Genomic DNA, 288,358 nt, shown 5'->3' with positions numbered 1-288,358 from the left:
GACCTACCATTTATAAAAAAAAAAAGCTTTCCTAACTATCATGGACAGCATAATATGGTGGTTAAACCATGAGCTGTGGGTTCTAATCCTGCGTCCTACACTTAGTTGTTACGGCAGCCCAGACAAGTTGAATTTTCTTACCTCTCAAGTTCCTCTCCGTTAAAAGAGGCAATCGTAATGACAGTAATAACAACAGCCAAATTTGAGGGTCATTTTGAAGATAAAGTAAGATAATATATATAAACTACTCAGCCTGATCCACGATACGTGCTCATGAAACAATAGCTGTATTATTCTCTCCTTCACACAAGCTTTCAATGAATGTTTTCTACTATGACTTAACCTTCTAGAAACCTCTTACTAGAAACTTACTAGAACTGGGTTGGGAATTTGTGAGGTATCATAGAAGGTCCCTGCTCCCTAAAGAAGCTTGCAGCTAGTGAGAAAATGCAATAAATACTCAGCCGTACTTTATGTTATGGGCTGAACTGTGTCTCCCCAGATTCATATGTTGAATGACTTACCAGTACCTCAGAATGTGACTGTATCTGGAGATAATCCCTTTAAAGATATCATTAAGGTTAAATGAGGTCATATTGGTGGATCCTAATCCAATATTATTACTGTCCTTATAAGAATATATTAGGACACAGATAGCTACAGAGGGAAGACCACGTGAGGACACAGCAAAATGTGCCCATGTGCAAGCCAGGAAGAGAGGTCTCGGGGGAAAAAAACAAAACAAAACAAACAAACAAACAAAACCTGCTGACATATTGATTTTGGACTTCTAACCTCCAGAACTTTGAGAAAAATAAATTTCTGTTGTTTACTCCATGTAGGCTGTGGCATTTTGTTATGGCAGCCCTAACAAATTAATATACTATATAAAACTATATGAAATATATTAAAAGCAATAATACAAGACCCAGTAATCCCAAACCCAGAAGGACTCCCATAGAACTATGTACTTTATTATCTCTCACACAATATGGCAATTGTTTATTTACTCATCTGCATTACTGAGTCCCGAAGCTTCCTAACAGTAGGGTGCAGATATGTTTGCTATTGTGTCCCCAACACCTAACACCATTCCTGGTACCCAAGAGACATCCATTAAATAAGTAAAACCATGAGAAATGTTTCATCCTTCCTTTCCTGTGGTCCAGGGTAACCAAACTGTTGATGTAAGAAAGTTCTTCTTCACAGGAATATTTTAGCGAACAAATGCAAATGGAATGATAAAATAAGGCAACTGCCATCCTGTTACCCTCAAGGCAAAAATGGATCTATGCTGATTGCTTTTATACTTAATGCTAAAATGATTAAAAATGAATGTTAAAATTATTAGTGAATGGTTGATAGGGAATTTACAATGAAAGGATCATGTGGACACCATCTGTGTCCACTGATCAGTCTTAAGATATCTAAAAAGGGGATGACTAGATAGTATGCCTCATGACGTGACACAACAAGGAGGACAAAGCACCATCTTTGAAGCATCTTCCCTAAAAAATTGTGCCAGTGTCTAACTGAACCTCTAGATCTAACTAGCTGTTTACAAAAACACAGGGGTTAGAAGAACAAATTAAAAGGCACATTAATGAAGCAATCAGCAAAATCCAGGATGTGGGATATTTTACAAAGAAATGACCAATTTTTTCTAACAAAACAGTGGCATGGGTAGGAGGGAAGAGGAAAGGGAGAGTGTCACAAAATTAAAGTCAACATAAAAGATATAACAACATATTCAAAGTGTGCAATTTGTTTGAATCTTGATTCAATCCTATCAAATGTAAAATGACATTTTTGAGACAATCTGGGAAAAAGAAATGTGGACTAACATTTCACTGTGCTGATGAATTACTGTTAATTTTTGTTGTGTGTAATCATAGCATGGTCTGTACATAGAGAGATATAAATTTAGGTATAGATATGGACATCCTTATCAATTAAAGATGCACACTGAAGAATTTGTGGATACAATAGCATGATGCTTAAAAATTTCTGTAATGGTTTTAAAACTAAGTTGATTCTCAAATGCTCCACAAAAGAGGGTAGATTTTGTTGTTGTTGTTTAAGAAGAAGACATTGGGAACATAATTTTCTTGTTTAAGAGGTTTGTCAAGGTTACTCAGTCAGGAAATAGCAAGACCTGCTTCTTCTAAGTCCTACTCTGGTACATGTGGGTGTTTCACTATAGACCCCTAACTACAAAATTAAGGATAAAGCCATAAAATTTTAAATTAACATCTATTCTTATGCAATATCCTTGCTGGGTGTTTCATATGCATCATCTCATTGATAGTCACCATAAAACCATTAAACATGTGCTATTAGATACATTTTGCAGGTGAACCAGAGCTCAGAGAGGATATGCGACTTGCCCAGAGTGGCACAGGATTCCAACCCAGATCTGTATGACTCCATATCAAATGAGGAATGCAGGTCTTTGGTCAGGGGGCCAAATCAGTGTGGCAATCACTGCACACCGCAGCTTCCTTCTTGGTGAGATGCAGTGTACACTGGCTTAGCCAAAGTTGCCAAAGTTTGAACATAGAACCTTTTTTTTACATTGAACATCTATTAACCTCACATATGCCCACAGAGCACAGCTTGGGGAATGCTTCATTGTTCCATGTTATCAATGAGTGAAATCTTACTATATTGCTATCGTTTTTGAATTTGAGAATATGAATGCATACCATTAAATGGGAAAGGAATAAAGCCATTTCCTCATCAAGAAAACAGTGGATTATATGTAACCAGCATCATTTTTCATTGATAAGCAACTGTCTTTACCCTGTCAAAAACAATATTATTTCCTTCCAAGTATTTAGTCTCCTAAGTATTATACTTTCCAAAGAGCCCAAGAAGTCTAGTATCCCTTTCCCAACCCAAGCTCATCGGAAAGTTTATTTCCTAGAATAACGAACAAAAAAGGGAAAGGAAATTTCCATTTTTCAAGATGTCCTCACATCTTGATGTCACAGTTACTACTAAGGCTTTTGTCTAAATTTTACAGAAGTGAGAAATTTTTTTTCTTCAGATGTGAAGCCTTTGAACTAAAACTTGATCATGAAAAGAAAAAGGAAAAGTGGAGCAACAATTTCAAACTGAGCTGCTTTAAGAAATGCTTTCCACACATAACCAAAAACTTATCACCTCTTTCTGCCCCACCCATTCAGCCAGAGTTTGCATACATCTTGAGACTCAGACATCTACATGGACCTGCCACCCAGGAGCAACAGCCTCTGAGGCTGTGAGCAGCCCCTGCTGGAGCTTCAGTTGGGTATGAATAAGCAAAGCTAGTCATGGAAAAGTCTGCAGAAGCAACAGCAGTGGGCTAAGGGCTGGGCACTATGTCAAGCAAACCCCATCTTCAGGATGCACACAGCAGTATCCTTTATCTTTCAGGTCTGGTACAATTTTCAGATGGGCAACTGTGAAACAGGAAATGTCTTCTCTAAAGAAAACCAGAACCTTCTGTTGAGAAACCTTCCATTCTACTTAAAAAGAAATCCAATCATTAAAGACAAATTCTTCTCTTTTAAAAATCAAGATTCTGCATCGTAACATTTAAAACTTCCACTCAAATTTTCACACGTTCATTTTCCTCCACTTTTACAAATTTCCTCTAACTTCCATTCCATATTATAAAATCTGGTGTACATATTTTTCCCTAGATTTTTACAAGATAATGCCAGCCACTATTCATAACAAATGTGCACACACACTGCCATTTCTTTACAAAAGGAGAGAATTGACTGATGATCTCCTACCTACTTTTTGGGTCTCACAGTCAAACGGGGACCACAACTCTGAGCTATGACATTTGCCAGCACTGGACAGCACAGACAGGCAAGTCAACAGATTGCTGGTTTGGGTGCGTAAGACCTTTAGCAGACTGAAGACAAAGATGTTCTCCCTGGAAAACCCTATCATTGACATTCCAATCTGAAGCCCTAGACTGTTCCATCCTGGTTTGTTTCTGCTAAAATCTATCAGCCCTCCATTCCGTAACCACATTTCCTGGTGCAAACTTTTTTATTCCCATCTTGATATACACTGAATTTTCATTTTTTAACAAATCATCAAATCACATTGCTTAGAACAATGGAGATCAATTTCTTGAATAAACAAATAAACATCTTCTATGTGACAGACACTGTCCTATATGCTTTCCATGTGTTACAAATTACATTTTAAAAAGGAAAAGAAAAAAGAAATGAATTAAAAAATCATGGATATATTAAAGAGTAAAAAACAATTTTTCATATCATTCAAAATGGAAATTTCCTTGCAAGTTATATGTACACTATTTCTCTCACATATATTCTTATATTTATATAATTCTATGCTTAATTGTATATTTAGATTATATATAACAAAACTATATGATATATTAATTATATTTTATATTTTTTTATATTTTTTATATTTTATATAATTATAGATATTTAATTATATATTATAATTATATATGTATAATTATCTACTGCTCTATATACAATTATCTCCTTCTCTCATATAATCATTCATTCAACAAATATGTACTTAATTCCTATTAGGTATTGCCCTAGGTGCTGAGAACAGAGGAGTAAACAGGGCAGGTGTTAAACCTGCTTACAAGGAGTTTGCAGCCGAATGGAGAGAGTTGCCAAGTGAAGATAGGGAGGCTGTAAAAAGGCACTGAAGTTTTGAGTTTGTTTGCAGGCTAGCGAGGAGGTGCTGGCTAGCATCTTCTGTACTTTAGAATGAACTGACATCAAACAGCACAAAGTTCATTTTTCAAACACCTAAGCAGAGGATATTAGTTACTACTGAATATTTCGTCAAGATAATTGTACTGCTCACCTTGTTTCTATGATTAAATAACAGGTGTCTATTTTATATGATAGAAAAATAGAATAAAACCTGAAAGAGGAAACTGATACTTTACTGGACTCCCAACTCTGCTGGCTGTTTCTACGTTCATACCCTTAGTCAATATCCACGAATCTTAACCATCCCTTTATAAGCCTAATATTCACTCCACTCTGCAGATACAGAAAACAGACAAGCTCTGGTGTTCAGGTAATTTTCCCAAAATAATCCTGCTGGTGGTGCAGAGCTGGGATTAAAACAGTAAGGACTGCAGTATATGAAAGAGCATAGGCCCCATTTAATCCTTAGACATGCCAGCAATCTGTATTTCTAAGTGAAACCTCTTGATTTTTTTAAAACTGGCAATAATTCAAAAACTTTCAAAACACTACGCAGGTAAAACAAAACACATTTGTAATCAAATGCTGATGTCCATTTGGAACCATTGATTTCAAACCTCTGCCCTGCAACGTTTTGCTCAGCTGAAATTACCCAGCTGAACTGGGAGGACAGATACCATAAAGACTACTAAAGCAGCTTAAGAAGTCATGTTGACTTCTAGAGCAAAACATAGGCAGAACACTCTTTGACATAAATTGTAGCAATATTTTTTTGGATCTGTCTCATAAAGCAAAGGAAATTAAAGCAAAAAAAAAAAAAGGGAACATAATTAAACTTGAAAGTTTTTGCACAGCAAAGGAAACCATTGACAAAGTAAAAAGAAAACCTACTGAGTGGGAGAAAATATTTGCAAATGATATGCCTGGTAAGGGATTAATATCCAAAATATATAAACAGCTCATAAAACTCAACATAAAAACAAACAAACAAACAACCCGATTAAAAAGTGGGCAGAAGAACTGAATAGACATTTTTCCAGAGAGGATATGCCAATGGCCAACAGGAACATGAAAAGATGCTCAACATCACTAATCATCAGGGAAATGCAAATCAAAAGCACAATGAGATATCATCTCCTACCTGTCAGAATGGCTATCATCAAAAAGAACACAAATAACAAATGTTGGCAAGGATGTGGAGAAAAGGGAACCCTCGTACACTGTTGATGGGAATGTAAATTGGGGCAGCCACTAGGGAAAACAGAACAGAGGTTTCACAAAAAACTAAAAACAGAACTGCCATATGATCCAACAATTCCATTCCTGGGTATATAACCCCCCCAAATCCCCCCCCCTAAAAAAACACTAATTTGAAAAGATACATGCACCCCAATGTTCATAGCAGCATTACTTACAATTGCCAAGATATGGAAGCAACTGAAACATCCATCAATAGACAAATGGATAAGGGTGTGGTGTGTGTATACAATGGAATACTACTCAGCCATAAACAGAATGAAATTTTGCCCTCTGCAACAACATGGATAGACTTGGAGGGTATTACACTAAGTGAAATAAATCAGACAGAGAAAGACAAATCCTGTAGGATATCACTTATATGTGGAAACTAAAAGACACAATTAGCTGCAATCTCTCTTGTGAGAGCACTGGAATCACAACTAACTGCTGAACAAGCATTGACAGGAAGACACTAGAACTCGCCAAAAAAGATACCCCACATCCAAAGACAAAGGAGAAGCCTGAATGAGATGGTAGGAGGGGTGCAATCACGATAAAATCAAATCCCATAACTGCTGGATGGGTGACTCACAAACTGGAGGACAATTATATGACAGAAGTCCACCCACTGGAGTGAAGGTTCTGAGCCCCAAATCAGGCTTCCCAACCTGGGGGTCCAACAACAGTAGGAGGAATCCCCAGAGGATCAAACTTTGAAGGCCAGCAAGATTTGACTGCAGCACATCCACAGGATTGGGGGAAACAGAGACTCCACTCTTGGAGGGCACACACATAGTACTGTGCACACTAGGACCCAGGGGGAAGGAGCAGTGACCCCATAGGACACTGAACCAGACCTTCCTGCAAGTGTTGGAGGGTCTCCTGCAGAGGTAAGGGGTGGCTGTGGTTCACCGCAGGGACAAGGACACTGGAAGTAGAAGTTCTGGGAAGTACTCATTGGTGTGAGCCCTCCTGGAATCCACCATTAGCCCTGCCCGAGATCCTGCAGGCTCCAGTGCTGGGTTGCCTCAGGCCAAACAATCAACAGGGAGGGAACTCAGCCCCACCCATCAGCAGACAAGTGGATTAAACTTTTACTGAGCTCTGCCCACCAGAGCAACAACCAGGTCTACCCATCACCAGTCCCTCCCATCAGGAAGCCAAAACGGCACAAGGTTATTCCATAGCCTCATCCACCACAGGGCAAACAGCAGTAGCAAGAAGAATTCTAATCCTGCAACCTGTGGAATGAAAATGACAATCACTGAAAGATAGACAAAATGAAAAGGCAAAAGACTTTGCACCAGATGAAGGAACAAGATAAAACCCCAGAGAAACAACTAAATGAAGTGGAGATAGGCAACCATCGAGAAAAAGAATTCGGAATAATGATAGTGAAGATGACCCAGGACCTCAGAAAAAGAATGGATGCAAAGATCAAAAAGATGAAAGAAATGTTTAATGAAGACCTAGAAGAATTAAAGAACAAACAAAAAAACAGAGATAAGCAATACAATAACTGAAATGAAAAATACACTAGAAGGAATCAATAGCAGAATAACTGAGGCAGAAGAATGGATAAGTGACCTGGAAGACAGAATGCTGATAATCACTGCCACGGAACAGAATAAAGAAAAAAGAATGAAAAGAAATGAAGACAGCCTAAGAGACCTGTGGAACAACATTAAACAAATGCACCCACATTCGCATTATAAGGGTCACAGAAGGAGAGGAGAGAGAGAAAGGACCTGAGAAAATATCTGAAGAGATTATAGTTGAAAACTTCCCTAACATGGGAAAGGAAATACCATCCAAGTCCAGGAAGTGCAGAGAGTCCCCGGCAGGATCAATCCAAGAAGAAGAGATAATTTTAAATATATATGCACCCAATATAGGAGCACCACAATACATAAGGCAAATGCTAACAGCTACAAAAGGAAATTGACAGTAACACAATAATAGTGGGGGACTTTAACACCTCACTTACACCAATGGGTAGGTCATCCAGACAGAAAATTAATAAGGAAACACAAGCTTTAAATGACACAACAGACCAGATAGATTTAATTGATATTTATAGGACATTCCATCCGAAAACAGCAGATTACACTTTCTTCTCAAGTGCACATGGAACATTCTCCAGGATAGATCACATCTTGGGTCACAAATGAAGCCTCAGTAAATTTAAGAAAATTGAAATTTTATCAGGCATCTTTTCCGACCACAATGCTATGAGATTACAAATAAATTACAGGGAAAAATAAACATAAAAAACACAAACACATGGAGGCTAAATAATATGCTACTAAATAACCAAGAGATAATTGAAGAAATCAAAGAGGAAATCAAAAAATACCTAGAGACAAATGACAATGAAATCACAATGATCCAAAACCTATGGGATGCAGCAAAAGCAGTTCTAAGAGAGAAGTTTAAAGCAGTATAATCCTACCTCAAGAAACAAGAAAAATCTCAAATAAACAATATAACCATACACCTAAAGGAACTAGAGAAAGAAGAACAAACAAAACCCAAAGTAGAAGGAAAGAAATAAAGATCAGAGAAGAAACAAATGAAATAGAAACAAAGAAAAAAAATAGAAAGATCAATAAAACTAAAAGCTGGTTCTTTGAGAAGATAAACAAAATTGATAAACCTTTAGCCAGACTTATTGAGAAAAAGAGGGAAAGGACTCAAATCAATAAAATTAGAAATGAAAAAGGAGAAGTCACAATGGACACCACATAAATAAAAAGCATCATAAGAAACTACTACAAGCAACTATATGCCAATAAAATGGGCAACCTGGAAGAAGTGGACAAATTCTTAGAAAAGTAAAACCTTCCAAGACTGAACCAGGAAGAAATAGAAAATATGAACAGACCAATCACAAGTAAGGAAATTGAAACTGTTATTAAAAATCTCCCAACAAACAAAAGTCCAAGACCAGATAGCGTCACAGGTGAATTCTACCAAACATTTAGAGAAGAGTAACACCCATCCTCCTCAAACTCTTCCAAAAAATTTCAGAGGAAGGAACACTCCCAAACTCATTCTACAAGGCCATGCTGATACCAAAAGAAGACATAGGTATTATAAAAAAAGAAAATTAGACATTTTTGTTTTGTCCCAGTGAACCCAGCGCTGAGCCGTTCTTGTTAAATACTTGCTGGATGGAGGCATGATTAAAATAAAGTGTTCTGAGGCAGGATCAAGATGGTGGAGTAGGAGGACATGCGCTCACTCCCTCTTGCAAGAGCACCAGAATTACCACTAACTGCTGAACAATCATTGACAGAAAGACACTGGAACTCACCAAAAAAGACACCCCACATCCAGAAACAAAGGAGAAGCTGCAATGAGAGGGTAGGAGGGGCGCAATCATGTTAAAATCAAATCCCATAAATGCTGCGTGGGTGACTCACAAGCTGGAGAACAGTTATACTGCAGAAGTCCACCCACTAAAGTGAGGTTTCTTAGCCCCACGTCAGGCTTCCCAACCTGGGGGTCCAACAACAGGAGGAGGAATTCCCAGAGAATCAGACTTTGAAAGCCAGTGAGATTTGATTGCAGGACCTCCACAGGACTGGGGGAAACAGAGACTCCACTCTTGGAGGGCACACAAAAATGTGTGCTCACCAGGACCCAAGGGAAGGAGCAGTGACCCCACAGGAGACTGAACCAGACCTACCTGCTGGTGTTGGAGGGGTGCCTGCAGAGGTGGGGGGCAGCTGTGGCTCACCAAGGTGACAGAAGCACTGGCGGCAGGGGTTCTGGGAAGTGTTCATTGGCATGAGCCCTCCCAGAGTCTGCCATTAGCCCCACCAAACAGCCTGTAAGCTCCAGTGCTAGGTAGCCTCTGGCCAAACAACCAACAAGGTGGGAAAACAGCCCCACCCATTGGCAGATAAGCAGATTAAAGTTTTACTGAGCTCTGCCCATCAAATCAGATTAAAGTTTTACTGAGCTCCACCCACCCAGTCCTACCCATCATCAGTCCCTCCCATCAGGAAGCCCCATGAGCCTCCTAGATATCTTCCTCCACAAGAGGGCAGACAGCAGTATCAAGCAGTATCAGCAGTACTATGTCTTGTAGAACTGAGAACCACAGTCACAGAAAGATAGAGAAAATGAAAAAGCATAGGACTTTGTCCCAGATGAAGGGAGAGGATAAAACCCCAGAAAAACAACTAAATGAAGAGGAGATAGGCACCATTCCAGAAAAAGAATTCAGAATAATGATGGTGAAGATGATCCAGGACTTTGAAAAAAGACTGGATGCAAAGATCGAAAAGTTTACCCAAGACATAGAAGAACTAAAGAGTAAACAAACAGAGATATGCAACACAATAACTGAAATGAAAAATACACTAGAAGGAAGCAATAGCAGAATAACTGAGGCAGAAGAATGGATAAGTGACCTGGAAGACAGAATGCTGATAATCACTGATGCAGGAAAGAATAAAGAAAAAAGAACAAAAAGAACTGAAGACAGCCTAAGAGACCTCTGGGACAACATTAAACAAATGCACCTACATTCTCATTATAGGGGTCACAGAAGGAGAAGAGAGAGAGAAAGGACCAAGAAAATATTGGAAGAGATTATAGTTGAAAACTTCCCTAACATGGGAAAGGAAATAGCTACTCAAGTCCAGGAAGCACAGAGAGAGTCCCTGGCAGGATAAACCCAAGGAGAAACACACCAAGACACATAGTATTCAAATTGATAAAAATTAAAGACAGAGAAAAGTTATTAAAAGCAACAAGGGAAAAACAACAAATAACATACAAGGGAACTCCCATCAGGTTAACAGCTGATTTCTCAGCAGAAACTCTTCAAGTCAGAAGGGAGTGGCATGATATATTTAAAGTGATGAAAGGGAAGAACCTACAACCAAGAATACCCTACCCAGCAAGGATCTCATTCAGATTCAACAGAGAAATCAAACGCTTTACAGAGAAGCAACAGCTAAGAGAATTCAGCACCACCAAACCAGCCCTACAACAAATGCTAAAGGAACTTCTCTAAGCGGGAAATAGAAGAGAAGAAAAGAACCTACAAAAACAAAAACAAAACAATTAAGAAAATGGTAATAGGAACATACATATCGATAATTACCTTGAATGTAAATGGACTAAATGCACCAACCAAAAGACACAGACTGGCTGAATGGATACAAAAACAAGACCCATATATATGCTGTCTACAGGAGACCCACTTCAGACCTAGGGACACATACAGATGGAAAGTGAGGGGATGGAAAAAGATATTCCATGCAAATGGAAATCAAAAGAAAGCTGGAGCAGTGATATTCATATCAGATAAAATAGACTTTAAAATAAAAAATGTTACAAGAGACAAGAAAGGACACTACATAAAGATCAAGGGATCCATCCAAGAAGAAGAGATAACAATTATAAATATATATGCACCCAATATAGGAGCACCTCAATATATAAGGCAAATGCTAACAACTATGAAAGAGGAAATCGACAGTAACACAATAGCATGGGAGAAAATATCTGCAAACGAATCAACAGACAAAGGATTAATCTCCAAAATATATAAACAGTTCATCCAGCTCAATATCAAAAAAACAAACAACCAATCAAAAAATGGGCAGAAGACCTAAATAGGCATTTCTCCAAAGAAGACATACGGATGGCCAAGAGGCACATGAAAAGCTGCTCAACATCGCTAATTATTAGAGAACTGAAAATCAAAACCGCAGTGAAGTGTCACCTCACACCAGTTAGAATGGGCATCATCAGAAAATCTACAAAGAGTAAATGCTGGAGAGGGTGTGGAGAAAAGGGAACACTCTTGCACTGTTGGTGGGAATGTAAATTGATACAGCCACTATGGAGAACAGTATGGAGGTTCCTTGCATAACTAAAAAGAGAGTTACCATATGACCCAGCAATCCCACAACTGGGCATATACCCAGAGAACACCATCATTCAAAAAGACACATGCACTCCAATGTTCATTGCAGCACTATTTACAATAGCCAGGACATGGAAGCAACCTCAATGTCCATCAATAGATGAATGGATTAAGAAGATGTGGTACATATATACAATGGAATATTACTCAGCCTTAAAAAGGAATGAAATTGGGACATTTGTAGAGACATGGATGAACCTAGAGACTGTCATACAGAGTGAAGTGAGTCAGAAAGAGAAAAACAAACATCGTATATTAATGAATATATGTGGAATCTAGAAAAATGGTACAGATCAACCCATTTGCAAGGCAGAAATAGAGATACAGATGTAGAGAACAAACATACGGACACCAAGGCGGAAGAGTGGGGAGGAAAGGTTGGGGTGGGATGAATTGGGAGACTGGGATTGACATATATGCATTAATATTTATAAAATAGATGGCTAATAAGAAAAAAATACCAAATTGTACACTTTAAATATATGTAGTTTATTGTATGTCAATTATATCTCAATAAAACTCTTTTTAAAAGGAAAAAAACACAATAAGCTAGTGAATATAACAAAAAAGAAACAGACTCACAGATATAGTGAACAAATTAGGGGTTATCTGTGGGGAGAGGATGGGGGAGGGGCAAGATAAGGGTCAGGGATTAAGAGCTACAAAATATTATGTATAAAATAAGCTACATGATATATCATAAAGCACAGGGAATATAGCCAATATTTTATAATAACTATAAACAGAGTATAACCTTTAAAAACTGTGAATCACTATATTGTACACCTGGTAGTTATATGTTGCACATCAAATATACTTCAATAAACATTTTTTTTCCAGATGTATGCCCAGAAGTGGGATCGCTGGATCATATAGCAGCTGTATTTTTAATTTTTTAAGGAACATCTATACTGTTCTCCATAATGGCTGTACCAATTTACATTCCCACCAACAGTGTAGGAGGGTTCCTTTTTCTCCACACCCTCTCCAGCATTTATTACTGGCAAACTTTTTGATGATGGCCATTCTGAGTGGTGTGAGGTGACACTTCACTGTAGTTTTGATTTGCATTTCTCTAATAATTAGCAATGCTAAGCATTTTTTCATGTGTCTGTTGGCCATCTGCATTTTTGCTTTGGAGTTGTCTGTTAGATCTTCTGCCCATTTTTGATTTGGTTGTTTCGATTTTTTTGGTACTGGATATATTTCTGGAGAAAACTGTAAATTGAAAAATACCTGCACCCCAATGTTCACAGCAGCACTATTCGCAATAGCCAAGACATGGAAGCAACCTAAATGTCCATTGACAGACAAATAGATAAAGGTGGGGGGGGGTATATATATAATGGAATATTACTAAGCCATAAAAAGAATGAAATAATGGCATTTGCAGCAACGTGGATGGACCTAGAGATTATCATACTAAGTGAACTAAGCCAGACAGAGAAAGGCAAATATCATATGATATCGCATCTATGTGGAATCTAAAAAAAAGAGATACAAATAAACTTCTTGACAAAACAGAAAGAGACTCACAAACATAGAAAGCAAACTTATGGTTACCAAAGGGAAAATGGGCTGGAGGGGAGGGTTTTAGGAGGTTGGGATTAACATATACACACTACCATATATAAAACAGATAACCAACAAGGCCCTGCTATTTAGCACTCAATATTTTGTGATAACCTATGAGGAAAACGAATCTGAAAAAGAATATACATATGTATGTATATATATGTTTATATATATATGTGTGTGTGTGTGTATATATATATATATATGTATAACTGAATCACTGTACTGTACACCTGAAACAAAAAACAATTTTTAAGGATCTACCTTTTCTGTTCTCCTGAGAGTCTTTGGTTCTTTTTCTTGTCATCGGCATCATGCTGGTCTGCCCTTTCCTCTGCTCCTCCCAACACTGTGTGAGAAGTCTCATCTTTCTCCCACTTGTCCCCTTAAGGTGTGAGATTTCTTTTCTACTTTCATTGATTTTCCTCTTAAAAACAGACTCCTTTGTCCTTTTTGTCCTTTTCTCTCCTTAGAGAGGAGAAGCAGAAAGATGTGAATCTACATGTTAATTTTTATCCTGTCAAGCTCAGAATAAGTATCTATGAGTTAAACTGGAGACATTTAAAGCATCTACTTGTACAATATTCCTTTTTACTTTATCCATGCTAACTTCACTTATTAAGAATCCAAGACCTACAGATTCTTCTTTGTCTACTTGATGTTAGTGTCAGTGATGTTTCTAGAACAGACCCCCTTTGAATATGAAGGCTTTTGACATTTATAGGACATTTGCTGGAAACAAAAGGGGTTTTTCAAAACTTGTCAAAGGTCAGTCAAAGACCTTTCATCCCTGCCTTAGTTCACTAATGTTTGGACTCAAAACTCCACGGTTTTAGAACTGCCATGTTCACTGGACCAGGAAAAGTAGACTTTTAACTCAGTATCCACCATTCTTGTTATGCAAATAACAGAAACATAGCACACGTGAGAAAAGACCAAGAGCAAAACATAAAGTAAGTGTTTAGTAATTGAACACTGAATGCTTCCTCTGATGTCTGCTTGGGTACACGGGGCTGCATACATTTCCATAAAGATCAATTCTTGCTTAAAGGTGGAGGTTTATCAGCAGACCTTTGAAATTTGGTTGCAGTTACCCCTTCAATCCGAACCCACTCACATTCCTTCTCTTCGAAATTCCTCACAGATTCAAGGCTGTTTCTTATGTATTACTTTATCAAATAAATTGACAACCTAGGAAAATCCTTTATTTGTTACGTATTTATTTGTATGCAGTCATTTGTTATGTATGTTTTCTTTGATTTCTAAAGTAATATGACCTGCTTTGAAAAGTTCATCAGGATGATGAAAAGACTTCTCAAAGGAAGAGATTATCTGGTCCAACAGCTGTCCTGAAAATGCAATTTCTAAAAAGCCTAAATAGTCCACACATAACCCAGAGGAAAAGAACACCTGAGCCTGATGTTTCCTCTCCCTTTTGTGATCTTTCCTCAGTTCACTTGGTCACCAATATGTACTGAAGAACTACGATGCTCATAGAATTTCAACCTGGTGGCTTTAAGTCACTGGAAACTTTTATTCATTTATTTTCTACTTGGAACCTACTACCTCTGATGAGAAGAGGATGATTCTGGGAGTTTGCAGTTCCAAATGAATGTGTAGATAAGATCAAATCTCTAGATCATTTTCCCTCCAAAAAAGTCACTTTTAATATAGTTAGGAAAAGAAGCCACGGGCAGGGGGCATCGTCTTTCTCTAAGGAAATCCGCTTTTCTCTTTTCCGTGTTTGTGCCCCAGAAGTGGTTAGTCTGCCCCTCCATCTGTGGCTTAAAGGTGCAGAAAAGATAAAGCTACCGGTACTGTTGTGCTTATTTAGCAGGGGGGCTGTAAGCCTCATGCAGCTGACCATCTCCCTGAAGACAGTGAGAAAACAACAGTCATGGTGCCAAGGCTGCTCTCCTGGCTGAAGCTGTTGTTCCTTAACTACATTCTTTTGTTTAATCCCTCCAGTTGTCACAGCAATGTCTTACTTCGGTGTCAGCCAGGTCAGCTGAACGGGAATCTACATGTGACTGTTTTTAAAATATTTTTAGTTCCCATACTTACAAAAACATCTAGTTAAGTTGTCTAAATAGCTTGGTCTTTCAGGCTTTTAAAACAGTTGCCATGGTAACAGATGTTCCAGACAGGGACCTACGATTTCATATTAAACTATGTTTTCCTCAACTTGCCACAAGATTCACATTTACATGCTCTGTCTTGGGGAGGGGGTGGTCTGGGGTGGTAAAGGCACAAGTAAAATTCAATCTTTGTTCCCTCTTTGTAGTACAGTTTTTTAATTAAAAAAAAATCCACATTGTACTCATAAACTTGGCATCACATAATGCTATCTCATACCACTTGATGTTTAATAAGACCTGAAAATATTGAAATAATAGTCACAGTAACTGAGAAGGAGAAGGGGAAAAAAGCCTCAGGCTCTGTTGCCTGTTCTCCAACTGCACTTCAGATAAAATTAAAACTACACAACTCCATTGACTGGTCATCTTGAAACAAAGAACAAAAGCTTAATCGCATATCTAGACAGGGCAATTAAAGTCAAGACCACAGAAATCTAATTCTCCAAGCACATCCACGCATAATAACCACTTTTGGAAATGGGGTCTGTACTGAAAAGCCTCTGTGTCTGTATAGAATCTGTAGTTTTTAATTATGAGACATTTCACAAAAAGATGTGGGGGGTGGGGAGGATAAATCCTACAAACTATGGAAGGAGGCCTCTCCTTCTTCACAGACTCTAAACTGGTAGGTTTCTAGCACCCGCTTGTAAGAAAAAAACAGACAATGCTTTCCGAAAAATTCACTGCAAAACTGCTCTCTGAAAAGTCACGTGGCCAAGTAGAAAGAATATGAGGGGTTATGGAACAGAGAAGATCTGGGTTCAAATACCAGCTCTGCCTCTTATCAGAACCTCACTCCATCTTTGGGATAAAAATATCTACTTGAAATGGGTTTTCATTTAATAATCCAACGAGATCCCATATGGAAAACATTCAGGCTACATTGGTCTTAGTGAATCCTTTGGTTCATCCTTTTTTGTTTTCCCATTTCCATCAGGAATTCCTGAGTTTAAAAGCAAGAAATTATCTTTCTTAGTAGCTTTTGCGACTTGATTGTCTCATTTCTTGGGTGGGCCACAGGGTTCTCTGTAACCATAACTTACCCAGGATCCCATAAACAGCTCAAGGGCAAAATCTCATGGTCTATAATGGAATCTCACCTAGTCAAGGAACTATATGAGTAACCACAGATCTCTTACAGTTTAAGAAAATCAGTCTTTCCACTTCCAGCAGAAAGATTAGAATGATTTCTGAATTAAGTTCAGATCCTCTGAGTAGGGAACACCTCAACAGATTAAACATGCAAAAAATGTATTAAAGGAAATATCTGTGGAAAAAATGGAGAGAGACAAGTCTGACCCTGACGGAAGGAGAGAGAAAAGGAAGGAAAGAAGTTCAGGCAGAAGCTTCCTAGACTGCCAGGCAATAATGGAAAGTGCCTCTAGATCTTCAGGGAGTTCTCAAGCCAAAGTCACCCACTAGAGGAGTTTCTTGTCCCCCTCAGTATCCCCACTATGCTTGGCTTCAAGACATACCCGAGAGGGGAAATCTCATGGCTGCCGCAGCTTCCTAATTAGGTTTCACATTTTCTCCAGCTGTAGATACAGCCTTAAATTAAAACTAAAACCTGGATGTTTCAAAAAGGATTGCTTAGATATATAAAGCCAATCTCCCAATTAATAAGGTTTTTATATGAAGCAAGCTATGCACAAGAAGAGCTGCTGATGGCATTGCTTTTGCACTGCCTGGAGCACCTGTGACAGCTAGAAGATATTCTTTCATGGTTGAGCCAACACATACTGTTGAGGCCCCTTATACCCCTGCCCTTCTCCATATCTCTGCTGTAAGAAGCCTTCCTCCTCAGCTACCTTGAGAGCTCCTTGTACCCTGAGCCTCCTCCCTGGCTGCCATCCCATCTTCCTGAAAGTTTTAGACCAAAGTGGCTTAACTCCAAGGACACAAGACTCATGAATATCATAAGTTAATACTTGCTGCTATGACAGATCAATTCCATAAGCTCAGTGGCTCCACAGAGTTGAAATTTATTTTCTGTATATCCAACAATCCATGCAGGTATGTAGCAGGCAGCCTTCAACACAGTGAGTCAAGGACCTCTGCTTGCTCAGCCCCTGGGGATTGGGGATCTTCTCTTCCAACCGATGGGTAGAAAATAATAGGATGTAGGAATCCCTGGGGGAGACTTTCATGGGCAAGGCCTGGACACAGAATCTATCACTTCGTTAAATATTTGTTGACAAAAACAAATTCCATGGCCACATCCAACTGCAGGGGAGGCTGGGAATTGTGGTCCAGATGTATCCTCCAGAGCAAGAATAACAAGATTTGGTTAGTGTCTAGCCATCTCTGCTAAGAAAGGTCCAGCGCTAGGGCCTGAGAACAGGGTTCTCAGTTAAATGAGTTACTATCTATCTGTTCAATAGGACTGTTTTAAAAGGTTTTGCTTTAAAGGTTTTCTGAGGTTGGCTTCAGAACCTAACCACAAGACTGTGAGCTGCTTGGGGGCTCAGCCTTGGACATTTAGTAAATGCTTTTAGGTGGAAAATTCCTATGAGAAAATGGATCTGGGGGTTATAAACAACCTATTTATAAACAGACTTCAATAATAAAGTCCATATGTAAATTAGGAGCTAAATATATATGTGTGAGCATAAGTATCTATGAAATGTGAGTTTGGATATCAGGCAATTGGTTCCCATCCTGTAACAAGCTTAAATTCTTATCATAAGATGAGTGGATCAGAGACACATTAGGAAGACATGGTCATCTGGGGATTTTCTCGTGAAACATACAATCTGTTGAAAAACACCATGGCATTGATCTTTACCTCTGTGGTCTTTGTGACAATACAGATTGACTTAAAATACTGTCTTCCATTAACCTCCAACAAAGCAACGTGTTTTATGAGAATAAAATTTTTGGACCCCATTTACTGCATTATGGTGAGATTTTATTTTATATTCTTACACATATGCAAACATGCCATTTCAAACATATGCTTGGAGAGAAGGCAAAAGACTGCTGGCAATCTAGACACTAGCTCAGACAATGAACAATAGTATCTTTTTTAAAAGCTGCATCAGAGCTTCCTCTTGCTTTGAAGATGACAAACAGCTCTTTCTAATCCCCTAACAACATAATCCTGCATTGTACTGTCCATTTTAGAGGACAGACAATATCATGTGCTTACAAATTAAAGTCAGGAAATTTTAGGTCTGCTAAGAAGTTGAACAATACATTCCTGATTAGAGAAATATGCAAAGATTGCCTTCCAGATGCACTGTGCATTTACAAAATATTTCCATAACACTTACAGACATGTGGACATAAATGATGTCGTATTTGCCATGTCTGCATTTATGCTCGTGAAATTGGATCAGAGATTACCAGAGTGTGATAGAAGGAGCTGTGATATAGGAGTCCAGAGACTTGACTCAGCTCTACATTTACTAGCTGTGTAACCCTGAATAAGTCACAAACTTCTCTGGGCTTTGGCTTCCACCTTTGTAAAACTGATATTTTGATTAAATGACTTCCTCCACACCCAGTATTCTATATAATATCTTTACCCATTCTGAGTCTCCATTTCCACACATAGAAAATTGTTTATAAAACTATCTACTGTTTTTCCATCCTAAGGTTCTCTCAAGGATAAAAGAAAAAATATATGGAAAAGAGCTCTGGAAATTTCAAAGTGCTATGCAAATGTGGGATTTTTTTAAAGAAAAATAATCATATTCATAATGTCAAATCTCTTGCACATGTATTTAGCCTGGACCCAAGGGTAGATACAGTGGAGTTTAAGATTCAGCTATGCTGATCCGTCTAAACATCAGTTAGAAAATTGAGAGTTATTTCCATTTTTGACAGGCTGTGGAAGACAGCCTAAAGTCCAGACAAAGAAATCAAAGAGGAAATTTTAAAATATATTGAGATAAATGAAAATGGAAACACCCTGATCCAAAATCCATAAGATGCAGCAAAGGCAGTTCTAACGGGGAAATTTATAATGAGATAGGCCTACCTCAGGAAACGAGGAAAGTATTAATCAAGTAGTCTAACCTTATACCTAAAGAAACTAGAAAAAGAAGAATAAACAAACCCAAAGCTAGTACAAGGAAGGAAATAATAAAGATCAGAGCAGAAATTAATAAAATAGAGACTAAAAAAGTAGGAAAGATCAATGAAGCTGAAAGCTGATTCTTTGAAAAGACAAACAAAATTGATATACCTCTAGCCAGACCTCATTAAGAAAAAAAGAGAGAGGGCCCAAACAAATAAAATAGAAGTGCAGCAGGAGAAGTTACAACCTATACCACAGAAATACAAAGGATCATAAGAGATTATTACAAGCAATTACATGACACAAATTGGACAATGTAGAAAAAGTGGATAAATTCCTAGAAATGTGCAATCTTCCAAGACTGAATCAGAAAGAAATTGAAAATCTGAAAAGACCAAATACTCATAATGAAATTGAATAACTAATCATAAAACTCCCAGCAAACAAAAGTCCAGGACCAGAAAGCTTCACAAGTTAATTCTACCAAAAATTTAAAGAAGAGTTAACACCTATCTTCTTGAACTTTTCCAAAAAAACTAAAGGAAGGAGCACTTCCAAATTCATTCTACGAAGCCAGCATCACCCTGATTCCAAAACCAGACAATGACACCACAAAAAAAGAAAATTACAGGTCAATATCCCTGATAAACATAAATGCAAAAATCATCAACAAATTATTAGCAAACCAGATTCAACAATATATTAAAAGGATCACTGATCATGATCAAGAGGGATGTATCCCAGGGATGCAAGGATGGTTCAATATCTACAAATCAGTCAATGTGATACACCACCTTAATAAAATGAAGAAAAAAAATCATATGATCCTCTTGATAGATGCAGGAAAAACTTTTGACAAAATTCAACATATACATATGATTAAAACTCTCAACAAAGTGGGTATAGAAGGAACATACCTCAACATAGTAAAAGCCATATACAACAAACCCACAGCCGACATCATACTCCATGGTGAAAAGCTGGAAACGTTCCCTCTAAGATCAGAAATAAGACAAGAATGTCCACTCTTGTCACTTTTATTCAACATGATATTCAGAGTCCTAGCCAAAGCAATCAGACAAGCAAAAGAATAAAAGGAATCCAAATTGGAAAGGAAGAAGTAAACTGTCACTGTTTGCAGATGACATGACATTATATACAGAAAACCCTAAAGACTTCACCAAAAAACTATTAGACCTAATAAACGAATTCAATAAATTTGCAGGATACAAAATTAATATACAGAAATCAGCTTCACTTCTATACACTAAAAACAAACTATCAGAAAGAAAAATTACAGAAACACTCCCATGTACAATTGCATCAAAAAAATAAAATACCTAGGAATAAACCTAACCAAGGAGGTGAAAGACTTGTACCCTGACAACTATAAGGCACTGATGAAAGGAACTGAGGAAAACACAAACAGGTGGAAAGATATACTATGCTCATAAACTGGAAGAATTAGCATTGTTAAAATGTCCATACTACTCAAGGCAATCTACAGATTCAACACAATTCTTATCAAAACACCAATGGCATTTTTCACAGAACTAGAACAAAGAATCCTAAAATTGGTAGGAAACGACAAAAGACCCAAATATCAAAAATAGTCTTAAGAAAAAAAAGTATCACATGTCCTGATTTCAAACTATGCTATGAAGCTACAGTAATCAAAAAAGTATGTTACTGGCACAAAAGCAGACAAATAGATCAATGGAACAGAATGGAGAGCCCAGAAAGAAACCCATGCTTATGTGGTCAGTTAATCTACAACAATGGAGGCAAGAATATACAATGAGGAAAAGACAGCCTCTTCAATAAATGGTATTAGGAAACTGTAGGACTATATGCAAAAAAAAGAAAAGAAAGAAAAGAAGCTGGACCACTTTCTCACACTATACACAGAACTCAAAATGGATTAAAGACTTAAATGGAAGACCTAAAACCATAAAACTTCTAGAAGAAAGCATAGGCAGTAGGCTCTTTGACATTGGTCTTAGCAATATATTTTTGGATCTGTCTCCTTGGCAAGGAAAACAAAAGCAGAAATAAATGGGACTACATCAAACTAAAAAACTTTGCAAAGTCAAGGAAACTATCAACAAAACCAAAAGGCAACCTACTGAATGAGAGAAGATATTTGCAAGCAACATATCTTATAAAGGATTAATATTCAAAATATACAAAGAACTCATATCAAAAAAAAATCGGATTAAAAAATGGGTAGAGGACCTGACCAGATATTTTTCCAAAGCAGACATACAGATGGCCAACAGACACATGTAAAGATGCTCAACATCACTAATCATCAGGGAAATGAAATCAAAACCACAGTGAGATATCATCTCACACCTGTCAGAATGGCTATAACAAATAACAAGTGTTTGTGAGGATGTAGAGAAAGGCAAACCCTCAATGCACTCTTCGTGAGAATGTAAATTGGTATAGTCACTGTGGAAAACAGTATGGAGGTTCCTCAAATAAATTAAAAATAGAACCACCATATGATCCAGCAATTCTACTTCTGGGTATTTACCTGAAGAAAATAAAAACACTAATTCAGAAAGATATATGTACCCCAACTTCTCTTGCATTATTTACAACAGTCAAGAAATGGAAGTGACCCTAAGTGTCCATTGACAGATGAATGAAGACAATATGATATATATGTATATATAAAATAGAATATTACTCAGCAAAAAAAAAAGAATGAAATCTCACCATTTGCAACATGAATGGACCTAGTAGGTATTATGCTAAGTGAAATAAGTCAGACAAAGAAAGACAAATACAGTATGGTCTCACATATGTGGAATCTAAAAAATAAAACAAACAAAACAAAATCAGACTCACAGAAACAGAGAACAAACGGGTGGTTGCCAGACGGGAGAGGGGTAGGGAAATGGAAAAAATAGGTGAAGTTTGTAAGAGGTACAAACTTCCAGCTAAAAAGTAATTAAGTCATGAGGAAGTATTACATAGCATAAGGAATATCATCAATAATACTGTAATAACTTTGTATGGGGACAGATGGTTACTTGACTTACTGTGGTAATCATTTGGAATGTATTTAAATGTCAAATCACTATGTTGTATACCTGAAACTAACATCCTATTGTATGTCCATTATACTTAAATAAAAACTAAACTAAGTTAAATTAACAATAAAATTCAAACTCAGTCTCAAGGGGTAGAATACGTAGAAAAGCAAAAGTTCTCAAAAATGTAAAATAAATCATATGGCATCTCATGTGGTAGACTGCATTAACGACCCCAGTTATTCATTCACCTGTCCCTGAATTCATGCCCCTTTGCCATGGAATTTTGTAGCACCCCCCACTCTGAAGCTGGGCTCAGCCATGTGACTTGCTTTGGACAATGGGATGCCAGCAAATACAAACACAGGCATAGCCTTTAAGGGCTGCACTGTTGGACTTGCCCACCTTTGCCTTCTGCTGTTACCATGAGGATACATCCAGACTACCCTGCTGGAGGTCAAAAGATACATGGGCCAGACCCAAGTCACCCAGTCTTCCCAGTCAAGGCCATTCTAGATCCGCCAACAGCGAACCCTTAGCCAAAATCAGAAAGGCTGCCTGGCAGCCTCACAGCTGACCACAGACGTGTGAGGGAGCCATGCTGAGATTAGCCAGAGCAAGACCACATCAGCTGAACCCCTCAAAAACCTAAGCAAAATAATTATTTACTGTTGTCAATCGTCTGCTACATATTAGACAAAATGTTAGGAAGTATGTTCCCTTTAAATGTGTATCACTGATGAGATCCTATAACATTTACTAGAATATTATTTGTAAAATTAGGTAGAATTTATTATTTACTAGAATCATAAGATATGCACATATAAACCTAATCGTTATGTAACCACTGTAATGTACAACTTGGAATATCCATCATTGTCTAATGAGGAAGGTGGGAGTGGATAGGGAGGTATTTACTCCCTGAAAGGGGATTTCTGCTAAATGATGGGATGGATGTGAATTCCTGTGCACAGTGCATTCTGAGACTGCTCCTCACCTCTGAATATAATTAGATGAGGGTACTAACCTCATCCCAAGAGAAGCAGCTGTGATGGAGGATTTCTCCCTATCTCTCCTAATGGTTTATCCTGGCTGAGAAACAGGCATCCTCTGCCCTGCTTCCTTTAGAAGGTGTAACTATGGGGTCCCCCACGATCAGGGGACAAAGACTGGATTGAGAAAACATCTTTCAGCACAGCTGCTCTTTTTTGCAACTAAGGGACCATGAGCCTGCAGTGTTCCGATAGTAGGAAACCCACTGCCTTTCCTTTGGGCCACTGCATCTCAATAAATGGCTTGTGTTTTAAGAGTCTAGATGTCAAAGGGGCTTAAACTCACCTCCTGCCATATTTGGGCAGGACTGGACAAAGATATTTTGATACTCTAAGCATTAATGGGATGGTGGTGCCCACTGCCACATGTAATTCAAAATAATATATGCTTTTTAATGACACAAAACATCTTATATGCTGGGATCTAGCTATTCTGATTGTAAACTTCCTGACATAATACAAAAAGCCAAATTTCTCTCTATTTTAGTGGATTTTTGTTTATTTTTTTATTTCAGGGAAACAGGGAGACTGTTTTTCTTTCTACTTTGCTGGTTTCCAAAGCATATATCTAACCCTCGTGTTAGGTAATCTATCTACATGCAGATTAGGAAAAAAAACCCAGGAAAGCTAAATTTTTTTTTCTACCTGGGCCTCTCGGACTGCCCTAGCTAAGTGCATCCATTTTAAAATGGAAACAACCTATACCAACAGAAAACTGTAATTAATAAATACAAAATGGGTAAAGTTTCACACACATGCCCTGGAAAAGTAACTTATTTGTGAATGTGATTGCATTGTGAGAACAAAACTAATTGGTAAAATAAGTTCAGCCTATAAATAGTTATGTTGAATACTATTATTATTTAATAAATTTGCTAACCACCCTTCTGATTTTATTTAGCCTGCTTTTAAATTTTAATCAGATGTAGTGTTCAGCAAAATATACAATGCTAACATTCAAAGAGGAATTGATGAGAAAGTACAGTTTTCATCCTCATAAAGGGGTCCTGCCCTTCTGAATCCCAAACAGCCTGCACGCAGTTTCTCGGGACTCTCCGGGTTGAGAAAGGTACTTATTATCCAAGGAACTGCAGACATAATGCATGTGATAGTCATATTCATAGTTTGGTTATGTCATTTTATTAACCAGAAGCTTAAACTTCAAAATGCAAACTGCATACAAATTGTAACCCACAGTTGTTTCCTGGATCAGACTTTTAAAGGTGAAATCCCCATTGCACCTAATTCAGACTCTCTCACTCTTCACTAAGAGGTAATCTCCTCAGTGTTTAACAGGAGGCAGAGACTTTGGAATTCTCTCCCATTTCAAGTGCCCACAGAACTGCTACTGCCATTTACAAAAGTTGTACATGAGACAGGATACAAAACAAACCCTATAGGAAAAAACCAGTCCAATGAATTCACCCAAAGTGCAGATGACCTCAAGATCCAGTCTTACATTTTCTGTAGAACTAATAAGTAAATCTAACGAGTCTGGACAGAAAAAAAAAGAAAAGAAAAAAAAACCCACTGAAGTGAGCCTTTGAGAGACATTTGTGCTGATGATGACAGCATGTTCATGGTAATCTGCCAATGTTCTTGCAAAGCAATGGTAATTTACTGCAGGAAAATCCAGCTAACAGCCTTCTAGATTGGAGGCCTTCTTACAGGAGGCCGCATGCATGCCATTCTGCTGTCTAGTGCCTGCAGGTACCACAGCCACGCAAAGATCCCAAGCTAAACTCTCTTCTGGCTGGAGCCCTGGAACTTTCCATGCTCACAATCACAAAGCCAGTGCCCAGTATGGGAAGCCCAGCTGGGGTTGAGGGAGCTGGGGTTTGGGGGAGGAGTGGGGCAGAAGGCACAGAGTTAATGAGCATCAAACTCTGAGAGGCCTTAATCTGACAGTTTTCACTCTGAGCAGAAACAAGACCAAAACAAACAAAAATACAATGAGTAAAAGACATCTATCATTTCAGATTTGAAGCAAGAGAAAAAAAAAAAAAAAAAAAGACATCTATCAATACCACTCATTTCCTTTTCTGATTATAAACAAAATACACACTCATTACAGATTTTTGAAAAACAGAAAGACCCAAAAAGGGACAGAATCATCAATAATTTTATCCAGATATCTTGATTCAGTTCCTTCCAGTTTTTCTCAATGCAGATTTTAATTATTCTATGCAACTTTATTGTGTATGAACACTTTTTTTTGAGAATATGATTCTTGTAGCCACATAATATCACCATCTCTGTGCACCTGTGAGTTACAGAATGTTCCTATTACTGGACAACATAGGTGGCTTCAATTACTGCATAACTAAACATAACATTGTCATGACCATACTTGTGCAGAAATCTTGGTCTCACACTCCTATTATCCTCTTAAGAAAGATTCTCAGATGGGATGAGTGGTATCAATGGATATGGACATTTCAACAGACTTGATACATAAAATTGAGCCAGCAACTCCCTGGCGATCCAGTGGTTAGGACTCCGCACTTTCACTGCCAAGGGCGCAGTTTCAATCCCTGGTTGGGAAACTAAGATTCCACAAGCCTCGTGGCGTGGCCAAAAATAAAAAAAATAATAATTTTTTTTTAATTGAGCCAAATTGCTTTCCAGCAAAGCTGTAGCAATTAGACACTACGTTCAGCAGCAAAATAAGAGTCTCCTATTAATACACTTTCACCAACACTGAATTTTCAATCTGTGCTAAGTACAGATCAAAAGTCACTTTTGTAGTTTATGCATACAAAATACATTATGTAGGGCTTGGTTTGCTACAACATTAACATATTTGGCCCACTTGGAAAGCCATAGGAAACAGAGTAACCTCAAAGAGCATATGATATACTGAAAGTGAAGCAGTTTGCCCAGGGTCACCTGACCCTTTAACAATACATTTGGGACTGAAAAAAAAAACAAGAATTTTTCTAATTCCTAAGCCAGTTCCTAAGTAGTAGAGACTTTTCAGTAATAATAAAACTTATTTTAAAATGTGGAGAGAATGAAGAGACAGGAGAGGCTTTTAACTGTTGTTTGGTAAATAAACCGTTTCCCCATGGATTTTTTTTTTTTTTTTTTTTTTTTATTTTATTTTATTTTTTTGGGGGGTACACCAGGTTCAATCAACTGTTTTTATACACATATCCCCATATTCCCTCCCTTCCTTGACGCCCCCCCCTCGATTCCCCCCCACCCTCCCTGCCCCAGTCCTCTAAGGCATCTTCCATCCTCGAGTTGGACTCCCTTTGTTATACAACAACTCCCCATGGATTTTACACATCTTTACAGCACTGCCTGAGGTTAGCACTCCTGCCACCCAGCAGTTCACCAGTTATCACCTTCCACCTCTTAGAGGGGGTCCTTTGGGAGGAGAGGAGTCAAAAAATGCAAACACTATGTTTCAGAATTAACCAGAGCAGCGTCATTAGGAAGCTCCGAGTATCCTGAAGATGTCTCCAGAGACAACCTAAAATCAAATACAAGTGAGTCCTCCCTGCCCCTCTGTATTTACTCCCAAGTCGTCCGTGGCTCATTTATGCTGAGAACATGAAAGTGAAAGCCGTGACTAAAGACTTTCCTTGATACCACCCTTCACATCTCAAACCTCCCTCTAATTTTTGCATTCAAGTCTCTTCTCCATCTGACCCTACTGTGGCTTTAGAACACAGCCACAAATTCTTCCTGATGAGAGGAGGCGTCTGTGTCCCCTTCTCTTGAACCTGGATGGCTTGTGACTGCTTGGACCAACAGAGAACAGGAGAAGGTGTGCTAGGTGACTCATGAAGCTTGGTGATAAAAGGCTATGCGGCTTCCTCCTGGTCTGCTGGGAACTCTTGTTTTTGGAGCCACAAGCCATCGTGTAAGAAGCCTGACTGCACTGAGCCCAGCAGACAATGAGGAAGTCCACATCATATTGAGAGGTCCCGGGGAGATGCACCGATTCACAGTTCCAGATGAACCCAGCCTTCAAGTCAGCCCAGGTGCCAGACATGTGAGTGAGGAAACCGCCAGACCATTCCAGTCCCCAGCCATTCAACTCAACCACAGCCTTCACGACTTCCCACTAATGCCCCAGACATCACGCAGCAGAAGCAAGTGTCAACTGTATTGGCACTTGCCACGGGCACTTGCCACCTGCCTCTACAAGGATTAAATCACACTGCGCTGCGGCAGCTGCTGACCTTCAATATCCCCTGAAGGGAATTCAGGGTGGAGACAAGGAATGAGGCACCCTGTGCTTCGGAAAACTGGAGGAACAGGTCTTCAGAGAGATGTTTTCAGGAGCTGATTTTATGAGCCCCACCCTTGCATCTCCTCATATCTAGAAAAGCACTAAAGCCCTACATGGTGACGCCTGCTCCTCGTGACGAGCAGAAACCCCCTACAAAAATACGTGTTTGATTGCATGTACTCCTCCTTCACCAAGATTACATATATACATATTACATATATATACTTCCCCTCTACCTCTCTGGAACAGTTTCTCAAAGATATCTGGGATGCTGTCTCCCGGGCTGCAGCCCTCATTTTGCCCCAAATAAAACTTAACTCACAACTCTCACATTGTGCGTTTTTTTTAAGTCAACACAAGCCATCCCCACTGTGCTCTGGCTGAATTCCTGGCTCACACAATGAGCGTAATAAAATGATTGCTGTTTTAGTCACTGTACTCGGGGCATTTGTTATGCAGCAATAAGTGGCTGGAATACCTCCCCACGGACCCCCTACCCTCGCGTTCCACTGCATTACTGCTGTGGTCTGAATGCTTGTGTCCTCCCACCCCCAATTCACATGTGAAAATCCTAATGCCCAGTATGATGGTTTTAGGAGGTGAGGCCTTTGGGGTGATCAGGTCCTCAGGGCGGAGCCTCATGAACAGCATTAATGCCCTTATGAAAGAGGTCCCAGGTAGGTCCCTTTCACCATGTGGGGACACAGCAAGAAGTCAGTAGTCTACAACCTGGAAGAGGGCTTTCACCAGAACCTGACAATGCTGGCACCCTGATCTCGGACTTCCAGCCTCTAAAACTGTGAGAAGTAAATTTCTGTTGTTTCTAAGCCACCCAGACTGTGGTAGATTAACAGCCCAAATGGACCAAGACAATTATTCTCCACCTCTTCCTTTTCCTTCTGCAGCCCATGAACTACCAGGTCTCCTACCTTACTTTCAAAAAGCTCTGAAGCTCAGATCGGGGCATTCATAACAATATTGAATATTAATATTTTTGATGGTTGCATTGGAAAAAGAGACTTAGAAGTCACCTAGAGCATATGAAAAGACCTAGAAATGGACTTTCCAGTTGACATTAAAATGTCTGTGGTGTTTTCTCTGCTCTTTCCTATTTGTCATCCATTTCCTATCCCAGTTCCTCCTGCCCATCCACATCCTGAACGTAAAGAATTCCCAGAAGTTTCTATTACTCAATCAAGTAAACAGTTAATAGAGGTCAATTTCACTTAAAGTAATAAAATAAGCTACCATTTGTTAAGTGCTACGCTAAGAACTTTATCCACATTTTCTTAGCATCATAATTGTATGACGTAAGTCTTAGTACACCCATCTTACTGAAGGGGAAACAGTGACTTAAAGAGTGACATGGCTCCTAAATGGTACAGCCAGAATTTGAATCCAGGGTCATAGGACCTCAAACCCAGTTCTTAACCACTACACCAGTAGCTTTCAAGCCTTTTGGCCACATCCCATGATAAGAAATGCATCTTACATCATGGCCAGTGAACATTCACACACATGAACTAAAAGTGTCCAGAAACAATAAATACCTTACCAGGTACACAGCACATTGACCGTCTCTATTCTTTTTGGTCTGGTTCTCATTTTTAAAATGTAGTTAGTAACCCATCAAATGGATTGCATAATGTTGCTAATTGATCATAACACAGAAACTTAAAAAATTACTGTACTACCTTCTCCAACTTGACTTAAAATCTGGGAAGTCATTACTCCAAGACCCTTTTCTACTTTTAAACTAAAGATTACCCCTCAAACGGCTAAAACCAAAAAGTTTCAATACAACCTTTTTTTTTTTCATTAGAAACAAACTTTAAAATTTCTATCAACCTCTTCTCTTTTTGTGAGACTTTAATAAAAAGCTATATTTGATAAATTTAACAAACAATAAAACTGATATCTCAATTACATACTATATCTAGTTGCTGGAAAGGAATAGAAGATACAGGAAAGATATTCATCCCAAGTTTGCCTCTGCTCAAACCCCTTCCTAGGATAGCTGCTGGCCACAGACCCCACCAGACCCACAGCACAGGATGCTGCTTGCTCTTCTTCACTCCAGCTGTTTGGACCATCAGCTGAGTAGAGAAGGGTGATGTGTCCTGGCATGAGAAAAGGAGCTGGACCATGTCTGGAATGAGAGTGAGAATGATGGGGAAATAACCCAAAGAATCAGGAGAGTAGACACTGAAAGTTCATGAGGCAGCATTGGGGCTGGAGAGGCCATGGTAACCACGGATGCGCCACAGTGATGATGAAACCAAAGAGGCCACGTGAAGGGAGAGCAAGATGAGTGCATGTGAAAAGGAGCACAGAGAGGCCCTGCACCCCCAGGTGGTCAAAGAGAAGCTGGTCCCTCCTGTGGTGGCAGGTCCCACTGGCTTTCTGGTTCCAACTCCAGTGGATGTGTACACTCAACATAAAGACACATTTTTCTTTCTGGAGATTTGAAAAGCTTTTAGTTCTTTACAATCCAAAGTTCCTTAATTAAATGGACTCCCTAGATATTCTCACAGCAAGAATCTGAGAGAAAGGCAGGGTGGTACAGCCACAGAGTCGCAGGCAAGAGACAGGACTTTATAGAGGACTATTCCCATGCTTTTGCCTTCTGAAATACTGAAATATTAATTACAATGCCTTTTATTTGAATAATACAGTACTTTATAGTCCACAAAAAATTGATTATTCAATCACCTGTAAAGTGGGGATAACAATTGTACCTGCTTCATATTTTTGTTGTGGAGATACTATGAGTAAACACATGGAATATCTTTAAACTATTATCTGCCACATAGTAGATGCTCAATAAACAGGACTTGATCCTCTGATAATACTGTGACATGGGAGGGTATCACATTTGATCGGTGAAGACACGGGCACTCAGAGAAACCCCAGGCCATGCTAAAGGTTACAGACCTAATAATATCCATTCCACAGATATTTATGGAATCCAAGATCAGCGTCAGGTTCACACCACAGTGAAAGAGACAGATGCAATTCCTGCCTCCACAAAAATTACAGCAAAATATTCCTTCCCCAAGTCTTATCATATTTCTATAAATATAGGCATCAACTAGATAGTTGGGTTTTTTTCCACGCCCTACAAATAAGATTAAATTAAGCTCTAATAAAAAGCCACAAGACCAGAAAGGTGTGCATCTTCTGCCACCTTGAGAAATTAGAGTTGGTTCCTCCTCTGTGCCTGTCTATAGCCTTGTAGGGGCACCACACCATGGCACCAGGAACACTGTGTATTGTAATTCTTTGGATAATTTTCTGTCCCCATCCTTCAACCCAAGCTCGTCGGCTCCCTAAGGACAGGAACTATCCTCAGAGCAGCACAGAGCGGATGCTACATAAATATTGGTTGATTTTAATTGGATAAAAGAGTTCTTATCATATCAGTGCAGATGCCTTGATTTTTCTTAATACTCCAGTTGGTCCTAGTTTTTAGTGTCACTGAGAAGTTTTTATTCCTTGGGTTTTTTTAAGTGTGTGTGTTTGTGGGATTTTTACCCCCATGGTGGTTTTTCACTTTAAGAAGTGTATAAGGCTCAGTGAGACCAGGATCTAAAATGGTTTCGACTACAACCACCAATAACACTTCAATACGTTTCCTAATTAATTATGTATATATTTATCAATATAACATATTATTATTTATCATATATATTAAAGAGAGAAACAGAAAGAGAGAGATCAAGAAAGATTAGCCAAAAACTGGTGTAGAACCCTTTGAAGACTTTTATTAGAAGTAAAGCTTCTCTAAAGAACTACAGTAACTGCAAACACAAAATCCACAGTGTTCAAAGAAATCCATCCAGCAGAGACAGCTCTTGCTTTGAAATAAAGCCACCACTTTGGGTTGATTACATCTTGCCCAAAGTGGGTTTTTCCTAATTATTAACATATTTTCATTCCTATCAATTCAGAGGAGAGCAATTTTGAGATCAAAATGGCTTTCCACCAAAGCCAGAGTTTACAAAGTCAGCAGTGCTAAATGTTAATGGATTCTGCCCTCACGAATTGGGGGTATGGGAAGGTGGCCAGATCATTTCGAAACTTCATAAAAACTTCATAAACATCAAAGCCTGGGAGTGAGCAGTGAAGAGATGAAGGGTTAGAGACGCTCAAGATAAACTTTCCAAAGTCAGGTTTCTCTCCTGGTTAACCTAAGTCAATGGAGTCTCTAGGGGAATATAGTACCTTTGAACTTTTGTGTGGCCTTTTTATCTGTATGTGTGTGTTTTAGCAAGCACCCGGAATGCCAGAGGCTTCCTCGTCAGTGGAACCATGTAGATTCAGAAAAAGCCATCTTCCATTGAGAAGACAATTGTTTTCTATAGAGACAAGAAACAAATGCCGGTGACCCAGGTCAGCTCGTCCCAGCAGGCTTTTGCTGCGGCTTCCTCTGAGCAAACACAGTCCGGAGCAGTCAATCCTGCCGCCGCACACGGGGCCCCTGCAGTTGTGCTCTGCTATTTACCCTTCCTATTAATCTGTCAGTGTTCTAGTCAAACATGCAAAACAATATGGTGGGCGCATAGTTTGATGGGCCATTGCTAAGTAACTTGGGCCAAAGATGAAGAAATGGAACGTCCAACCCACAAAATGTGAGGCCCAATCTGATTGTTAGAAAACGTTCAACAATACGGGCCCCTGACAATTTTTCAGGGTGGCTGTGATTTAGCAGCCCTCTCACCAGAAAAGAGTGATCCCAATAATGACATACCGTCCTAGAATCTAAATTCAGGTCAGGTCGCTGTTCCTATTGTTGTGGGATAGGACTGTCTGGGCGTTTTGTAGAGGAAGGTGTTCCCTATGCGATGCCATCGTCCTGTTAATGAAGGGACTATTGGATTTGCTTTGGCACACAGGTAAGCCCCCAGGTTAACAACTAAAACATCCTTTGAACTGCAAAATCATTGTTGTTGATTCAACACTCCCTGAATATTAAAATATTATAGCTCCACGGTTTCAAAATGTAATCCCAACTATCAAACATTGTGAGCAAATTTAGCAGCTCATTTCCTCACTCCACTTTCCTCTTTTTCTGCTAGCCCAGAGTAAGCATCAGAATCCTTCTCAACACAAAGCTCTAGGTAGCCATTTTGAATCCATTAGAATTAGCACAAAAGATGGAGCCTATTAGTCATTCCAGCCCTGGAGTATCAAGTCCACAAATTCATCAGGATATAAGATGAATAGATGATCAACAACTGTCTAAGACATTCCCTGCTAGTAATACAAGGCATGCATTTCCCTGCTGAGTGTTTTCAGAAATCACACAGAATGGGAAGAATAGGTAGAGCTATTTATGAATCTGAGAGGCCAGGACATAGTACAACAGAGTGAAAGAAAATATGGCTGTTGTAAGTCAGGCTGACTTGGGGCTCAAATTCCCCCTTTTACTATTTACTAGCTACTCAGTCTCTGGCAAGCATAGAAGTCACCTCTGAGATATGTTTGCTCATTTGTCAAATGGGGAAAACAAGGCTGTATGATGTATAAGTCAGGACTTTTCGACTCCTGACCCTGCTCCATTTTTTCCAACTATTTACTGCACAGACCATAGGCAGCTTTGGGTTCGTATCCTTGTAGTTTTTGATCCAAGTGGAAAGGGAGCCCTCTCTTCCCAGCTTGAGTTTAAAAATTAAGAAAAAAATTCTGATTGGCTTGCCTGAGGTTATGTCACTCACTAGACTCACACTATGGGGACTCTGGTCCAGACTGGATCACGTGCCCAACGACTGCCAACGTCCTATGCTCAGGCTATCCTCAGAACCACCTGAGCAGAGTGGTAGGAGCAGTTTCCCAAAAGAAGTATTGAATGTGGGGAATACTTTCCTAGAGCATACAAAACAGTAAACACGTGCTCTAAAACTACATGGAATGAAAAAAGTAAATAAAATAATACATGGAAAGAGCTTAGTAACTGGCACATAGTAAGTATTCCAAGATGGTAGCAAAGATAATGCTAATTATTATTATCAATCTCTAATCTCAAAAGCTACAATCAATAGGATGGGTGTTCACAGAAGGATACTTAATGTTTCATATCGAGTTCATCACTTCCTGATGTCAGTTTTAAATCTGGCTGCTCAAGCTCATGCAGCCTAATACCAAAAAAAGCAAATAACCCAATCCACAAATGGGCCGAAGACTTAAATAGACACTTCTCCAAAGAAGACATACAGATGGCCAACAAACACATGAAAAGATGCTCAACATCACTCATCATCAGAGAAATGCAAGTCAAAGCCACAATGAGGTATCACCTCACACAGGTCAGAATGGCCATCCTCAAAAAATCTAGAAACAACAAATGTTGCAGAGGGTGTGGACAAAAGGGAACCCTCCTGCACTGTTGGTGGGAATGTAAGTTGGTACAGCCACTATGGAAAACAGTTTGGAGGTGCCTTAAAAAACTAAAAATAGAACTACCATATGATCCAGTAATCCCACTACTGGGCATATACCAGAGAAAACCATAATCCAAAAAGAAACATGTACCATAATGTTCATTGCAGCACTATTTACAATAGCCAGGACATGGAAGCAACCTAAATGCCCATCAACAGATGAATGGATAAAGAAGATGTGGCATATATATACAATGGAATATTACTCAGCTATAAAAAGGAATGAAATGGAGCTATATGTAATGAGGTGGACAGACCTAGAGTCTGTCATACAGAGCAAAGTAAGCCAGAAAGAGAAAAACAAATATTGTATGCTAACTCATATATACGGAATCTTAAAAAAAAGAAAAAAGAAAAAATGGTACTGATAAACTCAGTGACAGAGCAAGAATAAGGATGCAGATGCAGAGAATGGATGGACTGGAGGACACAAGGTTGGGGGTGCGGGGCAAAGGGGAAGCTGGGACAAAGTGAGAGAGTAGCATTGACATATTTACACTGCCAACTGTAAAACAGATAGCTAGTGGGAAGTTGCTGTATAACAAAGGGAGATCAACTCCATGATGGGTGATGCCTTAGAGGGCCGGGACGGGGAGGATGGGGGGGAGTCACGGGAGGGAGGGAATATGGGGATATGTGTATAAATACAGCTGACTGACTTTGGTGTACCTCAAAAATTGGTACAAGAGTGTAAAGCAATTATATTCCAATAAAAAGCTTAAAAAAATAAATCTGGCTGCTCAGATTATATACTCAAATAGCACTCGGTGAAATAACTAAGTACAACGGTCACACTTTTCGTACTTCAATTTAAATTCAGCTCATAACTCCAATTATAGAGATGTCCTTTTGGTCCAGCTCACTGAAGAAGAGGTTATGTTAAAGGATGCAATTAAGAATTTGATTCATTTATGCATTTACTTGAGTTCCTATGTGCCAGGCACTGGGCTAGATGCTGGGTGACACAGGGGAGCAAAACTGACCAAGTCCCTGCCCTCATTTGTTAATATTTCATTTAGTTTTATTGCTTCAGCAGGGGAGCCAGAGAGCAGTGAGAAGAGCTATGGAGGAAAATGAAGAATGATAAAATGTTAAAAAGCACAAAGTGGATTTTAGATAGAGGCGGGCCCTCTGAGGAACGGCATCTGGACAGAGATATGAACAAAGTAAAGGAGCCATGCGAATCCCTGGAGAGGCAGGACTCCACATCAAGAGAATGGTGAGTACTGAGTTTGAAGTGGGGGGATGTGGCCAGAGCAGAGTGAGCAGAGTGACGGGGATGGGGAGTGATGGTGAACAGCTTGGCCACCCTCTAAGATGCCTAGAATCATGTTACCTTACATGGCACAAGGGACTTTGCAGATGTGATTAATTGAAGGACCTTGAGATGAGGGCATTAGCCTAGATTATCCACGTGGGCCCAGCATAATTACAAGGGTCCTTAAAAGTTGAAGAGGGAGGCAGAAGAGGTGTCAGAGGGATGCATTATGAGAAACAGTCAACCTGGTGTTGCTGGCTTTGAAGACAGAGTAAAGGTTACAGGAGCCAAGGAATGTAGGCGGCCTCCAGAAGCAGGAAAGGGCAAGGAAACAGAACCTCCCCAAAGTCTCCAGAAAGGAATGCACCCTTCCAACACCTTGATTTTCCAGTGAGACCTATGTCAGACTTAAAACCTGCAGAACTGCAAATAATAGATTTGTGTTGTTTTAAGCCACTAACTTTGTGGTAATTTGTTACAGCAGCAATAGAAAACTAATACAGCATCATTCTTAACATCACCAGACATTACGTGCCAGTGAAGAGTCTCTTTCTATCTTCTCTCGAAAGCCTTGACTTATGCAACTTCTCAGGAGTAACACCAGTTGCTTTAAAGTGTGGACATAAGCCCCACCCTAACAGTCTGGAGCCACCTTATAAATACACAAAGAAAGAATGGCAAAGGAAACAGGGGCTGTGTCTCCAGGTTTTACTAGCAGAGATGTAATGTGTCCCTAGGGTGGCAAAATTTTTTACGACGGGATATAAAAGTAGGCTGTAATTTACAATGATGTGGATAAATATGGAAATGAAAGGGATGTTGCAAACTATAAGACCAACAGCACTGAATCAAGAATCAAAATTATTGGCTGAAACAGAGCAAACCTACTGACCTAAAAACTATGGAAGAAGATGCATTATCACTCATACACTACCCGCATCCTAATTGCAAAGAGTCTGATTCGTAGTCAGCGAAAATGCTTCTTCTCCCATTGCTCCATACTACATCTCTTTAGACATCTATTAGATGAGTTCAATTCCCTACAAACAGTAGGTGGAGAAAGATGAGCGGGTTTACAATGATGCAAAAATAAGGAAAAAATGACATTTTTAAGATACTGAATCATCCTAACTATGCATATATTTCTTTCCAGGGATTGTCAATAAAATTTTATGCATTTCTACATAAAGTTCTTGACCATCTTTTGTAAGATGTAATCCTAGGTATTGTTGGGATTTTTGTGTGGTTAGTTTGGGTTATTTTACATTATAAATGATATCTTTTTTTTTTTTTAAGGGAGTGATACAGAGTTTATTGAATTAGATTTTTCTATTTACAACTGAGATCACATCTACATACTTATTTTGCTAGTCTACATGGGTACATTATTTCTAACAAGTGTAGACTTATGATGAATGGGCTCGATCATACAAAAACACATGCACACACTCACACTAATTGTTTTAAAACAGTAGTGCATACATTATACTCCTCCTATAAAGCCAGCTTTGATTAAAAACCGCTAGTTTCAAAGATCAGTCTGATTTTGAAGATGAACCAAGATACATACTGTATGATTCTAAAATCTATTTTAGCCATTTTGTACAGTCGCTATCTTACTGGACTATAGTATATATTTTTTTAAAAGGACACTGATGAGGGGCACCATCTGGTATTAATTTTAACCAGACAGCTGACTGCCTCCCCCTCCCCCAAAAAACCTTTGGCCAAGAGTTCTCCATTGTGAAGACTGAAAGGACCCCATGATACTTCAGCAGCAGTCCCATCACTGCTTGGAGGTAACAGAAGCAGGCCCACATCCGCCTTTAATTCCAGCAAACTACGCAACTCGCAAACGGTTCTGAGATTAGAACATTTACTGCCGTACTTAAACACTTACGGACGTGGAGAGTCAGCCAGAACAGAGGAAAAGAAAGTCATAGGTGGTAAGGTAAGAAGGTGGACACATGAAGAGCCAAACTGCTCTGTCCAACACCTGTGTATGTGTGTTTTAACTAAATGAACTCAGGAGGCCAATAGTAGTGGACCCGCTCAATTCACCTTCCAAATCATAAACAAGACTAAAAAGCTCAGGCTTGAGTTTTCTGCTACGCATGGGTTCCGCCGGTGATGAGGAGCTCGTAAGCAGGATCTCTACTCCTTCTGCACAATACGATGCAGGCACACAGCATGCCCAGCAGCTGAATAGCTGCAAATGCCAGCGCTGCCCAGATAACATGCATCATGATTTCTTGTAGCTTCTTCACAACTAGAGCCTCACACCCCTCGGCATAGAGGTCCGAGGGGTGGGCCAGACTGCCATTACAGCTGCTGGTAGTCTCTTTGCAACAGCTAAGAGGGACACTCTGGTTTTTGGTTTCTTTGAACCAGTCTGTATTTTCCCAGTCTGAATAGTTGTGAATTCCACAACAGTGCAGCTGTCTCTGAACATAATCAATAGCCCGGCTAGCAGCATCAGGGCTGGTTCCATTGTAGGTCTTATATACTTTCTGAATGCTGCGATCAACCTCATTTTCCACCTTCGCTCTGTAAACATATCCCAAAACCACTACAACAACTTCTGTGACAAAAACCAAGAGTAGGATGATGACAAACGTGGCAAGTCCACACCGGCTTTCCCGGATTGTGGCACAGCAGCCAATCAGCCCGATAATGAAGAGCAGGGCCCCTACAGCTATGATCACCACAGCAGAGATGAGAGTGTACACATCTTCAAAGAAGTGGTCATAGTCGTCGTAAGTGATGAAGACATAGGCTCCCACATAGCATAAAATGCCAGCTGCTCCCTGCTGGTGTTGGGAGGTTGCCTGTGGAGGTGGCAGGAAGCTGTGGCTCCTAAATGATATCTTTTAAATTACATATTTTTCTAATTATGTCCAGGGTATAAAAATGTGATTTAATTTTATATATTGTTTTAAAACAGCAAGTTAGCTAAACTCTCATATTAATTCTGAAATATATGTCAATAGATTATTTGGGGTTTTGATGTGAACAACTGTATCACCTGCTAATAGTGACAGCTTTGTTTCTTCCTTTCAATTTTTTTATTGTCTTATTGAACTAGACATCACTTACATCACTAAAATTGCACTGAACAGCTTGGTGGTAGTGGGCATGCGTGTTTTTCCCACAAACAGATTTACTGTTGATATATGGAAGCAAATAAAGCTTGCTTGTCCCTCTGAGTTCCAGGAATTATTAGGATTTGCACAGTATTCTAGGTAGAGAGGGGAAGCCTAGTGAAATGGGAAGCATTTCTGATACATCGCTTTAAAAGGTCTCAAAATGACAAAACACACTCATCATATGATCGAGCAACCATGCTCCTCAGTATTTACCCAAAGGATTTGAAAACTTACATCCATACAAAAAAACCTGCACGTGAATGGATGTTTATATTAGCTTTGTTCATAATTGCCAAAACTTGGAAGCAAGCATCAAGTACACTATCTGCTGCTTATTTATTTGTTCTTTGTAGATTGTTTTATCAAGTTAAACAACTTCTATTCCTTGTTCGCAAAGGTTTGGGGGTTTTAGTGAAGGGATGTTTTTAATTATGAAGAGATAGTGAATTCTATTGAATGTCTTCTCTGCATCTATTAATATGATCATATTTTTCCTTTTAATCTGTTAAAGTGCTGTTACATTAATCAAATTTCCAGTATTAAACAAATTAGCAACTCATAGCGTGAAAACAACTTGGTCATAATGTATTTTCTTTCTAGTATGTTGCTGGATTTCCTTTGTTAATATTTCCTTTAGTTTTATTGCTTCAATGATCATGACTGAAATTGACTTTTTCCCCCTTTTAATATCCTTGCCTTACTTTGGTATCAAACTATGCAAGTTCTGTAAAATGATTTGGAGAATATTCTCCTTCTCTAATTGCTGAAAAAGTCTGTATAGGATTGAAATTAACTACACCTTAAATATTTGAATGACTGTATTGGTAAAACTATCTTATTCTGATGCTTTCTTTAGGGAAAAATTTTAACTACTGATTCAATTTAATGGCTATAGATAGGGTTACTTATGTTTTCTATTTCTTTTGAGTCATTTTTTAAATTGTGTTTTTCTAGGAAATTATTCTTTTATTTTCCAGTTTTCCAAAACTGACATTAAAGTATAAACATTATCCACTTATGATTTTAATCTATTCAATATGAATAGTCCTGTTTTAACTCAATGTTATATATATTGCAATTGCTCTCTTCTTTCTTGACAAATCTTGCCAAAGGCTTGTCAATTCTATTAGTCTTTTCAAAGAACAAATTTTAACCTTTATTAATCCTTTTCATAAGTTTATTTTCTAATTTATTAGTTTTTATTCTGTGCTTTTTAAATTATTTTCTTATACATTTTGTGAGCTTTTTCTGTTTTCAACTCATTGATATTCAGTTTTTTAAATATTTTACCCAACATTTTTAATTTGTCAGTTTAGAGAGTCATATAAGATAGTTTGCAATTCCCTTAGAAATAGAAAACCCCCACTGTATTTTCTAACTTATCTTTATCTAAACTTTTAAATTATTAAATTTTGCACTTTTATTTGGCATCAATTAGCTTATTCAACATGATCATTTTTCCACTGATTTTTCTCAGATTTTATTGGTGAGCAATATGTTATTTGCAATTAGTAATCTTTTTCTTCTTTGCAACTGATTTCTACTTATTTCTGCTTCATGTCTTATTTAATTTCCTAGAATTTTCAGACTAATCTAAAATGATAATGACATTTAGGTATCCTTGTCTTATTTATACTTTAAAAGTCCTCCAGTATTTTTTCATTAAGTATGATAATGACTCCTACATTGGGACAAATTATTTACTATATTAAATCAGTATCTGCCTGTTTCTAATTTATAAAAAATTCTATAAAGAATAGTTGTATGTTATCAATGTGTCTAGTATTTAATAACATTTTTATTGATCGATCAATTATTGTGATATATTTGGTTCCTATAATTCTTAACATTAAAACAATCTTGAAATAATATCTACTGGGTACATAAAATATGAGATAATACACATATTACTTATACATTTATAGTAAATAACATATTTTATGTACAGTGATAAATTTAATGTGTTCACAGGGATTTTAGGACATGGGCATCTATATTCACAAGTAAAATATTTTATTGACTTTGTGTTTTATTCCACTACTTTTGTCCAGTTTGGCTATCAAATGAATTAAGAAAATTTCACCAGTTTTTATGTCCTATAGCAATTTCTATAATGTGGAAATTCTATTTCTTTAAAACACTGAAAGAACTCACCTTTAAAACTGTCTGGGCTCAGAGCCTTTTTTAGAGTTAATTATTTGAAAGCATTTTTCATCTTTGTCATGACTACTGTTCTAGTTCGGTCTTCTACCTCTCCTTGAGTTAATTTTAATTGTTTTTGCACATTAATATGATAATTCTATTGAGGCTTTTAAATGTATCACCACAGAATTCTACATAGTGGTTCTTATATTTTAAATCTCTAAATTAAGAGGAAACTCTGGTTCATCCATTTTATTTCCTTAGAATTGTAGATATAGTAGCTTCTGTTCTATTCCTCAAGAGAAAATATAGAAACAAACAATTCTCCCCTCCAGAGATAATTAGTGAGACTGGAAAAAGGCTTATATCTACAGGGCTAAATTTATCAGGAGTTGCAACATTAAAAAGGCAATAAGGGTATATCTCTCACTTTGTGTTTTTATCTTGCTTCCTATTCTGCCTTCCTGTGCCCAGACATAGCAGGCCTGGTGTCTACATGGCAAGCAGACCTCATAAACCTTAGCAATAGGCCTGCCAATCACTATTTTATGTACTCAGCTTCCCCACTGTGACTTGTGAGTTATCCTCAGTCAATTCAGACTGGAGAGAGTGGGAAATCCGTTCTGGCTTAAAACTCAAGCCTCAATCCCCAATTCATCTTTTTCAGGAGCCCTTTACATGGAGAATAATTTGGCCCATGTTAATACAGCTGATAAGTTGATGCAAAACAGGCCTTTATTCCATGAAGCAGGACTGAAGGGGATTAAGGAATTACTAACTTCCCAAACATAACCCCTAACTTTTTAGATGCACCTCTTCTCATTCTCAATTTTATGTTTGTGGTTTATCATTTTTTCTTTAATCAACTTTCCAGTAATTTGCATGTCATTATTGTTCTTTCACAGTCTAAAATAAGAGACTCAGTCTGGGTCAAAAGTGACTGTAGAGACCTCAACTGCATGACTTTATACATCTTCATGTCACTCTAGTCACATGGCAGTTTCCTTACATAAACTTGCTTCTCTCTGCCACCTTCTCTTCTAACAAATAATTTCCTCCCCTTCAACTACATTTCATAGCTTCTGCTTATTCAAGTCATCCATTTGATTATGATCTTTAATGATTCCTTCTCCAGCTCATGACCTTTCACCTCATCCTGTGATGCTCTGTATTTCCAGTACAGATTCAGGAGGCAGAGAATCTTCCTAGCCCAGCTCGTGCCTTCATGCCAAGCCACATTACAGATCCCAAAGAACCTAAGGAATGATAGGGGGCCTAGGGCCTGTCAAGTGTCTGCCCCTAAGCCTACCATCTTGATTTGGCTTCTTCAATAACAGCTCAAAATTAACATGTTAAAACAGAATTCTTGATTCACACCCTTATTCAAGCCTGTCTCCCATCTTTGTTCTCTTCCCCATCTGCATAATGTGACCACTGTCTCCAAGTTGTGCAGCCTTACATCCTCTCCTTGGTTCCTCCCTTTCTCTCATCACCTCACTCACACGCTCCCATTCATCAAGTCCTGTTGTTCTTTCTCTAAAGTAGACCCCAAATTCATCCATTCCCTTCATTTTCATTAACATCATCTTAATCCAGACACCATCATTTCTTATCTGGATTATTATAACAGCCTCCTAACAGGTCCCTAACGAGTCACTGCACTCCTGATTCTTTCCATCATTCTTTCCATACACCACACAGCAGCAGTAATGACCTTCTTAAAATATAAATTCAATCAACTAGCTCCCTCACTTAAAATCCTCCAGTAGCTCCCTCCTTTTCTTAGAATAAAATAGTCTTTTCTTATGCCTGACACAGGCTTCCATGATCTCATCTTGGCTAACCTCTCCACCTCATCTCACATATGCTCGCCCTACTTACAATGTTCTAGCCATACCACCTTCTTTCAGAGACCCAAGACCCTTAAAGCTCTTTTCTGCCTTAGGGCCTCTGCACACATGCCTCTGGTTGCTTCATCTTCCTTCTGCTCCTCCACTTGCTTTAGATAGTCCATCTTCTCTGAGTGTCTTTACTTGGCCACCCTGTCCAAAGGAAATTTCTCCCAACTTGTGATTCTTTATTTTATTGCCTTATGTTTTTATAATTTTGCCCGACTCCCTAAATTATCAGGAAAGAAACAATAAAAAGCAGAGAAAAAGAAAAAGCCAAAAAACAGAAGCAACAACAAGAACAACAAAAACCTTCAAAAGATAAGAAAAATGAGGAGAAAGCAAGAAATTGAAAGGAAATAAGCATAAAATTATAACCTTCCTGAAGGAAAAAAAAGTTCATAAAATTTTTAAATAAATGCAAAGTTGTATGAACCACAAGTGAACATTCTAACCACATTTTTTTCTAAGTCTTATGTAATGATTTCTAACTTTCCTGCTTTTAAGATTTATGTAAATCGATCTTCCTTGAATTCTGATGACTACAATATTCTCTAGTTTGAGAACTTATCGAAATGAAGGCTCAGAATGAGTTAGAAGCATTTGAAAAAGTCATTATGAGCCACTAGAAGAGTCTAATGCTGCTTTTCTCATTGTAAGTTTGCATAGCAAGCATCCAAGACAAGATTTAAAATAAAACGACACTCTCTTACGGCCACCGGTACATGAGGCATCATTTCCCCACAATAGCCTGGCCCTCCTGCCTCCCTTTCTCCTCTGCAATGCCTCTTTGTAAATCACAGGTGTTTGTGGGCATAAAGCCCATCAGAGGGAGTTTATTGTGAAGAGTTCTTTCTTTGCCACTTGTTCTAAACCTGTTCAGAGAGTGCTCCAAGCCTTAGATCAAATCTCCATAAAAATCAAGAAACAAGAAGTTTTCTGTACTCCTGCCCAACAGCCACTCTGTGACATTGGTTCGACAGCTCTGTGACCCTGTATTGTCCCAACTTTATTCACTAGTCTCTTTTTCTCTTTCTCCCTCCATTCTTTTTCTTAAGCCTTTCTTGGCATTTTTTTTTTTTTTATCTACTGTAAAATGAAAAGGAGGAGGATGGTTTTTGTTGTTGTTTTTAAGCACCCTATGTGGCAGCTAGAAAAAGCTATCTGCAGTTACTGTAGTAATGGTTTCAAGAAACACCTGCAAATCAAAGAAAGACACCATAACAGTGTCTTCAGATTTTTTTTTTCTTCCCTCAAAGTTCCTTCTTGGCCATTATAGAGTAGGCTCAGGAATGAATTTATGTGACAGCTATGAAGTTAGTATTAAAATTGTGAATAGTGCCTAGCAGTTTTCATGCACTTACTATAAGATCGCCTCAATTTGCCACACAGCGGTGAATAGGCTAAGGGGGGCGGGGTGGCAAATGAATCGGAGAAGGAGGGTCTGTGAATGGGAAGGTTTCCCTGGAGGGAGCAGCACGGTAGTCACAAGAGAAGAGTGATTTATTTTTGAAATTCCAGGAAGAAAGGCCAAGAGAAGCTGACTAAAAGTCCTGAAGCATGAGGGTGAGGGATGTGAAATAAATGATATGTCTGTACACATTTAGCAAGTGTCAACGCCAACTCTAGAATGAGGGACCGGGCGCGGGGTGGGGGTGCGGGGTGCGGTGGTAAATCCATTCCTCTGGGCTTCCAAGATTGCATATTAAATGCCAGCAGGGAGCAGATGTGGGTAGGGGCTACAGAATGGGGGTAAGGGGCACGGAAGGAGGGGGTTAAGCGTTTATCTCAATGGAAATTAACCACTTGGGGAGAATCAGAAGAGAGCTGGAGGGGGCTGGGCGGGGGAGACTGTCTTTTCTGGCGCCGGGATTTGGGGAGGGTATTCAGAAAAATGAGGTGAGCCGGTCTGCAAAGAGCAAGGCGGGGCGTGCCCTCCGCCGCCCCCGAGGCCCCGCCCCCGCAGTCCCCGCAGCCCCCCCATCCCCACCCCCACCCCTGTATTAGCATGCCGGCCGCAGCGGCCGCCGGGGCGGGGGAGGGCGGCAGTGGGATCGCCGCGCGGGGCTCATTGTGGGCCGCGCTCGCCTCCGCGGGGGACCATCTGCTCGCTGTCAATGCATCACCTGCTCGTCTGGGCCGTCGCCGGGGCAACGGGGGGGCGGGGGATTAAGGAGCGTGTGCGTCTTGGTGCCGGCGGCGGCGGCGGCGGCGGCGGGGGCGAGCGCGGGGCGCTCCTCACCGCTCCCAGCCCCGGGACAGGTCCGCCCTGCGAAGGGGCCCGGCGACCACCGTGGCGGGCGCCGCCGCTCGCCGCTGCCCCTCGGGCTATGTATGCAAAGGCGCCCGAGCCGCCTCCACTCGCGGAGGTGGCGGGAGGCTCACGGAGCAGAGCGCAAACGGCCCCGCCCTTCGACCTCACCCGGAGGGCGAGAGCTGCGACCCGCGCGTCTACCTGGAGCTGCGTGGGCCAGGTCCCGGGCGTGCCGCCCGCCGCCGCCTCCGGGGAGCATGGCCCGCTCAGCCGGTCCCTGGGGCCGCGGCGCAGCGCGGTTCTGCGCGCCCTGCGGTCGCTGGGCAACCACAATGGGGTCAGCATCTCTGGGCAGAGCCTCCCCGGCTCCAGCCTGCCATCCAAGTCGCGGATAACTTCCACACCGCTCCTCTGACATTGCGGTCGGCCGCCCATCGCGAAGACTGAGGAAGCCTTGGAAATCAGAATATGAGTGACACCTGCTCTTTGGGTTTATCCAGATGCGTTGATTTTCCACGGGGAGAGTAGTTCTGGAGATAAAATCCCCCGGAAATCCTGAAATGCCCCTTCCACCCACTCCTGTTCCTTGCACTCAACATAATTTTGAATACCTTAGTGTAGTGAGTGATGCAGCCAACAGCAGGGGGCAGAGCTAGGCTGCAGATGGGAACACGTCCACTCTGGGATTCCATCTGATCTAAAGTCATGCTCTCTGGTTTAGAAACTTCCAGAAAACTCTGCCCTTGCCCACCTCCACCCCACCGCCTCCCCCCCCTCAACTGGTCAAGGCCACTAGCTGCACCAACAGAGGTCAGTCATATCTGCCAGAGGATTCCATGCCTCTAAGCAAAGAGCAGTTAACTCCCCCACATAAACTTAACATGGACTACACAAAACCAAGACCTTGTTCAGCTTTAATCACAACTCATATCTTTTTTTTTTTCTTTCTGGGCTAGCCAATTACATTTATTCCTTTGCAGAGTAACAGAAGCAGCAGAAAGTTGAGATGCACCCAAGTCCCAGGCAGGATGCCCCCCAATCCCTCCCAGACCCATATCTAAAACACTTCCAGCCAGGTAAAATCCCAGCTTGTTTCTAAAGCTTTCCAAGTCAAGAAAGCCCCAGATCTTTCTGGAATAGCTCTCATTCCAAAAGCTGGCAACCCTTGAGGAACCAACAGTCTTTGTTTGAGTTAGTAACTCAAACCCACTTACTGCAGTTCTTCTCTCTGAAGAAGCAGAGAAATTGGCCTCTTTTCAAATCAACCCTTTGTGTTGAAGAAATTATTGTCTATTAACCTTCTCAAATTTTCTCCTGTCTTTTATCATAGTCATTTTACTTTTCTTTAACAAAACCCGTATTTAAAGTTACCCCCAAATCAAGTTTGTGATACTGACCCTATATAACTTCTCCAACTAAAATCTCATAATCATCAAATAAAATTTCTCCCATACTTTTATGGTTTCTAGAAGTGAACACCATGAATTAGACTAATTTTGTAACTAAAATGAAAAATTTAAATGTACTGTTACCATTGTTTGTTGTTCCTATCATGCAAGAGAAAAAGGCCAACCATAAAAATACCTATGTGCTTTGACATGAGATGAAGGGAAAAAAACAAGTATGTAATGTATAAACTTTCTCAAAAGATAAAAACAAAATTCTACTCATCCAAAACTGCTTTGAATTGTGACTTTCAAGAATTAAAGGTGAGGGGCTTCCTAGGTGGCATAGTGGTTGAGAATCCACCTGCCAATGCAGGGGACATGGGTTCGATCCCTGCTCCAGGAAGATCCCACATGCTGCAGAGCAACTAAGCCCGTGCACCACAACTATTGAGCCTGCACTTTAGAGCCTGTGAGCCAGAACTATTGAGCCCATGTGCTGCAACTACTGAAGCCCACACGCCTAGAGCCCGTGCTCTGCAACAAAAGAAGCCACGGCAATGAGGAGCCCGTGCACCACAACGAAGAGTAGCCCCCACTCACCACAACTAAAAAGAAAGCCCGTGCACAGCAAAAAAGACCCAACACAGCCAATAAAATCAATAAATCAATAAATAAATTTTAAAAAAAAGAATTAAAGGTGAGAGTTCTTTGAAGGCATGCTCTTTGATACAAAAGGTACTTCCAAATAGACAAAATCTTAGCATCATTCCCACTTTAAAAAGGACGAGTTCGAGTCCAACCATCCTATGTATAGAAAAGGTAACTAAAACCAAAAGATAAGCAACTAACCCAACTGTTACAGACAATGGCTGGGGATTCTCAGGCCACCTTCAACTCGGCTAACCTCCCAGAGGAGCAGCTTCCCACACCAAGAACACCTCAAAATGCTCTTAATCCACTCTATCCCCACTGCTACAGCCGCTGGCTTCACAGCAGAGATGAGAACTCTTTACCAGTTCAACAGATAATCACTGAACGTGTGCCATATGTAAGGCAAACTAGACAAAATATCCTGTCTTCATCGTGCTCACTTTTCAGTAGGGGTAAGAGAATTTTTTTTGACTCTTTATTCATTTACCCTACAAACATTTCTTGAGCACCTAATGAGCTGCTATGATAGGGGGAAATATATTCACAAATAAGACGTGAATATCTTTCAAAAAGAGAAAAACACACACAAAATCAGACTATAATGTAATTAATTAGAAAATAAATCAGTAGGACAAAGTATCATGGAAGCACAGAGGAGGCATCAGACAATTTTGTCTGGATAGTGCCCCAGAGATGTCATACACTGGGCTGTGAAGAATTAGTAGGCTCCCCAGCACCTAAAACAGGGCATGGCACATAGCAGATGCTCAATAAATAGCTGTTCAATGAATGATGCATTTTCCAAGCAGGGAAGAAATTCCGGGTGAAGAAATCACAGTATGAGCAAAGGCTCCAGGACATATTGTGTTAAGGAATGAATGAGCAATTCATTGTGCGCAAAACAACATAAGGGAGAGGAAAGAGGAAGATGGAATGCTGGTGTGGAGGCATGTGGAGAAGGGATGTGAATATCATGCTGAGAAGGTGGACTTTGTCTTGAAGACTAACAGTTTTTCAAGAGCAGAACACTGGTTTTAAACAGGATCTTGCAAGAAACTCAAATACAATAAAATTGATCAAAATACAGGTGCCCTAGTTGAAACAGGAATAGGATCTGACACCCTGCTCCCTGGCCACAACCTCACTCTCTAGACACTGCTGGGGAACCCTACTATTCCCCTCGGAACACTTTAAAAAACACTGCCATGGGCAGTGGGCCATCACTGAACATCATTTGGCATGAGAGTGTGAGTTTGGATGGGAAGGAGTCTGCGAAAACATTTAGATTGCTACTGAAATATTTTGTCCAAGCACAAAATAATGAGGATTTGTATTAGATCAGTGACATTAGTAGTGAGATGGATGATAAAGAGATTTTGAAGGTGGAATCCTTAATATGTATGGTCTTTCTGCTTCAGGGAAAATAATTTCACCTCTGATACATTCTGAATTTGGATATTTTTAAATAGTAATATATAACAAACTGTGCATCAGAACTGTTACTATGGCCAACACATTCCCACACTTGCAAAAGTTTTGAAAAAAATACAAATTCCTTTACACTAGCTGCTTACGATGTGGCCCATATGTCAGAATATAGATTTTTGGATCTTAAGATGAGCAAATGGAAGATTTATAAATATAACCAAAAGGAGGGCAGAGATGAGAGATATCTAATGCTCCTTTAACTCAGTAATCAGGGGAACCAATTTTTAAGCAATGATCAAAGTTATAGCGTGTGGTGACCCTTCCTGCGCCCCCTTCAAATGTAAGCATTGAAGTGTTTTTCTTAAAAGTCACATGAACTTAATCACTGCTCACTTATATTTAGCTACAATTTCCCAATAAAAGCCCTCCATGGGTAGAAAGCTTGTGATTTAAGGAATCCACCACACTCCTGAACTGGGTAAAACAAAGAAACAAGCTCACGCAGGTAAGCTAAAGGAAGAGAGGCAGCAAAGGGGAGCTGGGAAGCTGAGGAAATTCACATGATGAAGACAGATGGCATTTAGCCAAAAGTAAAAGCTATAAATATTAATCAGATGAGAATCAGTGTCACTTTACTGCAAGAATGTTCTGTAATTAAAAGGGTGGGTATTGTGTTGTGCATGTTAGCACAATTGCTGCCAATAATATTGGATGCCAGCTACTCCTGAGTGCTGGAGAGAACACAGATTCCTGAGGATGTCACCTAGCAGAAAGTTTACGACATAAGCATCAGCCATTTATGTCAAATTCAAATAACACTCTAAAATAAAGGGAGAATAAATACCTGGGTTTCGAAATTGCGTTCCTGTCTTTAAAAGAAAAAGCAAGGAAAGAAATATTTGTTGGATACCTATTATATGTCAGGCATTTTCTAGAAGCTTTCCATACATCATGTCACTTAATCCTTACTTCAAGCTTGCATAAAAGGCGTCATCATAACCACATTTCAAAGATGCAGCAGTTCCTAAGTTGGCTTTGCAGTCCAGGGTGTGGCTGTGGGTGGGTGTGTCTGAAGTGGAGCAGAGATGAAGTGTCCCTGACATGGGTGAAGTTACAAAATCATGAGATTAGGATGTGCAGTGGATCATCCACGTGAGCACTGAGTCTCCCAGGAAGCTGATGACCTTGGAGTAGATGAGAAGGGTAGGAGGGAGGCACCAAAGCTCTCATTTGAGGAAATCAGCAGTGACTGTACTCAGTGATCAGGCAAAGGATGTTTGGGCAACATACCAAGTAAGTCAAAGGAGAGCGGTTGCTGAAGATCAGAAGAGGAGTGGTTGAAAGAGCCAACAGTGGGGGATAAAAGTATGTTGTTCCCTTCTTTCTTCTGTGTCTGGTCAAAGATGAGTGAGGATGAACAGCTTCTGCTCCAGAGGGGTGCAAAGGAAGTCACCTTGTCAAAGGAAGACAAACTTTTTTTAAGCTTTTTATTGGAATATAATTGCTTTACACTGTTGTGCCATTTTTTGCTGTACAACAAAGTGAATCAGCTGTATTTATATGTATATCCCCATATCCTCTCCCTCCCACGACCCCTTCCTACTCTCCCTATCCCAGCCCCCTAAGTCATCACCCATCATCAAGCTGATCTCCCTGTGTTATGCAGCAACCTCCCACTAGCTATTTATTTTACATTTGGTAGTGTATAGATGTCAATGCTACTCTCTCACTTCATCCCAGCTTCCCCTTCACCCCCCCACCCCGTGTCCTCAAGTCCGTTCTCTACAGCTGCATCTTTATTCTTGCCCTGTCACTGGGTTCATCAGTACCATTTTTTTAGGTTCCATATATATGAGTTAGGAGAGGGGTTGCTGGAGATCAGAAGAGGAGTGGTTGAAAGAGCCAACAGTGGGAGATAAAAGTATGTTGTTCCCTTCTTTCTTCTGTGTCTGGTCAAAGATGAGTGAGGATGAACTATTTGTTTTTCTCTTTCTGGCTTACTTCACTCTGTATGACAGTCTCTAGGTCCATTCACCTCACCACAAATAACTCAATTTCATTCCTTTTTATGGCTGAGTAATATTCCATTGTGTATATGTGCCACATCTTCTTTATCCATTCATCTGTTGGTGGGCATTTAGGTTGCTTCCATGTCCTGGCTATTGTAAATAGTGCTGCAATGAACATCGTGGTACATGTTTCTTTTTGGATTATGGTTTTCTCAGGGTATATGCCCAGGAATGGGATTGCTGGCTCATATGGTAGTTCCATTTTTAGTTTTTTAAGGAACCTCAAGACAAACTTTTAGTTAGGTCAGAAGTGGAGAGCCTTTTGAATGAAGAGGTCAGGAATGCAGAGGAGTTCTGATTCGGTCACTCTCATCTCTCCCTTGCCTACAACCAAAATTCAGACCCTTAAAGGTCATCCAAGCCCTCTGTGACGTGATCTTGTCCAGTGGTACTCTGGTCAATATTTAACAATCAGCTCTCTGGGAGGATAAAGCCCTGATCTGTAGCATCTGTCAGTTTCTGTGGTGTAAATACTGCCTCCGTGACTGATTTCCAGCTTTTAACGTGGCATTAGTGAGTGCAGAGTTGGGGAAAGATGTACACAATCAGCTTTGACAAGTCAGCACAGGTTGGCTCAAACACACCACTGCCCTTGACTATTTCGTGTTTTCCTGTCACTTCTTCCCACCCTGTATTTGTGTTCAAAGACGCCGCTGCTAACTTGTGCAGACTCTGCATTGCACAACTGTGGTAGTGCCATGTTCATCACAGTCCTCACTGGTATGTCTAAGTAACAGGATAGTTTCCCTTCAGATGGTGGGAAGTACAGAGAAGGATATCTTCCTTAATTTACACAAAGGCATCATTTGGCTGTTGTGCTTCTCAAAGACCACATAACGCAAGTCACGAGCCAAATCCAGTCCACAGACATGCTGGGTTTAAAATTGCTTGGTTTTTTTTTTTTCAAATGACCTTGCCAACACTCGAGAACAAGGAAACAAGACCCCAAATTTCTAGATTCTCTGGGAAAAATCAAAGCAGGCTGCATTATTAACATATGGAAAGTGCCGATCTCTACAGCAAGGTCCTCACTCAAAAGACGTCCATATCCTTCAGCCCACCCTGGCTGATATTTTATACTCACAATTTTTACCTCCATAATCCAAGGAATCCACGTCATCTGAACTCCATCTCCCCTGCAGCTCCTCTCTCACCTTCTCTCAGTTTTGAGAATAGTCTTTCCACCTCAGCACCTTGCACCTGCCATTCTTCCTGAAACACTCCGCTCTCTACCCCTTTCATTTGACCAACTCGTACTCATCCTTCCATGCCAACTTAGACATAATCTCCACCATCAGCTCTCACCAAGACTCCTTAATAGCCTCCAACTGCTTGAAACCATGCCATGTGTTACAGACACTCCAAGTCACCTTTTTCAAAATGCAAATCATGGCGCAGTGCAATAATAATGAAACTCCTTAAAGTGACCTTTAAAGAACTCTGTGATTTGGACCTTCTCTCTATTCTTCAGTCGCACTGTTTGCCTTTATCCTTCACAAACACACCACACTTGTGCTCTGGCTGCCTCTTCCGCCTGGAATTCTGTTTCCCAGGGCTTCATAGAGCGCACACCTGCATATCATTCAGGTCTCAGCACAAACCACCTGCACATGCTCAGAGAGGCTTCCCGGCCATCTACATAAACTAGCAGCCCTCCTACCAGCCTCCCTGCAAGGACTCTCCATCACATCGCTTTGTTATGTATCTCAGATATCCACCTCCAGCTCCAAATCACAATTCCTGGTGGTGGGCCTGTCAGTCTGTACTGCTATTAGGCTACCCTTGATGATTCTGATGTGCACCAACTTGAGACACCCGGGCTGTGGTATAATGGGTGAGAAAAAACAGTGGGCACGTTAAAGAATGCCACGGTTCATTGTTAGTGATTTTTTTCCTCCTGAGTTTTTGTAGTTCAGTATTGCAGTGATAATATGATACCACAGACCCAGCATAATTTTATTATCATCAGTTCCCAGCCTGTTTGTTAGTGATTTCTAAAGTCTCGATCATCAAAATTCCTCCAATCCCCCTGAAGAACAGTTATGATCACACTAGTGAAAGGATGGAGTGAAGGATGGACACCTAGAGGTGAACTTAACAAACTAATAGAATGAAACAAACACAGATATGTGTTAAAAAGGAAGCTGGAGAATCTGGGGGGTACTCAAGAATGGCTGGGAAAGTGTCTAATGTCATGAAGAATTGTAAGATTAAAATCTTACTTAATGGTTATGAAAATACAAAGACCAAAGGAAAAGAAATGGAAAAATGTCATGTGATCAGCAAAGGTTAGTAAATCTTGTGAGTGGAGGGACTGTTTTCCTGACAGGGTGAACATTAGAATCACAGAAAAATTATTTCCCAGCAGCTTTGCAAGCTTTTGAGCTTATCTTAGCAAAATTGAAGCCATTTGGGATGTCATTTCCATGGCATGCTTCCAAATTTAACACTTAAAGAGGAAAAATTGTCCCAAGTCAAATTTGAAAGGCCACAACCAATAACTGGAAATGCAATTCAGTCAATGTAAGACTGACAGTATTGCAATTGTCCATAGCCCTGCTGAGAAGAAATATCACTCTTCTCTGAAAAGTCCCTCATCTCCCCTTTCGATAGAATCTCTCCTAGGACCCTTCTCTTTTTTCTCTGGAAATTACAATTTCATATATATATATATATGAACATATATATATGAATATATATATATATATATATCTTCCCTTCTGCATTGTAAGTTCCTTTAAAGCAACATAATACAGAAGATCAGTAAGTCTAAGCCTCAGAGGCAGAGACACCTGATATCAAGTTCCGGCTTAGCCACTTGCCGACCACACCTTGTACAAATTATTTTACCTCTCTAAGTGTCCATTCACCCATCTATAATAAGGTGCTCATCATTTAAGAAATAATAATAACTAAATAAATAAATGCTTATGTGCCAGGGAAGTATTAAGTGTTCTAAATGTTTTACAACATTTCAGTCAATTCTCACAAGAACCCTTTGAGGTAGCTACACTATTCTCCCCATTTTATAGACGAGGCCAACTGAGGCTTTAGGATGTTAAGTAACTTGCTCAAGGTCACACAAGCAGAAGGTAATTAAAATGCTATTTAAACCCAGCCCATCTGATGCCAGAATGAGATCACTTGTAAAGTGCTCAGCACAGCAGTTGTACGCTTAGAGTGATTTTTCACACCAGGGTTTCCTCATGCCCCTTCCCATCTGTGCCATTTGGAAGGTATTAACCCCAAACTACCTTATGCTTCAATCATGCAATATTTGTTGCTGAAGAATCGGGATGGGGGGTGGAAATACAAAAGTAAGTCTCTAAAGTATCTCACTCCTTCTGAAGTTAATCATCACCCAAACTAAGAGGCTCAAGGTAGAACCATTTGCCTGGAACACTTCCAAATCTGCCATTTTCAAAGGGGAAAAAAAAAAATCTCAGTCCCTGAGCCAAGACTGAACACCATGCAATTTAAACAACAACCAAAAAAGCATCTTTGTATGAAATATAGATGATACTGCCAAAGAAAAGAAAATGGTAAATCAAAGTGAATTTCCAAGCCTGAACCAATTTAGCATTAGTTCTGAGCAGAGCAGCTACTGGATGTTATACATGGTGACACTGACCCTAAGCAACTCACATTTTTATTCTGAATTCCTGTTTTGAGCAGTACAACCCAGCTAGCTTTCAGAGGTCACACCTATACGTGGTATATAATAAATCCTAACAGAGAGGCTTTCTCTTTTCTTCCCTAAACACATAAGAACAATTTCCACATCCTGTTTCATCTCAGACCTTTAGACTTCTGAACCCAGCGAGCCCTAACATGGAGATATAATTTTCTTTAAATCCCCCTGAAGCAATTTTTTCATTTGTGATAAAATTACAGTATCACATTCCTACCCTGTGCTCCCTTCCTTTGTGCTGTAGGCTCGAAAGAAGCCATGTTATAAGCATTCGAGAACAGCAAACTTGGATGCAAAATCAATAATTTGATATTTTGCCTCTTCTCTCATGGCTGCAATTTGGTTTTTGGCCCATCCTTAATCCCAGTTGCACTTCTGCACACTGCAGTTCTCTTCCGTATCCTGTCCGTGAACATCAGGTCTAGCTCCCTCTTCTACCAAGAGACTACACGTTGTTGGGTGTTCCCAAGCTAGTAAGTGAAAGACATTACCCAACCACATTGGAGAGTTGTCATGGTAACCTTCCTTGAGGCTGGGGGACAGGATTTTCCATCCTAACTCTTAAGAGGCTCCCAGGCAAAAGCTCTAATTTTTAAAGCTCCCAGCGAAGAAATGGGAAGGAGGATAGAAACACCTTTGAGAAGAGACTTTCTTTCACTTACGATGCTCGTCTCGTGACCTTCAGTTGGATGCCAGGGATGTTTAGAAAATCTAAGACGTAAAAGAGAATCAGAATAAATATTATATATGTTTAATATATATTTAGTAGAATTCTATTTTATATAATTTATAACTATATACATTTATATAAGTATATTATAAAATGTGTGTAATAAAATTATATAACACATATGTGTACATAACATATATGTGTATATGCATTCATATATATATATATATATATATATATATATATATATAGGAGAGATATAACAAAGATTATCACTATAAAAACACCCTTTAGCCCTCACTTGGAGGTGTAAGGTATTCCAAGCTCGTTCACTCCATTGCTCAACTTCTTTTTCTTCTTTCTCCTAACTTTACTCTCACACTTTCTAGAGACATATATAAATACATTCACTTACTCAAAAGAGCCACTGACATGTTTGTGCATCTTCAAAAAGTACAGCTAAAAGCAGGACCAAGTAGACACATCTTTATACTACAATAAGTCTTTAAACATATAAATATACTTTTTAAACTTTTATGTTTAAAGCACTAGCTTCACTCGTAGGAACTGGAAGGAAACCTACATACGCTCTGGCCTCAAATGTGCTTTAAATCTACTGCGCAAAACAGAAGCCCAAGAGGCACCCTGACCAGTCTCCTCAGAGAGCAGTTAAGGAAATGCGTGCTCAGATTCGAGCCTGCTCCTTAGAAGTCTTGGTCCCTTTCCAAGAGAATTAGCCATATTTTCATTATATCACTATGGTTCTCTCCTGGGAAGTACTAGTATATTTTATTTTCTCCCTCTTATTACATTTTCAGTGATATTTTGCTTCCTTTCACAGAATTTATAGCAAACAGCCCAGGTGACCTGCCCTCCAGTGAAGCTCTGGGAACCTGTCTGGATTGTCGTCATTGGGGGAGGGAGGGAAACTGGTCTCGACTGTGTAGCAAACACCTAAGCCTATTGCTGTCTGCCCAGCATCCATTCCTGTTTCTTCAGGTAAGAGTTTGCTAATATTCCTTTGGAGAAATGCTTATCCTCCACTATCAGTTCATGTGTCCAATAGGGCATGTGTCCCAGAAATGGCACCGTAACCGGCTCAGAGAAGGACATATGACCCCAGACAGGCCAAGGAGAGTCAGGATGTTTGCATGAACCCTCAGGAAGCGGGTACTCTTTCTATGGGGTTTGATAAGCTGGTAGAAGGGAAACCTGTAGCTCCATTTGGCCATTTTCTGCCATCATGTGAAAAGGAGAAGGAAGCCAAAGAGAGGGAGGACAGATCCAAGAAAGAAAAAGATTCCTGAGGATATGACTTCATAACTGATCCAGCCATGCCTAAAGCCCGTTATAACCCTGAATATCAATTACATGAGCAAATGTCTTCCCCTCTTTGCTTAAGCCCACCTGAGTTAGGTCTCTTGTTTTTTGTCCCTTGCAACTAAAAAAGTCCTGATGAATAAAAGCAGGCTCTATAATCAGCCTTTCCCTCGATAACAAAGAGAATTGTTTTTAAGATTTTACCCGGAGATTAGGAAATGAGGTCTTTCTCTGAGGATGGATGGTAGTCCATCTCTGGATCTGGAGGAGTCTAATTTGGGGAGAAAATTAAAACAGAACCAAAACCCATTTGAACTAAATTTACTAACAGAAAGAGCACTCAATCCCTTAACAAGAATTCATTGAGCACCAAATGCTTCTGTCTCTGTGCCGGGCACCAGGACAGACTCTGAACAAGAGGCAGCATCTTCCTCCAGATGCTCACTCTCCACAGAGGAAACCAAAGAATAAGCAAGTAAGTCCTGGGCCACGTGATGACATGTGTTTTGGGGAAAAATAAAGCAGGAGCGGGGGAGGGTAGACTTGGAATGGGGATGGGTTGATAGGAGAGGCCTCTCCTCTGAGCAGAAACTGGAAGAGAGTGTGAGAGGTACCCACGTAGCTCTCTTTGGGAAAGGTGTTCTGGGCAGAGGGTGGGGCATGTAAAAGCTCCAAGGTGGGAGTGCACAGGGCAGGGCAGAGGAGACTGGTGTGGCTGGGACAGGTGGGGAAGGATCCAAAGGAGGTGAAGTCAGAGTCAGGAGAGAGACCAGATCCTAGAGGGCCCCCTAGGCATTGGAAGGGCTTTACTCTGATTCTGAGTGAGCTGAGAACCGTTAGAGGATTTTGAGAAGAGGAGAGATATAATCTGACATCATTTAAAGAATCAAATAGTTTTGCTGTAGAAAATAGGTCTGGGGTAGAGGGGGTGAGGACAGAGGCTGAGAGATGATGTCCCTTAGCAATTCTGCACAAGCTTTTGGACAGAAATAGTATAAAAACTTCCAAATCCAAGTAGTCTGCTGGACATCTACTATGTGCTCTAAAATGAAGAACTGAGGACTACTGAAAACAATTCTCAATTATACCTGCAGAGAAAGGGTTCAAAACCACAGCACACAAATAAGTGTCATTTTACTCCCTCATAGTTCTAGACCACTGGTTCTCAATCAGGGGACATTTGGCAATATCTGGAGATCTTTAGGGTTGTCACCACTGGCAGCAGGCAAGGAGGGGAAAGAGTGCTCCTGGCATCTTGTGGATAGAGGCCAGGGAGGCTGCTAAACATCTGTAATGCACAAACAGGTCCCCTCACAACAAAGAAGTATCCACCCCCAAATATCAATAGAGCCAAAGTTGAAAAACCCGAGTCTAGTGAATGTAAAGATTCATTGTTCTTAGGTTTTGTGTTAGTGACTCAAACTTGCAATAAATATGAAATCAGAGAAGCACAAAATGAGTTTGATTATTTTCCTCCTCGGCTAATCATGTGAAAGGCAAAGACTACAGTTGCTGCTTTACATTTAAGAACACTTATTGGAAAAAACAAAATGAATAGTGGCCTATGTTCTCAAATAGACCATTGTGTGGGGGGGGGGGGGGGAGATGACATAAACATATTCCTAAGTTTGCAATGGAAGAAAACTTAATTTTTTAAATATGAAAATGTCATTCCAGGGAAACAAAAGTACCTGGCACAGATTTTGCTTTGGGGAGGAATGCCTTTGCAAACCCAGCTAGTTGTATAATTACACGATAATGAGTGTGGAGCTGTACTTTGTATTCCATTCCAGCACACTGGACTTGAATCTGAGCTTGAAAAGCTAAATCCCTCAGAGTTCTGGCCCCTCATCAGTGAAGTGCAAATCAAGGCCTTTAACTGCTACAGAAGGGGTAGCTCCAAAAAAAAGTTTGAACTGCAAATATGATGTTTTCAAACTGCCTGCTTTCTAATGATATGCTAACTGTATGTAATAAAAAGAGATGTTTCATTGGGACAAGAAAGCAAACTATCATATGTGATGTTTTCTGTACAATGGAGCAATAACCTATTTAAAATAAAAGAAAGAAAGGCTCTTAATTTCTATTTTGTGGAGAATAGAAATGCTTTCTGGATTTTTAACTCACTGATGATTCCACCTAGAAAAAGACTAAATAATAGTTTATATTTGTGCTCTAGCTAACATCATGTATCAGAAAGATATGGGAGAGGACATAGGCATGTTGGAATGATCTTTTTGCTTGGTTGTAGAAATATTAGGTGGGCCAAAATATTGGTTTGTTTTTTTCCGTAAGATGGCTCTAGTAGCTCTTGGTTGTCTTTAACTTCATTTGAAACAATTTTGTTAGACTGTATGTGACAGCTGTCATATCAGCATGCATTTAAAAAAAGACTTACCAAAATTGGTGAACTTTTGTGTAGCCATTTTAACTTTGAAGATGGAAGAAAAAAAGCAACATTTTGGCATATTATGCTTTATTATTTCAAGAAAGGTAAAAACATAACTGAAACGCAAAAAAAGATTTGTGCAGTGTATGGAGAAGGTGCTGTGACTGATCAAACGTGTCAAAAGTGGTCTGCAAACTTTCGTGCTGGAGATGTCTCGCTGGACGGTGCTCCATGGTCAGGTAGACCAGTTGAAGTTGAAAGCAATCAAATCGAGACATTAATTGAGAACAATCAACTGTTATACCATGCAGGAGATAGCTGACACACTCAAAATACCCAAATCAAGTGCTGAAAATCATTTGCACCGGCTGAGTTATGTTCATCACTTTGATGTCTGAGTTCCACATAAGTTAACCGAAAAAAACCCTTCTCGACCCTATTTCCACATGCGATTCTCTACTTAAACATAATGAAAACATGCCGCTTTTTAAAGTTTATTTATTTATTTATTTATTTATTTTATTTTTGGCTGTGTTGGGTCTTCATTGCTCCACACGGGCTATCTCTAGTTGTGGTAAGTGGGGGCTATTCTTTACTGCGGTGCGTGGGCTTCTCATTGTGGTGGCTTCTCTTGTTGCGAAGCACGGGCGCTAGGCACACAGGCTTCAGTAGCTGCAGTGTGTAGGCTCAGTAGTTGTGGACTGCAGGCTCTAGAGTGCAGACTCAGTAGTTGTGGTGCACGGGCTTTGTTGCTCCACAGCATGTGGGATCTTCCCGGAGCAGGGATCGAGCCCACATCCGCTGCACTGGCAGGCAGACTCTTAACCACTGCGCCACCAAGGAAGTCCCCAAAAACATTCCATTTTTAAAACAAATTGTGATGGGCAATGAAAAGTGGATATTGTACGATAATGTGGAACGGAAGAGATCGTGGGGCAAGTGAAATGAACCACCATCAATCACACCAGAGGTCTGTCTTCATCCAAAGAAGGTGATGTGTATATGGTGGGATTGGAAGGGAGTCCTCTTTAATGAGCTCCTTCCAGAAAACCAAATGATTAATTCCAACAAGTACTGCTCCCAATTAGACCAACTGAAAGCAGCACTCGACGAAAAGCATCCAGAATTAGTCAACAGAAAACACATAATCTTCCATCAGGATAATGCAAGACTGCCTGTTTCCTTGATGACCAGGCAAAAACTGTTACAGCTTGGCTGGGAAGTTCTGATTCATCCACCGTATTCACCAGACATTGTACCTTCGGATTTCCATTTATTTTGGTCTTTACAAAATTCTCTTAATGAAAAAAAAGTTCAATTCCCTGGAAGACTGGAATTGAAAAAGGCACCTGGAACAGCTCTTTGCTCAAAAAGATAAACAGTTTTGGGAAGACGGAATTATGAAGTTGCCTGAAAAAACAGCAGAAGGTAGTGGAACAAAAGGGTAAGTACATTGGTCAATAAAGTTCTTGGTAAAAATGAAAACTGTGTCTTTTATTTTTACTTAAAAACTGAAGGCACTCTTCAGCCAACCCAATACAACATAGTACAGTTAGTTAGTCCTTGGAAACTTGTTTAAAGAAAAGTTGGAGAAACATTAACTTTAACAGAGGACCTGCAAACATAAGAAATTTGTAACTTGATGAATTACTTAATATTTTCTCATCATAATTAAAGGACATTATATACCAACCTGTGGCTAGGCAATCATTCAAAGGAGCCACTATCATTTGATGTTTTATCTTGAGGTTTAAAAACAAATAAGAATAAAGTTGGAAGAGATGGAAATTTGTTTTTGTTGCTCTACAAATTGGTATTTTCTCTTAGAGGGACTAAAACAAAAACTCCACATACAAAGAATTTAGGAGGTAAACCTGATGGGGGGCAAAGAGACAATCTAATACATGTTCAAGTTCAAGTAGCATTTTTATAAATAGGTAGAGTTAAACATTTGAAGAGAAACAGGGCTGTACGATAGGGGGGTAAATAAATGACAGAAGCTGTGAGAAAACATACTTAACCATTTACTACAACTGGTTCTACCATATTTGGTAGAGAGCACAGATTCTTGCTTAGCTTTGAGCCCAGGAACATGCCATGGTGCAACAGCCCTGGGAAGAGAACTAACTAGTCACAGGTCTACTAAGGGGACCACCAGGGAAGACCAGGACAGCAGTCAGACAAGGCTGCCCAGACCAGGCTGTCTAATCAGTCTATTCCCTGCACAATGGTGACATGCTAATGGAAGGAAGAAGTTTGGGCAAACCAGTTTGGTGACACAGTAAGACAGACCCAATATATATGTCCCTTTTGTAAATACACATCCATCCAAGTCTGCCTGCTTAGGAACTTTCTGGGTGAGACAGGCAAGTAGCTGCTTAGGCTGGCTCTGGTCAAACCAGTATAATTAATTAATCATGGAGTTGCATATCCACGTTGCCCCACCTTTACTGCAAGTTGCCATTCCTGCACCAACAAAATTGTGGACTGGGAAGCTTGCAGTCTGCAGCAGGAGATTTTCATAGAACTAGCCAAGGCCACAGCACTGAGAGCAGGATGTGAAGGAGGCCTTGGGGATGCCTTTCCTGATGCCAAACATGAAATGGAGTCAGCCTCCTTGAAGTTCAAGAGTGGCGTGATCCACCTGATGGATGACCCACAAATTAGATAGCCCATTTCAGGTGAGTGGTTAGAGAATTAGATGAACTAAAACTTCTTTTCCGACATTTTCTGATTAGAAGATACTCACAACTGGCCAGTGTCAGAAGAGAGGCTGGTCTCTGGGAAATGTATTACTTGAGGTGTGCTTTGAATTATTAAATTTTCAATGGGAATGTCTTATCTCTCAAGCTGGATCTCTGTTATTCCTAGCATTTAGCTTTTAAAGACAGTCTCTAGCAAGGCCCTGCTCAGAGGAAAGAACAGAATCACAGAGGACATTTTTAAGACTTGAAAGAAAATTCATTGAAAATAATTTTAAATAGTCTCTTCTGAAAGAGGATGTAAAATAATGGTATGTTTGTGCATTATACCTCCATACTTTTCCTTTTTTTATCATCATAATCAGAAAATTTTTAAAAATTTTGAGTAATATTCAAAAGACAATAGAAATACTTTAATGCCCTTGAAGGCCCAGCAGAAATTAAAACACTTCCATCAGAATATAACGGTTTAGGAAACTGTGGCTTTTGAGAGAGATGCACAGATGTTTCTTTGAACTCCAGGCCATAAACTGGCTCACAGGCTTGACGCTGTACCTGTCAGTTCCTAGTGACAAATAACGGAATCTACTTTGGCTGGTTTAAGCAGAGAGGGATTTATTAAGAGTTACGTAAAGTAGCTCACAGAATCTTTGAGAGAGACAAGGAGCAAGACCTGAAGCCATCTGACCGGGCATCCCAGCCATCCCATAGGATTCTCTAGAGAAATGTCACTGCCAACTCTGCTCAGCATCCTCTCTTGGGACCAAATACCAGAAGCTTCCACTGGTGCCCCAGATGAAGCAGACACCATTGCCCCACCACACCCAGAAGACTGACTCCCTCATATGTGGCCAGCTCCTCCCACCGCTGTCTCCTGAATCAAGTCTCTTAGGGTGGACCCAACTTACAGAACGTGTCACACATGGGCATCCCAGGTGCAAGAGAGTCCAGGGCATGGACTTACAAGGCGAGAAACTACCAAAATGTAGAGAGAATGTTCAAAGCCGGCAGGCCGCCACATATGACAAAAGTTCAATATGAATCCCAATCTACCTTTTTCATCCATTTTTCTTCTCCCCAAACCCTCCGTTCTAGGCAGCCTGATCTGTTTATTATTCCCCATACATCCTACTTCCCGGCTTTACAATATGAGGCTTATTTAAGTAGCTTACTCAAGATGATACAATGACTAAAAACTAAAAAATCTGGATTTGAACCAAAGTCTATTCTGACATCCTGGGTTTGCATCTCAGTCATGTGTTCAGAGTAAATTTAAAGTCTGCCCTTCACACTGTCCCCAAGCACCAAGTTCTCTGTACTACCTACTTAATACCAGGTACTAAGCAGATAGTAATTTAATTCACTTCAACCGTTATGTTTTTAATACTTAGAATGGAGTCTTAGATCATCCACCTAGAAATTATGTAATGTTGGACAAATTACTTAACCCTCTGAGTCTGCTTCCCCATCCACAAAGTGGGAACGATGAATTTCTCCTAGAGTTGATGTGATGACATTTTTGGAAACAGGGCACAAGCCTGGACCGGAATAGACACAGTGAGTATCAGGTCCACACATCAAGGGGACGAGAACAAGCCTCGTGGTTCCTGGAGTAAGCAGGTGCCTAGCTGTGCGATTACCAAGGTCCCAGGAAGCCCTTCCAGCCCTCAGTCAGTGCCCCCCACTGACACACACACACACCCCACTTGCGGATAACTGAAGTCAGGGAGATGCCCGGATCCAGCCATGAGGAATGAGGTTGACAAGGTCATGGATTTGAATAAGCCACTCTGAGACAGAGTGAGGATTATAAGGCCCCATTCTGAGAGCAGTGGTACAGGAAGAGGAGGGAAGAAGGCAAAGGACGCTGGGCGGACGATGGTAGCAGAGGGCCACAGAGGGCCCTGTGGAAGTGAAAACGGGTGAGCTGGCCGCTGCAGTGACCCAGACATCCCTCAACGGGACCAACGACAAGCTCTGCTTGACCAAGGTGAGGAGTGAGCGGTGAGTATAAATGACCCACAAGACCCAGGATAGGAATCACAGAAGACCAGAGAACGCTGATGGCCAACGTGCCTATTTCACCTTATAAAGGGAACAAACTACCCATGACTCCTGGGCGAGGCAGTCCCAGGTAGAGGATGGGGGAAGCAGGAGAGATTCACTCTAGTTGGACCTCAGGGCAGAGGGTTGAGTCTATCATTCCTGGCCTATGAAAGACCCCATCTACGTACGCTCCCTGATCACCTACACATCACCTTACAAGAAACACCCTCCACAAGAACCCTCTATTTCTTACGAATGAAAGCAAAACAAACAAACAAACAAAAACTAACTAAAATAGTGGCCAGAGCCAGGAACCCTTGAGAGAAAGAATGGCCACGTGAAGACTTCATGGCATGCCCAAACCACACATGCCCTGCCACCTTCCTCTGTCCTTGCTATCATCCCTATCACCACCTGATGGACTCCTACTCATCCTTCAAGACTCAGCTTAGGGACTTCCCTGGTGGCGCAGTGGTTAAGAATCTGCCTGCCAACGCAGCGGACATGGGTTCGATCCCTGGTCAGGGAAGATCCCACGTGCTGCAGGGCAACTAAGCCTGTGTGCCACAACGGTTGAGCCTGTGCTCTAGAGCCCACGAGCCACAACTACTAAGCCCATGTGCCGCAACTACTGAAGCCCATGCACCTCGAGCCCTTGCTCCGCAACAAGAGAAGCCACCTCAATGAGAAGCCCATGCACCGCAATGAAGAGTAGCCCCTGCTCGCCACAACTAGAGAAAGCCCAAGTGCAGCAACGAAGACCCAACACAGCCCAGAAAATAAAATTAAATTTAAAATAAAAGACCCAGTTTAATTATTTATACCTTCTGTGTAAAGCCTTCCCCCATGACTACAGGAGGGATTAGTCATTCCCTTCCCAGTTGCAAGAGGTTTTCACGCTTTCATCCACTACAGTGTTTGCCTGTTTCCCCTACTACGCAGTAAACTCCTCCTTTATTTTTGTCATGTCATAGTCCTCTGTGAACTATGGGTTGTAGGCTATGACACCCACTGTGCTCCATTAAACCTCTAGCTCCAGCAGTAAACACGATATGTGGTACAGAGATGATGCCCATCAGTTGTTGGTGGAGTGACCAGCCCTGATCTTGGTTCTATTTCCCCCTTTGTTGTTCTTTGTCTCACTGGTTGGGCACCTCTTGAGTCCCACCTCCCACTTTCTTAGTTCACTTTCTGACCCAGCCCTTGCTGTGGCACCAACCGTGTCCAGGAATTATCTGGCAATCCTGTACCTCATCCACACCCACATCTCTCACGTTTCCCATCACAGCCCCATCCAGTCATCTTGACACAGGTGCAAACCTAGAAGGAAGAGAGAATTAACACCCCATGGGGCAACTCTTGACCATCAGAAGATGGAAGCCAGTGGAAAAAAATGCTCCACTCCATGTCTCAGGGGATTTTAAGGTGCCTTCTACACAGCTCTTAAAATGTTCCCAATGGGATTGCCTTCCAGTTGCCTTCATCAGTAACCAGCTAATAATACACCCTTCGACTGGCTTTCCAACCTTCCCGATTTCACTCTGTCTCACCACCACCCCCCATACCCCCTGAAATTACTTCCCCAAAGAAACCATTTACAAACAAACCCTCATCTCAGACTCTGCTAAGATACAAGTTCATACTGTTTTTCATTGTAAAGTGCACAGGGGGACAAACCGTCCACCAGGATGACTCTACTCTCCTCAGCAAGTCAGCTTGGAAACAAGTCCCACTGCTATGAAGATTACGGAAGGAGCTGGTATCCAGCAGGCTCTTGTGGCTGGATGAGCACACACCTGTCGCTCCCAGAAAGGAAAATAACCCCAACTTTGACATGTGTGAGTCTGAAGGTCTATCTTTGTATAGCAAGGCCATCTCCTACATCTAACTTGGCTTACTATCAGTAGCTAAGATAAATTAACCCTCTCTTCTAAAGATGCCCCCCTCCATAGTTCAATCCTTTCAGATGGTGGCTCCCAGTCACCTGGAGGCCTGTAGGGCTTTTGCAAGGGCCCATAATAATCTATATGAGCACTATGCCTTGCCTTCAGAGAGAATAAATGTCACCTCATTTTCATCTGACTACCTATGTACATAGATGTGCTGTGATTAATCCAATAGAAATTCATTCCAGACCTTGAAAAAGATGGTGGAGGAGTAGGACGTGGAGATCACCTTGCTCCCCACAAATACATCAAAAATATATCTACCTGGGGAGTGGCTCCTGGAGAACACCTTCCGAATGCCAGCAGGAGACCTCAGACTGCCAAAAAGGCACAAGAATTTCCACATAATTGGGTAGCACAAAGGAAAGAAGGGAAAAAGAGAAACAAAGAATGCTGAGGAGACCGGTGCCTCTGGGAGAGCGCTGTGAGGGGGGGAAGGCTCCCACACACTGGGGAGCCCCCTTACTGGCAGGGGAGGACAGAGGGAGCCTCGGGGCCCCCAGAAGAGAGAGCAATGGCAGGTGTGCCGAGGGCAGAATGGAGAGATCCCCGCACGGAGGAGTCAGGCAGCGCTCCCCAGCCAGAGAAGCTAATCTGCTCACCCACAGCAGCCATGAGGGCCAGGCGCCGAGACTTGGGCTTCAGAGAACAGACACCAGAGAGACAGCTGGGGCTGGCTGCATGAGAACATCCTGAGGGGAAGGTGCGCCAGCAAGCTAGGAGGGAGTTTGGGGAAAATCCTGGGACAGATGGAGGGGCAGGGGACTTTTGTTTCTGAGTGCTTGGGAGGAACTTCCCTCTCCGCGAATTCACAGGTTGCGAAGCTGCGCGACCCACAGCTGCTGGATCAAAAAGCCCACCTGCTGCCCCGCGCCCCCGCCCACCCTGCTGGGCCCCGCCAAACGCCCGCCCACCTGCCCGCCTCCCCACTGCCCCTCCCGGCCACCACACGGCTGGGCCCTGTGGCCCACCCACCCACAGCCACCACGAGTCCTGTGTGTAAGGCAAGACACTGGCCACACCCTCCTGGCAGTAGGTGAAGCCCACCAACACCAAGGGTCCCGCCATCAGGACCAACTTCCTTGGGAGAAGGCACAGCACACCTCAGGCTCACACTGACCTCTGCTGCTACAAGCACTCCCGCAGATTTCAGTTAGATTGCCATATCCCTCCCTACCCCCCGACCTGAAGTTGCAAGTGAGCCCCAATCACCCTCTTTCACCCCCTATTTCCTGGGTGGGGAACTGACTCCTGAGAGCAACCCACACACAAAGTAGGGACCAAAACCAAAACTGATCCCCGAGGGCCACAGGACCAAGGAAGAGAAAGAGAAACAGCCGCAGGAGGAGGAGATTTAATGCCCACAATAGGCTTGATAGACCCTGCATCTGTGGATCACCTGAATAGATGAGTGTTTCTACAATAGAGACTGTAGACACAGGGGACAACTAGGGACTGTGGGGACAAATACACACAGGACTAATACCAGATCACAGTCTGAGCTCTCCACAGTCCTCTCCACAGCAGGTGCAGAGCCCTACCGAGAAGTACTGGAGGACTTCTTGGTGTGTTTGTCTTCTTTCTGGTTTTAGGTATTTGTTAGTTAAATCTTTACTATGTATATTTGTATGTGGATTTGCTTGTAATTGGTATGAGTACTCTCTTCTTTCTTTTCTTCGCTCTCTCTTTTCCTCTTCTCTTTGATTTCTTTTCCTCTTCTTTTTTCACAAGGGCAAGTGTGCATACCTCCATGTGTGATTTTGACTGATTAAAGTTGCTTTTACCACCAGTTTTAGGGATCTCTCTGTCCTTTCCTCTTCACACTTTTATCTTCCTTTTTTTCTTTGCTCTCCTTCTACCTCCTTTTTCTCCACCCTGTGCAGCTTCCAAGGTCTTGGTGCCCCAGCCAGGGGTTAAACCTGGACCTCTGAGACAGCAGAGTGGAGTCCAGGACATTGAACCACTAGAGAACTCCTGACCCCATGGAATATTAATCAGCAAGTGTTCCCCCAGAGTTCTCATTCTCAACACCAAGCTCCAAATCCAACCAAAGGCCAGCAAGCTCCAGTGCTTGACACCTCAAGCCAAACAGAACAGAGACAAGAGGAATTACTACTAGGCAGCATAGGGAAAGGAGACAGCAAATAGGATAAATTAGACAAAATGAGAAAACAAAGAAACACCTTGCAGGTAAAGGAGCAAGATAAAGATCCACAAGACCAAATAAACGAAGAAGAAATTGGCAAATTGCCTGAAAAAGAATTCAGAGTAATGATAGCAAAGATGATCCAAAATCTTGAAAACAAAATAGAGAAAATACGAGAAATACTTAATAAGGACATAGAAGAACTAAAGAGCAAACAAACAGTAATGAACAACACAATAACCGAAATTAAAAATACTCTAGATGCTATACACAGCAGAATAACAGAGGCAGAAGAACGAGTAAGTGAGATGGAAGATAGAATGGGGGAAATAACTGCCACAGAGCAGGAAAAAGAAAAAAGAATAAAAAGAATGGAAGACAGTCTCAAAGACCTTGGTGACAACATTAAGCGTACCAACATACAAATCACAGGTGTTCCAGCAGAAGAAGAAAAAGAGAAAAGGTCTGAGAAAATATTTGAGGAGATTATGGTGGAAAACTTCCCCTACATGGGAAAGGAAATAGTAAACCAAGTCCAAGAAGTGCAGAGAGTCCCATACAGAATAAACCCAAGGAGAAACACACTGAGGCACAAATTAACCAAACTAACAAAAATTAAACACAAAGGAAAACTATTAAAAGCAGTAAGAGAAAAGCAACAAATAACATATAAGGGAAAACCCATAAAGATAACAGCTGATCTTTCTGCAGAAACTCTGCAGGCCAGAAGGGAGTGGCAGGAGATAATTAAAGTCTTGAAAGAGAAAAACCTACAGCCAAGAATACTCTACCCAGCAAGAATCTCATTCAGATTTGAGGGAGAAATCAAAAGCTTTACAGGCAAGCAAAAGTTAAGAGAATTCAGCACCACCAAACCAGCCTTACAACAACTGTTAAAGGAAATCCTCTAGGCAGTAAACACAAGAGAAGGAAAAGACCTACAAAAACAAACCCACAACAAGTAAGAAAATGGTAATAGGAACATACATGTCAATAATTACCTTAAATGTAAATGGATTAAATGGTCCAAGCAAGAGACACAGACTGGCTGAATGGATATAAAAACAAGACCCTTATATATGCTGTCTACAAGAAACCCACTTCAGAACTAGGGACACATACAGACTGAAAGTAAGGGGATGGAAAAAGATATTCCATGAAAATGAAAGTCAAAAGAAAGCTGCAGTAGCAATACTCATATCAGACACATTAGACCTTAAAGTAAAAACTATTACAAGAGACAAGGAAGGACACTACATAATGATCAAGGGATCAATCCAAGAAGATATAACAATTGTAAATATCTATGCACCCAACCTAGGTGCACCTCAATACATAAGGCAAATGCTAACAGCTATGAAAGGGGAAATTGACAGTAACACAATAATAGTAGGAGACGTTAATACCTCACTTACACCAATGGACAGATCATCCAAACAGAAAATAAATAAGGACACACAAGCTCTAAAGGAGACATTAGACCATCTTGACTTAATTGATACTTATAGGACATGCTATCTAAAAACTACAGAATACACTTTCTTCTCCAGTGCACGAGGAACATTCTCCAGGATAGATCACATCTTGGGGCATAAATCAAGCCTCAGTATGTTCAAGAAAATTGAAATCGTATCAAGCATCTCCTCCAACCACAACGCATTGAGACTAGATATCAATTACAGGAAAAAAACTGTAAAAAATACAAACACATGGAGGCTATACAATACGCTATTAAACAACCAAGATGTCACTGCAGAAATCAAAGAGGAAATCAAAAACTACCAAGAAACAAATGACAATGAAAATACAACGACCCAAAACTTATGGGACACAGCAAAAGCAGTTCTAAGAGGGAAGTTTATAGCAATACAGTCCTACCTTAAGAAACAAGAAAAATATAGAATAAACAACCTAACCTTACACCTAAAACAATTAGAGAAAGAACCCAAAAAAAAAAAAAAAAAACCCAAAGTGAGCAGAAGGAAAGAAATCATAAAGATCAGAGCAGAAATAAATGAAAAAGAAATGAAAGAAACAATAGCAAAGATCAATAAAACTAAAAGCTGGTTCTTTGAGAAGATTAACAAAATTGATAAACCATTAATCAGACTCATCAGGAAAAAAGGGAGAAGACACAAATCAACAGAATTAGAAATGAAAAAGGAGAAGTAACAACGGACACCACAGAAATACAAAAGATCATGAGAGACTACCACAAGCAACTATATGTCAATAAACTGGATAAACTGGAAGAAATGGATAAATTCTTAGAAAAGTAAAATCTTCCAAGACTGAACCAGGAAGAAATAGAAACCATGAACAGACCAATCACAAGTACTGAAATTGAGAATGTGATTAAAAATCTCCCAACAAACAAAAGCCCAGGGCCAGATGGTGTCACAGGCGAATTCTATCAAACATTTAGAGATGAGCTAACACCTATCCTTCTCAAACTCTTCCAAAATATAGCAGAAGGAGGAACACTCCCAAACTTATTCTACGACCCACCATCACCCTGATACCAAAACCAAAGATGTCACAAAAAAAGGAAATTACAGGGCAGTATCACTGATGAATACAGATGCAGAAATCCTCAACAAAATACTAGCAAACAGAATCCAACGGCACATTAAAAAGATCATACACCATGATCAAGTGGGGTTTATCCCTGGAACGCAAGGATTCTTCAACATACGCAAATCAATCAATGTGATACATCACATTAACAAATTGAAGGATAAAAACCCTATGATCATCTCAACAGATGCAGGAAAAGCTTGTGACAAAATTCAACATACATTTATGATTAAAAACTCTCCAGAAAGTGGGCATAGAAGGAAGTTACCTCAACATAATAAAAGCCACATATGACAAATCAACAGCCAACATCATTCTAAATGGGGAAAAACTGCAAGCATTCCCTCTAAGGACAGGAACAAGACAAGGGTGTCCACTCTCACCACTATTATTCAACATAGTTTTGGAAGTTTTAGCTACAGCAATCAGAAAAGAAAATGAAATAAAAGGAATCCAAATTGGAAAAGAAGTAAAATTGTCACTCTTTGCAGATGACATGATATTATACATAGAAAACCCTAGACTCTACCAGAAAACTGCTAGCACTAATCAATGAATTTAGTAAAGTAGCAGGATACAACATCAATGCACAGAAATCTCTTGCATTCCTATACACTAACAACGAAAGAGCAGTAATAGAAATTAAGGAAACACTCCCATTTACCATTGTAACAAAAAGAATAAAATACCTAGGAATAAACCTGCCTAAGGAGGCAAAAGACCTGTACGCAGAAAACTATGAGACACTGATGAAAGAAATCAAAGATGATACAAACACATGAAGGGACATAATCTCCAAAATATATAAACAGTTCATCCAGCTCAATATCAAAAAAACAAACAACCAATCAAAAAATGGGCAGAAGACCTAAATAGGCATTTCTCCAAAGTAGACATACAGATGGTCGAGGCACATGAAAAGCTGCTCAACATCAGTAATTACTAGAAAAATGAAAATCGAAAGTACAATAAGGTATCACCTCACACCAGTTAGAATGGGCATCATCAGAAAATCGACAAACAGTAAATGCTGGAGAGGGTGTGGAGAAAAGGGAACACTCTTGCATTGCTGGTGGGAGTGTAAATTGATACAGCCACTATGGAGAACAGTATGGCAGTTCCTTGCAAAACTGAAAATAGAACTACCGTATGACCCAGCAATCCCACTACTGGGCATATACCCAGAGAACACCATAATTCAAAAAGACACATGCACTCCAATGTTCATTGCAGCACTATTTACAACAGCCAGAACATGGAAGCAACCTAAATGTCCATCAACAGATGAATGGATAAAGAAGATGTGGTACATATATACAATGTAATATTACTCAGCTGTAAAATCGAATGAAACTAGGACCTTTGTAGAGACATGGGATGGACCTAGAGACTGTCATACAGAGTGAAGTGAGTCAGAAAGAGAAACACAAATATTGTGTATTAACACATATATGCAGAATATAGAAAAATGGTACAAATCAACTGGTTTGCAAGGCAGAAATAGAGACACAGATGTAGAGAACAAACATATGAACACCAAGTGGGGAAAGCGGCACGGGGGGCGGCGGGGAATGAATTGGGAGATTAGGATTGCCATATATGCATTACTAATAAGAAAAAAAAATCAAATTGTACACTTTAAATATATGCAGTTTATTGTATGTCAACTGTATCTCAATAAAAGTTCAAAAAAAAAAAAGACAGTATGGTACTGGCGCAAAAACAGAAATATAGATCAATGGAACACAATAGAGAGCCCAGAGATAAACCCACGCACATGTGGGCACCTTATCTTTGATAAAGGAGGCAAGAATATACAATAGAAAAAAGATAGCCTCTTTAATAAGTGGTGCTGGGAAAACTGGACAGCTACATGGAAAAGAATGAAATTAGAACACTTCCTAACACCATACACAAAAATAAACTCCAAATGGATTAAAGACCTACATGTAAGGCCAGACACTACAAAACTCCTAGAGGAAAACATAGGCAGAACACTGTGACATACATCAAAGCAAGATCCTTTTTTGACCCACCTCCTAGAATCATGGAAATAAAATCTAAAATAAACAAAGGGGGCCTAATGAAACTTAAAAGCTTTTGCACAGCAAAAGAAACCATAAACAAGGCAAGAAGACAACCCTCAGGATGGGAGAAAACATTTGCCAATGAAGCAACTGACAAAGGATTGATCTCCAAAATATACAGCAGCTCATGCAGCTTAATACCAAAAAAGCAAATAACCCAATCCACAAATGGGCCGAAGACTTAAATAGACATTTCTACAAAGAAGACATACAGATGGCCAACAAACACATGAAAAGATGCTCAACATCACTAATCATCAGAGAAATGCAAGTCAAAGCCACAATGAGGTATCACCACACAGCAGTCAGAATGACCATTATCAAAAAATCTAGAAACAATAAATGCTGGAGAGGGTGTGGAGAAAAGGGAACTCTCCTGCACTGTTGGTGGAATGCAAGTTGGTACAGCCACTATGGAAAACAGTTTGGAGGTTCCTTAAAAAACTAAAAATGGAACTACCATATGACCCAACAATCCCACTCCTGGGCACATACCCTGAGAAAACCATAATCCAAAAAGAAACATGTACCACGATGTTCATTGCAGCACTATTTACAATAGCCAGGACATGGAAGCAACCTAAATGCCCACCAACAGATGAATGGATAAAGAAGATGTGGTACATATACACAATGGAATATTACTCAGCCATAAAAAGGAAGGAAATTGAGTTATTTGTAGTGAGGTGGATAGACCTAGAGTCTGTCATACAGAGCGAAGTAAGCCAGAAAGAGAAAAACAAATATTGTATGCTAACTCACACATACGGAATCTAAAAATGGTACTGATAAACTCTGTGACAGGGCAAGAATAAGGATGCAGATGCAGAGAATGGACTTAAGGACACAGGGTTGGGGAGGGCGGAGCAAAGGGGAAGCTAGGATGAAGTGAGAGTGTAGCACTGACGTACATACACTTCCGAATGTAAAATAGATAGCTAGTGGGAAGTTGCTGCATAACATAGGGAGATAAACTCGATGATGGGTGATGAGTTAGAAGGCCAGGATAGGGAGGGTGGGAGGGAGTCGTGGGAGGGAGGGGATATGGGGATATATGTATAAGTACAGCTGATTCACTTTGGTGTACCTCAAAAACTGGCACAACAGTGTAAAGCAATTATATTCCAACAAAGAGCTTTAAAAAAAAAAAAGAAATTTATTCCAAAACGCTACTGTATTATTTTCTCCATTAATAACACATATCCTAGCATGAGGGGTAACTTCAAATTACTTTAACATTATAAAGGGATGCCCATATTCCAAAACCTTGACAACTCCTAATTTGTGATAGTAATATAAAACAATAATCACTTAATAATAGCTTCTGTGCATTTAATGCCTACATATATTATCTGAAACCTCTCAACAATCCTGCAAGAAAGTATTATTAGTCTCATTTTAGAGGTAAGAAAACAGATTCAGAATATGTAAGGGACTTACCTAAGGCAGAGATAATAAGTGATGAATCTAAGATCAAAAATCCAGGCCTATGAAAACTTATTGTCACTATCCCTCATTCATTCATCTACCCGCTGAACAGGCATGTTTGGGGACATGGCATGTGCTATAGACTCTGGGTAAACATAGTTGTTACCCAATCCCTGCTCCTCAAAAAATTTTCTTTCTGCCAATTTAATTCCATTATTCTGTCTTTCTACTCGGCTTAAGCAGGTTGAAAAGGTAACAGAATCTGACCTTCTTTTGGCTTATTTTCACAGCCCCTGAGACCCATTCTGCCTCTCCTTTTTCAAGGATTTCTTGTTCTTTTATTATCTGCTCGTTCTCTGGCCTTTAGCTCACCTACAAAGGAACATGAAAGAGGAACCAGGCCCAGCGATTTGAGTCCCTCCAGCCACCCCAAACCCTTGCTTTTGTTTGTGAGGAAAGCTTGGGTCTACAGAGAGGAATCAAACAGTTGGCAAGAACAGGGCCCTGTCGTGTCCAGCCGTGCTTCCTTGAGGCACAGAGTGGGAGCAAGAGAGAAATGCATGGTCACAGTTCCCAAGTGTGCCCTTTCTGCTCCAAAACCAGGGTGACATGCTTCCCTGCCCCCTCCTCCCTGCCTGCTCCCCCATTCACACCAAGTGACAGCTAACGCTGGGCAAGTCCTCCCTTTAAAATGCTACCACTGAACAAACCCAGTGAACCCAGGCAGCCATCAACCCTGCCACTTATCAGAATGACTGTCAGCCCAGTGACACAGTAAGGCTGGCCCAAGTCAGCTCTGATTTACTCGAACTGTATGATTCGCTAAGTACATTTATTTGTCACAGTGGCTCTGGCCACTCCCTGACAAGGTGTCTTGTGACGAATGGCTGCTCGGGGCAGAATGAACAGAAGCACTGCTCCCAGATCGATCAACAGATAGGATGTGGGGAGCCAAGTGCCAGGAGGGTCACAGACACCTCCAGGAACTACTGTCAGGGACACCTGTATTGTCACAGTGGCAAGAGGAACTCAGCACTGCAGCACCTGCATCTGGTTTTGATCAGCGTTGCCTTCTCCTGAGTCTAAGAAAGGCTAATGACAAAACGCACCTGGCCCAGCTGCTAAATTTACTACTGGAGCTATTAGATGGGGTTCTTGAGTCTTAAAGGAGCTGTGCGGCAAGTGCTCTTTGATTCAGCAATTCAGCTCCTCTAGGAATGTATCTTAATGCACGCAGACATTTCGCTACGAAGCTGTTCATCACAGTGTGATGACGATGATGGCATTATATCAAGCCTGGCACTGGTCTGTGCATTTCATGTATCTTAACTCAGTTTATGTGCATAACAACCCCATCAGTAAAGTGCTATTGTTTTTACCACTTTACAAATGAGGAAACTGAAACATCTGTTAATTAATTTCTCGATATTACACAGCCAGTAAGAGGCAGAACTGGGCACGAGGCCCTGGCAGTCTGACTTCAGAGACTGCTCTCTTAACCAGCTATGCTATTTGCAAGAAGCCGGTCACCATAGTGCGTTTCATTTTTCAACTATGCAGAACTTTCCAATTTACACCTTTTAGTCCTCAACAAAGAATGATAGAGAATCTGTAATAATATTCTTATAACAGAATTAGCAAGCTACCTTTGAGATAGGATAATATAATCCTCAGGCAGAATAAGACATAGTTTGCTTTTTTTTAAAGTATCTTTAAGCTACTCTGACTTCCTGGCTTGCAACAGCCACCTTCTTGCTGTATTCTCGCATGGTGGAGGGAGAGGGCATCTCTGTCACGTCTCTTCTTTTAAGGGCACTAATTCCATTCTTAAGGGCTCCATCCTCAAGATCTTATCACTGTCCAAAGGCCCCACCTCCAATTCCTATCACACAGGGGGTTAGGTCTTCAATTATAAAAATGTTAGAGGGACACAACATTCAGTCCATAGCAACAAGACTCAGAGAAGTTAAGAAATGTGGTCAAAGTTACACAGCCAATGAGTAGTAGAGCCAAAATTCAAATGCTGTGAACCCAAAACTCAGTGTTCTTTCTACCATTTTATGTTTCTAAAGGATTATGAGAGTTTATACCTTTAAAAAAGCACCAATGCAAACTAACTTTAATATTTCACCCCACGGTCTTATGAAAACCAATAAATGTCTATCCTCCAAGTACTCGAGAACTTCCTTGAATGACGTGACCTAAAAATAGAGATGATTTGCATCCCTTAACCTGTATCTCGTCTCAAATAATCCCAACAAAAAGTAGCTCAAGATCCCAACACTTGCCTCCATTTATTTCACTCTTCTCTTTACCACTACCATGACCATGAATATTAAGTTTTACGGAATCCTCTATGATTTCTTTGATAAACAAGGATATAACTCAAAGGCGGGTTTCATCAGAATGTGATACCTGTCGTGCTAGATTTTGTTGATCTCTTCATGGAAATGCTGTGATGACTTTCTTGGTTAACGAACTATTTCCACTGTGTCTTAGCACACCCTCCATTCTCAGGATATTCACTGCCAGGCAAACACCCCATTCTGAACAATACCACCTCTTAAACAAACTGCACTGAGCACACAACCCACAGGTCTGGGCTGGCAGCAGGAGATAGGGATGGGGGACTTGAGAATCTGGGTTCTTCAGACTATTCTCTGGAGTGTACTAAAGGGCATGAGTCCTGCTCTTCAGAACCCTGGCAGCTGGAATAAATGCATTTCCACCGATTATTTCAATCTGCAACTTGCAGAAATCTGATTCCTTTGACGATGTTTGGCTATTTCAGTGCTGCGGCAATACCGGCCCTCCACTTGGGCACTGAACTCCCATCGCTTTTAAACTTCTGCTTCCCTCACCTGCCCCTGCCCTGAAAAGCTATTTCCAAAAATTTCCTTCAGGTCACCTTCGGTCCTCATTCTTCCTTGGATAGCATTACCCCTCTGACGCTGTCAGAATTCTCCCCAGAGACCCAGGGAATGGGTGTTAGAAATGTGTTTGTGCAGTCACCCTGTCTTGGTCTTGCTTCAGTCGATACGCTCGGGGTACAAGGTATTAAAAAGTGTATTACCGACCTGGCTTTAGGCTTGGAAAGTACAAAGGAGGATGCTCTTGACACAGCGAGCGGAGATGCTGAAAACAATAAAGCCCCGGATGGGAGCATTTCCATTGCATCCTTTTCAGAGCTTGGGAAGGTAAACCGTGCCAGGCAATCAAAGTGACCAGGAAGTGTCTGCAGAGTTTTCCGGGAGGCCCTGCTCTTATGGAATCCAAACTGTCACCAGCACATGGAGCCGGCTGACTTATGAAGAGTGGGACGGGGGCCTCTGGTATTCTGCGAAGGCAGTGGCGCGTGCTGGGGGCCCGGGCAGGCGTGCTGGCGACTCCAGGCTCTGCCAGCCTTGCGCTCCCTCCAGCCTGCCCCTGCCTCCCAGCAGGAGCGACCCGGGCTTGGAAGAGGTTAACTAGCACAAACAGCCATCATTTGTGCCGAGTGGGAAAGCCCCATGTGTTGCCCCAGCTTCTCTTTATGCGGCGTGAGGGGTGGCTTTTCTCTGTCGTTCAGCCGGTTGGCACGAGGTAGGTGCCCAGCAGGCTTCTGCTTTAGGGACGGGAAGGGCCGGGCTGCCAGCGAGTGTGCAGGAGGCAGAGAAAGGAAGCCATCGGCAACCCTCCGGTTCCAAAGCGGGGGAGGTGAGGGGTGGAGGGGGTCGGCAGAGAAGTTGGGGTGGGGTGGGGGGTCGGAGCAGAATAGCTCTTCAGTGTGCGCTGAATAAAGGCGTTCACCTCGACCTAATCGGTTCAAATGCTCTGTTTTCAGACCCCATCTGCTTATCTCCAGCGAAGTTTGGGGAACAGCTCCGTCCCATTGTGAGCCCATCATTTTGCAAATCTATTCCCGTCAGAGCTCTCATTATAGCAGATGTCAGCGGAGGAATCCGAGCTGTCGGGGGACCGCCAACCATGAAAAGGAGGGGCCCGGCGGCCAGCGAGGCAAACAAAACAGCCGCCCCCCACAAACATAAACAGGCCTGTGTGTCACAATCTTTTCCCACATCGCCTGGCCATTCCCGGGGACTTACTTCTAGAAGAAAAGGGGGGGGGGGGAATCACTGTAACAATACAGAGGCAAAATTCGTCAGGTTCATGTCCTCCAAGTGGAAGGATTTTGTAATCTCTTCCTAAAATCATCTTTCTCTACGACAAAAGTGGATCATATGTTTATTCCTACCAGAGAGTTTCTTGCTAACATTGAAAATGGTGCACTGGCTACCTTTCAGTCTGGGCCGCAATCAGTGTAAAGCAGTTGAATTCTTTTCAGTTTGTTTGTTTGTTTTAAATAAACCCTGCCTCATCCTGGGTCTTGATCAACACGAGCCCTAACATTTTGCACCTTGTAGGAAGGAGAGCACAATTTCTTACCAGCCATACCCTCTTTTTCTTCTTTTAAATTGATTGATTGATTGATTGATTGATGGCTGTGTTGCGTCTTCACTGCTACACTGGGGCTTTCTCTAGTTACAGCGACCAGGGGCTACTCTTTGTCGTGGTGCACAGGCTTCTCCCTGTGGTGGCTTCTCTTGTTGCAGAGCACAGACTCTAGGCACTCGGGTTTCAGTAGCTGTGGCTTATGGGCTTCCCGCAGCATGCAGGATCTTCTTGGACCAGGGATCGAACAGGTGCCCCTGCACTGGCAGGCGGATTCTCAACCACTGCACCATTTGGGAAGTCCCCAGCCCTACCCTCTTGTCAGATCCTTAGGATGACTTGTGCAGGGTAACCCAGGAGGGCCATCTGTAGCAGGAGGACATGGTCGAGGGCTGCCTACCTTGGCAGTAGTTTGTCTAAACGGATTTCTGTTGTCATAGGAAAGCAGAGTTGGGTTTGGGAACCAGAAATATTGAAGGGCCTAGATTTTTCCACTGCTCATGATTTCAGTGGTTTGAGTGGTAAGTGCTTCTCACTGTATTTTAGGTAAAAGAATATTAACCTGGAAACTATTTAAAATTAGCATTCATCAAAACATATTAATTCCTGGACCCTGAGAGTCTTCCCTGAATTCCCATTCAATATCAAAGCCCGCCAGTGATTTTGTTTGGAGACCAATGCCCTCCCTGTATCTGCAAACAGGAGCTTGAGTCAGTCACACCAGCTCTTTGTTGAAAAGAAGACAGATCCACAGAAGTGTGTGCTGGTTCTTTAAAAAATTTATTTTACCCAAAACTTTAAAAGCTACATTAGGAGGAATTGTGGGATTAAAGTTTTGACATAACTTGAGTGGTGATGTTTGGCGGGCTTGTTTTTCTATTTTTAAGACCAAATGACTAAGACAGACTCCAGTGTTATGGCCTATCTGGGAAGTGTTACCCACACGTCCCATAAACACACCTATAAACAAGACTCCTTTACGAGCATAGCCTCTTCCAGGCTTCACAGAAACTCAAACTGTCAGGACAACACTCCAAGGCGGCCAAGCAAATGTTAGCACTCCCACTTTACAGTTGAGGAAAGTGAGGCCCTCAAAGAGCTGCAGTTTAAACCTGTGTCTTTCCTCTCCACCCTATGTATGAAACACCGATCTGCATCATGGAATACCAAACAGCCAAAAAAAAAAGGTAAGAGATGACCATTTATCAAGACAATCAAATATTTACCGCATACAAAGTGGAAAAAAGCCTGATACCAAAAGCGCATATAGTATGATTGGCAACTTGTTTTATAACTGGATTTATACCTAGATTAGAAATATGTACCAAACAATGGAATATTACTCAGCTGTAAAAAGCAATGAAACTGGGACATTTGTAGAGACATGGATGGACCTAGAGACTGTCATACAGAGTGAAGTGAGTCAGAAAGAGAAAAACAAATATCGTATATAAACACATATATGAGGACTATAGAAAAATGGTACAAATCAACCGGTTTGCAAGGCAGAAATAGAGACACAGATGTAGAGAACAAACATATGGACACCAAGGGGGGAAAGCAGGGAGGGTTGGGGGGGAATGAACTGGGAGATTGGGATACCAAATTGTACACTCTACATATATGCAGTTTATTGTATGGTAACTGTATCTCAATAAAAGTTCTAAAAAAGAAAGGAAGGAAGGAAGGAAGGAAGGAAGGAAGGAAGAACCAAAATATTCACTGTAGCTGTCACTGAATGGTGAGAATTTTACTTTCTTTTCTATAGTTATTTTGAACTTAAAACATTTTATACCATAAATTTGTAAAATAGTTATTTTGTCTACCGGGGGAAAAGGTATATATTTATTCTCAATGAGAGAAAAGTTCATAAGGAAGAAAACTAGCTCCATTTTATGTTTAATTCTCCACGAACTCCTGACACAGTGACACAGAAACTTCCTGGCTTTCAGATCTACAACTTCCATGGCAAAATCAAAGTTGTCATCTGCCGTTTGACTCATACGCTTATTAAATTATCATTAGTACGTGTGACCTACTAACTATGTGCCCGGAAGCAGAAAAATGAGGATGACTGCTGTCCCCATCCCAGTGGTCTCCGGGCTTGCCAGCCTCCTCTTAACTACGGGGTGAGGCATGGCATTGAGGCTTCAAAGAGGTCACATCTAACCATGCTTGCCCCACAGGCAAGGTGAAGTGCATATCACAGGCACAACGGGCAATTGTGTGTCTGCTGGCAAGACTGAAGCCGATGCCAGTCACACAAAAGCTCAACCTTCAGTTCAGTCCTTGACAGGATGCGATTCCTTTCAGGCCAACAAAGTGAGCTCCTGAATATTTTCTGGCTGCGTTTCATAACACTAAGGATGTAAATGGATATTTAGCCTCGGATATTAACTTGGAGCAACAATGCTGGTTATGTCCTCTCACTCAGTGATCACTGCGCTTGTTGAATACTATGGTGATTTGTCATGGCTGAAAACAGCAAATTCGTTCTGGGGAACTTGAATTTTTTCAAATTGTCCTTTCAGATTTCCAGCCAGAAATTCACTCTGACGGTATAAACTTTAGATTAAGAGCCCAGAAGATGGTTCGGCTCATCTGCTGTTCACTAGCTCAGAGATGTCAGCAGCTGCTGTCTATACTGTTGTCCTTTTCCATTGTGCTTTTTGGTCCTCATGAGTCTTAGTTGAGAAACATCCTCTTCCTGATCCCCATTTTCTATGAAAAAGTCCCCTGGAGGACTTCAGGGTCTAGGTAAATAGTAAAACTACGGTGCCAGGCACATGTGGGGAAACCAAAGCACATTCTGTACTCAGAATATTGATATTTCTGAAACTACTTTTTTGAAAACCACATTTTCTGAGATGTTTACAGCACACAGTTGAGGTGGAAATATATGAAAGTGACATTTTTTAGGGTCGAAGGGTTCAAAGATCAGCAATTTGATATTGTTCAAGTGCATAATACTTGTCAAGCTATAAATTTTCAAATCATAGGATCAGATAATGATCCACTGAAAACACCCAGTATAGGCTGACATACTACCACCCTCCTTCTCAATCAATGATAACCCTCCAACACTTGCACTTTATGGGCAGAGGAATGCTTTGTGTGGAGTCACGCCTAGGTCTGAACACCAGCCCAACACTTGCTAATAGCATTGTCATGGTGAGTGTTAATTTCTCTAAGTCTCAGTTTCCTTGTCAGCTAAATAGGGCTAATACAATACCTACTGCATAGGATTACTGTGCAAATTAAATGGAGTATATTAAATGCTTAGCCCCACCCCTAGTTCCATGCCTGGGCATATAGTGAGCGCTCAATAAATTTAATCCTTTAATTCAATCAACAAAATGTATTAAGGACTTATTATCTCCAAAAATACCCTCGTGGAACTTACATTTTGATGGATGTTAATGTTTTATTGAAATTCTTTGCGGGTTATTTAAAGATTCTTCTCGTACCAGAAATACCTGCCAGCCACCTGCTTAGAGATAGAGTTAGATTTTGAATAAATATCACAGTAATTATCCTGAGGCTCTGTACACCCAACTTACATACTCTGGAAGAGGGGAAAGGAGAAGGAGAATGTTGGGATATCTCATAATCACATCATCCTCCTATTCCTGCAATTACACTCCCAAATACTTGCCCAAGCATGACCCAGAGAATCTAAAACCCATTAGGAGAAGCCCAGCGCTGCTTCCCAGATACTGCTCTAGCCTTCGATAAGAAGAGCTAGACAGGCAGCATCAACCCCAACCCTGTGTCACAAACGGGACTAAGGGTATTCATCCATTCATTCACTCATCCCACAAATATTTACTCTACACTTACTATGCATTAGTCACTCTCACAGGGATAAAGGAGTGGAAAGAGATTGTACCCTGCCCTCAAGAAACTTACAGTACAGCTTGAGAAAATTTCAAATGAACAAGCAGTTACAATAATCTAATGAGTGGTATGAGACAAATACTTCATGGGTCTCTCAAATATCTGCATGTCTTGTGAGCAGAAACATTACCTGCCCCTTTGCTCAGACTATCTTTTCAAGAATGTTTGCAGAGCAAACAGCCTTAGAAGATAGAAATATTAAATAGTATTTCCCTCCAGAGAAAAGACAAGTTTTTTGGTTTTGTTTTGTTTACTGTCCAGCAAAATAAATATAAAAGCTCTCCCTCAGGCAGGTTTGCTTGCAACCTGTTATAAAAGATTCAGGTTCTCTAAGTCCAGGGTTCTGCCCCTGTAATATAACCCTCTACATGTGCAAGTGTCACCCCACCCTCATAACCTCACCCTGTACAAACTGAACTCAGACAACCAGTACAAGAAAATGAGACTCTGGCAGCTGCTATCTCTCTGAGTAGTAAGTCTTCCTTTGTCTTTGACCCAGGAGGCTGTGTCCTCTGCCAGAATCAAGAAGACTGGGGCAGGCGAACATTTTCAAGTAGTCATCCCCAAAGTAGGGACTGACAACCCAAATCCTGAAGGCTGGGTAGAGTTCACTTATCAAAGGGGAAGGAAAGTTGCTTCAGATGGAAAGAACGGTGTGGATATTCTGTTTTCCTGAAAGCTAGAAATGGCTTTCCTGACCTTCGCATACCCCTATACTCTGTAATATATCTCTCACTGCTCGAAATACCTAAAATGGTTTCTGTTTTCCTGGCCCCAAATTTACTGATACAGAGAGATTGGAGAAGCGAAAGAGGACAGGATAGTTTATGGAATGAAGACATGGAGGTAGCGAAGATGAAGATGGGATTCAGAGTTTGAGTGAAGGAGTGAGCCTTAAAGAGGTGCAGGAACCCTCCCTTAACTATCTCAGAAGAGAAAGAAACAAGGATAGGTATGAATAAATCCAAGTGAAAAGAAGGGCAGGACATCCAAAAAGTCTTTTCTCTCTCAGAAGCAGTGATAATAATTGCTAGCATTTACTGATCCCCTAATCCATGTCAAACAATGATGCAAAGACTTTAAATGTATTAGGTCATTTAATGTTCAACGTGATGTAATAAGTATAATTACTGTACCTCCATATTACAAAGAAGGGAACTAAGATATAGAGAGATTGAGTGCAGAGCCAGAATTTTAACTTGGGCAGTCCATCTCCAGATATATAGACACAGATACAGATACAGATATATTCAGAATCTGATTTAAATGATCCTTGGTTCTTGCTTATTTATTACTTTAATAAGGAAAAATCACCTATCTACATACCAACCAATACATGAACTAGAATACTGTTACATTTACCTATGTGCTTCCCCAGTTCTGTTCCCACACCTCTCCCCATTTGAAACGACTGTTATACTGAATCTTGTCTTCACCAAACCTTTACTTTTTAAATATAGTCTTAAGAGATACATGTGTATTCCCCCAAATTGTAAGATTAATTTTTCTTAAACTTAATAAAAAGTTGACAGGCTAAACAGAATCTGAAACAATTTTTCACTTTTTATTTTATTGAACATGAGATCATATATATTCTTTTCATTTCTCAACTCCATATTATTATTGATAGTTTTGTCCATTTAATCTATCAATTACTGAGAAAGGTATATTAAAATCTCCCTAGTATGCTGTTAGATTTGTCAGTTTTTCCTTGTAGTTAGTTTTGGTTTCATGCATTTTGTGGGTATGTTGCTAGGCAAATTATCTTTAGAATTTTTATATTCTCAGAAATTGAAACTTTTCTCATTACATAGTCACTTTCATTATTTATCAGTGTTCTTTGTCGTAAAGCCTAAAGTTATTAATGTTGCTATACCAGCTTTCTTATGACTAGCCTTTGCCAGCTATATCACTTTCTATACTTTTAATTTTTCTGTATCTAATGTTTTAAATTTCTTACTTTTTAAACAGCATATGGCTATATTTTTTTAAACTCAATCTGATAATCCTTGTCTTTTAAATGGAATATTTACAATTTTATTTGTTGCAATGACAAATACATTTGGGTTTACTTTTACCAATTTATTTTGTACTTTCTACTTGTCTCATCTTTTGTGTTTAATATTTTTTCTTTCTTACCTTCTTTCAGATTGATTTTTTTATTTCCATTGTCTCTTCTAATGATTTCAAATTCATAATCACTACTTCTATTGTTCTGGATTCCCATATAAGTTATAGCATCCATATTTAAGTAAAGTCTAAAATTAATTATATATTTATGATCTTCCCATGAAGTGCAAATTCTTAAAACACTTTATCCAATTAGCCACTTCCAACGTGCACACTATTGTTGTTCTGTGTATTTAATTGTCTTGGCTTATCACCATCAGTGTTTTATACATTTGATCTTTGTTTTAGACTTATTCATAGATTTACAACTTTTTCACTAATCATTCCTTCTTGCATCTAAGAATCTTCCATCTAGCGATACCTTTATTATTCTTCAAGTATATCCTTTTAGAATTCTCTGTAAGAAGAGTCTGTTGGTATCAAACTTTCTGAGTTTTTATTCTTCCTGAAAATGTCTTTATTTCACTTTGACTATTAGATATTTTGCTGGGTAATACTAGGTTGACAGTTATTTTCTCTGTACATTCACAAAATTTTACTTTTCTCTGGCTTTCGTTGTTGCTGTTCAGAAGTCAGTTCTATTCAAATGCCATTCTTTTGTAGATAGTCTATTTTTCTCATAGATGATAGCTTTGAAGATATTATCTTTCTTTGGGGATTCTGAAGTTTGACTGTGAAGTTTCCAGCTGCGTATTTCTTATTATTTGTCCCAGTTGGGATGGATTAGTTTCCCAAATGTGAAGATTGATGCTTTTCATTGGTTCTGAAAAATACTTAGCCATGATCTCTTCAAACATCCTCTCTCCCTCATATATCTCTTCTCTTCTTTGGAGATCCCAAATATTAGACCATCTCACTCTACCCTTGTTTTTCCTCTTTTAAACATTTTTCATCTGTTTCTTTGTGCTTCATGCTGGATACTTTCCTCAGATCTGGCTTTGAATTCATTAATCCTCTTTCTCACTATGTCTAATCTACTATTAAAATCCATCCATTGATTATTTTTGTTCTAGTACCAAGTTTCAAGACAGACCATTTTCCTTGCTGTTCCCTACTTGGGCGGGGGGGTGGGGGAGGGGAGGGGAGCAGGGGGAGGCAGCTTTATTTTTAGTTTACCCTTGCATACTCAGCCTGTGTGGGCTTGTGGGTTTCCAGCTATACTGGGGGTCTCCCTTATGCTCCCCACTTTGCATGGAATCTAGTTTTTTCTCCTTTCTCCTATCATAAGAGGCTATTACAATCAAAACCCAACTTCACTGGGGTTTTGTCAAATGCCCTCAGAATGAAAGTATCTTTAGTAATCTGTTTACCTCCCTGGATTTGACAGCTTATTAATGAATTTTAGGATTTTTTTTAAATTTTATTCTGCATTTGAGGATTTCATTGGGAGGGTAAGTCAGAGTATCTTATCTACTATTATGTCAGAAATAGAAAACTGATTTGTTTTCAATTGAGAATAAGAACAGACACCAAATCTAGCACACATTCCAGGTGTTTATGAACAATTCAAACAGATGTTGGATATATGTGATGTATGAAAAGCAAGTTGTAAATAAGTATGTATAGTATAACACAATTTTTGTAAAAATAAATACTAAAAAACCTTTAAATATATATCTGTTTTTATATGTGCATGAGCATAGAGAAAGATGTGATGAGCTACATATAAACTGTTTTGACTACTTCAGAATGGCTAAGACAGTGTGAGACAATAAGGGCAAAATACTATAAAAAAGAGGGAAAATATACAAGTTATGAAAATATACATATTCTTCCAAATATGTAAAAGTCTACAGATAAGGACATAGGTGTTTCTTGCCCAACTGTAAATGGGTTGACCAGATGATCTTGCACATATCCTTTGAAGGCCACTTAGGTAGTCCTGAATTACAATGGACCCATAGAAATCTCTTCACTTCCCCAGGTTCATTTCTGAAACACTTCCTCTACCTTATCTGTACTTACGTCCCAGACCATCCAGGGTACCCACCTCGGCCTGCTTATGACCTTGGAATTCTTTTGTCTGTTTACAATTTTTACTTGATTCTTAAACCCACAGCTCAATAGGGATGAACTTCACTGTGGCTCAGATTCTCCATCTGGATAGGGTGCCTCTATAAAAATAGGGACAGTGAGTATTTCTTGAGCACTTACTATGTGTCTGGCACTAAACAGGTGCTTGCTCTGCATTATTCTTTTTGTCCTTACAAACAACCCTGTGAGGAGAGGTGCATATGCTGAGACAAAGCATCCTAGGGAAATCTGGTTAGTGGTGAAAATCAGAAAGTCATCCTAAGGAGGGGATGATGACGCCAAGTCCTAAAGAATGGGTAGGAGTTAAACTGGGATTCAATCCAAGAAATTGAATCTAGGAAACTCAGCATGCAATGACTCAGTATTAACATTCTAATTGATTGGCAAAGGAAACTATCTAGATTTTTTTAAGACCAAATTACAATTTTGTCCCTAAAGAGAAGCCAATGTTTGGAGTTCCAATGAACCTGAGGCTTTGACTGAAGGGTCCTGTCATGGCTCCCTGTGAAAGGACCCTGGACACATCTTCTCTAAGGGAATGATAAGATCAATTCTATTTTTTAATTATCACTATTTTCCTGGTTGCTATTAGGTTTTTGTGACTTTGTTGTTTAGATGATGGATTAAACAAAATAGACACTTAGGAGAAAGAGTATTGCCTGGGGATCTTAAGGGATGTGAGAGAAGAGGAGAAAATAGAAACTGATGGTGAGGTGGTAAAAAATATGAGGTGTTTTGAAGGAAGTCATTACAAGATAAATGAAGAATGTTGAAGTCTGACGCTACTACACAATAATTTATTGTCTAGGTTTTCTGTGTTGTCAATATGAGACTGCTAGCCACATATAGCTATTTGTGTTTAAATTTAAACTAAATAAAATGAAAGATTAAATTCCTGTTTCACTAGCCACATATCAAGTGCTCAATAGATATTTGTGGCTAGCAGCTAGTGCACCAGAGAGCTCACATAAAGAATATTTCCACTGTTGTAGAAAGTTCTATTTGAACTGAGAATGATAGTTCAGAAGGGAACAGCCCTCTCTAGTGTCCTACTGCACATTTACAAATACAATTTTCAGCACAGGTTGTGACTGTCTAAAGTTAAATGTCTTATGTGGAAATTCTATCAACCTCAGTCAACAATTATTAACCACCCTCTAGATGCAAGACATTGAACCAGCCACTTGAGGGGGGGGATTAAAAAAAAAAATTACACATGACCACTGCCTTTAAGAAGTTCATTACCTAGAGAGGAAAGGGGCTGGAAGAACTCAGGAAACCTTTCCTTAAGCACAGTTTCTCCCAAGACTGGAATTGTCAAAGGAACCACATTCCAAATTCCCCAATTTTAATGTTCAAGTGAAGGTTTCTGGAACTTTGGAGACAATAGAATGAGATTTGCACACTGTTACAACAAAGGTCTCTAATAGAGAATGCAAGGCTGGGAGACCAGGATTCTTTTTTTTTTTTTTTTAATTTAAGGGATTCTTTCAAAGCTTTCTCTCCTGCACATTTTTAAAGACAGAATGGAGCACATCCACACAGCATCATGTGGCCCAATGTGGTCTGCTGTTGTGTGATACTAAATTTTCACATTCCTCCAAAGAGGGAATGTAAATTGGCTCGTCTTGGCCTATTTCCTCATTTGTAAAATGAACAAGTTGGACTACGAGACCATCTATTGCAGCTGCAAGAAGATCATGTTCAAATGACTTTATTTTTATCTGAAAACATAAGAAAGCGGGTTTCACTAATCTGGATTAACACCAGGTCCTCACCTGGGGGCTGCGTCAGAGGATCTGTTTGTGAGGGTCCTGAGGGAGGAGCAAGAGCTCCACAGCGTGGAGACTCTGCAGCTCTTTGCCTTGAACTTATGATGACACATTACAGTTGGGGACCCAATTAGTAGATGTATATGTTATACTAATTAGATAGTTTTTCCAAGATGGACAAATGGTTAAAAAAATTCTGCCAAAAAAAATAAACAAACAATGCAGACTGAAGACAATGCAAATAAGACAGCTAAAGGTTAAACCACATGAAACTGCCAATATTTGCTCAGTTTTTACGCAAGAAAAATAGCAGTTTAATACAGTTCAAATTAATGCTTGCAAACAAGGAAATGGCAGTATTCCTGGTGCCAACCAATCAGCCACATTACCAGGCAAAACAATGACCATCTAATGAGACTTTACAGAGAGTGAGTTTGAAGGTGAAATTACCAAGATCATTAGAAATATGGACAGTATATCCACTCGCCTTAACTATGAAGCTGCCTGTAAATATATACTCTGCCTTAAGATATTAGCTAATGACAGAATGACAGTATCAAAGTGGCTTATTTGCTTCATCTTTACATCATTTTTAATTCTCTTTAGTGGTTTATTTTATAATGTACATAATATGTTAGTATAACAGTGCTAATTGGACTATACATCCAAACCTGTGTAGATGACTCCTTGATCACCAACCACAGGGCATCCACAGGAGCTCTGATGGGGATGCTTTATGTTCTGCTGCCATCTCGTGGCAAGCAAACTGGGAACACGCTTTTGGAAACTGGGGAGGACTGGTTTGGACCAGTGAACTCCAAGTTTCTGGGGATCCTAGAGCCCAAAGCAAAGAATCTGAGTCCTCATGCGCATCACTGTCGCAACACCTGGAAAATTTCACAACTCAAACTGGTCTCACATCAGTCTTATGACCTCAGCAGGTAACCTCATTTTTTTGGACTCCTCTTGCCTTACCTGTAAACTGCTGACCATTTTCTAACTCTAGATGAACTGCAAAAACACGTCCAGTTCTAAAATGGCTATGATATTAATCATGTCATTTTTTATTTTACCAGCTTCCAAACTCTTATTTACTTTCATTTCTTATTCCGCAAAGAGCTGTCAACTCTCAGAGTTAGTGCCCCTTTCCCTGTTTCTATCACATCGTGCACACATCTGTCTCTTACAGTACTTACTAGCTTAGTGTTTTGTTTTTCATCATTGCTGGTGGAGTTTGGTTCAATTTTACTTCTTATTTTGATATAACTATAGATTCACAGAAAGTGGGGGGCAGGGGGGAATGTACAAGGAGGTCCTGTGCACCCTTCTCAAACTCCACCAATGGTAACATCTTACAGAACTATGGTACAGGAGCAAAACCAGGAAACTGACTTCAGTGCAATTCACAGAGGTTATTCAAATTTCATCAGTTTTTTATATGCACTTGTGTGTATGTGTGTGTGTGTGTATAAATTGTTCTTATGTAGTCTGTTATTTTAGATTCTCTGGCTCCTAGCATAGTGCCTGGCAGATAAATAACTTCCCTTATATGTTGGTGAAGGAACGCAGAGAGGAACACAGGAAAGAAGGATGAGGGGAGGGAAGGGCAGAAGGGACTTCCTGTCGGTTAATAAAATAAATCAAACAATCCACAAAGTAATAGTAATGCTGAAGTAATTTTTTCTGAGATAACATGGTAGATCAATGTTAAAACCCGGCTTTTCACTGAGAATTAGTCATTTTTTTAAAAATATTACCCAATAGATTTTTACAATCCAGTCTTCAAGACATCCATGCAAATTACAGACTCTCTTGGAGTTTTCGGAGGCCATTCAAGTGGTTGATGAGACCCTAACATGCACCTTTGCTTATTTTCTTTTTTTAAAGCCATTTCTAAAAGTGCTCCTGATGGCTTGTTTTACTGCAGATAGTGACTTTACTCTCCGAGCCTCAGTTTTTCCATCTGAAAAATGGCAAGTGTCCCTCTCAGAAATGATATTCTAGTAATTTTGTGGTTCCATATCAGACTTCCTTTTTAGAACTACTTTTTTTTTATTACAAATGAATGTAATAAATATTTGCTTGTAACAAAAATACAAAAAAAGTATTGAAAAAGTAAATTCAAATCACCTATAATCTCATACAATGATGATGCAGTATTAATATTTTTACAAGTAATCTTTAATTTCAGTCCTTTCTAAAAGTGTTCATTTCAGTTAACGTGTGTGTGTGTGTATACACACATACAAACACCTATAGAAAAATAATATATTTATTTAATTGGGAATCAAACTGTCCTTAAAGTTCTGGGGCTCTATGATCCCCAGAAGTTTTGAGCTGTATGTCTTTTTCTATTTAAGTTATGTTGAGGGTACTGCCTCAGATCATGAGTCTTCCAGTATTTGTGGACTATTCCATAATTCTGATATATTGGTTTTTTTAATTATAAAATTTTATTTATTTATTTATTTATTGGCTGTGTTGGGTCTTCGTTGCTGCGCACAGGCTTTCTCTAATTGCGGCGAGCAGGGGCTACTCTTCGTTGTGGTGCATGGGCTTCTCATTGTGGTGGCTTCTCTTGTTGCGGAGCACAGGCTCTAGGCACACGGGCTTCAGTAGTTGTGGCACAAGGGCTCAATAGTTGTAGCTCGTGGGCTTTATTTTTTTTTTTTATTTTTTATTTTTTTTTAATGGCGCACGGGCTTAGTTGCTCCGTGGCATGTGGAATCTTCCCAGAGGAGGGCTCGAACCCATGTCTCCTGCCTTGGCAGGCGGATTCTTTACCACTGCGCCACCTAGGAAGTCCGCTCGTGGGCTTTAGAGTGCAGGCTCAGCAGTTGTGGCACACGGGCTTAGCTGCTCCACAGCATGTGAGATCTTCCGGGACCAGGGATCGAACCCGTGTCCCCTGCATTGGCAGGTGTTTTCTTAACCACTGTGCCACCAGGGAAGTCCCATATAATTATGATATATTGTTAATATTTTTAATCATTTCCATGTTGTCAGATATTTACTCCCCCTCCCTTTTTTTCCTACTATGAATAAACCTGATATGAACATGTTTGTATGATTAGTCAAAGTGTATTTATTTCTTTAAGACTCTTGATACAAGCCTATATTGATGAATTACATTCCAAAAACGTAGTCACAACTTATGTTTCTGCTAAGTGTAGGTGCATACGTTCATTATACCTTTGCCAGAATAATTAGTATTTTTAAATCTTTGCCTAAAAATTTATAGTTAGAAAATTATATCTCCTTGTTTTTATTTACATTTGATAGCTAATAAAGCTAAACTTCTGTGTGCTTATCAAATAACATCACATTTATCAAATAGCATAGTAGTATATTTGCAAATTCTCTGTTCTTTGCCCCATTAGGGTGTTGGTGTTTTGTTAGTAATGTCATATTAATTTATATATTGTGGATATGAACCCTGGTTATATTTGTTGTTCATTTTGCCCTTAATATTTATGAAAACTATCTATAATTTTCTTAACATCTCTTTCATGTTCTCATTCTCAAAAATCCATTCTCTAGAATCACTTAAATATTTAGGTATTTTTTTCTTTCACTTATGACTTTAGTTTTCATATTTAAATTTTAACACCTAAGGAGTTACTATGGCATGTGGTAAGCTACTGTAGCTTCATTTTTTCCTGACTAGTCCCTCTTCTTGAGAATTTAGGAATCCATCTCCTGCTTGTTCCCACCATATCTGGACTGGAGCTACACCGTTGGCTTTCCTGGGTCTCCAGTTTGCAGACAGAAGATTGTGGGACTTCTCAGCCTCCACAATTGCGTGAGCCAATCCCTCGTGATCAACCTCTTTCTATATAGGTATACAGATCCTATTAGTTCTGTGTCTCTGGAGAGTACCGACTAATAGAGAAGAAGGACAAAAGAATAACTGCCACAGTGTGTGATCAGTGCCACAAACGAGGTAGCAGCTGTTACAAGAGAAGGCTCAGAAGCTGTCTCTATGGGGATCAGATGCAACCTGGGAAGCTTTCACAGAAGACACAACACTAGAGGTAGGAATACTGGGCCTTTGGTACAAATGCTGGATCCACTCACACACTCCAAAATGTTGCTGGTGAGCACTCGGTCTAATCCAGGGTTTCTCAACCTCAGCCCTATTGAAATTGGGGGCTGGATGATTCTCTATGGTAGCGCTGGCCTATGCACTGCAAGCTGTTTAGAAGCATCCTTGGCATCAACTTACTAGATGCTAGTAGCACCGGCTCTCACACACAGCTGTGACAACCAAAAGTGTCTCCAGACATTGCCAGATGTCCCCGGGGGAGCACAAAGAACCCCAAGTTGAGAACCCCTGGTCTAATTCTCTCTGCTCTTTCTGAGAGCAAAAATGAAAGCTTGGATAATGTAAGAGAGCACAGGACTCTCAGGCTTCAGTTGGTTATCCACCCTCCCCAGAGAAAGTGTAAATAGTACTGCAATCCTTAAAGAAAAAGCTTTACTCAACACAGCCTACAAGGAAGAACTGCATGAAGGGGAAGTTTGTCCCATACTCCTTCTGCAAGATTCATAGACAATCATAATATCAGCTCCTTCACCAGCAGCACAGCATGAATAAAAAATGTGTATGCACAAAATGTATACACCCATAGAAGAAACCCATTTTATAGAGTTATTTATACAATCATGGTATTCAAGTATCACAAGTTCATTGGGAATTGTTTAGGTCCGTGGTTCCTAAGCTCCCATGCTGCTTGGCAAATGTGCAGATTCCCAGGCTCTGCTCTACCCCTGGTTGCTCCCTGTAGTAAGGAATACAGCCTGGGAATCGGTTTTTGGTAAGTAACCCAGATGATTCCTCTGATCAGGGAAATTTAAACATTTTCCCAGAGGAGACAGCTAAGCTCCAAGGAAGTGATTTTCCCAGGATCCCCCAGGTGGAAAGAGACAGACCCTGGACTCTGGTCCCAGAGCTCTTTCCCTTCTACCAACCCGAGGTCAGCAGGGTCCATAAATCCCTCAGGAAGAAGGCATGGAAAAGGGCTCTCCCAGGTGGGGTGGCAGGAGGGTTGAGAAGTGGGTTTAGCAAATCCCCTGTTTTTATGTAGGTCAGGGGTCAGCAAACTTTCCCTGTGAAAGACTTGGGAGGAAAGAGTTTCGACTTTGCAAGCCCTGTGATCTCTGTCTTAAGTGGGTGAGGATCCAAAGCAGCATAGACAATACATAGACAAATAGGCAGGTCTGGGTTCCGAAAAGCACTGTGTTTACAAGAAACAGGATACTGTGGGATTTTTTCACCCCCTATATAAATGATACTTGGCCAAAAAAAAAAAATCAAGAGTAGCCTTGAAAGGAGAGCGGGGGGAAATGAGTGGTAAGGAGGGAAGGGCTGAAGTCTGGTCAGCAATCCAATAATTGCAAATAAAAGTTTTGTGCAACTCAGCAAAATGTATCTTAAATGACCTTCGACAGGATCAAAGGTCAGTTATTAAGCAAGCTAGATAAGTTGCTATCCTTATTTGAGTTCTCCAGAAGGCAACCCTGAGGTCAGGATTCAGGTGCAAATACTCTTGGGGAATTAGGGACATGAGACAAAGAAGGGCCATCAGGTAATGTTAGATTCTTTTCAAGCTCACTACCACTGTGGGTTTAACCTTGAAGGGAAACAGAAAAGTAGGAGTTTTGTTGTGTCATGTCATATGTCTTTAAGCCGTTTTGAGTTTGTCTATGCTGTGAGGGTGTGTTCTAACTTCATCAATTTACATGCGGCTGTGCAACTTTCCCAATACCACTTGCTGAAGTGACTGTCTTTTCTCCAGTGTATATTCTTGTCTCTTTTGTCATAGATTAATTGACCCTATATTTGTGGGTTTATTTCTGGGCTCTCTATTCTGTTCCATTGATCTACATGTCTGTTTTTGTGCCAGTGCCATGCTGTTTTGATTACCATAACTTCATAGTATAGTTTGAAATCGGAGAATTTGATAACTCCAGCTTTGATCTTTCTTAAGATCGTTTTGGCTATTCACATCTTTTGTGATTCCCTAAACAAATAATTTTAGGATTATTTGTTCTAGTTCTGTGAAAAATGCCATTGGTATTTTGATAGGGATTGCATTGAATCTGAAGATTGTTTGGGTAGGATGAACATTTTCACAATATTAACTCTTCAGTTCATGAGCATGGTATATTCCATATATCTGTGCCTTCTTCAATTTCTTATCAATGTTTCATAGTTTTCAGAGTACAGATCTTTCACCTCCTTCATTAAATTTATTCATAGGTATTTTATTCTTTTCAATTATATGTGTATAAAAATGCAACAAATTTTTGCATATTAATGTTGTATCCTACGACTTTACTGAAAATATCCTACTTAATTATAGTGTATGATCCTTTAAATGTATTGTTGAAATTGGTTTGCTAATATTTTCTTGAGGATTTTTGCATCTATATTTATCAGTGATATTGGACTTCTTTTTTCTGGTATCTTTGCCTATTTTTGGTATCAGGATGATGCCAGCTTTGTAGAATGAGTTTGAAAGCATTCCCTCCTCTTCAATTTTTTGAATAATTTGAGAAGAATAGGTATTAACTCCTCTTTAAATGTTTGGTAGAATTCACCTGTGACACTGTCTGGCCCTGGGCTTTTGTTTACTGGGAGTTTCTTAATTACTGATGCAATTTCATTACTAGTAACCAATCTATTCAAATTTTCTATTTCCTCAAGATTCAGATTTGGAGGGTTGTATGTTTCTAGAAATTTACCTACTTCTAGGTTGTCCCACTTGTTGGTATATAATTTTTCATAGTAGTCGCTAATGATCCTTTGTATTTTTGTGGTATGGGTTATAACTTCTCTTTCATTTCTCATTTTATTTATTTGGGCCCTCTTTTTCTCTTGATAAGTATGGCTAAAGGTTTACCAATTCTGTTTACCCTTTCAAAGAACCAGGTTTTAGTTTCACTGACCTTTCCTAATGCTTTTTTAACCTCTATTTATTTCCACTCTGATTTTTATTATTTCCTTCATTTTAATAACTTTGAGTTTTGATTGTTCTTTTTCTAGTTCCTTTAGATATAAAGCTAGATTGTTTATTTGAAATGTTTCTTGAGCTAGGCCTGTATTGCTATAAACATTCCTCTTAGAACTGTTTTTGCTGTGTCCCATAGATTTCAGAAACGTCTCCAATTTTTTGTAATCAAGATTTTTTTTATTTCCTCTTTGATGTCTTCATTGACTGACTGTTTAATAGCATATTGTTTAGTGTCCGTTTGTGTTTTCTTCCAGTTTTCTCCTTGTAATTGATATCTAGTTTCATACCATTGTGTTGGAAAAGATATTTGATATGATTTAAATTTTCTTCAATTTATTGATACTTGTTTTGTGGCCTAACATGTGATCTATCCCGGAGAATGTTTATGTGAAAAGAATGTGTATGCTGCAGTTTCGGGATGCAATATTCTGTACATATTTTATTCAGACTTTATGGTCTAAATGTGTCATTTAATACCAATGTTTCCAAATTGATTTTCTGTCCAGATCTATCCATTGATCTACCCATTGATGTAAGTTAGATATTAAAGTCCCCTATTATTACTGTATTATTGTCAATATCTGCCCAACATCTATTAATATTTGCTTTACATACTTAGGTGCTGCTAAGTTGGGGGCATAAATACTTACAAATATTATATCCTCTTGTTGGATTGACCCCTTTATCATTATGTAATACTCTCCTTTGTCTTTTATTACAGTCTTTGTTTTAAAGTCTATTTTATCTGATGTAAGTATTCCCACCCCAGCTTTATTTCTGTCTCCATTTGCTTGGAATATCTTTTTCCATTCCTTCACTTTAAGCCTGTCTGTGTCTTTAGATCTGAAGTGAGTCTCTTATAGGTAGCATATAGATAGACCTTCTTTTTATCCATTAAGCCACGCTACGTCTTTTGATTGGAGAATTTAATCCACTTACATTTAAAGTGAGTATTGATAGGTACATATGTATAGCCATTTTGTTAACTATTTTCTGGGTTGTTTTTGTAGTTTTTCTCTGTTCCTTTATTCTTCTCTTGTTCTCTCTCCTTGTGGTTTAGCGATTTTCGCCTTTAGCATTATGTTTGGATTCCTTCCTCTTTACTTTTTGTGTACGTATTATAGGTTTTTGGTTTGTGTTTACTGTGACATTCATATATAACAATCTATATATTAAGTAGTCTATTTTAAGTTGATAGTCTCTTAAGTTTGAACACATTCTAAAAGCACTACAGTTTTACTTCTCTCTTCCACATCTTATGCTTTTAATGTCATATTTTACATCTTTTTATTTTGTGTATCCCTTAACTACTTATCGTAGTTATAGTTGATTTTACTACTTCTTTTAACCTTCCTACCCACTTTATAGTTGACCCACTATAAAGTGATATAGTTGACTTCTACTATATATTTGCCTTTACCAGCAAGATTGTTTTCCTTCATATATTTTCCTATTTCTAGGTATGGCCTTTTCTTTTCTACTTAAAGAAGTCCCTTTAACATTTCTGGTAAGGTTGACTTAGTGGTGATGAACTCTCAGCTTTTGTTTGTTTGGGAAACTTTATCTCTGCTTCAATTCTGAATAATAATCTTGCCAGATAGAGGATTCTTGGTTGTAAGGTTATTTTTTTCCTTTCAGTATCTTGAATATATCCTGCCACTCCCTTCTGACATAGAAAGCTTCTGCTGAAAAATTCACTGATAGTCTTATGAGGGTTCCCTTATACTTAACTAGTTGTTTTCCTCTTGCTGCCTTTAAAATTCTCTCTTTATCTTTAACCTTCAACACTTTAATTATATGTGTCTTGATATGGATCTCTGAGTTCACTTTGTTTGGGATTCTCTGTACTTCCTGGACCTGGATGTCTGTTTCCTTCCCCACATTAGGGAAGTTTTCAGACATTACCTCTTCAAATAAGTTATCTACCCCATTCTCTCTTCTTCCCCTTCTGGAACCCCTATAATGTAAATGTTAGTATGTTTGATGTTATACTAAAGATCCCTTAAACTATCCCCATTTTTTTCAATTATTTTTTCTTTTGACTGTTCTGGTTGGGTGATTTCTATTACCCTGTATTCTAGATCACTGATACATTCTTCTCTATTATCTAATTTGCTTTTGATTCCCTCTAGTGTATTTTTTTTTACTTCAGTTTTATTCTTTAGCTCTGACTGATTCTTTCTTATATTTTCTAATTCTTTGTTGAAGTCCTTCTCCTGGGTTTGGTGAGCATCTGTATGACAATTACTTTGAATTATTCGTCTGGTAGATTACTTATTTTCATATCATTAAAGTCTTTTTCTGAAGTTTTGTCTTGTTCTTCTGTTTTGCACATATTTCTGTTTTCTTATCCTGCTTGGCTCTCTGTGTTTGTTTCTAAGTATTAGGCAGTCTTGAGGGAATGGCTTCATGTAGGTGATGATCCTTCTCACTCAAGCCTTCCTTAGCTCTTGGTTGTCTCTCAAATCTTTGTGGCTGTCTATACAACCTAATTTATTCTTGATATGCCCCTGTTGTTGAGGGCATGCCGAGATGTACCAGTGTTCCAAGGTGAAGACTCACTTAGCACCTAGTTTCAAGCTGATTGGAAGCCAGACCCTCAGGTAGCAGCTGTTAAAGTATACAGATATATACAGTCCACTGAGGTCACAAATGTAATTCCTGCTGGCCTCTGGACCAGGAGATCTGGAAGTGTCCTCTGGATGACAGCGGCAAAAACTGAAGCTCCTGATGAGGGTATAAGCTCCTTTCTGGGGAGCCTCATTAAGGTGTAGCAAGGCCAAGGGGGTGCACAAAGATGGTGTTTCCCTGCTTACATTCCCTGGAGGTGCCTCCTTAGCCTCTAGGTGTGTGGAAAACATGAAGCCTGTCCCTCAGGGTGATGTTCCCGGCTAAGTAAATCGGCCTTTTTCATAAAAAGACTGGGACGTGTCTTAGGCTGCTGTCAGTGGGGGTGGTGACCTGCCAAGAACTGTATTCCTGATTATTACAGTTCCATGAAGCTGAGGAACATCAGCCTCCTTGACCACCACGTGCAGACAATCAAGGGGTGTCCTCTGTGTGGACTGCATGTAACTGCTGGCTTTAGTTCAGCACCTGGAGAGTGTAGGGGTTAGGACTTGCTCTCTTGCTTCAGAAAGGCATCAGGAAATGACTTCACTGCATGCACCCATGGGTTTCAGTAATGCAGCAGAAGAGTGTTTTTCATGTACACACATTGGTTTTAACCCCAGCCCCAGCCAGGGAGTGGGGAAGTGCTACAACCAACAGAGCTTTAGGCTTTAGCAAGGCAGGGGGATAATGCTGTGACTGCACACCCACGTCAGAGCTCTCCCACCTGTGCCACCTGTGCGGGGAGCACAGCAATGGTGTTCACCAGTGCCTGCATCTCCAGGGACCAACTCTACCATCCCCTGCCCATTCAGCCAATGCTTTTAGCTTCATAAATGACTCTCCTTCACATATAGCCTCTGCACTTTTCAAATTGCTGCTATTTTGCTGGGTCTCAGAACCACAGGAGAGACTTTTAAGAGGGCACATTGGGACCTTTGGATATCAGCCCCATTGGTTTTCTAAGCCAGTTTGGGGGCTTATCTCTCCAGCGTAGATTCCAGGGTACAGGATGCCTGATGCGGGACACCAACCCCTCAGTCATCCAGGAGAAGCACCATCTGGTGAGGTCCCTCCCTATTGTGTGCCATCACACAGGGGTGGGGTTTTGGCAAGAGCGTTTCTCTGCCTCTCCTACCCCTCTCAATATGGTCCTTCTTATCCTCTGTTGTGCAGCAGGTGTTCAGCTGGTTCTCAGGTTCTTTTCAGAGGGACTTGATCCACATGTAGCTGTGTATTTGTTGTGTTCGTGGGAGGAGTTAACTTCAGACTCTTCCTACGCCACCATCTTGATTGAACTGACCCCCCTCTAAGTTTTAGTCTTTATCTGCAAATGGGGATATTTAAACCTTCCTTGACTCCTTATTGCCATGAATATCATAAGCACTCAAAAATAATACCTATTATTACCGTTTTGGTAATTCTGCCAAGCTATGAACATTTCAACACTGAAATCACTCAGCATCACTCAATGCTGAAATCACATAGACTAAAAATCAGGGCTGAGTCATAAAGAATATTAGGGTAAGAACCCAGAAAACCATGTGTATTAGTCAGGGATCTCGAGAGAAAAAGAACTGATTAGATAATAGAGACATAAATAGAGAGAGATTTATAGTGAGGTATTGGTTCTTATGATTATGGAGGCTAAGAAGTCCCACAGTCTGTAATTTGGAGGCCCACGAAAGCCAGTGGTATAATTCCAGCTCAAACCTGAAGGTCTAAGAACCAGGAGAGCTGACAGTGTGAGTCTCCGCCCAAGTTCAAAGGGCCCAAGAACCAGCACCACGGATGTCGGAGGGCAGGAGATGGATGTCCCAGCTCAAATAAAAAGCAAATCTGCCCTTCCTCCACCTTTTTGTTCTATTCAGGCCCTTACAGATTGGATGATGCCTACCCACACTGGTGAGGGTTATCTTTACTCAGCCTCTCCATTCAAATGCTAATATCCTCCAGAAACATCCTCACATAGATACCCAGAATTAACATTTCATAAGCTATCTGGGCATCCCTTATCCCTGTCAACTTGACACATAAAATTAACCATCACACCATCCTCCAAGAGGTTAGTTTTGAGTGTTACTTTACGAGACGCTTCTTCTTCTGTTTGGAAAGTACCCACCTCTATTTTTAGAACAATAGTTCTGAAAAAGAGCAAAGTAGCAGCAGCCTAACAGAATTCACCTGGTTATGGAGAGGTCATGCAAACAAATCTTCAAAAACATGCATTACTTACTTTTAGATGAGAACTTCTGGCCCATATGAATATCAGAGGGTTTAAACTAACAAACCTCATAGGGTCTACAGTAGGTTATATGGCAAAAAGAAGCATCCACAGGACCTGTGAATGTGACCTTGTTTGGACAAAGAGTCTTTGCAGATATTAAAGGTCTCAAGATGAAATCATCCTTGATTATCCAGATGGACTCTCAATCCAATGACAAGTGTTGTTCTAAGAGGCACACGGAGGAGAGACAGAGGCATAAGAAGAGACAGCCAGGTGAAGATGGGGCAGAGATTGGAGTTACGCAGCCACAAGCAGAGGAATGTCTGGAAGAAATAAGGAAGGAGTCTCTCCTACAGCCTTTTTAGGGAGTGTGGCCTCCAGAACTACAAGAAGATAAATTTGCTTGGTTTTAAGTCACCCAGTTAGTGGTAAATTGTTATGACAGTCCTAGGAAACTAATACAGCATCCAAGAGCAAAAGAAACAATATTCAATTCCAAGAAACCATCTGAGTTCATCCAGAGCCATGCAAGGAGAAATATAAAATCACAGGAAGAAACATTAAGCACAGTAAAGGACACAGAGTTTAGAAATCACAGAAAATATGTCAAAAGATTTTAAACTCAAAAAAATTAAGTTTTTTAAACTCAAAACAAAAATAAAGTGTCTGTGCTTGTACATGCAATTATCTAATCCTTTGAAAGAAAGCCATAGTACATTCTGTTTACAGAGCATGTCAGTAACTGCTGATGTTATTTTCACTGTGTGGTAAAAGCTATCCAGCCCCCAGCATAAAGGCCTTATCATTACAGTGCAATTTGGCCCAACTCTCACCATCTGCACCTCTTTACCTGGGGGTTCCCCTGGCCACTAGAGCCTGCTCTGCCTGGGACACATAGCAAGGTGCAGTGCTGAGAAATACAGGGCCCCAGGAATATCCCTCAAGCAGGGTTTAACTGGGGTTGAGGTATACATTCCCCCGTGCCCCAAATCTTGGCTGGGATTCTCTGACCTTTGAGTTGCCCACAGGACGAAGCCCCAAATGCCTAGAGCACTAACCTGCTCCACGATGGGTGCTTCCCTTCCAGTCTCCTCTTCCTGCTCCCCTACCAATGTCTCCTGGGATCCCCACCCAAATAAACCACTTCCTCTCGAAGCCCTGTCTGCAGATCTGCTTCTTGAGGAGCCCAAACTAAGACAGACTGCAAAAGCACTGAGCTGGAAGCAGTTTAGAACCAAAAAGCCTAACATGAAGCCTTTGTCTTCTTTAAGAATTCATTTCGAACTGACTGCCAATTTCATTTTAATATTAGAAAAGGATCTAAAGGTTAAACTGGCCTTGCTTGACATCAACATCTGCCACATTTATTCCAAGGAGATACACACTGAGCTGTAGAACTTCTCCCTTTTTCTCAACCTCAAATCCACCTTCCATCAAGAGGTGAGTTCTAAACCCAAAATGCATCTCATCTCAGTCCACTATTATCCACTCCCACTGCCACTCCCCTGGTCCATCCCATCGCCATCTCCTGACAGACTGGCCATCACTTGCTAGACTGTCAAAACAGCATCCTGACTGGACCATCCCCTTTTCCACTCTGGACCCTTGCAATCTCCTTTTTGCACAATAGCTAAAGAAATCACCTAAAAACATAAGTCAGTGTCACTCCCTTCAGAAAAATCCTCAGCAGCTTCCAGTGCACGCAGAATAAAATCCCAACGCCTCCTCTTGGCCTCCAAGACTTCTCCAGCTTCAGTCACAAGCCACTGTCCTCCTCACTCACAATGCTCCAGGAGCTGCAATTTCCTCCCAGTTCCTAGAGTGAACCCAGCCTCTCCCGGCCTCCAGAACTTTGTGCTTGCTCTTCCCTCTTCCTCACGTACTCTGCCCAGACTCTCTGTGTACATAACTCATCCATATCTTTCAGCTCTCCTTCTCTAAAGGTCCTCTCTAATAACCTTCTCTAAAATCATCCACCCATGTCCCCCCGTGTCATTCCCTAGCATAGCACCTTGTTTATTTCCTTCATAGAACTGATAACAAGTGATATTTGTTTCATTTCTTTGTTATTCATTCATTCAAAGAAATACATACTCAGCCCTCATTATGTGGTGCATCCAGTCCCCCTGCCAGGTTTACAGTGAGAGGTTTACAGCGATCAAAAACAGACACAGCCCTACCCTCAATGGGGAAAGAGTCTAATGAGAGAGAGTTGTTAAACAAATAATATATGCAATTTAAAAACTGGCATAGTGAGAAGTGTTATGTACAGGGTACCATGAGATGTCAAACTAGAAAATTCTAGCCCAGTTATGGAAGGCATCCCCAAGAAAATAAAAAATGGGGACTTCCCTGGCAGTCCAGTGGTTAAGACTCCACGCTGCCAATTACAGGGGGCACAGGTTTGATCCCTGGTCAGGGAACTAAGATGTCACATGCCACATAGCACAACACAAAAAGAAAAGAAAAGAAAAAAAGAAAGAAAGAAAGAAAAAATGATCCAAGGGTCCCTGCAGGAACAGGTTAACTCAGCAGACCTGGGCTGTTCAAACCCTGCACATTCTCAGGAAAGGCCTATCTTCAGGACGGGCCCTGGAAGGTGAGCCCTGAGCCGTTTGGAATGCTCTGCCTGACAAGAGTGTTTCTGTATGCCTGAGGCCCTGGGCCACGTGGTACCAGTGTAACCAAGTAGCTTATGCTAATGGTATGATTACAGAGAATGTCAGGTTTTTGCTCTGGGAGGATGGAGTCTGAGTAGCTGAGGTCGGTCACAAGTTATGCAGGATAGCGTACCAATCCTCAGTTAAACACCCACTTGGGAGAACGTCCCTGGCTGGCACCACTCATGTTGTCACACACTATTGCTGGGAGGATGAAGGGGGGTCCATGCATCTCCACTGGAAGAAGACACCTGGAACCTTGCACCCAGTTTCTCCTGGACTCTGCCTATGAAGCTTTTCCCTTTTCTAATTTTCATCTGTTCATTTTCATTGTAATGAGTCATGAACATGAGTATAACAGCTTTTCTGAGTCATATGAATTCATTTAGCAAATCATGCAGTCTGGGGTTGGTCTTGAGGCCCCCAGACATAGGGCCAAAGAGACCTTTCAACAATGTAAGAAGCCTGGCCAATGCTAGTTAGGTGGGAGTGCAAAGGCAAGTAGGAACGTGATACAAGATGCCTGTGTTCTCTCTTCACCATGAACGGCAGACCCACAAGGGTGGCCATGGACCATGCTTATTCACCAAGGCAACCCCAGCACTTACCATGATGCTTGGCACATCACGGATGCTAAAAAAAATATTTGTTAAATAAATGGCTAACAAATGAACAAATAAATGAGTGAATGAACGAGTGAATCTGGGCTTTATATCACATCCTATAGGAAAGGTAATTATTTTTTTAATTGAAATATAGTTGATTTACAATGTTGTGTTAGTGTCTCACATGCAAAGGTAATTACCATTGATAACTGTTAGCCATAATCATTTCTCAATACCTCAAGCTTGCTCAATCAGATGTAATTACTTAGATAACACAATTGCAGCAAGACAGTCAAAACGCTAGAAAATATTTTATCTTAAAATATTTCAAATTTCAACTGAAGTTTGCAGATAATTTCCTGAATGTATTGCAGTAACATGTGGAAAATGTAAACTTCACCTGCAGGATAGACTTTGAACTTGCACAGTAATAAAAGTCCTTTATAACGTCTCAACTTTTCTAATTTTCCCCTGAGTTAAGTAGCACTGGCCATTATTGTCCCCATTTTATAGACGAGAAAGTACAAAATTGCTGCTTTGTCCAAAGTCACAAGCAAATTAGTGGCAGAACAAAGATTATATTTCTGGACTTTTAAACGCGCCTGGAACAGAACTCATTGCCTTCAGGGAAAAGCAGTTTGGAGGAGAGGAAAGGAGACGAGGTATTGGGTAAGGTGAGTGACATGGGACACATCCAAAGCAAAATTCATGTTGATGCCTGTGCATATAATTACTGGTGCCAGGATACATGTGTAGCATTTTCACCAGGATTTTCATTACATTCTCAGAGTGGTCTATGACCCCAAAGTAGCGAAGAACAGCCAGTATCTATCTGCGTGGTCAGTTACCAACAGTACAAGAAATGGCTGTGTGCAGGTTCTGGAGTGCGACTGGTTTGGAATCCAGTTCAGCTATTCCTAGTTCTTTCCTGAAGTCCGTAGCTCAGTTTTCTCATCTTTAAAATGGGGGTGAAAGAGGAGAGACCTCATGGAGTCACTGTGAGGACTCAACAAAATAATGCCTGTAAAGTGGACAATATACGGTGCATCTCAATAGATGTTAGCCACTGTCACTATTCCCATGAGTCACCCGGCCTGGAAATATGCTGGGTCACCGTGAGTCCCTCCCTCACCCACGGCATCCAGTCAGCAACAGCTATGACTGACATTCAGCCTGAAACGTCTCAATTCACCCACCTCATTCTCACCCGTTTCGTCTCTCTGATCGAGGCCCTAGTCTGTCTTTCAGAAGACCCCCACGCTTTACCACCCTAGAATCCTCCTGCCACGGGGGGGATCCATAGGCACTAAAATCCTAACATGACTTAAGGCTCTAAGACCTTGGCCTAAACAGGACTCTTCACACCACGCGCCACGGGGCCTCTTGAGGGGCTGTGGGGAGGTGAGGCCCTGCCGTTCTGACCGGAACCAAAGCAAGCCAGGCGTGTGGACCCTGCCCCCTGGCCTTCCTCCCCGCGTGAAGGAAGGGCTGCCCGGCTTCAAACAAACGAGACAAACAGACCGAGAAAACAAAAACAAGGAACACCTGACAAGTGAATCACTCCCACTCTCTTTTGAAAAATGGCATAAAATGTCCTAGACACTCCTGCAACCTGGTCCCAGCTGCATCTCTGCCTTTTTCTCCATTTCCACATCACCCCCCTCTGCCTATATCATTGATCTAGATGATCCAGGACAGCGCTTTTCAATGTTTCTCGTCTCAAGACCCCTTTACACTTTTTTAAAGTATTAAGCCTCAGTACTGGTTTTCCTATTACTACTGAAACAAACTACCACAAATTCAGTGCCTTAAAAACAACACAAATGTATCATCACACACTTCTGGCAGTCGGAAGTCCAAAATGGCCCAGCGGGGCTGCATTCCTTCCGGAGGCTCTGAAGCACATAATGATGATACGTTCTGACGCAGGACCTCCCCGAGTCAGGCTTTGCGGAAGCATTTTATGACACTAAAAGCCCCGCTTCGTGGAGCTAGAAGTACTTCATTTCCATTTTCACCTTTTCCAGGTATCCGCTGTCTCTCTGCCATTCATACCCAACTGCTGATGCCACAGTATCTGTTCCAAGTAGGGCTGCTGTCTTCTCTCCCCTCTCTCACTCTAGCTGTCTGATTTCCCAAAGCCGTACATCTCAGCACTGCTGCTAATATCATCTGGTTTTCTGGCAGTCGGAATCTGTCAGGCACTTCCTGTGCACCTCGCCCTTGTCACCTCGTCTCATGCTTTATCCCCTTCAGTCTTCACAACAACACTCTGCCAGAGGAACGGTCATCATCCTCGTTGGACCGGTGAAAGGGGAGGTTCAGAGAAGCCATGTGACTTCCCGGCTCACACGACAAGAACGCAGGGTTCACCGATCTAGAGAACAGACACCGCCCCCCCACCGCACGGCTGGCTGTCTCCATCGGGTGGCAACCCCTCCACACGGGGCTCCCACACGACTTCACTATTTCAGAAAGTTCTTGTCCAGGAAGATGAAGGTCCAGGTAACTCTCTTGCAGGAACTTTCTGAAAATCCCTGTATCCAAACTATAGGCTGGCTATTCGGCTAGCCCACCTTGGGGTGAACGGGTGGTTTCTCAGAACCCTCAACTGGGGTCCTCAGACCACTGCTTACTCTCCAAGGCTCACTTCCAAACCCCACTCACCACGTGCAGCAACCCCACACCATTGGACTCCAAAGTGTGTTCCTTAGCCGTCAGGCCCCTGCTCTGAAAGACCCACATTAACCAGACCCCTAAAACACTATCAGTTTCCTGCCTTTCCACACCACTTCCCCTTCTGTGACGTTCCTAGGACTGGCAATGTGGTGGTCCCCCTACTGCAATAAGCAATGCGCTTGGATGTGCTTGATCAGCAGCTTATTCTGACCGACTCTAAGAGTCGGCAGTCACTCCCCAGTTTCTCATGTAGCTTGTGTGCATCCCCAGTGTGTATCCACATTCTCGCCAGGTCCCTTGAGCAAGTAAACCTTCACAGGTACCTTGCTCAACAAAGCAGTGAATCACCAATAGTACATCTCTGGGAACCTTGCCTCATGTTCAATCCGGTTCTGCTCCAGCCTCTGGAGTGTATATCCTCGACGTATCCCAGATATTTTCCGGTCCCCTTAACAGTTTGCATTGTATGCTACAGCCAGTTAGAGTCGCTCCAAGAAAAGATCCAGAATTGCCTTGAAGGTCCCAGCTGTAGAATACACCTGGCATTCAAGGGCTGGGACAGAAATGAAGTTCCCTGGGTCCATGTCAGTACGTTTTCACTGCATAACAAAGAACCACAAAGCCTCACTGTCACACAACAGGAGGCATTTGCTTTTCACACTTCTGAGCTCGGCTGAGGTTTGGCCTGGGGGTTCTGCGATATTAGCTCAGCTCAATAACATAGCTGGGAGTTGGCTGACTCTCAGCTGCTCTAGACTGGCTGAGGCTGAGGCTACTGGGGTGACTCAGCTTGGCTCCTCCTGTCTCTTACCCTCCAGCTAGCCTGACACGTTCTCATAGCAACGCCAGAGGATCAGGAGATCCAGTCCTACGGCTCAAGGCAGTTTCAGGACTCTGCTTACGTCACATCTGCTAACATCCCACTAGCCAAAGCCCTAGCTCAGGTCGAGCAGGGAGGGTACCACAGAGTTCTATGGCAAAAGGCAGGGCTGTAAGGTGAGGCAAAGAGCAGGGACCAGACAATGGCTTCTCCTCCAAACCTCCACCTCACAACACAGGCTTCTGTACAGCTCCCCATAAAGAGTAAGTTCTCCCTGGGTTTCGATTTTATAAACAATTCGTTTAACAAATCAATATGAGAAAGCAGACCCTCTTGCATTTTTCAAGATTTCTTATTCCTATCAGATGTCGTCCCTGTCAACCCCATCATTTAACAGATAAAGGTACTGGGACCCAAACAGCTGAAAAGACCAATCAAAGGTTACTTAGTTCTCTGGAACAGAACTGAGTCTAAAGTTCAGATTTTCTAAAACCTAGTCACTGTCATTTCTACCATTTCTCTGATTACCTTTGCCATAGCAACCAGAAAAAAGTCATTTGGGGCTGACATTGTAGCACTTTAAATTGAGTTGACAGAGAAATCCTTCTCATCCCACATAACATGAACTGTGTACCAGGAAGAGGCAGTGCATCCCCAAAGAAATTTGCTCCTGCAGAGGCCAGGGAGCTCCTCCAAACATGCGTGTGACCCAGTGCAGCCCTAACTTGCAAAATCCAGGAGAATATGAGCTCTCAAACTCACACTCAGCATCCATCTCAAGTCTAGCTCTCTTGGTTCAGCCCGCCTCCCAGGGCAGGGCTGCCCAGCTCCTGTTCAAACACAGCTTCCTTTTGTTGACAGCAATTGCGCCAGCTGAGTGACGCTTTTGAGCCACACAACAAAAAGACACCAAAAGAGGCAGCTTCAAGAACTAATCTATGGGTAAGACCACCCCTCCCCAGGCAAGCGGGGTGGCTGTCAGCTGTCCGCGCAGGGCCACATTCCAGGGTGGAGCAGCAGTGTGTGCCCTCTGTCCAGAGCCACCCCGCTCGCTGGGCCTGATAAAGGCCTGGCTCCATCCCACAGGAGACATTCCTCCACAGAGCAGCTGCACTTAGGTTTTAATGCGTCCCATTGTCCTGTTGATTTAATGAGGCCTCTTGGGTGCTGTGTTTGTAAATGACAGTCATCGTAATGCCAAGGACACGGAGACACAAACCATCTTGTGTTCTGCCATCTCGGAAGCTTGCACCATGAAAGGAAAATGTTTTTCATTTAAAAACAAAATACAATCATAATAAAATCCACATGACTGTCTGGAATTCATTAATTTATTAATTCTCCTCTAGTCCAACAAGTCATTATTGCAAAGGGGTGGAAAGCATAAGCTTTGGAGACACAAACAAGCCCCACTCCACACTCGCTAGATGGCACAAGTTGTTGAACCCCTTGGAGCTCCAACTGTCTTGGCTGTGAAGGGATATCAAAATTCCACCTTCCTCAAAGGGCTGCTGGGAGGCTGACTGAGGTCACAGATAGACGACACTTAGCTTGACATCTGGTATTCTGTAAGATCTCAACAAATATTTATATAATTTACATAAACATAAATAAATTTCTATGTGTATATATATAATATACATATACAATTTATCTTACCAAAATATATATATGATACTGGAAAACAATAGCCAAAAATATGTGTGTGTGTATATATTTCCCTATTAAGTGAACCTCTCTTTACCATGTCTTAATCCCCTTCTCTACCCAAATTAGAGAAAATGAGTTACCATTTGGAAAGTGATTACCAAATGATTACCAGCAACGATAAGTGCTGTATAATTGTCAGCTATTACCTTTGTTCCCGTTAATCACATTGCTGTTAGTTATTGAACAAGAAACAAACTACAGAGCCTTTGGAATAGAACTCAACGTGACCCATTGATTAACTAATTGGTTTCTTTGCTCTCTAATTTTGGGAAAAAAAGGAAGGTGAAATCCTATAAGGGATGGAGATGAGCTGTAGTTAGAACTAGGCTAGCGTAGGGGTCAAAAAACTAGGACCACAAGGCAATTCCCAGCCAGTGCCTGCTTTGGTAAATAAAGTTTTATTGAGACACAACCCCACTTAGTTAATACATTGTCTATGGCTGCTTTTGCAGTATCATGGCAGAGAAGAGTAGCTGCCAAAGAGATCTTATAACCAACAACGCCTAAAATATTTACTCTCTGGCCCTTTACAGAGAAAATCTGCTGACCCTTGGGCTAGAAAGAAACAGGCCTAGAACAGCCTTTGGCACATAGTAGGTCATCAGTAAATATTCGTTGAAAAAAATTCATGAACTGAACAAATGAAAAGGCAGGAAGCAGCTGATTTACTGCTGGTCCTGACCTATCAAGGGCTTCATGAAGTCATGACCACTTCATAGTGATGTGTCAGCTCTATTACTGTCCCAGGGAATTGTTTGAGCCATTGTTGGGAATGAATAGGGCATAAATATCACTTGTAAATCGGACACAATGGTACTGGGTCCCTGCCAGTGGGCTCCAAGTGTTCCATCCTCTATTCAAGCAGAAGGAGAGAGGAAGCTGGGAACAGCAGAAAATATGGTGAACTTTACATGGAGATAATATAGAGAATAGAGAGCAACGGGGGCAGGCTCTAAAATGTACATTTTGTCTCCAGCTGTAGCAAAGGAAAAGGAAATGGACTAGTTCTAATTCTGCAAAACACCACAGAGAGCAAGAAGAGAAGCAGACCTCAACATCAGAGAGCCTGATGAGCACCGCTGTCTTAAAGACAAAAACAAGATAAAAAACTTGAGTTTAGAATTGGCTAAGGCTTGGGTTGGACTAAATTACTTGGAAACAATTGTCTGCTAAAACTTATATCAAAATTCCTAGCTGAGGGACCCAAACTTACAAGCTTTTGCACAGCAAAGGAAACTATAAACAAAACAAAAAGCAGCCTACAGAATGGGAGAAAGTATTTGCAAACAACGTGACTGACAAGGGCTTAATTTCCAAAATATACAAACAGCTCATGCAACTCAACAACAAAAATACATCAACCCAATTGAAAAATGGGCAGAAGAACTAAACAGACATTTCCCCAAGGAAGACATATGGATAGCCAGCAGGCACATGAAAAAATGCTCAACATCACTAATTATTAGAGAAATGAAAATCAAAACTACAATGAGGTACCACCTCACACTTGTCAGAATGGCCATCATTAAGAAGTCTACAAATAGGGGCTTCCTTGGTGGCACAGTGGTTAAGAATTCACCTGCCAACACAGGGGACACAGGTTCAATCCCTGCTCCAGGAAGATCCCACACACTGAGAAGCAACTAAGCCCGTGTGCCACAACTATTGAGCCCATGTGTCACAACTACTGAAGCCCACATGCCTAGAGCCCGTGCTGCATAACAAGAGAAGCCACAGCAATGAGGAGCCCATGCACCACAACGAAGAGTAGCCCCTGCTCGCCACAACAGAGAAAGCCTGTGTGCAGCAATGAAGACCCAACACAGCCAATAAATAAATAAATAAATTTATTTTAAAAATACATATATATTAAAAAAACTTTTTTTAAAAAAGAAGTCTACAAATAAGAAATCCCAGGGAGGGTGTGGAGAAAAGGGAATCTCCTACATCATTGGTGGGAATGTAAGTTGATGTAGCCACTATGCAAAACAGTATGGAGATTCCTCAAAAAACTAAAAATAGAGCTGCTATATGATTCAGCAATCCCACTCCTGGGCATATATCTAGACAAAACTCTAATTCAAAAAGATACATGCACTTCTATGTTCATAGCAGCACTACTCATAATAGCCAAGACATGGAAACAACCTAAATGTCCACTGACAGATGAATGGTTAAAGATGTGGTACACATATACAATGGAATACTACTCTGCCATAAAAAAGAATGAAATAATGCCATTTACAGCAATTAAAATTTAATTTAAATTAAAAAAAAAATTCCTAGCTGAAATGTGAATGCTGGGTCTTCCCTCCTCAGAATGTGGGCTCTGCACAGGCCCAGGCTCATCTCTGATCTCTGTTGCCACCCACAGAGCTCAGCACATTGTCCTGTGCTAAGGCACGTTACATACGGGGCCTGAGCAAGACCAGATGAAGAACTGAAGCAGGTCCTCAAAGAAGTGGTGGACCAGCTGTCCCAGAAGGCTACTGGGTAATAAGATCAACACAGGAGGATATCCTTGGAGAAGAGTCTAGAGCTGGATTCCTGGATCCACAGTTTGTCCCCCCCTCCCCAAGCATCTCCCTCACTTCCTAGTACCAGTAACCTGAATGTCCTCCAAGAAACCGTCCTTTCCCCTTTCCCAGCCATGTGCTTTAGCTGATGACCCCTTTCCTAGTCCCAGGAACGGATCCTAATTGATTTACATATATCACAGCCCTCAACCATTGCTGGCAAGCCATTTTATAAGAAAAACATGAAAACCTCCATGGTTTTAGTATAACAGGGGTTTATTCCTCACTCACATAACTGATGGGTGACTTCCTCCATGCAGTGATTCAGGGACCCAGGCTCTTTCTATTTGGTTGATCTGCCCACCTTAAACACATGCCTCCAAGGTCACCCTGGGGGTCACCTCCATTCCAATCATCCAGAAGGGAAAGAAAGCATCAGGATCATGCCACTCTGCCCACATATATCAGCCACAATGCTGTCACAGGGCCACATCGAACTACGAGGGAGGCTGGGAAATGTCGTCTAGCTATTTACACAGGAGAAAGAGATGCTTGATTTGGTAAACAGTGAGTTTGTCTGGGCCACAGATCCATTTCATTTAATCAGAGCCAATGATGTGTGAAGACAGGTTTGCTGGGAACTCTGGGGAAAAGATACTTTCTTTTCCCATGGATTGGGACTATTAAGAGGTCTGGGAATGGGGCCAGCCTGGAAAAAGCAGAGCCAAGACATGGATCCTAAGTTATCGTTCAAATCCTAAATCAAGTGATGCCTGAGCCAGACCAATCTTGGGACTTTTCACTTGTGAGAACTAACACGTACTTTTTTGGTTTAAGCCAGTTTGATTTGGGTTTTCTTTCCCTTGCTACCAAAATTATCTAAGTTATACCACTATTGGCTATCAACAAACTCTGCCCTGCTCTCCTCCCACTTCTGCTGATGGCAAAGAGGCAGCTAAAAGGGAGGTCAAGGGTTCAGAATCTGTAGCCAAACTGCCTGGATTTGAACCCCAACCTTGCCCTTGGATACATTACATCGTTGTGCCTCAATCTCTTCACGAATAAATGAGGAATACTAATCGCACGTGTGGCGAAGGACTGCTGAAGATTCGCGAGGCAATTTATGTAAATGCTGAGAATAGAGCATAACACTTAGTAAGACTATAAAAATACGTGTCGTTATTATGGGGTGATGTGCCGGACCTCTGTTGTTCCCTTTGCCCGCACCTCCAAGACGCCCTCACCTCTTCAGCTACCTGATGCTTCCCCAGCCTCTCCTCTCTTTCCCTCCACAGCCGTCTCTTCTCCACCCCTACTATCTTAATTGGCATGGATTGTGGGGGAAAATTCTTATACTAACCCAAAACAGATCCGCTAGCTCACCCTGTGGGAAATGGACTTTTTGAACCCTCCAGGTGTCATATATTAGCAACGAGTGATACCCACAAGCCAAAAACTATCAGACACAAAGCTGTATTTTCCATCTGTGACTGAAAATCCTCCCTTAGAAGGTGGCAGGAGGGGACCCAAGCACAAAGTCCAAGATGCCACTTTTATCTATTAAAATGTAAGGGATATGAGCTGCTCCATGAACCAGAGACAACTGTTTATTTTCTCAAATCACCTGTCAAGGCCCCATGGACCTTATCTGACACGAAATCTAGCATCTCTTTATAGAAGATTCCACCCCACGAACCCCAGGGAACTGTACAGCCCAACAGCGGGAGAAAATTGGGGTCTCGGGACCTGTCGTTGCCCCTTTTCGCCACACGGGGTCACTGTTAAAGACCGCTCCTGCAGGTCCTCCCTGGCCCTGGCCCAGGCTGTCCTGAACTGCCTACCGAGGGAAGTCCATCCTGAACCCCGAGCCAAGTGCAGCAAGGGGGCCTGCGGCGCTCCCAGGGTGACCGCTTTTAGGGACCGGCTCTTTCAGTCCACATGCCAAGCCGCCTTCCAGAACATTAGCCAACCCTAGGCTCGCAAAATCAGGATTCAAGGACTGAGGCACCTTCCACCTTTTCCTCTACGACGTCACCACTTTTTCAAATTGGTTGCATTACGCCTCCTTTCTGAGAGACCCTCTTCCGTGGCTCCCAGGTGCTGCGCGTTTGAAAGGGAAACTGACCGCAGTGATTCCAAGGGGCAGCTCTGTCAGGACCGCAAAGGGCACACAACGCACTTAGAACCGGGCAGCGCATCCCCGCGGCAGGACTGAGTTGGTCTCACTAATTCCTCGCGGGCGGGAAGGGAAGCGAGAAGGAAAGGAACCTGAGGTCTGTGCCGTTCACTTCTGCCCACCACCCCGCCCAGATTTTTGCAGGCTCTCCCTTCAAGAGATTGCTTGCCCTACATCTGCTGATACAACTCCTTCCATTATTTTCATGAAATCTACAGGACACGGAAGAAATTATAAATTTGGGGTTTATTTTTGTTAATATCCCATTGACACTCCTTTTTGGGCTGTTTTGGATCCTTTGTGGACTATCGGGGTGGTTCATATGCCTTTAGAGCAGGACGACAAAGGACCACAAAATGAGCCACGACTGAAAGACTGAAGATTTTTTTTTAATTCTGTTTTTTACCTCATCTGCATCCCAAAGCATGTAATAAGCAGGTTTTGCATTATAGCTTTTCAGTAACCTCAATGCATACAAAATTTAGGTAATTATTATGCAAATATACACTGTATAAATGCTGGCAGTAGGTGTATTTTTTGAAGAATAGGATTAATAAATCAGATCTTTGCTTTTTCAGCTACCCGAGGTTTCTTCTGCGTTCTCCCTTCTCCGCCTTCTTCTCCTGCTCTGTCTTCCCCCCTTATTGTCTCATACTTTTTACCCCCTTGAGCTTTCATTGTTTTGCTCCCTTGATTTTTGGCTATATCCAACTGAAATGTTTTAATCAATTACCTATTGAATAAAATATAACATTCCTGTTCTTTAAGAAACAGCTTTAGTGAAACTTTTTTTACATTCCAGACACAAACATACCAAATTATGAAAATGTAAGAGCTGAAACTATGAAAAGCTTTCTAAAATAAATCATAGGGGAAAGGTTTCATGACACTGATTTGGCAATGATTTGTTGGATGTGATACAAAAGCAGAATCAACAAAAGAAAAAAATAGACAAATTGGACTTCATCAAAACTAAAAGCAATTTGTACATCAAGGGACACTACCAACAGAGTGAAAAGGCAACCCGTGGAATTGGGAGAAAATATTCATAAATTATATGTATGATACGGGATTCATATTCAGAATACATAAAAAGCTACAACTCAACAACAAAAAACAAACAACCTGATTTAAAAGTAAAGGATCGAAGAGATGTTTCTCTAAAGAAGATACACAAACGTTCCACAAGCATATAGAGAGCTGTTCCACATCGTGATTCACTAGCCCAATCACAGTGAGGTACCACTTCATATCCATGAGTGTCGTTTTTAGGAAAAAATTTAAAATAACAAGTGTTGGCGAGGATGTGGAGAAACTGAAACGCTTGTGCACCGCTCATGGGAAGGTAAAATGCTACAGCCGCTGTGGAAAACAGCATAGTAGCTCCTCAAACCATTACACAGAACTACCAGATGATCCAGCTGCTGGAGGAGGTCACGGAGAGGATGTTGACCACCGACTGACCTCGGAGCTGGACCCTGGTATCAGAAGCTCCTCACCCCTCCCTTGTCCTTGGAATGTGCATTCCGCCTGCCTTCCCTGAACCAGTAGCTGCCCCAAGGACACAGCCTTGAGATAACAAGGGGTTGCTGAGACCATCTGGACAAGTGACTGAATCCATTAAGGCCTCTATATAAACATTTACGATTCTGGCAGGCAGGCACGAAGATCTGCTCATCTTGCAGCCTCCGGGACAAGCCTCATAATTATAAGTCCCTTTGCTTATTAAAACTGCCACTTACCAACCCGGCACCATCTGCCTCTTTCTTCCGTTTCTCTTTGCCTTCAGTGTACACGGGCCAATTACAGATTTTACCCGGGAAGCTCCCAAGGTTATGTACTGACACCAGCAATTCCACTCTCAGGAACGTGAGAGGATTTCGATCTAAAATGGACCCGGAGGACAGGAAATGGAGACTCTCAGGCACGCGCCCTGGGAAGAATGGAACTTATCAACTGAGACTGATTTCCCATAAACACCTGATTTACAGAAGACAGAGACGTATCTCCTGACCAATAAACATCCACCAAGAATCTCTCCCCATCCTCAAGTCAGTGAAATTGCCACTCGGACTCTGGCTGGACTCCCTGCTCTTTGCAGTCCTTGCCGGTAAATACAACCTGCCCCAAACCCTCAACGACTCACCTGTGGCTCGTACAGCATGCATTTCCCAAACTGCAATTTCTCTGCTATTCCTGAAAAAACTCAATTTCTGCTCATCTGAGCTTGCCTCAGTTTATCTCTTTATTTGGGTTGACAGGTACAGACCAAAAGAATTGAAAGCAGGGACTCAAACAGATATTTGTACAACCATGTTCATAGTGGCATTATTCACAACAGCCAACAGGTGGAATCAACCCAGGTGCCCATCAAAGGATGAACGGGTAAACAAAACGTGGCTATACATCCAGTGGAATATTACTCAGCTTTAAAAGGGAAGGAATCTCTGACACATGCTTCAACATGGATAAACCTTGAAGACATTCTGATAAGTGAAATAAGCCAGATGCAAAAGGACATATGTGATTCCACTTATATTTAGCACCTAGAATGGTAGTGACATTCATAGGGACAGATAGTAGAATGACGGTTGCCAGGGGCTGGGAGGGGGGAAGTGGGGAGTTAGTATTTAATGGGTATGAAGTTTTGGCTTGGGATGATGAAAAAGTTCTGGAAATGAATAATGGTTATGTTTACACAACCATGTGAACTTAATGCCACTGAAATGTACACTTAAGAATGGCTAACATCAAATTGTACACTTTAAATATATGCAGTTTATTGTATGTCAACTGTATCTCAATAAAAGTTCTTAAAGGAAAAAAAAAGAATGGCTAACATGGTAAATTATATGCTATGTATATTTACTACAATAAGAAAAGAAAATTAACTTATATACCCTTGAATTGTATTTTTCTTAGGTTACTGGTCCTCAACTAGAGAGAGAGAGAGGCAAAAGGAAAATTAAAAAAGAAAAAATTTCTGATGCAGATCTCCAGAAACTCAGAGAAGCTAGAATAATAAAAAGTCAAAACCAGAATGGACTCAAGTTGAGGAGCCCAAGAATCCTAACAGTTATGTGGCTTGTCCAAGATGACACAGCTCGTACACGGGAGAGCTAACATTTAAACCCTGGAGAATGTACGGCAGTGTGGTGATTTTCACATCTTAGAGTAAGAAGCTGGGAAAGATCTATTTCAAATGGTTTTGGGGTCTCGTCTGAGAGTCTATGACAGCTCCACATCCCCCTCTACTGCCAACAAAGGTATTCACTCCAGCAAAGTGCCACAGGGCAAGATGTCCTGGAGAATTACCTAGGCCACCCCAGCCACTGAACAGTCCACCTCTTAAGGACCAACCCTGGGCTGGGGCTCCAGTGGGGAATGTGGGGGTGGGAATGTTGAAGTGAGTGATGGGTGGAGTTAGGGCATAAGTCATTGGTTCATGGGTGTCACACTGTTACTTAGGATAGACAATGTTAGGGGCAGGTGGGGGGGGGTGTATACTGGACTCTTTTCACGGCGCCTAGCTAAAAGTCAGCTCCCTTCCATCTGGAATAGAAACATGAGGAATAGTTGGTTTTAACATCTGAAAGCTTCTATCAGAAGCCTAGCGGCCAGAAGTAACCACCACTTCAGTATCTGTGCATCCCAGCAACACCAGGGAGTGAATTAATTAGTATGATATAGGTAGGGATGGTTTTCAATATTGAAGTCAATCATGATCACCATCCAATTTTCCTTCTCTGTTGGAACATTCGCGTGAGCATCTAAAAGCGCAGTTATTTCTCTCATCTTCTAAAAATCTTTCCTTGACTCATTTCCACCCTCACCAGTTACTGCATTATTTCTTTGCTCCCCATTTGCTACAGAACCCAATTTTTTTTAAAATGCATCTTCTCCAATTTCTCTCCCCTCATTCTTTCCTAAACCTACTCCCTTCAGGCCTTCTTCCCTACCTCTCCACTGAAATTGCTCTTGTCACGTGCATCGAAAGCCTCCATGTGGCTAAGTCCAGAAGTAGAGCATCAGTCCTCTCCACCTCTCATCGTCATTGGACACAGGCGAGCATTCCCTCCTGCTTGACCCAGTTCTCCTGCACCTCTTCATATCAGTGTCCCTGGAGCTCAGTGATCTACCGTCTAGCGACTCTCACTTCTTTGCTGATACACCCCATCCCAAGGCTTCCTATACAACCTATACTGCTGGTGATTCTCAAATGTCCATGTAATTCCAGACTCATTTATTCAACTACCCCTTGGCATTGCCATATGGATATCTAATAGCCATCTTAAACATATCATAAAACTCAATTCCTCAATATCCCCCACAAAATCCTGCTTTACTCACACCACCCTATCCCAGTGGATAGCAAACTTATTCTTTGAATTACTCAGTCATCCTTGACTCCTCTCTTTCTTACTTGCTCCCCATCCAAACTATTGACAGAGGTTGTCGGTCCTCCCTGTGAAATATATCAACAGGCTGACCCTTTCTCACCACCTCCATGCTCCACCAAGGTTCATGCCACCATCATCTCTTGCCTGGTCTACTGCAATACCTGTTAAGAAGCCTTCTCACTTCTCCAAGGTCTGTTCTCAGCACAGTAGCTGGGAGATGATGGTTTCCTAACAAAAGCCAGGTCATTTCTTTCCTCTACTCAGAACCCTCCAATATCTCGCAGTATCCTCTCTGAGGCCCTTTACCTTCCATCTCCCATCACCACTTCCACCTAAGGGCCTTTGCCCCTGCTGGTCCCTCTACCTGGAATACTTCTCTTGATTATCAGCAAATTTCCTCGCCAGCTTTCTCACATTTCACTTTTTCAGTGAGGACTACCCTGACTGCCCTATTCAAGATGTCTTTTCTAGCTCTCCAAAAACTCTTTACTCAGCCCTGCTGTCTCTATCTTAAAAATCTTACTAATTTTTTAACAAAGGGCCCTGCATTTTCATTTTGCACTAGACCCTACAAGTTATGTAGCCAGCCTTCCTTAAAGACCTCTACCTGCTTCTGTCTTTTTTGATTTGTAAAACAAAGAAAATAATAGTGCCTTTCCCATAGGAATTCTGAGAGAATAAGGTAATACATGTTAAGAATCAAGCACATTAATGTTTATAAATTCATTCAACAATAATTTCTATTTGTCTACTGTGTATCAGGCACGGTTCTAGGCATGCGGGAAATGCCTAGCAGAAATGGCTCTCCTGGAGCTTGCATTCCAGTGAGAGAAAGAAAGCCGGTAAGTAACAAATAAGATACTGTCACGTGGGATAAGTACCAGGTGGAGAACTGAAGTGGAGTGGTATGACACAGTGGCTAGAAGACCACTCTGCTTAGGTGATCAGGGGTGGCTTCTCTGTGAAGTGACATTTAAATCAGAACTGATGACAAGATAAAGTCAACTGTGCTTTAGAGGGAAGAGCATTCCAGGCAGAGGGGACAGCAGTTGAAAATGCCAAAGATGGGAACGAACTTGGTGTGGGGACACAGAATAAAGGCGGGATGGGTGCAGCAGAGTGCGTTAGAGACTGCCTCAGGACGAGGCCGGAGAGAAGCCCAGAGCACAGATCAAGTAGGACCCAAAGCCACAGTGATGGGTTGGTGCTTGGTTAAAAGTGTGATGGCAAGTCATTCAAGAGTTTTAAGCTGGGAGCATTTGGTCTTATGTGTTTAAGAAGTGATTCAGACTGCTATTTGAAAAATGGACTGGAGGCAAAGGTGGAAGGAGGGAAATCAAGTAGAATGTCACCACGCTGCTATGATAATGTAAACCAGAGATGACAGCAGCTTGAACCAAGGTGTGAGTGGTGGGGATGAAGAGAAGGGGTCCGATTCATGCTAGGATTCTACCCATTGAAGGTAGAATCAATAGGACTTGCTGGTACTATTGGTGGAGAGGAAGAGAAACAAAAATGACTTGAGTAATTGGAAGGATAAATGTTCACAATGATCAAGTAAATATCAAAAATTGTTATGTAAATACCAAACAAGTAATACCAGCTACTACTTAGTTGATTAATAATGAATCCTAATTAAGAATTAGGATGTCATCTTTTTTTTTAAAAGTCTTTATTGAATTTGTTACAGTATTGCTTCTGTTTTTTATGCTTTGGTTTTTTTGGCCACGAGGCATGTGACATCTTAGCTCCCCAATCAGGGCTCGAACCCACATCCCCTGCATTGGAAGGCAAAGTCTTAACCACTGGACCGCCAGAGAAGTGCCTAGGATGTTACCTTGAAATAACGTCCTAACCAAAAAGGTGCCCTGAGGATGGGGAACTCCCAGCAAAGGTTGGTTGACAGAATGAATGAATTGGGGGGAGGGAGACTGCTGACAGGGAGGGAGAGGGGGAAGCCGGAGAGAAACTTTGCCTACTTTACAATTTTGTCTAAAGCAGGACCTGCTGACTGGTCTTCACAAAAAGGAAAAACAAAATCACAAAAAAAGAAAGTTTGCTGCGTGGAAAGATTTGCCCTAACAAAGGAAAAGGAAAGGGCCAAGAGGACAGGGAGACACATGTTTGGACACATCCCCTGCTTGGGAAAGCTGACTCCTGAAAGGGCCGAGATCTGATGAGTGTGCAGGAAACCCTTTTGCCCTGTCAGTTCCTAATAACAACCGGGAGCATTTATTTACCCTCTCAACGCACGACGCAGAGGAACCAGGAGGGGTGTTCAGGGCCAGGTGAAGGCATGGACATTTACTTATCCATCTGTGCGTTCAGCACCTTCTGTCAGTTGGGAAACATAAAGGAGAGGTGATGCCACGACCCCAATGTACGTGCTACCTGGAGACACAGCACCTCAACCCACACTGACAGTCTCTTGAACCCTGGGATCTGACTCTCACAATAATCACCTTCCTATAAATTCAGCCCCTGAGAAATGGCAATGGACTAAGTGGGTGCCTCTCTATGCAGATGAAAAGTTTAAACTGTTTTCAAATCATGAAGAGTGCTACACAGGTACATGTGGGGTGTACCATGTGAAGTTTAGTCTATTTTTGACCTAAAAGAGTGATGTTTTGTATGGTTCCGCCTGATATTTACCTCTGCGGGCTGATGAAATAGTTTAGGCAAAACATCACCATGACAATAAATCCTAGCTTATCCCTACTACCCCCTCCTCAAAATCCTAGGATGTTTGTTTCCCTCGAGAAAGTCATTTTGAGGGATTTAAACCAATTCAGATTACTTAGGGGAGAAAATAACTACAGTCCTCTAGGATGTACCCGGAACTCAAGCCAACCACCAAAGGTGTTCAAGGCTTAAAGAAATTCGTAGGGAGAACATATTAGGGTGAGAAATGTGAAAAGAAATGTTTTACAGTATCCTATAAATGTGGAAAAGCAGAGTGGATATCATGTCACTCAACCACCTTATTTTATCATGGAGGTTAAAGGGCTTGCTCAAGGTGAGGTCAATGGTTTGGGGCAGAACTAGAGCCAGACCCTTGTATGGATCGAACCAGCTCTCTTTTCACCACAGATGGAAAGAGTCTGGAACTTGTGGATGAAAACCACTTTGTAAAAAATAGAAAAATATTTAACACAAGTTACAAGAATTTGATTTCCCAGGTATCAAAATAATAATCGAAAAGAAAAAGATGTGGAAAAAAACTCACCAAAAAACAAGGAAATTTTAGAGTGATTCATTTAGAGGAAGATGCTGTGGCAGAGCTGATTGGCGTCAAGAGCAGACAACTGATTTCGGGCTCAAGGAATTCAAAGAAAAAAGAAGAGTATGTTTTAATAATGTTTTGGGGGTGATGGTGGTATTTTACTTGAATTATCTAACCTGTTTACCTAGACAGCTGAGAAACGTTCACTTCTGTGAGTTATTCTGTCAATCATCTGTATTGAGTGCTTACTGTGTATCAAGGACACTTCCAGATATTTGAGATCTATCAGTTAAGTAAACGGACAAAAATTCCTAAATGAGCATGTGTTCTAACTGGGGAGAGAGGCAGCAAACAATAAACATAATAAACTTGTGAATTGTATGGTGACTTGGAAAGTGACACATGCCAGGGAGACAGAAAAAGCTCAGGGTAAGAAAAAGCAAGAGTGCTGGGGTGGGAACTTTCAGTACAGTAGGCTGCGTAGGCCTCCTGGAGAGGGTGGATATGAACAAGGGCTTGAAGGAAATGGAGTTAATCAAATAGCTCTTTAGGGGAAGATTGTTCCCGGACTAGACAATTCATGAAGTGAGAGGCATGCCGGGAAGGTGTGTCCTCCACCATGTGCTCTTTGGAGCTGGTGTGGCACCTGGTCCTGGAGCATGACTAAGTCCTTTTATAGAATAGGAAGCCTCAATCCATCTGATATGCCCATGTCATGCAATGCCATGGACCACTGGGAATCGGTGACACTTCAGTTCTGGCCCAAGTATGCCTGTGATTGTACAACTCTCAACCATATTCCTTATATTTGCTCTCCAGGACTTCTTGTCTCATGCGACAGCAAACAGACAGGACTCAATTCAGTTTAGCATTTTAATGACTGAATTAGACGCACCGCACATAATCCATTCATTGGTTTAGGCATCAGGTATCAGAATGGCCGTCTGTCACAACAGGCAACGCACAAGATTAGAGTAAGATTACCTGGCATCTATTACTAGCTCATGCTAACCTACTGACTCTGAATAAGTAGCTCAATTCCTTTAGGCCTCCATTTTCACATCTACCAAATTAAGATATCACCTTTTGCCCAGTCTGTTTCACAGAACTGTAATAAAATTCAAACAAGATAATAGGTACAAAAATACGGCAGAAGTTATAATGCACAACACAACGTGACTTACCCACTTCCACGTCCTCAGAGCCCAGTATGGTGTTTGGCGTTCTACAAGTGTCTGTCCAATGCATGTTAAGAGCAAGTGAGATTTACAGTGTGATGGCAACTAAAAAAAAAAAAATCACCCTGTTAGACACAGCATATGTCTATACAACCAAAGGCATTTGCGAGTATTGGTGACAACTACCTATATAAATCAGGCCAAATAAAATATTATTTAGGCTTTCACTTGAAGACTTTTTAAAGAGGTTATTTCAAAACATGATATTCAACTATATGCTACTCTCAGTTTAGCTTGTTAAGTCCTTTGATTTAGAAAAGTGCAAGATATTTTTTACCAAAGCAGGGGAAGAAGGGCAAAGAAAAAAGAATTCAGTATTGCTCAGCACATGCATACAAGAAAGACCTTTAAAAAAAAAAAGAATGTGGGTTTCTTTTTAATAATTTCTGTATCTAGACTATAAATAGCTGCTGAATTGTTTCAATGTTGCCATAGATGTGACCGAGAGAAGAAAATACCCTGTGCTCCGCCAAGATGTTTCAGATGCCAAGAGTTCTACCCAATGAGCACATAAAAGGAATATCCAGGAGAATCAACAGCAAGTTATTCCTATAATAAAACTGGATTCTGCTGAAAATGCCTACTCAGCATAAAATCCATAAGCTAGGGCAGGAAAATACATCTCTTCTCCGGGAAGACTACCTTTAATACCACTTGAAATTATGAACTGAGATTTTGAAAGTCTGTTTTGTTAGTTTTGCTTGTTCCACCTTGGCCAGAACTTAAATTTTATCAAGGGCCACATTAGGCCTGGAGGGGTCTGAGTAGGGATGAGAGGCAGTTCCAGATAGTTCTAATACTGAAACCGTGGGTAATCCTTAGTTAAATCCATCTCACCTGTAATCTGCCTTCACTAATCAAGGTCGTTTTAATCACTGCTACAAAAGACTCACATGTCCTCCAAGGAGCACACAGCCTAAACGATAAGATGTTTGCCTGAGCTGTTTTCCAGGAACTTGGAGTCAGCTGCGTCCAGGTGGAGCTGAGCTGGTTAAAACCGGTTAGGACCACCGACCCTCCAACTGGGCATGCGCGAGTGCCCGCCGGGTGACCTTTTGAGCTTGCAGAGGCCTGTAGCCTAGTTACACCTGAGCAGAATGTCAATTACCACACCTTTTCCCAATCACTTTTCCCCATGCGCCCCACGCCTCAGACCACCCTGCTTCTTTATTCGGTATCCCATAAATACTCCAAGCCCCTTGCCTCCGGAGGTAGATTTTAAATTTGTTCTCCCATTTCCTAGCTTGGCTGCCTTGCGAATTAAACCCTCTCTTTACTGCAAACCTCAGCATCAGTGTTTTGGCTTGCTGTGCATCACGCAAAACGAAACTGGTTCAGTAACGATTTCTCATGCTGAAAGTTTTCAGGGATGTAGTATTTTTTCCCTTTTCTAAGTTTTTACTTCAAAAACTTCTAGGAGTTCTTGGATCTGTTGAAACTACGTGAAGCAACTTTTTTTTTTTTCAGTTTTTTAGATAGCTGCTCAAGAGAGACCAACAGGTAGCTGCTGTTCTGAAGTCTTTTTCTTCCTTTCTCTAGCAAAAACTGCAGAGAGAATGAAAAATAAGTTTTGACCAGAAAACTCAACTTAGATCTCCATTTCTGGACTTTTTTATTCCCCCTGTAAAGCAAAAGATACAACTGATCCCCAGTAAACGATTAGGTTTGTTCTACTTCAGAAGCATAAACTCTAACCCTATTGGCTATTTCACAAGGTCCACAAGTACCTTCTTCAAGATTCAATATCTAAAGCAAGTTCTGTAGATAATGCTTCAGCATCAACCTGTGACTTTACACTGCCTGGGTTCAAGTCCCTGCTCCACCATTTACCAGCCCTGTGACCTTGGACAAGTTAGTCAACCTCTGTCTGCCTCAGGCTCCATCTGCAAAATCAGGGGTACCTCTGCCATAGGCTTGTGCTGAAGACTAAGCCACGTGAGTTAAAAACTCAGTGTGTCTGGCATGTGTGAAAGCTACATGTTTGTAATGATGGTGGTGGTGATGATGGTGATGTTGAAGATGATTCTCCTTTCTTGGAATGCTGCTGAACACACACATGAAATGCTTTATTAGTTGAAGTTACCAAGGACTAAAACCTCAGTAACTGGCATGATGTAGAGGAAAGACCGCTAACAACTGAGAATCCTATAGCCATAGGGGATGCTCCACAATGTTACTCAGGGTGTCCCAGCCCCTCTTTTGCCTTCTCCAATACGGAAAATGTCTCCACCTTCCAATCGGGAAATTAATCCTCTCACTCAAGAGGAAATTATCATCTCTCGCGTTGTCACCACTAAGGACTAGATGGCAGGGGCAAAGGAGGTGAGTGCTAGTTGAGAGGGGCGTAAGGAGGAAGCAGTGAGAGATCAGAAGGGCAGCCCTGGGCAGGCGAAAGCCATTCCCAGGTCTTCAGGAACTGCCAGCAGCACAGTAGCAGGTATTGGAGAGAACAAACTGCCTGTGACGTGTTGTTGATTAAGAATACTTGTCTGAAGACGACTTTGAATGGTTAGAGACAAATTATAACAATCAGCAAAAAGGAATATGGACCACAGTAAAGAAAATGACATCATACCCCATAAGGGGCACAGAGGTCAGCAGAACTGGGCCAACCCAGGACAGAGGAAATCCAGAGCCACCTTGCAGCGACGCTGGGCTAAGGGTAGAGATTTGCGTAGCTGTCGTCTATAACATTAGCAGATTTTAATAAGGTAATAATGTTAAGAATGGTTGAGCACCCACCATGTGCTAGGCAACATTTTAAGCACTTGTTCATTGCAGGTACATTGCAGGGAGGCAGTGGTAGGGATTTGAAATAACTTGAAGGTCTGTTCTTGGCAATCAAGTAAACCTAACAGAAATTAAACTATTCCATTTCTAAACAAATCCATGTATTCAGCAATGTTTCTAATGCAACTAATTGATAAAGTGTATGAAACAGATCCTGGACTGTGGAATCCCCACAGCCACTGACAAGCTAACTTCTACATCCTAGTAATTTAAAAATGAAATATTCAACCTGTTAAAGTCTAGTATTTTCCTAGGAAAGATCAATAGAATATAGATCTGGAGGTGCTCACGTTAGCTTGCAAAGAGAAAGCATCTCTTGGTCTAAAACTTTTGGAAATACTGCTTTAAGCGAAGTTGAACTGTTTTTGGTTTTGTTACCTTATTTTTACTGTGGGACTTCACAGAACCTTTAATGAGCTAACGAGCATGGTCAATCCATAAGAAAGGGATGGCAGAGGCAGGGTTTTCCAAATTACCTGATACAATTCTTCCCCAGCACCCCCTGCAGCATCTTCCACAGCTATTTGGGAAATGCAAGCATGGGTTCATTTCCACCCCTCCACCTCCACCCCCAGCCCCCGGAATCTAATCCATTCCAAGGCCCAGCCACTTATCTGTGTTCTTCAGAGAGGAAAAGATCAGAAAAACGCTTCCAACTTCTTTCCCGCATGTATAAGTTAAGGTAACACAGCTGTGGTAACAGATTAACCTCGATCTCATTGACTTCGCACAATAATGGTTAATGTTTCCTTGAGCAGCAGTCACCTATGCAAGTGGAATCACCTAGGAAGCTTTGAAAAATACAATTTCTGTGCCCCACGCCCAGACATTCTGATTTGATTGTTCTGGAGTAGGGTAGACATGGGAGAGAAAAAATTAAGCTCCTCCAAGGTTGTAAATGAGGTTGAAATCCACTGCACCAAGGGATTGTAAGGACCTCCTCATCTGGTATCTTCTCAGTCAGACCCCTGGGTTGGCCTCTGAAGGGCTTATCTGTACCAGAAGTTTCTTGGATCATTGATCAATATGTTGTGAGGTTGTTTCAAAAATCCAGAGAGGAAGATTTTGCAGAGGAAGGATTGTTTAATCAAAACTAGTCTCTAACTGCACATCTCCCAAATAACTCAGTGTCACGAGATGTACCCTCATAAGCCTGTCTCTTGTTGATTAGCCCAGACTTTGTGGTGCTAGGCCTGACGCTTTTCCGTCATATCGATGAGACTGGAGCACCACCTGCTATTTATTCATTAACTATTTTAAGCAGTAGAGGGTAGTGGTTAACAGTACTGGCTCTGGAGTCACCCAGTTTAAAAACTGGATCCCCACCTACTAGCTGTGTGACCTTGGAAAAGTTGCCTAACCTCTCTGCCTCAGTCTCCTCATCTGTAAAATGGGAAGAACAATCCTATTTCACCAAGCATTATGGGGATTAGACAGGTTAATCCATGGAGAAGTCTAGCATAGGAAGTAGCACAAAGTAAGTTTTCAGCAAATGTTGACTATTGTTATTTTTCAAATGCAGATCTCTGCTCTAGGCTTCTGGGGACACAGAAGACGAAGGCTAGCCCCTCTCTGCAAGAAATTCACAATTGGACATGAGAGACAGACATACAAACCAGCGAATTGTGATGGATGTGACTGGGCTTTCGTAGCATGATGTGCAAAATGCTGGGAGGGTCTCCAAGATGATATTGTCAGAGCAGGACAGGAAGCCTTCCTGGAAGAGGTGCCATAGATCTGGGTCTTGAAGGGTAAGATGAGACCTATAGACTCGGTTGTTTGCTACTGAAGTGACCTGGAAGAGGGGAAAGGATGAGCTGAAAAACCAACTATCGATATCTACAAAGAGATTTCTTGCTGGTAGAGTTTGCCACCACCCTCACCCAAGTCAAGGACCCAGCCTTTTGCAATATCCCCTCCATGCCTGGAATTGTGCCCATGTATGGGTCCCGATGGCAAACCCGGACCTTTGCATTCACAGGGCGACGCCTGCAGTTTTCCATGGTGTGGTTGTGTACATGTTGGCAGGGCCTAGGGCCAGGAGTAGGCAGGACCAGAGGCGGATGGGCAGAGCAGAGAGAGGCAGGAGTTTTTCTTGGGAGTTTCACAAGGCACAAAAATTCCGGATCATGTCTCTGCCTCAGCCCCTTCAGGATATCCTGTCATTGAGCCAGGACATGTATACAGTTGAGAGTGGCCGATTTAGCCACGACCCCTAGATTGGCCATTTTTCCTGTCTAAAGGCAGTTCTCACATATCATCTGTGTCAATCCAGGAAAAGGAGAGGAAAAAGGTTTAAAAGCAAACACTGAAATGAGAAAGAATTCACTGGGCATTCATCAAACTAAGTTAGTGTAGCTGAATAGTCCTGACAGGTGCCCAACCGGAGAAGAAGCAAATATTTCCTCACCATGCTACAAAGTTTCGTACTTCTTTTTCTTGGATTGGTGGCACAAAATCTCTGTTCCTCGCCTGAAACTGCAGAGCAGGTAAGGTGAAGCTTGCGTTTTTTGAAAATGTGTGTACGTTCACTTTTTGCTTTCCTACGTTGTCGTGGGTAGAGGGTACTCTCTGAACTTCACAACATAGAAAGCTTGTGGAGCATGGGAAGCTAGCAGGGATCTGTCTGAAGGGGCGCTAACCCAGTTGGTTCTATTCCTGTGTTAAAACGCCATTGTTGGAGGATCCCTGATTTAAGTGCTAACATCCCTCTCTCCATTGTGGGGTTTCCTATCCTTTTTGTTTGTTTTAATGAATATCTCCCATTGCATCATTCTGAATGTAAGAAAATAATAACAGCTGTAGAGAGGAGCTCTGGGGAATTCCAGGTTGGGTAATAACTGATTGAGAAACACAGCATCACCAAATGTGCCAGGAATTCATCTGTCTACCTACCACAAGTTGTAAAAATATCCAGGACAGTCGAATCAATAGCCCTTGTGAAGGACACCAGCACGCCCACCTGTCCAGCAGGCTCACGGGAGTCGTCATCATAGAGCAGGTTCAGTACCAGCTCTGCAGCAAGTCCAGGCTAAAGGAGGGTGTGTGAGAGACTTTCCTGGGGGTCCAGTGGTTAGGAGTCTGTGCTTCCGCTGCAGGGGGCACGGGTTCGATACTTGGTCGGGGAACTAAGATCCTGTATGCCTTGCATCTAAAATAGGTAAATAAAGGAGGGTATGTGAGAGGAAATCTGAGTGACTTATTTAAAATGCATTTCATAAGATAGAGTTTCTGCTCTATTAATAATAAAATATAAACACTCAGCAGCTGTGCCAGGCAGATTTTTTTTTTACATGTGTATATATTCTTTTTTTCATATTCTTTTCCATTATGGTTTATCACAGGATGTTGACTATAGATCTCTGTGCCATACAATAGACCTTGTGGTTTATCCATCCTATATGTAATAGTTTGCGTCTGCTAATCTCAAATTCCCAATTCATCCCTCCCCTATCCCTCCACCCCCTTGGCAACCACAATTCTATTCCCTATGTCTGTGAGTCTGTTTTGTGACAGGCAAATTTTTTTTTTAATTTTATTGATGTATTGACTTCCAATGTTGTGTTAATTTCTTCTATACAGCAAAGTGACTCAGTTATACACATATATTTTTAATATTCTTTTCCATTATGGTTTGTCACAGGTTATCAGTTACAGTTCCCTGTGCTATACAGTAGGACCTTGTTGTTTACCCATCCTCTATATAGTAGTTTGCATCTGCTAATCCCGAACTCCCAATCCTTCCCTCCCTGTGCCTGGCAAATTATCAACACCAATTTTACTCCAGTTGACTGTACTCTGATAATGTTTTTCACTGAAACGTTGGAAGATGGCATAAGGGTCAAGGGCTCCAACTCTGAGGTTAGATGGGGTGAGTTTGAACTGGGGCTTTTTTTTAACAACTATTTGAGGACCGGTCAGTATCCTCCACGGCTTACTAGCTGTTCAACCCTGAGCGTGTTAGTCCCGCTAAGCTTTAGTTTCTCTCCAGACATTGCTCCACACACAGCAGAAATTATCCTCCTGTCACCATCACCGTCGAGTCCTTGCTTTAGCACACAAATCAGACCTTGACTGATTCTAAAGCTGAGTTTACTCTTTAGGCGGGACCGTATGTGTGAGAGACAGAACGCACCTTTCCATTTGAAAAGGACAATTTGAAGGTCGAGTCCTTAAAAAGAGTATTAATTCTGACTTACTAAGAAAAGACAAAGTACTGTCACCCCATAAGCTTACCCAACAGGGACACCCTAATGTAAAGAAAATCCTTCTTTAAAAAAAAAGTGTAGAGGTATCCTGACCATTAAAGGGAGTTAATTCAAACAATATCTACGGGTGGCTTTTATTATTCCACAAAGAACATTCTAGTGATATTCTGGTTCATAATGATCACAAAATAAAAGCTGCCAGTAAAAACAGATTGTTTTCTATACACCACTATACAGTGTGGGAGGAAGAGCAATGGCTGATCAAGGAATCAGAAGGCCACAAACTGAGAGCGTGACCTCGGGCGAGTCACTGGACCTCCCCCCACCTCAGTTTTCTCTCCGTGGAAGTGAGGATGATAATACCTCCCCTATTTATCTTTAGGGTGGTCGAGATCAAATCAGAGATGCTTTTGGAAGTGTGCATAACCATGAATTAACCTGTACATGCAAGCTCTCTTCTTATGCAGCCTTTACATATTTCAATGACTTTAGAAGTTATGATGTCCCCACCGCCCCTAAGCTAGCGCCAGGCTCAGAGGATAAGTTGTGGGCTGACAGAAGTAGGAGAAGCAGTCCTCTCCTGCAAGGGGTTTTTAAATGGAGAGAAAGACAACAGAACATGCCCCACTGTCCAACCATAGGGAGAAGTTGAGAAAAGGAAGAGAGATGAGTGCGATTTTGTGGACGTGGTGTTACACAGGGTGTTGAAAGAGATGAGGTTTGGGTAGCCAAGGGGAGGGGAAAGAACACTCCGATCAGGAGAGGCAACAAGCCAGGCACAGGTAAGGACAGAGGTGTCACAGGAACAAGCATTTATGGCCTATGATAGTGACATACTGGACCAGGCAATTTGCATATGTTACATCACTCAGGTCTCAATCACCTGTGTGGTGGTTATTAATATCTCCCCTTCACAGATGATGCCAAAGAGTAAGGTGTTCATTCAAGACTGTACACGTCGCAAGATACAGAGCTTGATTCCAAGCTTAGGTCTTTTGAGTCCCAAGTTCAGCAGCTGCTGCTTCTTAAGCTTGATGGGGAGACGAAGGAAACGAGAAAGGGAAGGAAATCCATGGAAGATCAGCACCAGGATCAGGGACGAGGGATTCTGAAGGCAAGGCCAAAGTGTGTCTGCGTCATTCATTTTAAGCAGTGAATTCTCTGCTGCCTGATGTTGCCAAGAGAGTATTTCTAGTGTGTCTTTGTGGTTTCCCACAAGTCATTCATTCAGTCAACAAATATTTACTAAGCACTACTATGTGCTAGACACTGTTCCAGGTGCAGCAGAGGACAAGACAGAAAAATGTCACTGCCCTCATGGAGCCCACATTCTAGCTGGATTGTAATCAAAAGATTGCAGACATCTTTGGAGCAGAAACTGTATGTTTCACAGCATTTAGCACCCAGATTAGACTATTCCTATGGAATCAATGCTGAAAGAATATTCTTGAGACCTACTGATCTATGCTCAATTGACCTTGAATAACCTGCTTACAATTTCCCACTTGAAAAGCATACCCTGCAACATACTTAAGGTTTCCCATTTGGATACGTGTAAATAGTGACATTGCTCTACTTTGCTAGACTCCAGACTTGAGGCCAGTGATGGCAAATGGGTGGTATAAGCAGCTCCTTCCCTGGCCCACAGCTGTGGCAGACATTGCTTGCTGATCCCTATATTCCTTGCAGATAAGATGGAAAGACCCACCAGTCCTTACCAATCAACTTCATTGCCATCCCTGTCATTTCATTTACATGAAGCTAATGGAGAAGATTGGCCAACCCAAGCTCTGCTAACGAGACTTGATTTTTTTTTTAATGTTTTCACAGGCAAAAAGATGTCATAAGAAGTCTTTCCTTACAATTAGGACTGAGTGCCAATCCTGCTCACTCAACTTTGGAATGCAGTGCCCAGATGGTTACACCAAGATTACCAATGGCACCGTAGGGACCCGAGATTGCAGGTACTCATCATGAGAAAATACATGTGCTGGAGTCTTGGAACTTGAGGGATTGTGAATCCAAATTGAAACTTCCCAACTCAAAAACTACAAAGCATGTCCGTGATTTACCCTAAGGTTACATTGAGCCCAAACTTCAGGAACTCACAACTATGACCTTGAGTCTAAAAAATATATTACGATTCACATTTTCATACAAAATTGACTACATTGCATTGCACAAAAATAGTCTTCCTTCATTTTACCTGTCTTTATTTTGAAAATCTGGGGTTGATTTCCTTTGGAAAAGGTTCTAGTCAGAGCATGCTAAAAGCCTTGAGTCTGAGAGTCATCTTACTAACTAGCTCTGCGCCCTGAACTAATTAGAACCCAAGAAGGGAGACACGGGAATTACAGTTTTGTTGCATTTTATGTGATTGTAGCATTTTTGAAGCCCTCTTATGACTCAAAACTCTCATAATTCAAGGCTAATCCTTGCAAAGGATGACAGGCAGTTCTGCCCACCAGCTCATGGATGCAGCCATGCAACTCAAATGCAAACACAAATCTTAATTTACTCAGTGTATTAATTTAAAAATTAGTATTCAGTTTGTTTTTAATTCAGGGGTGAAGGAGCAGAAGAATTTTGTATAAAATGAGATTGTTAACACTGTTATAGCACACTATTTTAAATTCATGTTTGCTTAATACAACTGTACTATATTCTTAAAACCCCAAGTCATCCTTTTAAATAGAAGTTTCCCAACATTAACTGGCCTGGAATTAGCAAGCATATGCAGCAGTCAACCACTTAGTTACCAAAGCGGGTACACGTTTGTGACCAGATTCCCTGTGAAAGTACATCAGACGCTTTGGGTTCAAAGTTAAAATTATATGAGGACTTTACTGAGAACCCTTTTATACTGGCTATTTTTTTTCCACAGCTAGAGTGGGCAGCTGGTTATGTGTCCTATCCCCTTCTCCCCACCTTCCCACACACACACGGGGGAAGATAATTGTACTCATGCAGTTTGTTTTAGAATGGAGGGCTTTGATCTGTCATTCATTCATGCGGAAACAAACCGAAGACTGGATTTTTTATATAAAATTTTTTAACTGAAGTATAGCTGGTTTACAATGTTAGTTTCAGGTGTACAGCAAAGTGATTCAATTATAAATACATTATTTTTCATATTCTTTTCCCTTATGGTTTGTTACAAGATACTGAATATAGTTCCCTCTGCTATAACAGCAGGTCCCTATTGTTTATTTTATGTATAGTAGTGTGTATCTGTTAATCCCAAACTCCTAATTTATCTCCCCCTCCCACTTTCCCCTTAGGTAACCATAAGTTTTCTGTGCCAAGACTGGTTCTTGAGGGAGTGTGCTGTTCTGTTTTGGGCTCTCCTTTCCCCTTCTTTGTGAAGAGGTGTCCCTGCCAGTATGTTCAACCTTTGAAAGAAATCACCAGCTCTGTCTCCAACTCAACTGCCTGTAAAGCCAGTAGCTGTGCAGTGAATCAGCTACATTCCAGGGACTGGTTTAGGAGTACAAACTTGAACTCACCATCACACTCTTCTTGACTACCCAATAGAAATAAATGATATTCATGAAAGAATAGCTCTAGACACGCCCAAGTCAAGTCCCGGAGTAAGCCATCCATGCAGAGATCCCTGTAAATAGATAAGTGTTTAACCTTTGTAGAGTAGCTATTCCAGAACTAGTTCTCAGCTGGTACAAAAACTGTTCTAAGGAACTCATGATTATATCTTGAGGAAACCATAACAAACATTGCTCACTACATTACAACACCTCTCACAGAAATTTTCTATCTACGGTATCTGCAAAAAATGCGCAAATCCTGAAAGGTCAGTTTATTTTTAAATCCACAGATACTGTACGTTACATGACTCTTGATTTTTCTCTTCTTGCATTGGCTGCTAGGCCACTCAGTGACAAGTCTGATGCCCACCTCTAGCATGTGCCTAGAACCTAACATCATTTCTTTTCTCTACTAATTTCACTTCTAACATTTTAGGTGTTTCAGCCTTATTTTCATCTTCTCTCCCATTTTGTTATCATCCATTTCATACAATTAAAGGTGAATCATGATTAAGCTTTATTTTACCTAGGAAACAAAATGTGTTCAGTCTACATATTTTAAAATATAGGCACATATAAAGACTTCAGTAAAAACCTATGGCAATCTCACTGCCCAGAGTTCACTGCATTGCTCTAATCATGGGCTAACGACCCCTCTTTGCCCTCCAAGGTACACCTTTGAGGTCAGAACGTACTCGCTGCTTCTCCCTGGATGCCGCCATATCTGTAGGAAGGGCTATCTCCAGCCTCAGTGCTGTCCAGGCCACTGGGGCCCAGACTGCATGGGTAAGTGGCACAACATTTTTCTTTGATATTTGCTTCTCAGTGTTTTATTTTACAGAAAATCGAGAGGAAAGAAGCCTGATAAAAGAGAATGTTAGCATTTTTTTCTAGAAAGTTCCATTTCCATCTATATATAGAAAATCTTTCTAGCCCTGTCAGCTTTTATATCGATATCTGCTTTCTTCCAGTTAGAGCTCTCTCTTTAAGATAATTCCTTTACAAGTCAGAAAAGGGGACAATTGAAAGGATATCCATTTCTATACAAAAGATTACTAAGCACAGAGAGGAAGTAAGAATGCTGGGCTATTCTGACCTCGGTACAATTTTCTTTAAGAAGACATTTGATTACAATATCTCAAAGACTGTAGTTATTGTCCAGCAACCAAAATAATCATTAACTCTTCTAAAAATTTAAGTCTTAGGATGCAATATCAAACTCTATAATGGCCGGGTTCCATTGTAAGAAAAACCACTAGCCAAACCTGAGTCAATGGTATAGTTAGACTCCTGTGGTCAAGCATAGCATTTGTCAGCTGAAATTGAACTTCCATCCTGATTGAAGATGTTAACACTCAAGTAGTGACTAAGTCCCTGATATGACATGCAAATTACATTGGCGCAAGAGGGATAGTAAAAATCAGGCATTTTAATTCATGAATTTGCCATCTGTTTTCCATCTTCTAAGATGTGATGAAAACATCTCCTTAAGGATCTACTTAAAGGGAGAGATTAGTTCTCTTTGCTTTGTTTTTTCTCATTAAAATAACATAAGCAAATTATCCATAGCTTGTAAAGTTTAGAACGGTATAAAGAAAGAAAAAAGTAGTGACTTGTATTCTGTTATACATAGAAAACTCTAGTTTGGCTTATTTCCTTGGTCTTTTTCTTTTTTTCCCCCATATGGCTTCTAAATAATTGAGCCCATATTATATGCATAATGTTGCCTCCTGTTTTTTTAACTAACGATTAACTGGATGATGGCTTCCATTTACTCCGTGTTGCTGACATTCAGTACTAGAGAAGTAGTTGGCCTATATAATCCGATTTAATTCTAAAAACAAATCTTTGAGTTAGACATTTTTATACCCATTTTGCCTATGAGGAATCCGATTTAAAGATTATCTCTTGCCTGTCACCTTCAGGCTGGTAAGTGAAGTAAGTTCAAGTTCAGCACTGCCTGGCACCAAGGGTCTGCTCTCTTTCTACTCTGTCCCACTGCCTTGGAGCAGAACATATCTTTTAAAAAAAAAAAGAGAGAGAGACAGCGAGAGAGAGTCCCCAGTGTGTTTCTAATTTCTCTTTTTCTCTATAAGTATTTTTTTTCCTTTTTTTTATTGAAGTATCGTTGCTGTGCAATATTACATGTTACAGGTATACAATGTAGTGATTCACAGTTTTTAAAGGCTACACTCCACTTATAGTTATAAAATACTGGCTGTATTCCCTGTGTTGTACAGTATATCCTTGTAGCTTATTTTATACCTAATAGTTTGTACCTCTTCATCTTCTGCCGTGATGTTGCCCCTCCCCACTTCGTTCTGCTCCACTGGTAACCACTAGTTTGTTCTCTATGTCTGTAAGGTTGCTTATATTCACTAGTTTGTTGTATTTTTTAGACTCCATGTATAAGAGATGTCTTACGCTATTTGTCTTGCTCTGTCTGACTTATTTCATTCAGCATAATGCCCTCCAAGTCCATCCATGTTGTTGCAAATGGCAGAATTTCATTCTTTTCTTCATGGCTGAGTCATATTTCATTGTGCATATATAGCACACTTTCTTTATGAAGTCATCTGTTGATGGATACTGCCACATCTTAGCAATTGTAAATAATGCTGCTATGCATATGGGGGTACATGTCTCTTCTCGAATTAGGGGTTTTGTTTTTTCCAGATATATGCCCAGGAGTGGGAATGCTGGATCATATGGTAGTCCTATTTTTAGTTTTTTCGTGGAAGCTCCATACTGTTTTCCACAGTGGCTGCACCAATTTATATTCCCACCAACAGTGTACTAAGGTTTCCTTTTCCCCACATCCTCAGCAAGGTTTGTTATTTGTGATCTTTTTGGTGACAGCCTTTCTGGTGGGTGTGATTTGCATTTCCATAATGATTAGTGATGTTGAGCCCTCGCAGTCGATGCCAGGATCGTGCTGCTAACCCTGGAAAGGTCGAGGTTGGGGTTTAGGATACCCTGGCCCATCTCTGTAAACCGCTCTGCTCTATTTCACCCCAGCATGTTGGCACTTCATGTTTCTAAGAGTTTGTCACATCAGAATCAAGTGATTCACCCAGACTTCCAAATTTCACGAACTTTTTTTTTAGCACCAAATAGGGTCATGGTCACATCCAGTTCTTATAGTCATCCTGATCAAACTGAATTTTTTAATTTGCTTTCTAACCCATGAAAACTAATGTGATCTTAAGTTAATTAGACACGCGGTAGACAAGAAAAGTCTTCATCTAAGATGCAATAATGAAAGGGAGCACATGCAACGCAGTAAACGACAGATCACAGCCCTGGGAGCAAAAGAACAGGGGCCCAGATAGAAAAACTTTCCATTTTGAACCTAGTTACCTCATCACTGGCTTGGGCAAATGACTTGCTGCTTCTCCAAGTCTCCTTAGCTATGAAGTGGGGGTTAAAAAGTCCCACTTTACGAAACTCTAAGAGGGATTTTAAAACATCAGTAGAGGGGAAAGTACTTGGTGGCGTCCATAACACAAAGGAGGCACTTTGTAAACATTTTCTGAACAAATGAATGAGCGAATTACAAAACAGACCTCTGATCATGAAAAGCGAATAAAATGACTCCCTTTCTCTGAGCCCTTCTTAAACAGTGGGTAACTTGTAACATAGGCTTAGCCGACAGGAGTCAGAATATTCAGTGGGTTTCACACATCACAATGGCTATGCAAAAATTGTGCACTACTCACCCCTACAATCAAAGGAGTCTGCAAGATTCCCTGAATGTTCAGGCCTTTCCTTGTGATAGGTCTCGAGGCCAGAGAAGCAAAACGTGAAAACCAAGGCCAGTTTTCATTTTTCAACATTTTTTTCTGCTGTCCTCTCACTGGGGCAAAAGTGCACTTCCCTTTATCTTCATCTTCCAAACATACTAGATGTCTCAAAAGACTTCCTTCCTCTGGCTCAGGAAAGAGATAAATGCTCTGCTCAGCTGTGTATTTCACGTCACCCATTCAGTGGTGATGACAAGTGAGATCTTGACTACCGCTTTACATTCCTGCAAGGATAAGGCCATTTTGAAGCTGCTGACATAGGTCCGTCTTTCTTTTTGAGGAAGCGCAAGCTCAGGAATAGCCTTCTTTCCCAGGAAAGGGCAGAATCCACTTCCTTTTTGATGCACTGACAAAGACATTCACAATTAACACCTCTAGGTTGCTTTTTAAATTATTTTAATAGAACCTTATTCAAAGCTAGAAAACTCAATCAATTCTGAAAACTTAGAAAACACAGAAAAGCACAGTGAAAAAATTACTCATCTTCTAAAATTTAGGAATAAGCCATGAATTCTCACTTGGGGGAAAAAAGTGTGTCATCCTTATGTAAGGAAGGTACTTCTACCCAGGTTTAACCTGCTTCCCCCTCGTTAAAACTTGTACAGCTTTATCAAATCTGCATATGGGAGTCTCTTCTCACTAGCACAGAAACATATTTTTAACCTTAACTTAATCACACTTGGACAACCAATGTTCTCTTTCAAAGGAAATATTTTTTTTTAATTTGAACATCTCAGTTCTTTTTCATCCTACCGTGAACATTAATAGATTTGTGCAAAAACTCAGCGTTATGGAAAAAGAATGTGGGCGGAGAGTTACACAGAAACTCGATTGTGGCCAAAGCAATCTGATTATTTCAGAGGGACATGGTCTTGATGCTTTGTGAGGTCAGTGTTATCAAATTATGCACATTTTTTTTTTTGCATCGTGTTATTTGCAATTTCGACCCTCTTTTTCTTTCCTCTTGTGCGTTCCCTGCCATTCACTGCTTGGGTTGCAAATAATGGACTACGTGGACTTGGAACCACTCTGTGAGGCAGGTCGTTTTTGGCTTTGAGTGACAAATAATGCTGAGTTCATGTGAGGAGCCTATCTTCACATCAGTTTCCCAGGCAGACGATTCAAACCAGAGCTATCAGTGGAATAGTTACCATTTTTAAAAACCAGGACATCATCTCTGCCTAGCACTGTGCACCAGGCTTTGAAACAAAGGTGGTGACACGAGTAGTCACCTCTGAAGTTCCTGGGAGATAAAGTTACAGGGAGGTCTCTGGCCTTTTGCTGGCCAGGAAGTTCATTATCTGCCTTTAAAGGAACAGAACAGCTCATGATTTGCTGACAGTTTGTCAAGGGTAAGCCTCCTGCGTGAGCAAAGTTGCAATGCAAGAGACTCCCAGAGTAGCAGTGACCAAAGGGAAATATGATAATAACAGAAAATAGCCTTATCAGCAGCTCGAGCCCTCCACCAGGCCTCAGAAACGTGCCCTTAGAGCAAATTCTGGAATAGCGATTTCAAGCATGGTTGCTGAGAATGTCAATTCTTACCATCTTTTTTTCCCTAGTGGGGGCCTGAGGTGATAGAAAATGATTTGAAAAGCAGGAAAGAAATGTACACTTATACCTTAAAAATTTTTATTTTAAAACCAGGCAAGTCATTTTCATAAATTCTTAAAACATTTGATTTAGGACAACAAATGACTTTCCACACTCTCACACTCCTGAGATCTTTTTTCCAAAGTTCCTTCCGGGGTTGGCCCGCTTGTGAAAATTGAGCATTTCTTGAGCCCCTGCTGTATGCCGCACATACTCACCTGTGTGATAAGCCCAGTCCCTACCCCCAAGGAGCTCACAGGTTGAAGAGGGAGAGGAACACAAAAGCAGATGAGGAAAAACAGTCACACCCGAGAGTCCAGGTGAGGCCCCTGGGACTTTGAAGCGTTTTGCAACTCAACGAGAGCCCGCTACTAAGTGCAGAGCAGTCTAGGATACAAGGACCATCTCACTGCAGACCCCCGGCTCCAACTCATTCCTGTCTCTTTACCCAAATACCCGGTTGTGTTGCCAGGTCAACTGCTGGGAAGTCAGCCTGCACCCCGTGAGCCTAGTCCTGGCAAACCCTCTTCCACCATTAGCTGGGTGCCTGTCACTGCCTGGAGCTGATTCCATGACACGCAATGTGCCCCTCGTTCCAGCCTAGCACTGAGAGGCAGTGTGGTTTTACAGTGAGATTGTAGACTCTGAAATGAGCTTGCCTGGCCTCCATTTCCAGGTATCAGGGATCTTGCAAGTTATTTGCCCTCCCTGCCCAGTTGCCAGTTATAGCAAATAATAGAGGATATTGAGTTAAATCAATTGCAGATAAACAGCAAAACTGCATACAATATTTGGGACATCCTTATTCTAAAAAATTACTCATTGTTTATCTGCAATTGAAATTTAACTGGCATTCTATATTTTATCTGGTAAAGCAATCCTTCAGCCTCAGTTTTCTCATCCATATGATGGAGTTAGTGGTGCTAATATGCCTCCCTCCAAAGGTGGTGCTAAGGATTAAGTGAACTGGTACCTAGGATGCACCTGGCGGACGGCAGGCGTTCAGAACATGCTACTTACCATTTCTGTCTTTTGTGGTTCTCAGATCACTGGCTGGCCTCTTTATTTCAGGTGTGTCTTGGTTTGGTTTTATATTCTAAGGTACTGATCTCGTATAGTCTTGCTTATATTAAGGACTCAAAATCTTGAGTCAGGCCTGATTGCACTGGCAGTTCCAACACTTACCAACCCTGTGATCTTGAGCAAGTCACTTACTTCCCTGAGCCTCAGTTTTCTTATCTATAACCTGGAAAGGAGGATGAGACTGGTAGCTTCGTATACAGTTGCTGTGAGAATGAGACCACGCATGTAAACTGCTTAGGAAATAGTAAATGCTCAACAAATTCTCTCTGTCTATTATTGAGCTGATAACTACCTCCCTACTCAGTTTGGTAAGGACATTTCCGTACATCTCACTTTTTTATGTATCTTATGGTCCTTTGGGTTTATTATTTTTCTTCCCATCATGGTCTGCCTTTCTGTGGACCCCGTGGGTCACCCTGATGCCTCAGGTCAAAGCAAAGCTCCCGCCCTTCAGGAATGTGGGGACCGTAGTGGCTCAGTCCGCTCGAGCTGCTGTGACAGAATACCGTAACAACAGACGTTTAGTTCTCATAGTTCTGGGGGCTGGGAAGTCCAAGGTCAGGTTGCCAGCAGGTCCAGTTCCTGGTGAGGGTCCTCTTCCTGGCTTGTAGACAGCTGCCTTCTCTCTGTGTCCTCACATGGCAGAGAGAGCGCTCTGGCCCCTCTTTCTCTTACAAGGGCACTAGTCCCACCATCGGGTCCCTGCCCCCATGATCTCATTTAAACCTAATCATGTCCCAAAGGCCTCACCTCCAAATGTCATCACATTGGAGGTCAGGGTGTTAGCATATGAACTTGGGGGGCACAGGTATTCAGTCCTTAGCAGTAAGCTAAGCATTCACTTTGCCCTTTAGCCCGCTGACTCACAAGCCACTGGCAGAGAGGTCTGGCCAGAATGAGGAAGACGCTTCAGGGAAAGCCTCCCATCCCCTGCAGCATATGTGATGGTAAAGCTCAGAAAGACCCCAGGAGACAGCAAATGCCCAACCAGCAGATGCCTCCGCCATCCCCCGCCTTAGCTCAGCCCCAGGCAGACACCTGATGGGCCCTGAATGGAACAGGCTGCTCATCTCAGAGAAGGAGGCATTGGGGCACCTCCTAAGACATAAGCCTGGAGCACCGAGGCTGCCTCACCAGCCCCTTCCTGCCCACAGCGAGAGGCACGCAGGCCCCTCCTGTCCTAAACCTTCACTTTCTTGTGAAGACACAGAGGAAACATTACCAGCTTTGAAGATGATTGTAGGCACTTAATCAATGTTTAATTAATTCAGTGAATGGCTTGTGAAACATTTAAACCATTTAAAATAATTAGAAACGATCCATGTAGAGAAGCACCATTACAAGCCTTTAAAGTCACACAGGGCGGGATGGGGATCGTTGTCGCCGAGCCCAATGGCCCTGTGACCTCTTTGTGCCTCCGTGTCCTTGCAGGTAAAATGGTGAAAATAACCCCTTCAAAGGGTGAAGGTTAGTAGTTCACAGTGGTGGAGATTAAATATACTGAGATAATACGTGTCATGTGCTCGGCCTTCCACCCAGGGTCTAGATTGCTAGCAACAGCAATAATAATAAAAACAAGGACAGCACAAAAAGGAAAAACAAGTCATGCTGGTCTTTCTCAGACCAGCATTTGGCCCAGGGGTTTGCTACGTGGTTATTTGGACGTGAAAAAACACTTCCTGAACATTGATTTTCTTACAACTACGCTAAAGTATTCAAGTGAAGAGATTTAGAGATATTTAGAGGTTGAAGGTAGGAAGTTGTATAACTTACCACCTGTTTAAAAACAGCCCTTTCTGATTCTAGTGTCTTAATTTGGTCTCCTTTCCAGTGAGTATAAACTATGGAAATGGACACCCCCGAAGCCTACATAGAAGTACAGTTTAATTAATTATTTATAGGAACATTGACCACCTTTTCCAAATCTATCACTGAAACACATGATCTGCTAATGGATATTTTTCATTTATTAAGTCACGACTTACATACAGTAAAATCCACCCTTTTTGGTGTACAGGTATGCGAGGTTTGACAAACCTAAACAGTTGTGTAACAAGCACCACAGTTAAGATAGAGAACGGTTAGGTCCTACCCCCAAATTCCCTTTGTGGTCAAGTCTTGCCCCAACTCCCAACCCCTGGCAAATACTGATCTGTTTTCTGTGCTTATCATTATGCCTTTGTGCCCTGTAATTGGAATCCTATAGTACGGACCTTTGTGAATCTGGCTTCTCTCACATAGCACGATGCCTTCGAGATTCTTCCATGTTGTTACGTGTATCAGCAGTTCATTGCTTTACCATGTTTCATAGTCCACTGTTATATGGCTCTACCCTGTTTATCTATTCACCAGCTGGAAGACATTTGGGTTTCCAATTTGGTGCAACTAAGAATAAGGCTGCTGTGGACATTCTTACACAGGTTTTAACGTGAACATAAGTCTTCATTAAACTTGAGTAAATACTTAGAAGTGGGAGTCTTGAATTGTATAGCGAATGTATTTTAACTGTATAAGAACTGCCAAGCTGTTTTCCAAAGTGTGCATCATTTTTTCATTCCTACCAACAATGTATGTAAGTTCCAGTTGTTCCGTATCCTTAATAGTCCTTGGCATAATCGGCTTGTTTTAATTTCAGCCCTTCTGGTAGATGTATAGTGGCATTTTATTGCAGCGCATTGTAATTTGCATGGTTCACATGCTTATTTGCTATTCATATATCATTCAGGTTGTTTTCTTACTACTGAGTTGTGAGAGTTCTTTATTTGAGATAAAAGTCCTTTATTTGATATGTGATGTGTAAATATTTTCTCAAAGTCTGTGCCTTGTCTTTTCACTCTCTAAACAGTGCGTTTTGAAGAGCAAACATTCTTAGTGCTGGTGAGGTCAAGTGTTTCCATTTTTCTTTTGTAGACATTGCTTTTTGTATCACAGCTAGAAATCTTCGCCTAATCTAATGTCACAAAGATTTTCTTCTATATTTTCTTCTAGAAGCTTTACAGTTCTAGGCATTACACTTATGTCTACCATCCATTTTAAGTTAACTTTTGTATGTGACTCATGGTCTGAATCAAGGTTCGTTTTTCTTACATACAGCTGTCTAGTCATTCCAGCATCATTTCTTAGAAAAGCTATGCTCTTTCCATTGAATTGTGTTTGGACCATTGTAGACAATCAATTGACCACCAATGTGTGTGTCTATTTCTGGACTCTCTCTTCTGTTCCACTGATCTGTATATCTATCCCTTCACCTTATCACACTGTCATGATTCCTGTAGCTTTATAGTGAGGCTTGAAATTGAGTCGTGTAAGTCTTCCAACTTGGTCATTTTCAAAATTGTCTTGATTCCTCTAGTTCTTTTACTTTTCCATATAAAGTTTAGAATCAGTTTATCAATTTCTACCCAAAAAATCCTTCTAGGAATTACATTGAATCAACAGATCAGCTTAGGGACAACCTAAATATTGACTCTTTTCACCCATAACCACAGTACATCTCCATTCATTTAGGACTTCTTTTATTTATTCATCAGTGTTTTATAGATTTCAGCTTATGGATTTTGTACAGTTCTTTGTTATATTCACACCTGTTATTCATGGCTTTGGTATTATGCTTAATTATATATTTTTATTTCAATTACCAGCTGTTCCTTGTTAGTTTATAGAAATATAACTGATTTTTGTATATTGTCCTTGTATCCTGAGATAAATTAATGTATTAATTCTAATGAATTTTTAGAGATTCTTTTGAATTTTCTATGTAGGAAATCTTGTCTGAGAATCAGGACAATTTTTATTTCTTCCTTTCTGATCTGTATCCATTTTGAGTCTTTTTTTCTTACCTTATTGCACTGACTATGACATATTATCTGTTTTGTATATCATTGGATTCAGTGGGCAAAATTTTGTTTTAGAATTTTTTAATTTTTAATTTTTGTTTTATATTTTTAGCGAATTTTATGTCTGTTCATTAGGGATGTTGGTCTGTTTTCCTCTCTTGTAACGTTACTTGTCACATTTTGGAATCAGAGTAAAACTGCTCTCCATATAGAAGGAGCTGGGACGTATTTTCTCTTCAATTTCCTAGAGGAGTTTTTATATAGTTGTCATAATTTCTTCCTTAAGTATGAGGTAATATTCACCAGTGAAGCCATCTGGCGTGAAGTTTTCTTTGTGGGGAGGATCTTAACTTCAGTTTCTTAGCTATAAGGGTATTCAGGTTATCTATTTCCTCTTGCGTGACCTTGGGTAGTTTGGAACAATAAACTTGTTCACCTCATCTATAGTGTCAGCTTTGTTGGCATAAAGTTGTTCATAATATCTGCTTAGGGTCCTTTTCATGTCTGTAAGGTTTGCAGTGATGACCCCTCACTCATTCCTGCTATTTTCTGATGAAAACTAATTTCTAAGTGGAGGAGTTAGACTGTGATCTTCCTGACGTCACAGAGAATATCTTTTTGATCTCATGTTGCAGTGTTAGTTGAAATCTAGAATGTAAGCTCCATGAAGGCAGGACACTGGCCTTCCACCAGCTGCCCAGTGCTGCACTTTCCCCTCAAGTAAGTCTTGGTCCACTTAAGTGTCCAGACCCTCCCTCCTCACTAAGCTCATTCACAGCAGAACCTTGCTGAAGCACCAAGGACCCTGCCTGGTGCCCAGCCCATGCACCACCCAACCATCCCCATGCAAAGGCCCATCAACTCATCACCTCCCAGCAGCCTAAGAAGCCCAGAAACCTTCACCTCCTCCCTGTCTGGGACAATTCACATTAATTCCTCCGGCATACTCAGTGCTTCTCAAACAGTAATGTGCTTAATGTGCTGTAGAGTTACTGTCAAGACTGTTAAAATGCATATTCCTGGGTCTTACATGTAGCGATCCTCATTCAATGGATGTGAAATGCCAGACTTTGCATAAAATTGCAACAGGTTATTATTGGTGGACAGGGTGAGTCTGGACTGAAATCCAGCCCATGCTTGGTTCACCAAGCCATGCACTCTGGTGTGGACCTGGTCCACCCTCAGGGACGGCCACCTCTTGACTCTAGTTGCATCTGCTTGCCAAGTCTGGTGTCTATGGGGACATATCTACAAGGGCAGCAGGATGGGGGAGGCTCTTTCTAATTGCACAAAGGGTCTCTATGCCCTGGCGTTTGAGTCCTCATCCTCTAAAAGCAGATGCCAAGATAGGGATAGAGTTGCAAGGGATTAAATAGAAGAAGTGCCTGCAAGGGAAAATGGAAAGAAGCTAGGGGAGGTAGGGGGACCCATCAGACAAGGATGCAGCTCTAATCCTTGTGAGTAAGAGAAGGAACCAAGAGAGGTTGAATAGAAAAGTCTTAGACTACCAGATTTTCTTAGAACTCTGTGTAAAGCTGATGGGGAGCCCTCCAGCCACAGTCACTCGACAGAAGGGTCCTCTGTCTTGTGGGAACGGGCCTGACCTGGTGTCCCTGCTGTGCTGTCGCCGGCTGGAAGTGGAAGGTGTGGCTTCATGGAGAGGGTAGTAGATTTCAGGGAAATTATGCCCTGCAAGGTGTATTTTCATGGCTGCTCTTCCTGGAGAGGAGGGCCTTGGGAATCTGCCTTTGTAACAACCCCCCTCCCAGGTGATTAGAAACAGCTAGTCCGGTGAATCAGCCTTAGAGGAACACTTGCCTACATTTTTAAAAAGAAAGGATTGCTAAGCATCCCCTAAAGAAAAAGGAGGCCCAGACTTCCCAGAAACAATGTCATACGCTTGGGAGCTGGGATGGGGGAAACTCCCCAATTCCTCTGCCATCAGCCTGTAGCCTAGAATCTAATTCTATTCACAGTGGGTGACTCCGCCCCATTTTCTGCTCTGTATGTTGTCACAAGCGATGAGATGAGCAGAAGGGATACCCAGAAGAGGGAAAATTTGAATCTGCCTCAGAGACGGGGTCAGGAAGAGCCACTCGGAGGGAGGGACAGGCACAGGCAAGGTGTGGAGGGGAGGGCACTGTGGGGCCGTGTGGGGTGGTCTGCTTGGGCTGGACAGAAGGGAGGGGCAGGGCATTGGCCCGATGCATGGAGAAGACTGATGGAATGTGAGTGTGGGGACCTGGGGTTCAGATGTCATTCATTGCCTGCAAAAGTGAAAAGGCCTGGGAGAGCATTTCTGCAAGGTGGCACGGATGGCTGGGTCTCAGGGTGGAGGAGGCCCTGTGTTCTGAGCCAGCCCAGAAGGCAAGCTGGGGGTCATCCGGAGAGCACCTTGCGCGCCTAGCCCGAGGGAGAGGCGTGGGGGGCAAGAGAGGGCAACAGTGGCAGGGCTGTCACCCCCGTGCTGGTTCTGCCCAAAACACCATCATATCCCAAGAAGTGCCCATAGCAAAAGGCAATGAGAGAAGAACTATCGATGGCCCATGTTCTGTGGAAATCCTCGCTTAGCACCCGTTGCTCAGTATCATGAATTCAAGTGGTTCAGCAGATTTTCAGATGAGCTTCGAAGGCGTACTGGCACCTGCTTGATTAGGCCCTCTCACTCCTCTTCATCCTCGCCTCCTGCTGCCTTTTTAAGCTAAAGACCTTGCTCTTTAACCAGGCCCTTTCTTAGTGATCTGGCTGTTGCCCTCTGTTGAGACCAGGTCTCAGTGACCTGGGCCATGCAGGATTAGGTGGTTTGGGGTCAGTGTTGGTGACCTTCAGTAGTGGCGTGATCAGAGCTCTAGGTCTCTTCCCTCGACAGCCTCTACCCCAGTTTGTAAACCAGTATTTAACTGAGTGTCTGTTAATCCATGACTCTCTCCCGACTGGACTGCAGGACCATGCCAACAGGGACTAGGTCTATGTGCTCACCTTATATACCCAGGACCTTCCATGGTCCTGATTCAAACAGGTGCCCAATCATTTCTCTCCTGAGTGTTGTTGCCTGTTACACTGCAAACCTGAAAGAACAGAAACTGGAGAAGATGAAGAGTATCCCCTCTAAGTAGTAACTACCACCAATTCACGGGTGCCTAAGATTTCCAGTCCCTACCACAACCTGCCAGGAAGACACTTGAACCAAATCTCAGAGCCAGGCATTGACTTTCCCAAAGAGATACAGCTAGCAAAGAGTTGTACTGGGATTCAAACCCAGAACACTCTAATTACAAAATCTGGGTTTTTTCCTGACACCACTGTGTCTTGTGTAGCCACTACCCTAGCTGGTGAGAGCAGTAGTGGTTTTCAAAGTGATTTGTAAACAGTAGTTACATGTCAGCATGTCCTCTCCTTTGCTCACCTCATAACGACATCTGTCATCTGTGCTGTGATTCTGGGCTGGAGCAGAGCTGGGTGAGGGTAGACCACAGTGATGACCAGTGTAGTTGACCCTGGAGCACCTGCCAGGGTTGGAAACCTGGCTCTGCCACTGTTGTAGAGAGAAGGACCACAGGCTCAAACTGTGTGATCTAGACCCTGTGGCTGACTAAGATTCTGCATGCAGGAAAGACAGACAAGCCATCTCCACCTTCTCACCTCCCCGTACCTGAAAGTTATAAATGTTCTTTTTTTTTTATGATATTTAAATGTATTTGTTTATGTATTTATTATTTTTGGGGGGTACACCAAGTTCAGTCATCTGTTTTTATACACATATCCCCGTATTCCCTCCCTCCCTTGACTCCCCCCCCCCCTTGACTCCCCCCCGCATAAATGTTCTTTTAAAAAACTAGCCTAGTAACTCAGGCGAGCCATTAGGGTCTCCTTGGGAGAACTGCTTCTCTCTGAGGTTCCAAGTCTCTTTTTCTAAGAACTGCTTCTTCATTTTCTACGGATGCTGATTGCTCGGAAGATATATGACAGAGCAAGCTCGTGGCACAAGAGAGCTCTGGACAAAGGTCTTTGTCAATGGCAGTAGGAGGGGAGGAAGGGCAGGAAGGTTGGATACTTCTGGTAGAGGAGGGGTAAGTTTGTCTCTTATTATCCTCACCAACTGGATGACTTTGGGCAAGTCACTCTACTACTCTGTGCCTTAGTTGCCTCATCTAGAAAATGGGGCTAAAAATAGGACTGAACTTCAGGGTATTGCTTTGAATCCTTTGTTAGTATCTAGAAGTCCATGCTATTAGCTGTTTTGTGGAAGGCATTTGCCTTGCTAACTTTAACTTGGGATAACACTTGATCCTGCCTCATTCACATAAACACAATTCATGACCATTGCATGATTTCTGCTTGGTGTTTGCTAGTCCAGATCCCTCATTTTAACAGTCAGAAGTCACCCAAATTGGCATTAAATCTGTGTCAACTCAGCACTCAAATTGTAGAACAACAGCAAGTATGGGAAGAAAAAAAAAAAAACTTTTCCCATCCTTGTCACAGCAATACCTTAAACTTCTGTCACCTGCCATCACTTTAGATCTTGTATTCAATTTCGGACATTTAATATCTGACTTTCTAGCTAACTGTCCCTCCGCCCCAACATGTAATATAATGCTTGGCACATGGTAAGTATTCCCTGAACATTTAGTGAATGACTGTGAAATCCTCTAGTAAATGTCTACAAAAGTTCTGATTCAGGTCTAGCAGAGCCCAAAAGTGAAAAACCCATGCTTGTTTGGAATCAGCTTCTGAGTGAAACCTGAATTCCTTTGTTTGCCATTAATTGGCCCCAACCATCCTACTATTCCTCATCAACCACCACTTCTCCCATATCCCCAGCTCCCAAGTTCAAGCCGCACCAAACTTTGTATCATTCCCAGAACCCTTTTACAACTCTGAGACTTTGTACGTGCTGTTTCCTCTTCCTGAAATGCCCTTCCCTTTTAAGCATCGCCAACTCCTACTGAGCCTTCAAAACCCCAGCTTAAATAACTCCTCTTCGGGGATGTCTCCTAGATTCCCAAGGCAGCATCAATAGCCCCCTTCCCTGGGCTCCCTCAACAGCCTGTCTAGCACACTGCTTAACTGGCCTGGTTTTAGAGTCATGCTAAGGGCTGAGCTAAATCCCTGGCTTTGCAACTTATGAAGTGTGAGCCCTTGGGTGAGTGAGGCAACCTCTCTGGACGTCAGTCTCCTCGTCTGCTAACCAGCACCAATAGAAACCCCTGAGGGTTGTAACGGGGATGATTTAATTAAATGATTGTAAGTGTACAGAAAATGCTGAAGAAATGGTAGACAGTCTGATGCGTCCTAGCACAGCACCTGACTACTCTGTGATGCACTTTGCCTCGCCTTCGTATCCCTAGGTGATGCCAGCAGGGTCTTCAATTATTTCTTATCCCTGGAAACTAGTACACTACCTGGCATGCAGTAGATGCTTGATGCATCCTTGCAGAGCGCTTGTATGCAGTCACAAATAAATGCATCTGCCCTTTGGTTCCCCAGAGTGCCCGGGAGGAGCGCAGTCCCCCTGCAGCGGCAGGGGCAGTTGTGCCGAAGGCATGGAAGGAAACGGAAGCTGCTCCTGCCAAGTGAGTGCAAACCATGTTCTCCTCCCTAACTCTGCTTTCTCCTTACCTGTGGTCCATCTGGAAACACACTGGGTGGAGACTCTAAGAAGTAGCGATATTAGTTTAAAAAAAAATGCAGTGTGCAACAAAATGACACGTTAGAGGCTGGGGGACCTTTGAGTGTATCCATCTGTAAAATGAGTTTAAGCTTTAAATGTATCTGTCTGTGAATGAGTTTAAGCTTTAAATGTATCCGTCTGGAAAATGAGTCTAATAATAATACCTATGTGATTATACTTGTTGAAAAAGTGAGATCATGTTTATGAAAATACTTTGTGAGGTGATGCAGGGCTATAGAAATTGTGTCATTGTTACTGTTAAAAATCACCGTATTAGCAGACTAGTCTTCAGAGCTGTCCTCAGCACCCATAGGCGAGCGCTGGGGCTGCCAAGTGAGGAAGTTCTTTGCTTTCCCATGAAAGGGACTTTTTGCAAGCTTCAAGCTGTACACAATGGAAATACAAAGAAATCCTCTGAAAAGGATTGAACTCAGAAATGCAAAACTGAAAGTGTTTTCATTTCACCTTTGGGTGGAATTATGATGTAGCTGTCAGTACTTGCTCTCTATTCATATCTTGGGACTGACAAAGCAGCTTTCTTCTGAAGAGCTCCAGACTCTTAGTTAAAAACTGAAGCAGGTGTAGGAATGATCATAATTTGGATATACTGAGTTAAAATCAAATGTATTACTAAAATTAAAAAGAAAAACTGATGCAGAGATGAATGTACAAGCTATAACACAAAAAGAGCAAAGAAGAAAGAAAGAGAAAGAAGGAGTTTCAGGACAGGCACAGAGGGAAGATAAATTTGAGAAACAAACGCTGACCAGACGGTTGGTTAGAAATCCAAGGGCTTTGTGGGTGACGCAGGTGGCTTGGGTCTAACATTTCTCTCCCTGGGGTGTCCTGCAGGAAGGATTTGGTGGAACAGCCTGTGAAACCTGCGCTGATGACAACGTATTTGGACCCAGCTGTTCAGCAGGTATGTCTCACTTTTGTGCCATCGAGTGCGTTTGTGAAGGTTGAAAGTCAGACGCGGCTTATATAGTTCAAGACCCAGAAATAAAGTTCCTTGAGGGGAAACACAGAACAGTTCTCTGTAACCACGTCTACACAGGCAAAACAGAGTTGACAACAAATCTGATAAAATGCAGTCTTTGAAAGGAGAGACGGTTTGTCTGTAGTTTTCGGCGCTTGCAGGCAGCCACTCACCAGGAATGCTTTCTGGCAAACTCTCCAGGGTCCAGGATCCAACATCCACCAGTTCCTTGCCATTGGTCCAGCTTCTTCCTGAGGTCCTTCCAAATGACAGTCTCAGCACTGACCTTCTCCCCAGGAGCCTCTACGTCCACCACAGGTCCCAACACATTCTAATCTACCCCTTCCTTTGGGGAGTTCACAAATAAATACCTGAGGAGATCAGAGGTTATTGGTCCCATTTTGCAGATTATGGGTTTATCCCTGACATGGGTTTGTCCACTCTCTTATTTCTGGTTCTCCCCAGAAGTTGACCCAGAAGCATTCTGCAAGCATTCTAGCACAAGTAGCCTATTTGAGAGGTGACCCACGGAAACACTAAAAAGTGACATAGAGGAAATAAAGCCAGAGACCAGTGTGGGTGACCAGAGCTTAATCCCCTGGGGAACTCTGGAGTCCATGAAGAACACTCACCTTGGAGTTATTTTACCTGAGGGGGGAGGGGGTCATGGTGTAGCAGACCAAATAATGACCGCCCCCCACATTCTAGTCCCACGGACCTGGGAATGTGTTGCCTCCATGGCAAGGGGGAATTAAGGTAGCAGATGGAATTACGGTTGCTGATCATCCGGCCTTACCGTAAAGAGATTATCCTGGATAATCTGAGGGAAACCCAGGGTAATCACAAAGGTCCTTAGATGTGGAGAAGGGAGGCAGAGGCAGAAGGTGCGGTGTCAGAGTGCCGAGACATGAGAAGGACTCCCGCAGCCCTTGCTGGCTCTGAAGGTGGAAGGGGACCACGAGCCAGGCAATGTGGGCAGCCTCTAGAAGCTGCAAAAGGCAGGGAAAGGGATGCTGCCCTCCAGAAAGATACACAGCCACTGCCACCTTGAGTTTCGCGCAATTACTTTGGATTTCTGACCAACCGAACGGTAAGACAATAAATGTGTGTTGTTTTAAGACACTAGGTTTGTGGCAATGTGTTACAGCAGCAGCAGGAAACCAATACATTAGGTCGTTAGGGAGGAGTTGTTCATTCCCTGGCACTTCCAGCCTCCAGCCCCCAGGGAACAGGCTTCCTGGGAAGTGTTCACAGGCAGAGCAGGCTTCCTAGGAAGTGTTCACAGGCTACTGGAAGGCAGCTGAAGGCATGGACTTGGTAAGGCCTGGAGAATGTGGGCATGGTAGGGACAGTGTCTACCATATCCACAGTCTCCCAGAAAGGATGGGCCAGGTGGCCTTTTCCCAACACTACCTCCGTCTGGCTTTTATGGAAAGATCACATTTGCTAGACACTGCATTGATTCAAATATTTTTGGCGAGAAAAGTATACAGACATCCCAGCCCCACTAAGTGTGCTCACTCTGTATTAAGTTTCATCTGCAATAGCAGAGACATGGTCTCATTCGAATCCATGGGGTCCTTGAAGGCAAGTGCTGCTATACCTCTTTATCTCCAGTACCTTCCGTAGGGCTGCCTGCATAGTAGACACACACTGCACTCTTGGCTGGATGAATAAACAAATGAGTGAGTGAATGAATGGTATAAGTTGCTGCAGCCCTGTTGTCCTGACCCAGAAGCATGTTATTGGGAGGAATCGTGTGGAGGTGACTAGAGCTCCAGCTTTAGATTCAGACTGGGTTTCGGCCCCAGAGCTGCTGCAAATTGGGGGAAACTTATGTTTACGAAGCATGCTCTGTTCATCTTCAACTGTAAAAACAGAAATAACATTGCCTTCTTTAGAATTATTACAAGGAACTAATGAGATAATCAGCACACAACAAATGTCAGCAATTGCTATTATCAGTGTTATTAATACCTACTATTCCCTAGTGTCCCCCAGTCAGGTTTTTCTTCATCCACCACATTATAAAAACTTATTTGATAAGAGTGTCGGCAAAAGCAAATTTAAAACAGATGTTAGCATTCTGAGTGTTTTTTTAACATTATACATTACATTAAAGGACAGTATTAAATATAATCAATCACCTATAAAGAACATATCTTTCAAGCACTGAATATATTTAATATAGTTTAATATTAGAATTTCTGCAGTAAGAAAGTTTCCATATATTTCCTTTCAAATATTTTTTTCATAAGTAAATTAAAATAAAATTTCATAAATATGAAATAAAATCTCATATATACATATACAGATGGTATATGTGTGTATCTGAAGCCTGCGCTTACTCACAGAAATTGGAGGGCCACGAAGACACTTACGTAGCAAATGCTAAAAAATAACTTTCTGGTCATCATATTTATATGACATTTTTTAAAATCCACATGCACTTCTTCACAATTCCTTCCATGTCACTTTGTGATACTCACACCTAAAAATTGCATTCCAAGTTGAGTCTATCCAGCCTAAATTAAAAGTAAGGCTAGTACTGTTTCTGTTTCCAATATGTACTTTATGAACATAGCCTAAGAGTATGTTAACTCTTATTATAACTTCATCCTATGACCCAATCAGTTTTCATACGTGATACTTGTAAGCAATGGACAGAGTCTCTATTTCAGTCTGGAGATTCATCATCTCCCTAATATTCACCTAGTCCTCATATAACATGGCGTTATCACACAGATCACTGTCTCCTGGTCTCCACAAATAAGCAGACGTCGTAGGTTGACACAAACACCTGTTGTGTCCTGCCATTGACCTACGCCCTTCCAGGGAAGTTGAGGGAAAGGAGCAATGTGACCCAAGTTAAGGGAGACCAGTGTGTTCAGAGATGAGCACATAACATGAGCCTTTCCGTTCTGGGAAACAGAGTCTCGCTCGCTCGCTCGCTCTCTCTCTCTCCCCCTCTTCCCCTCTCCCTCTGCCCCTCTCTCTCTTTCAACAATGTGGGATGCCATATGTGTGTGAAGCCTGGAACTGCAGCCGTTTTGCTATCATAAGGGAAACACAGAGAGGAGAGCAGAGAATTAGACCCCCTGAGCTGGAATCATCTTCCTGACTGTGCCTCATCCCCAGTTTCTATTCTCACATTCTTTATATGTGTAAATAATAAACTCTTCAACCTTTAAAAAAGAGGAAATAGAGTTCAAGACTCTGAACAAATCACTACCTTGAAACTTGAGCTTTTAAGGTAATGAAAAAACTAATTCCTGTCATTATTTTATTGAGTGGAGATGCATCTTCTCTTAATTATAAATGCAGATGTCTTAGCTGATAACAGAATTTGATTTAAGAAAGGAGTGTTACATGTAACAAGTCCAAAATATGAAATGAGTCGCAATTAGGAGGAAACAGTAAAGGGAGCATACTGCATTAAAAATTTGACAACCTTTACTATTAAGTTAATTGTTTTTTCTCAAATAGTGGTTTATTATTCCCTGATTAGCAGAACATATACCACAAGACTGCAGCGTTAAGGTATTTGGCAGGAAATTTTCAGTAGGCTAGATCTTGTTGTCTGCTTACAACCTTGCTTGCACTAAAGGTGACCATTCTGAGATCAGAGAGGGAAGAAAAATTTGCTCTTCTGGAAGAAGGCTTTTCTAAATATAATCTATAATCCAAGTTGACTGAGAATGGGTATGAGATCATTTATACACATGCAGGGTTGGAAAGCCAGATCTCTATCCTTGCTGGCTAGTAGCAGCAGAGACAAGGAGGAAGCAGATAGAGCAGAAACAAGATTGAGGCCCAGGAAGAGGAAGCATAGCTCCAAAGCACCTTTGTCAAGCTTTCTCTACCTTAAAAAGTATCATGACTCCTCATTAAGGAGATACTGCTAGGTTCAACCTAGAGCAAAGTGTAGCTTATCCTTACCGCACCACCTACCCTTCGTTTTTACAACATCCAACATGGTGGACATCAAAGGGACCCTAGGCTAAGCAGTGCAACTACACCAAGGCTGACGATCAGCATACAAAAATTCCAAGTCTATGTCCCAGGCTCCAAGACTACAATAAGCCAATGGCTCTGGCTTTTGTTGTAATATATGAAAGCAAACAGACTATATGCTTTTAAAGGAGTGGTCTATGCAAAGAAGCCCTGGTCTGACTTATTGCTGTTTGTTACTACTCAAATCAAAGGGCCACCTTGGTGTCTTAACTCACAGTAACGGGAAATGTTCTACAGAAGCAGCCAACACCCAGGTTTTCACCTGAGTTTCTGATTAATCACTTCCCTCTTCTCCATTTCAGAGATGCATTTGTCCAAATCACTTTGAATCTTTATTCTATGACAAATATTTAAAACGTCCCTTCTTGTTTCACTTTCCCCATGAACTTGTTTCTGAAAAGTCAGTCAATTTCCATTAGATGATAACTTTACATGATAACTGTGAAGTGACAAAGGGATTAGCAGCTCACATAGCTCAAGCCAGGCTGACCTTTTATTCGGTGATATGTTTTGGGAAATAGAGTTTGAAGGATAGTGTATATTCAGCTCAAAGCAACAAACCTAAGGGCAAACCATTCACAAGATTATTAGATTAAAGAGATGGATTATAACATAATAGCATTCATTGTTATGTTTATGGAAGGAATCTGCATGTCTCTTCACAGATGTTTAGGGTGAGCAGCTCTGAGGAGTCCTGTATAAACTTGGTATCTGTGTTCTGATTCACATATTTTTGTCTTCTGTAAGTCACATCTTTTGAATCCTTCATTTCTTTAAATTTATTTTGTCACATCTTTTGCATCCTTCATTTCTTTTTTTAAATTTATTTCAAGTATAGTTGATTTACAATGTTGTGTTGGTTTCTGTGTACACTGGGGTTATTCAGGTATCCGCACATATATATATATATTCCTTTTCATATTCTTTTGCATTGTGGCTTATTACGGGATATTGCATATAGTTCCCTGTTGCTAGAATCCTTCATTTCTGATGGCTCATAATTTGTGAGAATTCATACAGACGAAACATTTTACAAGTATAAGATCTATATAGAAAACTATTATTTTTGGAGATAAGCAAAAAGAGAACTCAATTCCCTTAAAAAAATTTTTTAAGTGACCTTGTAGACCAGAACCATGAATTTAAAAAAAAAAAAAAAAAAAAAACATGATTTATTTAGGAGTGAAAACTTGTCTCTGGAGAATCCTCCAAAAAGTGTGTAAAAAAACAGTCAAGTGACACTATCCAATTAAAGTCATACATTACCTTCGAATAAAAACTGATGAATATCAATGAAAAATAATTCTTCAAATTGTCGCACACTGCAACAAAGCAGTACCTTGGATAAATCACTTCAGAGCAATGCAAGATCGTAATAGGCTCATTGGCTGCAGAGTAAAAGAAATTATTCTGATTTATCTTTATTTTCAAGTGAAAGGATTTAAAAACCTCCCTTTATTTCTTCTTATTAAAATTTACTTGAGAGGTAGAGTAATACAGGAAAACCTTTGCTTTTTAAAAGGTATTTAAGGGGATAGCAAGGGAAGGGGGGAGATAAATTAGAAGTTTGGGATTAAAGGATACACACTACTGTATATAAAACAGATAAACAACAAGGACCTACTGCATAACACAGGGAACTGTGTCTTGTGATAACCTATAATGGAAGAGAATCTGAAAAAGCATATGTATGTATGTATATAGGTACAGTGATTGATATCTATAACAATCACTTGGCTGTATGCGTGAAACTTAACACATTGTAAATTAACTATACTTCAATAAAAAGTATAAAAGCCAGTGGGAAGTTGTTGTATAACAAAGGGAGTTCAACTCGAGGATAGAAGATGCCTTAGAGGACTGGGACGGGGAGGGTGGGGGGGTCTTGAGGGAGGGTGGGGGGGGAGTCAAAGGAGGGAGGGAATACGGGGACATGTGTATAAAAACAGATGATTGAACTTGGTGTACCCCCCCAAAAAATAATTAAAAAAAAAAAAAAAAGATTTTGGCGAACAATGAAGCCAACCCACAAAAGAGAGACAGAAACCAGGTCCTGGAGACATCTTGCTCCAGGATCTAGCCCTGCCTCTAACTACCCCCTGTGCTTTCCAGCTCTCTGAAATGAAAAATTCCCTTTTTGCTTAGTGCAGTTTGGATTAGGTTTTCTTTAAGGTCTTAGCTCAGTTCCTCTCCTCCATTCAAGCAGAGCAATGTACAACATCCAGGAAAGAAAAGATTTTTCTTTCATTTTTAATACTGGAATGGGTGACCCGTGTAAGTATATGTTGTCTTGAATTTCTTTAATCAGTGTCTTATTTTCCAAATATAGGTCTTTTGGCTCCTTAGTTAGATTTATTCACAGGTATTGTGTTCTTTTTGATGTTTCTCTGATAGTTCATTGTTGGTGTGTAGAAATTCAAGAGATTTCTGTGTATTGATTTTGTGTCCTGCAACTTTACTGAACTCATTGACGAGCTGTAGTTTTTTGGTGGCATCTTGGGGATTTTCTGTGTACAGCATCATGTCATCTGCACACAATGACAGTTTTGCTTCTTCCATTCCAATTTGGATTCCTTTTGTTTCTTTTTCTTACCTGACTGCTGTGGCCAGGACTTCCTCAATATGATTTCTTAATACTGTCTTTGTCAAGTAACCAGTGCTTGAAGATGAGATCTATTGAAAGTAGAAATGGAAGATGGAAGATATATATATATATAATATTTTTTAAAAATATTCTGCTTGACTGGCGGACACAGGATTAGGGAGGCGGGGGGTGAAGGGGAAGCTGGGATGAAGTGAGAGTAGCATAGACATATATACACTACCAACTGTAAAATAGCCAGTGGGAAGTTGCTGTATAATAAAGGGAGAGCAACACAATGATGGGTGATGCCTTAGAGGGCCAGGACAGGGAGGGTGGAGGGGAGTCCTGGGAGGGAGGGAATATGGGGATATGTGTATAAATATAGCTGATTGACTTTGGTGTACCTCATAAGCTGGTACAAGAGTGTAAAGCAATTATATGCCAACAAAGAGATTAAAAAAAAAAAAGTATAACTGCTAATATAAAAACTGCTAATATAAATAAATAAATTTTCAAAAAGGGGGAAAAAAGAACATATCTTTCAAATTGGCCCTTCCCTACCGTAATAGAATTTAAATCACCGTATTTTAAATAAATACTGAAATGGAAAGAAAGAAAGCATCTAACACTGCTTACTTACCAAGAAAGCCAAGTAATTGTTTGCAGATGGAAACTGAGAAAGATGAGCTCATGTTGCCGCCAAGAAACTGGTGTTGGTTGCCGATGAGCACAGACGTACGTGGAGATTCCAAACGTTGCTAAATTTAAAAAGCAGGCTCATTACCAATGGCATTTTTCACAGAACTAGAGCAAGAAATCTTACGATTTGTATGGAAACGCAAAAGACCCCGAATAGCCAAAGCAATCTTGAGAAGGAAAAATGGAGTTGGTGGAATCAGGCTTCCTGACTTCAAACTATACTACAAGGCCATAGTGATCAAGACAGTATGGTACTGGCACAAAAATAGAAAGGAAGATCAATGGAACAGAATAGAGAACTCAGAAGTAAGCCCAAACACATATGGGCACCTTATCTTTGACAAAGGAGGCACGAGTATACAATGGAAAAAAGACAGCCTCTTCAATAAGTGGTGCTGGGAAAATTGGACAGCAACATGTAAAAGAATGAAATTAGAACACTTCCTAACACCACACACAAAAATAAACTCCAAATGGATTAAAGACCTACATATAAGGCCAGACACTATCAAACTCCTAGAGGAAAACATAGGCAGAACACTCTTTGACATACATCAAAGCAACATCCTTTTTGACCCACCTCCTAGAATCATGGAAATAAAATCAAGAATAAACGAATGGGACCTCATGAAACTTAAAAGCTTTTGCACAGCAAAAGAAACCATAAACAAGACTAAAAGGCAACCCTCAGAATGGGAAAAAATAATTGCCTATGAAACAACGGACAAAGGATTAACCTCCAAAATATACAAGCAGCTCATGCAGCTTCATACCAAAAAAGCAAATAACCCAATCCACAAATGGGCAGAAGACCTAAATAGACATTTCTCCAAAGAAGACATACAGATGGCCAACAAACACATGAAAAGATGCTCAACATCACTCATCATCAGAGAAATGCAAGTCAAAGCCACAATGAGGTATCACCTCACACCAATCAGAATGGCCATCATCACAAAGTCTGGAAACAACAAATGTTGGAGAGGGTGTGGAGAAAAGGGAACTCTCCTGCACTGTTGGTGGGACTGTAAGTTGGTACAGCCACTATGGAAAACAATTTGGAGGTTCCTTAAAAAACTACAAATAGAACTACCATATGATCCAGTCATCCCACTCCTGGGCATATACCCAAAGAAAACCATAATCCCAAAAGAAACTTGTACCATCATGTTTATTGCAGCACTCTTTACAATAGCCAGGACATGGAAGCAACCTAAATGCCCATCAACAAATGAATGGATCCAGAAGATGTGGCATATATATACAATGGAATATTACTCAGCTATAAAAAGGGATGAGATGGAGCTATATGTAATGAGGTGGATAGAACTACAATCTGTCATACAGAGTGAAGTAAGTCAGAAAGAGAAAGACAAATATTGTATGCTAACTCACATATACGGAATCTAAAAAGGGTACTGATGAACTCAGTGACAAGAACAGGGAAGCAGATACAGGGAATGGACTGGAGAACTCGAGGTATGGGAGGGGGCGGGGGGTGAAGGGGAAACTGAGAAGAAGCGGGAGAGTAGTACAGACATATATATACTACCAACTATAAAATAGTCAGTGGGAAGTTGTTGTATAACAAAGGGAGTCCAACTTGAGGATGGAAGATGCCTTAGAGGACTGGGGCAGGGAGGGTGGGGGGGAATCGAGGGGGGGGCGTCAAGGAAGGGAGGGAATATGGGGATATGTGTATAAAAACAGTTGATTGAACCTGGTGTACCCCCCAAAAAAAATAAAATAAAATAATTAAAAAAAAAAAAATGTGAAAAAAAAAAAAAAAAAAAACAATGGCTTGACCATTTTAAACACCTCAACATAACTTTCTTAAAATAGCATTGGTTAAGTGTACTGAAATTATATTAAATTGTTGCTTAACATTAAAGAATGTTTCCTTTTTCAACCAGTTAAAAAAAAATAAAAAAAAATAAAAAAAAATAAAAAGCAGGCTCCCTTTACGCTTGTTTCTGCCATGGAGAAAGGGCAAGTGAAAGGGAGCAAGATGGTTTGGGAACCTAAACTTTTAAGTAAGAAAATTGGAAACCTAAACGGAGACTCAGGAGATAATACTCCCAACAGAACTTTATGAGATGATGGACTGTCCTGACCTTAATATCCAACATGGTAGCTGCAAGGCGCATGTGGCCATTGAGAACCTGAAACGTGCCTAGTGCAACTGAGGAACCAAAGCTTAAAGTCTAGCTCATGTTACTTAATTTAAATGTCAACAGTTGATTTACAATGTTGTCTCATTTCTTCTGTACATCTAAGGGACTCAGTTATACACATATATTCTTTTTCGTATTCTTTTCCATTACAGTTTGTCACAAAATATTGAATTTAGTTCCCTGTGCTGTACAGTAGAACCTTATTGTCTATCCATTCTCTACATAATAGTTTGCATGTGCTAATCCCAAACTCCCACTATACTTCAATAAATTTTTTTTAAAAAAGTAACAGCCTCACCAGGCTCTTGGCCACCATATTGGATAGTGCAGCTCTAAAACGTAATGGCTAAGAGAGCAGGCTTCGAGTCAGACTGGCCTGAGTTTGAAACCAAGCCCAGTTGCAGTGGGACCTGGGGCAAGCGATTTAACCTCCATAAGCCCTCCTCATCTACAAAACAGGAATAATAAGACCTGCCTTGTCGGACTGACTCGTAGCGAGGCTCTTAGCAGCACATCACAAGCACTCAGAGGAAGCAGGTATGAAGCAAAGAAAGGGCCATCCCGCAGTCCGTGAACATTTCTTCACCTGTAGATGAACGATGGCTCCCTGAGAGCTGGTCATTTCCCACTGGCGAGAACGAGGGGAACTTGGAAACCTTTCCAGCCAGGCATCCACTGGGTGCCAGTGCTGTTTCACCCACGAGGCCCTGCCCGTTGGCAGTGGCCGTTCTGCTGGTAAGTAGGACAGCACTAGAGCTGCAGTTTATTTTTAACACTAACCTTAACCTGCCGGGAGCGTTCTCCAACCCGGCTCTTGATTTGCTTAGAGATGATTTCAAGCTGCATCAGCCAAGGGTGTTCCTCTCAGGCGCCAAGGCCCCTGCCCTCAGTGCCTCACTCCAGGTCAGCACAGGAGGTAGAGCTAACTTTCCCTAACATGACCCCAAATCACTCCCGCAATCATGTTTTTTTTAAAACAAAAAAAAAAGATTATTTATTTATGTTATTTTTGGCTGCGTTGGGTCTTTGTTCCTACGCACAGGCTTTCTCTGGTTGCAGCGAGTGGGGGCTACTCTTTGTTGTGGTGCGTCAGTTTCTCATTGTGGTGGCTTCTCTTATTGCGAAGCACGGGCTCTAGGTGGGCAGGCTTCAGTAGTTGTGTTGCATTGGCTCAGTGGTTGTGGCGCACGGGCTTGGCTGCTCCGCGGCATGTGGGAGCTTCCCAGCCCAGGGATCGAACCCGTGTCCCCTGCATTGGCAGGTGGATTCTTAACCGCTGCGCCACGAGGGAAGCCCCACAATCACGCCTTGTTAATAACAGTAGCTAGCATTTGCTGAGTGACTGCTAGGCACCAGGGAAAGCACAAGGTTTGGCACACAGATTCTCTTTGGAACAGCTCTGCAAGCTGGGTTCCTCATTTTATGGATGAAGGAGCAGAGAGGTTGCTCAAGGTCATGCAGCTATCACAGGGACAGAGGCAGGATTTGACCCCAAGTGTCTGACTCCAGAACCTGGGCACCCAACCACTGCACCATTTGGCCCCTGGCAGGCATCCACCATGCACTAGACCCCTGACAGGTGTTGGGTGATCCAAAGAAAGGAGAGATGAGGTCCCCACCCCCAAGGAGCTGGAAATGTGGGTGACGCTTGTAAGGTTATGTACATGGCACACATGGGATGCTAGGGGAACATGAGAGAAGGCAGCTCACTCTGCCAAGGGACACAGCACAGGGGACTTTGTACTCTGTCCCTCTGGCCCCCATGACCATGGCTTTGGCCACTTTAAAGTTATATACCCCAAGTTTCACGTGTCTCTAGAGATTTGCTGAAGCCAGTTTAACAAATACCCGGGGCTCTTTAAATGACATTTGGGAATCCCTCTGCTACTCGTGTCTCCTTCCCAAGGACACTTTCTTGGCAACGGCTGGCAGCCCTGCAATGCGTGTCAGAGGCTCCCAGGAGCTACGTGCCAGATCGGTTAATCCAGTACAGAGGCTGTGCTGGAAGACAGGATGTGGGGAGAGGCTTGTGCCTGGAAGGGAAGCTTAGTGATGAGGACAGCCCTTGCAGGTAGCATCTAAGTTGGGAGCAGGGGCTGAGTCACATTCGACTCCCCCCTTCCGACCCCTCACCCTCTCCAATGGCTGCATGACAGCATTTAGGACACACAGCATTAATGTATCTCTTAGAGCCTGGCTGCCCCGCTACACTGTGAGCAACTTGAATTTAGATATTGTGAATTGCTCTTATTTGCATACCCAGTGCCTGATCCAGGGACTGCCACTAGGTAGGAGCTGGGTAGATACTTTTTAATTGAATTAATTAACATCTTCACCTCTGAGCCCGTAGTATACCCCCTCCTCACCCCCGTTATCTCCACAACCAATTTGAGATCCCTCTGCAACTTGTCTGTTCCAAAAGCTACAGACGTATGAGGACATCAAAGTGCTTTGCTAACATAGAAACAACAGCAAATCAGTTTTTAAAGGGAGGATGACAATTCCAACTCCAATTTAGTTCTTCAATAATTTGAATGAGCACTGGAGCTAGTTGTCCCCCATTTTTCATATGTAACATGGGGTTAATGATCTTATCCCACTGGGCGCTGTAAGCATCAGATGAGATCATGCCTGGCAAGGATGGGGCAAAATGCCTGTCAGACAGTAAATGCTTGATAAAGGGTCACGCAGAGCCAGGTCTAAGGCCAGGTGAGGAGGAACATGCCTCAGGTGCAAAATTCAAGGAGACATCAAAAACTCAGTAATCAAGATAAATCAGTTTATTAGTTACCTAGGGCAGCTGAAACAAAGTATCGCAAACTGGGTGATTTAAAGATATGAATTTATTGTCTGAGTTCTGGAAGCTAGAAGTCCACAGTCTGCATGTAAGTAGGGCCACACTCCTTTGGAAGCCTCTAGAAGAGGGTCCTTCCTGCCTCTTCCAGCTTCTGGGAGTCCCAGGCTTTCCTTGGCTGGTGGCAGCATCACTCCAGTCAGTGCCTCTGCCTTCGCTTGGCCATCTTCTCCCTCGTCTGTGTCCTCTCCTCCTCTTATCAGTCGTATTGAGCTAAACCCACCCCACTCCAGGATGACCTCATCTTAGCTAATTACATCTGCAGTCGCTCTACTTCCACATAAGGTCTCATTCTGAGGTCTTTGGGGTTAGGACTTTGGGGGAACAAAATTCAACCCACAACAATACTATTTTTAAATTATTGAACAAAACATCAAAATGTTAATAAAAGCAGGATTCAACTCTGCACTTGAGCTTTGGAATTCCATGGGATTCCAGTCGAATAGAAGAGAAAAATAGATGGAGAAAGAAAACTGCATCCCTGACAGCTGGCAGCTGGTCGCTGGCCTCGTGGACCCAGCCAGGCTGTGGTATCGCCCTGCTGAGCATATGCAGTTTCACAGAATGTCACCATCAATGACTCACTCTATCTGTGCTGAAGCAAGACAAAAACTGGGCCACTGCCTTATCATGTCTGAAAAGAGAGATAAACGGTGACAGTGGGCACCCAGTGGCCATCTCTCCTGGTTAACACGAGTGGCCACTGCTGCTCCTCCACGACCCTTCGCCCCTGCTGCCAACTTTGACCACTGTTGTGTCCCTGGTGGTATTTGGCTGGCTGTCATGACGAAATCAATAGTTGCAACAGGATGTGATCGTGAACAAGGTACAAAGAAACTGCTGCTGGGGCCCAGAGGGGCACAGATTCTGTTTTGGCACCTCTGAGATGGCACCACAGAGGAGAGGAGCTTCAGCTGGCCCAGAAGGATGAGGGGGATTTCAGCTGGATTTCAATTGCATGTGAAAGGAGGCACAGCAGAGGCAAGAGCATGGAGGTGTCAAAGTACAGGATGCATGTTCTGCTACCTCCACTGGTCATGGTCCTTCCCAGGCCAGCACCACACCCCCCCCCATCTCCTCCTGGCCTGCCCCCCCCCATCTCCTCCTGGCCTGCCCCCCCATCTCCTCCTGGCCTGCCCCCCCATCTCCTCCTGGCCTGCCCCCATTGCCATTGACCCATCACGTCTTAGCATTTATCACACTGCATTGTAATGGGCTGCTTTCTTCTGCCTTCAGACTGTGAGCTCTTTGGGGGCAGGGACTTTGGGTCATTAATCCAAAGCACAGTGCCCTGCATGCTGATGTTCAATACCTGTTTTGAAGGAAGGTGAGCTGGTAAGTCCTCCCATGCACTTAGATCCTGAGATGTATAAAATGAAGTGGTAACAGATGACAATGAAAAGTTTTAAAGGTTGGAGTCAGCTTGGAGAGGGCCTTGTTTGCCAAACAGAGGAATTCAGATTTCATTCGGTTAGCAACTGGGAGTCACTGAGATATTTCGGGGAGGATCACCTCGATGCCATTACTGATCAAATAAAATGGAGAGGTGAGAAATCTGACAATGAGTCCAGGTAGAGTGTTACTGTAATAGTCCAGGCAAACCCAGATAAGGACCTGCAGGAGGACAGTTCCCATGCAGTTGGACAAGGGATTGAGAGCAGACATATAACAAAGAATGCACAGAATTCACTGGTTTATTAGATGTTTGGGATACTTTAAACCTAGTTCATCCTTGCTTTTTTGATATCTGGTTAGGTTTTTAAGCAGGTGTCTTCTTAATTACATTTCACATTAGCTAATATTAAGTTGGCTTATGTGTACTAAATACAAGCATTGTAGGCAGAATAATGGCCCCTACAGAGATAACCCATGTCCTAATTCTTGGAACTTGGGAATATGTTAGGTTACATGGCAAAGGGGAATTACGGTTGCTAAACAGTTGACTTAAGATAGGGGGCGTCTCCTGGATTACCCAGGTGGGCCCAATGTGATCACAAAGTTCCCTGTAAGTGGAAGAGAAAGGCAGAAGAGAGAGGACCAGTAGAGTTGGCGGCGTGAGGAGCATCCGGCCTGATGGGGCTGGCTGTGAAGATGGAGAAAGGGGCCATGAGCTGGGGGATGCAGGCAGCCTCTAGAAGCTGGAAAGGCAAGGGAGCAGGTTGTCCTCTAGAGTCTCTAGAAGAAACACAGCCCTGTGGATACCTTGATTTTAGCCCAGCGAGACACATTTCAGGCTTCTGACCTACAGAAACATAAAATCATAAATTTATGCTGTTTTCAGCCACTAAATTTATGGGAATTTGTTACAGCAGCAAAAGGAAACTCATACAATACACTTCACAGAGGGCTGGACAGAGGATGCTGGTGACCCAGCCAGGTAGTAAATCTTGCTACAAATGAGCCACAAACTGGGTGCTAGAGATGACCATTTATTTCAAATTCCCTTCATTTCTCATTCCTGAAGTGATCTGTCACTGGGCTGAAAAGCCATCTATTTTAAGTGAGAAAATGTGGCCTAGGTATTCTGTAGCCTTCTGAATTTCTTTTTTACCCTTGCACTGCCCCATCTTTTGGGAAGGAGATTTTCCACAAATCACTGCTGCCAACAGGATTGAGTCAGTGGTAGCATTTCTCTTTTAAATATGACAGGTGTGTATAAGACATTACGTTAACTTGCTTGTTGAGGTATCCAAAGGTGAAGTAGCTAGCTTGAAAGTAGCAAAAAGAACTCCAATGCATGTGATATGCCACGTGTGCTTTATATACGTTTCCTCATTTAACTATAGAAATCCCATGAGGTGGGCATCATTTTCTACATGTTATAGACAAATACAGCTAAGTCCCCTGCAGGCGAACCTTCAAGTTGTGAACTTTCAAAGCCATCAACGTCAGGCGTGAGTGAAATCACAGCTCTCCCTCCGTCTCCTATTGCTGAGGATCCTTCAGCTCTACCATCTCCCACCTCCTCTCCCTCCTCTAGTCGGTAACTCTTCTTGCCTGTTCACTCGATGCCAGCCCCTGTATGCCAGCTGTTGTACTGTACTGCTGTACTTTTCAAGGTACTGTACTGTAAGATTAAAAATGTTTATTTTTTGTGTTTGTTTCTTATGTATTATTTGTGTGAAAAGTATTATAAACCTATTACAGTATAGGACTATACAGCCAATTTTGTTACTTGAGTACCTAGGCTAACTTTGTTGGACTTAGGAACAAATTGGACTTACAAACACGCTCTCAGAAAGGAACTCATTCATATGTAGGGGAGCTACTGTAAACTGAAGCTACTAAAAAGAAGCCAAGATTCACACCAGGGTCTCTAGGGCTTCAGACATATGGTTTTCCCCACTTCATCAAGCAGAATTCAATAAACACTATCTGAAAACACTACCCTTCCAGAATCTTTGGAGGAAGTCTGCATCAGGTAATGAAAAATCCCCATTTTCTGTCCGCAGTGTGCAGCTGTGTGCATGGCGTGTGCAACAGCGGAATCCGTGGTGACGGGACCTGCGAGTGCTACTCTGGGTACACGGGCCCCAACTGTGACAAGCGTAAGTGCTGCTAGTTCCCTTAATACCATGTCAGATCACAGGGGTACAGACGTGTGCATTTCAATTGTGCATGCGTGTACTGGGGCTCTACATGGCTACGGGCCATTTTTGCTGGAAGATAGGCAAAAGTTTAAAAAGAAAGGGGACAAAAGAAGAGAAGGGGAGGGGAGGGGAAGGGAGGAAAGGGAAGAGATCGTATAGAAGATTGAAAGTCACGGAAGGTTTGGGAACAAGGCAGTGACATGGCTGAAGCTATGTTTTAGGGAGACCAAGCTGGTGGCACTGTGAGGATAGGATGGAGAGGAAGACGTTGGGGCCATTGCAAAGAGGTAGGTATCTAGGAAGGGAGATAAGGCATGTTCTCCATTATAGGTCTCAAAGACAGAGCACATCAACAGGAAATGGAGGCTCACCAAGGCTACCTGACTCACCTAAGTTCATGAAATAGTCAATAGAAGAGCTGGGACTCAAGTCATTGAACTTCTCTAAACAATTGATCACACTGGGTTCAATCAAGAGATAGAGACCACAGGGTGACTGCAACAAGGGAAGTTTAATATGAAGAATTAATAAGCCATGATAGGCTCTAAAAATGCAAGATGAACTGTAGCTCCAATGGGGCATAACGGAGAAGGGCAAACTTGGAAGGGGACAGCCATCCCCAGGGCTGGGTTCACATCTTGTTGGAGAAGCTGTGGTGGCAGCCACTTGGTAGCGGAGAAGTTTGCCGGTTTGCCCAATCCAGTGTGGGAGTACAGTCACCCGGCAGGCAGGCAACAACCCTCCAGGGCACCAGTGGGCCAAGGCTGGGGGGCAAGTGGACAGAGGGAGTTAGAGCATCATGGGTGCTAAACCTGGAACCTGCAATGTCTGTGCATGGGGAGGGCTGTGGGAAGGTGGCCACTGGGTGCAGGCCAAGGATGCAAGGTCCCCGATGAACTGCGCACTCTGAGTGCACAGTTGGGACCGAGCATCACTGGATGTCCTCACACACCCACACCACTGACAGGCTGTGCAACAGCAGCAAGCACAGCAGAAGCACAACACTGCACAGCAGAACCAGGAAGGGGAGCCCCTTCCTCCTGCAGTGGCCCTGCAGCGCCCTCCACTGGCCAAGATTAACATACCCTTGCAAAGGAGAAATGTTCAGAGCCCAGCCCATTATCACAGGGCAGGTGATGAAGGGTGAATTAGGAGTTTAGCCGTTAGGAAATCAGACGTTCTCCGCCTGTGACACTAGCCTCACTTATCCGCTGGGTTTTATTCTGCTGGTCTGTAAAATAAAGGGATTAGACAAGATTCAAATTCAACAAATTTAAACTCACTTTATTGAAAGTGATTGAGAAGTTATGAGCCGTGGCAGAAAGGAGGGTGAATAAATAAAAGACAACCTCTGCCTTCTTCCTGTGGAGGAGACAGACATGCAACCAACCAACCCGAATCAATGGCAGAATGAAACTCAGGTGCACAGGGTGGACCCCTTCCACAGACCTCAGTCAGCCTCCTTCCCCAGTCACTCCCATACTGCCCAATGGACTCATGAGCAAAAAGAAAAAAAAAACTTTTTAATAAGACAGGAGACTCACCCAGAAGCCAGCCTAATGGAGGGCATAGACAGATACACCTCCAAATGACAAAATAATTCTAAGTCAGAAGATAAACAATAGACTAGGGCAAAAGTATTTGCAATCCACATAGCAGAAACATTTTTATAATATAAAGTCCACAAGCCCACCTTTAAAATTGGCCGAGGAACTGCTAATTCTCAGGGAGAAGTGAAAACTGGCCAACGAGCATAGAAAAGGTTCTTAACGCCGCTAGGAATCCCAGAAATGCAAATTAAAACCGTAATGAAGTAGTACTTTGGAGTTTGGGAGGTTTTGTTTTGGTTTGGTTCTGGTTTTTTGCCCACTATGCTATACAGATTGAGAAGCTAGATAATATCTATCTGTGGGTGTGGGAAAAATTACAGAACTGTCAGTAGGGATGTAAATTGCTACTATCTATATGGGAAATGTATCTATTAAATTTTAAAGAATGCTTACAGTTTGAGGCTATAACCCCAATTCTAGGAATTTACCTGGAGGACTGGAGGGGTGAGTAGGTAAGAATATATGTACAAAGAAACTCATGATAGTATTGTTTTAAAAAAGAAAACAAGCTGGAAACAACTTGAAAGTCCAGGAGTAGGAAGTGGTTGAGTGCAGTGTGGTACATCCTATTCTAGTTAGAAGAATGCTAGCTACTGAAAAAACTCAACACAAAAATCCAATGGCTTAACACTGTGGTTCCAGAGCTGCGCCAAGGCATTGCAAAGTACCCCCACCAAACTCACAGGGATGCTAGGGGATATTTTTTATTTTTGAGGGAAACGGTGATACATCTGTAGACTATCGTATGAAATGTTAACCTGAGTTAGTACACAGTTTCAACATTAGGTAGCCCTACACTTTTTTCGATGATATCATTTCTCTACAAAGCTGCATTTCCAGTGGTTGCTGTGATATGAAAAGCAAGTACTGTGCAAAGTATTTCCAATCTGATTCCAAAGTTTAAGAAGTTGTGCCGCCTCCAACAAGCGCATGTGTCCCATTAGTAAGTAAATGTGGTTGTTCAAGAATGAAATAAAAATGTATCTTTCTGTTAACCATATTACTTTTTCAAATGGCTACTAAGTTATCATGACATAAATAGTTACTGAATTCTTTGGCTCTAACAACTTACTAAATGACCTGGTAGATATTTCTTTTGTACTAGGGTGCCGTGAAAAAAATATTGAAACATTAAGTATACCTCAATAAAAGATCTTTAAAAAAATAAAAGTAAAAAAAAGAAAAAAAAGAAACATTAAGGGCACCATGACCTAAGAATTTGGGGAACCTCTGGCTTAACGCAACAGAGGTGTATTTCTTACCCATGTAACAATCCAATGTGGGTGTTCCTGGCTGATGCCAGCTCCCCACCATGTGGTGTTTAGGGATCCAGAGCCTTCCATTGTGTGCATCTGCCATTCTGTAGCACTCTGAGTGCTCTGCTTTGAGCCATGGAAGGAAGTGTAGAGAAGCATCTGCTTATAAAGTCCAGAATAATACATAGAACTTGCAGTATTCCATCAATGTAAACTAGTCATGTAACCCCATCTGGGTGCAAAGAGGGGTTGAAAGTGTGATCCTGAAAGGGCAGCCCCTTCTCAGCAACAATTCTACTTTATGAAAGAGGTGAGGGGATATTCTCTATGAAGTTTTGATTCAGCTAGCCACTGTTGGGAGACAAAGGCATACAGCACACTGACTGCCCTTTGTTCCAACATCTTTACAAGGATGTCTGTATAGCAAACAGCCTTGGAAGATATAGGACCTCCCTCGGGAGCAAGTGCAGGCATGCTTACTGCCTGTGGCAGTTATCAGTGGACTGCCTCTCAGCTCCAAATTCACCCTTTTGGCCTGCTCTGTGACTATGGAGGTGGGCTTTGGAATATTTCTCATTTGTCAGCCAGTAAGATGTGAAGCCTTACCAACAGAGGGTGCTAAAGGGATACCAAAGAAGGAAGGGTTTTTCCTTCTTGTTTCTGGTTTAGTTCACTCTCCAAGCTCCTGAAGAACATGGTTTTGCTCCACTGCTCAGCCCTGCAGTTTCTCCAGCACTAGGTTCCGGCAGGGCTTAGCATCCTCCAGTATTTGACCACTGCATCCCTTGTCTAGTGCTTGACTGGGCAACAGCCCCATAACCAGGAGCCCTGGACAGTGCGGGCTGGTGGCCCAGTTCGGGAGCAGGCATGCTGTTCTGCACACCTTCCCCTCAGTCCCATGCACAGCAAGGGCCTTGCGGGACCAGCCATCCTTAGAGGTGACCACCCACCTTCATGCCACACAGCTGGCCCCTGAAACCACCCCTGCCCCCATCACGCACAGGAGTACACCACACTTCTGAGAGCGTGGGCTTCTCAACTTCTGCTTCCAGTAGCATCCAGAGGCCAGCAGTTTCCCCAGGCACCAAAGGAGCCCGAAGACTTGGCACCTCCCTGTAGATAACCTTCCCTGGGGCTCCAGAGGGCTGGTCTCCAGCAAGTCTCACCAGTGAACACCTCGGCAACCTCTCCTCTATAGAGTGACCAAGGAGGCCATGTCCTTTCCAGTGACATCTGGGTCTCAGCTCTGGAGGAGGAGAACTTACTCTTAACCCAAGAGGAGTGGTTGCTCTTGATTTTTCTTGCATTCTTTTATTCTTTTGAATTCTTTTTAACTTTCAGGAGCCCATTCCCTTCTATTCCAATCTGTTCATGGATCTTTACACTAAAATTTTCCCTGTTCAAATAATTGCATGGTTTCTGTCTCTTACCTGGGCCCTAAGGAATACATTGCCTATTATTTAAAAACAGACAAAAAAGCATTTCAGTTCCCTAAGCTCAGGGCTCATCTTCTGTATTGAAATCCACTGCCTGTTCAGGTCTCAGTCTGGCCCTCTTTGCATTGCCCCGTGAGAACCAAGGCTTGGAAGAATTGGTCCCAAAATGCCAACACTCTGGCCACTGCTCCTGATGTGAGTGATAAACTGTCCTTTATCTCTGACCCGGGCAGCTCATACCTTCTAGCAGCATCCGTGTTGCTGTGTCAGCCCAACTTGTTCGCTTTGCAAGTTGGCTAACTCTGTCAGACTCTTTATAGTTCTTAACAGCCATCTAAGCCCCATCTATATTATAAAATACTATGCAGTCATTAGAGATTAAAGTACATCCTTAAATACCTCCATAATATATTGTTAAATTAAAAATCAAGTTCCTAAATATTTTAACAGGATTCCACTTCATTTTTTAAAAATCATGTACATAAGCGTATTATATTGGTTGTCGACTGGTTATTTGGGAAGTGGGGTGGGAGAATGAGAGTAAGAAGACAGCTCATTTTTGCTTTACGCATTGTGGATGTTTTGAATTGTTGCAGTGAATCGGTGTCACTTTCGTCATAATAGGGAATACTGCGTTTGCCGAGTTTTTTTTAGAACTGGTTGTTCTACAAAGGCCATTACCTCAGCAATCTTCCTTTCCAGCCATCCCAGAATGTGCAGCCTTGCTCTGCCCAGAAAATTCCAGATGCTCACCTTCCAGCAAAGATGAAACGAAACTAGAATGCAAATGCCTCCCCGATTACCAAGGCGATGGCAAAGACTGTGAGCGTGAGTAGAACTTCCGTCCTGCTGGTTTGTGCACTGAGATGGTTAGATTCCTCAACAGGAAAAAAACAAAAACCCTCACAGCCTTCTTAATATTAACACAAAGACCACTTCTGTTTCTCTCTGTGTAGCTGAATGACATATATATTAAAAGTTCTAAGCAAAATGCTCATCGTGTGGTAGCTCTTCAATAAATGGCAATTTCTCTTGTTATCAAAGTGTGTATGTAGATTTTTACACATTTTTTAAATTAATCTTTACTGGGGTATAGTTGATTTACAATGTTGTGTTAGTTTCGGGTGTACAGCAAAGTGATTATGCATATACATATCTCCACTCTTTTTCTTAGATTCTATTTCCCATATAGGTCATTACAGAGCATTGAGTCGAGTTCCCTGTGCTGTACAGTAGGCCCTTATTAGTTATCTATTTTAGACAGAGTGGTGTGTACATGTCAATCCCAGTCTCCCAATTTATACCTCCCCCCTCCTTCCCCCTTAGTAACCGCGTTTGTTTTCTATATCACTTGAATCAATGTTAAGATAGAATGTAGTTTGTTTGTTTCTTCCTTCCCTCTTCCTTCCTTTCATGCGCTTTCATCAGTTATGAATGTGCTCTCGGAGCCAGACTACCTGGATGTAAATCCCAGGAGTGCCTGCTGCTAACAACATGATCCTGGACAAATTCTTTAACCTGCCTGTGCCTCCATTGTCCTATCTATGAAACGGGGGTAATAGCAGTAACTACCCTAGAGGGTTGTAAGGATTAACCGACGACACATATGGCAAATGCTTAGAAAAGGGCCCAGTACATATTATAAACTCTATAAATATTAGTGCTTGATTTCATGCGATTTTATATGTAAATCCACACATAATAACCCATGAGCACAGTAGTTGTAGTTAGAATCTCTAATGGCCATATATAAATCTGTTTGGTCGGGAGGGGTGATCAGGAGCCTACGATGAAGTGTTTCTCACTCTCTCTCTCTCTCGAAACTGTTGTGTTGCCTTTGCGGCTTGGGTGAGCTGTGATTCACAATCCCTTCACAGTTCGGTTTTCCTTCTCCTTCCCTGAGTCTGGTAACCGCCTTATTTTGTCATTGCTTCTCCAGCCATCAATCCATGTTCACAAAATATCTGCCACCCTCATGCTCAGTGCACCTACCTGGGACCAAATCGGCACAGCTGCACGTGCCAAGAAGGCTACCAGGGGGACGGCCAGGTGTGCTTACCAGTGGACCCCTGCCAGTTTAACTTTGGAAACTGCTCTACAGAGTCCACGGTGTGCAGATATGATGGGCCCGGACAGGTGAGCTAATGATGCTGAAATTGACGAGACAGAAGTAGGACCACCCGTCAGAGGTAAAACTGTGCCGTACATATCATTTGTCGTCTGTGCCTTCACCGTTCTCCCTTTCCATGCTTACGTTGGGCTTCCTTTCCAGACAGACCTCTGTGTGCTTGGGGCCAACCCCAGTGAGCCCTGATGTACCCTCTGAGCTCGCCCTATCCCAGCTCTCCAGTCAAAACTTCACTCTCCCTTCCACCCCAGTCCTGTTTGATGATTGACAGTATATACACACACACACACAACTCAAATTAGATTAACAAGTTAACTGTTAATCAAGTCTTGGGTAAACAGTAATTGACTTTCGCATGCATTCCTCCATTCTCTCTAATGTCTTTTCAAAGTGAGAGAGGATTCTTAGGACCAGAAACCTCTGTCCCAAAGAGATGAATGCTGATAAAACATCAGGCAGCACGGACAAATTCGTAGGGAGCAATGAAGATACCCTGGAGTGAGACATATGTGATTCTTTAAATCGCGTCATGACCTTGCCTGGTAAAATTCAGCCTGGTCAGGAGACCTTTGCTGCAGAGTCCAGATGAGAGAGCCCTTTCCCCAATATCTCATTCACCTGCCGAATATTTCGTGGGAGGCTACTGCAGCCACAACTGCATGCCAGGTGTCGGGTAGAGGGGTTCCATCCGTACAGGAGGCTGCCGCTGCCTGGGTGAAAGGAAAGGCATCAGTGCCTGACCAAACCCAGTGATGGGTCCCCAGCAGTCTAATCTGCACCCCATGGGGATGCTCCTGGAGTTCCCTGCAGAGAATCCAGCCAATCTCATCTCCGAGAAAAAGAGCATACCACACAACATTTCTGCTACCAATGTCTGAGGCAGGGTCGCGAGAAGTTCAAAGGGCTGCTCTCCCATCCTCCCTTACGGGAAAAGTCATGTTACATCGTGAACCAAGGCCCCAGAACCTTGGGAGTGAGATTAAAAATATACTTTGTCACTTTAAAAAATGGGCCCCAAGGCACATTTTCAAGTCTTAGAAACCCTCCATCGTTCACACAGAAGCAGCGCATTCATTATTCCAGAACAGGCTTCCTCCACCTCAGCACGGTTAACGTTTTGGACCTGAGAGTTCTTTGTTGTAGGAAGCATCCTGTGCATTGTAAGATGTTTAACAGCATCCCTGGCCTCTTGTGGCACTGTCCCTGCCCCCCCCGTCCCGTTGTTACAATCAAAAATGTCTCCAAGCACTGCCCAATGTCCCTTGGATTGAGACTCCTGGTTAAAAACCACTATTCTAGAGAAGTACTACCTCCCATCTGACCGTCAGTCTCTACTCATCTAAATCTAAAAGCCGGAAGTTTGGTGCCACGGAGGCCCAGGACTAGCCAACCAGGGAGCTGAAAAGGTGAATTACAAACAAGGTGTACAAGTTTCCAAACAGATGAGATGTACGCACGATTTCCAATCCTAGATATGCTGACAGATTTTAATTTCAGCCCACACTTTAGACCTACCCCAAGTCAGCTTTTATGGCAGAATAAAGATAGGCATTTCAGAAGAATGTCAGCCTGCGTGACTAACGAGACCCCTCTTTGATTTTCTCTTCCCGTCTGCCGAAGGCTCACTGTGCGTGTAAGGAACATTACCACAACTTTGTCCCCGGAGTGGGGTGCAGCATGACGGACGTCTGTGAATCTAACAACCCCTGCCACAGGGACGCAAACTGCACCACCATCGCACCCGGCCAAACCAAGTAAGTCTTTTCAGTTCCACCAGCATCTTTCCAAGTGGTGAAAGTGGTGGCCAGTCAATGCTGCAACTTCCTGGGAGGACAGGAAATGTGTCTTATTCAGACTTGCATCCACCCCCACCCCCACACAGCACAATGCGAAGAGCATCGTTGGGACTCAGTGCATCTTTGTATAATCAATGAATCATTCAACAATGGTTTCCTTGAAAATGACCGTAACAACACCCTGAAATATTGACCTGGCCTGAAAACATGGTAGGAAGTTATGAGAGCATGGGAGAAGGAAACCACAGCCACTAGGAAAACACACGTCTGTTGTGATGACAGGGGTTTGACCTCTAATGTATATCCCTGTTTCCTCATCTATGAAATGTTGCTCATTAGTGGTGCAAAACAAGGGGAAAGTGAAAACTGGGGAAAGTGAATACACACGAGTGGTGTTTCCTGAGCTCCACGTTTCAAAAGAAAGGATTTACTGTGAGTAAAAATACGTGTATGAAAATTCCCAAGCAGAAGCAGCTTGCCTGGTGGGAAGATGGTATTCGGAGTCTAAAGACCTGGGTTTGAGTTTCCACACTGGTATCTTTCAAATTCATGACCTTGGGAACGTGACACAGTCTCTCTGACCTCAGTTTCTCCAGGTATAAGACAAGTACAGTGACATCTTCTTCATACAGTTGTTGTGAAGATTCGTGAGAGGATGTTCTGGAAACTCCTCTCCATCTGGGTTATGTTTTTATCAGTGGGTGAACTAAGGCTGGAACCCAAGTCTTTTGACTCCCAGACAGAGGTTTGCATCTCGGTACTACTTTTGGTTCTTTTCATCCCCAGCACCTGCAAAGAACCCGTTCTGCTGTAGTGAGCTCGAAGCCATAGTGGACAGGAAACAGTTTCTGTGCTTCCAGAGCCCCCTCTATCATTCCTCTTATGGGTGGGTCTTGAATGTGTGGATTTGCCCAGATAGGTTTTATGATCACCGTGTTCTCTCTGGGCAGATAAGGGAATCTGTACACACTGTGGGTGGAGCAGAAAGAGCTTGGCTGTCAGAACCCCTTGGTTCAAGCCCCAGCTCTGCTGCTTCCCTAAACCTCTCTGATTTCTATTTCCACTGTCATGAAAGGGGGAGAATTGTGCCTCCAACCAGGGCTGTGATGAGCATTAAATAAGGTTACATTCATCAATCTCTGAACGGAAGCTGGCACACAGAAATCACTCCATACACACCATGTACCCACACAGCTATGCACCCACACAGCTATGCAGACAGGCACATCCTCTCCTGAAACCCAGGTTCTGACGCTGACAACCGAACCAGCCAGCTTACACACTTTGTACCATCCTCTGAGAAAGCTCAAGTAGAACACTTAAACACTTTCCTTTTTCTGTGTTTGAGAAGATAAAATAGAAAAATGAAACTGGAACATCAGAATAATAGAAGTTGCATTAAAACTTGTGTCTAGAATGTCGATGGAACTAACCATCAATTTTAGGGGTCTATGTGTCACTCACAAACCTCCTCGACACCTCCCAAAAAAACTTGACTATTTTCAGCTGGGAAGAGGCCTAGGTTAAAGGCTGGCTGAGTGACACTGATAAAATATGGGGCCATCCGTAATTTAGTCCACCCAGGAGAGGGGTTTACTTTGTTTATGCCTCCCCGACGTGGCAGTCAGTCTATGCAGAATATTCAAAATGAAGCTGCATTAGTCATAGAAGACCACCCAGTGTGGGTTCCAGTGTGGGCTCCCCCACTCACCACTGGGGTGACGGTGGACAAGTCACGTGACTTTTCGGAACCACAGTTCCCCGACAGGTGGAGCTAGTTCCCTGGGCAGCGTTAACAAGTTAATGTATATAAGCCTGCTTTAAACTCTACACTCCACTTTCATTATTACTAAGAAGAACCAATAACTTCCTGTCCGTTAAAACTGTGCCTTTTCATTTTTACTTAGCAGAGGTGGGAAGTAAGGGGCGACAGAAGAGAAAGGCATTTCCCTCTTATTTGAGTCTGTTTAGCTGAAAAGCCTCGAAGTGACTAAGAAGGCATATTGGAAAAGCGTAGTTTCCAGCCCAACTGTACAAGCGTACAGGAGACAGCACTGGAACCTGGAGACTCTGCTCTGGAGACGCTCGTGACACGAATGACAATGTTTATATGAGCCATGTGCAGGTTAGGGTCCTTTGGTGTGAACCATCTTCCCAAGAATCCGGTCCAAAGCAACACGGTGCCTCGGCACCACGTGGCGAGAGCGTGGGCTTCCTCAGACGCACCCAGGTTCAAACCCCAACTCAGCCACCTCCAGGTGTGTCCCCCGCAGTGTGACCCTCAGACCTGGGCAACAGGGAGGGGCCCCTGCCCTGGGCACTGCAGTTTAGAGGACCCTGTTCTGACCCTTCACTGACTACACCAGGGCAAGGAGTCTGAAGGAAGAAGGGGCCATGATCTTCTAGAGCCAGAAGAACCCACGTCATGGACCACACTCAAGTACCCAAAACTTCATCATTGTCTGCTCACAGGGCTCCAAACCAGCTTCTGGGGTTTGCAGGGGCTCTTTCTGGGACCGTTCCCCCCACCTAGGGTGTAGCCAAGGATGGCTATTTGCAGAGGGTGTGCATGGGCCAGAATTACCTCCACCACTGTCATCAGCAGTGCTACTGAACTATTTATTGTTCTTCAGACATACCCTGATATCTCTCCTGCTTAGACCGTCCTTCCCTCCCACCTCCTCCGAGTCCGACTAACACACTGATCCTTCAGTGTCAGCTCGAGTATCTTCACCTCTCTGATGCCTCCTCTGTCTTCCCAGTCCATTCAGGTGCCTCTCCCTCTGGGATCCCAGAGTGCCCTGGAATACTTCTATTATAATATTTACCACTCTGAACTTTTGAGACTCCTTATAATTTAACTAAATTTCATGCAGCATTAAATATAACTAATTCCGTCTCATCACATAAAATACAAATGGTTTGTGGGTGTTTTTAAAGCCTTGGAACAGCAGGTAGGACCTTTACACCCAGTAAAGAGGCAATGCTGTGAATGTGCCCAGCTGAGTCAGAAGATGATCTCGTAAAGTCTCAGACTTCGGACCAAGACTTTAAATAAAAATTTAAAAAATATTTATGTCTCATACATTCCATTCAGCACAGAGGCCATTAAAATATAATTCTCCTGCCATCCTTAGGATAGATAAGTCAAGTCTCTTTACACAAAGCAGATCATTGGCCTCAGAACAACTTAGGAAACTTTTAGAAACATAAAAAGTAACTTATAAAAGTGACTTGTCTTCCTATTACCTTCAGATGAAACTCACAGCAGGATTGATTTCCAACGGTGACTGTTTGTTGTATCACTTCCAGGAGTTGCCAGTCTCCCCCTTTGCCGCCTTAAATTCACCATCTTGAAGCACAGGATCTACAGGGGAAGTTCATGTTTAAGTAGGAAACTGTCATTTGAATGTGTTAAATAAGCTATTGTTTCATGGTTAGATCTACCTTAGTGATTCCTCATAACGAGGTTTCTCAGCCTCAGCACTATTGACCTTTGGGACCGGGTACCTCTTTGTCCTTGGTACTGTCCTGTGCATTGCGGGATGCTGGGCAGCGTCCTTCACCTCTATCCACTAGATGCCAGTAGCACCTTCACCCCAGGCGTGATGACCAAAAATGTCTCCAGACACTGCCAGATATCCCCTGGGGGGCACAACTGTCCCTGGTTGAGAACAACTACTCTATAAAAGCCCCTCAGGCACAATCAGTAAATGATCTCCCAATCGTTTGTCTAGCTGGGAATCGCACATGCATCCTTCTCAAATTAGCTCACATGCTTTCTCCTAGAACCCATTCCATATTTCTCCAGGCAGGATTACTCACTTCTGCCTCCAGGCCCCATCACATCCTACTCAGTCTTCTATCATGGCGCCTCCTGTGGAACTTAAGTCATCTGTTTCTGGACTTGTCCTGCTGCATCCCAGCCTCTCCTCATTAGTGTCATTATCACCACCATCTCCATCACTATCATCATCTGCCAGTACTGAGCTTTTTCCACATGTCCATCACTGGGCCAGCTGTTTTGCATGCATGGTCTCATCTATTAACAGCCCTAAAGGCATTAGTAAACTCATTTCATAGGTGAGGAAACTGGGACTGAGAGATGTTAAGTAACCTTATCCTGTTGCCATAACGATTTGTTTTCAGGTTCATCTCCAGCATGTGAGATTCTAAAAGAGCAAGGTGTCTGTTGTTATCATCTTTATAGCCCTCTTGCCTAGCTCAGTTTCTAGAATTAAGTAGGTACTTAGAAAATAATCAGTTCGACAGTGAGGCACTGTCCCAGGTGCTGGAATACAAGGGAGAGAAATAAGGTGGGATCCAGGTTCTAGGAGAGCTTCCCAGCTAGCAGAGGGGGAAACACCTGAAGAGGTCATTTTGGTGGGAAGGGTTGTAATGGAGGTACCGACAGAGTGCTTCTGTCGGGAGAGAGTCAGGAGGTCAGGTACAGCTGCCTAGGTCACACTTGAACCATGAGGAGAGAGAAAGTACTCCTGGCAGGACACAGCCTGAGAAGGGTATAAGTCTTTAAAAAAAAGAATGCAATTTGGTTTTGCTGGAATTTGCATGAACATCATGAAGGAGACATAAGAAAAACCCCCCACCTAACACCTTGAAGCCTTGCACACACGCTAAGTGCTTGCACTGTATCCTGTAGACAAAGGGAGTTCCTGAGAGGGTTAAGCACACAGATGCCAGATTTCCCTTTGGGACAGGCACTCAGGGCTTGTACGAAAGACTAATTTGACAGGAGGAAAACTAAGGACAGAAAGACGAGTTAGGGAGTCAGTGCAGCAATCCAAACAAGGGGTGATAAGACTCAGAAATGTTTGTTCAGCAAACTTGAAGATATATCTGTGTGCCATGGACCGATTTAGAAACACAACTGAACTAGCGCGTGTATAATTCTTCTTTGGAATCCTCTGCTCAACGTGAGTCACATCTGTGGTATGCATGCCCACAGCCTCCCTGCATCTCTCGTCTCTGACATGTTCTTCCCCTGTCTCCCGTTTAGTTCCTCAGTTAACTCCAAGATCCGGGTGAATGTCACCTTCCTAAGCACCTTTCCAATTTCAGCCAGCTCTCAACCAGTCTTTGCTAGGCAGTAGTGGTTTGCTAGAGCCAGGGCTTACTGAGTCACAAGAGCTGATGATTAAATTTTCAGGAGTCTGCCGGCTGGTTAGTGTCACGGTAGTTTGCGATTGGGCAAGGGGGGAGTATGAACCGTGGAAACTGGCAAATGCTGCAAACCAGGGCTATTTTTTTCCCCTGGAGAGCTGGGTGTTTAGCATCTACCAGCACACTACTACTAGTGCAACCTTCACTGCATCTTTAACTCCATTTCTCTTTTGTGAACCTAAACTATCATATAAAATTCTGTGACTTTCATTGTTTACATATTTTTAAATTCAATTACTACTTATTTTACAACTATAATTAAACACCTACTATGGACCAAGCCCTGTACTAGATCTTGGGGTCACAAGAGTGAATAAAGACACATAGCCCTTGTCCTCTTTCTTTTCTCAGATTAGATGGGGAAGCAGATCTTAAATAACAACTCAGGTTGGGATAAAATTACAACTGGGACTAGTGTTGCAGAAAAGAGCTACATGGCACACTAAGGGGGACACGATCTACCAAGGGAGGGGTGAAGGGGATGGAAAATCAAGGAAGGATCCCCAGGAAGGGCTGGCTGAGCAGAGATCTCAGGAAGGAAGGGGAGGGGAAGAGTCTTCCAAGCAGATCCACAGCTCTTACTCTTTACCTGAAGCTGGCTTCAGCAGCTTATTTCGTGATTCTGCAGGAGGGACCTAGACTCTATTTTTATAGTAAGTACTCCTAGTGCTTCTGATGTGCGTGGGCTCTTGCTCATACTTTGAAAAAATACTGAGACAAAGAACATACAAAGATATCTAGTGTTTACGTAGACACATAATTTATTAAACATCCATTTCTTGCGGGACTGCTGTATGTCAGCCAGTGTACTAGGAATGCTAGTCTGTGTTTGTCCCACTCTCCTGGCCTTGTCTCTGGCCCACTCTGGGCATCACCTTCCCCATCTGCACAGCGAAGGGTTTGGACTGTATGATCTCAACCACCCATGGCTTTGAGACCCTGAACGTGTGTTTTCACCCTCTCTATAGATGCACTTGCCGGAAAGGTTACGTAGGCGATGGCTCAAGGTGTTATGGAAACATCATGGAGCGACTCCGAGAATTAAACACTGAACCCAGAGGAAAATGGCAAGGAAGGCTGACCTCCTTCATCTCGCTCCTGGGTACGTGGCCATGGGCGCATTTTTCCACAGAAAGGGCAGCCCTCTGATGGGCAAGGACATCTGCAGGACACACAGTCACTCAGAAAGGGGTGTGCAGGACAGGCAAGTCTTGCCTATCGGGATCAGCCCTTTATAGGAAGGGCAAGTGGGAGGAAAAGGACAGGCAGCTCTTCCAAGGAGACAGGAGTTAGTGCCAAGAGATCCAGCAATGCAACAGCTGAAGACAAGGTCCTGGGGTCACCATTGATTAACAGGTCTGCAACCACAGTGAGACAGGCAGCTACTGATGTGAGGATGGAGACCCTCCTCTTTCCCTTAACCTTATGGGTCCTCCAGATGGGAAACAATGTTGGCAGGTAGTACTGGGAGGCAGTATCCATGCTCCTCAGTGGAGATGCTGTTTGAATGTGGGGCAGAGTCTTGACGATGTGTGACCAACCATCTCACACATTGCTGGGTGTTTAGCATCCTTGGCCCCCCAACCACTAACAGTCTATAGTGACACATTCTCTTTCAGCCCCCAGGCAGGGTGACAGCCTAGAATACCCTCCTGCATTTCCAAACACCCTCCAGAGGTCATTAGCCCATACTCCCGTAAGAATGAAATATAGCCGATCACAGTGTTAGACGAGATTTTCAATAAAGCACAAATTTTGCCAGTCAATAGAAAATAAAACATAGTCTTGAGCAATCAACAGAATCCTTAAAATATCAGCCTCTAGAATTGACCAGTCAGCAAGCATGATTTCCCAGAAAGAGCACAGGCAGAGAAGGAAGTGTTCTGCACGGGTCAGTGCTGTGTTCTCAGCATAAAACTTAACATGCATCCTGCACAAGCAACCTGCTCTTTGCAAAACATGCCACAGAGAGTCAGGCATTACCAGCAGGCCTCAGGGCTCTCCCGCCTTCCTCTACACACTCTTAGAATGTCAATGAGAGCAGACAAGGGTGACAGTGTCCTTTACAGACTGGACCCTGAGACATTTCCCTGGACAAAGTCCAGTCACCCTGTCACCTGCCTGGTTATGAGATGCTGGGACACATTGCCTCCTGTATGAGAGCACAGAGCCCATCCTGCTGTCCCAACCTCCCCAGGGGCATGAAAACAGGACCAGCTATAAAATTTGTAGAGCCCAGTGCAAAATGAAAAGGCAGGGTTCTTTGTTCAAAAAGTACTGAGCATTTCACAATGGCAACAACAAGGCATTAAACCAAGAATGAGGCTCTTCTGAGCTGGCCCTGAGTGGAGCAAGGGCTGCATCTTTACTCACAGAGATGGCAACAGCTCAGAAATTTGGGCACGGGGGCAGGGGTTGTCTGAGGATTTTGTCACATGACCCTCATGGAACCTCTCATCCCAGGGTATCTTTGAGCCAAGACTGTGGCTGCAGGGAAAATCACACAGTTGCGAGGAATACTTGGGAGCCTCACATTCTTAGCTTCCCAGTTCACCTAGGGCCTGCATAATACCAATTAGAACAGAGAAGCTTGGGAGTCAGAGGGTCTAAGTGGACCACAAGGAGCATTGCCTGATTTTACTCTTCATGTGCCACTGACCCATTTGGTGTTTTCTTTCTTTGTGTATTTCGACTCCTAAGACAAAGCCTATGCTTGGCCACTGAGTAACCTGGGACCATTTACTGTGCTGTTGCCCACAGACAAGGGATTAAAAGGATTCAATGTAAGTATTTTAAATAACCTTGTTTTATAAATAGGGGCTAAGGCAAAAAGAAACAAGCAAAAAAAACCTTAGTAGATAGTACCCTATTTATTTAAAGTGGGGAACCCCATTAAAATTAAACTTACTGATGATAAGGATGGCAATGTTTTTGTAAACTTCTTTGAGCAAAATAGAACATCCTTACGGGGTAGTATACAAATTGTAAGTGCACAAGTCAATGAACTGTCACAAAGTGCACGTCCATGTATCTAGCAAGACCATTTCCAGCTCCCTACATGACTCCCCAATACCCCCTTACGGTCATTGCCCCTCAAGTGTAGTCACTAAGGGTTCTCAGCTGTAGTCACAAGATAAATAAGATTTGCATAATACAAAACTGCTCACCTCCCACGGAAAGAATTAAATTAACGTACCAGCTAGGTATTTGTGTCTTTAAAATCATCATAAATGGTAACAGTAATAGGAGAAGTTAGAAGAGGATTGTTGTCTTCAGTGTGAGCAGCTGCTGTCTCATGACGTCAGCCAGTGGGAATGAAACCCGTAGTGCCTGGTGGGGGTGTCCCATAGTGACAGTATTGGTGCAATCGTTAGATTTGGTGTAATGTAGATGATGGACATGTTAATTGTGTGAAATTGGTTTATCTTAACCCAGGATATTTTGTGATCATAATTTGTGCTGATTTCAATGAACACCCAGTGAGTTTCAGACTCTCTCCTCCGAGTATGCCACCACCATTCATCTGTCTGAGACAAATCTGTCATTAATCTTCAGAGATGCACTCACATCTCTCCTGTGGGGAAGGAGAAATATTGAAGGCCTCTGGGCTAGACACTTTGCATGTGGCCTCTTGTTTAATGTTCAGATTGAATTTACATAGAGTTGAGAAAAGGTCTCTGAGTGGTTGTTGACAGTGTAATATTGACAGAACATCGATTTGGTCCAGTGGAATTTGAAAATCTTCCTTTTGCTATTCAAAAGCTCCATCAGTCCACTCTACTGGGTCTTTTCACACAACTTCACATTTCATTCCCAACTGCTTCCTGGGCTCAAGATGACTGACCCCTTGGTACCTGTCACGCACCTTGGTCCTCTTGGCCCCAGTGCTATGCTCTCCCAACAATGTCTGGTTCCGTGCTAGAGCACCCCTGCCCCTCCATGGGTTGAGAGCATACCATGCATCCCTTTTCAGTCCCCAAATTTCTGCTCCCTTTAAGGCCTGGCCTGGGGCAGCTTTGCTCTGGGAAAGTCATCTGTATCTGAAAGAGCCCAAACTCAGGTCCGGGCACACTCACTTTGATGCTAACTAGTCGTAGCCTGAATCACTAACCTCATTTTCTCCTTCAAACTGCAGTAGAGACTGAAGGAATCAGCTTTCTTTTCTCAGGTAAAAGAGCTTTTGCTGGATACCGAAGCTGCTCAGTACTTTGTGAAACTCCATATAATTGCTGGGCAGATGAGCACCGAGCAGATGAATAACACAGACACGTTCTATACGTTGACCGGAAAGCCAGGGGAAATCAGTGGTGATAAGGTAAGGGTCTCTCCGAGCTTCAGTCCCAGAACGAAACTGTCCCCTGAGTCAATGGCCACAGCCAGCTGTCTCTTAGTGTCTGGGGGTCGTGAAAGGTTACGAAGAACTTCTTTCCTCATTCCTTGTTTGTCAGAGCACTTCCCTACATAGTAAAAAAAAAAAAAACAAAAAAAGGTAGACAGCAACACCAGAAAGGGTCAGGTAGGAGGGGGTGGCCTGTTACAGAAAGGGAACTGTAAAATGATTTTGCTCCGGTCTAAATGAGTTTTCAAGGCAACCATCATTCAGCTGCCAGCAGGAAGGAGAACCTTTACAGTAAACCTGTTTCCTGGAAGCATCCGCACAAAGTCAGATCCGCACTTATCTTACTGAGGGAAATGGATTGTTTGTTTTAGATTGTCGGGGTTTCTCCATCCCCTCCAGCTCAGCATTCCATCTTTCTTAATGATGTTCATTCTGCTTTGTTTTGAAAATATCTCCCTCCTCCTTCACAAATAACTCTTTTTGTGATTTTACTGAGCTGAAGGTCACATGGTCAATCAACAGAGTGTGTGTGTGGTGGGAGGGGTGGTGGTTATGACCTATCCTGCTGCATTTCACCAAATATCAATAGCTGATAGGTTAATGAGAATTTACTATGTGCAAGGTCCTGGGGTAAACCTATACTTGTGTTATATAAGGCTTGCAGCAACCCTGTGAAGGTTTTTCCAATGGGAAAACTGAAGTTACACAGCAAGGGCCAGAGCCAGGATTCCAAAGCAGGTCCACCGGACCCCAAAGCCTGAATCCGTAACCAGGTGTGCTATACCACGTGTATGTGGGGATAGGTGGGTGGATGGACGGTCAGACGAACAGACGGACGGACAGACAGGAAGATGTGGCTTCCTTTCTCACAAGGACATACATTCATTTATTCGTTCAACAAATATTTTTTATTGTGTGACTTTTCTGTACAAAACACTAAAGCAGGTGATGACTTTACAACAAATTGAGTAGTCTTTGGCCTTGTTGTAGCTTGCTGTCTCACTGAGGGAGATTTATAATACCTTATTCTCATTTAGCAGTCACTGATAGTCAGGAATGAGTTCGTATGTTATCTCATTTGATCTTAACGAAAGACCTGTGAACTCAACTAGGCAGATACCATCATCCTCATTTTAGGTTAAGTCACTTATCCAAGATCACACGGCCAATAAATGGCAGAAGCCAAGGATTCAAGACTTCTTCTAATTCAGTGCTCAGTTTTCCAAGGACGCACATTGATTTCGTTTTATTTTTCCTTGGTGTTTTAGAATAATCAACTAAAGCTTAAACTCTATGGAGGCAAAAGGAAGGTAAAAATTATACAGGGGAACATAATTGCTTCCAACGGGCTCCTGCACATCCTTGACAGAGCCATGGACAAGGTGGCACCCACATTTCAAAGCAACACTGAGGTGAGATATTTCAAATAAAAGTGATGTCAACTCAAATCCACCTTCCTTTGTTCCCTGGAGAGTCACGCCCAAGGAGAAAATGCATGTCAGCACTACGTGCTTGTACTAGGACCCCAACCGTAGGGAAAATGGGATAATTTCTGGTTTTTGTAGAACTCTGGGCACCTCTGCAGAGAGAAAGAAAGGCATGCAGTAGGTGTAGGAAAGATGTTGATTTTGTGACCTTTTTCAGGGCCACACCTGACAGCTCAGACCAACTGTCGTAAAAACCCATCCCTCGTGCTTTGTGGAGGAGGGCAGTCCTCTCTGTGATAAAATTCATTCCCTCTGATGTAGTTGATGATGGTCAAAGGCTATTTCAGAGCATGCATATCTGAACTACTGTTTAAATAATGGCAGGAAACTCTATTATAATGTGTTGGGGTTGATCAGGTCCTTTTATAACTGTCCACACTTATATGTTATCTCTGTCATCAGTGTTCCCATGTTAGAGCATCTATTTCCTAAACCACCTTATTTTTTTTTTAACTGAATTTTAAGCAAAATGTCTCTTTGCAGCAAACCATAATGACAATGCTACGACCAAGATACAGCAAGTTCAGATCTTTGCTAGAGGTATGTACTTTCCATGGATTTCTAGAAAGTGTTTTATGTTCAGTCCTTTGTACAATAAAATTAGCAGGAGTATCAATTATAAATACTTGCTGGGGAATTCAGATATTTATCTGAGGTAGGTTGCAGATATAAATTTTCATTTCTCAAACACAGGAAACCACTGTGGGACATGCCTTAGATGAGGATGGAGTTGCTGGACCACACACTGTTTTTGTTCCGAGTGATGAAGCACTGAATAACATGAAGGACAGCACTCTTGATTATCTCCTTTCTTCAGAGGTATTGTATCCTACTTACTGATAACAATGTCATGTCAGTATCACTGCTTCAGTCTGTGTCCATACAGACTGAATTTACAAAATTAAGGATGACAAATAAGTAGCACATGTATCACGCCCTACCTTTCTGCAACCAAGGCAGACATCATTAATCAATCATAGTACTCTGAGACTAAGCCTGGATGTGGCTGCAGTCTCCTCAGTAGAGTTCAAAGTAGCTATAAGTCCATTCAGTCAGACTGGGCATAGGAAATAAAATCTATTTGCAACTCCAGCTCTAAATGGCTGGTTTGATTTGACCTGGCTCTTCTAAGATTTCTCAAGAGCAAAATCATAAATTTTAAGTTCCTTACAACTCTAAAACCATCTAAAAAGTGAAGCCTAACATACGGCCTTCTGGCCCAGGTCTGGGATAGACTTAAAAGGAATAAATGTTATTTGTAGGTGCTCCTGACTCTCCTGTCTGTGGCTTTCAGTTCTCTCCACAATAACCCTCTCCTTTTACATCATAAACCTTCAATTCTCTCATGTCCTCCTCGAGAAAGGAGATGTTTACTCTTTCACTCTAGTGTATAAATGACTGACACCATTTAAGGTGTTTCCTCTTCCAGAAATAACAGCCTTAAACTGAAAAGAAGATTAGCTCATTATGGAATTTTTTCATTAGAATGTCAAATAGTGGAATACAGGAAGGGCCACAGACTTTCTTCCAGTGCCCTTGAGATCCTGCTACCATCTTAGCAATGGGGCAGAACTTCCTATGACCTCCTATAGATCAGTGTTGATTATACAGAATGAAGGGTTCTGAATCTCTGAGAGTAGTGATCCCCAAACTTTAGTGTACTTAAGAATTATCCATGGAGCTTGTTAAATAGGCAGCTTCCAGAAGCTCACCCCAAGCGTTCTGATTTCATGGCACTGGAATGAGGCCCACAAGTAGACATTTCAGTAAGCACCAACTTTCTAACTCAGGTGTTCCAGGTCACACTGTTTTTGGTACTTGGAAACTTGTTGCCAGAATGATGTAGAGGTTCACATGCAAAAGTTCATATCCCTTTCTGGAATATTTTCAGGTACCTACAAGGATATCTTGCATTCAGAATGCTTTGGATTAAAAAACTAGGTATCAAGGAGATAAGTTAGAAGGTGATCTCTTACATTACAAATGGATGGTAAACATATTGATATGTAGAGATTTGCTGCAGGTTTCCACTTAAAAAGTCAGGTTTTCCCAGTGCCTTTAAACTAGGGTGTTATTTTAAAACTATGATGCACAGTGCAGTTTCCTGAGACCTAGCTATTACAGAAAAACTTATTATTCTTCTCTTTAGAACTCCCATTTAGATTTAATTTTAAAGCCAAAGAAGTAATCATTTCTCCCCTGGGAAATGATTAAAATTCTGAGATTGTTTGGCTTCTCTGAGCGCATATAGCTTCTAATTTGATACAGATATTTTTAATAATAGTAAAGGAGCTCTCAGACCCCTAATCGGGTACATTTAAAATTAAAACAAAGCCTTTTACCTAGGATAGAAAAAATCAGCCTCCCTGCTTCTCTGTCAGGCACCTTTACTCAGGAAGCTGCTCTCTTTCTCCTTGTAACTCCTTCCAGTGATGACTGGAGCTGCCTCACTCAGGCTCTCGAGAGTAGATTATATCTCTTCCCAGCTCCGTTCAGTAAGATCCCATCGGAAGCTTGAAATCAGCCTCCGGTAGGAACACTGACACCATGGAAATTGGCCAGTGCTATAAATCAGGGCTTATTTTTCCCCACAGAAAGGATTTACCAGCACAGCACTGCACCTGGCTCTCAGTCTCATTTCTCCCAAAGGCAGTATCTTTCTGCTCACAAAAAAATATAAAACTTCGTCTCTTTATCCTGAGTCTAAAACAGTTTTCCCACTTCAGCTTCTAGGTGAGGAATAGAATGATCATTTCTGCCACTTTCTCTGGTCCAGAATCACTTTAGGTTAAAATTCCTCAACCTATGGGAAGCTCCTTCTCTCTCCACCCATCTTAATAGTATCATTTAGCTTTAGCTTCAGGGAGGAACCTCAGCTGGAGACAATAAGATCCCCATCTGTTATGCCAATGAAATGGAAAATAAACTGATTTCATTAGAAGGGTGCTTTCCAGTTCTGCTTAGGGAATGCAATGTTTCCTTTCCAGTGTATCTTTCTGCTTCTCCCTGAAGCAAAATTTCAGTCCTGAACTAACCCATGCCTGCAGAGAACATGGCTACCGATCAAAAGCACCCGTTTATGACTTCATCACCAAGCTAGATAGACCCGCCCTTGCCAATTCACAAAGACCTTGCAAGCGAAATGGGACAAAAAGAGGTGAATTTACAGAGTACAAAGTTTTAGTCACAACTTGGTAGAAAAACTCTCCCTTTCTGTTTCTGGCATCAAAAGGCTCGTTTTTTGTTGTTGTTTGTTTGTTTTCACCTAAAACAGCAAGTAGGAAGTGAATGTCCTCATAAAGAAAAGTAGGCACGGCACCCAAAGGCTCTCCAACAACAGCACCTAAAAGCACATCCTGTCAATGTGAGCCACACTGGACTCAACTCTATCTGGATGATGGTCCCCAGCCAGATAAGGTGGCAGGCACACGTGGCGGTGGAGTGACACTGATCACTTTCATTCTCCTGTGTCTTGTAAAAAGGATCCAACGCCAATTAATTCTTGAGGCTTTAGAAGGGGATCATCCAGTTGATAAAGTCTTTCTATAGAATTAGAGAGCTGGAAGGGGTCCATACTAACCCTGTTATTTTGCAGACTAGAGGTGCTGAGTGGCTTGCCCAAGGTCGCAGAGAAGCAGAACCAGGATTAAACTCAGGTTCCTGAGGTCTAGTTCAGTGCCCTTCTTAGGACTCTTCCCCTCCTCCTTGTAAATATTGGCACAAATGTTTATGCAGGTCCTGTCATGTGCCCCATACCATGCTGGCTGGGGCCACAGTGATCAACAAGCCATACAGATCCAGTCCCTGCCTTCGGGGAGCTTGCAGTCTACTTTGCTCTGATATTTTCCAGCGGTCCCCACTTTTCCCACCCCTTCTGCCACTGAGCATCCACGCTTGCAGTGACATTGCTTCTGCCTGCAAGTCCTCACCTCTGGGTACCATAAAGTAGCTGTAAGGGGAACTTAAGACACAGAAGCTAAGTGATTTACTCAAAGTCTCATAGTAATAGAACCAGGGCTATAGAAACCATCACTTCAAGGGCTGGCCAGCTGGTAGTCAACTTCAACATCCTTATTGGTAACCCTGCCCTGTACATAATGCTATTGATGTATAGATATGGTGGCCTTACAAGTGTCCACAGCAGGACACTTTTGAGAGTGAACGGGGTTTCCAGGATGATAGGTGTAAACCAGGGTTGTACTAGACAAACCAGAATGGTCCTTCTGCTTAAAGGTAATTCCCCTGGCACAGGGCCCAAGGGGAAATGCAGAGAGGAGTCTGGGTGAACAGAACTTGGGTTCAGCAGGGCTTTCTTTCCACCTGGGACCTCACGCTGTTGGAACATGTCCCTAGCATGGCCAGCCTCTTGGAGGTTATCATGATCCTGATTTGCAGTCCTTCACCTTTCCAAGACAGAGTAACTGCGGCTATGCCACTGAAGTAGCAGCACTAAGGGCTTCGAAGCTTGTGGCTCAGCTGGGAGATTACAGACCTACCACAGCCGACCGCTACTGCTGCTGCCTTCCTCCAGAGAGAGCGAACCCTGTGCTCCCCAATTCCGTACACTGTCTCCAGGGCACCCCCACGGGGACCGCTCATCCTGCTTGGAGCCCCAAGACTCTCTTCCGTTTCCTGAAGCGTGAGAAACCTTGGAAAGGACCTTGAAGGCGGGATGAGCATGTACCACGAGAACACAGAAGAGAAAGGGTCCTGGCCAGATATTCCTAGCAAGGATTGTATGATCCTAAATAACCGGTACCTGGTCTGACGAGCACATGGCTATTTATGGAAAGAGTAAAACAGAATCATAAACCGAGGCTGTCTTAGAAAATGCAGAATGTAGCCTTAGACGTGGAGAAAGGTGATGGAGCAGAGGGACTGAGAGCTTGAGTTACTTCTTTGGCTTATATCCTAAGTTAGCTTTCTGACCTTGGACATGGCTTTAAAACTCAGTGTTATCGCGCAGATAATCAGTCAGTGGTATCCCCACCTCACAGGGCTTTGGGGAGGCTTAAATGAGATGTGCATATAATATTTTCCCCTGCCACAAAGTAAAAATTGGGTGACTGTTAGCTATTTGAGGGGTGGGGTTTTTCTCATCCTGGACGTCCCAATAAAGGGATAATGAGTCGTTTATTTTTCTTGACCAAGTGTCCGGAGTCATTTGAGGAAGTTTGCACAAGAGAAATCTGTGTTTTCCTCAGTGACTAAACAAGTATTTTGATTCCTTTGCAGGGATCTCGGAAGCTTCTGGAACTCGTCAGATACCACATTGTCCCATTTACCCAGGTCAGCCCCACTTTCCTGCCCTATTCTTTCCCTGCTTTCAAGACATCTGACCTTAAATTCTAGTATTTTAGTGCTCAAGAATGTGTGACAATTGTCCTTTATCTGTAGCTCTGAGCACACGCTGAGCAGTGAATAATGAGCCTGTCATCAAAGACATCTTCCAAGCCACAAAAACTCGTGACAGCAAAGCTCCCATCCCTTATCTCATAAGCTTTCAAGCTGTTTTTTCCAGTGAGGACTTCGGGTGCTGCTCTCAGTGTCTCTATTGTTCTCTTGTTCTTGCAGCTGGAAGTGGCCGCCCTCATTTCGACCCCTCACATCAGGACCATGGCCAACCAGATCATACAGTTTAAAACCACCGACAACGTAGGTGAAAACGCTACCGCTGGTGTCACTGCTCGTGTGCATTTTTCCTCTGGTTTTCACTGTTATCCTACCTCAGCACTAATTCACAGGCTCTAAATCTTTATGATTATTTCATTCGTTTGTTATGTCTTTCAGCAGATATCTGCTGAGCTACTCCATGTGCGAGTCTGAACTAGAAGCCAAGAATAAAGCAGTGAAAAAGACAGGCTTACATCCCAGCAAGGAAAGCAGACTTTAAGCAACTAAATTAGTGACCAGTTAATGATTTAATAACAGTTATAAACAGGGGACCCAAAAGGAAGTTAAGAGGGCTGTGGGAGCTCACAGCAGGAGACCGAGCAGATCTGGGGGTCTAGACGTCCTCAGTCAGGAGGTGATGCTTTGGCCAAGTGTCAAAGGGTGCGTAGTGTGAACTTAGGCAGAGAGGAGTGGAAGAGAGTTGCAGGCAGAAGGGAGATCAGGTGCAAAGGCTGCACCTGAGGTGGAAGGGAACGTGACTTATGTAAGAGACTCAGAGTATTACTCAGCTAACTTCTCGGGGTTGTAACATAAGCAGAAACGTGGCCGCATAGAGAGTATGTCTCCTGCTGATTCACTGCTGATGGCGATGGTGATGCCCTCTCATCCTTTCAGCAAGTTTCTGTTCGTTCGGTTTTGGTTGGTTGGTTTTGGGGCCATGCTGCACGCATTGCGGGATCTTAGTTCCCCAACCAGGGATTGAACCCGGGCCCACATCCGTGAAAGCGCCACATCCTAACCACCGGACCGCCAGGGAAGTCCCTCAGCAAGTTTCTACTGAGTGCCTAAGACGTGCCAGACTCCATTCTGGGTCCTCAAGGTTGGGCTAGTGAGCAAACAGATAAAAGTCCCTAGTAGCATAGAGCTTTCATTCTAGTACGTAGGGTAATAGATAATAAACAAATAAGTTAAATATATCATATATCAGAGTGTGGTGTGTGCTAAGGTGAAAAATAGCAAAGCAAGGATGGGAAATAGAAAGTGGGGGTGGGGCTGATGTTTTAGATAAAGTGTCTAAGAAATCCTCATGGAGAAGAAAATATGTGAGCAAAGACCTGGTGGAAATGAAGGAACAGGCAATGTGAATACCTGGGGAGAGGGCATTCCAGAGAGAGGAAACAGAAAGTGCGAAGGTGCGAAGCAAGCAGCGTGCAGACCTGGCTGAGGAACAACAAGGTCCTCAGGGCCAGAACGAATGGAGGGAAGGAGAGAGGTGGGAGGAGGTCAAGACGGTAAGAGGGAGAAGGAGAGGTGGGGTCAGGTTGCACGTGGCCTAAGAACGCGAAAGCCGTTGGATGATTTGGAGCCGTGCAGTGACGTGATCAGACAGATGTTTGGGGAGACTGGTTAGGAGGTGAATGTAGTAACTCAGAGAAGCATGGTGGTGACTAGTGGGGGGACAGGGCAAGGGGCACAGTGGGGGTGGGGGAGGAGGGGTGCTCCCTGCTGGGGCTGAGGGAGGCTCAAGCATGTGTTGTACAACACGGGGATTAGAGCCAGTGTTTTCTAATAACCGTGAATGGAAAGTAAGCTTTAGGACTTCTCTGGCGGTCCAGGGGGTAAGACTCCGCACTTCCAATGCGGGGGGAGCGGGTTTGATGCCTGGTCGGGGAACGGAGGTCCTACGTGCTGCTCCGCGGGAAGAGAGAGAGAGAGAGAGAGAGGCAAATCTTTAGACACTGTATAAAATTTTTTTCTAATTTAAATAAAACGAATGATAGTGACTCTAAGCAGGGTGGTCGCAGAGACATGGTAAGAAGTGGTTGACTTCCGAAGGTATTTCGAAGGTTAGGCCAGAAGAATTTGCTGATGGATTGGATGGGGGGGTGAAGACAGAGGAAGCCAAAAGTGACTCCTGAGCGTCTGCCTGGAGCCACCAGAAGGATGGCATTGCCACTAAAATAGCAGGGGGAGCAGATTTGGGAGGAAAGTAGAGGTCAGAATTCTCTGCTAATTTGTTCATTTTCTGCTCCCTCGCCTGCAACATAAGCAGGAATTTGTCTGCGTTTGTTCCCTGATATCTCCCCCAATCCTAAAGCAGAGTCTAGTACCAGGTCGCTAAATGTATCTCAAAGAATAGATCCCCATTTCACCACAGGGCTAAAACAATTTGCCCAAGGTCTCACAGCAAATATATTGCAGAGCTGGAATAGTTATACCTCTTCCTCAGTCCAGCACCAGCAAGGACCATTTCTGCAAGGGCATCCTTGCTTGGAGTCAGTCAAGAATTCATTCAGCAGGTTCATCTTTCCCTGTCAGCCAAGCCCTTCTTTTTTTTTCAATATTTATTTATTTATGTATTTATTTATCTAGCTAGCTAGCTAGCTGTGCCAGGTCTCAGTTGTGGTATGCGGGATCTTTTTTTTTTTTTAGTTGTGGCATGTGGGCTTCTTAGTTGCAGCATGAGGACTCTTAGTTGTGGTATGCATGTGGGATCTAGTTCCCGGACCAGGGATCAAACCCGGGCCCCCTGCATTGGAAGTTCGGAGTCTTATGCACTGGACCACCAGGGAATTCCCCCAGCGAAGCCCTTCTAATCTCAATCTTCCACTCAGTAGGAAGTGAAGTTGAAGGCTCTTTCGAGAGGTCGCCACCATGCAGATCTGCCTGGGGACCGCTGGTGCTCCCCAGTACAGAAAGATGAAAGATGCCATTGCTTCCTTCCAGGGACAGATTCTGGCAAACGATGTGGCAGTGGAAGAAACCGAGGTGGCTGCTAAAAACGGCCGGATTTACACTCTGAGTGGGGTCCTCATTCCTCCCTCCATCGTCCCAATCCTGCCCCATCGCTGTGATGAAACAAAGAGAGAGATGAAACTGGTAAGAAAACTAGGAAACTCAATAAGGACCCTAAACAACCCCCACAGAGCAGACCGTTCCCTCCTCGCAGTTCTGAGGGAGCTGACGGGGAGAATTTCACATGGTAGCCTCGTTCTGAAGGTCTTTCTGTCTTCATAAGGAGGCAGGAGGGCCTGAAGTCTCATCTCATCAAACGTGAACCACAGTTCCTGGGGGAGTTTCCACACTGATAGTTGCTACCCTGGTATATTCGTTTTCTAGAGCCGCCATGACAAGTTACCACAAACTAAGTGGGTTAAAGCAACAAAAATTTATTCTCTCTCAGTTCTAGAAGCCAGAAGTCCAAAGTCAAGGTTTCCTGTTTCCCCTGCAACTTTTTGGCTCAGCTGGTTTTAATCAGAGCAACTAAATTTCAACAAGATTTTGAACAACCAGGAACAACGCCACTCTGCAACAAGGCAGGGAGTTAGGGCTGCCCTTGACCTCCATGAGCTTCATTCTCTGAACTTGAACAGCAAGCAGCTGCTTGGTGGGGGGAAACTCTGAACAAGCCTAATTATTGATTCGTGTTGAGTCTTTTCTGCAGGTCGTTCAGGAACTTGTTCTCCATCTCCCCAAAGAAAAGAATTAAGATGTGGGTTTGAGCCGCAACCCAAAGCATTTTGGTTAAATAGGGAGAAGGGCTCCCAAGATAGGTCTTCTTTTACTATTTTCTGTGGGTTTAAAGTCAAATCGGTCTGCTCTGCGTGGTTTAGGATGGTTTTGACTAGCTCTATTAAAAGTACAAATGCATTCTCTGGAAAGTACTGAGGGCCAGTAAACAGTAGGAGTTGGTCCCTCCTAGATGTCTCAGTTTTCAGCAGGCTGGGCCCATAGCCGCCTTTGGGCATGAAAGTTTGAATTTTAGAGGCTTAATTAATACGTCTCTGTACTAGTTAGGGTCCCTGCAGAAAACAGAATTTATCCCAATGGTCCAGATGAAGAGAGTTTAATGAAGAAGCTGCTGCAGAGGGGTGGGCGGGGCTGACGAAACAGGCAAGTGGTGCTGGGGCATCCAAGAAGAAGCGCTGGCAGGAAACCGTCACCACCAGAGTCAAGGGTGGGAAGGGGCTGGCGTTACCTGAACCCAGTGAGAGTGGGGAGAATGGAAGAAGAGGTGCCCGTCAGGAGCTATAGAGATGGTGATTGAGCAGAGAGGGAGCAGGAAAAAAATACCTTGACCTTGTCCTCCTCCTACCCACCAATATCCTGCTGGCACCTCACCAAGACCAATTGGAAACTGGTGAAGGAGCCCAAGAGACCATCCTCCAAGGTTTAGCTGCTGGAGCACAGAACCCAGTAGAGAAGGTCAGAGAAAGGATCTGGAGAGATTTGGAGGCACACACCCCTTTTCTTCCTCCTGAATTCAGAACCTGTGGAGGGAGAAGCCCGGGAGACAGAAAGGCAGGGATTCAATGTTCAGCCTTGTTACTACTAAGCTAATTGGAGAACAGGGACTTGAGTGTGTGGCCAGTGCTAATACTTCGTCCCTGGCACAGGTGGGCAAATGCAGCGTCCCCTCAGGGACAGGTGCCTCTCTACATAGCCAGGGGCCGACCAGAAGCCTGAGGCCCGTGGATGGTCTGACCCTGAAAGAGGAAGAGGAAAGGGCTGCTCTCCCAAACTCCTCTGGCACTGACATCACTCCTCCTCTCTGGGGAGGAGGCAGTGGGGGCAGGGAGAGAGGCCAAGAGTGGTGCACTAGGGGACCTGCTTCACAGGGAGGACACATGAGGCCAGACACGGTGGCCCGCTGCTCCTTCTTACAGGGATGCCTGTACTGACCTTCTGTCTTTCCTTGCAGGGCACCTGTGTGAGCTGTTCCCTGGTGTATTGGAGCAAATGTCCTGCCGACTCCGAGCCCACGGTGAGTGTGACAGCTTCAGGGAAGCACATATCACCCTCTGGTGTGGTTTCTCATCCTTTCCATCTTCCCTCTTAAAAGCTATTCATTCCAACTGGGATAATATAAGGTTAGCTCTTAGCCTCTTATATTTGGGGAGATGGTAGAAAGACCACCTACACATCTGTGTTTGAGTCCTTGCTCTTTTATCCAAGGTAAGTTGCTTCACATTTTTACTCTAATTTTCTTATCTGCAAATAATAATAACAACAGCAGAAGCAGGATTAGCATAGCTAAAAACCCAAGCACGATGCCTAAATCAAATAGACATTCAGTAGATGTTCCCTCTTTACTTTCCCTCTTAAATATAATTCAGTGTTTGAATAAAAGAGGCAAAACTTTACCTCCACCCTCTTGCCATCTCTTCCTGGGCCTGAGAATTAAGTTGACATTAAGACTAATTAACAGGGCTTCCTAGGTGGCGCAGTGGTTGGGAGTCCGCTTGCCAATGCAGGGGACACGGGTTCGATCCCTGCTCCAGGAAGATCCCACATGCAGCGGAGCAACTAAGCCCGTGTGCCAATAAAAAAAAAAAAAAAAGAATATAAGACTAATTAACAGCAAAAAAAGCACAGATTTTTACTTGTACATAGGAGCTTCCATAGAAGAATAAAGACCCAGAGAAATAGGAAAACCCAAGTGCTTATATAGTAGGTTCAACAAAGACAGGTAACTGTGGAAAAGTAACTAAATTGTGAAATATATTTCACAATATATACCTACATCAAATCATTACCACTATGTTGTACATCTTAAACTGACAGAATTTTGTGTTTTTGTGTTTTTTTATTTTTTTGTATCTGCTATTTTTCAAGTGTCTTTAGTTCAAAATCATCCATATGCCAAAATGGCATATTTGGGGGTGGCATGTTCTGCTCACCTTCATTTGAATCTGCTCTCCCCAAGCATCATTCTGGAGAGAAATATAAGAAATATCAAGAAAATGACACTAGGACTATCAAAACCTTGTCAAGCTTGCTTGAATTCCATACACGTCTGTTGAGGATTGTAGAGCAGGTTCCAGAGGCATAAAGATGAATAAGGTATTGTTTGGTTTGGCTTGGTTTTTGTCTTGAGAAGCTCTCATCTAAAAAGGAAAACAGACCACTGTACAACAATCCATGGTTTATATGCCAAGTAAGTACTGGTAGCAAAAGCAACGTGTTCTAAGATAAAATTGATGATAGCAATTCCTGCCTCTAAATTCATCCTAGGAAAGAACTTCCCAGCCAGACAGTTCATTCCTCACTAGATCACTAAAGAAGGTGATGAGTTCTTTAACGCAGTTCTATTGTGGAGCATTTCATAAAGAAAAACATTAAAATTAAATGGGCACAGGTGTTCAGATATTTATTTTGCTCAATGAAGCCATCACCCCTGAGTCCTGCAGGATGCTGTCAAACAGGGGATATGGAGAGGGAGGAGGGAAGAGGAAGCCGTGGTGACTGGCATTCCAGTGGTTGCTGTGTGCCAGATATTGTTCTAAGTGCTTCACGCAGCAAACCTGCGAGGGGGCCACGCTATCACAACCAGTGTGTAAACTGAGAACTAAGGCGAGGAAACATCAAAGCCCTCACACAAGGTCACGCAGCTGGTTCGCGCAGACCATGGTCCTACATTGCCTCAGCCCAACGAAGGAGGAGGGAGAGAGGAAAGGAAGAAGTGAGACACATGGGTCAGAACCAGGAGAGCCCCGAACTGCCCCTCCCAGGCTCCCATGGTCCATACTTGGCTAATTATCCCAACAGCCAGCAAAAGGGTGAATAGTCTTTCCTCATTGACCTCAGAATTCCTTTAAACATCTACGATCTTAGGATTTTACTGCCTGTGAAGTTTTCATTGCTTTCTTCTTGAGTAAGAGCCTAAGATGAAGGAGTACCTCCATATCAATTTTATCTAACATAAAATTTGAGCCACGGACTAAATGCTCAGGACAAAACTTGAGATGAGCATTTTTGTCCCATTTCACAGATTGGGCGACTGAGGCCCACTAGACAGTATGACTTGCCTCTGAGATCCTAAAGTTAGTAGGTGGTAAGACCCATTCTCTTGACCTGCCACTTGCTAGCAGTATTCCTTAGAAAAAGAATTTAACCTCTCTGGGCCTCAGTTTCCTCATCTATAAAAAAGGGGTGAGAAATATCCACATGGAGTTGAAGATTGATGACCTCATATGGGCGATGTGTCTGGCCCTAGTATGTTCTCAATAAATGGCAATTCTTGGTGATTCTGAGTGGGTATCAGAGGTTAGAGAGTAGAAGGAAATCTGCCCCTACACCCCACAACTCCTAAGAGGAAAACTCAGACCATCACTATTTTGTTTGGTGGATCTTTGTACAAATTAGGGGAAATCTCTAATGGCTCCAAAATTTCTATATTGGAGTTGGTTAGGGATGGGTATGAATTGGAAGGGGAAGCTAAGCCACATGTTTTGGGATGCACAGGAACATGTTCTCTGATCGATTAGCAATGTCTGCCAGGGCATGAGAGGGGACAGAAAGGTACATAAGCCCCACGTTGTGCAAATCCTGGCCTGTATTCTTCCAACAAGGCAGCAGAGGCTTAACGGGGTGACTGAGCTCTACCTGGGCCCTGCGTTTGGTGTGTGCTCTTTCCTGGCGCCGATGGTAAAAGGGAAGTAGATTGTCTAGTGCAGCAGTCCCCAACCTTTTTGGCACCAGGAACCGGTTTCATGGAAGACAGGTTTTCCAAGGACCAGGGGTGAGGGGGATGGTTTCCGGATGATATTTATTGTGCACTTTATTTATATTATTATTACATCAGCTCCACCTAGATCATCAGGCATTAGATCCCGGAGGTTGGGGACCCCTGGTCTAGTGTATATAGAAGCTGAGTCATGCCCAGAGGACCTCAAAATGCAGACTGTGATGCTTTTTCTCATTGGCTTTCTTCCAGGCACTCTTCGTACGCAAATGTGTCTATACTGGCCTAATCAGGAGCCTGAAGAATGGCTGTGCCAGATACTGTAATGCCACCGTGAAGGTGAGGCGCGTGTGCAGCTGGGCCCGCATCCAGGCCACCAAGGCCCACACAGAAGCCAGCAGGGCGGGGCAGCTCTCGGGCCCCAGAGTCTGTGAGTCACAGGTTGCCCGAGGGGCCTTGGCCACGTCTTCCTGCAGAGGAAGCAAAGGGTAGAGTCTCCACATGGCGGCCAGGTCACCCCCTCCCTGAGTCCCTCCATCCCCCAGGTCCTATCACTCTTAATATGGAGCCCACACCCTTACGCTACCCCGCACGGCCCACCCTCTGCAGTGTCCCTGGCCCGTCTCGTACCCTCATTCCCATCTCAGCACCTGTGCCTTTGCCTCTCCCTCCTTCAGAACATTCTTCCAGGTTTTCTCGGGGCTGACTCATCTCTCAAGTCTCCATCCAACCATTCCCTCCTCTGTCCCCACCCAATCCACAGTGGCCCCCCAGTCTCCCCACACCTCTGCCCCCACCTGCCACCACTTGATAACGGTACTTTGTTTTCCCAGCACTTACCGCTCTCTGAAATCCTTTTTTTCTTTTTTCTTTTCTTTTTTTTTTTTTTTTTTAATTTATCATCTTTTGCCTGACTAGGTAGAACACAGGCTCCATGAGCACAAGCCTTTATCTGTCTTGCTCTGACGGTGTCACAGCCGGACCGGCAGCCAGGGGTGGCCCTCGGGGGGTTTGTGGTGAACAGATGACCGAGCACAGGCCAGGCCGGCATCTGTGAAAGAAAAAGTCACCCTCCTAAGGGTGGGAGGGGCTCGTACTGTTTGTGATCTTAATGGAAATGAAAATGTATTGATATTTCCTTGGAGGAACTGGCACACTGCCTGGGATTCCAAAAGGCAACATGCATTTTGTTTCTCAGATACCAAAGTGCTGCAAAGGCTTCTACGGGCCCGACTGCAACCAGTGTCCAGGAGGCTTCTTGAATCCGTGCTCCGGGAATGGGCAGGTGATAAGGACTGAGGCTTACTTTTTCACGAATGCTGAAGTTGACCTGTGTTAAATCAAGTCAAAAAATAATTTTTAAAACCACTAAACCAAGACATGATACAATGCCAGCCACTGTTCCCAGGGAGTGAAAGAAACAGACCGGTTGCTAAAAGAAGAGGTGTCTGCGGGAGAAGGACTCTTGCCTGGGGGAGGGGCAGGGGCTGGGATGTCCAGTGATGTCACTTCTGGTCTGCTTTCCTACTGCCGACAGCATGACCTTGAGCAACCCAGCAAGGCTCCCTGGACCCCACTTTCCTCCTGTGGGAGATAGCAGGGTTGGCCTGTGCTGATCTCAAGTTGTTTTAGGGCCAAGATTTTACTATTCTTAAAAAAAAAAATAGCTCTGCCCAGTGAATGCTTTTTTTAGCCCATCTGCAACACCTAGTGAAATGTAAGAGCCAAAACTCAACTCACCTAGCATGGAGGCCAGGGCTAAACAAACAAAGGTAGAAGTAGCTGTGATTCACATGGGGAAATTATGGATCCACACATATAAGAAATCCACATCGAAAACATGCCTCTTTCAAGAGGAAGGAAAAACTGCGCGACCACTAAGTGGGGACACCACATAGACGAGGGGCATAGGGCAAAGCTGCTACAAAGTAACCACTGAGCTGGGTGGTTTGTACAAGCCCCAAGCCCGATTCTGATGGGTGTCAGTCAATACAAAACTAACCTTGAAACAGCTGGGGCCCTGGGGGTAAAAAGCTCCCACTGAAGGGAGAAACACTGCAGTTTGGAGTCACATAGCGGAGCACGTGAGCATCTGGAGAGAAAGGCCGGCCTTCATTCTGAAGGTTGGTGGTTTATCAGGCCATCCCTTAAGCATTGTTTAGAGGTTCCATGTCATCACTGTGACCCCCCCCACCCGGCAAAGACTTCCCATGAAGTTCAGAATGCTGCCTTGGGACCCCCATATGTCACTGTCCTGGCTTCCCACCTGATACCCACAACTCCACGTTTCACAAGGGGTCCCAAAGAGTCATGTCAAGCAGAAATGAATCTGGATCAAAGAAGCAGACCAGGAAACAAAAGCATCTGGGACTCCTTGCTGGGGGTGTATGTTGTCCTAACTGCAGGGGCCCTGCCTTTTGTTCGCAGTGCGCCGACGGCCTCGAGGGCAACGGGACGTGCGTTTGCCAGGATGGCTTCCGAGGCTCCCAGTGTCAGTTCTGCTCGGACCCCAATACGTACGGACCTCGGTGTGACAAAAGTAAGTGTCACTTCCAGAGCTGTCTTCTGCCCCTTGGCCAGGGTCCCCGTGGCACTGCAGTGCCGTCCTGGTGTCAGGTGCCCTTGGCTTAGAGGATGCCCTTATCACAGGGCATTTCTTAAGCACTTGGGTCCCAAACGGCAGCACAGGCCAGATTGCCGGCCCCACGCACAGAGCTCTGAGATAGGAGGCCTGGGTGGTCCCTGAGGATTTGCAGCTCTAACAAGTCCCCTGGGATGTCAACACTGCTGACCCAAGACCACATTTTGCAAACCAGTCTTTTAGGGTTTCCAGACGTACCTGAAATGATTGTGGGCTCCACATCAGGAAACAGACTCCCCACCTTTCAAGCAGTCCTCTTCCATCAGCTCCTCCCTTTGCTAAATGTGTGACCTTGGGTTAGTTACTCTCTAGGCCTCAATTTCCTCATCTTTAAAATGGGGGTGGTAATAGTAACTACCTCGTAAGGTTAGCACGACAAGATATAAATGGAAAGCACTTGGCTTAGAACAACGGCTAGCACCTTGTATGCACTACCAATATTATTATCTGTTATTGTTATTATTATCTATTATTGTTGGTATTGTTGCCGTTACGCTAAGTTCAGTGGCATAAATGTCAAGAAGCTCATAGAACAAGTAGAAAGTTCCACAACACTAGGCACTGAACAAACGCACTTACATAATCTTAGAAAATACATTACGTTCTTAAAAATAACACCATGTGAATATTTAAGTATATAGGTAGAACTGTACATCTATATCCATCTAAGCTAAGATTGGAACTTGATAGAAGAAAACGAATAGATCAGAGCTTGCTATGCAGTCAAACCAACCTGGAGTTAAATCTCCACCCTGCAACTTACTGGCTCCATGACCTTAGAAAAAGTCTCTCATTAAAGCTCAGCTTCCCCATTTATAAAATGAAGATAGTGTTGGTACCCACTTCACAGGTTGTTAAGTTAGGTCATAATTTAGGACGTTAGCCCAGAGCACGCACCTTGCCAGCAACCGATAAATGTAAGCCCTTCTTATTACGATCGCTCCTAACTCCACTCATCTGTTACAAAACACACACCCTCTCTCCTCTCTTGCCTGATCTTTACAAGAGGGACGCGATGCCAGAGCCCAGCGGAGTCGGGACTGCTGATCCTAGTCCGGTGTTCTTTTTGCCAGATAAGGTTTTGCGGAAACAAATAGAGGTTTATTCCAAAGCTTGTTGACACAGGCACTTTTATGAGGCTTGTGGGCAGGATGCCAAGGCTGGGGCAGGAGTGGTGGGCTTCCTGCTCCAAAGCCTCTTGTTCTGGTCTGTGGCTACCCACCATCTCACGCAGGGGAGCTTCCTCTTCTTTCTGGGGTCTTCTTTCTTGCTAACTAAGCACTGGCTTTCTTAAAAGGTTGTGCAAAGTCTTTTTCGTTTTAAATCTAGCTGTGCTTTTCCAGGCCCCGCTCACCGTGTTTCTCTTTCCTGGATGCTGGCTCCAAGCCCCCACACTAACTCCTGTCCCATCAGTCCCTTCTGGGGCAAAACCCACATATTCGTTCATTTCTCATCGTATTTGAGCCCCCAGATCCTTACCACCTGCCTTTGAGGATCTCCAGAGTGTTCTTTTCACTCCCACATGCATAGGAGCCTGAGTCTGATAAGCTGGCTCATGTCGCAGTTTTTAAATACCTGTAATCAAAAGCAAAGTTAGCAGCTAAAGTTTAAGATAACAGACAGGTGGAAATGCCAGTCGATATACTGATCTACTGGTTATTCATGGTCACTAACGGAAATAGAATTTGAAGGTCTGAGTTCAAGTCCCTGTTTGGGAATGTACCAGCAAGTCAGGCAATTTGTTTCACCTTTCTGGGCTTCAGTTTCCTCATCTGGAAAATGGGGATGGTAAAAGTAGGCTGAGTCACTGAGGCTGGTGACTGTGAATGAGAGGGTACAGGATAAAGGCTGGCCCAACCCCTAGAACAAGGTCAGTGTGCAAATACTGACCATGAGTTAGCACTGGTTTGCTGATAGAGAGTGAAGAACAAATATGTAAGCTACACATCAGAGACTGTGCCGGCAGGAGAAGTCACTTCCAGAATGTCTTCAGGAAAAGAAATTTCCAGACTAAACTCTCCAACCATGAAGTAAGGTGAAAATTGAGCTCCTTGCCTCTTTCACACCATCACAACCCACCCTCCCCCTGCACTCCACGCACGGACACACAGGGCAGCCCAGTGACCAAGCTCTTCTTGCCAAGACAGATGCTGAGAAATAATGCCCAGAGCCTTCCTGGGTTCTGCCCTGACAGGAGTGGGGGGTGAGGGGAGGGGCCCCGTCCTCCATGACCCATGTGCCCATTGCTAAGCTTGTCCCCAAGCCCTGAACGGCCCTCTCCCTTCCCTTTCAGGGTGTCTATGCGTTTTTGGAACGTGCGATAACAGGATTGACAGCGACGGCGCCTGCCTCCCTGGCACCTGCAGGGCCGGCTCAGCCGGGAGATTCTGCCACAAGCAGCGCTCAGCGTGCGGGCCCTACGTGCAGCTCTGTCACATCCACGCCACCTGTGAATACAGCAATGGGACAGCAAGGTAGGCCAGGTTGGGGGGTAGGGTGCCACCCTGAACGGCCCACAGCCACTGTGTCACCTGTAGACACATCCAACCCATAACTAAACTCTTCGTAAACTAAGACCTGTTCTCTCCAGCTGCCAGCACAGCTTTTGTGGAGAAAACCTCAGACTGAGCTGGGCTCAAATTGCAGCATTCCCTGCTTTGAAACTTACGAGCTGTGTGACCTTGAGCAGATACTTAACCTTTCTGAGCCTCACTTTCATCATCAGTACAGTAAGGGTGATGTTGCCTACCTAGCAGGGCAGTTGTGGAAATTAGAAAAACTGAATGCCAAAGCACCCATCACCGGGGCTTCGTACCCCACAGGTGTTCAGTCATGGAAACTGCAACGATTATCATCGCTTGTGTGAAGGAGATGAAGATTTGCCCACCAAATTTCCAACCCTTTAAAAACGCCTTTACTTCCTAAAGTCGTTAATAACAACTGCCCTGTGAAAGGCATCTTACAAGAAATTGGATCGTTGGTCATTGGACCACCATTTTTTTTCTTAATGCTATCTAACATATGCAATGGGCTTGGGGGGAAAATGTCAGAGGAAATTTTCCTCTCTGGGAATATCTGGTTCAAAGGCATTAACGATGCACAAACATATCCTGGGAAATGCAGACGACATGCAGAATTCTTGGCCTTATTTTGGCAGTACTTTTCTTAATTTGTAATTACCTAGTCACCTGCTTACCTGTTTGTGATCTGTCTTCCCCAGCCGTCTGCAGGGGGCATGACTTTGCTCTTCCGCGGTGGTACAGTAGAAATGCCTCTTCCTGAGGAGTTAGTATATACATCAGTGCATAAGGCAGAAGTCACAAGTCACCAAAATCACCCTTAAAACCTCTTAAGAGAATTCCCTGGTCCAGTGGTTAGGACTCGGTGCTTTGGGTCTGAGTTCAATCCCTGGTCGGGAAACTAAGATACTGCAAGCCTCACTGTGCAGCCAAAATGATAATAATAATAATAAAATAAATAAATAAACAAAACCTCTTAAAGCACCCACAGAGGATCATCAACATAGGTCTGTATTTACTGCATAAACTTAGGTAAATCACTGTTGACACAGATCAGTCTATTTCTTCATTTGAGGACCAGCGAAAGTATTTAGTTCCTCTAGGATGCTTGACACATGAAAAATCATTTTGTTTAGATGTTTGTGAAGCATATATGATGGAATTTGCAGTAGTGACGTGGGGGTGTGATGGAGCCCCAGGGTGTCCCAGCATCACAGGGCTCTCAGTAAGTACTGGGTGACCAGACAAATGAATGGCCCCATTTAATAGTGAAAGTATCACAGTGGAGCAGTTTGAGAAGAGTGTCTAAGGGCACGATGGATCGTGGAATCAGGCACCTGCGAATGTTGTGCTCTAAAAAAAAAAGAACATCTGAGAGACCAGAGAAGGGAGGGAGGGGAGGTCTCACCTGACGGTCATGTTCAAATCACTGAAGAACTGTCACACAAAAGAGAGAGAGCTTTGTTCTCTGCTGAACCAGAGACAGTGACTTGAGGTACAGAGAGACAGATTCCAGCCCCATAAGAGCAGAGAAGCCGCCCGATGTCGAGCCTGAGAAGGTGCAAGTGTGAGCAAGTGCCCTGCTAAACGCTCCATGTGCGTTTACTCTGTATTACAGCTTTACGGGGGAGATGTTAGACCCATTTTCCAGGTGAGGAAACAGCCTCCCAGAGGTTAAAGGACTCACTCAGGGTCACACAACTGCTAAGAGGTGAGGCCTGGATTCCCACCCACGTGTGTCTGACTGCAGAGCCAGGAGTGCCTGTGACCACCGTGGTACACGGCTGCCCCCACTAGGGCAGAGTGTCAAGCCATCCGGCCGTGAACCGGCTCACCTGCGCCTGGCAGGTCTTCTTGTGGGGGAGGGGGATGGTTGGTGCTTATGTTTCTGGGGCTGACTTTGTGTGCTCACTCTTCTTTGCAGCTGTGTTTGCAAAGCAGGGTATGAAGGGGATGGAAACCTCTGTTCAGAGATGGACCCTTGTTCGGGATTAACCCGAGGAGGCTGCAGCCGCAATGTGAGTGTGGGTTCTTTATTTCCAAGCTGCCAGGTTTTTTAGGAAATCCTGAGGGAAGACCTTCCAAAAGGCAGTGTCGGATGACTTCATCACATGAGGCACATGTGCTTGATCCCTGCGTTTTAAAGGCGGTGCCAGGTGCCTTCTGTGAACCTTCGCTTCCTAAGTCCACATGTGCTGGGGGTGCCCCAGGTCCATATGTGCGGGGGGGTGGGGGGGGCTCCTAAAAACACAGCCAGAGAATCAGATGTTGGAGATCATTAGTAATAAACTTCTGATTCAAGCATTACAGCTTACCAGCGACTTTCATGTATGTGATCTCATTTGCTCCTCCCACAAACCCAATGAAGCAGATGTGGTTTATCCCCATTTTACTGATCAGGAAACTGAGGCTCAGGGACCTTAAGTGACTTGCCTTACATTCTATTAGTGTCAGGGCTGTAGCCCAAACTGACTGTTGCTTTCATTAATACCTTTTGAATATCATCACCACCACCCGGCCAAGGTCACCTTCATTCCTCACCCACAGTTTAATAACTGCTCTCCCTGATGCTCCTCTTGGCTCTACCCACAGCCAGAGTAGATCAGCTCATGTTTCCCCCATGCTGAAGTCTCTTTGGGAACTTCCCCTGGCTCTGAGGATGAACTCAGATGCAAATGACTTGCCCAACCCTTCATACTGCCCTTGGGCAAGCCCCACCCACTCAGCCTCATCTGGACAACTTACCTTGCACCTCTCACTCTGTCCTTCAGCCTCCTGGTGTGGTCATCCTGAAAGGCCTGGAATTGGTACAGATGGGAGCTTGGGCTAAGGCATCATAGAGACCCGGGTTCATGCCTCTTTACAGCTGTGTGACCTTGGGCAAGTCACTTAACTCCTCTGAGCCTCAGTTTCCTTATCTGTAAAATAGAGATAATCGCAGTACCTTCCTCAAGATGATGGCTTATACCTACAAAACTTTCAGAACAGTCCCTGGCTCAATAAATAGCAGTGAGGTTAGTGACGGTGGCCATTAGCCGGCCAACAGCAAGCAAATTTGTTCTTTACATCATCTTATCTTTCCATTGATCTCAACGCAAATGTGTTTTAATCATTGCCTGTGCAGTCCATGCACGTATATGCTTCTTCAGCGTACCTCTGGAAATCTTTGTTTTGCACTTGGAATCACGCAGCTGGACTGGGGTTTCGCTGCTGCTCTTCCTCCTGTAGGCAGACTGCATCAGGACCGGCAGGGGGGCCCACACCTGCGTGTGCCGGCAGGGATGGACCGGCGATGGAAGAGACTGCTCAGAGGTCAACACCTGCCTGCTGGCCGGTGCTGGTGGCTGCCACCACAATGCAACCTGTTTGTACGTCGGGCCCGGGCAGGTAGGTGTGATGAGGTGGAGAACAAAGACGAAGCAGGATTTCTCAGTGGGTTTTTTGTCCCGAGACACAGAAGTACTTTGGCTAGAACTTACTGCAGCTCTTTGCTCATTTGTAGCAGTGGGAAAGGGTTAATTGGCACAACAAACCTATGATGTAGGTACAATTTTTTTTCACCTTTTGACCCCATTTACCCTCACCACCCCAGCACCCCCCCTCCCCCCCAGCCTCTGGCAACCACCAATCTGTTCTCCTCATCTGTGAGCCTGGTTTTGTTTGTTTGTTTTTGATTCCACATATAAGTGAGATCATATGGTATTTGTCTTTTTCTCACCTATTTCACTTAACATGAAGCCCTCAAGGTCCATCCATGATGTTGCAAGTGGCAAGATTTCATTCTTTCTTTGGCATAATAATATTTTAATGTATACATACACCACGTATTCTTTATCCGTTCATCTGTTGATGAGCAGTTCAGTTGCTTCCATGTCTTGGCTATTGTAAGTAATGCCGCAGTGAACATGGGGGTGCAGATATCTTTTCGAGTTAGTGTTTCCCCTCTTTTTTTTAGATAAATTCCCAGAAGTGGAATTGCTAGAACATATGGTAGTCCTATTTTTAATTTTTTGAGGAACCTCCATACTCTTTTCCGCAGTGACTACACCAATTTACGTTCCTACCAGCAGTGCACCAGGGTTCCCTTTTCTCCGCTTCCTTGCCAACACTTTACTATTTCTTTTCTTTTTGATGATAGCATGAGGTAGTATCTCATTGTGGTTTCGATTTGCATTCCTCTGATGATTAGTGATGTTGAACATCTTTTCAGGTACCTGTTGGTTACCTGTATGTCTTCTATGGAAGAATGTCCCCTCGGATCTTCTGCCCATTTTTTAAATTGGATTGTTCGGGTTTTTTGCTGCTGAGTTGTATGAGTTCTTTATATATTTTAGATGTTAGCCCCTTATCAGATTATGACTTGTAAATATTTTCTCCCATCCCATAGGTTGTCTTTTCATTTTTTTGATGGTCTCCTTTGCCATATAGAAGCTTTTTAATTTGATGTAGTCCCACTTGCTTATTTTTGCTTTTGTGACCACCTAGGTACGATTATCATTCCATCTTATAAAAGAGGAAACTGAGGCATGGAGAGATTAAATTATATCACACAGAAACCAAGTCATGGGGTGAGATTCGCACCCAGACAGTCTGACTCCAGAACTGCCCTCTTGATTGCCACCCTTGACCACACTCTATATTTCTCTATAACACTCTACAGTTTGTTGGTCACTTTCACTTAACCTCATTTAAGGGAGACTGAGGCAGAGAAATCTACTTCTAAGGAATTAATCAGCTCCAGGGGAGGTGATGGCAACTGTAATAGGATTGCAGCCATGAAAAAGTCCTAATCATGGAAGAACTCACTGCATTCTTACGTCTTGCCAAGCATTTGCCAACAATTCCATTCGTTTTTGACTCACTTGAGTTGCCAGATTGCATCTGAGAAAGAAAAACAATTTCTTGGGATCGGTATTAGCCTGCTAAGGCTGCTGTGATGAAGTATCACTAACTGGGTGTCATAGAACACCAAAAATGTGTTGTCTCGCAGGATTGGAGGCTAGAGGTCCAGGGTCAAGGGGTCAGCAGGTTTGGTTCCTTCAAAGGGCTATGATGACACATCTGTTCCGTGCCTGTCCCCCAGCTCTGGGTGCTTTGCTGGTAGTGCTTGGTGTTCCTCGGCTTTTACGGGCATCACCCTAATCTCTGCCTTCATGTTCGCATGGCATTCTCCCTGTGTGCATGTCTGTGTCCAAATCTCCCCTTCGTATAAGGACACCAATCATATTGGATTAGGGACCCACCCGACTCCGGTGTGACCCCATCTTAACTAATTTTAACAATCCTTTTTCTAAATAAGGTTACATTCTGAAGTACTGGGGTGAGGGATTGGAGGTGCCCAATTCAACCCATAAGAGTAGCTATGCCCTTCTGCTCTGTCATCCTTTCTGCACACAAATTTGCAAAGCATTCTGATGGGGGAGGTAGAGGAAGAGAAAGGACTTTTTATAGGGTTTTGTAAGAAATAAAACAGGCCATAGCTAGGATTGCCCTCCCTAGTGTTACTAGGTGGCTTGAAAACTTGTAGGTATTCCCAACAGGCACAAATCCTAATTATCATGAATGTCTCTTTTAAAAGACGGACCACGTTTGGGTTAATATGTCAGGGATGGGGGCGCAGGGAGGTGCTACCCCAATACCAAGTATAGAAGATTAACCACTCTCTTTTATAAGGTCTTGCCCCATCATGTAAAGTTGTATACGTGTGCATATATTTGCATATAAGATACCCGATTTACCTTAAAAAGCATACATAGCAAATAATAGTTATACCCATAAAGATAAAAACTTACAAACAGGAGTTCTATACATTTCTTGCCACAACTTGATGGGACGCCTGTATCCCCTCTGCGTGTATCCACTCTCTAGACCAGTCCCTCAATAACCTTTTGCCAATCCGACGTTTCTGCTTTCCCACCTCCGTTGATTTCTCGGACGTGTGCGTGGACTCCCCAGTCCCCCCACCCTCTCCTGAGGTGCAGCCATGCCCCACTTCCCAGAAGAGCCTGCCCAGCTCACCCCCCCCCACCTCTGAACAGCAGTGGTCCTCAGCAGCGTCTCACGTGACCGTTCGTGCATGAGATTTACAGCATCTCTTGTTTTCCAGTGTTTATGATGGTGAGACTCTTCTTATCTACTTTGCATTCTTTGTCTTCCTCTCTTCAGGGAAAGCAGCGTCAAGGCTCGTTGCTGGTTCCATGATGGTCACTTAATACCTGTGTGTGTTGTCTGTCGAAGAGATTACTCCTTTTTAAGTTATGTTTTAAACTTCAAAATGATGTTTGATAATGGAAGACATTTAGGAAGATAAGAGTAGAGAAAAATGAAAACCATTCACAGTGCCCCCACAATCACCATGTGTGTGCTGGTGTATTTTTTCCTTCTGCTTCTTTTAATGCAGAGGTTTTTATTTTCCTCTGCACTGTTGCAACCCACTTCAGTTTTGTTTGGTTCCTCTTCTGTACTTAGCACAGACATGTCCCCATTTTGCCATGCAACCCACCACCATCATCGTATTTAATAGGTGCATCACCAGGGCCACTGCTTCTGTGGTCTGTGGTCTGGTTTGTGTGCTACACAAAACACCAAGCCTACGGGGCAAACAGGGGTTGAAACCTAGCCTGTTCACCCTGTTCACCAAGGTATGTACCCTGTTCACCAAGGTATGTATCCTGGTGCGGAGCTAACCATCCCCAGAGCAAGGGGGACTTTTTGTTGCATGATGAAACTGTCTACCTGCCAAGCCGCTTGCCATGGGTCAGCCACGTAGAGGTGGTGCCTTCCTCACATTTGCCTGCTTGGAGGGGATGCCCGTTCCACATTACACAATGTGCCTTATAGACTGGCAGTGACCCTGTGTATGGATCTCCACCAAGTGGGTGCCTCATGACTTACTTAATCTTTTCCTCTTAGATAGAGGGGCCAGTGTTTCCAGTGTGATGCTCTTTAGGATCTAAGTTCTCTCTGAGACAAATCTCCATATGGCCCCTCTAGGGTAATGAATTCAAAAAGTACCAAAGGACTCTCAGAATGGGAAATGTAACGTAGGAGGTGGAGACCAATAGCTCTGGAATCTGAAGTGTAATAAATGAAAGACATTAATGGTGTTCTCTAAAAGGGCCAAGCAGCTGTGGTTGCCATAGTTCATTTTGTGGTGCAGTGTGAGGGCGAGGCGTGGAAGGTGGTTGTTTCCAATAATCCCTTCAACTTTGCTCTTGGAATTACAGAATGAGTGTGAGTGCAAGGAAGGATTTCGAGGCAATGGGATTGACTGTGAACCAATAACATCATGCTTGGAAGAAACTGGGAAATGTCATCCACTGGTGAGTTACTTGATTTTTTTTTTCATTAATACTTCAAAAAAATTCCTTGAGAAACAAAGAAGGTTGGGTTATTTTTTATCTGGGTCCAGTAATAAACAAAATCTTTCTTACTCCCAAAGGGAGTCCCTAGGCAGAATGTGTGTAATTATTACAACTTTCACTCCGTTCCAAAGCTTGGAAGAACCAACATACAATTGCCAGATAAGATTCCCAGTTAAATACAAGGTTCCCAGTTAAATCTGAATTTCAAATAAATGACAAATAATCCTTCAGCACACATATGACCCAAATATTAGACAGGACAAATTTAAACAAAAAATTATTCATAAATTATCTAGAATTCGTACCTGGTATTTTTATTTGCTAAATCTGGACATTTTAAATCAGAATAGTTTAAAGGGTAACTAGACTCCCATTTTGAATGTCATAACAGAGTTTTACCCAAATTATTGGTGAAAATGCCCATTCAAGGGTAGGTTGAGCCTTGTGTCTAAATTATGGAATAGCAGGCAAAGATGTTATAGCTGGTTGTCTTCATGTTTTTAAAAGAATGTCACTAAGCACTCAGCATCAGAACCCATTAATATGACATCTTTGTCACCGTGCTTTTGGTATCAAGTAACAGAATCCACACAAATCAGCTTAAGCAAAAAAGGAATTTCTTGGACGTACACCCCCAGAGTAGCTCCATAGGTAGGAATTATAACAACTTCCCAAGCGCTTAGAATCAGGATCCAGGCAGCTTCTTCCCTCAATCCTCTCAGACCATACAGTTTTTCATATTGCTACTCCCTGTGCTTTTACTTTCTCTCTCTGTCTTTGTCTCTCTCTCTCTCCCAACTTTAAAGTACAGTTCTGTGCATCTTGGGGTACATGACTCCCTGTTCTTAGAGAAATGTCTACCCCACTACCAGTGATACCCACTCACTTAACAGCACCCCATGTCCCAATTCTAACTCATAGGAGAAAGGATCTGACCAGCTCAGCTGGATCCAGGTGTCCACATATGAGCCAGTTGATGATGGTTAGGGAGTGAGGTGACATACCACAAACAGGACTGCCAGGCCCACCCCTAGTAGTATGGGCAGGTGGGTAATTTTCAAAGAAAAAAAATTGAAGGAGATGTCCCTAAAGTATCTGTTACCCAAGAATCACAAAAACACTTCATAAAGCTGGAGAAGCTCCAACACTCTTGATTAATTTAAATCCAACCAAGCCCTGACATTCCAAACGTGAGAGGTTATTGGAAATTTCACTTCATTCCAAAGCATGGAAGAATCAATATAGGGTTGCCAGAGAAAATGCAAGACACCCAGTTAAATTTGAATTTCAGATACACAGTGAATTCTTTTCCAGCACAAGCATGTCCCCAAGTACTATATGGGACACACTTATACAAAAACCTCTTCATTTATCTGAAATTCACATTAACTGTGTGTCCTGATTTCTGCTTGCTAAATGTTGGCAGGGATGAAAAGAAAGACTCTAATTGTGGTTCCACGAGACCTGCACCAAACCTGCAGAAAGGGCTAAGGGCCTGCAGGTTCCTGCCACCATCTTTCAGCCCTGGATTTGCAGTTCTCGCTGCGGACAGCGCCTGAGGAGTCACGGGTGTATCTCATATCTAATGCTTTAGTTAGGAAAGCAAATCATTTCTCTCATTTCTCTGTATCAGGCAACCTGTCAGTTTACTTCTTCTGGCACCTGGAGCTGTGTTTGCCAAGAGGGCTACAGAGGAGACGGCCTTCTGTGCTACGGAAATGCCGCAGTGGTAAGTCCTCTAAGAGCAACTCCAGTACAGAATAATAGACACAAAAACTTCAAATTTAAAAGAAAGAGGAAAACAAAACAAAAAAACAAAAAACGCTCTTGGCTAGGATGCCTTTAAAGTGCTCTACTAGTCATTCGCTCCAGGAGATTTTATCTGAAGCAAGCTGCTTCTCACAAACGGCATATGTGCCTCTGTGGGTCACAAATTTTCTCCAAGTTGAAGGGGGGTAACTTTTATTTGGCACCTTCTGTGTACCAAGCAGTCTTGGCTTCCCTTTCTTGCCATTCTGCCTCTTTCTAGTCCCAGACTTCCCAAACGAGCAAATAACTGGCCCCTGCTGAGCTCTCGGGCAATCCTGTCCGGGTTGTGTGCCTCCGGTAGGTACCCGGAGTACCCAGCACTTACACCTAACTAGGGTGCATGTGTGTGTGTGCACCTTCTGCATACCAGGCACCTGGCTAAATCCTTAACATGCAGCAGCACCTCATTTAAACCTCACCACAACCCTCTGGGCTTATGGCTTTATTATGCCCATTTTACAGACGAGGAAACTGAGAGCCTAAGCAAACTTGCCTAAGGTCACTCAGCTGTCTATGTGCAGAGCCCAAGCACTTAACCATTAGTATGTTCTATCAGCGTAGGACACGTCCCACCTAACTGCCTGTCTCCCCACTGGACTGTCAACTCTTGAGGGTAGCGCTTTGTCCTTATTTCCTACTTCACTCCTACTGTTCATAAAGGTTTGTTGAAATGAGAAAGTAAATTAGTGAATTTTCTCATTGCTCACTTTTTATTCAACTCACTAGAGTTTGGTTCCTGCCCCTCCTCTCAATGGAAACCACGGGTCTAATAGTGCCCAGGGCTGCACCTGCCCTAACGTGCTCCCTGGTGGCTACAGCATCTGACCTTGGCCTCCCTGCCTATCAGGGTCCTTCCCACCATTCACTGCACCCGTTTCTCCCATCAGGCCATCTCCTGACACCCAGACCGTGGAGCATGGACCCAGTGTTTTCTCTGCATTCTCCATGGGCCACATTTCCTAAAACCTTAAAACCCTAAAACCTTGCTTTCATAATGCCTCTCTCTTCCCACGGAAAAGAAGATCAAGTCCAAATCTTTGGCCTAGTTCTCTGAGGACGTCACACGGACTCAACTCACTTCAGTCAGCCTAGCTGAGCTGTCCCCTTCCCCGCTCAATGCAAGCTCCATTTCCCTCCGCCACGGACCCAGCCTCAGGTCTTTCTGTCACCAGGCCATGTCTAACTCATGTCCTCCTCTGCTTGAAGTTGAAGGGATTACCCAAGCATCTCAGCTCTTGTGCTTATCCATTTACTAACTGATTTACTCTTTAACCAGTATTTACTAACTTGTTCAATAACCTCAACTACTTTCAAAAAGGAATTAAGACAGCTCTGAGATGTATTTCCTTTTGGTAAATTTGCACATAATTATTGTTATTGCCATTTTCGTGGTGTTGGATAGTTTTAAAGATGCTTTCACGTACGTTAATGCCTGTAACGTTCATAATCCTAGGAGCAGGGATGTACTCATCTTTTCAGATGAGGCACTCGAGTTCTCAGAAAGGTTCAGTGACGTGCCCAAGATCACACAGCGGGTAAAATGGCAGACCTGGGATTTGAACGCAGTCTTTTGTAACTCAAAGTCCAGAGCTTTCCTTATCTATTTCTTTACACCTTAAAACATCACTGATCTTTTCAGATCTGGGTTATCTTTTCAAATCTTAATGTCCTCAAAACAACTATAAGTTGCATAAGATCAAGGACCATCTTTTCTCTTTCGTATCTAATATCCTCCTTCACTCCAACCTGGTACCAACTGTGATGGTTCAGTATATATGTTCATTAACAAGTCCCACGGTGGATACATTAAAAATAACAGTGGCTAAAACTTACCGTGTCCTGCATGCCAGCCTCTATTCTAAGCACTTTAAATACGTTAACTCTTGCGATTTCTACATCAACCCTCTCAGCTGGAGCTTTTATCATCCCTATTTTACAGCTGGGAACGTTGAGGCCCGGAGGGATGACGTAACTTGCCTAATGAACTAGGAAATGGCCGAACTAGAAAGAAAACCGAGGTGGTTCGGCATCGTGTCCCAAGCCCCTGCCCGATGCGGGCTCTGGAAGGGGGCAGCTTCCTGAGCTCTGTGACCCTCCTGTCGCGCTGGGTGGCCGTGTTCTTACAACCTAAACTCTTATTTGCATGAATTTGAGGTTGTGGTTTCATTTGAAGTCTCTGGAATTACTCCTTTACCTCAGATATAGAAGATAACTCAAGCCAATAAGCATGAAAGACACGCACAGTGCTGGCAACACGGGGATTCATCCAGCCTGGGTGTCGTGCATGTTGGCATCGGCGAGGCTGGCAAGGGTGATACCCAGAGATGCCTGTGATGGTGCCTCTCGCTGATCCTCCTCTGTGTTTTCTCTCCTCTCTCCTCCATCTCTTGCATGAAATGAATAAGGAATTGTCCTTTCTCTCCGCCGCAGCTGTATTTAACCAGTGGATAAATGTGAGTACCTTTGCTGGAATTAGAATGTGAGTACCTTTGCTGGAATTAGAATGTGAGTACCTTTGCTGGAATTAGAATTAGAATTAGAAATTTGGACTACATATATAAAAAATGGAAAATGCAGCTGGCGAGGGGGAGGGAGACTAATTGTCTAGAGCAGCGGTTCTCAGCCCTGACTCCCCTTTAGAACCATACGGAACACATTTCTTTTTTCAATAGTCCTGCCTAGGCTCCCACCCCCAGACACTCTGATTTGATTGGGCAGAGGTTTGACCTGGGTATCAGTGTATTTTAAAAGCCTCCCAGTGATTCTAACATGCAACCAGGGCTAAGAGCTTCTGGTCTAGGATAAGCTGGGGTGGTCGACTTTTCAACCAATCCAAATATATATGTATAGCTTCCATTCATCAAAAGAGGTATTTTTGAAGAGTCAGCATAATTCATCATGGTAATTCACCAAGTTAGATTTGGCATTTATAGTTGCAATACTGTCATACTTCATGTGTGCTTAGCCCTCAGCCCAACCTGCCCAGAGAAGCTTTTCCCTCTACCTTGGAAAGTTCTATAACAAAGAATCCAACCCCCACCATCCCCAAGTGTCTGAATCTCTGTCATCTTTGCCTGAGTGGCCCAAGGTGGCAGGTTCAGCCAGCCGTTGTGATAAGCGGTTTGTCCCCTTTAAGAAGACAGGTGCCAAGACTATACTTTCAAGGATCATTTCTATAGTTCGTTACTAGAGAGGTTTTTAAAGAAGATGTGGCACATATATACAATGGAATATTACTCAGCCATAAAAAGGAATTAAATTGAGTTATTTGTAGTGAGGTGGATGGACTTAGAGTCTGTCATACAGAGAGAAGTAAGCCAGAAAGAGAGAAACAAATACCATATGCAAAACTCATGTATATGAAATCTAAAAAAAATGGAACTGATGAACCCAGTGACAGGGCAAGAATAAAGATGAAGCTGTAGAGAACGGACTTGAGGACATGGGTGGAGGGGCAAAGGGAAAGCTGGGGCGACGGGGAAGACTAGTATTGACATCTATACACTACCAAATGTAAAATTGATAGCTAGTGGGAAGCTGCTGCATAGCACAGGGAGATCAACTCGAGGATGGGTGATGCCTTAGAGGGCTGGGATAGGGAGGGTGGGAGGGAGTTGCAGGAGGGAGGGGATATGGGGTTATATGTATAAATACAGCTGATTCACTCTGGTGTACAGCGGAAACTGGCATAACAGTGTAAAGCAATTATATTCCAGTAAAGAGCTTAAAAAAAAGAAGACAAGTGCCAGGATAGGCAGTGTCTGGTTAGCAGCCACTCCAGGACAGCGTCCTGTTGCTTCTATGTGGGGTCTTTCTGACCCGCATCACATGGGAGAGCAGAGACTGAGGGTTCTAGAGCAGGTGCTAATTTCCATACAGACCCACTCCACACACATAAGCTTGCCCCGTGGTGGGCTGGACCCCGCTCACCCTAGCTCATGAGAGCACAGCTTTCCCAGCTCCTTTCTATGCTGTCGTGGTGGTAGCTCGAAATCAACCATGATGGGAGAACTTATACCACAGAAAGCAGCAAACACGACAAACCAGGCCTTTTGTTTGTTTGTTTTTCCTGGAGAGCCAGTTGTTAAACATAAGCCCACCACTGCTTCTACTCGGAACTAGCTCTAGGTGAGTAGATAAAGTTTGATTTCAGGCCTCTCTCTCATGCTGAAACTTCCTGGAATCTTCCCACCATCCTTATTGCAAAGATATCCAAGGAGTCTCAAGGTTCTCTGTACACACGTGCACACACACACACACACGATCCTCTCAAGACTGTTCTCTGCCTCTTCATTTAGACAAAAGGTGAATGACTGATAATGACTCAAAGTGTGACCTGATCAGGAAAATTTGCCTTTTGTCAAGGTTCCCACATTTAAGTAAAAGGAATGAGTCTCAGAAGGGAAGAAGGGGCATCAGCCAGTAGGTGGGGTGGATTTGGGAAAGGGGTTCCTAGGACCTTCCCACTGTCTCTGACGTTACAGCACATGGGAAATTGTCATCTCCGCCAAGCATTAAGTCAGCCCCATTTGTCCTCCGACGTGAGTCAGGCCACTTTCTTTTCCTTCTTCGATTCAGAATGCTTCCTTACAACCCATGCTGTCAGCCGCTTCAAACCTCACCATCCTCGTGCCTTCCCGACAAGCTATTGAGGACATGGACCAAGACGAGAAAGCCTTTTGGTTGACCGAGAGCAATATGCCTGCCCTCATAAAGTAGGTATTATGTATTTTACTCTCCATGATGTCTTACTTACTGGCATCAGTGTGAATGAAGTTCGGTGGAGGGAGGCCACATAGTCCTCCAGATCCCAGACCTTGCTTGAGGGTCCCCTCCCCTCCTTCCCCGAGGAGGGAAGTTGTTAACATGATTGACAGCCATCTCTGTGCTAACTGCTTTAGGTACAACCCGGGACGTACGTATTAACCTAGGTGACCCTCCCAAGGACCCTGTGAGATAGGCGTAATTATTCCTGTCTCACAGGTGTGGAAAGCGAGGCACAGGGTGATTAAGTACCTTAACCCCAGGTGCCATGGCTAATGGTTGCAGGGGGAAGTTTTGAACCTGGTGGTCTGGCTCCAGAACCTACTCTCCTAACTACTCACAATGCCACTGCCTCAAGCACTGATACCTCATCACAGCGCTATGGACTATTGTTCTAGGTACCACACGCTACTGGGCATGTACGGAGTGGCTGATCTGCAGGCTCTGTCACCTTCTGACATGCTGGCAACGTCCTTACAGGGCAACTTCCTCCACCTGGTGAAGGCGGACGGGGTAAGAGAGCCCCGCACTGTGTCTATTTAGTGGAAACTTGTGACCTATGTTCATAGTGTACTTTTAAATTTTTTCTATTATGGAAATTTCCAGACATGAGCAAAAAGAGATGGAGAATAAAACCTCCATGTAGGTATCCTCCAGCTTCAACAATTATCAACATGTATTGTTGTACAAATACACACACACACATAGACACACACACAGAGTTACTCTGTAGCAGGCATTCTATACAAGAAGTCTCTCTGCACGCTGGTTGGCCACAGGTGCTTCCTGACAGACCACAGACTGATCCAGAAAGGCAAACCTTTCATTTCTTCTAGGTGAAGGCCGTGGAGTTTCACAACTTAGATTTTTATGTGTGGTTAACAGCTGGTAACCTACTAATTGAGTCATTACAGATTACTACAATTTTATGTTAAATTAGGGTCAGTCAGTCAACAGATATTTATTGAACACCTACTATGCACCAGGAACTGATCTCAGTGCTGGAGACAGGACAGTGAACAGGAGATCGGAGCCCTATAGAAGCTCACCTTCTGGCATTTTCCACAGTGTTTCGAGGACTTGGATTTGGTTTTCTGTGAGGAAGTCTGGCTGCCTTGCTGAATGCAGCAGTGTTTTAAAGCTCGTTCTATGAACTGCACAAGAGGAGGATGGAGGCTTTACTGGGAAGTGAGAACTGTCCCGTCAGTGGAGCATGGGACAGAGTCAGAATGTTCTAGAACTGCTGCTCTAAAACATTTCTGCCTTCCTACCCATCAGTGATGGTGCTGTGAAAAGGCTCTCTGCCTAGTGTTACCTAAATATATGTGCTTCACCAGATCATTCCTTTTAGAAAGCAGAAAAGAGTCACATACGGTCCCATGGACTCTTTACATTTTATAACAATAATGCTAAAATGTCACATGCATGTATCAGACAATGGGGGGTTTTCCATTGGTGTTTTAAATTGTTGATTCTCTGAGCAAGCATTAACTGAACACCCACCCTGGGCAGGCTCATCCCGGGTTCCGTAGATTTAGAAGTAAATCAATCAAGACCTGTGAGCTGGAGGAGCTAACCAACAAAGACACAGTTGTCATAGATTCTTTCTTATATCTGATATAAATGTCTCCATGTAACCAAAAGAAATGTGCAAGGTGGCCAGGATTGTTTGCTTCAGGACCTCTGCTGATGCGCTCAGGGTGAGGCAAGTCCCCTCTGCACCCAGGCTTCCCAGGAGGAATTTCAGACAAAGGGCAGTGGTGGGAGAAGAGGAGAGGAAACCAGAGAGAGCGGAGTCCAGTTGTGTCATTCTTGGTTGGTGGCTGCCTGAGTGGGCATTTGGGTTTACTTACCTCCATTCCCCATGTAATTAATACTCTTGAAAGATCAGTAACTATCTGTATTAGTTTGCTAGGGCTGCTATAACAAAGAACCACAGACTGGGTGGCTTAAACAACAGAAATTTTTGTCTCAGAGTTCTGGAGTCTCAAAGTCCAAGGTGAGTGAGTGGTCCTGTCTGAGGACTCTGAGACCAAGCTCTCCCCTTGGCTTGTAGACGACCGTCCTTCGTGTTCACGTGGTATTCTCCCTACGTAGCTGTCTGTGCCCAAATATCCTCTCCTTATAAGGGTACCAGTCATATTGATTAGGGCCCACCCTAATAATCTCGTTTTAAGTTGATCACCTCTGTAAAGACCCTGTCTCCAAATAAGGTCACATTCTGATGCACTGGGGATGAGGACCCTGACATACAAATGTTGGGGACACAATTCAACCCACAACACTATCTGCGGTGTTCTTCCAACTGCAGGGTCACCTTCGTGAGCCTCAGCCAGAACTTTTTTTAATGAAATAGGATGGAGTGGAGTAGAATTGATGATCAGGTGCCTCCCACATGGTAGAGGAAAGTATTATTTCATGTCAGTTGTGTGTGTGTAGGTGTCAAGTGGCTCACAATTTTAAAATATTTCTGTGTATCGTGGTCCAAAAGTGAGAAGGTCACTACTGCTCAAAAAGGGGAAAACCCAGAAATAATTCAATCCCTGAGTGTACTCCATAGGGACTCATCTTTTCACTGTGGTGCCTTTACAGAATATCACAATCGAAGGGGCATCCGTCATCGATGGTGACAACACAGCCACCAATGGAGTGATACACATCATCAACAAGGTACCAAACCACCTCCTCCCACACATGTTGCATCTCTTCTCCTTTTGTTATTTATCCTCCTGTGCAGTATCTTTTGGGGGGGAAAATACTTAGCCTTAATGTAAAAGTAACTTGTACTGTGCATCATTATTTTTATTTTAAAACCATTTAGAGGCTCTACTCATTCAATAAGGCTCAGTTACTATATACTCAACCTGTATCCTGCAGTGGATCCTGTATAAAGTGTGGCCACATTTGTTATTTATGAGAACATCTTACAAGGCACATGAGAACCTTAGTATTAGGAAGTCCACACTCCCAGATGGGATAAAATCAAGTTGCCTGGAGGAGAGGCAACTGGTTGTGTATCACTGGTCCTCTCCCCTCTGCATTACGGTGCCCTAGAAAAAAGTGGAAACAAGTAGAAAAGGTATTGTGGAGTTTTTATTTTCTTCTAAGATGCAATTCAACGGTATTCAAAGGTATGAAATAGAAAAAAAAAAGTTTAATGGGGAACGAGCTTTCAGCCTATCCTATAATTTTCAGTTCCTATATTAAGATCTTCATTTAAAATTAAAGTTAGAATTTAGGGTACCTTGGGAAATGTTGAAAAGTGGAAGATTAGAAAAGACAATTAGCTAATTGCATTTTAACTAAAATTATTCTCACTTGGCACTTACACTCTCAATTTTTATTTCAAGTTACAGAACACGTTAACTATTTCTGTTCAGGAAACAGAGGCTTCTTATAAGACTTCTGAGTGCAATACTTTGCGAAGACCTTGCAATTCTCTTGTGTTACCAAGAGGCATTAAGAAATACAACATTTTTTGAGCAAGTGATGGGTCACTCGCAGGGAACTATGCTGGGCTTAGTGGCTTCATGTATCAGAAAGCAACATTGCTTACCGAGAGTATTTTTCTCCTCCAATACTGGCTTTTCAAAGTACTAAAAAAAAAATCTTAAAAAAAAAAAAGAACATAAAATTACATCTTCTCATTTACATTTTTTGTGAACACAACCTCATTAGTAAAACGTCCCTCGACCCATGTCCTCTGCTGAGTGCTATTACCACAGGGGCCCGTTCACGTCCCACCTCCTCTGTGAAGCCATCCCTGATCCCTGCAGCCCACATCACCAAGTTTGATGTAGTATCAAGCGGGTAAGTTCTAGAATCATACAGCATCTGGGTTCAGGCACTTAGCTGACTGTGTAAACTTGGGCAAGTTACGTAACCTCTGAGCCTCATTTTTCTTCCCTATGACCATTAAACAGCACCTTCTCTCTAAGTGTCTGCTGCCTAGTGAGACCCCAGTAAATGTTGTTTTTATTCCCTTTTCCTTCTTCTGAAATCCTGTGGGACTTCTCAGTATAGGGCTCATTTGGCCTAACTGTGCTCCCTTGTTTTGATAGTTCTTAATGGAATAGGCTGTGAGCCCCTGTGGGACGGCACGTCCTGGAGGGGTGGCGCCGCACCTTCTCTGTGTCCCTCATCACATTACCACCTCGCCTTGTGTGCAGCTGACAAGCCCCCTAGGTGCCAGGCATGGTGCTAAGTATCGTGCATCTCATTATCTCATCTGATGTGTATAACAACCCTCAGACAGTACATGCCATTCTCCTCACTTCCCAGAGGAGACCCCCGAGGGTCCTCGTGGCTGAGTAATGGGATGGAGGAAGAAGTTCATGTGGACACAGAGATTCACGGACGCGTGTCAACTGATTCAAGTTCGCTGCTTAGCCTCTGGGTTGCAGTGGCTCCTTAAGGAGCTCCTTTTCTCCCTGTCCATTGGACACGGTGGTCCCCTTTGTCAGGGCCGCCATGAACAGTTGTGCAGGTTGTTCCCTGCCTGGAGGTGCCTGGTCTGATGGTGGAGTAGGGCTGAAATCCATCCCACTTCACCCCCCAAGTTACACACCCATCCTTGGTCTTGCAAATCATCAAAAGAAAGGATACCTTGTTTGCAAGTTGCAGAGGCTTCATGACCGCATATTGTTATGTGATATGAACCTCTGCACTAGAGCGCAGCAAGTCCTGCCAACCCAGGCTAACAAAATTTTGGGGCTTCCTTTCCCAGGTTCTGGTTCCCCAAAGAGGTCTAACTGGCTCCTTACCAAACCTACTCACCCGGCTGGACCAGATGCCTGACTATTCCATCTTCCGGGGCTACATCATTGCAAGTACCACGTTCCCTGCATGACCCTCTGCTCAGATTATCTGGAAACAGAAGTCCCTCATGCACTCCTGTCTCTTTCCATCACAGCAATATAATCTGGCGAGTGTGATCGAGGCTGCTGACACTTACACGGTGTTTGCTCCAAACAACGACGCCATTGAGAGTTATATCCGGGAGAAGAAGGTCACAACTCTGGTAGGTATCCACAGTAGCTAAAGGTATTACCTGGGAAATTATTTCCTGGAAATTCGAACACTTAAAGTTTTTCAGTCGATCAACCATGTACCATTTCACTCTTTCATCAAAACGTCTTTGTCAATATCTAGATATTTAAAATAAACTCGAGCAGAGACTCTCTCATACCCAAACCTCCCCCAGGCCAGAACTACTCATATATTTAGTTCGTACCCCTGCAAGCACACACGCAGACTCACATACGCAAGGGGGCAGGCATCCCAGGAACCTGGAAGCATCTTCATGGCTGCCCCTCCTCCCCTCCCTGGCTCCTCCCTGGCTCCTCCCTGGTCCTCTGCAGCGAGCTGTCAGCAGCAGGGACGTAGAGGAGTGGGCCCTCTGTGCTTCCTCGTATTCTTCCCGCCTCTGTCTTCCCTGATTCTTCACATCCGGGGATAAACAGTCAAAATTTGTCAAAGGATTTGTGGAATAATAAAAAGCTCCAATCCTGTCGCTTTCTGGCTCAAAACCCTTGGGTGGATCTCCATTTCCTGAATGACTAAGTCCAAGCTACCTCACCAGGTTCTTAGGGCCTCCGTAAGCTGGCCACAATTACCTTGTATTCAGTGCTGGCACCAGAATTTCCATTTAGAAGGATCCCGGGGTACCTCACCCCCAGCCCGATGGCGAGCAGACAAGTTTAAAGCTGTAATTGCACAGCAAGCACACTGTTTTCACTTCTATCTTTATATAGGGTGACTGAGATGAGGATGCTAAGGAGATGGGAGCTGACACTTGAAGTCCTGCTAAGCCACCCTTGGGACCACTGCTGTCTCCCACCTGTTCTCTGCAGACACCATGGGGTCTAACCAGAGTGGTATCATACAGACCCTAAAGAAGGCAAAGGCGTGTTTCATGCCCTTGCTCCTATCTAAACACACACACACACACACAGACACACACACACAGCCCACCCCCTCAAACAGGAAGGCTGCCCTTCCTCCTTCGCTGCTTCCTGAATCCTCCCCGCTCATTCTTCAAGTCCGGTCTCACCTCCTCGGGGAAGCTGGCTTCCCCCTGAGCTGCACATAATCTCTCCTGCCTCTGAATTCAGACCATTAGTACACCCTTCAGCACGTACACACCTGGTATAAGGAACTACCTTTTCAGGTGGGTGGGTCATCGCTCTCCAATTGGATGAAAACTCTGTGAAGGCAGGAACAGTGTGTTAGATTTTGTAACTGCCATGTGGAGCCTGCAGGACTGCTGGGATGGAAGTGGAAATAACTTTACTGTGTCTCCCACCCCACCCCTCCCCTCCGCCATCCCTTTGAACCTGTTCAGTGGGGAATTATTCTTTTCCTGCCCTGGGATAAACCCTCAGGCATTCCCCCAGCCTTTCTGCTTCCCCCAGAAAGTCCTATCATCACTGTAAGTCACAAACACAGTCTCAATTAAGTTTAAAAAATATATATCCAGCTCCTTGTAATAATCAACATTTTGAATTGGATTTAAAATTAAATCTTTCCTCATGGCTCCACGCTGGGGCTTTGTCCAGACAGGATACTGCGGGGTGGGGATTGGGGGCGGTTTGTCCTTGAATCAGTCAGCGTCCATCAGGAGACAGAAACTACCAGGGAGAATTTAATGTTATGAATTGTTTATTGGTTATGAAGCTGTATAGATATAATTGAAAGGTTAAAAAGAGATAGCACAGACACATCTATAACCCCAGAGGCCGAGAGAACAGAGGAAAGAGGTCAGGACAACTAAAACTTAGAAACATGGAGGAGCCCAGAGGAGCTGTAATTCAGACCTCTGAGGAGGGGTCCCCATTCAGCTGGTGGCTCTGACGTTGGAGAAGGGTCCCTGGGGGTCCGCAGCCCGGGCCTCTGGGAGAGGGCATTGCCCGGCTGGTGCTGGCATCTTAGGAGGAGGGGAAGTGATAAAGCCTGGGAGTGACAGGTCTCTGCCATTTGGATTCACCTGCCACTTCTGGGGTGATAGTGCAGCTGGCTGATACCCCAGACCAGGAAGCACGCAGGACGAGGAGATCCCTCTAGCAGGCCTCATGGTCTCCCTCCAGCCCTTTCCGCTGGCAGAGCCAGACGGGAGCCCTGGCAAAGGAGAGCTGTGGACGGCGGTCCCAGCCCCACCGCAGAAACCGTGTAGAGGCTGGTTTGGAGCTGAGAGAGAAAGTCACCTCCTTCTCTCCTTCCCCACGTGATGCCTCTGTTCCCTTTCCTGGTCTCACTGAATTCAGTTTTGGTCTCACTGGGTTTGCAGTTGAGAGATAGGACCTTTTGGTGGTTGGGAAGAGATGTTGAGAGGGTGGAAGTTCTTATCTAACTGGTACCATCTTGAGATGCCACTGCTTTCTCTGGGCCTGGCAAGTGTCTCGAAGCTCTCTCTCTCCTCTCCCCTTCTCTCCTTTCCTCTTCTCTCCACACCCCCCACCGCTTACTCTCTCACTCTCTGGTGGGGTCTTTGGAGTCCCCACTCATCCCTGGTGGTCTCTGGCTGCAATTCCCTCGACCTGTGTGCGCACATCTGTTCCTGCAGCCACTTATCTTCTCCGTGGACCCTCAGCATCCAGGGCCCACCTCCAGCCTTCCTCCTGCAGAGGCCTGTGTGCCCTTGTAGAAAGCCATCTAGGATAGGACCTAAGGTACCAGCTCTCTCAGACTCAGCCACCCCTCTGGTCCTCTGGGTGCATGTACCCTCTTGTTTTAGGTCCGTGCTGGAGTGGAGGTCTATCCCAGCGATGCTGCAGTGACAGCGTCTCCGCTGCTCTGGGGGTCAACCTGCCAGGAGTCACTGGCACAAGATTTCTCTGGCCTGAGTGACACTTCACAGGCCACCTTGTCTACAGAGGACACAGATCAAGCCCTTTGCACCCTCCCATTGAACTCCTCTCATGACCCCTGAGGTGAAAGGCAGGCTGGGGTGTGGAGACACTCTTCACAGCCGTTCTCACCAAAGAAATCAACTTTAAAATCCTCCCCAAACCTTTCCTGCCCTCATTCTGTGTATTAGGGGCCTGTAATGAGTTCTTGACCATCCTACATGGAACGTTTGCAAGGTCCCCAAGGTGATCTGTCTCAGGTTTAGTAGTTATTATCTATTGTGCCCTGATGCCTCCGTCAAAACTTCCAGTCCAACAAGCTTTTGCTCTTAAACACCTGCAGCGCCTGGCACTTCGGAGCAGCCCAGTACGTGCCCGGGGACTGGCTGGCCTGTGGGATGACTTTCCCTTCTGTGTTATCCAGGAGGAGGATGTACTCAGGTATCATGTGGTCTTGGAGGAGAAACTGCTGAAGAATGACTTGCACAACGGCATGCACCGGGAGACGATGCTGGGCTTCTCCTACCTCGTCGGCTTCTTCCTCCGCAGTGACCAGGTGCGATCCTTTCCCTTAAAACTCAGGAGCGGGTGTCCTAGCTCCCTTGTCCGTCATCACTTCCACGCTGCATACTCTCACCAGCACCGCCGAAGCCTTATCCACAGGAGACCGTTGTCTGTGTTTCACCATAAAGTAATGACTCCGCCGGAAGTCAATTCTGACTCCGGACAAACCAACAGACAGTCCCCAAGCTACCTCCAAGATGGAAGGGAACCTGGCAGCAAAACCTAACCGCCAGGGACGGGCAGTGGCCCCAGGGTGTCAGGAGCCTCATGACCGCAGCAGCCAAAGAAATGAGTATCATCATCATTGCCTGACTGTACAGACTACAGACCTGGGACCAGCTGACCCCCACACCAGTGTTCCAGTGTTAATCTCACACAACCCCTAAGTACTGAAAGTGTCTAGAATTCATTAAAAAATTGAGACTAAATACCCATTTTAAGTATTTCAATATAAAATTCTGTGTACATATTTCAAACATCAATCCATCTGAAAATTCAACAAGAAATTCACTACGTAACTCTACATTCTCATAAGAAGAATTAATAAAAACTAATGATTACTTAGGATAAACTAAGCACTGTATTAAAGTGAAGAAAATGTAATCACACATTTTTAAGTGATACTATTAATTGGCCCCTGTAAAAAAAAGTGCAATTTTGAAAACAATTTTCTCCGTATTTATTATCATCATTGAAGCACAAGTGAATTTCGTGTACAGTTTTTCTTTTAATGTGCTCGGGATGGAAAAAAAAAAAGTCTTTATGGTTCTTCATTACTTAGGCAATAATATAACTCTAAACATTTCCCTCTGAGTCCTACAAATAATCTTACCTATTATGTAATAGTTTTGAGGAGATCCTTTTAAGTACATTTTCTTTTTTTTTCCAGGTAAGGCAATTTTTGTTGATAAAAACCTTGCATTTTTGTTACCTATGTCATCTTTTATTTCATCGTATAGAGATGTATATTCCAATTCAGTTAGTTGAATCAATTTTGATTCACATTTATTTTCCGTGTGTTTGGAAAGTCTTTGATCTAGAGCTTTTTTTTTTTTTTTTTTTCTTTTTACAATAGAGGCTTTTTCTTACAATAAACAGCTCTATCTTACAATAGAGGTTTTGCTTTCATTGATAGCTCGTTCACTCTCTCCTAGGACAGCGAAGATGTAGAAAGATGCTCTCTAAATGAGTAGACTTGTGTTCAGATCACAATTTTAATGGAACCTGTAACTCTTGTAATACATCTCACAATAAAAATGATTCTGACTTTTTTAAAATGCCAAATCAAGAGTATTAAAGCATCAGAAGTTCTGTCATTTTGATATTCTGAAACAGCTCAGCATCCTGGAATTCTACAAATTTGATTTGCAATCACCATTTGACACCACAAGTAAGGCCCCCTGCTTCTTTTCCAAATCTACACAGACGCTGGACCATTTCTGAGGACCTCAGCCATGATTTATCCCAACATCCAATGGAAATTCACTTGACTCCAAGTAAATCATTAGGGACTTTAACATTTGGTGGAAGTTCAAATTTAAACACTTCCTAGAGTCATTTTAATCTTGATGCAGTGGGGAGTTTGGGAGATGTTAATCACTTTTAAACCTTTATTAGATATGAAGTTGACATCCGTTTAGTACAATAAAGAATTCCCTCTTCTCCCAACCTCAGCCCTGCTACACACACGCACACACCCCACCCCCAATTTTTCAAACAACCATTTGTTTTCAGTTATATTAGTTATATTAATGGTGAATTAATGGCTTTGCTTATTTAGCATTAAGCAATCATTAAGGTATCCTCCCATTAAAAAAATCAAAACTAGTTACAACTCAAAGTTGAATTTAAGTTGGCAACATTTAGAAACTTAGTTCCCATGTCTTGGTCCCTTACAGACACACTAGGCAAAGACAGTACAAACATACCACAAACTCCAAAGAAGCCCCAAGGGGAACACAGTACAATAACGCAGAGCTCTGAGCAGTCTCCACACGCTGGAGAGTGATGCTATCTGGTGGAACACTTTTTACAAACTCTAAAACACTCAAATATGCTAGTTATTTTTATTCTTATATAATGAGGAATATAAGAAGTCTTACTGAGGGGTGCTTGCAAATTAACCTGGAAGTAGAGATACACTAAAAAGACATTGAGTTTCATTCTCCGTGTCTTGGCTTTGGAAGGCATCCACACCTCCCGGACCACCAATAACCAGCACAGCCAGGCACGTCCATGGAGTCATTTTATCAGTGGCACTAACATAATGACCATGATTCAGAATTTTTTAAACAATAAAAACCAATCATTTGAAGGATGAAGAGAAACCTTAGAGATTATCTAGAACAACCTCTTCCTTTTACAAAAGAGGAAATTGAGATTCAGAGAGGAAAAGCAACTGGCCCAAGGTCACACAGCTGGAAGGTGCCAGATGCAAGTCTATCACTCAGACTCCCGTCTCTCAGGGCTGAGCTCTCTCCACTGCAGTGTGTTACCTGCCAGGTGACTACTGGAACATTCCTAGGCTATTGTCATATTGATATCCTCCAAGCCCCATTGTCTTTATTTCCCTTAAAATCACTATAGTAGAAATTTACAGTTAACCCTCCTGTTCACAGCTCTACGTAAATGAGGCTCCGATAAACTACACCAATGTAGCCACTGACAAGGGAGTGATCCATGGCTTGGGGAAAGTTCTGGAAATTCAGAAGAATAGATGTGATATTAACGACACTACTATCCTACGAGTAAGTTCTACCTGATGCAGCTAAAGAATGTTGGCTTATTTTTTTGTAGTTTTGAAACCATAGGACACATTTATTGGAGTATCTCAGTTCAGTTCAAACAGCACTGCATAAACATCTCTAAATGCCAAGGAGCATACTTGGCTGTGGCTCCACAAAAGTAAATAAGACGTGACCCCTGCCCTCAATGGGTCACAGTCTAGTGCCTTGAATGCCTGGGAAAGGCTTCCTGGAGGGTTGTGTTGAGGAGGGAGGAGGCTTCTGAAGCCATGACCTTCCTCAAAGGGAAAATGTGCCCCACCCAGCGTAGGCATGGGGTGGGGGAGGGTGGGTGTGGTGCACCCACGAGAGGTTTTGGCCAAGCCTGGTCTACCAGGAGAGACAATATGGAAAGGGGTCATTTCGGGATAATATAGGATGCAGCGATGGAGGCTTTTTACTCCATGAGATGGTGTAGGGTCTCTCAGTAATAGTAGTAACTGCTGACATTTACTGGGCACTTTTTATGTGCCAGGCACTGCTCTAAACATTTTACATGTATTAACTCATGTAATCCTCACAACACCCTACAAAGTAGGTACTGTTACTCTGCCCATTTTGCAGATGGGAAAAAATGAGCACCTGAGAGCTTACGTAACACCCCCAGGTTCACAAAGTGAACAGAGAACATGTTCAAATCCAGGCAGTCTGGCCCCAGAGCCAGAACTGTGAACAACCACACTATACCATCCAGTAGGTGCCGAGCTAAGAACTAGTCACATTGGTCTCCTCCTGTGTTAGGAGGAGGCTGCGTTTAAAAATGTCTGTCATTCTTAACCTGTGCTCTTGGTTTTATGATAGTGAATATTATCTCCACGCTGGCCCCTCGGCTGGACCGTGTGCTCCCAAGGCTGGGCACTGTGCCTGATGCGTCCTGTAGTCTCAGAATCTGGCCCAATTCACTAAATAGTGGGTTTTCAATAAATAAGAGTTGTTGTTAAAGGAATTGAGATTTAAATGCGTTAAGACCCCCACAGGTCAAGATTATGAGCCCTTGAAGTGTATAGTGGAGAAAGCGATGCTCTAGGGTCCACAACCCAGAGTAGTTGAAGTGTTTGTCTCAAAGGACATTAAAGGGGTTGACCAGAAGAGCTTCTGGTTTTCAGTTTTATAGCCTAAAACCTCCAGCTCCAAGTCTGGAAAGTATTTGTAGCCTCATTTTGCACTAAAAGTAATAAGCATGAAATATTCACTTTGGCTCTGTGTTTTACCAGGGAAAGTGCGGGAAGTGTCCCCAGAAGCCGATCTGCCCATTTGGAACTAAACCACTAGTAAGTAGTTGGTCTGCTTTGATAAAACTGTTTCTGGAAAGGGGGGTCCAAATTAGAAAATGAGTCTCAAGCGCAACTTATTTCATTGCCTTCATTCCTTCACTTGGTTTTAATTTAATTCTACCTTCCTACCTTGTATGCATCTTTCTAAAGTCTTGAATCCATTTTTTTTAACAAAAGCAAAAATTTAATTAATACATAAATAGAAACAGGGGTTCATCTCAACCAACGCCCAGGGCAGGAAGGGGTTTTTCACTCTCTACATCTTTCATATCCCAGTAGCTGGTTGAGGACAGAAGCAAGAAAGCTAATCAAGGGAGGCAAACTCCATACTCAATGTGGTATCCAGTCTGCAGGAGTCCCACCTTCCTGACTCCCTTTACAGTTGAAGTTATAACTAACTTTCTCTAAGAAACACATGACATACCTTGGGAAGAGATAGACATGTCTTTGAATTAACTACCCGTCTATATTTCTTGTAGCTGTTTATCGCAAAAGCTAGTTCTGATGTTGCTCCAACCATTATAAAGAATCAACTCTCATGCACCTTCCACTGCATAATAGTAATTTATAACTAACAATGCTGACTCTTCTCACTTGAGTTTGCATTTAATCTTGTATATTATGTCTTTGTAAGCAGCATTAATCTTGTCTCAGACCAAGGCAGAATATCAACCAATAATAAATAAACAGAAACCAAGCCTCATCTCAATGTGGAGTGTTAGAAGGATGTTTTTTTCTGGTTTACTCTATGATTCTTCCTAACTTGAGCTAGTCTTCTAAAGAGAAGTTTTTTTTACAGAGTACTACTTAAGGGATAGTTATCTGAATTTTGCCACCTGGTATTCTGGCAACCAACATTGTGATTTTGCATTTTCTTTCTTATGAAACAGCTCCAAGAAGCCAACCCCCTCCTTTTCTAGAACATTTCAGTTAGAGAGACAGCAGTGTATCACCCGCCTACTTGCTTTTAGAAATTGGAAAACTTTGTCCTAACTGAAGAGCTGATATAATCATTATTATTTTATAGGGTGAAGAGATAAAGAAATGTCTCTATACCTTTTATTTCATGGGCAAGCGATCCCTGTTCATTGGGTGCCAGCCAAAGTGTGTGAAAACTGTCATTGTGAGTATAATGATCTAATCAGCCTTCTAACTATTGCAGCAGCATTGAGAAATGTAGTCATATATTATACTTTTCAAAGTGCCTTTGCGTGTATTCTTTCTGCCTCCTCCCCTTCCTCCTTCTTATCTTCATTACCATTTGTCTATAATCTCTTCCAATATTTTCTCGGGTCCTTTCTCTCTCTCTTCTTCTCCTGGGGCCTCTATAATGCGAATATTGGTGCGTTTAACGTTGTCCCAGAGGTCTCTTAGGCTGTCTTCATTTCTTTTCATTCTTTTTTCTTTATTCTTTTCCACATCAGTGATTTTCACCATTCTGTCTTCCAGGTCACTTATTCGCCCTTCTGCCTCAGTCAATCTGCTATTGGTTCCTTCTAGTGTATTTTTCATTTCAGTTATTGTGTTGCATATCTCTGTTTGTTTGTTCTTTAAGTCTTCTAGGACTTTGGTAAACTTTTCTTGCATCTTTTCGATCTTTGCATCCAGTCTTTTTTCAAAGTCCTGGATCATCTTCACCATCATTATTCTGAATTCTTTTTCTGGAAGGGTGCCTGTCTCTTCATTTAGTTGTTTTTCTGGGATTTTATTTTGTCCCTTCATCTGGTACAAAGTCCTCTGCTTTTTCATTTTCTCTATCTTTCTGTGGCTGTGGTTTTCAGTTCCACAGAACAAAATACTGCTGATACTGCTTGATACTGCTGTCTGCCCTCTTGTGGAGGAAGCTATCTAGGAGGCTTGTGCAAGCTTCCTGATGAGAGGGACTGATGGTGGGTAGGGCTGGGTGGGCGGAGCTCAGTAAAACTTTAACCCACTTGTCTGCCAATGGGTGGGACTTTGTTCGCACCCTGTTGGTTGTTTGGCCTGAGGTGACCCAGCACTGGAGCTTACAGGCTCTTTGGTGGGGCTAATGGTGGACTCCGGGAGGGCTCACACCAATGAGCACTTCCCAGAACCCTTGCCGCCAGTGCCCCTGTCTCCTCGGTGAGCCACAGCTGCCCCCCACCTCTGCAGGCAACCCTTCAACACCAGCAGGTAGGTCTGGTTCAGTGTCCTATGGGGTCACTGCTCCTTCCCCCTGGGTCCTGGTGCACACACTGTTTTTTGTGTGCCTTCCAAGAGTGGAGTCTCTGTTTCCCCCAGTCCTGTGGAAGTCCTGCAATCAAATCCCACTGGCTTTCAAAGTCAGAGTCTCTGGGGATTCCTCCTCCCATTGCTGGACCCCCAGGTTGGGAAGCCTGACGTGGGGCTCAGAACCCTCACTGTAGTGGGTGGACTTCTGTGGTATAACTGTTCTCCAGTTTGTGAGTCGCCCACCCAGCAGTTATGGGATTTGATTTTATCACAATTGCATCCCTCCTACCCTCTCATTGCAGCTTCTCCTTTGTCTCTGGATGTGGGGTGTCTTTTTTGGTGAGTTCCAGTGTCTTTCTGTCCATGATTGTTCAGCAGTTAGCTGTAATTCCGGTGCTCTCGGGAAAGGGAGTGAGCCCACGTCCTCCTACTCCGCCATCTTGAACCGTCTCTCTCTTCATTACCATTTGTCATTCAAAGTAGCAGCAGTAGCACTAAAACTCAGGACAGCCCTGCAAGTCAGCACATTGGTGAAAGCTGCACTATTCATTTGCATGATGAAGAAATAAGAGGGACTGAGAGGCTAAGAGGATCTCCCTGTTCTCACAACAGGGTGAAATGCCCTGTGAGCGAAAGAGACAGGAAATGGGCAACTCCCTAAGGAAAGAGCGGGTGTACCTGGTCATTTAGAAAGCAGGACCCCAGAGCTAGGTTCCTCCGGGCTGTTGCTTTAGAATCTGCAGGAAAATTCTTTATAACATCCTGTCCTGCGTCTTTCACAGAAAACTAGACTCAGCCTCTGCCTGTCCTACAGAGGCAGGTGATTCGGCCCTTAAGTTGTGGAGCTTGCAACTGCAGGAGATTTTGTGTTTTAATGCACTCCACTCAAGAATAAAGGCAGGCCCAAGCAAGCAGATATCCTGCAGGGCTTCCCTGAACTAAAAGAGGGTCATTTATAGAATGTCAAAGGTCTCACCTGCCTCCCAACCTTCAGTACCAGGTGAAAGAACACACAACGCAAAGGGGCCAGGTCTGGGGATGGGGGGGACCCCTCCGGCACCACTTGCATTATTTTCCACTTTGTTCCTGCTGCCCCTCCTTCTTTCATGCCTTTCTTCATCCTCTCCTCCTGTTCACCTTTTCCCTTCCTCGCCTTCCTACCTCCGCGGCAGAAGCTTCCATGCTGTTCCTGGCATGCCTGAAATTGCATAGTCTCACCTGGTTCTCGGGGGACACTGTCCCCATCCCTCACAACCCCTCCATGTGGGGTCAAAGCTAAGGGCACACATCCAGTCCCACCTGCAGGATGTCCACACGCAGGCTGAACAAAACCGGACGATGGACGCATGGCCTTGTCCAAGCCCAGCCTGGTCCTTCCGTTTCAGACGAGGGGATGCTGTGCAGGCTACTTTGGCCCCCAGTGCCAGCCGTGCCCGGGAAACGCCAAGAACGTCTGCTTTGGAAACGGGATCTGCTTGGACGGAGTCAACGGCACTGGCATGTGTGTGTGTGGAGAGGGCTTCAACGGGACGGCCTGTGAGACCTGCACGGAGGGCAGGTACGGCATCCACTGCGACCAAGGTGAGCACCCTCCCGCACCCAGGCGGGCTTCCCCAGACCAACCACAAATGCAGGAGAAAAGAGGGATTCCACACATGCTCCCGAACCAGCCTGTCTCCAGGGCAGACTGGAATCCGCCCCATTATCGTGTGAATTACAAGGACTTCTGTGTTGTGTAATTTGCAACATTTTCAGTCACTAACCTGGACCTACCAACCCTCCCCAGTCTGCTCACTGGCGTTCTCCAGTCCACCCACGTTTCTGTATTAACCTGCTTGTGCTGGTCCCCTGTGGGTACACTCGGTTTTGGACATTGCTTGATATTTTGAAAAGCAGATCTGTGCGCATTGTCTCATTTAATCCACACAGGAACTGTGGGTACTGGAGTATTTCGTGTCCCCGTGTTACAAATGAGGGCTTAAGGCAAAGAGGTTGGATGGCTCCCCTCAAGGTCACACCTGATGAGATTTTAATGCACACCTGCCTCCCTCCATAGCCCTGTTCTTGAATCATGTCCTTTACATGAAGGTCACGCTATTGATTCGTCCTCAGCCAGCCACAGGCTTTATGTTGTTATCACCAAAATCGTGATCTGTTTTAGCCATCATCTGCATTCTCTTACACTTGCTTGTGCCCAGGTACACACACCTGTGAGAGGGCTGACGTGGGAGGAGGGGTCTCCTAATCCATGATGGGAAAATGAAGCATTTTTTTCTACTTTGTATTAAAAACCATATGTTTGACCTGGCTATTGCTGTTTTCTCATCAGCTAGTCCAAGCCAGACAAAATCAATATATAATTGAATCATTATAATTGGGCTATATAATATATAATTGGCATTATAGTGCTGATTTTTTTCTGTGTTATATGGAAGAATTATCTGCTTACATTTATACATGATTTCCTAACCGAGGATCTGTAGATGACCCTCACGGGGTCCAGCAAACCCCCAAGGCTGAATGCTTTTTTCTGAGGAAAGCATCCTTAACTTTCATCCAGTTCTCAAAGAGGCTCAGGATGCTGCTGGATGACAGAGGAATCAGCATTTCTATGTTGTCAAAGAAGGTGGTATCACAGTGGCTTTATAGGAACCCAGTGGACTTCTCTCTGAAATCTACTCTTAGGGAACGAACATGCTTCTGTCCCGGGGGTCCCACATAACCTTGATTCCTCAGATAATCTCAGCCAAAAACACTCTCACACGCTTGGGTCACTGCCCCACAGTGCTGCACAGTCCCCAGACGGTGGTCTTTGTTGAAGCATGACCGGCTTCCCCTGTTCACCTGCTCTTCCTGGGAATCTACACACCCCGCCCCGCCCCACCCGCATACACCATTAGCAACAGTGACCATCTGGAACCAGGTTGGAGAATTAAATGCACCAAAGTGAACCTTTGTGTTAACTGAAAAGTGAGTTGTTGAACACAAATCAGAAGTCTGACAACGTGTGGGTGTTTTTCCACTTAGTGTGCACTTGTGTCCATGGGAGATGCAACCAAGGACCCTTGGGTGACGGCTCCTGCAGCTGCGACGTGGGCTGGCGAGGAGTGAAATGTGACGATGGTAAGAGCCAGCCTTTGCATACTTGTGATCTGTTCTTGGCATCCCTTCTCAGCAGCTACATTTGTTTCTCCTTCTAAAATAGAAATGGCATTTTTATTTCTTCCTTTGGCAACAAAGTAATTCCTACGTGAGGCAAAAAAATTGTAAAATAAAGAAAAGCATTAAAAATAAAATAAAAATTACTCATACTCCCAAGGCAGGGGAAAAAACTATCATTAGTATCTTGTAATGGCCTTCCAACCTTTTTCTAGGTATATAAATGTGTGTGGGACTATACTCTACACATAAGTTTGTAACCTAGTCTTTCACTTTGCAATATATATAATCAGTATCTTTTCATGTGAATAAATACAGATGGATACCATTTTTCTTAATTTCTATATATTTTCCCATTATCTGATGGTATCATGCTTCTTAAAATTAATTTTCTGCTATCATAAACAATGCTGCAATGAGATCTCATTCATACATATATTCATATGTATATTTGCATTTGTCTTATTAGTTCATTTGGTTAAATTCCTTGAGATTGGATTTCTGAGTCAGAAGTTGGCACTTTGCGGGGAAAGTTTGCTACTTACTGCCAACTTGTGCTCCAGAGATTGTATCAATTTATCTTCCGCCCAGGAGGGTCTGAGCAGGCCCATTTTCCCCAACCCCCCACACTGCACTGATGGTTCCTAATGTGCCCCCAGGAGACTGATGAGAAGGGAGAGAATTTCAGGCAGAAGGAAGCTCATGGGGCAGCCTAAGGATGTGGGGACGCTCAGCACATCCACAGAACCACAGGACTGCAGAATGAGCGGAATGTAGGAGCAAAGAGGAAAGTGGAAGGAGAACAGGCTAGAGGTGTGGGCATGAGTCAGGTCATGAAAGGCTAAGGACAGCAGACCTTCTGCTGAAGCCAATAGGAAGCTGTTCAAGGGTTTTGAGCAGGGCAGCAGTATGATGTGATCTGCACTTTAGAAAGATCATCCTGACACTGGAATGGAGGGAATACCCCTGGAAGCAGGTATCAGAGAGCCCCCCTCTTCTGGGGCGGGGGCTGGGAGGGAGTCACAGGTGCCTGGTAGCCCAGTGATGGCTCCAGGAATGCGAGGTTGTCAGAAGAGGTGTCTTTGTCCAAAGCTGCAGGTGATGCTAAAATCAAGAGAACACGGATTTTGTTGAAAAGCTGAGGTCAGAAGTACGAATGTTCTCAAGCCAAGGAGACATCCTAGAGCAGATATCAAGTGCTGGTGTGAGGAGCCAGGGTTTAGAGGGTCTGGAAGAAGGAAGCAGGGAGCAGTGGGGTCACATGAGCAGGAAGACAGCCTGGGGGAATTGCTAGAACAGATCAAGACATAAGTGACAGCCAGGGATAATCTGGGGTAATCTATTGTATCATAGATTACCCTTGACTGTCATTTATGTGCTTATAAGAGCATGGTGCATGGGAGGACCAACCACATTTAAAGGGACAGGGTACAGTCTGGAGGCTGTGACAAGTTTTCAGGGGGCAATTAACAAAAATCTGAACCAAGGTGGTGGCCTGACTGTGGCAGGGAAAACAGAGACCCTTAATTGTCAAATGAGGTAGGATCAAGAGCACAAGGTGACTAAAGATGCAGAAGAAAGGAAGAGGGAGGAGTGGGGGGGTGGGGGGAGGGTAGTGCAGTTTGCAGGTGGGTGAGTTTGAGGTACCAGAGAACATCCAGGTGGAGATGCCCAGGAGGTATTAGCTCATTCATTCATTCATCAGATACTTGCTGAGTTCCTGCCAGAGGACACAGCAGTGAGCAGGGTGTGGTCCCTGGCCCAGCAGTCTGCAGTCCGGGGGAGATGCCCATGGTTCCCAGACAGTCACTGTAGCCAAAGCAGTGGATTCATGGGTGTAAGGCTCAGGAGTGAGGCCAAGTCTGGAGACATACAGGCCAGGAAGCAGGTAGAAGTGTATTTGTACCATGAAGGGGAAGAAAGAGGGCCTTCCAACTTTCTCTCCTGTGAAGAAAGATCCCAGCCCATTCCCACCTGCTCACCCAGGCTTGAAGCCATCCTCCGCCTCTCCACCTCCCCCTGCTCTCTCCCCATTACCGTAGGGAAATTATTCCACCCCTCCACATCCTTCCTCCTGCTGCTCTGCTCACCAGTAGCCTTGTGATCCATCTCTTTGCCTCCTGTCGTATTTCCCTCCATTCCATACTCCACATTGCTGCCAGACAGAACTTTCTAAAACCTAGATGCCCTAGTCCATTGGGGCTACTATAACAAAGTACCATAGACTGGGTGGCTTATAAACAACAGCAAGTTATTTCTGACAGTTCTAGAGGCTGGAAGTTTGGGATCAGGGTGCCAGCGTGGTTGAATTCTAGTGATGGCCCTCTTCTGGGTTGCAGATGGCCATCTTCTAGGGTACAGCAGAAGGGCCAAGGGAGCTTTCCAGGGTATCTTTTACAAGGGCACTAATCCCATTTGTGAGGGTTCCACCCTCATGACCTAATCACCTCTCTAAGGCCCCACTTCCTAATACCAGCACATTGCAGGTTAGGTGTCAACACATGGATTTGGGGGATGACAGCCCTTCATTTGGACTATAGCAGTATTTTTTCCCACCCCCTTCCCCAGACCTGACAACCTGCTATAATTCTCCATTGTCTCCAGGAGAAGAAACTTCATTGCCTATAGGAGAAACACCTTAGTAAGGTATAGTACATAGCTGTTCACCAACTGGCACTTAGCCCATTTTCCAGCCTGGTCACCAGTGCACACTCTGCACAAGGAGCTTCCGTCTAGTAACAGAAATAAATGTTCAACCCTGTTCAAAAAAATGCGATGTAAGAGTGCAGAGTGAAGCACCTCTAGACCAGACTAGACTATCACTCCCAAGCCATGTCAGACATCATTAATTCATCACTGCACTCCTCTCTCTGAGGTCATATAGAGGCACCTCATCCTTCTCTAAAGAGCACACCATGTAGTCACTACCAATTAACTGAAGTTGGCTCAAAGGTTTAGAGCAGATTTCAGAGAGGAGGACCTAAAAGGTGATTGGGATTTGAGAGAAAGAGATTTCCAGGCTCAAGGACTAGCGCACAGAATTGCACTGCCTCCACTCTAGCCCATTAGAGCCTGTAAACGTTTCCTCTGACACAAAACAGACCACTTTCACAGTCAGGTCTCTGTTTCAGGACCTTCTATGCAACGTGGCCAGCACTAGTGAGATTTCTTTCCAAAAAGCTCTTAGCCTTGAGCAGCCAGCCCAGTGGGTACTTTTTCCTCATCTCTAACAATTTCTAACTGGATCCTCTTCTGCCTGGAAGTATCTGTTAGCTGGACATCCTAAAGGGAGGACATAATGCTGTTCCAGGAAATTTAGGAATTAGCTCAGCAAATAGGTAGTATCTGAGTATCTGCCAGGCTCTGGGCTATTTCTGCATGTACAAAACAACAACTTCCTATTAATTACAATTAGGTATTTGCTTATCTATATCACTCTGTAACAAAATGATGAAAAATCAGAAAGAATAAGGAACATGGGAAGTGTAAATAAAATAGAAAATTAAGCCTCGGGGAGGGGTGTGCATCCTCACCACCTAGCACGGGGCCTGGCACACAGGAGACATTGCATCGGTATATTTGACCTTCAGACTTGTCTCTGAGCTTCCTGGCAGCCAAGGTAAAAAAGGATTTACATGGTCACATAGTTTTGCATAGTTCACATGATGCATACCAGTTACTTGTGAGGAAGGAAATCTTTTCCTAGCACCAAGTACTAAAAGACAGTTCTTGAGTGAGATTTAGTACAGAAGGGCTGACACAGCATTTTGGTTCTCTTTTTCAGAGATCACAAAAGACGAATGCAATGGGACATGCCACACCAGCGCCAAGTAGGTCCCCTCTGGCCTCCTTTGGGGGTGATGCAAGGGTGGGGGGGCTGTTCCTAACAGTGTGTGTCCACCTGAGCCCTATCTTTAGGGAAGTAGTTTCCTGAGACCATTTCTGAAGATTTATGATAAATTTAAGTACAAAACTAAAAATGAGGCCACCATCAGCTTGCCAGATCCAGCCTTTTGAGCAAGCTGCCACCCGAGTTACCTGACATGCTGGCAGAGTGCCAATTTTTACCCGCACTCAAGCTGCAGGGACTCTTTCACAAAAGTATAGGGAGCCTGCTGGGCCTCAACTTCATCAAACCTTACTTGCGATTCACAGCCAAGCCTTCCTTCTTTATAACTGAACTTCATACTCCCAACTCCCAGAGGGGCTTAATGGGTTAATTCACTCAGAGCCCAGTAGCTGGAGTTAGACCTGAATTCAAATCAGCCTCTGTCATTTCCATTGACTGCGTAACCTTGAGTCACTTATTTAATGCCTCTAAGCCTTGGTTTCCTCATCTGTAAAATGGGAATAATGATAATACCTACCTGTGAGGGCTATTGGATATTGTGTAGGTTACATGAAGTGATGTGTGAAGCACAGCTCCGAGCACATAGGATGCTCTCTAAAGATGCGCAGCCACCCTCCATAGCCTTGTGCCAGTGCCTGCATGTACACGCTCTGTTGTTTGCTTGATAAATGACTGCAGTTTTAGCTGCCCATGGCAGGGCCATGCTAGGGATGGACTCTCCTCCCAAGCCTTAGATGGGTCCTCTGAGTGCCTCACAGGAGCAGGAGCTGGGTGGGATGCTGAGGATGAAGGGGTATCGTGGGTCCCATGGTGGGATGTTGTGCTTTTTTGTACAAACACCACTTGCCCTTTCCCATTGCAGCTGCCTCCTCAATCTGGATGGCTCCTCCTCGTGCAAATGTGCAGCAGGCTTCCATGGGAACGGGACAGTCTGCACAGGCAAGTCAGGAAGGAATTTGCTGGGAGGAGGATAGCACAAGCTGTTGAGAGACCTGTGTGGCTGCAGACTAAAGGGGCACCCGCTACCAACCAGTGATGGTGAATTGGATGTAGCAGGGCAGCTGATGGCACCCGGGGGCAGGACACCTACTGTTCATGGATGGGGCATGTTGGTTTTGGGATGTGTGGAGCAACTGCCCCTGTTCTGTTCTCCAAGCCTTGGCCACAATTGGAATCACGCAAAGAGCTTTAAAATCTGATTTGGCTGACCTAGGGTGTGGCCAGGGTGTAGCGACTGAAGTGGGACAGAAAGAGGCTTGAGCCCTGCTACTTTCTCCCACTCCCCACATGGCCTTGGGTGGGTCTCTAAACTACAGTGGTCCCTTTTAGCTCATTTGTAAAGTAAATGTAAAACCATCTCCCCTTGCAGAATAGTTTGGGGTTGAAATGACCTCTCCATGTACAACAGCAGAATGAGGCAGCTGTTAAAAACAGCCCTGGGTTTGAATCTATGTTCTTACAGTTTGTGTTAACTTGGGAAGGTTGCTTGACTGTTCTTTGCATCATTTTGCCATCTGTGAGTTGTAGCTCATAAAAGAATCTCCCTCACCGGATTGTTGAATGATAACCTGAATTAATTAATACCTGTGAAGTGCTAAGAACATCCCTGGCACAGAGCTCTCGATAAATAGCTAATACTCTTTTGGTGCCCAACACACACTCAGTGCTAGAAAAATGGAAACATTTAGCATCATTTTTCTCTTGAGCACTGGGTCTACGGGCTTCAGGCCAGATTGTGGTACAGCTAGCAATGACCACACCGATTTACTTTCTAGACCATCTGACCCTGGGGATTGTGGCCAATGTCCCCCGCAGTGGGATGTGTACAGCCTGCCAGTGAAAACAGCTGGAAAGGCAAATAACCATAACATTTCTCTTACCCCCTGTTTTGGGGGGAAAATAGCAAAAGCAGAAGACACAAGTTAATATAACAACCAACATTTTTATAACCCTTTCGTATACATTTTCCAAACCTGTAAATAAACCCATATAGGTGGACCCCAAAGTTCATATTAATTAAGTGGTTTGTCCAAAGTCACACAGTGAATGAAGGCCAAGCCAAGACTCAAACACACATCTTGAGTCTCCAAATGGATCTAGGTCTTTGATCCTCTTTGCATTACTTTTTGTGTATATCGTGAGGTTCAAATTCATTCTTCCCCATATGGATATCTAGCTGTCTCAGTATCATTTGTCTAAAAAATTATTCTTTCCCCCATTGAAATAACATCTTGGCACCTTGGTGGAAAATCAGTTGACCACAGATGTATGGGTTTATTTCTGGACTTTTAATTCAGTTCCATGTAGATCCTTATGCCAGTTCCACCACTGTCTTTATTACTGAAGCTTTGTAGTAAGTTTTGAAATCAGGGAGTGTGAGTCCTCCAACCTTGTTCTTCTTTTTCAAGATTGTTTTTGACTATTCTGGGCTCTTTGAATTTACGTATGAGTTTTAGGATAATCTTGTCCATGTATGCAAAGAAGCCAGGGGGGATTTTGACAGAGATTACATCGAATCCGTAGATCAGATCTGGGGAGAAGTGCCGCCTTAACAATATTAATTCTTTCTGTCAGTGAACGTGGAACGTCTTTCCATTACTTAGGTCACCTTTTATTTCTTTCAACGTTTGTAGTTTTCAGAGTGTTTTGTAGTTTGTTAAATGGTGTCCATCTTTTGATGCTATTGTAAGTGGAATTGTTTTCTTCATTTCATTTTTGGTTTGCTCATTGCTGCTGTATAGAAATACAATTGATTTTTGACTATTGTTCCTGTGCCCTACACAGGATCATTTATTAGTTCTAATTGTTTTCAGTGGATTCCTCAGGCTTTTCTGTAGCAAGATCATGCCATCTGCAAATAGAAATGGAAAGTACTTTTTGCATGAAATCTGCAAATTACTTCTTTTCCAATCTGGATGTCTTTTCTTTCTTTTTGGCCTAATTGCTCTGGCCAGAACCTTCAGTACAGTGTTGAACAGAAGTGCAAAAGCAGACATCCTTGTCTTATTCCTGATCATGGGAGAAAGCATTTGGTCTTTCATCATTAAGCATGATTTTAGCAGTGGATTTTTCATCAGTGAAGAATGTCCTTTATCAGGTTAAGGAAGTTCCCTTCTATTACTAGTCTGTTGAGTGTTTTTTGTCATTAACAGTATTGAATTTTGACAAACACTTTTGCTCCTTTTACTGAGATGATCATGTTTTTGTCTTTAATTCTACTGATGTGCTGCATTATGTTAATTGATTTTGGGGTGTTAAACCGTCTTTCATTCCTATATAAGTCTCGCTTGGTTATGGTGTATAATCCTATTTAGATATTGCTGAATTTGACTTGCAAGTATTTTCTTGAGGATTTTGTGTCTATAGTCATAAAGGATATTAGTCTGTAGTTTTCTTTTCTTATGATGGCTTTGTCTGGTTTTGGTGTTAGAGTGATACTAGTGTCATAGAATGAATTGAGAAGTCTTCCCTCCTCTTTCAGTTTTTAGAAGAGTATGTGAAATTTTGGTATTTATTAAACATTTGGTAGAATTCACCAGTGACATCTGATGCTTTGCATTCTTTTGAATTATCCACATTTAATCCAGTGCCTGCCATTTTGAAGTATCTTCCATTTCTCAATGGACTCAAGTAAGAACGTGCTGATTTTCCCTCCTCCCCACTCCCCTGCTCTGCGTCACCTTTCTCTTCTCCAGCCATCAATGCCTGTGAGGTCAGCAATGGAGGTTGCTCTGCCAAGGCTGTCTGTAAAAGAACCACCCCAGGAAGCCGGGTGTGTGTGTGCAAGGCGGGCTATACTGGCGACGGCATCGTGTGCATAGGTAGGTACCAACCCCACCCGCGATTTCCAACTGCCTTTAATTTTGTCCGCTCGGTCAAGGTGCCGTGCGATTGCTCCACTGTACATTGACTTGTTTCCCCTTTGCTGCGAATAAGCAATCGGCTAGGAAACGCTTTAACACCAAGCAGGTGTCCTGCTCCTCATCAAAATGTCCCCCTAAACTTAGCATCTACGGATGACTTCTCTCTGAACCAACTATATTGTGAAGGTTACAAATGTCTTTTGGTGTGTTTTTTTAAATTCCTGTATCTCTTCACTCATAGCATGTTGAATTGGACTCCAAAATTGTATTATCTCAAGTCGTTGGCTGCAAACACTCATATTCACTCAATAGAGGGACAGACTCAAGCCCGCAGACACGCCTCTGCGGGCACAGCCCCATCCCCGAGGAGTCGATTTTGAGCCACCACAGCTGGTACCCTCCTGGTTGGCTTACGTCTGCCTCAGAGTTGCCAGAAAACCGAATCACGCCTTGACACCTGCCCCTCCTCGGTCAGTTAGCCGTCCTGGCTGGTCCCCCAGGATCCCTTTACTGAAAAAATGAGGCTTGATTCTCATGCCAGGTGCTGGCTTTTTGTTTTAAAGAGATCAACCCGTGCCTGGAGAACCACGGTGGCTGTCACAAGCATGCAGAGTGCACGCAGACGGGACCCAACCAGGTGAGCTCTGCCTCCCCCGGGGGGCCTGCGTTTTCCGAGGAGCAAATTCCTGGGTCTTTAGACCCCAGCCTGAGGGAGAGGGGCTGAGAACAGGCCTCCAGGGAGCAGCAGCCTGAAATAAATACATTAGAGGAAATTCTGAAAGAACTCCCCAAGAGGCCATTCTTTGGGAAGCAGGGGGCGGCAGGAGGCGGAGGGGCAGGGGACAAAGGGTACCTAGGGAGAAGGGCCTTCCCTAGAGTGGGACAAAGTGGGCACGTGCAAACACCACATGGTTCTAGAGGCACCTAGAAGGTCTCCAGCAGTGCTCCCCTTTCTTTCAGCTTTCCGATGCCCAGAATCTTACAATTTTTCTTTGGCATGAGGCACTGAAATGCATGCACCACAGTGGAAGATGACAGTTTTAAGCCCTCTTCAGTCTTACATCCCCCCAACACTGTGCCCCTTGCCGTGCCTCCCCCGGGAGCAGGTCTGGGGAGGTGGGAAAATGTCGAGGGCTCCAGCACAAGGGCGGGGCAAGGTCAAGGGGTAAAAAGACTCAGGCAGGGAAGCTGGAGGCTCAGGGGCCCAGGCTCCGCCTCCCTCCGTCCCTGCCACATTGTGAACAGGCAGGACACTGCGTAGGTCAGAGGCTGGATGAGACAGGCGTGAGAGCCTGCAGGACCCCTCTGTGAGATGAACCCTCCCCTTCCTCCTGGACAGGCCGTGTGTAACTGTTTGTCGAGATACACTGGCGACGGGAAGGTCTGCACACTCATCAACATCTGCTTAAGCGTGAGTGCGCCCCCTCCGAGGTCCGGCCTGCGGTGCGCCCTTCCCTGCGTCTGCGGGGGGGGCGTGGAGGTGGCCTCCGTCAGAGCTGCTTCTGGGCCGTTTCTCCCTCGTGTCCCAGTTGCCGTGCTGGAGACACTCCAGTCTCTGCCTCCGTCTCCGCGTGGGCCTCGCCTCTGTGTCTGTGTCTGCTCTTCTAGTGAGGACGCTTGTGGACTTAAAAGATCCACTGGTTAACCTAGGACGATCTCATCTTGAGATCCTTCATTGTTTCCGCAAAGACTCTTCTTCTAAACAAGGTCACGTTCAGACACCAGGGCTTAGGTCGTGGACATAGCTTTGAGGGGAGCCACAGTTCAAGCCACCGCAGAGCAGGAGGAGGAGCTCTCTGCCCAGCTCACAGAGTGAGCACACGGCACAGCCAGAACCTGAGCCCCCGTCCATCTGACTCAGAGGCTGTGCCCTTGACCACTTCTCGTGGTCTTGTTCCTCCCGCGAGGCGCTGATCCCCAGTGGAGGCCCAGTTCATACACCTTCCTTCCTCGTTCACACAGCTGCCCACCTGGGAGCCTCCATGAGTGCAGCACAGATAGCCCGTAATTAAAGTACTTCCTCTCCCAGTGAGGTCCCTACCGTCCCCTGCGTTGGTCTGTTTTATGCTGACTGCCTTCCAGCCGGTGACTGTTACCTTTGCTCTGATGGATTAGAGTTTAGCCGAAAGCTGAGACGTATCAAACAAGATTGACGCCTTTCTAGTTAACCCCCAAGTGCCAAGAAGTGTCCCATTTGGCAACTCTGAGCTAATCTGTTCAGGGCTGGAGATCTGCTGGGATGGACCTGCCATCTTGAGATACGGGCATACCTCGCAGATATGGTGGGTTCGGTTCCAGACCCCCAAAATAAAGTGAATATTGCAATAAAGCAAGTCACGAAAATGTGTGGTTTCCCAATGCATATAAAAGTTATATTTATGCTATACTGAAGTCTATTAAGTGTGCAGTAACATTATATCTGAAAAACCAATGTATGTAAACTAAATATACTTCAAAAAGATATTAGGAGTTAAAATAAATAAACAATGTGCATATCTTAATTAAAAATCACTTCACGGGTAAACATGGCTGACCATCTGACAACACAAGGTCATCACAAACCTCCAATTTGTAGAAGCCGCAATATCCGCGAAGCGCAGTAAAACGAGGTGTGCCTGTGTGAGGCTGGGGGAGGAGGATGGCCCCTACAGCCATAGGGAGTTGGAAGGCAAGCTCAGGAAAAGGGCAAACCATGCGAACCAGTCGGTCAGAGAGTGAGACAAAAAGTAGGTTTCCATACAGAATCGCTGTGTGAACATTAGCAGCGCTGGCAAGCTGGTCTGATTCCTGTCCCCCACTCCTTGGAAATTTTTCCAGAAAAATGGCGGCTGCAGTGAATTCGCTGTCTGCAATCACACTGGAGAAGACGAACGGACCTGTACGTGCAAACCGAACTACATTGGGGATGGGTTTACCTGCCGTGGCAACATCCATCAGGTAACGTGAGGCGTGTTTCCATAAAGCAGACTCCACTTTCCTCCCTGTGCGAAGAATCCAGGGAGCTGAGGAGAGTTTTATTACATATAAAACTATAAAATGTGAAAGACTGTTTTTATATAAATGGGCAATGAAAAGAAATTTTATCTCCCCGTGGGAATTATTCAGATCAACAATTCTAGAGTCAGAAACACCTGGGTTTGAATTCAACTCTGCCAGTTAGTGATGTGACTTTGGGCAGGTCATGTCACCTCTTTGTGTATCCGTTTTCTAACCTAGAAGAGAAAATAATAATGGTACCAGCCCCAGCAAGTTGTGATAAGATTTCAATGAGATAATGTGTGTAGCAGGCACAGAGCACACAGTAACTCAAAGGCATCACCGTGCTGTGTGTTGTTGGTGGTGTGTGTGTGTGTGAACACGCTCGGGCATCTGTACTGGGCAGAGAGGGTGAAGCCTTGTGTTACTTGGAACTTTCTACCTATTATAATGCGAGCATCCTGTTATTTGGTTTAAAGAGGGACTAGAGCATTCGGGCTGATCAAATATTCTTGTTAATAGAGAAACTAACTGCCATAAACCTGTAACTGATTTTTTTTTTTAATACGTGTACTTTAAAGAATATTCTTAAAGCTCAGGTGCTTCTGGAAATGGCTGAACCTTTCTGTGGTAAATCGGATGGTGATTCCAGAAAGGTTTCGGAGCTCACAGAATGTCCGCATGGTCATTCTGAACCTCAATTGTGAGCCTATGTATGAGACTTGTTTTAAAAGGCCTGTTGTGGCAGATTTTGAAAGGATGGTAGATGCTCTCTATCTTAGAGAAATTGCCCTGCAATAACCCTTTATTGTTCTTGCATCTAAATCACAGACATTAAGTGAACCTTCCCTGTCTTTGTTTCCAGGAGCTTCCCAAGAACCCCAAAACGTCCCAGTATTACTTCCAGTTGCTGGTAAGAATGTGTGTGTCTGTCTGAGTAGAAGAGTTGGGTCTCAAGCCAGATACGAGATAAATCTGTAACCTGCAGAGTAGGTGAGGGTAGAAGCCAGTCTGGGAACCTGCATTTCTGGAATAGGCTCTGTACTGGTCAGTTGTGAGCATCTTAGGCCCCAGGTGGGCAGCATAAAAGAGTGGCATACGTGTTGCACTAGCTCGTTGCACATGTGAAAATGTAGTTCATGAAAAAATTACCCGTGGAGACAAGAAGCATTATTGGGGCAATTGGCTAACTCTTTGGGTGAAAATGTTGTTAGATCTTCCTGCACCTCATACATCAGAATACATTCCAGAGATATTGAAGAATAAAGGATGAAAATCTAGAATAAAATCATAAAATCTAGAAGAAAATATAAGTAACCATAGGATCTTAGCATTGGCAAGAAAACGATTAGAACAGTTAAGTAAATCATCTTCTTACTTATATTTGTATTATTATCCCAATCATAGAAAACATTCAGTATGTGGAAAAGACACTGGCAAAAATTATCTGGAAACAGCAGAGATCCTTCTAGGTGGTGGGATTAGGGGTAGTTATTTTCTTCTTTATACTGTATTTTCAAGTCTTTAATACAGTCAGTCTGTGTTATCTTTATAACTAAATAAAAATAAACATTATTTCAATGTCAAAGAATCTGAGCGATACTGAATCTCGGACGAGATAAAACATGGGTCTACCTATCCGGTTTTCTCTCCCTCTGCCTTCATGTACTCTCTGCTATTCATCTGAGCCTCTGCCTGTACTTATGTTCAGTACATAGCACGTGGCCCCCGCCTTCCTTCCGACAGGAGCATTCTGTACGAGACCTGGTTGGTCCAGGCCCCTTCACCCTGCTGGTGCCTTTGTCTGCAGCCTTTGACGAGGAACCCCGGGTAAGTGTGAAGCTAGACGGGTGGAAGGTGTTTGGGACTGGAACACAGTCTTTGGGCATCACCCTGGAACCAACGCTGAAGACATTTCTGGACAGGAGGTTAGAATCACCTGGAGCTGACCAGCAATGAAAGGGGTTGCTTCTCAGTGTAGGGACCCCTATCAGGGGAGCACTGAAGTGGATTTGGGGTCACCACTGGCCAGAGACCTTTTAAAGAACATTCCTACATAGGATAGGAGATTGGAAAAGGCCAACAATTCTTAAATAATTCAAACCTCCCATAGTCTCCCCCTCCAAAAAAAAAAGGGGGGGGGGGAATGGAAAGGAATGCTGGATTAATGGGATACAAATAGGTTCTTTTCTTGCAGGACTTACCAGAGCCTTTATTGTCTAACATTCACTTGGACTCTTCATTCTGGATTACCCATTAATACATAATAATGTAGCAAACACGTATTGAATATGCCAGACACTGTTGCTAGTACCTGGCGTAGGTTAACTGATGACAGTCTTTATGACAACCGAATGCTGTTACCATCCCCACTTAACAGCTGAGGATGCTGAGAGACGTAACTTCCCCCAGGTCACGTGACTAGAAAATGTGGAACAAGGACTCAGACATGACTCTGGAGCCTGCGTTCCCTCCAGCCCCAGCACACGCTGCGTCTCTGTGCATATATTTGGGGCACCAGGAAGCAGGGACACAGAAATAGTTATTGAAAAAATTTGACATTTTTTTCAGCATCATAAGAGTTATCGTGAAACTGATAACATTGCGGGCTTTATTATCTCACTGACTTTGTGGTTAATATTGTTTGTAGTTTGATTTACAAATGAAAAACCGTGGTGAGCTCCTCCATACTAAAGATGTAAATCTGGCCCAGACACCTCTGCAAGAGGGGACTGTACTCTGCGGTGTTACCCAACATATTTTGATGAGAAAACACTTCTTTCAAGTAGCATCACACGGGACTTGGGGTCCTTGAGACATGCTCTGTGAAATGCTGGACCGGAGGAACTCCAAGTTCCCTTTTACTCTGAGATTCTGCAATGGGAGCAGGAAAGGAACTAGGGCCACCTTCTCTCTCTTGTCTGAGTAGTCTCTACCATGACCTTGACGACAAGCCAGCCCTGACTGCCTGCTCCCCAGGGTCTGGGTGGGGACAGAGGTGTGGGGGAGAGTCTGGAGGAGAGGACAGCGAAAGGAAAAGTTGGAGTAGAAGGCTATCCTGACTCTGGCTGGAAACTTCTAACCTATTGCAGGTTAAGGACTGGGACAGACAGGGCCTAATGCCCCAGGTTCTCCGGTATCATGTGATCGCCTGCCACCAGCTGCTTCTGGAAAACCTGAAATTGACCCCAAATGCTACTTCCCTCCAAGGAGAGTCAATTGTCTTCTCTGTCTCTCAGGTAAGAGAGGCCACTTCAGGAAGGTGCCCATTTTCCTTGGGCCCTCTCTCTTTCCTCTTCCTTAGAGTAACAAGAGTAATAATAATACCAACTAACACATGTGGAGTGATTGCTATGTGCCAAGTGCTATCCTAAGTACCTGATGTGCTCTAACTGACTTAATCTTCAAAATAATCCCATCATGTAGATACTATTATTTCCCCCAATTTACAAATTAGGAAACTGAGCTCAGAGAGGTTAAGTAACTTGTCCAGGGTCACACAGTAAGTAAATATTAGAACTGGATTTGAAACTCAGAGGCAAGGCAGCTTCAGGTGGTCAAGAGAACTGCTCTTGGCAACATTGATCAGAAACTGGAGAGGAATGAAAGCTTTGGTTCACAGCACTGGACCATGCTGATCCCTTCCCTTCCTACAAAGACACACAAATGGTGGCTGAAGAATTCATTACAAAGAGAAAAAAGTATGTGGTGCAGTCAGAAGAGGGACTGGTGGTGTAGAGAATATATGTGAAAGAGAAGCCAATTTTGATCTGCTTGTTATTTCATATTTGAGAATCACAGTGAAATCACTGTTTTGGTTGATCATTTGCTATTAACTTCTCCAGGTGAAAATTACATTCTCTTCTCAGTTTTCTGTGTATAGTCATAGTAAGAAATGTGCTCAAGTAATTTGGATCTTCAGATTTTGCCCACAGCTCTACTTAAAAGTTCACATCTGTGATGGTTTAACATGTTCATAAACACATTGAAAGAAGTGATTTTGTGTCTATTTCTCTATGTGCTCATTTCCTTTTTTTCTTCTTCTGGTTGTTTTCAGGACACGGTGTTGATAAATAACAAAGCTAAGATCGTATTCAGTGATATCATCAGTACCAACGGAATCATCCACGTCATAGATAAATTGCTCTCTCCCCGAAATTTGCTTATCACCCCTAGAGATGCCTCTGGAAGGATCCTGGTGGGTGAACTCGTCAGACTCTCGGCATGGAGTGACTCACAGCACTCTCTCCATTCTGATTTCGAGGCACTGTTTCGAGACATTTTAATTTTGCTGCTTCAACCTCAAGCTCATAAATACTATTCTTAGGAAGAAGTAAATAGGTTAAAGTCTATTTTAAACAGTCAAGTGGATTTTATAAGTTTTTCCTTAGTGTCCACAAGGACAGGTGGTCTTGTATAGATTTGGAAGATGGAGAAATTACATAGATGGATGATGGGCAGATGATAGATAGATAGGTACCACGAAACCAGGAGTAAAATGTCTTCTCAACTGACAGAAAAGACAATTTCGGCTTTTGTCGTTATTAGTATTGGGTTCTCCACTGCAGACAGCAGAATCCACTGTATCGCAAATAAAAGGAGTTTCTAAAGATATTAAGTATATCACCAAATCTGTTGGAAAGCCAGAGAGCCTAATTCAGATGCTACTCAGCTGGGAACAAAGCAGCCCAGAGACACCTGCAAAGGGAGGAGCCCTGACTTCCCCGCAGGGCTGTTCTGTACCAGCTCTGCCCATGCCACCTGTGTCCAGCCTCATCACCAGGACACGAGGGTCAGGATTCCAGATGCCTCCACCCTGTGCTCGTCAGAAGATCTGATATCCCTGCTAGCCGCCACCACCACCTTGTGTTGTTTCTTTCCACCTACAAGGCTTGCACACGCACTTCTGCCTAGGGGGTCCCATATCACCTATGGGACTCTAACTGCAAGGCAGTCTAGGGAAGTGCAGCGTTTAGCCATCCAGCCTCTGCAAAGCAGAAAGTCCTGGGTACAGTGGAGCCAGGGTGGCAGCTGGCGGGCCAACCTACAGTGCCTGCCACGTTATTTTCCCCTCGTTTTATCCAGTTGAGCTTTTGTTAAAATGCCTTGTGAACGGTATGAAGAGAAGTTTCACTCCCATTCTTATTATCTTTGCAGCAAAATCTTACCACAGTGGCAGTAAACCACGGTTACATCAAATTTAGCAACTTAATACAGGTAAAAACCTCGGAGGAAAGTTGCCTCAGGGTACATAACCTACCTGCAGGGGTCTGGTTTTGCGGAGGTGGGGGGGCAGCTGAGGGTGGTCGGGCCGTTTTTGTTTGCGGCGCTAGCCGGCTGTTGTGGGATCCTTAGGGAAGTCCTAATTTTCTGACGAGCCGTCATTCTCTGCCACTCGGTTCCCAGTGTGTGGTGTGGTTTGCTCCCTGGCTGAGTTAGAAATTGAAGTATTTGAGGCTGGAGCAAGGAGAAGGAATGAGGATGTGCCAGTTCCTAAACGAGGTGGTTCACGTCTGGGATTATCACCCCTGTTACGGAGATGGGGAAGCTGAGACGCAGAGATGGGAAATCTCCGCCTGTGAGACAGGCAGAGATTACATTTCAAGTCACATTTTTCTGACTTCAGAGATGACTCCCATGAATGGGGCAGAGACACTTTTTGTTCACACAAAGATTTCAGAGGAGAATAAGGAAGGAGCAGGGTCCTTCGAGACCCCTTTCCACCACCTACCTGGAGCAGTCTCTAACCCTGGAGCCCCCACAGTGCAGTCTGAGAAACCTGGTGTAGAGCCGTGATTTCCAAAATGGTCTGGGCCTCGGGCTCTCTGGGGAGCTTTTCAGAAATGGAGATTTGAAGGTGTTCATAATGAGAATCTCCAGGGATGTTACAGACCAGTATCTTTGCCCACCTACCCACCCGCTAAACCTTATAGTCCCCCCACACCTGGGCATCAGGTCTGCTTGAACACAGGCTTTTACTGCAAGTTAGCAAGCTTCTCTGGGGCTCAAAAAAAGGGAATGATAAAGCCTACTTCATAGGGTTTTTGGGAAAATATGATGCCCTCCCGCTGTAAAAGGTTCTCAGAATGATTCTTCTGCATTCACGTGGCAATTTTTTTTTGAGTCTGTGAAATCCAGAAATCTTCTAAATATACAGGAGTGTCTTCATATTGTATAGGTTTCACTTTTTTAAATGAAATATGAGAAAAATGCTACGTGGGTCTTCCAGGAATTAAAATATTTGGCTGAGAGTAGTAGTGAGAGAGAAAGAGAGATACTTGCTAAAGTTTGTTTCCCTGTTAACAAAAGCCCAGCCTTTGACTTTCTGTTTTACTTTCTAAGAAAATGAGGGTCAGAATGACTGGAGTGTGAAGGGCTTCTAGTTTGGGGCTGAAACATCCTTGAACCAGCCAGAGTCCCAGAAAGCCCCGGGACAGGCGCAGAGGGGACCCCAGGCTGGCTGGCTCTGGTCCTCTGGGAGAGCCTGCGCCTCTTGGCTGGGCTTTGCTGCGCACGTGACCAGCTCCCTGCGTTTCAGGACTTGGGCTTGCTGAGTGTCATCACCGACCCTATTCACACTCCGGTCACTCTCTTCTGGCCCAGCGACCGAGCGCTCCAAGCCCTGCCCGCTGAACAACAGGATTTCCTGTTCAACCAAGACAACAAGGACAAGCTGAAGGAGTATTTGAAGTTCCATGTGATCCGAGATGCTAAGGTATTTTGTTTTCTTGTAGACAGGAGTTGCAGGGATGCCCCTTAGGGTGATCCAATCCAGGAATTGTCTGTGCATGTCCACCCCCCTGGTGCGAAGGAGGCCTGAGCATCCCCTTCCCAGTTGTATCCTTCTCTGACTGGACGTGGTTAATTGACCCCTGCAGTGCAGCACATCTGGTTCTGTTTCTCCCACCTGCCATTGTTGTTTTTTTTTCCCTAACTTTAACCAATCCCCAAGAGCATCCTTCCCCTCTTGTATTACAGACCAGCTTCCTCCCTTCCCTAGTTCACAGGGCAAAGTGGCTATTGACAACAGTTCCCAAGTTTCTCCCAGATGGACTCTTTCTCTTCCAATTCCACAGTTTCTCAGCAAAGGACTGATTCATCCAGATGTGACCAGTTGTTAACTCCTATACCAATCTGCTATGATCAGGGAAGCAGGATCTTGTAGGAACACGGCAGCTCTTACTAAAACCCTGTCACTCTGAGTCCTCAGCCAGAACCCTGTTTCCCTCCAGGAGTGAGACACCTAATACAAGAACACCGAATGCCCTCACTTTGATTAATTCATAAGACCTGTATTAGTTTCCTGGGGCTGCCGTAACCAATTACCACAGACTGGGTGGCTTGAAACAACAGAGGTGTATTCTCTCAGAGTTCTGGAGGCCAGAAGTCTGAAATCACAGTGTTGACAAGGTTGGTCCTGCTGGAGGCTCTGAGGGACGGTCTGCTCCCTGCCTCTTTCTTCGCTTCTGGCGGTTGCCAGACATCCTCGGCACCCCTGGCCGGTAGCTGCATCCCCCCAGTCTCTGCCTGTGTTGTCATGTGGCTGTCTGTCTGCTCCCTGTGTGTTTCTGTGTCTTCATACAGCACTCTCCTCTTCTCTCCTCTTCTGACGATGACACCAGTCTTACTGGATTCAGGGCCCACTCTACTCAACTAGTTACATCTGTAGTGATCTTATTTCCAAGTAAGGTCACATTTTGAGGTAATTGGTTTCCAAGACTTCAGTAAAACTTTTGAGGGGACACAATTCAACCCGACACAGTGCCCTCCGCCATTTCCCTAACCTTGACCCTACCGCGGGCTTCATACACCAACACAGCATCTTCCATGGACTCTCGCGCATAGATGGGGACGGGAGGCTGATTGAAAGCAGCTGGAGGGGGCTTTCCTACAGAAACAATGTCCAGCTTCTTAGAGAGCCTGTGCTTATTCTTCCTTTTGATTATATCTACTGTCATTTTAAAGCTGGCATTATTAGAACTCTCAGAAAAACTTGTACCTGAATTTGGTTGGCTGGCAAATCTCCTCGGGGTCCTCCTTCAGCCCAGATTCGGGGTGTTAATGTGGCCCCATCACTCCTACAGGTTTTGTCAGTGGACCTCCCCAGGTCTGCTACCTGGAAGACCCTGCAAGGTTCCGAGCTGAGCGTGAAGTGCGGAGCTGACAGTGACATCGTGAGTATTGTCACCCCGTGGGGCTTGGGAACGCACTCCCCAACCACTGCCCCTTCCAGGAGATGTTCATTTTTTCTCACATTGACAACAAACTCTTTTCTCTCACTGCCTTCAGGGCTGTTTCCCCTGAGTAAGTGGATATGAAAAACCTGATAAATCCTGGCCAGCCCAAGCCCTCACCAAGTGTCAGGGAGCCCCCCTCTCACTTGCAGAGAGCAGCTTTTGGTTGATTTTTTTAGAAGATTTATTTTCCAGTGTGAGACACTTCCCTGAAGCAAGAAAGTACACTGTCATTCCTCCCCCTTCCTTCCCAGCCCCACTGCAGCCTCTCTGCCTGCCCTCTCTTGGCAGTCAGAGCCTGCTCTGGGTTATATCCACCTCGACCAGCCAACAGAGACAGAGTCTGCAATTTTCATCTTCCTTGGCTAGTTCCTGAACAATATTACCTTCCTCTAATTCCACGTGATGAATGGGTCTGATGGGATAATAGTCTCTACATCTTATATCTTGTATTTAATGGAAAATGATAGTAGCTTAAATATGTAAGGGTTTATCTCTCTTGTAAAAAAAAAAAGAAAACCTGGAGACAGCCAATCCAGAGTTAGTATGATGGCTTACTGGGGGAGCTCCTTCTGTCTTTCTGATCTGCAGCATGTGTTTCAAGCCTCACAGTCACCTCAGGGTCCAACATGACTGTTGGAGCTCCAGCCATCAGGCCCACTTTCCAGGAAGTAAAAAGGAGAAAGGGCAAAAGGGATGCAGCTCCAAGCTGAGCTGATTAGCTTCAAGGAGCCTTCTGAGAAGTCCCAGATCGCATTCTGTTTACATGTTCTGACAAGCCAGAATCCCTTTGGTGATTGGATTGGAATAGCATTGAATTTGTTACCCAATATGAAGAATGTTAACATCTTTACATCCCAACTTCTGGAAAGTTATCCCAATGTATTTATACTCTTGAGATCAGCTATACTGTCTCCATAGACCAAACTGGACACTTACGAAGAAGAAGAACAAAAATATCCATTGCTCAACCTGAGTGCTAATAGAGCCTTCAGAGCACTTTGTGTTCAGAGTACTATCTAGTTGGAACTTTATAACAACCCTATGCAATGCAATTATGAATCCTATTTACCCGGTGAAAACAAACCTCAGGGAAGTTCAGGGACTTGTTCACACAGTGTAGAAGTGGAAGTGGAGGGATTCAGCTGCAGGTTTCCAGTGTTCTTTCCACCGAATCACACTCTGTACATCCCATCAAACACTAGAGAGAGATTTATCTGTGTTTTTCTTTTCAAGGAATTTCTAAAAGCATTTTGCTTCCTTGGGTGGGGTGGGGGATATATCCGTCGATGTACTAGCTGGGTGGACCTCAGGAGAGGAGGCCTGAGAACTGTTGCAAGCATTAAACAAAATCGTGTATTTAGAGCAAAGTTTAGACAATGCCTAGCACACGTGAAAAAGTTGTTATCATTAAAAGGTTAAAGTCCGTCAGTGTATATTTTGGAAAGGAAGTTGTACCAGGAGCTTTGCTAGGTGCTGGCACTGAATAAGAACACTGGGTAACTGCCCTCGAAGTGGCCGTGTCAACCAAGTTTCTCCTGAACCACGGCCAGGCCATCCCTGCTCCACCCAGTCACCCCCACGGCCGCCGTCTGTACTTTGGCGGAGGCAGTGCTGCCGAGTGGCCAGGAGTGTGGGCTGAGGCTGCCAGCCTGGGCGTGAATGCCTGCACCACCCCTTACTGACCACGTCACCTTGGCGAGTTATCGAACCACTCCCTGCCTCAGTTTCCTCATCCGTAAATGGGAATAGCAGCAGGAGTAGCCACATCCTAGGTTGTTGTGAGGACGGAAAGAATTTGCACAGGGAGAGCACGAAGAACAGTACTTGGATGTAATAGGTACTGAGTGTTTGAGATATCGATGTTGATATCCATATATATCAGCTCTTTCTGACTCTGGCAGGTGCTGGCACATCCCATGGCCTGGGAAGAGGGAAAGTCTGAGGATTGTTGACTGTTCCCCTGCTCTCTCTGCCTCTGTTGCAGGGCGAGCTCTTCCTGAACGGCCAAACGTGCAGAATTGTGCAGCGGGAGCTCTTATTCGACCTGGGTGTGGCCTACGGCATCGACTGTCTACTGGTTGACCCCACCCTGGGGGGCCGCTGTGACACGTTTACCACTTTCGATGTCTCGGTCAGTCCTAAAAACCCTACTGTAGTAAGAGAACCTTGGGCCAACGAATAGCCCTCGTGATCCACTTTGGATCATGCTGTGAAGCCACAGAGGGCTGGTCCCCAGTGAACACAGGCCCCAAGGGATCAGAGGGCCACGTGACAGTGCTCTTTGGATTCAGAATCAACAGCGTCTACTTAGTCCTGTACAAGCCTTGCCCATTCTCATTTATCCACCCATCCCTTCATCCCTGTGCCATTAAGGAAGCAGTTGTTGGGGACCAACTGTGTACCACTGTTCTGCCAGTCATTTTCAAACCCACCCACCCATTCAGTCTTTCGCCTATCCAACAAGCATCGTTTGAGCCCCTGCCAGAATAAACCATGTGAAATTGCCATGTTGGGTGGAGTATGACTACAAAAATGGCAGTTTCATTTGGTTCACTCTAATGTATGCCACTACACCTCCATCCACGTGCTCATTCACTAACACTGATGGAACTTCCGTCCTGGGTCCTGCACTGTGTGAGGCATGTGTAGATTTCGCACACATTCATCCATCCAGTACCATTTATTGAGTATGAGCTTTGAGCCTGCTGTTTGGCTCAAGAAGTTGTTATCATCAACTCTATTATGTAGACTTGTAAATTTTTTTTTATTTTTTAAATTTTATTTATTGGTTTATTTATTGACGGTGTGGGTCTTCACTGCTGCACACAGGCTTTCTCTAGTTGCGGTGAGCAGGGGCTACTCTTTGTTGTGGTGTGTGGACTTCTCATTGCGGTGGTTTCTCTTGTTGGGGAGCACGGGCTATATGTGTGCGGGCTTCGGTAGTTGTGGCACATGGGCTCAGTAGTTGTGGCGCATGAGCTCAGTGGTTGTGGTGCACAGGCTTAGTTGCTCTGTGGTACATGGGATCTTCCCAGACCCGGGCTTGAACCCATGTCGCCTGCATTGGCAGGCAGATTCTTAACCACTGTGCCACCAGGGACGTCCTAGACTTGTAAATTGAGTCTCAAAGAGGTGAAGTGACTTCCATGGCAAAGTCTGTCACCAGTTGATTTCTATACAGGGCAACTTGTAGGCATTCAATAAATACCCCAAATTACTAGGATAACAGTCAGCCAAAGTAGGAGACGAAAAACCAGTTGTTAACATCTTAACTTCCAAAGTATATTACACACATTTTTTTCCAGTTAATCATTTTTCCTTACCAATCACTTGAAAAGAATTATTATCCCTATTATAGATCAGAAGACTAAGGATCAAAGAATGTGATTAGCTAAAAATATCACAGCTGGTTTATAATGGAACTGACACTTGCATCCACATTTCCTGCTACTGCTGTACCGTGTGCCTGTGTGCCCCTGCCCTGGCCCACCTCCACCTAACAGGGACCTTTTCACCTCAAAGAACTAAACCAAGGAACTGAGGTCCAAGACAGATCTTCAGAATTCTCTATGGCAAAGTTACAGTGTGTTCATTTTTATATTCTTAATCACAGCCAGAATCTTAATGGAGACTAAGTTCTTAGTCAAATAATGAAGGCATTAACCAGGGGCATTTCCTTGTGTTTCCCAATATTCTGGATTTTTAAGTGTTTCTTTTCTTGCCTGCCAGGGGAATTGTGGAAGCTGTTTCCATACTCCCAGCTGCCCCAGGTGGACTAAACCAAAGGTAATTATGAACGCAGTGGTAACGTTTGGCGAGTGATAGGTTTGTTTCTATCAGACCCCAGTCTCCTGGTAGGTATGCGTGTGTGCGCATGGGTGTGCTTCTGTGCGTGTGTTATAACTCTGTGTAGTTAATTTATATCTTTCTTTCAACAATCAGGCCAACAGGATGAAACTTCTTAGCCCAGGCAACCTGTCAACCCACTATCCATCTTTTAAGAACTGTCTAGAAAAGTCATGGGATTATAGACCTAGAAGGGGTTGCAAAGATAATTATAATTATAAAAATAATAGTTGCATTTTGTTGGTTGCTGTCCACGTCCCTGGCTCTGTGCTGGCCCTTTATTTTGACATTATCCCTATTCCCATTGTAATACTCATAGGAAAATATATTACCCCCACTTATGACAAATGAGTCTCAGAGAGGGTAAGCAATCAGCCCAAGGCCGCACAGCTAGTAAGGAGCAAAGGTAGAATTAGAGCCCAGAATAATGCCATGTAAGAGTAATGGTTAAGCCAATGAAATTTAGAGTCCACAGTTATGGGGTCAAATTCCAGTGGGTAATCTTTGTCAATTCACTTAATCTATATGTTATTTTTGCCTCTGCAAAATGGAGCTAATAGTTCTGTGTGTGGTTATTAGGACAAATAATTTTTCAAATGTGGGTACAGAGCTGGAACAAAGTAAATGCTCACTAAATATTGGCTTTAGTACTTACTCCAAAGCCAAGCTCTTTCTACTTTACTTATAACTCCTCTAACAGAAACACCCCTACAAAATGAAATGTAACCCCATACCTTCTCTACTGATGATCTGAGGGCCTTGCCACAGACTCCTCTCCTGATAGAAAGCTACCTCTTCCCCACTCCCTCCCCAGGAAACCACACCTTTTACAAACAGCTCTAAAGATTTCCAAATCCTCCTTCTTAAGATGGGGAGAAATCTCTCCTTGGACTCCACCTCTGCCCCCATTCATTTGCCTCTCTACACCCCTAAGAAAAGAATTCCCTATACAGGGCTCATGACCATTGAGTCCCCTTTTTAACTCGGGTAGTACCTGGAATCCTCCACTGGGGGCAGACTAGAGCCGAAGAGGCCACGTATAGGTGATGGAGGTGGAGGGATGGTTCAATCTCTTCCTTTAGGGCAAGAAGCAGAAGTGTCTGTACGACTTGCCCTTCAGGAGGAATCTGGAAGGCTGCAAGCAGCTGTGCACCCTGGTGATACAGCTCCCCAAGTGCTGCAAGGGCTACTTCTGGCCAGACTGTCAGGGTGAGTGCACCTCTTACTACCTTGCAATTCTGAAATGATTGTACAATCACTGTGGAGCATTTGAAAGTACTGAAAGTATAAAGTGGAGGGCGGGGGCACAGGGGGAGCAGAGGAGTGTATCGCTATTAATGATTCCACTGTGAAAAGATCCAAAGGCAATTATTCTGAAGGGTTGTGTAGCGTTCCTTCTCCTTTCTTTTTTCTTGTCAGATTTGATTTTTACAGAGTTGAAATTCTACTGTGCATAGGTTGTAAATTGTGTGTCATGCTTTTCTGCTTAATGTGATAGCAGAAGACATTTCCCACAGTGCTAGAAACACCATATTTCATTTTTGACACCAGGCTGTGATACGGATAAGCACACTTGTTTGAATGCATCTAAAGACATCAGCCTTGGCAGGGTGTTATACCAATGTGATATGTGTTTTGGGCCATTATTTCCTGAAAACTCCCCCATTATAAGATGTGTAACATCACCCTCCCTCCCTTGCCTCACCCTTTCAGGAAAGGGCCCCTGAAACCCCTGGGACTAGATACAACTTCTAGCTAATAATGCAGCAGCCACAGCCTAACAAATGCCACAGAGCGTCCCATCTGCCAGGCATTGATTTAAGTGAGCACATTTATTGTGTGCTACTTCCCATATATGGCAATACATCTGAACCGTGCAACAACCCCTAAGAAGTAGGTTCAATGGTCATCCCCATTTTGCAGATGAGGAAACAGAGGCACAGGCTGGATAAGAAGTAGGCCCAAGGTCCCACAGTGTTTCTCCAGAAGCCATGGTTTTAAGTGCCATGCATACTCCACTCATCACGGTCCAGTTGAGAAGATTCTGGGCTGGGAGTCCACACAATCCCTCAGCCTCCAATCCACTCTCCACCCCTAAAGTATAGACCATTCACAAAAGTCAGTGCCATCCCCTATATTTGTTCAGTGCCTTATATTTTCAAATGCTCTCAGTTACAGTATCTCACCTGATGCTCACAGTCACGACGTGGAAAAGGTCAAGTGGGCACTTCATCATCATCACCGTCCTGTGGAGCTAAGAGGATTGAAGCTCAGAGCAAGTTCATTATTTAGCCCAGATCGATGCAAATCCTGGTCTCCTGACCTCCCCCCCACCCCCCACCCCTGCCCCCAAATACAGTGCACATTTCGGTATATTGCCCTGCCAATCCAGTCAGATACATTTAAGCCCTGGGCCAGTGGCTTGCCCTAAACATCCAGTGACACTATGTAGATGTGTCCCCGGGGCCACAGGCCCTCTGGGCTAATGGAGGACAGGAGCCGCAGTGGAGGACGGGTTAGCAGCACATTCACAAAGGCGCTGAGCTGCTTTGGGTCTGGGGAGACCCTTGAGTCACTGCCGTTTCATTTCTTCCAGCCTGCCCTGGAGGACCGGATACCCCGTGTAATAACCGGGGCATCTGCCTCGATCAGTACTCACCCACGGGACAGTGTAAGTGCAACACCGGCTTCAACGGGACGGCGTGTGAGCTGTGCTGGCCAGGGAGATTCGGGCCTGACTGTCAGCGTACGTGGCACCCACTCCCCTGAGCTTTCACCCGTTGTTCGGCGGTATGCTCTCTGCCCTGATGCACACCGGCCGCCTGAGCTGGAAGCATCCTTGTTCCTCTCTCTCCCAGCCACCCACCTCCCATCTGCCTGCCTTCATGTGCTTTTTTCCTCCTTGGATGCATTCCTAGTTTCCATCCACTGAAAGAGCCGCATCTCTAGAAGTGAAACTCACATACCCTGCAGCCTCCAAGGCAAGCTGTGGCCGACCCACACTCACTCATTCAGGCATTCAGCTACCATGTATATGCTGAGTCCTACTAACATTGATAGCTAACATGTATGAAGTGCCTACTATGCGCCAGGCAGGTATGATGTGTCATCTAATCCTCACGACAAGTCTTTGAGGCGGGTACTGTCGTTATCCCCACTTAGCAGATGAAGAAGCTGAGGCACAAAGAGGCTAAAGGACTTGATCAAAAGCCAGGAATGGTTCTAAGTTGTAGGGGTACAGTGGTGTGGGGAGGGGGCAAAATCCCAGCTGTCGAGGAGTATACGTTCAAAGGGAGGAAACAGACAAAAATGACAGAAATGAAAATAGACAGAAAATAGATAAAGAAGATGAAGCAGAAGAATGGGGATCGAGAAAGAGGGGAGGCACTGTTCCGGAAGACATCTCATGAAATATTTGAGTAGAGACCTAACAGAGGTGCGGGGGCCGGGAGTGGGACTGTCAGTAGCAGCTCTGTCTGGCCGACTTTCAGTGACGCTGGAAATGCTCTACAACTCTGCCATGAGGAATGGTAGCCACTAGCCATGTGTGGATACGGAGCATTCAAAATCTGTCCCTAAGGAACTGATTTTTGTTTATTTTAATTAGTTTACATTTAATAGCCACGTGTAGTGAGTGGCTGCTCTAATGGACAGAGCAGACCAGAGGAATAGCTTTCCTGGAAGAGAGACAAGCAAGTGCAAAGGCCCTGAGGCAGGAGTGGGCTCAGCATGCAAGGAACAGTAAAGTGGCCAAGGTGGCTGAGCAGAGAGGGCAAGAAGAGGGAGAAAGAGAGAAGATGGACTCTGAAGGTTGCCAGGGGCCAGATAACATAGGAGCTTCTTGCCCAGAGACAGGTCTTCAGCGTCTAATCTAAATGTGATGGCAGCCAGTGAAGGCCTGTGAAGGGGGTGGGGGAGGGGGGTTGTCCTGAGCAGATTAGAAAGGACCACCCCAGCTGCCCTGTGAAGAGAGTACTGTGGGAGAGTACGGGCAGAAGCAGGGCCAGCTTTGGGGAGGCTAATGCCATCATCCAGGTGAGAGCTGGTGGTGCCCTGGGCTAGGGTGTTGGTGCTGCATGTGGAAGAAGCAGAGGATTTGCACAGATCTTGAAAGATTTAGCGTTGAATCGATTTCTCTGTTAGGAGGCCCGGATAAGTTTCCCTCCCTCTTCTCTTCTGTTACGTACCTCATGACACCTTCTACTTCTGTGTTTACAACACTCACTGTATTTATAATTACATGTTCAGTAACCAGTCACTCCTAGACTGTAAGCTCCTTGAGAACAGGGACCTTATGTCTTAGGTTTTCCACTATAACCTCATTGCCTGGTAGTGTCTGACTCATGATAGCCACTGAATAAGTTATTTTTTGAATGTTTGAATGAATGAATGAATGAAGCATATGTACAATGCTTCCCACACCAACAACACAGCCAACACGTGGTCAGTGAGCTGGTTGATTGGATGTCCATCCCTGATCTCTGCTGACTGATCACACTCCAACTTGCTCTACAGCATGTGGCTGCTCAGACCATGGACAGTGCGATGATGGGACCGCAGGCTCCGGGCAGTGCATCTGTGAAACGGGCTGGACAGGCCGCCTCTGTGACACCCAGGCAGGTCTGTCGTGGGGTTGGTCAGCCGCCAGCAGCCCCACGCTGCAGCAGACCCTACCGAGAACAGACGGCTGAGGGTGGGGGTCTGAGTGACATCTGAAAAAATCAACAAAGCAGGGGTTCCCAAGTCAAAGGTGACTTGGCTATGTGGCCCCAGGGTCAGGAGATCTGGTGACTTGCAGGAAACTAGCTGAAAAGATTTAACTCAAATCCATGATGCCAGCATGCACTCTTGTCAGTGATGGAAGAACCCACCTCAAGCAAAGGATACAGGATTGGGCAGGAATGGTCCCTCGGGATCGTGGTCCAGGCCCAGACGTGTGTGGACACAGAGGTGGAGGGTTTCACAGAAAGCGTGCTGTTCTGTGGAGTCTAGGATCTGACCCCTGATTCTGCTACTTAGTAGACAAATGGCCTCAGCTAAGCCACCCTCCCCGAGCCTTGACGCGCTTGTCCGTAAACAGAGCATCTGCTGCACGGTTTGTAGGGGAGAACTGCTCTGGGGGCTTGGGGTCATGGTTTTGGAATGTCCAGTTCACGTGGGCATTCAGGAACAGTAGCTGCCATATCACTGTCATTGTATCACTGTTGTGACCTTGTGATCATTCCTGAGCTGTCCGCTCTCTGAGGCCTCCCTTGTACCCCAAGCCTTATGTTCTGATCAAAGGTCTAAGGTGTGAAGGTTGAATAATCCCATGTGAATCACTGTAACTTCATCCTCCCTGGGGGCAGAAGGGCAAGACCAAGCTCCTCCTATGGGTCTCAGCAACCTGAAGTTCCAGCATTCCAGCAGTCCCCTTAACTTCAGTTCCTCCCCCTCCTCCCTCCCCACTCCTCCTCCCCCTCCCCCCCCCCCCCCGCAACTACCCTGAGGCTTCATGCTACCTCTTGATACTCCAGCCCCTTCCAGTCACCAAAGCCCCAGACTTCTAAGCTTAGCAGTGCCCTCAAGAAGGCTGCAGAATTTCTCCTTTTATTTAACCTTCTCCTCTAGAACCCCATGACCTTAGGGCCGAAGAGCTAGTCTGCTAAATTCACCCTTGCAAGCAGACTTAGAGGTATAAAAATTTCATTGGTTGCCCCTAAAGGTAACATATTAGCATTTTAATGTGGATAACAGGGAGACTGGGGTTGACATATATACACTAATATGCATAACACAATTAACTAATTAACAAATGAAAAAAAAATCTGGATAACATTTCAGAAATAACGTCTTAATACAAAGGAGTAATTCTGGAATCTCAGAATCTCCAGGCTGGGAGGGACCTTAGCAAATCACCCCATCCTCCTGCCGTAAAGGGGCACTTCTGAAACACAGTGGCAGGCCAGATGGAGTCTCAGGAAGATGCCTTAGGTGGGTCCCAACCCTTCACATCACAGTGCGGGATGAATGCTGACCTCTTTCTTCACAGTTTTGCCCCCAGTGTGCACGCCTCCTTGTTCTGCCCATGCCACCTGTAAGGAGAACAACACGTGTGAGTGTAACCTGAATTATGAAGGGGACGGAATAACGTGTACAGGTAGGTCCCGTCTGTGCATTGGTGGAAGAGCAGCAAGGTGCAGGGGCGGAGCGGCACTCGGTCAGGGTGCCTGGGCTCCGTCCCAGCCTTTCTGCTTCCTGCCTGGGCCGCTTCAGCAGCACCCACCCTCTCTGCGACTCAGTTTCCCCGGTGGGTTTGCTCATGCCTGACCTGCCCACTTTCCCAGGTCATGACTTTGAAATTGCTTTGCAAACTGCAATGCACTTTGTTTTATGGTATTTTTGTGACTTTACAGATAATCCAGTCTTCAAAAAATTCAGAAAATACACTACAGTATTTAAAAAACAACAGTGAAACCTACATACAGTCTCACCACTTGCTGAGAACCACTTTGAACACTGCAATGTCTCTGTCTCTAGTAGTTAGAACATAGGTTCAGTCGCATGGAGACCCAAATGAACAGTGGCACAAACAAGGCAGATGTTTAGATGTTTATCTCGCTTAGCAATTTGCATGGAGGCATCAGGGCTAACATAGGGTCTTGTTTTTATAAATTTATTTATTTATTTATTGACTGCATTGGGTCTTTGATGCTGCACGTGGGCTTTCTCTAGTTGTGGTGAGCCGGGGCTACTCTTCATTGTGGTGCATGGGCTTCTCATTGCGATCGCTTCTCTTGTTGCGGAGCACGGGCTCTAGGCGCATGGGCCTCAGTAGTTGTGGCACAGAGGCTCAGTAGTTGCGGCGCACAGGCTCCGTTGTTCCGCGGCATGTGGGATCTTCCTGGAGCAGGGCTCAAACCCGTGTGCCCTGCATTGGCAGGCAGATTCTTAACCACTGTGCCACCAAGGAAGTCCCTAACATAGGGTTTTGCTGTGAAAGGTCATCTGGGGCCCAGACTCCTTCTGTCTTGTTGCTCTGCCATTGTGCACTCGCCTGGCCCAACATGGCCACTACCCAAAGCACATCCCAGGCAGCAGGATGGAGAGGGAGAGGAGGGAAGCAAATCTCCTCCCTTTAAGGACACACCTAGAAGCTGCTACAATCCTGTCTGCTCCCATGTCATTGGCCGGAACCTCATCGTCTGTCACACCTAGGACAAGGGAGCCTGGGAAATGTAGTCTTCAGCCGGGCAACCAGGAGCCCAGCTAACAATCTACTACTGTAGAAACAGGAGACCGTAGGGACTGGGGGAAAGCTGCTGGTCTCAGGCACGTGTGCTTTTCATCTGTCCTCATGAATAGACATGCATGCAGAGAGAGAGACTTCCTTCCCGGAACCGAGATCTTGCCGCCCCTGCTGTTTCGTCACCTGCTCCGAGGCAGCGCAGCAGCGGCTCAGCGCCGGCTGGGGCGGCGCACGGCCAGGCCCCGTCCTTCTGCTCCGCCAGCCTCGGCCTGAGGCCTTTTGTCCTCACGGTCATGCCCACAGGGTCTCAAGTGGCTGCCCCGACTCTAGCCACACAGGCAGACGGGAGAAATCAGAGGGCTTTCCAGCTACTCCTGAGGCTCAGCTTATCCACTATTAAATCGAAATTTGGGGGGATCGTGAAAACAAAGATTAAGAGGCAATACAGAACAGTGGGGAAAGCGTGGGCTTTGGAGTCAAACCAACCTGGGTTTGAATCCCAGCCCCTCCGCATCGTAGCTGGTTTCCCTTTGTCAGTCAGTTAAGTCTGAGTTTCAGTTTGTTCATCTGTAGAATGGGGGTGACAATGTGTATGTCACAAGCTGCTCAGTAGTCCACTAACTACACACACACACACACACACACAAAATGTCCTAACATTAAAAACCCAAACTCATTAGAAAACTACTACTAAAGTGAAGTGTGTGATTTTAAAAAAAAGGGCAGAGGTGGACAGATGCCACCAGACCTGGTCTGTGAGAGTGTTCGCCACAGGGCGCTAGTGTTGTCGAGGTAGCACAGAGGCCACCAGGCACAAGGAGAGAAGGCACTGACATGTTGGGGCCCATTTTCTCGCCCCGCATCACTGGTCCTGGGGTGACCCACACCCTGCTCTGAAGCCCCCACTACACAGAGCGTGGTTCATTAAGCCCTCGTCCTCTGCTCTTACAGTTGTGGATTTCTGCAAACAGAACAACGGCGGGTGTGCGAAGGTCGCCAAGTGCTCCCAGAAGGGCACGAAGGTCTCCTGCAGCTGTCAGAAGGGCTACCAGGGAGACGGCCGCAGCTGCACGGAGATAGACCCCTGTGCGGACGGCCTCAACGGCAAGTGTGACGAGCATGCCACCTGCCAGATGACTGGCCCGGTGAGTCTCCCCTCGCTGGGGAGATGGGGCGGGGTTGGGGGGGCAGCCCTTGTGCCTCACTCAGCCTTGCTTCTCCACTCAGGTTACCATTGGCCTCTTCCTAAGCCTCCTTTCACCTGAGTCTTCTAGTTCTTGTTAAGTCAGCGGGCTAAATGCAAGGTGGTACCCTATGCAGAAAAAGGACCTTCCTGGAAAAATGGGTGAAGTCCCCATAAAGTCTACCGTTTAATTAATATGCACCAACACTAATTTTTTAGTTTTGACAATGAACTACAGTTAGGTAAGATGTTAACATTAGGGGAAACTGGGTGGAGAATATAAGGGGACTCCCTCTGCAACTTTTCCATAAATCTAAAATTACTCAAAAAGTTTATTAAAACCAAAAAATTGGTAAGAAGTGGCAGAAAAAGTACAGTTTGGGCACTTACTCAAGTCTTTCTAGAATGGAATCAGTGCCCTGTTGCCTCATTTCTCTGAAGGGAAGGGAAGATGGTGGGAGACATTGTCCGCTATGGTTATAAATGTGAACTTTGAGTCAGGCAGCCTGTGAGTCTTGGCTCCTGGCCCGACATGCTGTGTGGTCTGGGGCTGGCTGCTCAACCTCTCTGAGCCTCTGTTTCCTCACTCACGAAGTGGGCCTGATAATAATGCAGACCTCACCAGATTGTTGTGGGGATTAAATGAGATCATTCACGGACTCAACAAATGGTCATCAAGCAGCTACTATGTGCTGTGGTAGGTGCCAGGGATGTAGCAAAAGAGCTTATACGTGAGTAGAGGGAGGGGGCAATTCTTAAAAAACAAATGCACAAGGTATTTTCAGAGAGCGCCGAGTCAGGAAAAACACATATGAGGCCAGTGTGATAAAAGGGACGGGGAGTCAGGGAGGGTCTCTGAGGAAGCGACACCTGAGCTGAGATGTAACGGAGGACGTTCCATCCTGAGCCTGTACGAAAGCAAGACGGAGCAGTAACTCAGTTCCCACTGGAAAGGAGAGGCGTGTTTCTTATCCATCTGAGCATCGCCTATGCCGGATGAGGGCCTGCGAAGCACACGGGGTTCCGGGGGCCCAGGGAAGGGGCTTTTTCATCTTTCCCACTCTCCCCGCAGGGCAAGCGCAAGTGTGAATGTAAAAGCCATTATGTGGGAGACGGGCTGGCCTGCGAGCCGGAGCAGCTGCCCATCGACCGCTGCCTGCAGGACAACGGGCAGTGCCACGCCGACGCCGACTGTGCCGACCTCCACTTCCAAGGTCAGTGTGGCCCAGAGCGCAGGTCTTCAGGCTTCGGGAAGGGACCTCTGCAAGAGCAAAGGGAAAAAGTATTAAAAATTGGGACCAAACAGCCCATGCCTTTCCCAGGACCCAGTGGAGGCAGTGGGCTTCTGCCGGCGAGGGGCGGAGTAGACTCAGAACTGGACTCTGAGCGTTAGAACCAGGAGGGAGCCAGCAGGTCAGCTCCCATAAACTTTCCTGGTACTTGCTCTTCCCCGGTTGCTGAGCAACCCTTCCCACCATTGATTGGAACTGAATCTGAGGGAGATAGTTTAGGGTATTAAATAACAAAGAGAAAGTGCCTGCCACGGGCATAAGCAATGTCTTAGCAGTTGTTTTAATAATAGCGCATCGATCGGCGTATATCCCATTCACTTCCAAGGATGATTTGAATGGCTCAGAATAAACCCACAGGTAGAATCAAACTAAGAATCATAACACACAATAAAGTAAAAAGCCAAGTAGCAATGCAGAGGTGTGGGTGGTGGGGCATCTTGACGCCTGATGGAGGAAAGCCATCCGGGACCCACGAGTGTAGTTCTGAGCTGGAGCAAGGAGGGACTGCAGTGGTTCTGAAAGCGATTCAGGGTGCCATGCATCATGGCCAGTCGGGATTTATTGTTTGTTTTACAGACATGGTAACTTTAGTGGATCAGCTTTTGTTCACCTCAATAATAACTATTGACTTAATACCTGCTACCTATTGGCTCAGTCTGTTTGGGCTGCTACAGCATAGCCTGGGTGGCTTATAAACAATAGGAATTTATTTCAGCCCTGGAGGCTGGAAGCCTGAGATCAGGATGCCAGCGTGTTTGGGTTGGTGGCATCCTGATCTAATATCATTGTTATTGAATCAGGTCTCACTGCTCACCGCTTATAAAATCAATACTCACAAATGCTGGTAGAAAGGAAAGGTGCCTTTAATCAGGATGGCAGCAATCTGGGCAGGTGGTGGACTCAGCGTCCCCCAAAACTCACCTCCAAAGATTCTGCTCGGCCATGAAAGCTTTTAAAGGGAAGTAATCTCAGTTAATCATTGAGATGGGGGGTCAGAGTCGTCATCCCCCGTGTGTGCAGACTGCTCGTGATCTTTCATAGGATACCATCTTGTTCCACAGTTTGTTCTCGAGATGACTGAAGGGGAAGCTAGGGGAGAGATCTGGTCATCTGTTCATTACTTACTCTTCATTTCTACTACTTTGATCTATGGAAAGAACCAACAAGTTAGGCAAGGTATTGTGTGATCAACAGATCTGAAAGGTGTGCTAGGGCCAGAGATGAGTAGAGCATGGGGGTGCCTGGTTTAAGGTTAGTGCCAGAACAGACGTGCCTCCTGCAGAGAGCTCTTTCCTGCAAAGAGATGTTTCCTGCCAAAAGCTGCTTCCATCATCACATTGAGGGTTAGGAATTTCAAAATACGAATTTGAAGGGGACACAAACATTCAGTCCATAACATGCGTCAAGTCCTAAGACACCTCCAACCCATTTGGGGGATGAAATAGAGGGTATGTAACCAGGAGAAATACATAGGCGATGTGACAGTATACGACAGACACTGTCTCTTCTTGCAAGGAGATTCCCAATGTAGTTGAGGACATTTTCTTAACTAATAAGACCAAGGGGAAGAAAGGTAATAAGACAGAAGACAGCAATATATCTCATGCTGACGGTGCAACTGAAGGGGGAGAGCAGGACGAGTTAGAGAAAAATGGGAAGCAGTGACTCAAGCAGATATTTGTACACCCGTGTTCACAGAAGCATTATTCACAACAGCCAAAAGGCAGAAACAACTGAAATGTTCAACATGTGAACGGAGAGACAAGACGTAGTATACAGGGGGAAATTACTCAGCCTGTAAAAGGCATGCAATCCTGTACGTGCTGCAACGTGAATGAACCTTGAAAATACGCCTCATGAAATAAGCCAGACACAAAAGAACAAATATTGTAGTATTCCACATACAGAAGGTACCTACAATAGGCTAATTCTTAGAGATAGAAGGAGGAATAGAGGTTCCTGGAGGGTGGGGAGTGGGAGTCATTCTTTAATGGCTACAAAGTTTCTGTCTGGGATGATGGGAACTCTCTAGAAATGGAGAGCGGTGATGGTTGCACAGCATTCTAAATGTATTTAATGTCACTGAATTGTACACTTAACATGGTCAAAAAGGCAAATTTTATGTATATTTTCCCATAATAATTAAAAAAAAAAAAAAGAATAGCGAGGGAAGGGGAGGATCTCTAGGTGGGATGAGAAAGGGAGTCCCCAGGGAGCTGAGTAGAGGCCTGGGGCTACGGTGGCTTCAGAGGTGCTTGAGTTGAGCTAAGCACAGAAGAGCTGGCAAGGCGGTTCTGCTGGGAGGACTCATGGACAGCAGACAGTTATCAGAGGTCAGCTGGGAAGGATGAGGCCGTGAGAGGGGACAGCATAAAGTCAAGGCTGTGACCCCGAGGTAGCAGGGTCTCTGCTGGGAAGAGGAGTGAGACCAGGGAGGAGAGGGCACACGATGGACAGGGAAAATGAAGAAAAGGAAAAGGTCAGCCATAATGTAAGGTTTCCATCTCGAGATGGTGGTGTTAAAGCAGTCTGGGACTAAGGGGCCCAAGAATTTTGAAAGCTTTCTTGGGGACATTCTATGTTCAAGGTGATGATGGATCTTCCAAGTTCTATTTCAAGGTGACGGTGGGACTTCAAAGCAGAGAGATTCTGCAGGGAGTTGCTATTTAGCATGGGGTCAAGAATGAGCAGCTGGGACCAGAGATGTTGATTCACGAGTTATTTGCCAGGAGGAGTGTGGCATCGAGAAGGGTTTGGTTTTTTTCTTTAGGGCACGATTCATTCAGCCAGTCCTGCCTGTTCCCACAGCCCACTGAATCTATTCAGTTCATGGAGCAGCACCCGTCTTCTCCAGGGGGCTTTACTCGTCTCCTTTTTTATGAATACCAAGACAGTGATGATGGTGATACTAAGTGACTGAGCATCACGTTGGACCCACCCTCTGTTGTACCTGAGTGGGTACCCTTGGCAAGACAAGACAGCATTGGGATGACACCCCAGCTGTCCCAGGGGGCAGGTTACAGAACCACTGCACACTCAGGAGGAGGTGCCTACTCTCACACAACTCAGAGCAGGGCAAACTGGCACAGCCTGTGTGGCAACCAATTTGGTGACGTGCATGGACAGCCTCACGGTAATCCACGCTGAGACTCGGTAATCTATGCTGAGACTCGGTAATGCCGTCTCAAGGGACACACATCCTGTTGAAATAATCTAAGAATTGCATAAAGATAAACATACCATCCCAGCATTAACTAACATCACAAAATTAAAAACAACAAATATCTAACAGTAAAGGATGTTCAACTACACTGTGATATCTGCTCAAGGGCACTATCAAGAATTGTATTGTCTTGGCAAGGAGACAAGGCTAAACTTTCCGTCCCCTCCTCAAGCTGTTATGTTGGTAAGTGTTTACATTCCAGATGTGACTGACAAGATGATATGGCCTGTGGAATGAATATACTATTGGCTGTGGTCACAGAAGAGAATCTTAAACTTGGCTTTTTTGGTGGGTAGAAAGTACCCTTTTAGTGGCATTTAATAATGAACTTGACAATATAAAAATGTGACTTGGTTCTTGAACTATTTCTGGTCTCTGCATTAATTGGTTAAAAAAGTGATTAAAATCTAGTATCTTAGGGCGAAAATGGCTAGACAACTGTTGTAAAGGCATAGCGGCAATCTCAACACACACAGGGTCCTTGGCAGAAACTCATTCTAATGTATTTTTTTTCATGGCTGCGAAGTTCAAGAAAAGTGTTCAACTAAAAGTGTCAAGGGGAAATCCTGCTGCCAGAGAAAATGTATAATATTGGGACATGATCATGATCTCATGTTATAAGAAAGATTTCTAGCTCACAGGCTTAGGCTCCACGGATACCCGAGCCCAGCACCAACATCTCATCGAATCCTCAGAGCCACCTTTTGAGATTGGGCAGGTGATGCTTTTCCGGACGAGTCCCCAGGAGCTGCTGTGCGGGGCCAGCCTCATCAGTGACCGCTGGGTCCTCACCGCTGCCCACTGTCTTCTGTATCCACCTTGGGACAAGAACGACCCTGAGAAGGACCTGGTACACATTGGCAAGCACTCCTGTACCAGGTATGAGTGAAAGACTGAAAAGACCTCCGTGCTGGAAAAGATCCACATCCTCCCTAGGTACAAGTGGAGGGAGAACCTGGACCGGGACATCGCCCTGCTGAAGCTCAAGAAGCCCATCCACTTCCCCGAATATGTCCACCCCGTGTGCCTGCCTGACGCAGAGACAGCAACCCCAGTTGTTCTGGGCTGGATGCAAGGGGCGAGTGACAGGCTGCGGCAGCCTGGGGGAGACGTGGACCAGCAGCGTTGCCGGGGGGCTGCCCAGCATCCTGCAGGTGGTGAACCTTCCCATCGTGGAGCGGCCGATCTGCAGGACCTCCCCCCGCATCCGCATCGCCGACAACATGCTCTGTGCTGGTTACAAGCCTGATGAAGGGAAACGAGGGGATGCGTGCGAAGGTGACAGTGGGGGACCCTTTGTTATGAAGAGCGCCTTTAACAACCACTGGTATCACAGGGGCATCATCTCATGGGGTGAAGGCTGTGACAGAGATGGAAAATATGGCTTCTACACATGTTCCGCCTGAAGAAGTGGATACAGAAGGTCACTGAACGGTTTGCAAGTTAGGCGGCCACCCACATTCTAGGCGTCTCCCTGCAAAATGACAGAAGCCAATCCAGTGAAAGAATTACTCTTGTGGTTTGTTCCTAAAACTATATTTCTCAATAAAAATGGCTCTATCAGTGAAGAAAAAAAAAAAGAAATTTCTAAAAACTGTATATGCATAAGCTTGTGATATATATGACATGTAAATGAAGAGGAAAAAAAGACTGGAAGGTGAAATTCCATCAAAATTGAAAGTTACAAAAATAAAAATTCTGGAAGTACATCAAAATGTTAGCCATGGAGTGATGATTATTGCCAGAGAGCAGGACTATAGGTGATTTTTGTTGATCTCTTTTCTATTCTGTGTGGCCCAGATTTCTACCATGAACACGAGCTACTTTCATAGTTAGAAAAGAAGTAAGTATCTTAAATGACATCTCAAAGGGAAGTGGCATCCCAAGAAACCCTGGGATGTGGCCGGCCTCCCACTTTGAAAGTCTCTGATGGAAGCGCTACCACCCACGGGGGCGGGCCTGGACCACTCCTCTCCTTCCCCTTCTAGATACCACCGTTGGAGTGTTCCACCTACACTCCCCACTGGGCCAGTACAAGCTGACCTTTGACAAAGCCAGAGAGGCCTGCACCAAGGAAGCCGCAACCATGGCAACCTACAACCAGCTCTCCTATGCCCAGAAGGTGGGTCCCAGTTGACGGGCATCGTGCAGGCCGGGTCTTTGGGGGAGGAGGTGCAGCTTCCTCTTAACTCAGGGGAGACGCGGGCTGTTGCCTTCCTGGAGGGGGACGTTCAGGGAGCTCCCGGAGCAATAATGACTCGTCCTGTCCACAGGGCGTCTACCATGTGTCAGGCAGTGTGGGGTGCTTCATTGGCATTACTGTCCATTCTTACAACATCCCTGGAGGTAGGTGTTCCTATTGCCATTTTACAGATAGGACAGTTGAGGCTCTGGATGGTAATGTGCCTAACGTCACTCAGCCGAGAGGCGGCAGATCCAGTACTCAACGTGCCCCTGACTCCAAAGGTCTGCTCTCAATCATGACATTCAGCCACCAAGGCAGAGGCACAGACTGGGAGTGTGCACCTCACAGCAGGAAACCAGACAGAGATCAGTTAACCACAAGCCTAGGATCTCCCTGAACCCACAAAGCCGCTGAGTTTCTCTGGACTAGCCGGGGCTCTCTGTAGCTGGAGGGGCTGTGAGGGAGTACATGGGAAGTGCCCCAGCTCTCAGCCACAGCCAGGTAGGAAATGAAGCTCTGGCCAGGGCTGCTCTCTTGTCCTCTAAAACCAGAAGCCCGGCCCGTTTGGAAAGGTCGGCGACTTGGAGTGACCTGCTAGTGACTGCTCACTGGGAGTAGAGGAGATCACCGCCCATCAGGATGACTTTACTGCCCTTCCTCCAACCTCCATCAAATCTTCAGACCTGACATTTCTTTGCCAAGGAGCAAAGCCTTTGATGCCAGGACCCAGCATCCTGGAGGGTCAGCATTTCTTGTTTCTCCTGCTTGCTGGTTGTATGGCCTTGATCAAGCCATTGAAACTTCTGTCCCACCTGGCAGGTTTGTATAAGTACTAAAGGTAATAGGGCACAGTGAGTAGCACACAGTAGGAACTGCTTTTAGGATTAAGAGCTCTGGAGGAGACTGCATGGGTTTGAATCTCCGCTCTGCTACTTGCTGACTATATGACTTTGAGCAAATTACTTAACCCTTTTTGCCTCTACTTTCTCAACTATATGATAGAGGTTTTCTTTAAGTTTCTATCTCAAAGGGTTGATGTAAGTGTTAAAGGTGTTGACACATGAAAAGCCTTTGCAACAGAACCTGGCCCAGAATAAGCTCTCATAAGTGGTGGTGACAGTGAGAATGGTGACGGTGAGGATGGTGACGGTGACGGTGAGGATGGTGACCAGTTAGAGTTCTATCAACCCATAAGCAGAAGAATTTGCACCTCAGGGTAAATAGCTGATTGCAAATCCTTTCTCACGAGCAGAGGGAAGACAAATGAGTGTGAAGGACTTGGGCACTTAGAGGAAGAGAAGGCCCTACTTTCATCAATCCAATGGCTCAATCGACAAAAATTTAATGAACACCTACTATGTTCCAGGCACAGGGGTACAACAGGCAAAATATGCTGTAACTCCTGACTCCATGGAGTTCTCAGTCTGATGGAGAAGCCAGACCTTAGCCAAAGAACCCCACAACAAATACAGAATCACAGCTGACGTATGGCCACGTCTGTGTCCCTACAGGCCAAGTACCACCTCTGTTCAGCAGGCTGGCTGGACAGTGGGCGAGTAGCCTACCCCACGTCCTATTCCTCCCGGAACTGTGGCTCTGGTATCGTTGGGATAGTGGACTACGGAATAAGAAACAAGAGTGAAATGTGGGATGTCTTCTGCTACCGGATGAAAGGTAACGGCCCCCACCCCGCTTCAGGTTCCCGGCCACGCAGCTGCTGAGCAATCCTCCGCCTGGCCAGCGGACCTCCCAGAGTGAGATGGGGCAGCCCAGGCCCCTGCCTCACTGGGGCGGGACCCTGTGTGCTCCTGCCTTCCAGATGTGAACTGCACCTGCAAGGCGGGCTACGTGGGAGATGGCTTCTCGTGCAGTGGGAATCTGTTGCAGGTCCTGATGTCCTTCCCCTCGCTCACAAACTTCCTGACGGTATGCACCATGTCTGTTGGCTTTCACTTCCGACGGAGGGGTTGCCTCAAAGCAGGTATTAGAGAAGCGAGTCCCTGAGAGAAGGCAGAGGCTGTCATGCTTAAGAGCATGGACACTGAGCTACACTGCCCGAGTTTGAAGCTTAGGTTTGCTACTTGGTACATCACCTTAAATGAGTTACTTTCCCCTCTGAGCCTCAGTTTGTTCATCTGTAAAATGGAGATGATGATAGCACCAAACTCATAGGGTCATTGCAATAAATAAATGACTTCATATTTGAAAAGTGCTTAGCCCTGTGGCCAGCAGACAGAAAATCCTATACTGGTGTTAGCTGGTATTCTTATATCTGTGTGCAGATACAGCAGCTTCAGAGTCTGCCCTATAGAAATAAGATGCTCTTTTGTCTTTGTGGACAGGGTGGGGCACAGTCAGCTAAGCCTGCCTGGTGATCACCCAGTGAGCCACATTCTCAGCCTGGGGTCCACTTCATTTTGCCCTACACTTTTCTTTTTCTTTTTTCTTTTTGGCTGCACCATGCAGCTTGCGGGATCTTAGTTCCCTGACCAGGGATCGAACCCGCACTCTCAGCAGTGAAAGTGCAGAGTCCTGACCACTGGACCACCAGGCAATTCCTGCACTGAACTTAAAGTCACTTTAATATTCTGCAAGTCATGTCCAATGAAGAGAAAGCCCCTGTTAGAGAAGGAATTGGTGTTGACTAATCAAAGAACTGAGCTAATAATATTAATAACAATAATAATAATAGCTAACATTTCTTAAGCATTTCCTTTGCACGGGACATTGCACTGAGCCCTTTGAGGGCACTTTTCACTTGGTTCACAGAACCTAAGCTCCATAAGGGAAAGGATTTTCTCTGTCTTGTGGCTGACACATAGTAGGTGCTCAATAAATAGTTGTTAGAAGGAATAAATCCTTATGCAACCTTATGAAGTCACTTCTGCTATTATTCCCATTTTGTAGATAAAGAAACTGAGGATTAGCAAGGTCAAGGACACAGCCAAGAAGAGGGGACTGAGCATAAGTATAGGGCTTGTAGGAGCAGGGCAGAAACTAGACCAAGGACCCCACAATGGTGAGTCTTTGTTCACAGACCAAAGGTATCCACCTAACTTGTCTGAAAAAGCAGGGTTACTGTAAATACTCTAAAGATAAACACCCAAAGCAATGTTTGTGCTGCATGGGAGCCTGGCTTGTGACAGCATCTCAGAGAAAAGACAGTGTAGCAATAAAACCCACTGGCTGTGTGCCCCTCAGCAAATTAACAACCTCTCTGGGCGTCAGTAGTGCTCTCTGAACAATGACAAGACTGAACTGGTTTGTGTGATTTCTTAAAATTTGTTCAGTGAGTATTTATTGAGTACTTACGATGTGCTTGAGATATATCAGTGAACAAAATGGACAAACAATAAACAGGATTAATAAGTAAATAGTTTTGAATGCTAGAAGGTGATCTAGACTGTGAGGGGTGGGGAGGGGAAGGGGACCACAGGGTTCCCATTTTGCAGAATGATGAGGGAAGGTCTTAGTGAGAAGGTGACGTGAGTGAAGTGTGAACAGAAGAGAGGAAGTTAGCCATGCCGATTTAGAGGAAGACTATTCCAGACAGAAGGGACAGCTAGGCAAAGATGAAAGGCATGCGCGTGCCGGGCAAGCCTGAGGAATGTCAAGGAGGCCAGTGTGGCGGGAGCAGAGTGAGCAGGAGAGGCGCTGGGCACGGACGGGGTCAGAGGAGCAAGGGTCCGGATGGTTTGGGCCTCACGGGCCACCGTAAGGACTCTGGCTTTTCCTCTGGGTGAAGTGGGGGCCCTTGCAGCGTTCTGACAAAAGGAAACTCAAGATTTCACTTGGCGTTTCAAAGACTACGCAGGCTCTCATGCTGAGGATGGCCTGTGATCTGGCTGGGACCTGGGACCGTAGGATTTATGGAGGAAAGGAAAAACCCTCCTACAGTTTTCCCAAGGGGCAGTCAGACAGAAGAGCAGACGAGTGGCAGCCTGAGCCGGGGTGACCGTCAGGAATATTCCCAGAGGGGTGCTGCCACCCTCTCCAGCCCCTCCAGTCCCCGCACGCCAGGCTGACCTATCTGACCACCTCCTTCCTCTCCCCAGGAAGTGCTGGCCTATTCCAACAGCTCAGCCAGAGGCCGGGCATTTCTGAAACACCTGACGGACCTGTCCATCCGAAGCACTCTCTTTGTGCCCCAGAACAGCGGGCTGGGGGAACATGAGGTGAGTTGGGTTCCTGGTATCTGTGCTTTAGACTAGTGCTTCTAGACAGCATCAGTTACCTATCGCCACATCAATGCGATGCCTCAGACGACCCCAAAATGCAGTGGCTCCTCGTTTACTTAGCTCAGACATCTGCAGAGCAGCCGGCAAGTCTTCTGGGCTTGGCCAGGCACGCTCACGTGTCTGAGCTGGGCTGGCCGTTAGCTGGTCTGGGCTGGCCTGTCTGGGGGTCTACTCCAAAGGGCTCTCATCCTCCAGCAGGATAGCCTGGGCGTGTTGTGAGAGCAAGCCCAGTCCTGCCAGAACTTTCTAAGCCCCTGTCTGGTCCCATTTGCTAATATGCCACTGGGTCACATGGCTAAGCCCAAAGTCAGAGTGGGAGGCCATCAGAGTTACATGGCAAAGAGCAAGGATACAGGGAGGGGTGAAGAACCAGGGCCACGGATGCAGCTGATCTACCACATCAACCTTCTTCACGTCCTGGCACACAGAGGAACGGGCGGTGTTTACTCAGCCCACCCACAGGCTCCGACAGCCCCAAGCCCTACCCCACCTGAGCGCTGAGAGAAGCAATACCTCTGCTCACTTGTCACCCACTCCTCCCAGGACACCACTGGGAAGCTCTGCTTAGACCATAAAAATGACTTTCAACGTGGAGGCAGAAAAGCCAAGTCCTTGAGAAGTGATTTTTTTCCCCTGTGTCATCCTTATCATTAAAAAGGAAAACTACTGCTTGACCTTTAAAGACCATTCTTATCTCTTCTTTCCTCTCAGACTCTGTCTGGGCGGGACATCGAGCACCACCTATCCAATGTCAGCATCTTTTTTTACAATGACCTTGTCAACGGTACCATCCTGCACACTAGGCTGGGAAGCCAGCTGCTCATCTCCTCCAGCCAGGACCTGCGCCAACTGGTATGAAAAGTCTTCTGGGCTTATTGGGAGAACTGGAGATAATACATGCAAAAGCGCCTAGCAGAGAGTAGGTGCTTAACAGATGGCAATTCTTCAAACATGAAAGTAAACTCCAAATTAGAGTTAGTGGTACTCGCTGCCCACCGGAACACAGAACATTGTCAGGCAGCCCCTACCCCTTGGGAAATAAGCCACTGGTGACTGCCAGCCCCAGAAGCTGGTAATGAGGAACTATAAATGAAACCATTTTAAAGCAGTCTGATTCTCTGCCTTTATTTCTGTTAGATCGCCAGCCTGTCCTCGGTGTTAACATGTGAGCCTTAAAGTCAAATGACCCTCGTATGAAAACCAGCTGTGCCACTCACTAGCTCTAGGAATCCAGACAAGTTATCCAACTTCTCTGTGTCCCAGTTTCCTCATCTGAAAAATAAGGGTATTGGTGATGTGCCAGTGATGTTGATGATGGTGGTAGCGGTGATGGTGATGATGTCGGTGATGGTGATGATGTCGGTGATGGTGATGATGTTGGTGATGTGATGATGTTGATGATGGTGGTAGTGGTGATGGTGGTGATGGTGATGATGTCGGTGATGGTGATGATGTCGGTGATGGTGATGATGGTGATGGTGATGATGTTGGTGATGGTGATGATGTTGGTGATGTGATGATGGTGGTGATGGTGATGATGGTGGTGATGGTGATGATGTCGGTGATGGTGATGATGTTGGTGATGGTGATGATGTTGGTGATGGTGATGATGGTGGTGATGTGATGATGATGATGGTGGTAGCGGTGATGGTGATGATGGTGGTGATGGTGATGATGTCAGTGATGGTGATGATGTTGGTGATGGTGATGATGTCGGTGATGGTGATGTTGTTGGTGATGGTGTTGGTGATGTGATGATGTTGATGATGGTGGTAGCGGTGATGGTGATGATGGTGGTGATGGTGATGATGTTGATGATGGTGGTAGCAGTGATAGTGATGATGGTGGTGATGGTGATGATGTCGGTGATGGTGATGATGGTGGTGATGGTGATGATGTTGGTGATGTGATGATGTTGATGATGGTGGTAGCGGTGATGGTGATGATGGTGGTGATGGTGATGATGTTGGTGATGGTGGTAGCGGTGATGGTGATGATGGTGGTGATGGTGATGATGTTGATGATGGTGGTAGCGGTGATGGTGATGATGTTGGTGATGGTGATGGTGATGATGTTGGTGTTGGTGATGGTGCTAACAGTGACATTATTTTGATAGCGGTGCTGGTGTTAATGGTGGTGTGTTGTTGGTATAATGGTGGCAATGGTGATGATTATTTTGATGATGAGGATGGAGGGGATGATAGTGGTGGTCGTGATATTAGCAGTGGTGATAGTGGTAGTGGTGGTGGGTCGATGACAACCATGATGTTCAAATCATATGCTTTTTAAAAATATTTTTTTAATCAAAGTATAGTTGACTTACAATGTTGTGTTAGTTTTAGGAGTACAGCAGAATGACTCAGTTATAGATATATTCAATTACATATATACTTTCAGATTCTTTTCCCACATAGGCTATTACAAGATATTGACTGTAGTTCCCTGTGTCCTTGTGGATTATCTATTTTATATATAGTAACGTGTATATGTTAATCCTATGTTCCTATTTACCCCTCCCCCCTACCTTTCCCCTTTGGTAACCATAAGTTTGTTTTCTATGTCTGTGAGCCTACTTCTGTTTTGTAAATAAGTTCATTTGTATCATTTTTTTAGATTCCACATATAAGTGGTACATATGATAAAATTTGTCTTTCTCTGTTTGACTTAGTATGATAATCTCTAGGTCCATCCATGTCACTGCAAATGGCATTATTTCATTCTATTCTTATGGCTGAGTAATATTCCACTGTGTATATGTACCGCATCGTCTCTATCCATTCACCTGTTGATGGTCATTTAGGTTGCTCCCATGTCCTGGCTATTGTAAACAGTGCTGCAGTGAACACTGTGGTACATGTTTCTTTTTGGATTATGGTTTTCTCAGGGTATATGTCCAGGAGTGGGATTGCTGGGTCATAAGATAACTCTATTTCTAGTATTTTAAGGAACCTCCATATGGTTCTCCATTGTGGCTGTACCAATTTACATTCCCACCAGTACTGTAGGAGGGTTCCCTTTTCTCCATACCCTCTTCAGCATTTATTATTTGTAGACTTTTTGATGATGGCTGTTCTGACTGGTGTGAGGTGATACCTCGTAGTTTTGTCATCATGGGCTTTTATGGAGATTCGGTGATTCAAGGTTTTCGATGTGTGATAATAGCATCTGACATGTAGCAAGGGCTAAAAGAATATTTTTAATTCTTACCTAATAAATGATCTTTATTACTGAAGATCAGTAGTTTAGACCAGTGCTTCTCAAACTTTAATATGCATTGTAATCACCTACAGGTTTGTTAAAATGCATGTTGTAATTCAGCGGGTGGGTTATGGGGCCTCAGGTTCTGCATTTCTAGTGAACTCTCAGGTGACTGCCAGGCCACAAGCCAGTGGATCACACTTTGATTAGCAAGGAATTAGATCACTTAAAATCCCTTTCTAACAGTGTGATGTTCACAGCAGTGGATCAGGAGTCCAGAGACTTGGAATGTGCCACCTACTACCTGGGTGATCTTGGACATACCATTTTCCTTCTGAACCTTCAGCTGTTAAACACGTGGGCGGGACAGAATGACCTCCTGGGTTCTCTGCAAATCTTAGATCAGCTTGTTGGCACAAGAGCTACTAATGTGTTTTGGGCTATGCAGAGGGTGAGCACAAGCCCTATGCTGCCTGTCGGTGAGGACTGGCCTGAAGCCCAGGCTCCAGGACCTCAGGGAAGCTGGACCACTTTCCTCCATGAAAGGGCTGCCCACATGGAGAGAAAGAGTCAGATGGTCAAAGATCTCCACCAGCCCTCTTCTCGTCACCCCTAGGAGACCAGGTTTGTCGATGGAAGAGCCATTCTGCAGTGGGACATCTTTGCCTCCAATGGGATTATTCATGTCATTTCCAGGCCTTTAAAAGCACCCCCCACCCCAGTGGTGAGTATCCAGGGTTCCTGGTGAGGGGCCAGGAAGAACCCCAATGTCTCCTCCCCAAGAAGCAAACTACTCCTGGAAGCCCTGTCCACCCCGCTCCTCTGGAACCTGGAGGAGCCTCCCCTCCAAGGCGGCTGGCCCCAGGGATGCTGGGCCCTGCTGCACCCCACCCCCACTCCAGTGCGTTAGCAACAGAACACGTCACCAGCAGTATTTGCTGAATGGAAAGGGCAGGATGGGCCAGTGGAGAACCTACCGGAAAGGGAGTGAAAATCCTGAGTATCTCCACTTCGTAACCATGTGACCTTAGACAAGCCCCAGAACATCACTGAGTTCCATTTTTCTTATCTGCAAAATGGAGATCATAATACCTTCCTCCCTGGGTTCTTGAGAGGACTATAAGTTAATATAAAATAATGAAGACACAATCTATGCTATGTAAGAATCGGTTGGCTGTGGTTGGTTGGTGGTGATGTTAGTATTCTAACTCTGTTCGAAAAGTATGATGGGGGGTGAGCGCTGCCTGCTGGGAAGCTCCAGAGCACAGTGGTTAAGCGCATAATCTCCAAAGCCCGGCTGGCTTCCAAAGCCTACCTCTACCACTCACAGGCTGTGTGATATTGGGCAAGTGCTTAACCTCTCTGTCTCCATTCCCCCATATAAAAATGGAACCAATAAAAATTGTTCGTATCTCTTTGTGTTATTATACATTTAAATGGATTATTTCACATAAGGGGGCTCAGAAAAGACCCTGGAAATAGTAAGGGCTAGCTAGATACATGTTAACAATTTTATCATTATTTTTATCCCAGCGGGCACTAAGATGCCTCAGGCCGGCCAGAGTGGGGTGGGCTCCAGAAAGCACATCTTCTTTGGGGAAGTCACCAGTTTTGAGTATCAAGCCCTCCCCTTTCTGTGTTCAGACTTCAAGCCACGCTGGCTTGGGAACAGGGGTGTTCTTCGCTGTCACCCTGGTCATTGGCGCCATCGCTCTGGCTGCATATTCTTACTTTCGACTACACCGGAGAACAATTGGCTTCCAGCATTTCGAGGTAAGACAGAGAAAAATGGGAAGATGGGGATGGGGGTGGGGTCCCTGGCTCTGGGCTACACCAGCGGACCGGCTGCTTCAGGGAGCTCACTGGCAGCTGGGTGCTTGACACACACTTCCCGTGTCCTGGGTGGGGCCCCTGCCCCTAGGAGAGCAGCAGTGGCAGCCCCAGGGCCCTCCTCCTGGCTGAGACAGGGTACGGAGGAGGGTGGTGGGCTGCCAGTAGCCCTTCGTGCCAGGGGTCTGGCTTGGAGGCAAATTCACCAGGGGCCCAGGAGGCCGCTCACCGTGGAGGATTCACAAGACAAGCACCCACCAGGATTGATTTGAGCTTCCAGGCTGACTCTGAGGATGGGGACAGGGTGGGGGGCCTGAGGCCTGACGCTACAGCCAGGGAAACACACTGGCCCTGTTTGAGCTCTTGAGTCCACATCCTGGTTAGCCAGTCTTGGCTGTCTGCGGGGTGACCATGGGGGGGACCCTGGGGACTGGGTTCAGCAGTAGTTTACTTCCTTCTGGCAGATAACCTGTATATTTGTCAGTACCACATACATATGATTTGTAAAATAGTACATTTATCAAAAGTCTACATGCCGTATGATTCCTTTTCTATTAAGTTCAAAGACAGGCAAAACCACTCCAGGTGATAGGAGTCAGAATAGCAGTTACCCTGGCTGGGACCGGATACTGGTGGGCAGAGGCCATGAGGGCACCTCCTGGAGGATGGAGATGCCCTGTATGCTGATTTGGGTGGTGGTCACACCTGGGCAGACATATCAAGAAGTCATTGAGCTGAACATTTAAGATTGGTGCATGATATTTATATGTAAGTCAGATCTCAATAAAAGGAAAAGGAAAAAGCTCCCGGAGGTGGTTGTGGGGAGGTGGCTTGCTTTACCTGCCAACTCGGATGTCCTCAACTGGATGGTACTCAGCCCTGTGCTTGTCTTTCTGAGCAGTCGGAAGAGGATATCGATGTTGCAGCCCTTGGCAAGCAGCAGCCCGAGAATATCTCAAACCCCATGTATGAGAGCACAACCTCGGCAACCCCAGAACCTTCCTATGACCCCTTCACGGTGAGTTTATGTTTTTATCTAGGAAAAGGTTCAACTGGGGCACAGAAGAATGATGTCTTTCAGCAAACCTCAGTGGAAAGCTTTGCCCCAAGAAATCTCACTTCTAGAATGTGTCTCCTGGCAACAAGCCTAAAATCAAGTGTTGCAGGCTGGGTGAAGCCATGTGGTTGTTCAGTGTTCTGAGCTCTCCTGGGTGGACGACAGAGGCGTCCAACAGTTAGAGGTAAAAAAAGAACGAGGGGTTGCCCAACCCCTACCTCGTGACCAGGTGAGAGGTCACAAGGAGAAGAAAACTTGGGCTGAGTTCCGCCACAAACACTGATGAGGTAGCAGGCGCAAAGACAGACATAAAACTGCCTCAGCGTTTACACTGTTGTCCAGGATTCTTCTGCCTGTTGTCAGAGCTGCTGCTTGCTGTAGGAGCGGTGTTTCTTTGCTGAGGTCTTCTATGTCTAGGGGCGCGTGTTCTGCTCTGGTCTCCCAGGAGAGGACCACTTGTTTCTAGAGGTAGTGATCCTTGAGCTGGGACGCAGCCTCCACTGACTTCAGCCCCATGGCAGGGCACCCCATTGACACTGAATGTGGAAGACCACACCCTGCCTGTCTGGACTGAGAAGCTACTAGTGAGATAACAGAAAATATACATTGATCTCTGCCCCAGAGCTCATAAACCCTTGTAATTTCCTAAGTGAAAACTAGGGGCATCTTTTGTCCTAATGAGGATCTGGGTGGCCTCCTGGATGGAGGCTGGTCACCAGAAAGACCAAGCCATGATTAGGAGGTGGGAATTTTCAGCTCCACCCTTTACCCTCCAGAGAGAGAGGGTAACAGTTGATCGGAGCTAACTTTCATTCCTGTGGGAGAAGCTCTGTGATATAATTATTTTCCAGTTTGTTGGCAGCCCTCCCGGTGGGTATGGGATTTGATTTTATCACGATTGTGCCCCTCCTCCTGTCTTGTTGTGACTTCTTCTTTGTCTTTGGGTTTAGGCTATCTTTTTTGGTAGGTTCCTGTGTTTTTTTGTCGATGGTTGTTCAGAAGTTAGTTGCAATTGTGGTGTTCTCCTAAGAAGAGGTGAGCTCACATCCTTCTATTCTGCCATCATGCATAAAATCCCAATAGTAGGGTGTTCAGAGAGCGTCCAGGTTGGTGAACACATCCCAACTGGGAGGGCGAGGCATCCCAGCTCCACAGGGCAAGAGCTATGTTGAATTTTTCTAAGTCGGCACTGAAACACTGCAATAGTCTATTGCACCATTTTAAGCTTGTAGAGTGCAACATTTGTCATGATTTTTCTGCAGTGAATCAAATTCAAATACCCCATGGTTCTCAGGGCCTGTGGTACCAGATTTAATATGCTTGCAATACTGAAAAACAACCAGAGCGTAAATCCTATTTTGGTTTTTAATCAAACCCATGTAAAAATTTCCAGTCCAAATTGCAAGAGCAAGTTCAGCTACACTGCATTTACTAATACTCTGTTTCTGTAAGCCTTGTGATGTTAAAATCAACCACATTTTAAAAGCAAGGAGGAAAATTACACATCTTGTTCAGTGCTCTCCATGCCTTCTCAGCTGCCTGGCCTCTTCTCAGGGCTCCATCAGCACTGTGCATGCAAGACTCACCGGAGGCAGGTGAGAGTATCCTAGAAGCAGGATTCAGCTCAATCCTTCTAATCAGACCAGGTGGCAAAAATATTCCAGTTACAGGAATCCTAAGCTGAGGGTACCAGCCCCAAATGTGCCTGATTCTCACGCCTTTTATACTGAGGGAGTGGGTGTTGCCTATAGACTATCTGGAGCCAATCCAGACATCATGAACACCCATTATGCAAATTAACAAAGTTTCAGTGCTGATCAGAGCCACGGACAGCAAAAGGTTCAGGGTGGCTGCCTCTGGACCATGGCTTCTGATTAGACCCCGGTGCTGGATGAATTTTCGATCGGAAAAGGTTTTTTTGTACTCAGAGTAACTGCCACCTTGTCATTGAACATTCATGCTGAACCAGGGTCTAATCAGAAGCCACATGGCAATTCTGTTGCTGTTTCAGGGAAGAGGGGGCAGGGTTGGTTACAGTGACCTTCCTGCTTCTGCCAGTTTTAGGAAATTCCTTCAGTTGAAGATATTTAATGTGCCAAGGTGCACGTGGGGGTACTGTGTCCTGAAGCCCATCAAGGCCTCAGACCAGCAGCCAAAAGAATGTTCAACCTGGAAGGATTCACAGGCAGGAGGCCTGCACCCTCGGTGTGGCTCACAGACCTCTCTCTTCCAGGAGCCTGAAGACCAGCAACTGGACAGCAGTGACCCCCTGGGGGCACTGTGAGGGCTGGACCTGCCCCGGCCAGACATCACCCACCGCCACCTGGGCCCCCGGAGCCATCTCCGAGAGGCCGTCAACTGTGAATCCTCAGCCCCCGTTGCCTGTGGGAAATGTAAGGCCCTTTAACGTTTCAAAGCATGAAGCACTCAAGCCGTACCTCATCTCTTTGGTCGATCTGGGGGGTTATTCTCTCCTGTGGGTGAGGGACCATGTTAAATCCATCCACCAACCCAGGGAGACTCCTCCCTCCCTGACCCTCTGCTGTCCTTCCTGTGCACCTTTCGTGGCCAACACTCTACTGACCTTGTCTGACTTCCCTATTAGACTGTAAGCTCCCGAAGGCAGGGACCGCCCGCCCTTATGCGTCTTTGTATCTCGGCACCCAGCACAGTGTCTGGCACCTGAAGTGTGCTCAGTTACGGTTACGGAACAGAAATAAAGTCAATGGAACAAATCCAGTGTTTTGGGAAATGAAACAATTGTTCGCCACAGGAGGGGTCAAATTTTGAAGGTAAAATCAACTTGTTAGGGCTCCTTAGGGCCTTTTCAATTAGCCAACATCTGCCTTATGAATGCTTCTTCCTTAATTCTGTTTTGTTTGCTTGTGTGAAGAAGACATGAGGACCACCATGAGATTCCACTTCACACCCTCTAGGATGGTCATCCTCAAAAACACAGGCAATAACAGGTATTGGCGAGGATGCAGAGAAACTGGAACCCTCCTACTTTGCTGGTGCGAACGTGAAATGGTGCCCCCACTGTGGAACACAGTTTGGCAGTTCCTCAAAAAGTTAAAGACAGAATTACCATGTGATCCAGAAATTCCACTCTTAGGTAGACCCAAGAGAAATGAAAACATGTCCACACAACAAACTAGAGGTAGGTACAGAGTAGCATTATTCCTAACAGCCAAAATGTGGAAACAACCCAAATGTCTACCAACTTATGAATGGATAACCAAAGTGTGTCTAGCCACACAATGAGATAGCATTTCACCCTAAGAGGGAACTGATAGGTGCAACACCATGGACGAACCTTGAAAACACAATGCTCAGAGAAAGAAACCAGACACAAAAGACCACAGACCGTATGACTGCATTTACATGGAAATGTCCAGACTCAGCAAATTCACAGAGACAGAAAGATGAGTGGTTGCCAGGTAGGGACCAGGATAACTGCTAAGAGGTACAGGGTTTCTTCTGGGGGGATGAAAATGTTCTGGAATTTTACACAAGTGATGTGTAGGCTCAGACCAGTTCTTCACTGTGCAGGACTCTGCGGAAGGCAGTCCACAACACCCTCAAAAGGCCCAAGGTGGCCTCTCCATCACTGTGACAACTGGGCACCCTCCAGCCCACCCATCACCCATTTCCAAGCTGTCCCTGGAGGAAGCACTGGCCAAGTTCAGGAGGCACCACTGGGGACGGAGAAGTGAAAGGCTGGGCTGAGCAGACCTCAGACTCTCCTGTCACCCTCATGGCCCAGTCTTCTTCCACATCATCAGGGTTTTTGCTGAGCCAAGTCCAAAGTTCAGAAGCCCCAGTCCCAGAAGCTTTCTCACAACTCCAGGAAAGCGAAGAAGCCCCCACTGCAGACAGAGAAACAACTTACCACCTCCTCTCGGACAGTGTGCCATGATGGGGGCAATGCCGGGTTTCCAGGAACTCACTCCCCAAAGGAACGTGGGACAGATTTGCTAGTGAGTCCACCAACTCCACCATCACAGGGAAAAAAAGGCACGTGAATAAGGGGAAAAACAGCAGGGAGGCGTGAATGAGATGAAGGTCCTGGCACAATGAAAGGTCAAGGATATTAAGTTTAAACACACACACACTCAAGCACTTTTCTAAAAAGGCTCTTCAAAATATAAATTTATCCAAAACCCAGCAGTAAGCTGACTTCACAGCATGCATTCCTAGCTCAGTATTATTCAGTATTTTCGTCCCTTAAAAGACTGCTTCCAATGCCCAGCTTTCCCGGCAATGCGACTGAAGACCAACAGCTGGATCACTGTCTTCCCCTTGGTCTCAAGGAGGGAACTGTCTGCGAGAGACAGAAACTCCTGCTGCCCACCTAAGGCCAAACGCACACCAATTTTCCTTCCGTGGCTTAATCACATGGTTGTCAAGCTCTGAAAACAAGCAAGTGTGCTTTGCTGGGGGGGAGGGGACAAGGGTGGTGAGGAATGAGCCATAAACCTTTCTCCCCCTTCTCTCAGGGAAATTCTGTTTTTGGTACATTAGGATGTGATATGGCTTTGCCACCAACTAAGCACACCAAACAGATGACTTAGAATAAACTGGACAATACAATTCAAACTTTTATTTGGCAACAAGTTCAACGTCATGTAACATAAAATCGACATGTAGAATAAATAGCAAATTCACGTTCAGAATAAACAGTAAGTCTACCTAATTTGCATTCATTGTGCCTGAAATTAAACAGGCACAATCTGTCATTCTACTAAATAATTACAAAACAGTTTCCTAAGTCAGAGTTCAAGCCTGCAGTGTAGAAAAAGACAGAGCACTGTGGTGGGTCAGTTCCCCAGAGAGCAGACACGGAGACAGAGATTCACGAGCGGGACGTTTACAGGGGATTGTCCTTGGGATCAACAGCTGGGAAGGGGAGAGGGGATGGGAGGGAGCTGGGCTGCCGTGCAGACAGAGAGGGGCTTCAGCAGTGTGCCCTCCCCCCAGCTCTGGGGCTGATGGGCCTTCAGAGTTGCTCCAGGGAGGAAGCATGACCACATCCTCATCCGAGGCAGGACTTTTCAGCAGGGGAAGCTCCCAAAGAGGACAGACAGCTGCAGACAACACGACAGCAGCACACCCAGCAGCTGGGGGATTAAGTCCTTCGGTCCTGAAGGGTCTTCAGCACCGCCGAGCCCATCACACGCTACTAGCTCAATCACACATGAGTGCAACGAGAGGTATATTCAGTGAGTGCTGAGCCTGGCAGCTCAACGACACAACGACAACCATGCCATGTGCTGGAGACACAGTATTTTACCACTGGCCGTAGAAGTAAATATGCCCAGAGAGTAGCTCGTAGGGGAACATGGCGCACTTTCCTACGAAACGTCTTTCTACTGGCTCACCCAACAGTGGGCTGCTGCGTCTGCAGGCTTTCAGCACTGTCATCCCGCCACTGCCACCAACACAACCCCTCAGAGCACGGGTCGCCAAGCCATGGCCTGAGGGCCAAATCCAGCCTGCAGCCGGTTTTCATAAACCAAGCTGCACTGGACCACAGGAGGGTCCGGTCCTAGAGGAGGGGCCGCAGGCAAGGCCCGCAAAGCTGAAAGTATTCACTCTCTGGCCCTTTTCAGGAAAGGTGTGCTGAACCCTGCATTAAGCAAACTTCACTCCCTTTCTTTTCCTCAATCCACTAGAGTATTAAAGGTCAGCTGAACTTGGAGCCAAGCTCCCGTTATGCTAATGCAGAAAA

General features: G+C 43.7%; 1 protein-coding gene, 1 long non-coding RNA gene and 2 pseudogenes across 2 annotated transcripts; 2 read left to right on the top strand and 2 right to left on the bottom strand.

Moving 5' to 3' along the window:
- Positions 1–37,443: 37,443 nt before the first annotated feature.
- Positions 37,444–38,462, bottom strand: LOC130857012 (tetraspanin-3-like; annotated as a pseudogene).
- An 88,512-nt stretch (positions 38,463–126,974) lies between these two features.
- On the top strand, positions 126,975–285,351 carry STAB2 (stabilin 2). Its single transcript, XM_057742828.1, has 69 exons — positions 126,975–127,052; positions 130,602–130,735; positions 132,984–133,099; positions 148,119–148,204; positions 149,155–149,224; positions 165,059–165,154; positions 170,201–170,326; positions 171,438–171,634; positions 173,247–173,380; positions 179,572–179,705; positions 181,304–181,386; positions 182,772–182,918; positions 184,211–184,354; positions 184,913–184,969; positions 185,123–185,248; positions 189,665–189,718; positions 190,004–190,084; positions 192,770–192,922; positions 194,745–194,807; positions 197,760–197,846; positions 198,706–198,792; positions 199,935–200,046; positions 202,442–202,622; positions 204,592–204,685; positions 205,896–206,054; positions 209,894–209,989; positions 211,665–211,760; positions 214,246–214,293; positions 216,419–216,555; positions 217,003–217,117; positions 219,197–219,274; positions 221,331–221,429; positions 221,517–221,624; positions 224,873–225,004; positions 227,631–227,759; positions 229,010–229,066; positions 230,097–230,192; positions 232,648–232,843; positions 234,290–234,385; positions 238,206–238,251; positions 239,134–239,210; positions 241,967–242,092; positions 242,698–242,771; positions 243,474–243,545; positions 244,952–245,071; positions 245,976–246,023; positions 246,857–246,940; positions 248,203–248,349; positions 249,168–249,308; positions 250,268–250,327; positions 251,649–251,825; positions 253,195–253,284; positions 255,332–255,478; positions 257,077–257,133; positions 258,276–258,402; positions 259,790–259,939; positions 261,709–261,813; positions 263,225–263,332; positions 265,373–265,566; positions 266,677–266,818; positions 272,108–272,241; positions 273,816–273,978; positions 274,124–274,230; positions 276,360–276,479; positions 277,254–277,394; positions 280,357–280,464; positions 281,385–281,513; positions 282,472–282,588; positions 284,861–285,351. Exons 1-69 carry the CDS (start codon positions 126,975–126,977, stop codon positions 284,909–284,911), a joined length of 7,644 nt encoding a protein of 2,547 aa, XP_057598811.1. The 3' UTR covers positions 284,912–285,351.
- Positions 214,989–215,073, top strand: LOC130857951 (small nucleolar RNA U3; annotated as a pseudogene).
- LOC130857292 (uncharacterized) lies at positions 262,933–266,543 on the bottom strand. The gene is made up of 3 exons (XR_009054794.1): positions 266,475–266,543; positions 264,908–264,988; positions 262,933–263,267 (listed from the first exon to the last, which is right to left on the bottom strand). It is a non-coding gene; the product is annotated as an uncharacterized LOC130857292 (long non-coding RNA).
- Positions 285,352–288,358: the final 3,007 nt, after the last annotated feature.

Source organism: Hippopotamus amphibius, chromosome 7, assembly GCF_030028045.1.
Source record: "Hippopotamus amphibius kiboko isolate mHipAmp2 chromosome 7, mHipAmp2.hap2, whole genome shotgun sequence".
NCBI lineage: Eukaryota > Metazoa > Chordata > Mammalia > Artiodactyla > Hippopotamidae > Hippopotamus > Hippopotamus amphibius.
This window is presented reverse-complemented; position numbering and strand designations above follow the sequence as displayed.

Excerpts from the sequence above, each read along its gene's own strand:
- STAB2 (XM_057742828.1), top strand. The coding sequence starts at position 126,975 with ATGCTACAAAGTTTCGTACTTCTTTTTCTTGGATTGGTGGCACAAAAT. Across the intron at positions 225,005-227,630 it reads TCTTCCTCCGCAGTGACCAG|CTCTACGTAAATGAGGCTCC; the intron begins GTGCGATCCTTT and ends TCCTGTTCACAG. Across the intron at positions 276,480-277,253 it reads GCGGGCTGGGGGAACATGAG|ACTCTGTCTGGGCGGGACAT; the intron begins GTGAGTTGGGTT and ends CTTTCCTCTCAG.